Below are 288358 nucleotides of genomic sequence, written 5' to 3'. Positions count from 1 at the left end.
TTATCTACAGAGGAGACAGTCTACATTCAATTTAAAACTCTGCATTGGTACCTACATGCTGGTACTTATATCACCCACACAACACAACAACTCTATGCAGAGCTACCCTACCTCTAAGCACTTTAAATTATTATTTTACTGTTTCACTGGGTTTTCCCCATGTGTGAGGGGGGGTGAGGTGTGTGTGGGGGATGTGTGGGGTGTGTCTGTGAGGTATGTGTGTGTGTGTGGGGGGGTGAGGTATGTGTGTGGGTGTAGGTGTGTGGGGTGTGTGGGTGGGGGTGTGGGTGTGTAAGGTGTGTGTGTGGGTGTGGGTGTGTGGGGTGTTTGGGTGTAGGTGGAGGTGTGGGCGTGGGGGGTATGTGTGTGGGATGTGTGTGTGTGTGTGGGATGTGTGGGTGTGTCTGTGAGGTGTGTGTGTGTGTGTGGGGGGGGAGAGGTGTGTGTGTGTGGGATATGTGGGGTGTGTCTGTGAGGTGTGTGTGTGTGTGTGGGGGGGGGTGAGGTGTGTGTGTGAGTGTGGGGTGTGTGGGTGTGGGTGTGGGTGTGTAAGGTGTCCGTGTGGGTGTGTGGGGTGTTTGGGTGTGGGTGGAGGTGTGGGTGTGTGAGGTGTGTGTGGGGAGTGTGTGGGTGTGGGGGTGTACAGTTATGTGTGTGGGGTGTGTGTGTGTGTGAGATGTGTGGGTGTGTGTGTGTGAGGAGTGTGTGTGTGGGTGTGTGTGGGTGTGTGTGTGGGGTGTGTGCGTGTGGGTGTGTGTGGGATGTACTTGTAGGTACCTAAATCAGCCACAGAACCCAAAAGCTCTTTTCAGAGCTACTCTACCTCTGCTCACTCAAAATGATTATTTTACACTAATTTTTTTCACTATTTTTCCCCATGGTACGCTCCCCGATACGCCCCGCGGTGCGCGTACCGGGCGCTCCCCCCGCGAAAATCGCCCCCACATCAAACCTAGGGGGTCAGAGGGGGTCTACCCTGCCCCTTTTTGGTTATTTCCCCCTTTGTTTTTGCCACCTCTTGTGTCTCGATCCTACCGAGACACAAGATGGCGGCCGCTCCGGACTGTTTCGAATGTTTACAGACACCCGAAAGCCAATCAGCTTTCCGCGCGCGAACTCGCGGTTCGCGCCGGGAGCGCTCCCCGGTGCGCGTACCGGGGCGCGCCTATAGATATATATATTTTTTTGAACCTAAATTACTCAAAATCCACTGGATCACATATCTTGAGACATAGCAAAGGCATATCGGGCTACCAGTCCCTACAATTTTGCCAAATTTCGTGGGAATCCATTCAGCCGTTCGGGCTAAAAGTGAGTCCAACCACCCTATGGAAATTAACATGGGGAAAACATGTTTTGGGAACCCCCTTTTATCTCGGCCCCCGCTTGACGAATCCCCCCCAAACTTTCGGGAAAGGAGCCGACCACCGTGAGGCAAATTTGAGGAAAATTACAGGCAGATCCCTCAATCTGCGCCAAAGGTATTCCCAATAGAATGTTGCGGATTCCCTATGGAAAACAATCCTAACTATAACTACCTACTGGCGGTCGCCAGTAGGTAGTTATAGTTAGGATTGTTTTCCATAGGAAATCCGCAACATTCTATTGGGAATAACTTTGGCGCCGGTGGACGAATGTTCGCGAATTTCTCAAAGAAGATGGCCCGCTCCGCTCTGCTCCTTCCCTGAAAGTTTGGGGGGGATTCGTCAAGCGGGGGCCGAGATATTTGGGGGGTCCCAAAACGTGTTTTCCCCATGTTAATTTCCATAGGGCGGTTGGACTCACTTTTAGCCCGAACGGCTGAATGGATTTCCACCAAACTTGGCAAAATTGTAGGGACTGGTAGCCCGATGTGCCTTTGCTATGGTGTGTATCACTTACAACGCAACTTTTACGTCGTAATGCTGTTACAACGCAGCTATTACAACGCAGGATCCATTACATCGGATGCCATTACAACGCATGGCATTACATAGCAGATGGTATTACAACGCATACCATTACATCGTAAATATTGGTAAGTATATAATTTTTTTTTATTTTATTTAATATTATATAATTGATTTAATTATTATTAATTATAAATAAAAATAAATAAAAATATTTATTAATGTATTTAAATATTATAAATTAAATTTATTAATTTAAGTAATTTTTAAAATAAGTATGAGTATAGGAGTATATGTTTTGGGGTACTGAGGTATATGTTTTGGGGTGTTTGGGTATTTTTAGGTTTTAGGGCAGGGTTTGGGTTTTGGGGTACAGGGGTGTTTTTAGGTTTTAGGGCAGGGTTTGGGTTTTGGGGTACATGGGTGTTTTTAGGTTTTAGGGCAGGGTTTGGGTTTTGGGGTACAGGGGTGTTTTTAGGTTTCAGGGTAGGGTTTGGGTTTTGGGGTACAGGGGTGTTTTTAGGTTTTAGGGCAAGGTTTGGGTTTTGGGGTACAGGGGTGTTTTTAGGTTTCAGGGTAGGGTTTGGGTTTTGGGGTACAGGGGTGTTTTTAGGTTTCAGGGTAGGGTTTGGGTTTTGGGATACAGGGGTGTTTTTAGGTTTCAGGGTAGGGTTTGGGTTTTGGGGTACAGGGGTGTTTTTAGGTTTCAGGGCAGGGTTTGGGTTTTGGGGTACAGGGGTGTTTTTAGGTTTCAGGGCAGGGTTTGGGTTTTGGGGTATATGGGTGTTTTTAGGTTTATGGGCAGGGTTTGGGTTTTGGGGTACAGGGGTGTTTTTAGGTTTCAGGGTAGGGTTTGGGTTTTGGGGTACAGGGGTGTTTTTAGGTTTTAGGGCAAGGTTTGGGTTTTGGGGTACAGGGGTGTTTTTAGGTTTCAGGGTAGGGTTTGGGTTTTGGGGTACAGGGGTGTTTTTAGGTTTCAGGGTAGGGTTTGGGTTTTGGGGTACAGGGGTGTTTTTAGGTTTCAGGGTAGGGTTTGGGTTTTGGGGTACAGGGGTGTTTTTAGGTTTCAGGGCAGGGTTTGTGTTTTAGGGTACAGGGGTGTATTTAGGTTAAATTAAATTAATTATATTATATTAATTACATTTCTTATTTAAAATAATTAAATTAAATACATTATTTTAAATAATTTAATTTAATTACAATCAAAAAAATATTTAAATTAAATTAATTTAATTATATTAATTAAATAAAATTAATTACAATTTTTATTAAAATTAATTTAAATAAATAAATTTAAATTTATTAAATAAAAATAATTACTATTTTAAAATGTATTTTAATTAAATTAATTAAATTAAATTAACTTAATTACATTTTTTTTAAAAAGGTATACTTACCTATACTTACGATGTAATGCCATGCGTTGTAATAGCATCTGCTATGTAATGACATGCGTTGTAAAGGTTTGCATTGTAATGGTTCCTGCGTTGTAAAAATTGCGATGTAACGGTCTGCGTTGTAAAATAACGCGTTGTAACATCATAGATCCCTTTGCTATGTCTCAAGATATGTGCTCCAGTGGATTTTGAGTAATTGAGGTTCAAAAAAATATATATATCTATATGCGCACCCCGGTACGCGCACGGGGCGCGTACCAGCGCGCTACGCGGAAAGCTGATTGGCTCTCGGGTGTCTGTCAACATTCCAAACAGTCCGGAGCGGCCGCCATCTTGTGTCTCGGTAGGATCGAGACACAAGAGGTGGCAAAAACAAAGGGGGAAATGACCAAAAGGGGGCAGGGTAGACCCCCCCTGACCCCATAGGTTTGATGTGGGGGCCATAAAGGGGCTTTGCGGGGCAAAATGTTTTTTATTTTTTTTCCGGTTTTCGCGGGGGGCGCCCGTTACGCACACCGGGGAGCGTACCAGGGAGCGTACCGGGGAGCGTACCGGGGAGCGTACCATGGGGAAAACCCGGTGAAACAGTAAAATAATAATTTAAGCCACTGCTCTTTTCTTACCCTTCCACACCCCCGTTCCTTTACTACATTTTCTTCGCATATCCACATTCCCCATGTTCACTCTCCTTCTCCTCACTCTCCTTCCCCACACTCACCTTCTTTCAGTCCCCCTAGTTCACTTCCCTTCTCCTCTCGTCCCTTTCTGTGCTTTCTCACTCATTTTCTTCTCGTTTATCAATGCACTCCACTTCACTTACTCTTTTTTATTTTTTTAAGAACACAGCTCTTTGATGAGAATTGGAGGTAGTTCTAAAAAGAACTTTTTTTTTCTTCTTTTTTTCTTTTTTTAGAACAAAAACAAAAACAGTGAATGGGAAACTGCTCAACAGGAGCAAAAAAACAAAACAAAATTAGGGCTGGGAACGGCAGCGATGGTTATCCAATGCTCGAGCCATGAGCAGAACACTTTGTTCCCCATAGCAAAGTAACTTATCGCAATATCTGCATTTAATAACGCCTTTATTAAAAGCAGGCTGGATGTTGGGAATCTGTTCTTGTGATTGCTCCCTCCCTGATGCAGTTTGTCCTCCGGTTGAAGTAGAGGCCCCATCACTGGGAGCCTCTCGTGCCAGAGCCCTGACACTCTCCCGGGCAAAGTTCTGGGGGTGCCTCCTCTCGACATGTCGAATCATCGTCGAGTTTCCAAATGAATACTTCTTTCTGGGGTCACCCCGTGACAGGACAGTTTTACAAATCCTGCACGCCACCTTTGGAGCATTTACTTTTTTCTGATCAGGTGGAATGGAAAAAAACTTCCATATAAAGTGTTCTTTTATTTTCGGCTGAGGAACCTCTTCATGCAGAAATCCCTCTGACTCATCTTCACTGCTGGATGCTCTGGCAGCCATGGTAATGCAAGATATTAATTCAGCAAAGAGCTGACAGCAAAAAGAGAGGTCTTGCAGTCACAAAAGTGAAAGAAGAAGTGAAGGAAATGGGTGGGGATTTCATTCCTTCTTAAAAAAAACGGTTAGCAACCAATGAAAAGAGTTATTTTCAGGTCACATGACCCGACGCGCTTACGCTACGCGCCCCGGTGCGCGCCCGGCGGCGCTTACGTTGCGCGATCGTATGCGCTCGGGCGCTTCCGGGTGCGCTTACGCCATGCGTCATAAGACGCATCACGCGACTACGCGATACGTCACGATGATGTTTTCGTTCGCGGCAATGGCGCTAACGGGACGCTCACCGGTACGCGCACCGGGGCGTGCCATAACACTGCGCTTACCGGTGCGTTCACCGGTACGCACACCGGGAGCGCACCAAGGCAAAAAAAACATTTTCTTTTACATATACATATATAACACATATTTATTTTTTTAAAAGACACACATTCACTGGATGGTGTCATCAGTGATGTCATGAGTGATGTAATATGTGACGTCATCAGCAGTGCATTGCACGCGCAAGTTATAGTGAGTCCAACTAACTATAACGTGGGAATTTCAATGGTTTTATGCGAGTAAAACTTCCAGCTAACTATAACTGGTGTGAAACCTATGGTTTTTTCAGTGAGTTTAATAGGTTTTTTAAATGTTAATTCCTAACTATAACTGGTGTGAAACCTATGGTTTTTTCAGTGAATATATATATATATGTGCTGTGTCTAGATGGTCACACTTGCCGTAATACTCCCAATCATCACGCCTTTGCATATGATAGGGATATGTTGCAAACACAGTATAACAGGCAAAGTCCGTGAAATAATTGCCATTCAATGATGTCAAGTCAGACATATGCGCAATATTACAGTCTGTTTAAGATCACTCTGAGGCAATTCAGAGTGTATAATCAATACACCAAATTGGCCCTGAACTACAGAAAGTAATGAAATTCAGAATTGCTATTGAGCCCTGATGTACAGATCGCAAATAGCATACCCATCTTGCCTCTGCCTGACGTAGGCACAATTCTCTATTTCCACCTCTTTCATGTTTGCTAATTTGCTCAATTGCATGGAACCAGATATCACTCTTATCTGGATGTTCCTGTTTAATGTGCATAGCAATAGGATCTCTATCATTACAGTGCTTGATAGCTCGTACATGTATGTGCTTGTATTCTTATTTTGAGGCATCGAATACTGCTCCCTAAATATACCTTGTTGAAGTCACACCCAACCACATCCTCTGCTTTAACGTAGTTCGGGTATAATTTCTGTTTAATGGTGTTGCCCCTACGATATACTACCTTTGGCTTTTTAGAGATTATCTTGGAGGAGACGGCATCTGAGCTCAAGATGTGCCAATTTGTCCGCAATGTATTAAAAAATATGACTGCTGTACAGATTATATTGAGTGATAAACAGCACATCTTCTCTCGTTTTGATCTTTCTGTTTCCCCTTTTAGATTATCCATGTCTGCCATTCAGGGTAAATTTTCTATCCAGACCTTTTGCCCTCATTTCGGCTTTTTCCTAAGCACTGGCTGCTGTACCCACATTCTTTAAAGTCCATTTTAATGTCATTCAGATTGTGGATGAAGCGCTCATCCTCGCTGCAATTTATCCGTGCCCTTACCATCTCACCAAATGGAATTGCATTGATGGTAGATTGTGGATGGGCACTGGATGTGTGCAAAACACTATTGCACGATGTAGGTTTTTTGAAAGTGTCACAACGAATTCTCCCTTGTTTCACATACAGCCTGGGATCAAGGAACTCAATTTCTTTCCTGTCATATTTCATTGTTAGCTTAACATTAAACCTATTGTTATTAAGGTAACCATAGTACTCTATAAGACAAATGCAATACGTATATTATCCTTTTGACAGAGTAGTTGGAATGTTACACTCGTTCAGCATGTCACAAAAGTGGGGTCATGTAGATTGTTATCATTAATAGTATTCAAATTAGATTACGTTCAAGTTGATATATGTTAATGCATAATTGTAGTATAAAGATGGGCAACCCAGGAGCAGTTTTACATATTTTACACTGCGCATGTGCGGTGTTCGTGGTATTGTTCAAAAAGACCGTGAACTGTATGGTCTTTGTCTGGCATTAACTCTAGAGACCAAATGGAGAGGGGTGGATGGTAACCCTATTTGTTATAATTACATGCTCCCTATACAAGAATCTCTGTACCGCATAAGGGTTGTATGGTGAAAACCAATTGAGATATTTTGTAGGTTGAACCTAATGTCAGGTGTTTATTTGCTAAGCGCGACTGATGAAACATCACTGAGTCATGCCATTTGCCACTCAAGAAAAGACTGCACAAGGGTTGTATGGTGAAAAACCAATTAAGATATTCTGTAGGTTGAATCCAATGTGACAAAACATCACTAAGTCATGCTATTTGTCAAACAATAATAGAAAACCACGATAAAGCACTTTTTAAAGCAGATAATAACAACAGCTATTATCTCGGGTGATGCGGGGCATATTCCAATATGGCTGTGTCCTTTAAGGATGCTGCACAAAGGGCACTTACCATGATAATCTAGCAAGTATGTTCTCGCAAGACGCAGTATAAAGACTGCTATACCTGCCTAATGTTCTAGGAAGCTATAATTTTGATGCTACAAAATCACAGGTGTTGTGGTCAAGGTAGGTCACTCCTAAGCCGCAATACATAGGAGTGTAGAGGGTGTGACAATTTTCGTATACATTTTTAATAGCTACTAAATAAAATTGTGTGTCACCTATACAACTTAAATGGAAATAAATATTAGATTAGACTGAATTGGTACAAGCTCATTATTGTGGGACTAGTGACTATATATTTGCATTGAACTGATAAGGGCATTAATATAAATATTTGGCATGTTCTGATTATAAAATGATGTTATTTTAGGTGCGGTGACCGATAAAAAGCAATAGAAAAGCAATAGCTTCATTCAAAAGCTTTGGACCTATTACTCATCTACAAAGTAAACAGGTACACTAACCAGCAACTCAGTTTATTGTCAAACTTAGGGGCCGATTAGGATGGAGTATTTTCCGCCTCCTCCGGGCCGGCGGAAGCCACCTCCGGCCCGGAGGAGGCGGAAAATCCTCTGCGGAGTCACCAAAGACCCACCGCCGCATTACGATGGCTGGTGGGTCTTGGTTTCTGTCCGCTGCTTTTCCGCCGCGGTCGGATTACAACCACGGCGGAAAAGCTCTCATTTGGCTGGCAGTGTCTATCAGACACCGCCAGCCAAATTAGGATGCATTTTTAAACATGCTTTTCCGCGGCGGTTTTTCCGCCGTGGAAAAGCATGTGTACTTTTGATTTTGGGGGCCCGTTGCGGGCCCCCAGGGTGTAGGCGGGTGGGGGGTGCACATGGGGGGTACCTATGGTACCCCCCAGTATTTACATGCACAAAGCGGCAGGCACCGCGCGGTGCCTGCCGCTTTGTGCATGTAAATGTAAAACATGCACTTTTAACATTGCGGCGGGTGCTGCTTGAAGCAGCACCCGCCGCAATGTTAAATATCCAGGATGTGACCGCCAGGGTGGCGGTCACATCCTAATTTGCACGGAGGGACCGCCGCAGCCCATGCGGACGGTCCCTCCACCTCTGGGATGGCGGACGGACGCAAGTCCGTCCGCCATCCTAATCGGCCCCATTGTGTATGAAACATCAACTTCTTTCCAAATTTTTATTTTTTAAGGTTGAAAAGATATACTTATGCAGGTTATTTTATTAAAATGTCTTTTCAGAACAAGAACTTTATGTTTTCAAACTTTGGAGAATAAGTGCCATTGTAAACAAGCATTTGCAATGCAATAGGTCTCGCATTTACGCGAGTTTGAGCTATTGGCATTGTAAATGACAATGCATTTTATTTATTTTTCAAAAAATAAAGCGTTAATAAATCAATCAGCGAATTTGTATAGCGCGCTACTCACCCGCAAGGGTCTCAAGTCGCTGGGGGGAGGGGGAGGGAGGTGCTACTGCTCAAACAGCCAGGTCTTGAGTTGTTTCCTGAAGGAGAGATGGTCCTGGGTCCGCCGTAGGTGGGTGGGGAGGGAGTTCCATGTCTTGGCCGCCAGGTAGGAGAAGGATCTTCCTCCGACGGTTGTTCTGCGAATACGTGGGACGGTGGCGATGGCGAGGCTGGCGGAACGGAGCTAGTGGGTGGGTGTGTAGAATGACATGCGGCTGTTGAGGTATCTGGGGCCCATGTCGTGGAGAGCCTTGTGTGCGTGGGTGAGGAGTCTGAACGTGATCCTCTTGCTGATGGGGAGCCAGTGCAGGTCTCTCAGATGGGCAGAGATGTGGCTGTGACGGGGGATGTCCATGTCCAGGATGAGTCGTGCAGAAGCGTTCTGTATCCGTTGTAGTCTTTTCTGGAGTTTGGCTGTGGTGCCAGCGTAGAGGGTGTTCCCGTAGTCCAGTCGGCTGGTGACGAGGGCCTGGGTGACCGTCTTCCTGGTTTCGGTCGGGATCCACCGGAAGATCTTTCGGAGCATGTGCAAGGTGTTGAAACAGGATGACGAGACGGCGTTGACTTGCTTGGTCATCGTGAGGGAGGAGTCCAGGATGAAGCCCAGGTTGCGTGCATGGTCCGTTGGTTTGGGGGCGGTGCCCAGGGCAGGGGGCCACAGGAGTCATCCCAGGCCGAGGGAGATGGTCCCAGGACGAGGACTTCCGTCTTGTCCGAGTTCAGTTTCAGATGGCTGAGCTTCATCCATTCTGCGACGTCTTTCATTCCTTCCTGGAGGCTGGCTCTGGCGGTGGCGGGGTCGTTGGTGAGGGAGAGGATCAGCTGGGTGTCGTCAGTGTAGGAAATGATGTTTAGGTTGTGTTGGCGTGCGATGGCTGCGAGGGGGCTCATGTAGACGTTGAAGAGGGTGGGGCTGAGCGAGGAACCTTGCGCAGATGACTTCGGTGGCCACGGATCGGAACGGGGAGACGGACTCTCTGAGTTCTTCCGGTGAGGAACGAGATGATCCACTCCAGGGCCGTTCCTTGGATTCCGGTGTTGCTGAGTCGCTGTATTAGGGTGCGGTGCCATATGGTGTCGAAGGCTGCTGAGAGGTCCAGGAGGATGAGGGCAGCTGTTTCCCCATTGTCGAGCAGGGACCTGATGTCGTCGGTGGCTGCGATGAGGGCGGTCTCGGTGCTGTGGTTTGCTCGGAAACCGGACTGTGAGGGGTCGAGGGATCCGTTTGTCTCGAGGAAGGCGGAGAGTTGTTTGTTGACGGTGTTCTCGATTAATTTGGCAGGAAAAGGGAGGAGCGAGATGGGAAGAACGGAAGTTCTTGAGGTCCGTAGGGTCCCCGGTGGGTTTCTTCAGGAGGGCGCTGAGATCGGCATGTTTCCAGCTCTTCGGGAAGGTGGCGGATGCGAAGGCGCTGTTAATGATGTCCCGGAGTTGGGGTGCGATGATGGAGTCAGCTATGTTGAAGATGTGGTGTGGACAGGGGTCGATAGGGGAGCCGGAGTGGATGGTGTTTATTGTGCGCATGGTGTCTTCGATGCTGACCGGGGTCCAGGTGCAGAGGGTGGTGGTGGGGGGCGCTGGTTTGGTGGTTGGGTGCGTGGTCTGTGCACCGAAGCTGTTGTGTATGTCGGCGATCTTGCGGTGAAAGAACGTGGCGAGAGAGTCTCAGAGGTCTTGCGAGGGTGTGATGTCGTTTTTGCAGGCGCTGGGGTTGGAGAGGTCTTTAACGATGCAGAAGAGTTCCTTGCTGTTGTGGGTGTTGTTGTCCAGTCGTTCTTTGAATGTTGTCCTTTTGGTGGTGTGGATCAGCTGGTGGTGTTTGTGGGTGACGTTCTTGAGGGCTGTCATGTTTTCTGTTGTCTGGTCGTGGCGCCAGGCTTTCTCGAGGGTGCGGCAGGTCTTCTTGGAGTTTTTGAGGTCGTTGGTGAACCATGAGGTTTTCTTGCTGCCGGGTCTGCTGGGAGGGTTCTTCAATGGTGCGAGTTCATCGGCGCAGTTGGTGAGCCACTGAGTGAGGTTGCGGGCTGCTTCATTGGGGTCCCTCGTATTGGTGGGAGGGTGCTGGCTGAGGGAGGTGGTGAGTTGGTCGGTGGTGATCTTGGTCCAGCTTCTGCGGGGAACCTGTTGCGGGCGGTGGTGGGTCGTGGATCTCCTGAAGTTGAAGTGGACGCAGCTGTGATCTGTCCAGTGGAGTCCGGTGGAGTGGCTGAAGGAGATGTGCTTGCTGGAGGAGAAGTTGTGGTCTAGCGTGTGGCCGGCGTAGTGGGTGGGGGTGTCCACCAGTTGCTTGAGTCTGAGGTTGGCGAGGTTGTCCAGCAGGGTGGTGGTGTTGCTGTCATTGTTGTTCTCCAGGTGGAAGTTGAGGTCCCCTAGGAGGATGTAGTCTGAGGAGGTGAGGGCGTGCTGGCTGACGAAGTCTGCGATGGCTTCGCTGAATTGTGTGCGTGGTCCCGGTGGTCTGTAGATGAGAGTGCCTCTGAGGGTGGTCTTGGGGTCGGTGTGTATCTGGAAGTGAAGGTGCTCGGCGGCGGTGAAGGTGTCGACAGAGTTGGTCGTGATTAGGATGGTGTTTTTGTGGACGATGGCAATGCCTCCTCCGGTCTGGTTGACGCGGTCCTTCCGGGTGATCTTGTAGCCATCCGGGATGGCTATGGCGATGTCGGGGGCTGAGGAGGCGTTCATCCCGGTTTCCGTGAGGAAGGCGACATCTTGTGCTGTTGTGTCGAGGAGGTTCCAGAGTTCGACGGCGTGTCTGTGGACGGAGCGGGTAATGAGCAGGATGCACTTGAGGGGATTGTTGCTGGTGCCTGGCCTGGCGGGAGCGGTGCAGGTCCGGAGGCAGGTGAATTTGCAGGCTTGGCAGGTGAAGGGTCCGTGGGTGCCTTTCGGGTTGGCTTGGTAGCAGGCGGGGTTTCGGCCGGTGTTGAGTGCGTGGAGGGTGGATGCGTCGTAGGTCCGTCGCGTGGGCTGGCAACGTCGGGGGCCAGGGGTCCTGGCGCTGGGCGCGGTCCAGGCGCGGACGGGCGTAGACGGGCTTGCCTTTGGTGCGCCCGCTGCGCATGCTCGCTGCGCGTACGCATGGACTCCGCCATAAATGGCCAAGTGGGAGTGAGGAGCAGCTGGGAGGCGGGAGCGGGGCGGCGAATGGGAAGGGGATACAAAAAGAAAGGGGCGGGCCGCAGGGGAGCAGCGGCGGGGAGCGGGTGGGAAGAGCGGGAAAAACGGAGGCGAGGGGGCAGTAAAAAAACAACGAAAAATAAACAGTCACAGGCAGCAGAAAAAGTAGAACAGTAAAAACAGGCACAGCACAATACCAAAGCGAATAATCCTCAGCTGCAGGAGCAGCGGCGAGCTCGCGGCAGTAGCGGGGACCTTGGGGGACCTTGGGCACACTCACGGGGGTCCGTGCAGTGTGTGGAGCGACCGGCCCTGGAGCAGGGTCCGGGGTCACCAAAAGGCATTTTCATTTACAATGTCACTAGCTCACACTCGCGTAAATGCGAGACCTATAGCATTTCAAATGCTTCCTGTATGAGGGTCTTTTTCTTTTTATCAGATTGTGTTATTTTATGTCAGCCTGTCTGTCCCCAATGATGTGCAGATAGGAGCGAACTTTTGCATGTTTGTTTCTATTTGTCTAATTATGTCCCTGGGCTGTATATCAGTTTTGAAAGTGACTCCTCCTCTGTGTCTGCACGTCTGGCGCGTCCTGGCTGGTATTTTTTCCCTCTGCTCCTCTGTGCCTGTGAGAATACATAAAGCTGTCTCTGCTATGTGCTCCGTGCCTGCTGTGTGATGTTGCACATTTTACCGGGAGCGGGCTTTACTGTGCATGAAAGTGAACCAGAGCCCAGGGCCCCCTCAATGCACCCTCGAGGCTTTGGGTTGGTGTTTATATGCCTCGCCTTTGGCCAGCTGCCAGGCTGGCGGCGTCACTGCCGCCTTCGCACATGGCATCGGTGCCAAGGTAATCTTTCCACTCACAAGCGCAGACATGCCTGCCACGGGAAACACCTCCATGCCCTGGAGGGGCTGCCACCATAACAGGGCAAGCAGCAGGGGCTCTAAGGGGGCGGGCAGGCCAGAGGGCAGCTCCAAGTCCAATGCCAATGCCTTGCTCACGGATAGCCTTTGCACTTCATCTGACAGGACTTTCCCTGCCCTTCTCGCGCCATCTGCCTGCTTTGGCAAAGGAGCCGAGAGCATCAGCTGCCGGCATGAGGCCTGCCAAGCCCGGCTCGCGCTGCCAGCCACTGGAGAGAGTGTTCATCTTCCCACAATGAATTGCTAATTTCCCGCATTAAACGTTAACGTGAATGTCCAGCTTTTCAAATAACACTTAAAGCCGGAGGTGCTAGCCTGTTTATAAATGCTCTCTGTTTCTGTAGCTAAGGGAACCGAGGCCTAGAGATAAGAGTGGCCATTCGAGCACTGGAAATAACCAGTGGCTTTAATAATACTGGTTAGCCATTAATCTAATACGTTTTTACATCTTTAAGCATAAAATTAACTGCAATGGCAAACCTGGAAAAAAAGCTAACCGCTGCAGCCCGGCTTGAACAGGAAGCCAGGCAACCTGTGTTGGGACGGGGGCGGGCCGCAAAAATACAGGAAGCTCTCCTCTGCCCGTCAGCCAAAAGATTTGCGTGTCAGCTAGCGGGGCTCCCGTGCTCGTGGAGAGCCCCGCCTGCTGCCGAGAATGACCCGCTAGCTGCCAAGGGAGAGAGGGACACGCGAAAAGAACCCGGTGAGTGGGGTGTGAGGGGGGTGTGTGCGCGCGTGTGTGTGTGCGAGTGTGTCTGTGTGTGTGCGTCTGTGTGTGCGTGTGTGTGTGTACGTGTGTGTCTGTGTGTGTGTGTCTGTGTGTGCGCGTGTGTGTATGTGTGTGCGTGTGTGTGTGTATGCGTGTGTATGTATGCGTGCGTGTGTAAAAAGAGCCCGATGACTGGTGGTGGGGGAGAGGGGATGTGTGCGCGAGTGTCTGTGTGTGTGCGTGCGCGCGCTTGCATGTGTCTCTGTGTGCTGTATTAGTTAGGGGAGATAGGAGATGGTGAACGCGCGCGCGACCTGATCCGATTACGGCAGGCGGCGCGTGCACATCTCTTGTCTCCCTTAGCTCCTTGTAAGCAGAGCCGACCACAATAGGGCTTGCAGCGACATCGCTTCGCGATCGTCGCAGGTGCGCGACCTAAAAAGCATTACGTGACTGAGGTAACTATTGCTCTATTCGCCAGAATTATGATCCAAACTGCTTATTATGAATTGTGCTCTCCACCTGTTTTCTCTCCCCGCCTATAGAGATATATATATGATTTTGTTATTTGAAAATGTATTCATGCTTGGAAATAGGTGTGTGCTGATCAACCTTTTGCAATAGTTTGTGATGTAGTTCATTATAGCACTATGCTAGATTGAGCTTTTGAGTACCGGCATTGAGGCATTATTTTAAATATTGGAGAAATCAATGTTGATTATATATTTCATCTTTTGTTTGAATGCATTTTTCATGTTTGTTTCTGGACAATATGTGCTGCTCATTTAATTCTCGTTTTACTACCCTGAAGAAGGGCACACTTGCCCAAAATGCATAGGGATTACCACCTTGACATTGAATTTTATGGGATTGTGAACCTTCTGTGTTTTGGGGCACAGCCAGTTGGCACTCGTTGAACTATTGGAAAGACCAAGGGATCATAAAGTCTAGTAAAAACTTTAATTACTTTGGAATAAACTGGTTTAAAAACAGGAATTTACTGCTTGAACGTCTTTGGATTGTCTATAATTGTTAAGCTGTGCATCTCGTGCCGTGGGGCCTGACGAGGATCCAGCTTGTCTTTTGAAGGACATGACTGCCATCTGTTGGTGGGAGGTCTCTTCCCTGCTTTGCCTGTCTCCCTGGTGTTCCCCTGTGCTCCCTATTTACCACAGCAGTTTGGGCCAACCACAGCATCCCTACTTGTGCCAAGGCTACACAAGATTGTGGAGCTCCATTTCACACCCGAGCATCTCACCCAGAGAAAAAACTGTTATGCAGGTACCACCACTGCCTTCTCAGTTCTTCATGAGCGGCATGCCAAATGATGCCAGCAGCCTGGATAATGACAACAGAGCTGTCCCCTGGAGCTCCTCTCTCTTCACTGGCCTTCTTGCCATGCTTGGATCCTCGAAAGTACCATGGAACACCCGCAGGGAAGTACAAATCTGGGTCCATGCAGGAGCTCCAAGAGAGAGCCACCACCTTGGGGCCCAGCTAGTCCCGCCCCCTCGCCCCCAGCTGCCTGACCCGCTCTCAGAGAGCCCTGTCAATCTGTCCTGGAAGGCCTTTATGACGTAGCAAAAGTGGATAACCAGTTTTGTGATCAACTGTTGCTCCGTCATAGCAGTGAGTTATGACATTTGGAAACTGAGATAAAGATAGAGGCTTTATGAGGCTTCTATGAGAGTCATGTTGAAACCTGAGTCGGGTCGGGGACAATCGATATTTGCCCGGCGGTATTGCCTCTGTGACCCTCTAGTTATTTAATCAATGAAGAGGCAGGCGCTGGAGACTGGAAAGCAGGAAACAAGGTTTTTATTCTCTCCGGAGGAGAACACAGCAAAACGGACAGAAGGTATCGTTCTGAGGTGCTCTAACTTACGTTTTGGGGCATGGCCCCTTATATACAGTGTTTGTGGTTTTTATTACAGTTTACATACATATGATAAAGCTTTGATGTACGAAAAGACATTCCCGGAATCCCCCTTCGGGCCCGTTCCCACACATATCTACAGTAGAAATCCCCACCCTGGTCACAGCAGGTGATGACTATCGCGCAGCTGGATATTCCGCCAATTCATGGAATGCGGGGTTCGATCGGATCTCATGGGGTGGGGGGCTTTGATCAACTCGGGGGTCCTTTGAGGAGGGAAGCTTTCTATTGTACGGGGAGGGGCAAGGGATAGTATCGGCAGAGCTGGGTGTCGGCCTGGGAACGGGGAAGACAAACGGGCACACGGGGAAAAGGGGGTTTGCATCTAAGGGCCGGGGATCATGAAAGGGAAGAAGGGAGGTGTCGCGCTGGGAACAGGATGAGGGCCTGGGGCAGAGCAGCGCCGAAGAGGGGTTTATGATTCAAGGCAGGTGCAAGCAGGGGGGTGGTCAGCGTGCAGGCTTAGTGAAGGCGAAGGGCTATGTCAGGGGCCAGCGGCATGCAAAAGGGTTCGTTCTGATCGGGGCGTCTTAAAATGGCGGGTGCGCACGACAAAAGTGTGGCATCAGGGGAAGAGGCAAGATGGCGCGGATAATGTTCACCAAAACGTACTAATTTTCAACAGTCCTCCCTTTAACATATTCAAGACATCTTGCTGGTTCATTTTCTACTTGGTTCTATTGCGGTGGGCATGAGAAAGAAAACGGTAGGAACCCTAGATGAAAGAGTTGTAAACAATACATTTTGAGATTTCTAGTTTTTAGGAGGTGGACCTATTGGATAAACTTTGATAAACTTGTTCAGCAGGAAAGTCATAGGAATGTAATACAAAAAACGGTTCTGTAGCGAGAGCAGCAAGTACATATCATAACGTGAACTGGCAGGTTATTACATATCTCAGATTCGGATTGGAGCAGGATCAATACAATGGCGGCTGGGAGAGAAATGAGGCATAGCAGAAACGGTGATTGAGGATGTCAAATGTTCGAAGTTTAACAAGTTCTCATTATTCTTTGTGGTCTTTCGTTGGCGCTGTGGAGCACCGGCGATGGAGCTACGGGTCCAGCTCTATTCTAAGTTCTGCGTTGCAGGGCACGACCCTTTCCTCGCGTTTCTGGTCGGAAAGGTCCCTTTCGCCCTGTGTCCTTTGAGGTGATTGTCAGAAAGTTCAGATGGAAGAAGAGCGTACAAAACAGTCCATAGGGTAGGTCGGAGAAAAAGGGGGATGGAGCAAGGCCAAATTAGGAACAGACTAGGGGAACGAGAGACTTCAGATAGGCGGGCGTGTGACCGAATTCAGAGAGCGGGGACTTGTCGGCAAACACTGGACATCGAGCAGGGGCATCAGGTCGGCCCTTTCTTCTCATGTTGTCGAAAACAGTGCCTCGTCCTGCAGCTCTTTCCTGTCGTGGTCTCGCCTTGGCTAATGTCGCAGGTGTTCCTTAGTCTGCAGTCAGGCCTCGTGCTCCCACATCCGGTCCTTCTCTCCTCCAACAGCAGTACCCTTAAACAAGTTTGAAAAGACAGTCTTTAGAGAATTTGCAGATGAAGATAATCAAAAAGTCTATTTCTCTCCCAGCTCCAGGCAAAGAATGAAAATGCCCGTTATATTAGTGTTCACAACTGGCATATGAATGACCGGTGACGGGCCTGTTGGATCTACTATGACTTTCCTTCACAATTATTTATTACAGTCACGACAGTTCATCTGATGGTGACCCACCTTCGTGAGACGAACCTGGCAAAGATATGCCGTTCTCTAGAGTTTTACATTTACAAAGGGTACTGTGAGTTGTCAACATGGTACTACACAGGCATTTTGCTGAGAGACGAACATGGCTAAACATTTCTTTTCTATCGATGCATCCTGCTTTTCAACTACTACGGGGTTCATTTCGATGATTCACCTTGGACTAGTCAGTTAACCTTGTAAAACATCATTCTGGGTCCTACGTAACTTCCTACGGCCTGAGTACTTAATCAGAAAAGACAGGGGTTTTGTGGGAGACGACTAGAGACATAGAAACTTGTGGTAAGGGCGTAAATCGACCCATCTCTCACAACCGGAAATGAGGGGTAGTTTCATAACTCCCGTTTTTGGGCGGCTGATACAGGGGATGTAACAGGGGTGATCATTTTTCCTGTTTGGGTATTGCGACAAGTCGGGGTGGGGAGGGTCGCGTATTCTGAGGTCCTTTCTTATACCATAGGAGCCGTTGACATGTAGTTCCCTTATTACGGGCCAGATTAGGGAACCTCTGTCGTCTTACCTGTCCTTTCCCTTACGGGCCAACCTCGGTTCATTGCCTTCTAGCGGAAAAGGAGAGGTAATGACGCGGTCTCGGGGTGATTGTATTAAAGACAAGTTTTTTTTTGTGCAAATACTGACGGTATTTGAAGCCAATTAGGTGGTGTGCTAGGGGTGGCAGTCTGCCAATTTCGGGACTAATCACTCGGAAGAGTGGGAGTGCAAAAATAGAGGGAGAGAGAGAGAGAGAGAGAGAGAGAGAGAGAGAGAGAGAGAGAGAGAGAGAGAGAGAGAGAGAGAGAGAGAGAGAGAGAGAGAGAGAGAGAGAGAGAGAGAGAGAGAGAGACAGAGCGCAACGGCAGGCTAAATAGTACACGTGCAACAGAGAGGGTGGCAGTGTATTCAAGAAAGGCTATTTAGTGCATTACACAGTAAAGGGCATTCATGGGTCTGCGTTAGAATCTTGTAATCATGCAGTTTGAGCATTAAACAGGGTAGAGGGGACGCGCCTTGAGAAAAAGGAAAGAAGAAAGGAGGTACCATTTTGTCGCACTTTCTCGCATTCTCGGTCCTTCGACCAGTTGGGTCAACGCCTCAGTCACACACACACATTCTCTCATAGTTTCGCATCATATGTGACATGGGTTCATTCGTCCGGTCTGGTTTAAGGGTGATCACTTTTTATCAGGTTGTGCTAATTTTTCGGGTTTGTTCGATACGTGAGTAGTTTGCAGGCGTGCTTAGGCACCACCTTGCGGTGCTAGTCTGCTCCGTGTATTAGACATGGCAAGGCTTCGGATCTTCGCCACACCTCGGCTGTAATCTCTGATGTAACCTGCAGAGGGAAGGAAAAAGGGGGTGGGGGAGACAGCATTCGCGCATATTTAAATACATGTATTCAAGAGTCCTTTTTACTCACCTCTTACTCGTCTTCCCTCCTCGGGGCAGAGTCCCCGGGGATATGGTTTCTGGAGTCAGGGGGGGGGGGGGACAGTGTGCCCTTATAGGTCGTGTGCGGGGAACACGTAAAAAGGAAACCAGAGGTGCCTAGTACGAGGTATCTAGTCAAAAGGATGTATCTCACTATCGGGATCCTTAAACCTCTTTCAACGCTGTGGCGTTCTAAGGTTCTTCGGTTCTTGGGTCAGCTCCGTTCCCTGATACCTTGGAACGTTGTACTTTATAACATTTACACCATTTCATTTTACCCTCCTTTTACATTCCCTTATTTACACCGTTCGTTTTACCCATCCTTGGAAGTCAAGGCCTTCCTCTACGCGAGAGTTCATGGGTCAGTCGCGTACTTTTGAAGGCGGGGTGTCGTGTTGTCGATCCGACCCGTCCTCCAGGGCTGGGCAACCATCTTCTTTTAACCTTAAAGAGAGAGCAGAGTAGGGTGCACAGAAAAGAACTTTCCCACCGATCCCACATTTTTAAAATAAAGCATGCAATACCCGTCCATAGTTTCAAAAACTTTATTTTGCAAAATCATTTCAGCACGTGGATTATGAGGGTGCGGTCGTATTTGGCCGGTCGTGGCAATGGCTAAAGTGCGTACAGTGGGGGGTGTCGTTTGCAGCAAAAAACACATCGGAAAGTTTTATTCATTCATTTGTAAGAAACTAAAACGTCTATTAATTGGCTGGGGGTTCGGGGGGGGCATTTATTTCATAATTTAGAAGCATAATCATAATAGTTGCAATCAGATTTCCTATATGTATACCGTATGTGTGCGTCGTAGATGAGGTTATACATCAGCTATAAAAAATATAATACATTGTACATTTGTAATCAGCACTTGTAACGCGATCCTTTCATACTGTTCGTCGAGTGAGCTCTCCTTGTCTTTTCTAGCCAAGTGTACAAAGGATCATATAAAGTCTCAGAACATCAAGTTTATATTAGTGCGAAGGAACACCACGAGGTGTTCGTAAGTTCCGATGGATACCAGCGCCATCTTGGGCGGGGCCGGCTCAGTCCGGAGGCAGCATCAGGGGGAAATGTTCCCATTACTGGCAGTTGGACCAGAGTCCTTTTCGGCAGTTCTAGAATTCATGCTAACAGAGGGAGTGGCAATGTCACGTTTATTTCGTTGGCGATCAAGGCAGCCGTCCCTTACCGGAAACCTGCAGAGGCCGAAGGTTCCGCCGGGGACCTTTGTAGGATCTTCAAGGCTGCGGAGATGCTGTCGGAGATGGGGGGCTCGTGCCCCAGCGGGCAAATGTTTGAGTTATATTGCTGGTCAAAGTTACTCTAGTGGCCGGGGCCCGCCTTCCAGCGGACCCAGACGCCATTTTGAGGCCCTACAGAGGCCACTCTCGTCGAGTTTGCAAGAGTGGGAGAGATCCTTCGGAGTGAAAGGAAGAGGTCCCTGTTGTGTGAAAGCGGGACGTTCAGCTGGGGTGCAGCTGTGATGCCCCCACCTGGGGGGGGGCGAGGGAGACTCGTTCGCGCCGTCTCCTTCTCCCGGTGCACTCCATGCTGTTCTTTTTCATCGCCCCGCATGAAGGTCTCTCCACATCCGGTGTTCCCCAAGTCTTGTGCTCAGTGCTGTGGGAGTATGGCCACCTGTGGCGCGCATTCGGCGCGGCACGAGTATCAGTGCAGTCATTGCTGGTTCGGTGTTCCGAAAATATGGCCACCATTGCACGTTCGGTGCTGCGCAAGTACTGGGGTGCCACCATGGTGTGTTCGGTGCTGTGGAAGTATTGGCACCATCGCCTGACTGGGGGTGTTCGGCGTCGGGCCGGGGGCTGGGAGACCTCCTATCGGTGGAGGTGGGAGAGGCTCGTCCGCGTCGCCTCTCCCTCCCAGCCCAACTTGGACAAATTGTTGTGGAGGTACGTGCAGGACATCCCGCCGTCCAGAGCTGCTGCGGCTGTTACGGAAGGGAAAAGAAAGAGGTGCCTCGTTCTTCTCTGGACATGTGGCGGGACTACTTAAGTCTATCCAGGCCCGTTGCGGCTGGCTGAGGAGACATGTGGCGGGACTACCTACAACTGCCCAGGCTGCTGGCTCCTGCCTCTCCTCCGGCTCCCCCATACGTTAAAATTTCCTGACCAAGAGTTGGCAGCGGGGCCCGCCTTATATGGGTTGTCGCTGGTTGGGCGTAGCCGTAACCCTGCCCTACCTTGGAAGGTTCCAGAATGGGGGGGGGGGCGAATGTTCTGTTTGACTTTCATTTTCTACAGTTTTACCGTTATTATTCCTTGTTTGTTGTGCTAAATTAAAAGTTCAAGTTCATCAATGGTCTACGGATTTTGTTTTGCCATTTCTTTCTTTCCAGGTTGCTTTTATGCTAAGTTTCTGCTAACAGAGGTCGAGTAACACGGAAACACGTGTAGAGGGATGACGCAGATTCGTACATTACATACACACAAACTCAGACGGGGGACAGTACAAGTACGACATACAAAGACCCAAGACGAATATAAAACAGTTATTGGTCATGATTATCTCTTTCCGTCTGTGAATTTTAAAGCGAGGCTGGGTTCCCGTCTTGACGTTGCCCGACCTAGGAGAACTTGAGCATGCCGCTGAAATTGTCCTGGCGAAATCTGTGCCATCGGGCATAATCAAACGTGGTGGTTCTATCTGGTCTGCCTATGTAAGTCGGGTTCTTCTTTGTCTCGCGCTTTTTCTCGTACTGCCGGTCTGTCGTTCCTGTCGGCCCTTTGCCTTTACTCACGCTCAGTAGAGTCGGGCATTGGGCTTTCCAGTGTCCGACATATCTACAAAAAGCGCATTGGTCTGGCCCTAAGTCTGGTCGTCTTTTGCATAGTGTCGGGGGATAAGTTGTGGGTAGCGGTGTCCTGGGGTTGTCCTGTCGGTATATTTCTCTACTTGGTTTGTCCTCGTCTTTTCTCTGTCGTTGCATAGCCTCTCTGCGCCACATACCGAGACTGTCGAGCATAATAGGCGTTGTCTTATTATTTCGAAGGGCTATTTCTAACGTTTCTATTTTATCAAGGTCAAAGGATCCTGCCAGTGGCCACTGTTTGTCTTGACTTTCTTTGGTATACCTGTGCCACAATTTATTATAGGCTATGGTAACTAATCCATAGTTTATGAACATGTCCTTATTAGGGGTGCCTTCTAGTGGAGCTATATGGTCCACCTCTAATACACGGTCCGGGCTGAACCAATTATCAATCAATGGGGAGAAGACAGACATGACGGCTCGTAACGAGGGACTAATAAGTCAGCAGTGCCTATCTTATCACTAGGTGCAAAGACTAGACAGAATATTCCTATTCTACGTTGTTTGCAGGCAGTGAATACCTCATGAACAAAAATAAAAAAGAGTAACCAAGAACGCGGAACAATCAAGCAATTAATAAATAAATAAATAGGATAGAAAAAGGACAATGGGGAGAGTAAGTAGGGCGCAAAAGTCTGCGTCCTCTACCCTTTCACTAACCGCAAAGAGGAAGCTGTTGTTTCCGGTTTGCAGACAGAGAATCTCCAGAAGACAATCTGTGAACAGTAGTTCGGGGTTAAAGAACCCAGTTAATCAGTGAGGGAGTGGGGAGTCTCCCAAAAACCGTTGAGAAATAATAGAGTCAGTGGGGGAGAAAGATAGGCGCGACGGTTACGTTACCTATCCTTCACCGTTTGCAAAAGAGAAGGAGCCTACTGTTTCTCCGTGTGCAGACAGTGAATCTCCAATTAGGTCAAACAAAGAGTAATACTAGTATTTTATAAATAATCAAGCAATCAAACAATCAAGCAATCATTTCGCACCTTGTCGTGATTACACGACCTTACCCGGACCATGTGGACAGTTTCTTGTCTTCCGAATCCAGCGCCCGATCGTCCTCTTTTTCTCGTAATTCTCACGGCACTCCTAATGGTCCCCAGTCAGGACCGTAGATCACTCGAGAGAGGTCTGTTCGGAACTAGTGAAGTTCGGATGATCGGCTGCCAGACGAGGGTCTATTGGGCAAGAGCTCTCCCGATCGTTGCAGTCGTTCACTCTGTCGTCAGGACCTCTCCCACTGGATCCACGAGTCGCTGATGGGCCCCACGCTTGGGACGCCAATTGTTGAAACCTGAGTCGGGTCGGGGACAATCGATATTTGCCCGGCGGTATTGCCTCTGTGACCCTCTAGTTATTTAATCAATGAAGAGGCAGGCGCTGGAGACTGGAAAGCAGGAAACAAGGTTTTTATTCTCTCCGGAGGAGAACACAGCAAAACGGACAGAAGGTATCGTTCTGAGGTGCTCTAACTTACGTTTTGGGGCATGGCCCCTTATATACAGTGTTTGTGGTTTTTATTACAGTTTACATACATATGATAAAGCTTTGATGTACGAAAAGACATTCCCGGAATCCCCCTTCGGGCCCGTTCCCACACATATCTACAGTAGAAATCCCCACCCTGGTCACAGCAGGTGATGACTATCGCGCAGCTGGATATTCCGCCAATTCATGGAATGCGGGGTTCGATCGGATCTCATGGGGTGGGGGGCTTTGATCAACTCGGGGGTCCTTTGAGGAGGGAAGCTTTCTATTGTACGGGGAGGGGCAAGGGATAGTATCGGCAGAGCTGGGTGTCGGCCTGGGAACGGGGAAGACAAACGGGCACACGGGGAAAAGGGGGTTTGCATCTAAGGGCCGGGGATCATGAAAGGGAAGAAGGGAGGTGTCGCGCTGGGAACAGGATGAGGGCCTGGGGCAGAGCAGCGCCGAAGAGGGGTTTATGATTCAAGGCAGGTGCAAGCAGGGCGGGTGGTCAGCGTGCAGGCTTAGTGAAGGCGAAGGGCTATGTCAGGGGCCAGCGGCATGCAAAAGGGTTCGTTCTGATCGGGGCGTCTTAAAATGGCGGGTGCGCACGACAAAAGTGTGGCATCAGGGGAAGAGGCAAGATGGCGCGGATAATGTTCACCAAAACGTACTAATTTTCAACAGTCATACATAACAAGAATATTCAGACCCCTTCCAAACTTGTTTGTTTTCCTTGCACAAGAGCGGTCCTTGCGTGATGAAGTGTTCCGTGTCAAAAATGAGATGATGATGTTTTTCCTGGAACTGTTTTTTTGGAGTAGACTGATTTAGTATGACGTGCTTTGAAATAAAAAACATCTATTTGGATAATGTGGGGTTTTCTATGAGGTGAACTCCAAGGCATTGAAATAAGTATTGCCAATGTACGTTAAAAGGATTATGTGTAGTATTCTGCAAGGTACAAAATAATGCTGGGAAAGTGTTGTTAATTTATCACTGAATTACTTTCGTCTGTTTTCATGCAAGAGTTGATACTTGTCCAGCATATTTTCTGGTTTGAGCCCTTTGCACTGTTCGGCCTAAGACCTTTCTCCAGAAGTCGGATTTGAGAAATGTGTTGCAATTTTTTTACTATTACGTATTTTGTTTGGCTTCACTTTCAAAAATAAATAGTTTTGGACTTTTGCCTTACAAAAAGGCTCCATGGGGTCTGGACCACAATAAACATTATCACAAAGCATTGCATCTTATTACAAGACAAACGCAAAATCTCATGAGAAATAAAGAAAGATGTGCAAATAGTAAATGATGAAGATGGCATTATTTCAGCATGTTAAAACATAGAAAAAGCACATAATCTTGTTATATTCAGTTATTATTACAAACAACAATAAGGCCCCTATTACAATGTCAGTCGGAGCTGCCTCCGATCAACACCATTTCAGTGTTGAAGTGTGGCTCAATGGTTAGAGCAGGCAGACCTTGATGCAGTGCTCTGGCCAGGGACCAGGGTTCGATTCCCGCCTCGGCGGGTCTCCGGCTCATTAATTCCACTGACTGGATATTCTCGCCTCAGTGCCTGTTCTGATCATGGGTCCCACGCTGCAACTCTGGGCAATAGCTTGCTTAGTCTCCACAACGGCCCCAAAAGCGCTGGGATGCCTGGCTGCACCTGGGGGGTGCCCAGGAGTGGACAATTCCCAGGAAAGCCAGGAAGGGTTCCTAAGTGGTATACGGACACCTCCGGTGGAGGTAGCTGTGCGCTTAACAAATTCGAACACCAAATTATAATGCTACAGTACATGGTGCGGTCACAAGCTCCCATAAAGAAATGGGATATTCATGGTGGAACCATAGGTTCCCCCCAGGCCCACAACCGTAGGCGGAAGACGGATGGAGGCCCTGCTAGGGGCCCCCAAAGTCTCTTTCTAACAGCCTTCCCATGTCGGAAAGCCTGACATGAGAAGGTTGTCAGAAACAGTCATCATAATCTCGACGACGGAAACGCTGTCCGTAAGGGATTATGATAGGTATGCGACTGGCTGATGGGTTCCTTGAGGCCATCAGAAGCGAGTCGGATTGACCGGCTGGTTGACACTCCAACCGCCGACATTGAAATTCAGAGGTCAGACTGCAAACCTACCATGTCGGTCTATAATCCTCCGACGAGCAGTGGGAGGCTTACCGACCAACATCGTAATGAGACCCTATGTTATTCAAATTTTAAAAGACACATGGGGGATTCAAACTAACATGGGCCTCTTGGCTTTCATTAAAGAAAATTAGAAGTTTCTAACACACAAACAAGTAACACCGTAAACTTACGAATAAAACATATAAATAACTGCGCATGTCTCGCTTGCTTCTGTAACATTACAACATAAATCTCTTTACTTCTCAGCTGCTTAAAGAACACTCTGGGATCAGACATTTTAGCAACAACGGCTATTTTTCACGTACAAAGAAACTGAGTTCTACGTAAATTCTGTTATAACATGCTGTGGAAGGTTTCATGTAATTGTTGACCTGCTCAGGGCCTGTATGAAGGTGGAACAAGGCAGGTTGCACCTTCATGAGATGGTGTGAAGAGTGAAGGTGGAATGGAGGTGTTAACTGGCTACCGATTGTAAAAAATAAGACGTCATCAGCAATGTTACACCACCGTAGTTACAGAGCAGGAAGACAAGAGATGGAGGATGCTACTCAAAGAAAAGCCCATCCACCTGTATTCAATTTGAATAGTTCAGTGCATCCGCATTCATTTATGGAATTGGCAAAGGGAAGCAAGAGTGCCTGACACCAAGAAGGCGGCACAGCTGTGAGGCTTGTTGGGTTGAAAGAATTCCTCTGTAATAATCCAGTAGAACATGGCTTCTGCATGATGCAAATATACCTGCTGATTGCAGCAAAAATGACCCTGCAATTGAAATTGAAATTGCCGAGTTTCTAGTAATTTGAACTGCTGAGGAGGAGGGGGGCCGTTTAAATTATGCTGCGTGAGGAGGTGATTGTCAGGCTGCAACAAGAGGAAAGGCTGCCAGAGCCATGGTCATGACCGCTGTGAGCATGACCACTGTGATCTCTTTACTATCAGCACTTGCCCGCTGTGCCTCAATAGTGATCGGCAGCTCGGTGCATGAGCAAATCTGCATAGCAGCATGTTTGTGATGGAAAGAGCTTGGGAACGCCACAAAAGGTAGACCTCAGACACAGTACTGGGTCAAAATTAAAAATTAAGTAAATAGTACTGCTGCATTTTTATTTTGTTATATCTTACAAATATACATAATTATTTAATTTACATTAAAATTTTACATAGAAATATTTTACCATTTTTTTAAATTTTTCATTGGAATATTCCTCAGTCAGATTGGAGACCTACCTAAGATAAAATATAAAGTAACTTTAAAAAGTGTATTACATTTTTTGATAAAGTACAAAAAATATGTTAAATATTAATGAAATTATTTTGAATATTTATTTTTAATGTAGAACAACATTAAAAAAATGCTTGAGCACTAATAACTTAATTTTTAATTAAATCAAACCAGGAACGGAAACTTAACAATGTGGGTCTTAGAGGCCTCTGTCCCTTTTAAAATGGACATAAAAATACTTGCTAAAATAATTGCAGATGTGTTACTCCCTACACTCTCTGACATTGTACTGCTGGATAACTAGGCTATATAACTACCTCACCCAATCTCTGTACCATTTTCGCTCTGATCCATCATATAGATCCTGACTTCCAGACGGGAGCCATTCTACTAGATGCCATCAAGACATTTGATTCATTTGAATGGGGATTCACAAGTCTTTATTTCGATATAAGAATCATAAAAGACGTTGCAACAATTAGACACTTACAAATGTGAAATTACCCACTGTTAGTCGGAAATCAGATTTTCACAATACCACATGTTACTAGATGGGGATTCCTTTTTTCTGAATATGCCGCCTCTCTTCATAGAATGTATTTCACTGATATATACCATAATTCTGGCGCATTTCTGTGTCAATGGGTAAATCTCAGAACCAATATTTATCACATGGGGCACAAGATGGGGTTGCCCATTATCCTCTATTCTTTTTTCTATCACACTTGAGCCACTAGCCTGCTTTTTGTGACAACAATGCTCCAATCACACAATAAACTTAGCAAGTTATTAATCTCCTTATATGCGTACAGCATGGTAATATATATCAATAATCCCAAAAAGAGCCTGTCCCCCGTAAATTGTGAAAATGTCAAAATGTGTACCTATTCTGCCTCAGTAAAACTGGAATAAATTGCAAGCATGCAAGAAACACATCAGTTTCAATTTGTACAGTAATGGAAGAAAATGACTTACAATTACAATTGTTCAAGATAAATTATCAAAAATACATGATTTTCATTTTGATATCTTGCTATGACTTTACCTTATCTTATCTTATCTTATGCTTATTTGTACAGAGCATGGCTACCCTTAGGCTTCTCAGCACTTCCCTGAAATCTATACTTTGTGGTTTATGTAATACTTTTTAAACTATACATTTAAGATCCAATGTAATGATAACCTTGCTTAACACATCTTAATTGCCTACCTGATTAAAAATTACTAAGCGTTCCATTTGCCCTATTAGTCCTCCCTCTACACCTCCCTCCTCTTTAATATTTTCTCAGTTAAGCATGTATTGACAATTTTGTCATTAGCTTACTCGTGTTATTGCACGTTCTTATTACAATGCCTGTTTAATTACCTTATTGACACCTATATTGATATTGCAGAATAATGTATTTTACTATGTCATGTTTATATGAATTGTATTTCTGGAATATGTTTTAATTATGTTGAATAAAGCTTTCAAACTTAACAAATGAGAGAGGAGAGAAAGAGAGAGAGAGAGAGAGATGTCAGTTCTATATCCTTAACTTCTTCCCAGTGTCCAGTTCCAGTCTGTTAGCCCCTTCCTCTTGCAGTGATGCACCTACAGTCCTGTCTGCAATTTACTGTAACTCTTTTTGAGTGAAAGTCAGTAACTGTGGTGGCTGTTCTGAGAAGGATGAAGAAGCAGAACACGCATTTATATTTTTTTCACAGCACTTTCTGCCCCCATACTGCAACAGTAAAAAGAAAAATGCCTAGGACGTGAGCCCTATAGCTCTATTTATTCTGTGCCTGATAAGTGGCACCTAGAGCTGTGACTTTCTTTTTCCATAATCAGGCCGGGAAGCCAATAGGTAAATCCTCCAGTCCAATGTGCTTTCGGCTCAACATAGAGTTGAAGGTGGGAGCCTGAGCTACTCACTGAAAGACCCCTTCATGGCATTATTCAAATCTTGGGTCCTTTTGGACCACAGAGTGGAGCGAGCAGAACTGAGACTAATGGGATATCAGCTGGCTATAGTGCAGCTTCAATAATAGCAAATAAAAGAATACCACCAACCATAGGCAGACTTAGTTTAGTGAAAACACCCTCAATCTATCAATCAGAACATTTGTAAAGCGCACTACTTAACCATGAGAGTCTCATGGCGCTGAGGGGGGATGCTGCTACTGCTCGAATAGCCAGGTCTTGAGGAGTCTTCTGAAGGTTAGCAGGTCCTGGGTCTGCAGTAGGAGGATGGGGAGGGTGTTCCAGGTCTTGGCGGCGAGGTGGGAGAACGATCTTCCGCCGGAGGTTTCTCTTCGGATGCGGGGGACAGTGGCGAGGTCGGCAGAGTGGAGCTGGAGGGTGGGGGTGTTGAAGTTGAGTCGTCTGTTGAGGTAAGCTGGTCCGTGTTGTGGAGTGCCTTGTGTGCGTGGGTGAGGAGCCTGAAGGTGATCCTCTTGGTAAAGGGGAGCCAGTGCTGGTCTCTTAGGTGGGGAGTGATGTGGCTGTGGCAAGGGATGTTGAGGATCAGGCAAGCAGAGGCATTTTGAATGCGCTGGAGTCGTTCAGGAGTTTGGCCAAGCCTCCTGCGTAGAGGGCGTTTCCGTAGTCCAATCTTCTGCTGACGAGGGCCTGGGTGACCGTTCTTCTTGTTTTGGTGGGGATCCACCTGTAGAGCTTGTGGAGCATGCAGAGGGTGTTGAAGCAGGAGGATGAGATCGCGTTGACCTTCTTTGTCATGGAGAGAGTAGAGTCGAGGGTGAACCCTAGGTTGCGTGTGTGGTCATGGGGGTAGGGGCAGTTTCCACTAAGGTCGGCCAACAGGAGTCGTCCCAGGCCGAGGATGAAGACTTCCGTCTTGTCCGAGTTTAGCTTCAGTCGGCTGTTCTTCATCCACTCAGCGACGGCTTTCATTCCTTCGTGGAGGCTGGTTTTGACAGTAAGGGGGTCCTTGGTGAGGGAGAGGATTAGCTGGGTGTCGTTGGCATAAGTGTTGATGTTGAGGTCATGCAGTCGGGTGACATAGGCGAGCGATGCCATGTAGAGACCGCAGAAAGGAAGACACTGTGTTCCGATGAAGACAAGAAGACACTGGTTTGAATGGGAGCAGTGTTATTATAACATCCCAGAAGCGGAACAGGGCTTTATTCAGAAAGAAAGGAGTGCATTGCTAGACTCTTTCCATAAACAAAAATACTACACACTGTAAGGAAGGCAATTGGTTTTCCTGTGTTTTGGGTGAGGACATACCCTCACATGATTAGGAATGTAATGAGGAAGAGCCAGTGGCGATAGCACCTTAAAACTAACTTTCTGCCATGAAGCACTGATGGCAATATTTTATGAGGTCCATTCCAAAATGGTAGCCATGAAGAGCAAATGAGAAAAAAAGGAAACATGCATAAAGAAAGTAAAAACACCCACATTAATGAACTACAGCATTCAAAGATTATTGCACTTCTTGGTAATTTGGAGCTAAACCATGACAGTCCTCCCTTACTGCAAACCCAGAATGTACTTCACCTCAATCCCAATATTACCTACCTGGACTGCCTTTCTTGCATAATTTTTACCAATAATTTTTCACTACTCCGTGAACTTTTGAATACAAGACTAGCAATTAATGGAGCAGGATTTTTGCGGAATAATACCTGCTCGGATTGAACCCCAATTGTGCGAAAACAATAATCGAGTGATGTGCGAACTAAATGCAAAAGACTAATGGGAGAAGATGAAAACTGCGCAAGTGCTTGTTAAAGTGCTGTACTAGGCGGCAAATGCATGGGGTAAATGGAGAAAATAACATTCTAAATGCTGATAGTTTTATTTTACACTAAACTAAATCAAAAGTGTAATCTATTAAATTGGTCATAGATAAAGCAAGAAAAATGTGCATCCCATAAGGTGTTTTTAATAGTATGGCTTTATAAACGATAAATAACACTTGTGTTTGTCTTCCCTAGAAGTGTGATTTTTCTGCTCTGCAGAAAAGGCCTGAGTGCCTCTTTTGAAATTAATATGGCATTATAGAAATGTAGAAGGGAAGAAATTGTGAACTGTCCTTCGTGAGTCCCTGTGTGCCCGCCAATGTTACATGGAGGAAACAAATTGAAGAAAGAGAATGGAACACTTCCTCAGTGAGCAGCGCATTAAAACAATTGTGGCAAAAAAGTTGATACATGACTGAGATGGAGGAAGCGTACAAACTATGGACGCTTGGAATTGTATTTCCTTGGCTGGAAGTTGATAAAATAAATAAACAGACAATGGATCTTTTTGCTAAATTTGTCATGTCAAGAGTGGTGTGATAGAACACCCCCTGATTTGACCAATAGAATTAAATGAAATTGCGTGTTAAGATAGAATGTGGGTTGGACTTTTGTGAATTTAGGGTATAACTAGTTGTTGAAAGGAGGTGTGTTTTTTAAGGCGTGTTTTCCTACTTTGCAAGAGGCGAGGGCTGTGTTGCTGTTTCCTAAATTCTATGGGCTGGCTGCTGTTCTGCTGAAACCTGACCTTAAATTTTGCTCTTTAACTCTTCTTGAGGGGCCTTGCTTACTCTCATGGCCAGAGGGTAGCTTTCCAAATTTCTTGAATCTTAGTTACTATGACATTCTGAATATACATAAATGTTTTGCAAATGACTTATGTTTCTATTCTTATATCTCTACACCTTTCCACTCACCCACAGTGCTATATTTGAGATGTGTTTAAGTCATTTTCAATTGATGTTTCTCTTGTGTGGTGATTTATGATTTGAGCTGTATTGTACTTGATGAGCAATCACATTATTATAGATCCATACTAATATAATAAAGAAAGAACCCAAACCTTTGAGGCGGGTAATCTCAGGAACCACAGCACCAATCGCAACACCCAATACAGCGTTGGAAAGGGCAGTTGCAGCAGAAGGACATAGGCTATGCAGACGCCCACCATATACATTTAAAAGGTAAAAGAACCGTGCCAGCAAAGTAGTCCCTTGTGGGCGTGTCTGAGTTGTGCTGTGGGCGTGTGCTGGGGACGTGACAAACGCTGGGGGCGTGTGGTACGTTCCACCCTTCATGCCATGTCTCATATCGTGTGCTAATCCCACCCTGCTCCCTTTAAATACCCCTGTACCCCATAATCATAACCCACCCTTACTCCTTAAAATACCCCAACACCCTTAAACACTAACCCAACTTAACCCTATAAATATACCCTGTACCCCAAAACCCAAACCTATCCCTAAACCCTAAAAAAAACCCTGTACCCCAAAATCCAAACCTAGCCCTGAACCCTATAAATGCCCCTGTACCTCAAAACCCAAACCTACCCCTCAACCCTAAAAATAACCCTGTACTCCAAACCTAGCCCTGAACCCTAAAAATACCACTGTACCCCAAAACCCACAACCTACCCCTAAACCCTAAAATACCCCTGTACCCAAAAACCTAAACCTAGCCCTGAACCCTTAAAATACCCCTGTACCCCAAAACCCAAACCTACCCCTGAACCCTAAAAATACCCCTGTACCCCAAAACCCAAACCTAGCCCTGAACCCTAAAAATAACCCTGTACCCCAAAACCCAAACCTACCCCTAAACCCTAAAATACCCCTGTACCCCAAAACCCAAACTTAGCCCTGAAACCTAAAAATACCCCTATACCCCAAAACCTAAACCTAGCCCTGAACCCTTAAATTACCCCTGTACCCCAAAACCCAAACCTACCCCTGACCCCTCAAATACCCCTATACCCCAAAACCCAAACCTAGCCCTGAACCCTAAAAATACCCCTGTACCCCAAAACCCAAACCTAGCCCTGAACCCTAAAAATAACCCTGTACCCCAAAACCCAAACCTACCCCTGAACCCTAAAATACCCCTGTACCCCAAAACCCAAACCTAGCCCTGAACCCTAAACATACCCCTGTACCCCAAAACCCAAACCTAGCCCTGAACCCTTAAAATACCCCTGTACCCCAAAACCCAAACCTAGCCCTGAACCCTATAAATACCCCTATACCCCAAAACCCAAACCTAGCTCTGAACCCTTAAAATACCCCTGTACCCCAAAACCCATACCTATCCCTAAACCCTAAAACTACCCCTGTACCCCATAACCCAAAACTATATCTGAACCCTTAAAATACCCAAACACCCCAAAACATAAACCTCAGTACCCCAAAACATATACCCCTATACCCATAATTACCTTATCCAAACATTAAAAAAACATGCTTTTACCATTCATGCATTTACAACGAATTTCGTTGTAAATGTATGCGTGGTAAAAGCATATAAAATATAATGCCATGCATTATAATGGCATTGCGGAGTCATGGTACTTTCGCAATGAAAGCATGCGGAGTGATCGTATGCGGAAAGAAAGTTGCGGAATAATGGGTGTTTACCTAAGTACATTGGTGGCACGGCGGCCCACATCTCGAGCAACATACTCATATTTTTTCACCACCCATTTGAAAAATGCACAGGTCTCTCTCATTGATGGCCAGCACCGACACAACTTTTAGACACACAAGTTTTAGAATTGCGAACTTTAGAGCTGGGGAGCTACGTTCGAATCTCGGCATCAGCTCAACATCCTGTGATTCCAGGCAAATCGCTTTATCTCCCCGTCCCTACCACAAATGAATGTGTTCTTCTGTAATGTAAATTGTGCTCATGCCATGTTGTCGAGTTCGTGCTATATAATATTGCAAGGAAAAATAAAGGAGGGAATCTCGAGTTCACACACTACTGAACGAGCACTCTTAAGTGCATCAGCAGTGCACTGTGAATCGGAGCGTTTCACAGGCTTGTCACAGATAAGAAATGCTATCAAAACGAAATCCTACAAAACAATATACTACTGGCCGGCAGCAATTCATACCCGGACAACGTCGGGACGGGCTGCTAGTTAACTCATAAATGAGTTTGTCTTTTTTTTTTTTATTTCTGTAATTTTTTATTGAAAATAAAGAGCATATTTACATGGTACTGGGTGGAGAACACATGGGGAAAGAGGAAGAAGAAAAAACGCACGGGGGGTGGGGGAGTTGTCAAGCATTATATACATTGGCTTTAATTAGTTTGGCTCTTGACAGTTCATTCTTCACTCCATTCTTGCACGTTCCAGTTCCCCCGTGTCCCTTGCCACCGGCATGGTTATCTTTCCGCCCCCCCTGGTGGCGTGAGGAGATAGAAGATCAAAAGATGAAGAGAGACGTAGGCATGTTATGTTGTTGAGTAGGGTGCATGTGTGCATTCGGTAGTATTGTCTGGTCAGAGTGTCTAGGGTGGCTTGTGAGAGGACAAGTAGTTGTCTAGTGACAGCCATAACTCGCTCTTTTTCCCTGAGTCCCTTTGGCTGTTAGACGTTATGGTGTCGGCTCCCCTTAGGAAAATGAGTTTGTCTTTATTAGTGTTATTGACTTGGTTACATGAAGAATGTAAAAGAGTTTATGCTAGATCCAATTATTTTTTTGCCAAACCCTGACTACATAATAAAGATTGAATCGCCACAAAAGGATAATACGAGGATGAAACGGTAATGAAAAATTGGTAAGTTTGGTTTACACTCACCCAGCGTGAAAGGGACTTTTAGGGTGTTGAATTGGGCCCAGGTAATGAAATGTATTAGTCTCCAATCGCTGGATCACAATCAAACACTGTTAGGACCTAGATGGTTTTCTTGTGGTAGAGTCTTGGTTTTTCCCAAGTTATGAGGTCATTATTTCACACCTTGCCTCTGTTGGTTCTCACATTTTACACTATTGTGTTTTGTTGGAGGAAGAATGATCTTTAATTAACAGAGAATTACTACCAGTTACCCTTGTTGAAGATTCCAAGCCATTCTTGTGTCTAAAAGCAGTACCACCTCGATGATTTATTACTGCCCACCTGGTAGGAACATGGGTTACTAAGCACTGTATCTTAAACCTACTGGGTGACTTTTATTTATGGTTAGAAAAAACACGGGGACCATTGTGCCCAGCAGTTGCATACAGGTCTCTTTGACTTGGGCCTTTCAATTATTGGGGTCATTGATGTGTGTCTACCAACATTATTTGACCTGGAAAGCTGTTGCTCAATCTCGCCCATTTTGGTAAGAAAATAAAGCAAACTATTATCTTATTCCAGGTCCTCATATGGTAATATTTGTCCCTAATTATTCTAGTCCCTTTCGGCACAGAACGAGATCTATCGGAGGACATAAGGGAAAATACTAGTTTGGTAGCCCAGGTTATTCTGGGAAATTCATTCAGTAGTAAATTTGTGTATGAGGCCCAACATGTTTGTGCTACAAAATACGCAAACATCACCAATAATGTATACATTTGAAAGAGCGCTATTTTTCAAATGTCTATGTTTGAAGTCATTATCACATGCACATTCTTAAGTAAACTATCTGTTTCACTCATCTTACAATAAGGCTGCATGAATACAAAAAATGAAGGAGCGGATTTGCAAGCCCCCTGTACTGCTGGTGCATCTCTTTTTCTATGCATTCTGCAGCACACATAGAAAGAGGAAAACACCTTTCCATGGTGCAAGGGTGCCTGCATTGGCGCATGGCAGCGAACTGTGTACCAGTGCAGGGGAGGCCATAGGGATCTGTCATATTGTTGTAAATATGACGCATCGCTGTGCTTTGAAAGTGACACAGCACAGCCACATGGTTTGTGGCACCACACTGCGTTACTTTCTTGTAAATAAGGCCCGCTGTGTTGCTATTTTAACTTACTGACCAAAAGAACACTAGGGGCATATTAGCAAGAACCTCGTTAAAATTATCGCCGTTTTAGCGGCAGGAAACTGCCGCTAAAACGCCGATAATGGGCTTGCTAAATAATATGCATTATAGAATTCCAATAGTAGCCCAGGTTAGATGTTCTGCACATCTAACCTGGACTTCTATTGGAATTCTATAATGCATATTAGCAAGCCCATTATCGCCGTTTTAGTGGCAGTTTCCTGCCGCTAAAACTGCGATAATTTTAACGAGGTTTTTGCTAATATGCCCCTAGATGTGTTACTGGAATGTTTATGCTGAAGCTGCAGGCACAGAAACCTGAGAATTTTCTAAGAACTAAAATAGTGATATATGGTGACACTGTTTTGTGTAAGCAATGGTTGGGTAACCAAACCAATAAAACCTGTTATTTTATTATGGTTGACCCTGGCAAAGTCTGCCCATGCATTCCAAGACCGGTCCTTCGAATAATATTTTGTCGAGAAATCTCAGTGGTATAGTGCAGATGTTGTTTTGTGAGAAGCTCATGCGTCCTGAGTACCTTCGGCGGGAAGAGTTCGTTGCCTAAAAGTGGCAGATTTCGATTCGTTTCCCAGGCCTTGTCCTGGATCAATGCCCATGTCTAGCTCATAGAGATGCAGTGGATTCAGGGCCCATCAGGGCAGAGCCAAGCAGGGCTCTTTGGGAATGCTACTCTGGCTCTCCCCCAGAGATGCATTGAAACCAGATGCAGAAGGAGCACAAACTCTATGCTAGGCCTCTAGAGTTACAGATCTTGGAGTGGGAGGAGGAAAATTCAAAGTCAGCCTGCTTTGAGGGTCTCTGAAGCAGCCGGCCTAGGAGACGGAAGGGAGATAGCAAAAACAGAAAAGCTGAAACCTAGCCCAACATTAGGACTCTGCATTAGCAACGTAGTGCTTCTGAAATACTTCAGAATAGTTTCAGTATTCTGCCAAAGCACCTGCTAAATGTGTTACCTGCTTCTTCCACAACCGGACCCGCTTTTGGGTCTAGGCCAAAAACAACTACTTTGCATATACATGCAGCTGAGTAAGGATTTAAGGATTTGGATAAAAGAGAAAACTCGAATTACAGTACATTTTGGGGAATATTTAAAAGGGTTAAGTAACTAAAAATTGTTTGAACTGATTTCTAGTTTAAAGGTTGAAGGGAATTCAGTTTAAGATTAGTACATCTGGCAGAAGGTTAAACTAAACGAATATTTAACTGCTTAAGCAATCAAGTATAAATGAAGAAAGGGAAGACATTACAAATATTTTTAGGTCTGAAAACTAACAGCACTGTTTGAAATGCCAAGTCTAAAGTTATGGTAAAGATTTAAACTAAAACAAAAGGAGGAGTGCCCCCTGGAGGCGGGTAGAGAAAGTCTCTGCGCCTAAAGGTTAAGACTTAATTAAGCACTTGTGCCCAACCTTAATATAAGACATAGCATGTCTTTTTTGAAGACCCCTCACTCACCAACCTGGTTGGTGACATGCTTCATCATCGGGGTCCCACCCCGAAGGCCGAGTGCCAACAGGGTGTGCTACGACACCTGATTACAGTGGAGCAGGTATTTTCTCTTTTTATATGTGCAGTGATAAAAGAGGGGTAAGTGTTTTAAAAGGGGCCAGATCTACTCACATCAAGACTTTATTCCCGAGTGACTGGACCCCTGGTTAAAAAACGGTGATACCTTTGTCTAATTAGGTAGACTTCGGTGTCTAAGACGTGTAGTGTTGTAAAAAATAGCGACGAGTGCTATGTGATTAAAATATAGGTCTTAGGTCTACATGTTTCAACCTCGTATGATTGTGGGTTTTCGTCAGGACCAAAAGGAAAAAGAGAAGGACCTGGGTGGTCCGCCCACGCTAAGGGGCGCCCTGCCCTAGATCCGTGAAAGATGGGTACACAAAAATTGTGTCCCTGCAAAATGTAGTCTTCTCCCCACTCTGGAAGAAAAAAACCTGCAAAGAAAAATATCAGAAAAGGGTAGTTGGGAACATACATTACAAGACAAACATTGCTTGTACACATAACATATAAATTGTGATCAGTAGATAGAGCTGGTGGATGAGCCATACATATATCTACTCCATTCATGGAATATTCTGCCAATGAGCTCATCTATATGTGGCTCTGATATTGCTACTGGTATCAAAAGGCAATTGCGCTGTAAATGCCTCTTGTGAGTTTTTTTGGGCTATAGAAGCCTATATATCGGTAAAAAATGGTTAGCGGTAAACAATGTGCAATGTAAGCATATCATGGTGAATAAACGGCTTCTTTTTGGAAGGTGGTAATGGCGTTCGTGGTCCAAAAGCGATGCTCGCGTAATCTAAGGAGTAACGGACAAGACACGATCGGGAAAATGCGATGAGTGACTGACCGTCATCTCGTGCGTGAAAATGGAATCCGAGGAGATCGTGTGAGGCCTGACTTAATTGCGGCTTCTGATCCTTGGACTGGTAACCTACTTGGTTCCTTCAACGATACGCGAGCATCGCTTTTGGACCACGAACGCCCATGAGGCGGATTTCCACCGCTTTATGAGTAAGCTGAATGTTTTACCACTATCCGTGCGTGATTTTGCCACATCAAAAAAGTCACGATCAGATCCTATAACTGGGATAATTGTATGTGGCATGCATGGGTATTTTGTGAGACATTACCACCTTCCAAAAAGAAGCCGTTTATTCACCATGATATGCTTATATTGCACATTGTTTACCGCTAACCATTTTTTACCGATCTATAGGCTTCTATAGCCAAAAAAACCCTCCCTCACAAGAGGCATTTACAGCGCAATTGCCTTTTGATACCAGTAGCAATATCAGAGCCACATATAGATGAGCTCATTGGCAGAATATTCCATGAATGGAGTAGATATATGTATGGCTCATCCACCAGCTCTATCTACTGATCACAATTTATATGTTATGTGTACAAGCAATGTTTGTCTTGTAATGTATGTTCCCAACTACCCTTTCCTGATATTTTTCTTTGCAGGTTTTTTTCTTCCAGAGTGGGGAGAAGACTACATTATGCAGGGACACAATTTTTGTGTACCCATCTTTCACGGCTCTAGGGCAGGGCGCCCCTTAGCGTGGGCGGACCACCCAGATCCTTCTCTTTTTCCTTTTGGTCCTGACGAAAACCCACAATCATACGAGGTTGAAACATGTAGACCTAAGACCTATATTTTAATCACATAGCACACGTCGCTATTTTTTACAACACTACACGTCTTAGACACCGAAGTCTACCTAATTAGACAAAGGTATCACAGTTTTTTAACCAGGGGTCCAGTCACTCGGGAATAAAGTCTTGATGTGAGTAGATCTGGCCCCTTTTAAAACACTTCCCCTCTTTTATCACTGCACATATAAAAAGAGAAAATACCTGCTCCTCTGTAATCAGGTGTCGTAGCACACCCTGTTGGCACTCGGCCTTCGGGGTGGGACCCCGATGATGAAGCATGTCACCAACCAGGTTGGTGAGTGAGGGGTCTTCAAAAAAGACATGCTATGTCTTATATTAAGGTTGGGCACAAGTGCTTAATTAAGTCTTAACCTTTAGGCGGAGAGACTTTCTCTACCCGCCTCCAGGGGGCACTCCTCCTTTTGTTTTTGTTCATATATTTACTGGGGACCAGGAGTTCTCACCTCACTTTTGAGTGAAAATACCCTCACTCTCCTTTTTGTTTTCCCTAAAGATTTAAACTATACTTTGTGTAGTTTGGAGTAATATGTGTTGTAGGATGGCCCCCTCCTTCCAGGTCATTAAGGAGGCCATTTCCGTTCCTGAAGGTTTGTGAGATTAACCCATGCATTTTGGGTGCTGTAGTCTTTGCATTGCTTTCATTGAACTAATTCAAGCAACACACCTGAAAACAATGATTAGTAGATGAAAAGTTTGGGACTGGAAATGATCTGGAGTGAGGTGGTCATCCTAGCGTGTTAGCCACTGCAGATTTTAAATACTGTATGCAAACTATGTATTTTCATAGAAATAATAGGCACAATGCCTAAGTCTCTGGTGTTCAGTGTGGTGCACCCCCCGTTGCAGGGAGATGAAACAGTCCTAGGATATAGCGTGTTCCTTAGAAATTAGTATTTTGGGACACTTTATCAGAAATTAGGTACTACGTTTAGGAGGCACTGAGGGCCATATTATCAAGAAAGGGCGATACAATATCGCTGCTTTTATCAGCAGGAAACTGCCGCCAAAGCGGCGATAATGGGCTTGATAATATGCCCTTGTGAATTCCCATATAAGCCCAGGTTCTGTTGTTAACCTGGGCTTCTATGGAAATTCACAAGGGCATATTATCAAGCCAATTATCGCCGCTTTAGCCGCAGTTTCCTGCCGATAAAAGCGATCACCCGTAAGGGTCTCTAGGCTCTGGGGGCCGTCGGGAAGATTAAGCAAGCTATTGCCCAGAGTTATATGGTGCTGGGCTAATCTGCCGCCGGTGCCATGGATCGAACCATGATCCCCAGATTCCGGAGTCATTCGACCTAGCCGCGGCGCCACACCTCTTCCACTGAGTCTGTTACGTTGCCTAATCGAGGCAAAAACTATTATTGGAAACCTCGCAATGATTTGGCTTGATTTCTTTCGCTTTCATTTGATGTGAAACAAGGCGCAAGAGAGGGTGTGACCCTGAGGGGTATAGCAGAGCAAGGAACCAAAGGAAGGGAAAGGGGAAAAACGAAAACAAAGAAGAATCACTCAGAAAAGATAGCAGTCACTAGGATGGTACTGCATTGCAGAAAAGTCAGTTTTAAGCAATTTTCTGAATTTAAAATGATTGGCTTCTTTTTTTAACTCACTTGGAAGATGATTCCAAATCTGCAGAGCGTGTTGAAACAACCCTACCTCCTAATCAAACTCTGCAACTATAGCAATTTTAGAAAAACAAGTGGATTATGAACACGGAAGTGAAACGATACTTTTTAAATATAGTTTGTAGATACATCGGTCCTTGATCATAGTAAGCCTAGCGAACACAACATAGGCAATTCAATGTGACCAGGTTGGCAATCTGTAGTCAGTGCATACTGACAAGACTATTTCCTGCTAGGAATCAACATGAGTCCAGTAGCTGTGATTTTGAATCTATTTAGAATAGGTTCAAAAGATCTCTGTGGGAAACTCTAATACCCCCACACAATACTCACAGCTGAACCAGAAAAATGGTTGGCTTAATTTGTGTGATGAGTTCTGCTTGCAATGGAATTTGGATATCAATGACCGTACCAGCTATTGGCAACTGGACTGCATTTTCATTAGGAATGACCCTATCTGGTATATCTCTAATGAGCCAATCAAGGTAAACGTCTTGGAAATTAAGGTTTATCAGACAACTTTAACAGCAAAGTGAAGAACTCTGTACTGACTGAATATGAGAGGTACATATACTACCTTGAATAATATCTGGAAGGAGCTGCTGGGAGCACGAAGGGAAGAGGATCAATCAGCTATCTTAATTTTACACACTGTCATACAACACTCAGGGTAAGTAAAGCTTTATTGTTTAGTTAGTTAAAACCAAAACAATTTTACAATATAACAGTTATTAGGAGGATAAAAGAAGCATCAATGTTAGCCATAGCAAGGATAAGGTTATAAAGCGAATGAGGAAGCCATCTATGTGGCCTGCGTGTGAGTGTCTAAAAATCCAGCTACTTTCCCAATCTTCTTTAGACAGTGAGTAAATCAAATGAAGTGCACAATGAGGGTGTTCATCCCCCTAAAGGGTGCTGGGGGGATCAAAATGCACTAGGAATAGGACTGCGGGAGATGCATGTTGGGCATTTTAGGGTGATGAAAGGGACAGCAATGAGAATCACTTTCCTTTTAGTATGTAATGCTTTGCCAGAGAGACTCTTGCCGCCCCTTTTTCTACTTCTGGATCACACCATGAAATAGTCTTTTTCTCAGTTTTTGAGCAAAGGTGGCAGGGTGGAGAGATGCAGGGCAGGTCGATATAGGTCTTCAAGCTTCTTGACATATTTGACGCACCTCGATATGGTGCTTGAGTCTGTGTGAGAGAAGCACAGTGACAATGCCTTCAGGCATGAGTGGATTTCCTTGTTTAGATAAATTGGTTTAAGAAGAGATCTCCTGGGGAGTTGATTGTGGGACAGCAGCACAGAAGGTGGAGCCATGATTCTTTCTTATAATTGCACAATCTGTAGGCCTCCTCCTTACCCGATGGGGCCTATTGGTTGAAGTCGGCCACTGGTAGGCCTAGCAGGCACATGAATAAGATGTCTGTGCGGACCAATCTGTTTATACCTTCAGAGAGGTATGGTTACTGCTTCTCTGGTAGGTAGGAATCATTCCGAGGGGGATAGGATAGTTGAGGACTTTAAGGAGCAAGTGTCCAGCAGATGTGAAGTCAATTTCAGCTGCCTGTTGATGAGCCTTTTCTAGGTTGTGTAAAGGATAATGTCTGAGTTTATCGCGGTGCCTTCGATTTGTAAAGAGGCTTTAGGTTTTTGGACTTGCCTGTGCCAGGGACTGCCAGGGGTCTCAAATATCTCTTTTAGATGTGCTTTGAGTGTGTTTGTAATTGCTTTTAGGACCCTTATATAAAAATTCAAGGTCTCAGCCTCGCAGGTGAGTGATTGTCTTAGAAGGCCCAATTCCAGCCGTAGTCTGGTCCTTTGTATGTACCTGGGGAGTCGAAATAAGTAAATCAAAGTCAGTCCTCCTTCAAAGCTCATAAAAGACCACAATGTGCATTATAGTGTTTAAATGCATTCTTCTATCCACTTGCCTTTAAACTATGCAATATGACCTTCAAATTAAACCTATATCGTGCTTCACCTCTATTTTGATAAGAAAAAAAAACACAGATATCTCATCCTAACTCACCTGCATTCAGGAGTGGATGAGAATAGAATATTAAGCTTTACTAAATCAATGACTGAAGTACTACTGTTTGGTAAGGTAAACAAAAGGAAACAAATCCCTTTGAAACTGAAGTCTGAGTACATTTTAGGGAAGGGTAAGGTTTCATAGATTGTTCCATGTGTACTACACATAATTGTCATGAGAATTATGGGTTTTAGGCGTCCTAAGAGAGGATGGATGTCTATGTGAAAATAGTACATGAGGTATTCACTTTTGTGCAAAAACTCTTGTGAGATAACAGCTCCAAGGTATCTCCATCTATGTTCTGAAGTTCAGCTGTGAATGTTGGTTATGCAGGGCCAGTGGATGTTCCTGCAAGACATTGCGGTTCAAGCCACTTCTCCCCCAAGAGAAAGCTATGAGATCATCGTAAGCATACGGAAAAAAGGAAATGATGCAAATTATGTACAGCCTAACATGAAAGACTATGTTCACATAAAAAAATTGCACATGGGCCTTGATGTCATTGACCCAAACTTTTTCTTCAACCCACAATGGAATTAGACCAGAAGAGTGCACACTTTTTACATACTCAGCAAAGTCATATCATTATCAACTTCTATCATAAGATGGATATAACATAAGCTTCTGTGTTATCATGCAATGGCATGTCCACCTGCCTCCCATAAAATTCCTTACAGACACTTCTAGTAGAGCAAAACCGGGCAGCAAACTTAGTGCTAGGCAACTACCTAGCACTAGCGCTGCATTCTTTGAATCATCTGCCAAAGAAGAAAGAACCACAATCAAGCTGCACTACACAACCCCAAAGCACTGGAGACCCTCCCTACTAGAGCAAGGTGATCATTGAAGTGGACAGCTCGTAATCTAATACCTATGATAATTCAAAGGAACATCAAACTCACCGAAGGTGATGGGAGGAAGCTTGTAAATAGTCTAAACCACTGGCTACTGCTCTAGGTGGAATTTAAACCCAGGGTTTTCACCCAGTGGTCCACTCTAGACAGAGGTATGCCTTATGCAAATCAATACTGACACTGGTCCTCCTGTGTGCCGTCCATCCTGTGCTGCATAGTGAGACTCAGACTGGAACAGAATACAAGCTGCGCTCGACCAGTATCAACCTTGTTAGGCCTATACAGTGAGGTATAGATTTGATCCAGTGCCACAGTAAGCAATGCACACACATCTGAGCATACCCTAGGCCAGTGTTTCCCAAACTGGGGTCCCCGGACCCCCAGGGGTCCGTGACACATTCCCAGGGGGTCCGTAGGCAGCAGTTTTAAAAGCACAGCAACTTTCTTGTAAAATTAGCAGCTTTCCAGCAACAATAAAAGTGTCAAGATAATGGCAGTGATTAATGTACCTGCTGGAGAACCATGTACAAATGTTTTGTGACCGCAAAATACTCGCAATTACCACCTACTTCAAGTAGATGGTAATGCATTCACAAATGGGAAGGGGTCCCCAGCGGACCTCTTCCCCTTTGCAAATGCATGAAAAATTATTTTTTAAGGGCAGGCAGTGGTCTCAGGACCACTGCCTGCTCTTAAAAAATGAAACGAAAACGTTTCGTTTTATTTTTTTTAAATGCATGGAAAACGGGCTGCTTTTTAAAAAAAAAAAGCTGCCTTATTTAAAAGCAGTCCCAGACATGGTGGTCTGTTGAGCCCAGCAGGCCACCATCCCTGGGAGGGCTGGCATTCCCAATGGGCTCGCAAACTGCGAGAGTCTCATTAATATTAATGATCCTCGCAATTTGCGACCCCATTTGGAATCCCAAATAGTGTTAAACACACTGTTGTACATTTCATTTAGCGACTCGCACTGTTTCGCCAATTGCGAGGTGCTAAATGAAATGGTCGTTCATCTGCCCCCAAAATCCTTAGTAATTTGAGTTTTTGTTTTGTGTGCACATGTGTTTTTTTTCGAATTAATGTTTTAATATTTGAACTTTAAATCATACAAATTGCTTGGGGGTCCCCAGCTTCCAGTGATGACTCAATGGGGGTCCTCAGGAGTCAAAAGTTTGGGAACCACTGCCCTAGGCCATTTAGGGTGCTACAACAAACACATAAAAGGTGATGGGAGTCATGTTTCTAAATAAGCTAATCCACTGGCAATTGCTCTGGGTAGCATTTAAACAGATTGCTTTTCCCCCACTGTGCTTCTCTGGACAGAAGGGATGAACTGTGCATAAGGACCCGTATCAGTACTGATTTGCATTAGGCGGGCTTCTAACTAGAATGGCACAGTCAGTGAAAAATGATGGATTGCAATGTTATCCAGATTGACTGGTGGTGGTGTACGCCGTTTGTTTGCATGTATGCATGTGTGGGAATCAACAGTGCAATGACAGCACTGCTAAACAAAATAGAGACGTACACATAGGGGTACATAGTCCAGAAGAAAGGAACCACTCCTGGTCTGAAACAATAGTACCACTGCAGGTTCAGAAACGAATTTTAAAAAGATTGCCTTCAGTCAGATCTTTATTCGACAGTACAATATACCTACCATAAAACAATGAACACCCTCCAGCACGTAATGACTCGATGTGACCAACTGAAGGAAGATAACAAAATCATCCTGCAGGATAAAGTTTGTTGTACGAGAACAAGAATGTGTTTTTTCACTCTTGCTACTGTGTCCAATTTTGTGGTTTGCCACTAACAAGCAACCTACAGTTCCCAAACAATTCAGTGGTAACTAAATAAACAAATGTAAAGAACTATTCTGCTGTACAGGAATAAACTCACTTCTTGGCTCAACAGTAGTTCTGCGTCGCGAGCAGTGCACATCACCTGATCCCACCTGCTCACTTGAGGAGCACTGACAGAATCCTAAAGATTTACTGTTACAGGAAATACCATTGTCTCTGTCTAGACATGCAACTAAGCTCATACTGTACCTGATGTTCCCTCCAGTTATGGGGGCACAGAGCAAAGTTTATTTAATTGGATCAGGAAACAGAAAATTTAAAATAGGTGCAGCATGAATACAGATGCTAAACAGCTGTGTGAACTTGTTGGTTAATGTATGCACACCAGCAGACATACGGGCTCCCCAGGACAGTGCCTGACCTAGAAACGTCTGGGCTGGCACTCTCTTGTGGGCATGGTGGGGCTGCTCTCCTGGCTTCATGATTCTGCTCAATATGGCAGTTTCTTCAGGCACCTGGGTGGCAGTCATGTCCGCTTACAGGCCTGCAGTGCAGCTTTCAGCATCGCAGGAAGGGCTGTGGTCCTCTATCCTTCATATCCTTCAGTTGAAGAGGCAGTTGCTTGGGTACCACATGCAGGGGACCGGATGGTGGCTGGTCTAAGGCCTCAGGGAAGTGATATAATTCAGCAGTGTCCATGGTGGCAGCTTCCTGCATCCCTGAACGAGAGGCACGTCAGTCTGCTCCAGGATATTATGCACATCCCAAGATTGTGGGTACTTCAATTCAATTACAAGGGAACGTCTTTATTTCCTGTTCCAGTAGTTGGTATTTTCAGGGTAGAGGCTACAAAAGGAAAAGAAAATGAATGTGTCCATCTGCAACGAAACTGGTGCTCATGTAAAGCGCTCTGATACCGGATTTCTAGGGTCTAGTTCGCGCTATATGAAACTCTAAAAAAACCTTTTTTTAAATAGATACTGACTCTCTCACAAGGCAGTCAAAGAGCATGCTATGTTGGTTTCCTCACCCTCTTGCTATAGTTGTGTCCCTGATTTTTTGCAGAACACGCTCACCTCCATTCTGGATGGAGATTGAAGTCCTTCGAAGCTAAATCCTAGTCCTTTCCAGCTTTTACTTTGGCTTTTTATCTCTGATTAAACATTCATTCAAGCCTTGTGTGGTATCCTCCACTTCCCTTGCATGCTCTGCTCTTTACCTGCTGTGCATCATTCCTGTTCTATCCTGGAATGTGCCTCTTTCAAGATTCCCCATCTTCCCTGAGTCAGTTGCCTGCTGGTCTCTGGAGGATGAGGTCCCTGTTCTGATGTACTACATTAAACCTCTTCAAACCCTTCTCTGCCTGTCTGGACTTCATTGATTGATCTACACTACATTTTGGCGACGATTGGACCAGACCTACGCTCAGGGACCTCAACTCATCTACACCTCGGACATTTTTTTTCCTTCCTGTGGAACCTCTATCTTACCTCCCACAGCTAGACAATACCAAGCTCCCCAAGAAAGCTTGAAAATCTGTCTCACCAGCAGAAGTGCAACATAAGGTACTGTTTTATTTTATTTTGGCCAATTGAACCAGTTGGTTCATATTCCTTGTGTGGGAATGGCATCGGCTTCTGCTCACGTTTTATATGGCATTGTGTGAATTGCTGCGTGTGAACATTCGCTCCGTGTGAACCCCTGCGAGTGAACATTTGGGACATTGTTTGCGAGTCAATTGAAACTTGCTACACATCTTTTACTTGTTCCTAAACAAGCTGCTCACCGTCGCTGCTCCAACGGCATGTTTTGAATCGCCTCCTAGCAACGCGCGAGCCCTCCCCGTCTTCACCGCAGTCACCGCAACCAGCAACCAGCGTTCTTCACCCCACGCCACGTTCGTCACGCAGACACGCCTTGACGTCATCACGTCATCCGCCATCTTTGCCGATTCTGCTCTTCGCTGATCGGCACAGCATCAGTTCCTAAACAACACCACCACGCATTAACTTCATATCGTCATACGCCATACTTGCCGGTTCTGCCCTTCGCTGATCGGCACAGCGGCAGTTTCCCAACAAGCACAGGTAACTTCTGCCGCCCGCAACTTTCCTTTTTTTATCGGCACCATGCTTGTACTATCCTAAGACTGTTACGGGACTGTAACTGAATCCCTTCTACGTTTCAGTGTGATATCGCCAGTCTTATTTTCGCTGACTGGCACAGCATAGTGTTTTTCCCACTTGTGAACAGCAGCATCTCTTAAGTTACTTATAGGTCATTTTCATACAGCATAGTGTTTTTCCCACTTGTGAACAGCAGCATCTCTTAAGTCACTTATAGGTCATTTTCATTGTTCCTTCATCATACAAACATGCAAAATGTCACAGCTCCTCCGTTTTTTCTTTCTGAGCCAGGAGACCCTCCCATTCCTTGGCTCAAGTGGAAGAAGGTTTTTGCTCACTACGCCAGGGTGTGTGGTACTTCTCTCAGTGCGGAGAGGAAGTCCTCTTTGTTTATGCATTGTTTAGGTTCGGAGGGCCAGGACGTTTTCGAAAATTTACCTGATGCCGAAACTAACTCTCTCAATGAATATGAAATATGCATAAGAAAGATGGACCTCCACTATCTTCCAAAGTTGAGCATGGTTTTGGAGCGTTTTCACTTTGGCAAAAGAATGCAAAAACAAAGTAAGACCATAGAACAATATGTTACGTCTCTACGTAAACTTGCGTCTACTTGTTCCTTTGCTGGTACGTTAGATGAGAGACTTAGAGGCCAGCTTATGCTTGGTTCGTCTCTCGAGAAAGCTAAGGATAGTCTTTGGCAAAAAGACAACCCGAGTTTACATGAAGTTATTACTGCTCTTAAGTTACATGAGCACTCCAATACCTGCTCTGAAGTGATCCGTAAGAACACCTCAGAAGGGAGAAAAGAGTCTACTGAAGTGAAAGAAATAAAGACCTCCTCAGTTCCCACATCCCAAAAGTCTGGCAATTCGGAAACAGGGAACTCCAATGATAACAAAAATCCCAGTTCAGAGGTCAAGTCTACTAGTTTTAAATGTTATCGTTGTGGAAATGTTGGCCACTTAGCCAATGCCAAAGATTGTCCGGGATGGAAAGTCACATGTTCTATTTGTAAGAAAAGAGGGCACTTCACAAAATGTTGTAGGTCCAGCAAAGCTCAGAAGAAAGTGCGTGTGGTGGATATTTATGACCCAGAACAAACAGATTCAACTGTATGCCAAGTGAACGCAGTTGGTATTGATGGCCCCATGGAAGATATTCTCATAGAGGGATGTTCTGTCAACATATTGTTTGATTCAGGCGCCAAGATCACACTTATTCCCAGGTTGTTTTTTGAGAAATACTTGCGTAACAAAGTAAAGTTACTCAAACCTGACTTAATCCCTAGAGGGTATGGTGGCAAAATTATAAATCTGTTAGGATACTTCCTTGGTTCAATTGACTTCAAAGGGAGAGTCACAGCTGGAAAAATGTATGTTTCCATGGAAGGCGACTCCCTCATCAGTTGGGAACATCAAAGAGACCTTGGTGTCTATCTTGATCCCAATCAGTCTCCCTCTGTGTGTTTGAGAGAAATGCCTGTGAATGTGGCAGTTGTCTCAGATCATACTGTTTGGGCGAAAAGATTTCCAAGAGTTTTTTCTAAAGAGTTAGGATGTCTTAAAAAGTACCTTCATTTGATAAAATTAAAAACAAACTCTGTCCCTATTGTGGCAAAAGTGAGAAATGTCCCACTTTTGGTTCGTGACAAAATGAAAGCTGAACTCGACAAACTAAAAAACAATGGTGTGATAGAAGAGGTTGAGGGTACAGAATGGGTTTCTCCTGTAGTGATGGTCCGTAAGGTCAATGGCGAGGCAAGATTATGCATCGATATGAGAGAGTTAAACAAAGCTGTGATCGTTGACCATTATCCCCTCCCGAACATAACTGAAATGCTGTCTTCTTTAGGTGGGGCTACACATTTTTCTACATTAGATCTTTCCTCTGCGTACCACCAGGTAAAATTACACCCATCATGTCAAGACTTCACAACCTTCATCACTCCCTTTGGGACCTTTAAATTTCTTAGGATGCCGTTTGGTCTCATATCTGCGGCCTCGGTATTCCAAAGAGTGATGGAGGGTATTTTAGATGGGTTATGTGGTGTCAAGGTATATCAGGATGACATTTTAGTACACGGAGTTGGCTCTAAAGAACATGATGACAGGGTGTCTGCGGTGTTGAGTAAGTTACAAGACGCGGGTCTCACACTTAGATTAGACAAATGCAAATTGGGGGTTGAGACAATTGAATATCTTGGACATCTTGTTTCCGGCTCTGGTATCAAACCTAAGCCTTCGTTGGTGGAAGCTATTTCAAATCTTAAATTCCCCAGTAACAAGGATGAGTTGGTTAAGTTTCTTGGGATGTCAGAGTTTTATAACAAGTTTGTCCCAGGTTTTGCCCAGAAAACTGAAAAGTTGAGGAGTTTGCTAAAAAAGGGTCAAGAATTTGTTTGGGACAAGGGTTGTTGTGAAGAATACAATCTGATCAAGAATTGTCTCAATAATGCACAAAATCTTGCTAGCTTTGACCCCACCAAAGATTCCTATATCATGACCGATGCCAGTTGCAAAGGCATTGGAGCTGTTCTGTTGCAAAAAGGTGAAGAGGTTGACAACACCATACTCTTCATTTCAAGACCTCTTAGAGGTGCTGAGGAAAATTATTCGGTGGTGGAAAAAGAGGCTCTGGCTGTTTATTGGGCAGTTCATAAGTTAAAGAAATTTGTCTGGGGGAAAAGATTTTCGGTTATTTCTGACCACAAACCTCTCAAGGAAGTTTTTGAAAAAAAGGGCATAGATTGCATCTCACACAGGATAAGGAAATGGGTTGTCGCTCTACAAGATTTTGAGTTTGGTGTGTCTTATTTGCCCAGGTCTAACAACATACTAGCCGACTGTTTGTCCAGACTTACGGGTGAAGCCATCTCTGAACGACATGATGACCTCTCCTTGTGTAATGAGGACTTGTCAGAAGATTTAAAGGTTTGTGTGGTCACCGAGGGTGTCATTACGGAGGATGAGTGGATAAGTGAGTTAAATTCCGATTCTAATCTCCAACAAGTCATCACATATGTTCGTGATGGGTGGTGTCTGAAGAAAGATTGCAATGACTATGTGAAGACTTTCTGGACTGTGAAGGATCAGTTGTCTTTGGTAGATGGAGTTTTAATGAGATGTAGTAGACTGGTTCCTCCAATTAATTTGAGACATAAGATTATCTGCTTTGCACACTCTAGTCATATGGGCATTGCGAAAACTAAAACAAGAGTCAGGGAAATATATTGGTGGCCTGCCATGGACACTGAGATTGAAAGAACTGTGAGAGATTGTCTCCAATGCTCCATGAGTGATAAGATACTCAAGTGTAGAACACAACCTATGGTTATTAGAAAACAGTCCTCTGGGTCTTGGGTAGATGTCTCTTTGGACATTTTGGGCCCTGTCAAAGTTGGCAGTCAAGACAGGTATGTCATTGTGTGTGTGGACATGTTTTCTAAGTGGCCGTTTATTAAAATTGTGAATAAGGTAGATTCTTCTTCTGTTGTCACCTTCTTGGATGATCTGTTTTCTAGTGAGGGTCTACCTAACTCAGTGCTCACCGACAATGGTGTGCAATTCATTTCTGGCCTGTTTGAGAGTTTTCTGGAGGAGAGAGGCATTCTACACAAGCGTGCCTCAGTTTACCATCCAGAAAGCAACGGTGTTGTAGAGAGATTCATCAAAGTTTTGAAAGAAACTATGCAGTTAGCTTTAGTCTCCAGTTACAATTGGGAGGAGGCTATCAAAAAGAAAGTATGTGAATATAGGTTTACTGCACATTCTTCTACAGGCGTGTCACCCTTTGTTTTGTTCAAAGGAAGGTCTCCTTGCACCCCTCTCAAACCTTCTTGGGTTGCCTCTAAGCTTGGGGTTAATGGAACCCTTAGTAGTGACTGGAAGGAGAAGGAGTTGAGTAAGGTGGTGAAAAGGAAGAGCGAGTACGATATAAGGAAAGCTGTTAAAAAAACTGTTGTGCGTGTGGGGGATGTTGTAAGGATTAAATTGCCTGAAAGGAAGTTTGGCATTTCGAAATTCAGCAAACCGATTAAGGTTATTAAACTTTTAGGCAATGCTGTTAAGACACAAGATCATAAGGTGTGGAATCTCAGCAGAATAGCTGTGTGTCGCTCCAAGGATATTGAAGATGAAGATAATGTTTCTTGTTGTCCTCCTGTACCTTCAACTTCTGGTCCTGTAAGAAGATCTACAAGAGAAAAGTTTGTTCCTTCTCGCCTCATGGATTGAATTCCTTCTACTGTGCTTTTTTATTCTTGTGGTTCCTGTTACTTCGTTCTCTTTTGTTTCTTTTATCATTGATAAGAGGGAGGTCTTGTGGTATCCTCCACTTCCCTTGCATGCTCTGCTCTTTACCTGCTGTGCATCATTCCTGTTCTATCCTGGAATGTGCCTCTTTCAAGATTCCCCATCTTCCCTGAGTCAGTTGCCTGCTGGTCTCTGGAGGATGAGGTCCCTGTTCTGATGTACTACATTAAACCTCTTCAAACCCTTCTCTGCCTGTCTGGACTTCATTGATTGATCTACACTACACCTTGCTTATGGTTTTTTGCCATTGTGGCTTTTTTCACTTGAAATTGATCATGTGTAGAGGCACCTGCTTCTATATTCTGGAATAGTAAGGTAAAATTGCAACTGAATGGAGTCGCCTTATTTCAGCCAAGCTAAAACATGATGGTTGGGACATTGTTTACATTCTGTGCTCGACAGAGCTGTAGAAAACAGTTCTTAATCTTCTAGGTTGTATTTGTCCTAAATTGTTTTGAATGAAATTGATAGTTCGGATGTAGCCCCTGGGGACTGATAGAAATGGGGCTTGAAATGTCTTATATATTTATCATGGGCTTTCACCAGGAGAAGTTGAATTTTTGCACAGTAGTAAAGTCTGTGTCTTGGCCTATCCTTTTAGCCATCGAAAATGGGGGCATATTATCAAGGGATTTATCTCCGCTTTTTTGGCTTTAAAAACCAAGAAAGCGGAGATATAATTATCTCCCTATTATCTAGCTGTCCCTAACACCAGTTAGCGACAGCTAGTAGGAGATAGCGACCATCTTGGGCCCCGCTTTGCATGTCAGAGAAATGTATCACTAATGACATGCAAAGTGGGCGTGCCAAGATGTTAGCGACTGGAAACAGTCGCTAACATCGCTATCTCCTATTACCAACTTTTGGAGATATTCGCGCTAAGCGCGAATATCTCCAAAAGCTAACACCTGCCCTGAGCAGTTCTTAGCCATGTTATCCAATGGGAGGTGGATAACATGGCTAAGAGCATTTGCTCGGTAATGCATGAATATCGCTGACTTTTCAGCGATATTCATGCATTTCGGCCAATTTTTATTGCTTAGGAGCTAAACCTTGATAATATCAAGGCTCCTAAGCGATAAAAATCGTCCCTACACGGTGATAAAATTATAGCCGCTAAGCCAACATAGCGATAATTATCGCTAGTTGTTGGTAATATGCCCCATGGTTTTTTCATGGAAGGGCTCCTTTTCTCCCTGATGTATCACCACACCATCTATTTTGTGTGAAGTATCTCTTTCAAAGCATTTTTTGTTTAAGATGGGCATCTTACATGGATAAATAATAGTTATTCTTGTGTAGTTGGAGGTCCCTTTTTAGGTCTCGTCTATGCAGTGCACATGCGCTGAATAGGAAAAAAGACCTTTTGTAATGGATTCCTTTTTCACCCTAAAATCGTGCACGCGTTGCATTGCTTTGAATGGCAACGCGTGCACCTTTGGCGATTCCCTTGCGGGACCGAGCTTTCACACCATGTGTTAATTACAAACATATGGTTCCTGCTCGCTCCCGCAAAGGAAACAGGTGCAGGCCCCCTCCTCTGTCCCCTGCTGCCTCCTTTTAGCGCAAGGCGCGCACGCTTTTTTAAGTAGCAGCGGCACTCGCAGGCTTGTTTTCAAAGCCATGGATAGAGTTTCGTGCATGAATTAAGTGATATGTATAGAGCGTCAACCACGACTCCGAGAGGTATCCAAGTGCTGGGAGGAATCTATGAATCTGTAAAACACCAAAGCAAAAAGATGTTAATGAAAAGTGGAATTTCGAGTGAGATGATGTGGATTTAGCTGACTCATTTTGGCGTTAAGGAGCTCTGCTCAGACATTTGGAGAGGCTGATATTTGTGACAGAAAAAGAAGTTAGTGAGTCACACCTCCTCATTTTAATGGCTCTTGTGCGCTGCGTCACCCCGGTCACTCGGCGGAGCGCAGGAAGTTGGCTTTGAGTCATTGCTGACTGAGCCCCGAGCAGCTGGCTGGGCCCAGTGCATTGTTTCACTCCCCCTCGTCCCCCACCACCAGTAAGTGCCTCTACGGCCCTTCTGTCTTATTGCTTCGATTGTGTGTGTGTGGGCGGTGAGTGACTTTCCCCTATCAGCGGTCCCCATTTTGCACGTGTTCTGCCTGGCATTTCTGTGGAGTCATGGTTTGCTGTGATCTAAGAATAATTCCGTTGTGCCTTGACAAAGGGCTTGAGGTGTGAGGGGGAAGGAGGTGGTGTCGAGGATGTCTTTGGAATTACGCAGTTCTTTTTTCGCGGCCAGGAAGTAGTTGCCTGAATGTGGAGCAGTTTGAGCTTCCATTTGAAGTCTAGTTCATTATTGATGTGTCAGTGATGGTCATTTCCAAATGTGGCCACAGCTATGCAGGCGGTAGGCCATGTTTTTGAAGGTGAACAGGCCATAGTTTTGCTACCCCGAGCCATTCAAGCCAAGAGAAGTTAGTTCAGTAACAACATTCACCCGTTACTGATTTTAGACCACAAACATTTTGTTAAGGAAGTTAAATATTTTATTACAAGTTTGCTAAATACAGGATTGTGTTTATCTACAAGCGATCCAAATGCAGTCATTCATAATTCTGTTCAAGCGTCTACCCTTCTGAACATGTATAAACATCCACATGTCCTCTTTCATTGCCTCATTTGCATCTCACCTTGTTCTAGAATACTGTACAAAGGCATCCCTTTTATCTACAGGCCCATTGCTGTCAAGGTTTCAGATTGCTTGTATGTGACATTTTCATGGTTTCTGTGTCGTTACGAGTGACATTCAGCAACCAAAGGTGTGATACTTCGAGTGACACATTCTTGCAAGCAAAATCAAGAAATGAAGTCTATAAAACTGATAAAAATCAGAAATGAAACTAATTTCAGCAATAAGAAACTAAGGAGATCTTCAAACTGCTGTAAAGCATATGATCTTTGCTGCAGGCTTATTAACCTTGTGCGCTACTTTATGGTGAGTCGAAACTACAATCGCTCTGCAGCAGGAACATAAATCACAAGTTCATTTTTAAAAAAAATTGTTGCCTAAAAACTGCTGGACACAAAGTCACTCTGCAGCAAGTGCTTTTAAAACCATAAGTTATTTACAAGCACAGCTCCGCCCCACCTCAGCGCCAGGTGCGACTGAACCATAAGTAACAAAACGATGTCTGTGACAAAAGCCATAACCCACTGAGCTATCCACATAAAATATGGTTCTGTGATATGCTGGTACATGTTGTTTGCAGCAGGCATTTTTCTAACACAACCCCCCGCCAAACGCCTCAACCCACCCCCACCTCTGCGCCCGTTGCGACTGCACCACAAGTAACAAAAGGACTGCTTTTGTCACAGGCAAAAGGATGTCTGTGACAAAAGCACTAGCCCGTTGACCTATCCACAGTAAATACATTTCATGCATAATACACGTACTTTGCTGCAGGCGTGTGACCCGCCACCCCCTGTGCTTCTTTACTGTGAGTCTATTCAATACTAGCTCTAGACAAAACTCCAATCTCTCTCCATCAGGTCATTGACTTACCTGCTGCTTTTGGCTGCAGTCTAAGGCATCACACTCACTGCAGACAGCTGCTCAGACAGTGCTGTGATGTGCTGGAGTCGACAGGAGTCTGTTGCCATTTCAGTGATGGGAGGCTGGCACAGTGGTAGGTGATGCTCCTCTCTGCAGTACCAGTCAGGGTGAGAGCTCATGGTCTGACACCGCTGTCTAAGTTGAGAGCCATGGTGCCTTTTAAAGTCACTTCGGCTCAGCACTTGCTCTCACCAGACTGGAGACAACCCCCAGGACAAAGAGGGCCGCACGTGTTGAGGAGGTCAGGAGAACATGACTTGCCCTTAATATAATTATTTCCAATCGGCGGGACCTTGGCAGGCTGCAGCAGCAATTCTTGGGGTCCAACCTGGCAGGAGTTTGAAATGAAAACATCCTTCCTACTGGTACCACTGTACCCTTTAGTGGGAGTCCCTAGTCAGCTAGATTTGCTGCCTCAGCCGGGGCACCCAACCTGAATAAATAGAGATGCCCATCTGCATCAGAGACGTACTCGCCACAGAAAGGTCAGTGTTAGCGACACTGCACCATTGAGAGCTGGCACTAGATGCCACAACCGGTAAACCCAACAACTAGAAAGTCACCCTGCTGGATTTAGTATGTAACAGACAGGCCATCTCTGAGGCAGCTGCGGCAAGGTCTCCAGTAATCATTACTTATGTAGTAGTCCTACTTCTATAGCAGTGGTGTTCGCCAGTATTTGGCTTTCCAAATCTGATCCCGCATACAGGGATAGAAAGCGGACCCAGGCAGGTTACAAAATATTTAAGAAGCTGGACAACAACTACATAATTTGCATTACAGGGTTGGAATTTGTGACCCGCTGATATTGACAATTTTTTGGAAAATGTGCATTAACTAACTGAACTGTTCTACTTTTACTGATATCGGTGACCTGCAGCTTACACACAGATCTCTGTAGAAGATGCAATAAACTTTTGGGCTGTCTTAATGAAGATGGATCCTTGACCCTCAGCTCGACTCTCATTCTTTTTGATGTATCAGATATGCTACCAAAATATTTCATTACGCCTTGAGCCCTTGAACAGCATATTCCCTACCCCGGCGTGATCGTCCTCATCAAGCTCTTCTTCTGGTGGAACTGCAGCTTCCATACAAGATCCTAGGGTTGCATGCAGCTCAAGAGTCAAGGAAAGAATGTCAATGGAAATTAAATGGAACTAGTGTGTTGATAGCCAAGGTCAGGGCTGCAGTCTTCTTGAATCAGTACGAAACCAAACCAGAATGTACTGTTGGACAAAGAAATGCCTCCCAAGTTTTCTTTTCCAGTTTTACGTTCAGTGACTCTTGACACACACAGGCCACTGAGGCCAGTACAGGTCTTCTGTGCAGCACGATGTCTACAGGACTCGCCTCACAGCTGTTAATTCAGCTTCTGACTGTTGTGGTCACTCATAGCTTCTCCCTTGCAGCATGCAGATGGTGGCAAGGTGCTAATAATGTGTGACTGATGCATTTTAGTGCATTGATGCGGACCACCACACTAAAGTGCATTGACCTAACATCATGCGTGGTACTTGGCAGGTCTGCGGGCCCCTTCATGAAGAGTTTGGGTTGGAAATTTTTGGACCACTTATGTTAGTTTTTGGGCTAGGGTGTTCAATTGCTGCTCCACAGTGGTTTAAGGTCCCAATGTAGCTCCACCTTACGACACTACAGAAAAGTGAACACAAGTATGTGGAAAGGAAATAATGCTAGTTCTGGAAAAATAAGTATAATGGAGGGCACTTTGGGATTGTTGGGTGACAGAACTAAAGGCCATACCCCAGTGTCCCGCCCCCCTTCCTCCCCCACAGATCTTTCTCATCCCCTTGACCAGACCTTCCAGTGGAGGAGGTGATGATTGGAGGCCCTAGGTGAGTGATTTTTGCCCACTCGGCAAACCATGTACTGTTCTCTGGGTTGTGTACTGGGCAGGGAGCTACACTAATAGGCTGTCCCCTATAAGAGTGCTCTGCTGCAATTTAGCATTGTTTCTTGAAGTCATTCAAGAGCTGATGGCGACGTTTGAAGATAACAATTTCAGAACACATATCTTAGTTATGGAAACTAAATATTTTGCAAGTTTATTAAGCACAGGATTTTGTTAACTAACGAGATCCATACGTTGTCAATTATTGTTCAGTTAATCTAGCTACCCTCCTAAGTAAATTGATAACTTTGGTAATTTCCTTTTCTAGTAACCTTTTTGGGCTTTCTGAGAAGAATACTCTTCTATTTGATAAACCATGGGTTGTTTTTTTACTGTCCCATACCAGTGTGATGCATCATTGCACTTATATGGAGGCCACCCAGTGTAACTCAAAAGGTGCACTCTTTGCAGCCCCTTCTCTTAGTTGGTGTGGGTTGTTGCTGGTACATGCTGCTTTGGGATCACCCTGTAAGTCAGGATCACCTATCATACTCCTACTTTACTCCTCTATTTGCACATCTGCTTTCTCTGGGTTAAAATGAATGCTTACTAGAGATTAATTGCAGGTATCCAAAATGTGCTCCCTTCATTTCCGAACTAGGTTACCTGGATACCAGGGCTTTATCAGACATATGGTTTCAAACTCTGACAGGAGCCCTGCTCACTGTCCTTTACAACTTTTCACCAAAAAACATGTTGGTACCTATTCCTAAGCCGTACACACCATTTGAAAACGGTACTTTAAAATATCCTTTTTGAATCCTCTTATAACTAAACTTAACACAGAAAAGGATCCCACAATTGAATTGAATTTAATTGAATTGAAGAGTATCGGGGAAGAAAGGTACCCGCTTCGCTCAATCATACTCCAAAGTCCCCACTTTTTCGATAAGACCTTAAGCATTCTGAAGTAACCCAAAGGTTACATGCAGAGCCTCATTAAACTTCCACATAAATGAAGCCTAGAGACATTCCGGTGGGAGTCCTCTCGGACTTCACGACACCGGCAACATCCACTAAGCCTGCGCATCCTTCTTAAAAACAAGCATTGGCATAGCCAATAGGTCTTGCCTTTGGACCTTATAAGTGGTTAGTAATCCAGCATAATATCCTTGGTGCAACAACATCAACTGTTGCATGGCTAAACACTTATATGATCCCAACGGCGAGACCTATTGGCTATGCCAATGCTTGTTGAAATAGATGTGAATGTGTGACTTTTGTGTTGTAAAACAAAGTGCTTTATCATTTTCTTTCACCCTTTGGCACAATTTGATTTTTTTTTGTGTCCTTATTCATGGATCCATTAGACCTGTAAGCCTTAGGGTGGTCTCTCCCAAAACCTTTTGCCTTACCCTTACTGTTTTTGCAGAATCAGTTTTTGTTGCCCTTCCGACTCAGCGCACTTTGCCACTGCTAATCACTGCTAAAGTGCTTGTGCTCTCTCCCTTCACCATGGGCAATTGGCTTGCACCCAATTGGTGCATTACCTTTACCAGTAAGTCCCTAGTAAAGTGGTAACTACCTGCATCCAGGGCCTGTAAATTAAATGCTACTAGTGGGTTTGCAGTGCTAATTGTGTCACCCACTTAAGTAGCCCTTTAAACATGTTCCAGGTCTATCACTGCAGCCTGTATGTACAGTTGTAAACTGCCATTTTAACCTGGCAAAATAAAGCTTTTGCCAGGCCTAAACCTTCTTGTGTGCAGTGTATTTAAAAAGTTGGACATGTACTTTTAACTTATACATGTTGTGGTAGAGAAAAACTCTCAAATTCATTTTTCACTATTGCAGAGCCTGGCTAGCCCAAAGGTTAATGTTGGGATACCTTATTACATTTCATAAATGATAACTTTCAATTGGAAGCAGGCAGGGAATACGAATTTGGTCTTTAAAAAACCTATTTCATGGTAAAGTCAGATGTTAAGTCACAATTCTGAAAATGCCTCATTTAGAATGTTGGAAAAAGTGGGAATAAGCCTATACCTCAAGTTTTTATACAAGCATATATAAATTCTGCTTTACTTGTACTTGTATTTCTAGTATATTTCATTCATAAATTTAGACATGAAAAAGAAAAATTGTCCAATCGCATCTACATTATATATACAGACACTTCATCTACAGAATCTACACACGTGATAAATCAGTGATAAATCATACTAAATGCAAAACATCACATAACACTTTTACAAAAATATGTGAAAACAAAAATGACATTATTTATGTGCCAAAACATACAAACATCAACTTCGTCTGTCTTGTTCCACTAATTCAGGTGGACAAATTTGTGATCCTAGACTTTCTTTTGATGTCTACATCTGGTATCCATTTTAGCACAGGGAAACTGATTAAAGTTTAAAGAAAATAAATTAATCCTTAGTATCAAACCAGAATTAAACCATTGTGAATTTTTGATGTGCCGACGCGTTTCAAATCCTAGGCTTTCGTTATCAGGATTCTCATCAGGAAAACTTTCCACTGGTATACGCGGTCTGTGCAAAAAGCGCTCCACGAACAGGAAGCAATATACACAAAGGGCCGTAGGATCCATTGAACAAATAAGAGACAACTCATAAGGTCTTCAAACAAAGAGAGAACCTGTGGCACAGCCAATTGAAGGGTTGGGAAGAAAAACCAAAACTGCTCAGAAAATAAGAAAGCCCTGATGAGAATCCTGGTAATGAAAGCCTAGGATTTGAAATGCACAGAGGAACAATGGTTTAATTCTAGTTTGCAACTAAGGATTAATTTATTTTCTTTAAACTTTAATCAGTTTCCCTGTGCTAAAATGGATACCAGGTGCAGACATCAAAAGAAAGTCTAGGGTCACAAATGTGTCCACCTGAATTAGTGGAACAAGACAGAAGTAGTTGATGTTTGTATGTTTTGCACCAAAAAATGTCATTTTTGTTTCCACATATTTTTGTGAAAGTGTTTTGTGATGTGTTGTATATAGTATGATTTATCATTGATTTATCACCTCTTTAGATTCGAAATGCTTTATGAAGTGACTGTATATATAATGTAGATGCGATTGGACAATTTTTCTTTTTCATGTCTAAATGTATGAATGAAATTTACTAAAAATACAAGTAAAAGGTATAAATAAAATACCGCTACAAACATAAAAAGAATGTGTTTAGCCATTAAGCAGAATTGATATATGCTTGTATTAAAACTTGAGGTATAGGCTTATTCCCACTTTTTCCTACATAGTAATACGGCTTTGCCTAAACCTTGTCCCTTGGGCCTAACTCCCCTTGTTTTCAACCATTTAGAATGTTGACATTTTCTTCTTGTCCCAACCATTTCGTGCCTGCAGCCTGTATCCTAGGTGTTGCTGGCAGTTGGTCTTTGTGTATTGCCCTCAGACATTAAAATAAAGGAGGAATATGTGTTGGCAGGATGGGCCATCTCTGACTTGATGAGGGGGAGGAGCTGGCACATACCACATTGCCATCACAAAACCTCTGCCTCAGCACATTCAGAAAGGGATTTGCACTAGTCTTTTGTGCCTCCAGAAAAGCGCTGGGTAGGGCATGGAGGAAGGAAATTCAAGACACCATTGGGGGTGGAAAACTCCAGGTTCTCCCACTTCAAAGCTGGTGCCGAGGATAAATAGTGGACCCCCAGACCCAACTCTTCAGTACAATTCTGGATCTGTGGAAGACTCATAAGAAGGACTGCTGTACTGCTCTGCTGCAAGAAGGACTGCTCTGCTGCCCTGCTACTCTGCTGCCCTGCTACTCTGCTGCACTGATGCCCTGCTGTCTGAGTGAGAAGGACTGGACCTGCATCTTGAACCCAAGACTGCCAGAGTGACTCCAAGCACTAGTTGGCTGACCTCATTATCAGTGTCTCAGGGACAGCCATCTGGACCAGGTTTTAAGCATATGCCTACAAAAGGACGCTGGTTTATTTTTATTTTTAATTCACCAATGCGAGCTGGATCATTAAATAAGAACAAAATAGAGTGACAGTGTTGTTTTGTTAATGTAGTGCAAAGGCACTTAAAAAATAAATTTTAAATGGATGAGTGGTTGAGGGAGTGTTGTTGGATGAGGCATTGTGCAGGTGAAGCATCAAGGCAGGTGGATGAAAAGAAACATGATGGGGAGAACACGGGACAAAGGGAGAAGCACATGGGCATAAAAGAGCAACTTGAGGCGTGGAGGGAGAAGCACATGGGTAAGAAAACACAACCATCTTGACCCCTGCACCTGGACTCTGCCTGCTGTGAGTTCTAACCCCCAAGTGGTGCCCCCTGTGCCTGGACCCTTGGAAGTGAGACTAAAATTGCTCTGCCATATCAGCTGTGGTCTTTACAAGAACTAAATCAGAGAGACACAAACCCGTCACTGCTTTGCAGTACTTCATCAGAACTGGTGCAGTGCGATGGAGCCACAATGCAACCCTGCATCGCAGCCATCGCACCTCATCAGAACCACCGCTGAGCGATGCATCTTTTATGCTTACCTCGCAGACTCAGATCCTCAGGTCCGGCGTTGTGCTATCCAACACATCTCAACCAGGATTTAAAGTTTCTAAGCAGAACCAACTTGGTCCCTGTATCCTGCCCATGCTCCATCGCGTTCAGTTTGAACTTGTGACGTTATCCCCGCCCGGCTCGACCAGCTAACCACGGTTGGTATTATTTTTACCTAACCGAGCCATGAATGGATACTTTAAAATAACATGCACTGGCAAAGTCAGTAGGTTTCGTCTATGAGGATAATTTACTTTGCCAATGTATTTTGCCTAGCTTTTAAGCACATGCCTACCACCCTGGCTTATTTTTTCTTTTATTTACCAATCTAAGCTGGATCATTAAATAGGAAAAAATGTGCATGAAAGTGAGCTTTAAATATGTAGCACAAAGGTACTTTTTAAAAAACATTTTAAATGGATAAGTGGGTGAGGGGTTGTGGTAAGGAATTGTGTAGGTGAAGCATCTCAGTAGGTGAGTGAAAAGCAACAGGTAGGACAGAACATGTGAAAAAGGGAGAATCACATGGGCAAAGCAGAGCAACTTGTAGCACGGGGAGAGGCACTTGGGTGAGCGAAGGCAACGTGGGGGTGGATGAACATAAAGGAGGCAGCTGAAAAAAAAGTAATTTCCTAAATGTGAGCAGAGGAAGCACAGAAGCCACACAACCAAAACGTTGGTAAAGAGGCTATGCTCCATGGGTGGAAACATAATGTGGACATGCTGAAACAAAGACAGCCATCAAATAGAAGGCAATCAAATAAGAGTGACAGTAAAGCCAACCAATGGCAGGCTATGAGGAGACAGCAAGCCCCTATACGTTCTTAGTAAGTCCATAATGCCTTTCACAGCCAGACAGCTTGCACTGTCTGGCAGGCTCAACCTAAAAAGAGAAGAAAAGAAGAAACCAGGAGAACCATGCCTAAAATACAGTCAGCAATATTGCCGTATGTGAGCTAGTTGTATGTCTGTTTTTCTTACCTATGGGTCAAGAACCCCCTCCATTTGCCAGTCGGATTGGTGCTAATCTGTAAAGGAGGAGGCTCATGTCCTGGCCCTCCGTGCCTATGTACTATAGTGACATAAACATTTCTCGTACAAAAACATCTACGGAGCATCCATCCCAGGCAGTAGGCCCATGAAAAACAGTCTACTTATCTTTCCACCGGTGAACAATCATACTTACACAGATGGGTTTTATACTCCTGATTCTTTTTACACATTATATGGGGATACTATAAATATAGATAACTAAACATCTCTAGAAAGCCGGTACATCCACACTTTAATAGAAAATATCTAATCAGTAATGTTGCACCTCACACACTCAACCTTTGGGGCTTACAAAGTGCGGTGGGATAACATTCCTTTCCTTCTCCCAGCATCGGCTGGGGCACCTACTTCCTCTTTTGTGGTGTATACCCAGAAGTGTCTTACATCTGGTAGCTCAATAATCAGTGAGCCAATAAGTGGTACATATGAACAGGAGTGAGTGTAAGGCTTTGTCTAGAATTCCTAAATGGATAAAAAGACATTTGCAACAATGGCTGAGGACTAAAGCTTAAGAGAAAGTCCTACCCCTATGTACGGTAAGCTAGAATCAAGCCCCATGCCATGAACTAACCCACCTTGTTGCTAACACATGCTGGTACCTCACAGTGCAGTGCCCTCTTACTGCCTACTGTAAGTGTTGTTAGGTGTGGTCTGACATGGACATGGTCTGACATGGATAGACTCAGGAAATCTGCATACAGCCATAATGTCCATTAAGTATCCAGTCCTTCCTTTAGGGCACAGACTCATGACTGCCATCCATGTGAAGGGGGGCTTTAACATCAGCCCCTGGCATGGCAAGGCAGAGTACTATGAAATTATGGTCATGGCTTGCTAGCTGGAGGTCCAAATTTAATATGTCTGGAAAGATCAGGGTCTAGTTGCACTAACAAATCACACAATACAACAGAGCAAGTAAAGAAATGGGAGAGAGCAGAACATCACCATATCTAATAAGATGTGGTGCTGTCCTGCTCTCTCCCTGCGCTGGTGCATTATATGGTGCCAGGCGCCAACGCAAACACTGTTGTGCCATAGTGAAAGGGCGTTTGAATTATGGTAAGCATAGATGTTGTACAGGAAGGCATCCAGTCCAATACATAAAAACATGTATTATTGCATTTCCCTATGTGTGTGGTGTAGAATGCGCAAAGAGAGAAAAAAGAGGAGAAATTAAAAGGTTACCCTCATTACACCTCCCTAAAAGAAGATTTTATTAGCATCCAGACTGACTAGATTCTATTGCCTTCAATAATTTTCCCCAGCATGTTTCTTTATGGGCCCTTTTACCATTATGGAGTAGTGAGGTATATTCTCTCTTTATTTTGGCGAGATTTTCAGCCCTAGCCTGGTCACATTTTTTGCGTAGTCTATGCTCTTCTCTCCTTAATTCTCTTTTCTTATTTAAGCAATCTATATTGAACCAATTTCCTTGTTTGGCCTGCATCCTTTCTTTATCCTTGGGTGCCCTTGCATCTGTTCTTAATTCTGTACTTATACATTTGACTGCTTGATCTATTTTATCAATATACCATGATAAATTTTGGCCGCTCATGCATCCTAACTTAACATTTTGTTGCAGTCTAGTTAACCTTTCTATAAATACATCCGATAACCGAGTAGTTATCCGCTTCGGATAATCCATCTCTTGTAAGATGACTATGTCGCAAGCAGCCTGTGGGGATATTACCAGCTCTAATTTTATTAGATTATGGTCACTACATTCTGAAGGGCTAATCCTAAAATCTGTTACTAGTTCAAAGTTCCATGCCAGCATAAAAACGTAATCAATAGGGCAATTTTGAGTCCCATATTTGAAGGTTTTCTTTGCCGGACAATCTTGAGCTAGCCTGCCGTTTAAGCAGAAAAGACTTTTTGACGCTTGGTAATTTCCCAGCTTAGCAGCATCAGTCGGTATATTTTCAGAAAACTCTGCTTTTTTGATATCATATGAATCTAAAATTTCTGTGTACCAAAGATCTAACAGTTTTGGGTTTAATTTATGGTTAAAATCTCCAACCAGCAAAATTAAATCAGTCCCATACTCCACCCATGGAATGTCCCCTTAACCAAATTACCCGCAAGGCAGTGGATGGGGATTTGCATCCATACCCATTGGTGGTTGCATGGAAATGCCCATTCTCCACGTATGGAACGCACCCTTAACCAAAGTAATGCAAGGCAGTGCATTGCATAGCTTTGCATTAATTTTGGTTGCAATCCAACGCAGATCGTGATTTGCATTAGATTGCAAATACAACAGCTGGCGTTGGGTTGCATTAAAAACGTAACACAAGCCCTACTCAAAGTCTTTAATCTGGCCCTCAGTCTATAAACACTTGTGCTCCTCCAAAGAAAACAATCAGCACACAGAGGTCTCTGTTTGCTGCATACTTCCCAAAACAAAAACTTTGTTTGGCCTACTCAATGGCTTACATATAACTTGCTTTGAGATCTTCAAAATCACGCACTCTGATTACTTCAAAATCACACTTAAACAGGTCTCTACGGGCCATATGTAGGTAAAAAAGAATTTGCGTTTCTGAAAATACGATTTTCTGTGAATCGAATTTTCAGAATCGCAAATCCCGATGTAGGTAAAATGTCGCAAAAATATTGCGATTACCAAAAAATCGCAGAATCACATATTGATTACTCAAATTGCGATTCCATAATTGCATAATCGCAAATCCAGGAAACAGCAATTCAGGTGCAGAATGATGACATCACAACCAGGAAGTGTGACTGCCCATGCTGCACCTGATTGCCAGCACCTGTGTCAGAGCCAGAAGCAGAGTGAGAGCCTGTGAGGAGGGTTGGAGGTTTATGCTCAGCAACTGCAAGCAGGAGAAATGGAGTCCCAGGGGAGTGAGAAGCAGCAAGAAGAAAATCCTAGAAAGAGAAAGCAAAAATTCATTGAGAGGGAGCTGGAGGTCTTCACTGAGAAAATAGTAAGGCAACCTGACCTCCTTTTTGGCAAAAATTCACTTTGTGTGCCAGAGGCAAGAAAAAGGAACATTTGGATTGACATCCAGGAAAAAGTGAACGCAATTGGCGTCACACACCGCACAGTCGAAGACCTTAGAAAAAGGTGGTACGATATGCTGCAAAGGTCAAAGGAGAGGGTGGCCACAAGATTGGCTGAGGCCAAAGAGACCGGAGGTGGGACATCAACAGCACCAGAGCCAACGCCCCTGGAGGAGCTGGTGGATGGCACCCTTATGCCTGAAAGTGTGAGTGGCGTGGCTGACCTGGACAGCTCCGAACATACAGACATCAGACAAGGTAAGATGCATGCCAAAACACACAAAACATAACCAGCCCACTCACAACCCTAAACACCCAACCTGAGTGCAACTCCAGTACATGTCCTCAAGTGCACCCAGAATTGCATTATGGGAGATGTAGTCACATGCACTGATACCAGTGAGACATTGCAAGGGGGAATAGGGTTGACTCATTCAGGAAATGTGTTAAACAGACAGATAGTAGTAATGTGAATTGTAAATTGCAAACTTTAATGCATAAGAAAAGGTAAACATGACACACAAGTAATGTGTGCATTTAAATTCACAGCACCATCAACAACACAGGAAACCGTGGCAGAAGGGTTGGACACACCAGCAAATGTGGACGAGGCAGGGCAGGAGGAGCAGGGCGCAGGAAGACAGGCAGACCCTGCGCCCGGCAGACGGCGCAACATAGTGCCAACACTGCTGGAAGCAGAGTCCACAGATACAGCTGAAGAGGCACAGCCAGTCCTGGGGCAGCATGCAAGACAGCAGACACCACAGTCCACTGTACAACCTACAGATGGGAGTGGGTCAACATGCAGGGTACGGCCCTCCACCAGCAATTCTCCTTCCGAATGAAGACATGGTATTCTCTGGCCTTGAGGGCAACATGTTGAAAGCACAGTGCCTGCAAGTGAAAGGCATAAGGTCAATACAGCGCCAACTAGCAGCACACAAACAACAACATGGGAGAGTTGCGGCTTGGTGTAATGGCCAAGACAGGTGCATTGGAAGGACTGTGCAGGGAGATAAGGAGAGACAGGGCAGCCAGGGGCAGGGAGAAACATTGTCTACACACCCGGCTGGACCTATACACAAGGGCTGGAATCAGGTACGGTGTGAGGATGTAGTCACGTACAGCATACGCACTGTCACCTGCAGGGCAAAAGTAGATTAATGTTAAATACTGTGCTGCCAATTCAAATCTTCACTGGTTGTGTGTTTGTGAGCCAACTCGCCATTTGTGAGTCTGCGATTTAATCCACAGCGGTGAAAAAATAATGAGTTGTGTGTGCTTCCTGGGTATTTTGCCACAATATCTGTGATTATATATTTAGCATTGCACACAACCCGGATGTTCAGGGAATTATATGACGTTCTGTTTCTGAAAACATACCCAGTCTGTGATGGGGGTGACAGTGCGACATGGGTCCCATCTACGCAGCCAATGATGTGGGGAAATTGGGATATTTGGTAGAATTCTTGCTTGGTCTGATCTAGTGCCTGCTGTGTGCTGGGAAATTGGATGTGGTGATGCAGCCTCTGAACCATTGCATCAAGGAAAGTGTGGAAAAGCACAAAAGTGCACTCTGAGAGACCCCTCCTGCTGAGGCTATCACCCCCTGAAAACTCCCTGATGCCATGAGGTGCAGTGAGCACAAAACCTGTATATGGGTGGGAATGGTGTGTGTCCTGTTTGTGGGGTGTTCAAGTATGGGTGTCAGCTCCTCTATCAACTCCAGGATGCTGTCTGGGTGCAGCCTGTAGTGCACATGGATGTTCTCCTGGGTCCGCTGGAAGAGGGTGAAGCATGCTCTGTAAATCCTTTCCTGGTGTCTCCTTCTCTGTGCAGCATCTCTGATACGCAGCTTCCTGGCTATCACATACAGGCCAGCCATGGTGGGAAGTCCCAGTGGCATTGTGGACCTGTTTAAATAGGTAGCACCTGGTTACCACCTGCTCAGAGTTGGTGGTAATTGAGGAGTGCAAATTTGCGTTTTTTGTAAAATCACAATTTGCGATTTTTTTGCTACATCTCAATTTGCGAATTTGCATTTAGCGGGAACGGTATTTGAGATTATCTCAAATACTGAGCCGCAGACTGCGAATTCGCAATATTATTTGCAGATTCCTTGTTACGCAAAATGGTAATCGCTAAGTTAGCGATTTCCATTTTTGCGATGCCGAAAGCTTTCCTACATCGGAACGGTCTGTTTTGCGATACACCCTGAATTCTGTGATTCGCAGTGTTTGTGATCGCAAAACATGTTCCTACATATGGCTCTACGTGCAGTGGCCTTAATAATAAATAATGAGACATCCTATTTTTGCAACCAATTTGTAATTAGGCCCACCAACAACATCCTTCATGGAACTGTATGTGAAATGCAATAGATTGTTTGTTGTAAAATACCATCCCATCATTTAAAATATAGAAGAGGTATTAGTCAAAACTGGTCAAGCAACAATTTGTAGATTGCTGCAAATTGGCTAGATTTTTTAAGTCTTTTAGACCAATTTGTTTTTGAGACGCATAAAAACAACATAAAAGTTTAATCAGAACTACATTGTTATGACTGAAGGGAGAGTTCCCCAAAATAAGAAAAATGACTTCATTTCGAAATTCGTTGATTTGAAAGTGGATATTAAATATTTCATGAAAACATATCAATGGTTAAAATAAATACACATATAAAAATAAAATCTTTTGGTATGGTTTAGATAACAAGTTGATAAGGGTAGTCATTAAGAAAAGTGTGTTAAACCAGAATAATTAGACCCATAATTAGTCTTCAAATATGGTTCTAAAAATGTCAAAATATGTGTAAATGTCCATGTTGAACGTGTGGATATGGCAAGGCCAATGTCACTGGCACTGCAAGCATTTCAAATATTGATTGTTCTACAAAGCTTGGGTGCAACAGACAGTAAATAAATGAAGTTGACATTTTTATAACTGGAGCCCCGAGGTCATTAGCTTAAACAAGTAATCTAAAAACTGACACTCTACAACACACTTTCGCACAACACTATGCCCACGCATTTTAACAATAAAATGTATAGATTTTGTGAGTTCAGACATGATGGTGAGATTTACAGCAATCCTAATAATTCTGACAGGATTTCCAAATAACAGTACACAATTGGTTATGGATCCGTTGTTCATACAAGACCATTGGTGTGGAATAGATGGCTATGTTATAAGACAGCATTTCATTTGTCTGACAAGTCCTGAGGCAAAGACATCCATACATGAAAGGTCAGGATTATAGCCCCGGCTTCCTGTTTTGGGCTTATCCACCATCCATGGCAGTCTGTTGCTACTGGATTCAAGCTAGTCTGGATGATGAGGGGTGTTACCCCAAAACCGGTCCCAGAATGCTTTTTTTCAGTCCAGGGAAGACTTGGCTTGGCAGTTCGGGCTGGACTGTTCCCATGAGGTACAGGGTCAAGACTGATTTGCATATGGATGGGTCTGAACTGAGGCAGTGAAGTGAGCTAAGGAACGATGATGGATTCAACCCAAATCTAATAGTGACTGGGGGTGAGCATCTGAAAAGTTTCAGGGCTCCGTCCATCATCTCCTTGTGTTTAGTCTGTTGCTTTTGGCATCAATCGTATTTTGCCGCTCACACACAGATTAGTGTTATAGTGCACCATAATGTGTGCAATAGGAACTCTAAACAGATAAGAGATAGTTTTGAAGAATCATTGAATGACAAAACAATGAACACTATAGCCAAAGAAAGAGAAGGATTATAAAAAAACAGAAAAGTACAAACAGTCAGAAACCATGAAAGAAAGGAAGTCAAGGAAAAGAAAGAATAAACTATGGGGCATATTATCAACAACTAGCGATATTTATCGGTAAATGAGCTTAGCGATATTTTTTTAATCGCCGCGCATCGCCGGACTTTAACGCAGAGATAACGTGCTATTAGCAATGTTTATCTCAAATGCGATAAAATATCTGGCGATAGCGGCACAATGCGTGAATATCACTGGAAATCCAGCGAAATTCAGGCATTAACGCCAATAGGGTCTTAACCTGAATATCCAACTACCATTGGATATACAGGTTAAGAAGTGGTCTGAGTAGGCGTTAGTTTTTTGGCGATATTCGAGCTTAGGGTAAAAAATGTTAGCGCTGTGCCTGCATTGATAATAGGCGATTGCGATGTTAGCGACTGCTTACAGTCACTAACAGGTTGGGTACGCCCACTTTGCATGTCATTAGCAATAAATATCGCTGACATGCAAAGCGGACCCCAAACCGCTCGCTATCTCCTACCAAATGTCGCTAACTGCTGTTAGCGACAACTTGCTAATAGGGCGATGAAATTATCACCGCTTTAGTGGGAAAAAGGCCCGCTAACGCGACGATAAGGCCCTTGATAATATGCCCCTTTGTATTTTTTCCTATAGACATCCATTGTACCACTTAACTTTGTTTCTTCCGAGGGGATGGAGCTGGAGGGCATGCACGAGACTGCTTGGAGACATGTTAGTCCAACGTCAAAAAAACAGAAATAGAAGAACTGTCGTTTGAAAAAGAAGATTAAGAACTCATAGCCGTTAATTGCGTTTTTTAGGAAAGAAATTGATTAATAAACCACCCAACTTCTGAAAACAGTGCGCAGTCTGCCTAGTGCTGAACCAGGAAGGTCCCTCGGTTTCACCCTCCCCTGAGAAGGCAGAGCTGGCGCGGGTGTTGAGGTTATGCTGTGTCGCACTTCTCTGTAAGCAGAGGTTCTTCAATGTTAGTGAAAATTCTGAACATTCACCACACATTAATAAGCAGAACTTCTCTATGAACGTTGTTGTGGCATTTGAGTGAGTGTATGAATGTGTGTGGTATTTGTACAGTGCAAACTTAGGCAAAAGGCAGAGGGGCACAAGCAACAAAGATACAGTCAATGAGTGTTTGAAGGGGAAGCTGGTTTCTGAGAGTGAAGGTGGACAGTTACTTCATCGTGGGCTGTAGTAGCCACGTGGGTAGTATACTTGGTTTTAAGTGCTAAGGTACATAACTAATCAACTGTACATATTTGGGGTAGGGCATTGAAGGCGTCATTTCAGTATTATGTATGAAGCATTACCTTCTTGACACATGTGTAGAGGTACACAAAGATACATAGTTTATTAATTGTAATGTATGCATAATTCTTGCACAAAAATTCAAAAACCATATACAGTTCCAATAGTTTGGCCCAATGGCTGTCTGAGCTTAAAGTTGCTTCTATTTTTTTTAGTTATTTGGTAGTCACTGATAAGGAATATCTAAGCATGATACTCACTCACACGCAAAATACTTGCACCGTTTTAGTATTAAAGATAGGTAAGGTATACAAATGCGTACGAAATGCTCAAAGGCTTCCAGTGCAACATAGTTTCAGAGTACTTATAAGAAAAATATACAAAATGCACATAGGCTACCAGCACCAGCTAAAATTTCCAAGAGAACTATGCAAATGTGTACATGTAGGAAAAGCGCAAATTATTCAGGAACTTAGTACCACTAACTTTTCAAAATGAAAACTTCCCACAGCCCTACTTGGGATGCCATGGATGGCCACGTAAAAAAATCAATTTCTCATCGATAAACAAGTGCTAGACGTCATTGACAATTCTAATGGTTGGACAACTCACAGAAGAAAGTAAGGCCATTACAAAGTTCCTCATATCTCCTTCTATGGTCTCTTAGCCGCACCATTGCAGCAAACCTTGAGTGTGGATTGAATCTAGGATTTAGGTTTATATGTAAGGCCGGGTGCACTGTGGTATTGTGCAACATACAACAGGCTAATGAAATCCTGCAAATAACAGCTGGGGAGTAGAGAAGCACACCACTTATATGATTCAGTATCTTAAGAATTTTACCTTAAGTGCAGTGATGCAATGGATGACAATAAGTGATCTATTTTCCTTCAGATTATGTTGTATGATAGGCAGCTGAAATTGAAAATGTTATAAAAAGAGAGTTTAGTCGCTGCCACCCTTGGGAAAAGGATATACATTTTTGGAGGGTAATGTTGACATAAGCATGAATTTGCCTTTGATTGAGCATATATTGCAGTGTGTGGCCACACATATGTGTGTTCGTGTTACATGTTTGTTCCGCCAAATGCTCCTAATGGATGTCATGTTCATTTCATACATATTCATTGTCTTTTGCAAAGGCACTTTTTGAGTAGTTGTGCCACTTTACTCACCAGCCTCTAAATGTGCTGAAATCACTGACCACCAGAAGATAGAGCTGCCATGTGCTGTACTGGGATGGATGACTCTAAATGAATACACATGCATGGTGAGCACTCTGCTATTGCAAATGACTAGTACAATGGTTGCCTCTATGCAATGGTTTATGCAGAACAGTTCAGTATTGTTGTAGGATACCATGGCATCAAATAAGGGCAGTGGCTGTCTCAGGTTGCCTGCATTAGTACTCATAGAACCTAATTTAGAGGCTGAGGTGTGGCCCTCCAGCCTGTCTGCAAATCCGCCAAAGCTATTGAGTCCAGCCTCCGGAGAAAGGCTTCTGGATCTATTAGAGATCCACACCTGCCTGGCGATGGTCTCTATGCATCTTTGCAAAAAGTGAATCTTCTGCACAGGTAGGTGAACATTTGATGTTACATTCTTTTTTGCTTTCCAGTTTATAAAAGACTAAGAGCCAGATGTATGTAGGAACCGTTTTGCGATTCCCTAATTGTGAATCCTTGTGATTTGCAATTAGGAAATTGCAAAACGGCATGTATGAAAGTGTGTTGAACACTTTCTGCAATTCCTAGGGGAGTCATAAATGACCAACCTCATGACTTTTAATGAGGTAGGTTGCAATTTGCGACCCCCTAAGAATCGCTAAAATCACAGAGATGATGGTCTGGTCAGCAGACCACCATGTCCGTTATTGCTTTAAATTTATTTTTAATGCACTCCATTTTCCTTAAAGTTTTCTTTTTTTTTCTAAGAGCAGGCAGTGGTTCATGGGACCACTGCCTGTTTTCGCTGCCATTCCCAAAGAGGAATGGGTCCCCTGAAGACCACTTTCGGTGGGTTACCACCTGTCTGGGCCTACCATATGACAGTTCTTGGGAGGATAAATCAGTGGTGGAGCTTGCTCTGTCTATGGTAGGGTTTCACCATTGTGCAGAGTCAGTTGATACTCCAACACTGTACCCAACAATTTAAATGAGACAAGGAGTTGTGAGTTTGATGAGTGGGATACCTAACAATTTGAAGCTTCATCCCCTTTTGCCCCTACTTGAGGGGTTGATCGTTTTCATTGATTTCTATTCTGATGTGAAATGTTCCTGTGTTATCAGTCTGCTTCAATGAAAGGTAACGTTTGTATTTATTGGCACTGCCGCATTTACATGCAATGTTGTATCTTTTCTGTGTAAGGTGTGCAACCTTGATTTCTCAAGATTATGATCTCTCTTCTGGGTAAAATAATCCAAGGTTAAATTTGTGTTATGCAACCATTTGAGTTTGTGGGTGTAATAAGTGACTAAAATCAGGAGTGCTTTATCTTCATTTAGACACTTAAATTTAGTTTGCACTGCTTCCCTAGGCCACTCTTTTGACAATATTGATTTTCATTTCTTTGAGGTGCAGGTTCCCTTATTTTCATGCCTCATCCTTAAACAAAGTCACCTTCTGACAGGCATCTGTAAGCCTGAAGTGTGTGACTTCTTCAAGCATGGTTGATGTTCTTCATACATTACGTGTACACTTCCTTTTTTAACCACAGTGATTCACAGCTAACCACTTTTCTCTGGTCATTTTTAATAAATAATGTTAAGTAACAGTAAGTGTATTTGTAGAGTGCACAATCAGCCAGAAGGGATTCTGGTGCTTTTGGGCCAAGCCTAGGCCCTGTGTCGTAGCAAGGGGGGTGAGGAGGTGGTCTGCCCTGGATGCACGAGTTTTGGAGGTGGCCCCCACATACAGCCATCAAGGGCCGGCAAACGAGGAGGCCCCAAAGGTCTAGCTACGCCATTGCCTAGGCCTGGTCTAGTTGAACAGCCATGTCTTCAGCTTGTTGTGGATAATGTTGTATTTAGATATGCTTGTTGCATGATTTGTAGAACATTATCATCGTCATGGAATGACTTCGTTAGAAATTCTCTAAAGAGTCAGTTGGTACCTCTCCGGCGTTGTGAGAGGAGCGGTGGCTTTCTATGCTTACAATAAATCTACGAACTCAATTAAACTGCTTTCATGGTCTGTTGCTTAATGGAAACACCACATTATTTTTGGCGACGAGGTGTTTTGAAGCTTTAAGCCACTGCAACAGAATGCATTATGCGATATGGAAACGCATTGGAGCTGACATCGCAGCACACGCACTGAAGCTGACATCGTAGCACATCAAAAATCGAATTGATTAGGACTAAAGGCATCATTGAGGTAATTCTAATTTATGTCACCTCCTCCGGCAGCTGTCTTACCTTAACGGGAAATTAAGTTTTCCCCAGCAGCAGTGTCATAGGAAAGGTGAGGAGGTCTTAGTGAGGATTTTAGTTGTGGGACGTATTATCGCGTTTTCGCCTAAATATGTCCTGTTTGCCTTTTGGATGTGCTGTTAAGCGTGCCTGCGGTGCCGTCTGAAGTTTTATCTGCTGAGATCCTTCTCCGATGGGCGCAAGGAGTGAATGGTGATGCATTAGAACATCAAGAGAGACTCGGTGAACCTGCACTGTTACGTCTGGTTCGACTCCTCCTTATCATCTTGTGGCGTCTGCGTGCAGCGCGTCTGACGTGTATACATTGTGCAGCGCTTACGGAAGAGGAATTTTGAGCTCTGAACTCTGTGTCAATTCAAAGGGCGAAAACGTGCTTCCTTCTTTTCAAGTAACTTGTCTGTGGTATAAACATTCAGCCATGCTTACGGAAGAGCAATTTTGAGATGTGAACTTCACCAGTCACTCGTGAATGCTACAACCAAGTTTTTTTTAAATTAATAATTTTTTTATGTAGTATTCTGGTAACTGTTCATATTTTCTGTGGTGATTGCTGTTCTCTTTTACATTTATGAAATGTGTTGTGTGACATTTTTGCATGTTTTTTTAAAAAAAGTGTGTTGTCATTATTTGAAGGTGAATTCTCGGGTGTAAAAGTTTCAGTTTTAACAAAAACTAATTTTATTTTTTTAAGGTCATTATGCAATCTGTGAACCAACCTCCACCCTTTTTGGAAAGACCTGGTGCTCCACAGATACATTGGAGACAATGGTTTGTTGCGTTTGAATCATATATTGGGGCAATAGGTGCGTCACGATACAGGGCAGAGAGAAAAAAATATTTATTATTAAATTGTTTAGGGTTTGAGGGGAGAGAAGTGTATAAGCACTTACCTGATTTGGTTTTGAACGAAGGTGAAGTGGTTGATGAATATCAAGAAACAGTTAAAAAAACTTGTCATCAAGTTTGATGTTCAGCCAAGTTTAGTGGTGTTGAGGCACAAGTTTTTTAAGAGGGCACAACTACAAAGTGAAGACGTAGATACCTATTTGAGTGCGTTGAGAAAGTTGTGTGCAGAATGTCAGTTTGGGGAGTTTCGTGATCAGTTAGTTAGAGATCAGTTTATTGCTCACTGTAGTGATAAATATATTCAGCAAAAATTACTCACTATGGGTAATCCTACACTTGAAGAAATCATAAAGGTACCAAAGAGTCTTGAACTTGCTCAAAGCTCGATTAAGGAGTTAAGTTCTGTGTCCGCTAACAAAGATGGTGTAAATGTCGTAGTTTCTTCCGTCTCTAAATCTAGTTTTCAAAAAAAAGAAAGAGCTAATGAAAAAGGAGTTTTCAAGAAAACCAATATATGCTACAGATGTGGTTACTCTCCCCACAGCAAAGAAAATAGGTTTTGTCCTGGGAAGAATGCCAAATGTTACAAGTGTGGAAGGGTTGGTCATTTGGCGAAAGTGTGTCAAAGCAATGCGAGTAAAGCTGAAAATGTCAATTGTGTTTTGGAAGATGAACATGTTACTGAGAATGAAATTGTTTAAAACTTTAAGGACATGATAGTCACTGTCACTGATGGTGATATTGTCACGGGTGATCCATCAGAGTGTATAGATCCCTATGTGGATTTTTTAGTTGGTGATGTCAGTTTAAAGCTTCTAGTGGATTCAGGAGCTAGAATCACAATGATTACTTCTGAGTTATTCATGGAATCTTGGCAGGATAGAAAATTGTTTCCTCCGGATAGAGCACCTGTTTCTTATGAAGGACGGAAAATTGAGTTGGATGGATATATTGAGGACATTTTAGTATTTAAGGACAGAAAAATACATGGTAAGATATATGTAGCAGTACATGGTCTCAATATACTAGGTTGCTACCATCAGGGACTATTTGGGATGGTGTTGAGACCGGGTGCCAAAGAACAAGTGTTGGTGGTAAAAGAGATGCCTGATACCTTATCTCTCGAAAAGGAATTTCCTGGTGTTTTTTTGGATTCACTGGGGAAAATCACTGGTTTTAAGCATAGGATCAAGGTCAAGAGTAATGCTGTGCCAGTTAAACATAAGGTTAGGTCTGTGCCTTTTAGCTTGAGAGGAGATCTTAAGGTTGAGTTGGAGAGATTAGAAAGAAATGGCGTCATTGAACCTGTTGAGTCTAGCTTGTGGCTTAGCCCATTGGTGGTCACACGAAAGAGGAATGGTGGGATTCGCTTATGTATTGATCTTAGGAGTCTCAATAAAGAAATATGGGTGGCTTCTCACCCACTTCCGAAGATTGGGGACTTGTTAGAAGAATTAAGAGACGCTCAGTGGTTTTCAAAGATTGATTTGGCTTCAGCCTATCACCAAATCTTGTTTGATGATGACTCAAAACATTACACGGCTTTCAATTCTCCGTTTGGAACGTTTCAATTTTGTAGGATGCCTTTCGGGCTTGCCTCGGCTGCCTCAGTCTTCCAAAGAGTTATGCAGTTGGTGTTAAAGGACATAAAGGAGTAGTTATATTCCAAGATGATGTGTTGATTTTTGACAAATTTCTGGAGCAACATGATTCTACTCTCAAATTGGTTCTTAAAACATTTGAGGAAAAAGGTATTTTTAGTGAAAAAGAACAAGTGTGAGTTTTGGAAGAGGGAGGTTGAGTTTTTAGGTCATCTAGTTTCTGCCAATGGAGTTTCCCCCAGACCTGGATTAGTAAAGGCTGTAATAGAATGTCCTACTCCCAAGAATAAAGATGAGTTGCGCTCATTCTTGGGATTATGCGAATTTTATTCGCGGTTCATTCCCGATTATGCTTCAAAAATGAAGGCCCTTTCCAACATGTCTAGTGTTGCTTTTGTGTGGGATAAAAATTGCCAGCAAACTTTTGATCTGGTCAAATCAGAAATGACCAATGGCAAGACATTAAAAGTATATTGTAAGAACTGGGACCACCAGTTCTCCGGGGGGTAGCCCGAGCAGGAAGCAGCCAGGGGCTTACGTGTAAAGCAGATACTTAACACACTCATCCACTGAGACACGAAGTGGGCGCAATAATGGAGACCACACCAGTAGTTGTGTTTGAAAATCAAGATCTTTTATGTAAGCTTAAGATCAAAGCAATTAATGCATTAGCAAAACATTTGCATTTCATTCCAGTACTTCATTAAAGCATTTCATGGAAGCCTTTCAAAATGCATTTCCTGTAAAATGGCAAACCATTTCATTAAGTACTTTCAGTAAAGTAGAAAACTCCAAAGAACACAGCCTGTCGCGTTGTACTATTCAGCAGGCTAAAGGGTAGTTTCATAAACCATGGATTAACATGTAGGAAGCAATCATAAGCATTTCCCATTGTAAATATCAACAGTTCCACACCAGGCATTAGGTTATCAACATAGTGCTGGAGTAAATCAATGAGTGTCAGAGTTTAATCCCACCAGGAATCATTGAAGCCCGCCCCTGCAAGGGAAGTCAGTACAAGGCATAAATCCCCAATTCAATTAGCAGGCATGTACAGTTAATTTGAAATAAGCCTGTCTTCAGGCATGCACAGTTAATCTGCCCGAGTCACCTAGCTGCTCAAATCAGGCCTCACAGTCACTCGAGGCTCCTTGGGGCCAACGGGGCCCAGTCTCAGTTTTTCCCAGGGGAGCGGAGAACTCGGGGCCTTGACCGGCCTTCCGCCCACCTCCCCTGGGGTTACCTGTGGTGTTCGGCCCTCCGGGGCCCTTGCGTCGGTTCTGGGGTAGGCGAGAGGGGCTCTGGCCCTCCCGTGGCCTCACTCGGCCCGGCACGGTGAAAGCGGGCAGCTGTGGGGCACCGGCGCTCGGGGCGGCCGATCGGAGGGGGGCTCCAGGACTCCACGGCCCCCTCCGTGATGATTCAGCGCTTCCCCGGGTGCCGGACCTCGATGTAGAAGGCCCGGTCTGGGCGGCCAATGGCTGCGCGGCTTTGGCGGGGGCGTGGCCGATGACAAGGCCGGTGTCCCTCGTCACGGGCTGCAGGCAGGAGGAGGCTTCAGGCCTAGTGTGGCCTGGTGTAATCGGTGCGGCGGCCCTCTCCTAGCATACGGGGGCCGCTGAGGAGGCTCGATGACGACGCAGGGCCCGCTGGGGCATCGGGGCACAGAGAGGCAGGGTGACTTTGGCCCAGCGCGGCCCGTGGAGGATTCCGGCGGCCCTCTCCTGGCACACGGGGGCCGCCAAAGGGGACGCAATGCTGGCGCTAACGCCGCGGCCACCAGAGGGGGTTCCTAGGCGCTACAGGAGGGCGCAAAACGGCTCCGGGCCGCAGCGGTGAGTCACCCCGGGCCAGCGCGCTCAGTTCCCAAAGCGCTAGGGGGCAGTTTCAGTCAGCGCTCACACGGGGCTTCAGCGTGAGGGCAGTCAAGCGCTTGAGAAGTACTTTTACAGCAGGTCTTGACAGGCAGGCAGTCTCTGACACAGCGCTTGAGAAGGGGACCACTTATAGCACTTTTTAAGTTATCCAGCAAGCAATGCAGGCAGGAGGGAAAGCAGAGCAAGTCAGTCAGGGGGAGGCAGGCAGGGCAAAATGGGCCCAGATGGAGGCAGGGAGTGCGCAGGGCACTACAGTCCAGTATCTGTCGATCCCCCAGTAGTCTCTGGTCAGAGCAAGTAGTCTTCTTGACGCTTAGATGGTTCTGCGCCCTTAGGTGATTGTCTCTTGGAGTTGGGGGGGGTTTGAGTTGGAGGCTGGATGACTTTTCCTCAGTCACTGCAGATGGACCCTGGGGTTCCCTACTGCTGGGCCAGATCAGGGAGCTAGTCTAGGACACCTCACCCAGCTTAAGAGGCAGCACCTAAATCCTGTCACTCCCAGTAGCATACGTTCCTAACTAGGCCCTCCCGCCTAAAACTCCTGCGTGGGTTCCCCAGGTCAGTGATGCCCCAACTGACTAAAAAAAGTTCCCTCCCTTGCTTAAGTATGCCCAGGTCAGGTGACCACTCTCTAAGGCGGCAAAAAATCAACTCCGCCTTTCTTCTGGAAGGTTTCAGGAGCTTCCCCACTCTACCTATGGACAGGAGATGGGTGGCTGGCATTGCAATATTGTATGGGGACCCAGCCAGCTCCTGGCAACTAGGGTGCTACACTAAAAAAAACACGCTGCAGTAGCAGGGGCCAGTGGCAGCCATGTTTGGAGTAGAGAGCACCTGCACCCTAACATAGATTAGCCATGAAAAGGTGCCCGAAGACCTAAGGGCCAACAAAAAGAAGGTGGGAAAAATGAGGCAATGGCAAATAAAACACAGGGAAAGACCACCCTAGGGCTGACAGGTCTAACTTATATGATCCCAAAGTTAGCTGTATTATCACGGTTGATGCGAGCAACTATGGGCTAGGTGCAGTGCTCACTCAGAGAGTTGATGATGGAGAAGTTACTATTAGCTACGCCTCCAGGGTGTTAAGAGATCCCGAGATCAATTATTCAGTTATTGAAAAAGAATTATTCACGTGCTACTGGGCTTGTGAAAAATTTAGAACGTATGTTTGGGGAAGGAAGTTTCTCATCCAGACAGATCACAAGCCTTTGGTCTATATTTTAAATGGTGATTGGATCAAGTATACTACACCTCGTATTGCACGTCTCACAACCAAACTGTTGCAATATATTTTGAAACTAAACACATTCCAGGCAAAGAGAATGTTACAGCTGATCTTCTTTCTAGGCTTCCTTTAGAGGATGAAGAACCTGTATATCTGGATGAGGACAAAGAAGATTGTTTTATAGCTGCGATTGATGCGGTAGAGAATGTTGTGTGCAGTGAAAATTAGTGGAATGAAGCTATGGTCATTGATGACACTCTTGAAAAAGTCAAACACTTTATTATTAATGGTTGGCCAAGAGAGAAGTGTGTGCCTTTTAACATTCAACCCTTTTGGAAAGTCTCTGAAGATCTATCCATTGAAGATGCTGTCGTTATGAGAGAGTGCAGGTGTGTTCCCCCCATCAAGTTAAGAGTAAAGTTAATTGATTGTGCGCATGAGGGTCATCTTGGTATCACTATGACTAAAAGGAGACTAAGATTACATTATTGGTGGCCATCCATGGATAGTGATGTAGATGAAAGAGTTAAAGAGTGTTGTGTTTGTTCTGGGGCTGAAAAGAGCTTGAAGACATTTTCTCCTCCTCTTCAACCCATACCTTTTCCTTCTAAACCATGGTTGAAAGTTGGCATCGACTTAGTGGGACCGTTCAAGTTTCTTCCACATCATCTGCATTTTGCTTTTGTTTTGGTTGATTTTCATAGTAAGTGGCCAGAAGTGAAGTTCTGTGCAAATCCCACTGCCAACAGTGCCATTCTATTTCTCAGAGAAGTTTTCATGAGGGAAGGGTTCCCCGAATCGTTAGTTTCGGATAATGGGGTACAGTTCGTTAATCATGATACGTCTGCATTTCTGTCTGAATCAGGAGTTAAACATTTGAGAAGTTCAATTGGACATCCACAAACTAACGGACTTGTTGAGAGAATGAATTGTGTAATTGTGGAATGCATTAAATGGGCAAAGAACAACAGTTTTGATGTAGAATGTGCTGTAAGATCAATGCTATGGTTTTATCGCACAACTCCCCATTCCACGACCAAGATTGCCCTGTTTGTTTATCTCAGAGGCAGAATACCAACCTCTACCCTCTACCCAGCTTGGTTATTGAGAACAGTCTCTCAAAAAACTAATTGTGGGGTTGACAATTTGGCGTTAGAAACACGTGTTAGAAATGCTCAGAACAAAATGGTTGTTAGATAAAATGAGAAAAAATCTGCCAAAGTGATTGATGTTCTGCCTGGTGATTTGGTCCACATCAAAAACTACAGGACAGTCAAGAAAGGTATTGACACTTTTGGTGAAGCTGTCCGTGTACAAAATGTTTGTGGGAATGCCGTCATGGTCAAAGGTGGGCATTGGTGGAATTTAGGTAAAGTTGTCAAAGTCACTTCTGGAAGTGATCATTCTCCAATGTCTGTAAGTTCTTCTTTGAATGATCCTCAAGCAAAGTGTAATAATCCTGTGCAAGATGTGTGTTCTGAAAAAGGGGATACAGAAGGGGAACTTGTTGTAAGAAATACTCCTATAAGGAAATCTGCACGGGTGACTCGTCTTCCTTGGAAGTTACGTTAAACTTTTTCAGTATGTGACTTGTCTTCCTTGGAAGTTACGTTAGACTTTCTCAGAATTTTAAAGACATTTTAATCTTTAGTTCCAGCTTGTTCTGGCTGCAACTATCTGCAACTATCTGCAATGTTATGCTGTTTAACTGGTTTAAGTACGTCTAATCTCTTGCAGTTGCAAACATTTGTCATGTAATACTGGTTTACTGTTTCATTATTTTTGGTTTTTGTTTTTGTTTTTCAATTATTATTAGTTTGCTTTTCTTTTGGAAAAAAGAGATAATGTTGTATTTAGATATGCTTGTTGCATGATTTGTAGAACATTATCATCGTCATGGAATGACTTCGCTAGAAATTCTCTAAAGAGTCAGTTGGTACCTCTCCGGCGTAGTGAGAGGAGCGGTGGCTTTCTATGCTTACAATAAATCTACGTACTCAATGAAACTGCTTTCATGGTCTGTTGCTTAATGGAAACACCACAGATGTCAAGCACAGAGAATGTGGGACGCAGGTGCAGATCGTTTCAGGCTTTAGAAGTGAGGTAGGATAAGGCACGATCATTGTTTCAGGTTCTGTGTATGTGGAGGATGCATGTGAGTAGGATTCCTGGCAGAGCAGAGATGTCTGGTAGTTTTGTGAAAGCTGACGTGGCTGTTGAGGTATGTGGGTCCTCTGTTGTGTAATTCTTTGATAGTGTGCATGAGGAGTTTAAAGAGTGATAATTTGTGGATGTGGAGATAGTGTAGTTCTTTGAGGTGTGGGGTAATGCGTGTGAGGAGTGGGAGGTGAGCTTTGCTGCTGAGTTCTGTATGGCCTGGAATCGTCTGGTCAGTTGAGTTCTGATTCTGCCATAAAGGGTGTTACCGCACTTCAATTTACTGGTGATGAGGGCTTAGATGACGGGGGTTGTTGGGGTGGTTATTTGAAGATTTTCTTTAGCATCTTTAGTGTATTGAAGCAGGAGGCGGAGACTGCATTTACCTAGCTGGTCATGGTGAGCTGCTTGTTGACGACTATCCTAAGGTTCTTGTCATGGGTTGTAGGGAGCGGGGTGAGTCCTAGTTCTACAGGCCACCAGGTGAAGTGTTTTGTTTGAGGATGTTTGTTTCACTGACTACAGAGACAGCTAATACTTCACCACCGTGCCCTACCCTTTACACAAGGCAGGGAACTGTGAGTTTAGTGATGGGATCCAAACTGAACCACAAAACTCTCTTATCTCAGAATTAAGGCTTAAGCGATGGATGTGCAAAACCTTATGAAGGAAGCCCTATTTTATTCTACCTGCAGGCCAGTTCTTACTGTAGAGCACTTGGACAAATATAATGTGATAAAAATGGGTAACAGGTGATATCAGGCCTCCAATTCAATTCAAGAAGGAAATGAGGCACCAAATGTACCCTTTATAAGGCCCTGGGTAGCAAGAGACAGGCTATTTTGTCCTGCTTTAAACACAAGTGACATCTTGTCCTTAGATTAATGGATACTTGAAGAAAATTATAGATGTACTAGAACCAACATTGGAAAGGAGCAATATGCATGTATCCCTTCAATGTCTCCTGGATCTTTTTAGCCACCCAAAAACATAGAAAGCAGGAACCAGATTCCTTAATTTGGCCTTCTTACTGGTCAAAAGAGCAACAGAGATGTTGCCCTTCATGGGAAAGAGCAGGCTCCCCACTATGCATTTGTTAGTCAAAATACTAGTGGCATTCAAAGATAGAGGCTTATCAATAGTGTGTAAATGCAAGTTATATAGATACGTAGGGTATTTGGCATCTGTCATCTAGCCGGGCCTTACCAAGTATCTTCTTCATAATAATTGAGATCCCTAATGTTGCAGGGATTCTGCGGAGTCACAGAACTTATGCAGGGCCTGAGTCATCCTATCACCTGAGTAACCATGACCCCTGGACTGACTAGCAATAGTGTTTCACTGCACTCCTACTCACACACAAAGGAACAAGTGATTAGACACCCCAGAACACAACACTCCTGACCCTCTCCTGAATTGTGGTTGCAGGACACACCTTTTCTCTCTCTCACTCGTACTAGTCCGCAATAAGTTCTGACAGAGTCACGAGTAAAGTTTAAAATGTTTATTTTAATTATTGTGCTTTAATATGCAGTATACATGCCACAACAAGTAGGAAAATGCCTAACATAAATATTATTTCCATAGCAAGTAGTCCGTAAATCATAAATGGAGCTGTCATTATATTCGACATTATAGCCTTACCTCCCTCGCCTTCTACAGAAGCAAAATTATTATATATCAGAAGATCTCTAGGTGTTAGCAGCAGATCCCGTACCTTAGTATACACAGATGAAAGTTCTACATCTCATGTGCTGTCACAATCTTTTCCCTGGAAATATTTCTCTCCAAGTGTGTGCTATCTATCTGTGCATACCTATATGACAAAGTGTGTGTTCCCAAACAACAGCTGAATTTGCGTGTTTAGTCTAGGTGCTCTGGCCTGACCAGAACAGGACAACAAGGGGCATTGTGCTTTGGGCTTGTCTGCATGTGCAGGCTAAATCCCAGGAAAGAATAGAGCACAAAAACAACAGCATGTTCTGTGTGAAAGTACAGTGTGGCACAAAGCAAAATGTGTCTGTAGAGTAACGTCCGCAAAGCAGAGGACAGTCTGTAATGTGCTTATGTTAACATAGTGAAAACGACAATGGGCCTGCAAGGGACATATGACACTAACATATATTGATACATTCATATTGAATCTGATGGTGATTTCTTGCAACACGTAATATATCCTTGGAAGGAGCATAACAACTGCTTCCACGTTGGGTTACTCCAATATGGATACCCTTAGTAGACCCTGATGTCACTCTGTTGTAGCCAAACCCTTTCTGTTGCATTTCATCTAGAATATGGACGGCCAGCCTATATTTGGTTTCTATTATAATTCTGTGTTCATCACAACTTGAATTGTTAAACAATGTTTAGTTCATTTCTCATGATAATTTCTGTGTTATGTTATCTTATGTTATGTTATGTTACTGCAGTTTATAAAGCTCACTTTCACCAGACGGTCGCTTGGCACTAAGTAACTGAATCAGCACTGATCAAGATGCTTATTGGTAGGCTTGCTTAAAGAGCCAAGTCTTCAACAGTTGTCTTAATTTTGCATAATTAGAGATAGTCCTAAGTTCCAGAGGCAGCAGATTCCAAGCTCGGGTAGCAGTGACTGCGTTGTACCTTAACACAGGTAGCCATGTAGAGTTGTGTAGACTTCTTTATTAATTCAGTGTTGCAGGTAGTAGATAAGTACATTAGTCTTGAGGTATTCCATTCATCATATTCACACCAACATTCCAATACCATCTCTCACTCTGGCTGAGCAGCTAGGAGAAAGCTGTGCTAAGTAACATGCATAAACATTACGAGGATATAACAGACTGAGAACTTGGTACCCCCTGATCTGTTCCTCTTAAATTGAGGTATAGCTAGATAGTGGAAATGACTCGATCTCAGATCTTTAGTAGTGGAATATTTAGTGATCTGAGGTTTGATGAAGGTTGGACTTTCCGTGTGCAAGGCCTTGAAGACGGTACAACATACTTTGAATGTGGATTTCTATGCGAATGGGAGCTAATGGTGATGTTTAGTTACTTGAAAGATGTGACAATGTTTGGGAAGTTGATAAAATCAACTGATCTGCCTGATTTTGAATCAGCTGATGCCTGTGTGTGAGGCATTTAGGCAGACTCAGGTAGAGGGAATTGGTATAGTCAATTCTTGACATGACTAAAGCCATTCTGACTTGGACCAAGGCATCTGTGGTAAAACATCTCTTTCTCTTCTTAATCCGGCAAAGCTGGAAGAAATTGGAGAACGTTACTGCTGCTTTAGAGATAGTGCTACATCAATGATATAGCTGAAGCTTTTTACCGGCTTCTTAGGAGATGGGGGAGCCCATCTCATTGGGGCAGAAGGAGGGGTTTAAGAGGTCGGGCCGGATTTTGGTGAAAGCTATCTTCGTTTTATTAGAGTTAAGCTTCAGATGGTTGCTGTTCTTCCAATCCCAAATTAACAGCATGGTTTCTTGACAATGCAGTCTGGATTTAGGGGTGTCATTGATTGTAAAAAGCATTTGCATGTCATCAGCATAACTAAAGATATTTACTTTCCTGTTTTTGAGAGAGTTTATCAAAGAGCGGATGTAGAGATTAAAAAGATGAGGAGAGAGAGAGGAGCCCTGTGGCATCCCGCAATTCAATTGTACCTTCGGAGTGTTAAAAGTGGAGAGTCTAACTGATTGAGATCTGTCCGTAAGAAATGAGACAATCCAGTTGCGAGCTACATCCTGCAATCCCGCAGCCCTGACACGGTCAGACTAGAGTGTGGTTGACTGTGTCAAAGGCCGCCGACAGATCGAGGTGTACTGCCACTATCCACTTCCTTTTGCATGTCATCCACTACCGAGAGGATCGCTGCTTCCGTTGAGTGCGCAGATTGGAAGCCTGCTTGGCAGGAATCACGGACGTCTGAGGCCTCACAGAATACACAGAGATGATGGTCCATGTGTGCCTCAAATAATTTTGCCAGATAGGGGAGGAGAAAAATGTTGAGGGGGTCCTCATCTACTTTTTATTAGTAAGGTGACTACAGTTGCCTTGGGGGGACTATGCCTGTATTAATAGACTGATTGAGAAATGATAATACCAAATCTGAGAAGTGGGTGAATATTATTTTTAAGATGTTTGGGGGCAGTTGTCATTAGATTACCCTGTTTTGACTTTTGTCAGTAGGTTCGCTAGGTCCTCTTGACTTATCTCGGGAAAGAATGAGAGAGCGCTAGTATTTGTATCGCCGATAGACAGACTATTGTGCGGGTGCAGGGAGGATTTCTCGTTTTGATGGACTCAATCTTATTAAAAATGATTTAAGAAAACCGCAAAGGCTTTGTGAAGGCATGATAGGTAATGTGACTCTGTTTAGATTAAAGAGTTCCGTGACAATCTTAAATACCTCTTTAGACTTAACGGGGGCATTCAAGATCTTACAAGTAAACCAATGGCTTTGGCGTGCCGCATTAGACCTTTATACCCTTTGAGTTGTTGTAGATAGCTTATTCTAAGGTTAGAAGAGTAAGTAATGCACCATTTCTATTCTGAGCATCGCCGATTCAATTTGGCTACCTTTAGACCATCTGAGAACCACTTGTTAGGTTCATGGTGTCCTGTCTGTTTATTCTACAGAGGGGGTATGCACATTGATAGCCTCCATAAGCCAGCTTGTAATTGCTTTCTTGAAGGCATCTATATCTTCCTTCAGGGATGGCAGGGATTTTTCCAACTCGTCATTTGACTAAAAAAACTCTATTTCTGTCACTTCATTCAAACAAACTCTATCACTAAGATTGTTCATTGCTTTCATAACTTTGGCTTTTATTTCGGTCACTAAAAATATGTTTTTTTTAAAAGGAAGCCCTATTTTAACTTTTTCAGTGCCATGGAACATTTTGCCATGATGCCAGCAACACTTTTTTACCTTCTTTGTGTATTATAGACATAGGCCCTGTTTCCAAATGTGCTGGAGGATTATGTGTTGTTACTAGCACATGATAACATTCAACACTGTGAGTCTGGAAATTATCGGGTGAGATAAATAGCACCTTTTCTGAGTTTTGGGGAATACCATGTATAATCCTTATGTTTTTTGTAAATACTATGCAATTTTATCCTGTTAAATTCCAGCTGGTTGACCTGTCAAAATTTAGTGAAGGGTGTTAGGTATTTAACACATCTGGTAATTACTGAGTGTAGTGAATACCCCCCAAACTGGAATTCGCAAACTGAGGTTTCCACCGAGTTTGAAATACAGTGACCATCTCAAAATCAGGGCCTTAAAGTTGTATCTGTTGATGGTGAAAATTACTCAGTAGAATATTGTAATTTTAAGAACGCAAAACAAATTGTGCAAAGTACCCAGGGATGTTTGTCTTGAATGCACTTTGCATAAGCTAAAACACATCAACTTCAGGACAGTGTGCAAAAAATCAAATTTGTTCTTTTGTTTTAGATAAAAATGTTTGAAAAAGTTCCCATTTCACTTCTACACAGCAGCTGGGTACTGAGGATGGTGATCCAAATATTTATTTTCCTATTTTTCAGGAGCGCTAGGGTACCAGACCTATATGGGTTAAGGGTAACGGCAGATGCCATTCCAGGCATGGAGCACACAAGCAATTGCTTCAGGAATTCTCACAAATACTACTTTCCCATTTGTCTACTTTTTAAAAAGTCTATCAACCCCAAACATTACAGGGAAATTGTAAGCTATGTGTTTTGAATGTTTGCATACACTGCAGAATCTATCAGTAGATAGTAATATTCGCTCTCTATTGAATATAGTCACAAGGATTTGGGGTGATGCTGTTCCTAAAAAGCCCACCCCTTTAGACGAGAACGCCTGGCAATCTCAGTTTGCTAATTTGTAGCAGGAGTCAAAAGTATTTCAACCTCTGTGGGTTAAACAGTAATTAGTCGATTTCTTTAATCCTTGACCAAATAAAGGACAGACACGATTGCAAAAATTATAAAATGCATGATTAGCGGAGGCGGAGCTACGTAGCGAAGCAAGATGGTCGCCTGGATCCTCGGCTCCTCTGACCACCGTCCGCCGGCCGTATATCCTGTCTCGCATCCTGGTTTTTAGTCCGACTCCCGCACAGCTGATGGATTGCTGGGTCGATCGGTTTGATCCCGAGTCTTCCAGCGCTCCGATTCGCTGAGTTACACCGTGTGTAAATCTCCGGCCTCCGACTGCTTACGAGCCGGGGTCTGGAGTACTGGCCCTGCCGGGGCGCAGAAGCACAACATCGGCCGTGACACCTGACCGGATGCCGGCCTCTTGCCACATAACTGACCTTCTCGTCCTGGAGTTTGTGGGGGGCGATTGACCAGATACACGCAAATAGCATTGCTGCCAGCACCGGACTGCCCCTTTGGGGGGTTTATGGCCCGGAGCCTGTGCTGCCGTCAGTGTGGGGCCACAGTTCAGCATTTGTGCTCTGCTACCCGAAGGTGCGTTTTTTCGTCAACGGACGACCCCGCTTCAGATATCCTGTTCGGTGCCATCGGCTGCCCACTGATGTGGTGTGCGGAGCGTGGGGCGGTAGCCCAGGGACGGAATGAGCCGTCTTTGATGGCCGTGATGGCCGCCATTGCTGACCTACATTTCACTGTGGAGGCGAGGCTTCAGGAACTGGTCGCCGGTATCACTGGCGCCGAGCGGCCGCGCCTGGTGTCCGCTCCTATCGACGACCGACATGATCCGGACTGCCGGGGGGAGGACCGAGATCGCAGCTGTGCCACCGATTTGCCTCCACTGTCTCTGTCTCGAGGCGCTACCGACCCCACTCCAGGGGACGGCAACTTGATTCCACTGCCGGGGGCCCTGATTGTTGGAGTCACGGTATGCTACAGCCCTCCCCTGGGGCTCGATGGAGATCGAGGGATGTATGACCCCTTTGTGGTCCCGGTCTCTTGTGTAGGTCTGTTGACTGTCGTGCCCCGTGACATTGAATTGGTGATGGTGACCACAGTGGCTGAGGAGGACTGCGAGGCAAACTGTGGGTTCAGTGGACGCACGCCACGGATTCTTGACCTGCCCTACCGTTCTGATTTTTTAAAGGCTTCTGAGGCTCTACTGGACGGTGTTTGCTCGATGCTTCGGAGGGGTCAGGGATGAAACGGTTGGACGGAGATGGCAGCTGAGCCGCTGGAAGTTGAGAGGGACACTTATGCTCTGCTTTGTGGGCTTTTGGATGTTGTTTAACGTTTTCCCATTGTGGTCCTGTACTATTCGAATTTCTTGATTGTTGCTTCAGCTTTGGGCGGCGCGAGTCGACGGGCGGTGGGGGAGGTTCAGGGGCGATTATTCTGGTAGTTTCTCCTCCTCCCTATTTCTTTCCTTTCTTTTTCCTTCTTTTTCACTCTACACTCTTCCTATATTTCGGGTTTTGTTACGGGGCGACAGGCACGCTGCTGGGGGGGTAGGCTGTAGCCATCCGCAGGGGTGCGGGGTGGGGGGCTGGGGGGTGGGGCTTTATTGTTTTCAATTATTATTTCTATGGCCTTTTTTCCCCTTTTGTTTTTCCGCTTTTCTTTCCCTTTTTCCTATGGGTTTGAAACCAGTACATTTGGTCACCCTTTGGAATCTCGAGATTTTACTGTAGTATGTGCCTCAATTCTCTTGTTCACTGTAGCATTGAGCGGGCGCATGATCGTTGCGTATAGTGATTGTATGCCTGCTTATCCTACGTTCTTCTATTTGACATTGTTCAAGGTTTCGGATTCGTTCCTTTGGCCCGCTCACCCGATGATTATGTTCTAATTTGGCACCTGATTTCTCCTCCCTTTTCTCCCCCCCCCTTTTTATCTATACTTTTATTGTATAGGGGAAAACCATACGTGTTATTTGAGTCCATCCTGATTCTAAACTTCAAATTGAACCTCATGTATCCTGTTATTATGGTCCGTGTGTGCCGCAAACTTTATATTTATGATGTGCTGCCATACCCCCGGGATGTTCGGCTGAATAGCTGTGTACACTTTGGTGTGAATAAAGGTTTTCCAAAAAAAAAAAAAAATGCATGATTAGCTCTCTAGCCCAAGGACCAGATGGCATCCAGGTTACACAACTTAAATTTGTCCCTCTTATTTGGGATAAATTGTTGCATCAACATTTTTTGTTGTACTGTATGGAGTGCACAAACTCAGTTCTGAATATTGTTAAGGCAGTCATATGACTTGCTATTTTAACGGGTGACAGGACTGACCCATTAAACTATCGCCCTGTTGGATGTGACCAAGAAGATGTTTGCCAAAATGATTTAAAACCAGTAAAACACATGGGTCGGAGATAATTACCAATTGAGCAAGTTCCGTTTAGAGCCTTGTGCTCAATGATCAAAAGTATCTTATCCTTAAAACTTTTATATGAAAAGTATGTGCTAATGCAGCATATGAAACATGTATCTTTTATTTGTTGCCTTTAATTGCATATCTGCTGTGTTGATCATTCAAGTTTATTGCAACAGCGAAACAATTTGAACTTTGCTCGTCAATTGCTTCAAGCCATAGCAAATTCACATTCTGACAATTGATACAGATTATCATTGGGACCAGTGTGAATTAATGGCCAAAATCCCCAAAAGACCTCAAACAGGGCTGCCCCATTAATATTATCATAATGTACATCAAACTTTATAGAATTTGTAAAAACTTTGAATCCTTTCTTCTGAACTTAAAATCAAAAGGGTTATCCACATTAATGTACGCAGATGACTTAGCATTGCACAACTTCACAGCAGAAGGCATGCAACCCTAAATAGACACATTGGATAGCTACACCAGTGCCCACAATTTGATGGTAAATGGAAAATAAAATGGTGACCATGGGAGCCTGAAAGCTAATGGCCTCTTGCCAGTGGTTGTAAGGAGTTACCCATATTTAAGAGTAAGACTTTCTAAGAATTTCTCATGGTTAACTTATAAAATTATGGTCACTGAAAATCAACTCTGTAGGATTGGGCTTACTTCAATTTTCTAAAGATTTAGGGAAGAGAGACATTATCTCTTCTCTACTGAGAGGTTACACCACTATGATTCTAGCTATCGCCTTGTATGCTATTGCAGTACATATTCTAGCTGCTGTTAATATCAGTGAAAGGGCAGAATCTCAACTCTGGAAGGCATACCTTGAGATAAGATAGTCTATTTAAATTCAAGACTTACAATTGAGCTTGGTTTAATCTTAAAGTGCCTTTATGCATTTTTTCAGGCTGTACGTGAGAGCAAAGGTTTTGAAACAGATATTGACAACTGTTTAACAAACTAAACATTACCTTTTAATTGCACATATATGAAGCTGGTAAAAGATTAGTTAACATTATTTTTCTTTAATAAGTCAAGCTCAATCCTGATGCGAGGTTTTTTGTGAACTTTAAATTGGGGAATTTGTCAACAGGTGAAAATATGTTGGTGGCCTGACATATTTATGGTTTCCCCTTCGTGACAGAAAGACCAATGTTCTTTTTTTTTGTTCAGGTTTTTTAATCAAAACCTTTATTTGAAACCTATTTTTATAATTCACAATCTTAATACATTCTGTGACACAAAGTTTTTTTGTGTCAACCAAAGATGGTTTGCTTTTGAATGTATAACTTTTTAACTCCTTTCTTTATTTTTTATTGGATTTCAATCAAAGATGGTGAATGTTTGAGATCAAACCCCCACCGCTATTGACATCACATGAGTGAGATCAGCATACCTGCACAAGAAGACCTGGTAAATGAGGCCTGCTGAGGAAGTGGAATGTTGATCTATCTTGGCCCACTAATTTTGATTGGGAATTCTTCCTTCTAATATTTGACCTACCCAGTCACACAAAAGTCACAGCAACTGTTGGGAGGCTGTTTGGAAGATAATGTTACACTTTTCAACTATATCGTTTATAAAAGCCTTGGAGGAAGTCTAAACTGTATGGGTTTCTCCCTTTAATTGTTATCTACTTTATAATTAGCTGTTTAACATAATGCACATCCCAACCGTATCCCTAATGCTTATGTCTTTCTTACATCACTTTTTGCAGGATATATATTATTAGATGTATTAACTAATTAGGGTGAAGTCACCATAGTGTCTTTATGCTTGGTGCAATGAATTCTTTAAATCATGGAAACGAAGGTAATGTAACATACTTTAGTTCTCACCGGGAGAGGGAGAACAGTGCTGATTATAAGTAGTGGTATCTCCACGTGGGACTCCACCCTACCACATTTAAAGTTGACGATGTTCAGAGTAGCACCTAATAACTTCTCTTCTGTTTCTGCACAAAAATTACTCTGAGGAATTTCTGTGCGGTAACAAGTCTGAAATCAGGACAAAACAGACCAGAAGGGTTCCTGTAATTCTGGAACCTACGTGTTAGTCCCGTCCCGGGCCCAAAACCATTAATTGCATTGTGCAGATCTTGTGTATGCCACCTGAAAACGGGAATCAAGGACCTTTTACAAACTATGCCTGGTAAACAAGCAACTTGTAATTGGGTCCTTAGAAAGCAGCATTATTTCATTTGAAAGACAGAAGTCCTGACAAGAAGAGAGAGATTTTAGACAAATCTGTATTCATAAACACTCAATCTGTCTGTTAATTCATTTGATTACAAATAAATATTTTTAAACAGACTATCCTGTCAAAATGAAATCAATTCATATTCTAGAAGACAACAGTGTAAACAATTAAAATGCAAACATCAATTTTAAGCACAAATACCTATCTTTCTCATTCAAATGTCATGTCTTTTTGGACCCTAGACCTACAGATAGGCATAACCAGACATTGTTCACTGTTAGTAATGACAATAACTATATACAAGAAAGCACAGCATTATATTACAAGAGAGAGGAGAAACAATGCAGCCAACAATAAGCCTTATTCTCGTGTAAATTCCTTTCCAGACAAGTCACCATTGCACGTAATGACAACACTCTCTGGGTAAGTAAGGTTCCAGACAAATCAAATTCTGAGATTGAGCTAGAAATCCTTCAGTTCATAATAATCAAGACTCTCAATACGGCTACCCTACTCAAAAACGAAAAAATATACAATCGGAAAATGCATCAAGAAATATAACAGCTTTGGTTTTTTTACATGAAAGGTAGAGTCCTCAATATGCAATGCTAGTGGTTTCAGCCCGTGATCGATATTGACAAGCAGAACACATTGAAATACCTGCTATAAAGAGACCAAACTTTTACAATGATGCAGCCAACAAATTAACATAATTTTCCATGAAGAACAACTCCAAAATGTCTTCATCCTCTGACCATTCATTCAATTCCTCCTTAAGCATTGCCCTCGGTCTTAAAGCCCTTAGAGGTGAGTGCTGAAAGGAAGATCTGAGACTTTAACCTGTTAACTATCAAGCATATAGGAATTCATCCCATTGTGTGTAACAAATATCATAAAACATTTGAATGAATCCCACACAAAGTGCATACTCATGACTCCAGGAAACATGCCATGATTATCCCTTTCTGAAGAATCACAGGAACAACTTCAATGTGCTTATCATCAACAGACCTAACTCAAACCGCCAGCGCCTAAGTAAAATCCAAGCAATTTCAGTTGTCTGAGGAACATCACAAATTATCGACCAACATGATAACAGCTGAGTAGTTCGCTGAGTATTTCTTAAGCACACCATCCAGTAAGTTCCCCTGATGTAACCAATGAGATGCCCACCTCACCGGATGACTTAAAATCCTCAAACATAAGACAATATCAAAATAAAGAGGCAGCATCCCAGAATTGGTCCATTATGTCCACAATCACCGCTTCAAACATCATGAGACAAAATTGTGCTAAACATGAATTTCTTCTTGCTGTTCAAATTTTCTTTATGACATAAAACTATGTAGTCAGCGTGTTTCGCCTATAAACCACGAGCTTCCTCAGGGCTTATACACTTAATGGATTGTCCATAATTCTTGCCTTATTGATCATATATCAAGTCAAACTCATCATGCGGTATAGGCTCTATCTGTGCAGCAAATATTCCAATTCCGTATATTTCAATTCTGTACAAAATATTGCTGTGTTCGGAATTCATGTTTCAAAACAACATTCTGTTAGAGAAAACTAGGGTGGAATCTGTCTTGGATTACTTGCATACCAGTTTGGAAAGGACCAGGGTTAGCAGTTGGGGTCGGATTGTTCTAATGGAGCAGAATCAAGACTGACATGCATATGTCATGGTCTAATCTGAGGTGGCTTGGTGGGCAAAAGAATGATGGTTTGGAATGCTACCCTGAGTGATTCCCAGTGGTTATGTACTCACCTTTTGTGTGTTTGCTTCATCGAAGTTATTCATGAATATCACTAGGTCTTGCAGAGGGCTCTTTCAGTTCCTTTAAAGTTCTAATTACCCTATAGCCAACAGCAACACGTTCATCGGCCATTTTCACCAAAAGGTCCCAGTCCAAAACATTTCTCTGACATAAAAGCTTCTTAGGTTGACACCATGATGTCCATTAGGAAAGCTGCCTAGCCAGCGACGACTGGTGCAGGCAAAAGCAGTGGGGCAGGGGAGGGTGGGAATCAACAGGCAAAGACGAGGGAAAATACAATTTAAAAAAAGAAAACCACTTATCTTGTGCTCGATGCGGCAAATGCAAGGTAAGTGGTTTTCTTTTTTTTTATTTCAATTTCCCTCATTGTCGTCTGTCGACTGCACCGGCCTTCACTATGCCTTGCAGGCCCATTGTTTTTGCGCCCAAGTCCAGGCACATCCAGCAACACCAATCGACAACAACCCATTACTAGTCTTTTTCTTTACGTGAAAAGAAATTCATTTTAAAGTAACTTTCTTTAGCAGGAACTCTCCCCTAGCCCAACCAACCAGATCTCAAGTTTCTTGACTCAGCTCCAAAACTGGCCGTGGGTCACTCTATCAAGATCAACAATATTGATCTACAAAATAACGCTTACATTACAACAGCTATCACATCATCAGGGAAATGATATGTTTAATGTTCTCAACACCACATTTACTTAATGTCCATGTAGTGCATCGTCGATATAGAAGATACACATTTTTTGTTATGTGATATATATTGCATACAGTACAGTGATCCTCACTCTAAAAATTAGCTTGGCTACATTTCTGTAATTTTAATACCCAAAAAATGTCCTGAAAATGTTTTCAAACATTGCAACTTCACTTCAGTGATTAGCTTTTTATGAGCTCAGTGGCAGAATTATTGTTTCATTTTTACTTCATTAGACTATACCTAATACACTATTGGTATTTTATCAATTCTTTAATTGGACAGTGTTTATTTATGAAGCAGGTCGCTAAGAAGTGTTCATGAAATAAATAGTATGATCATTTCCATTGTTAATTTTTTCTGAATTTTTGCACTTGAACAAGGGTAGTACAATGTACATTATATGGTACTAACTTTACCTACTGGCGAAAAATCCTTTAGAACTAAATATACACACGACTTCACAATGAACCCAAAATATCTCTCAGGATATTGAACTCCACCCTTTTCAGTTAATAGCTTTCATCTGTGAATACAGCCATTTATTGGAACTGCTGTGAAGGTTTGCTTTACTTTTTTTTATAAAGTGTTAACATTTTTGTTAGTCAAGCATGGAAGAGCAACATGACTTTTAAGTGTAAACTTCTGTTCGCTGAATAAAAAGATGAAGGCTGCCATCTCATTCAGTGACTGCTCTTACAGGCTGCCCCTGGGAGAGAAGGAATGCAAGTTTGGGGCAGTTGTGTAAAATCTGCACAGTGTGTTTACACAGTAATGTGATAGATGGGGTCAGAGTAAATTAGCCTTACTTCAGAGGCATTCTTGACAAAAACTTTTACAGTCACACAATCGTAGAGCGACATTTACAGCAATGAAATTCTAGTAGGTTCTTATTAAATCACTAATTCCCCATTATGTCCAAATTATGCATTAATCAAATGCCACATTCCAGAGCAGGCCTAGTGCAATACCGCACAAAATAAAATAAAAAATTGAGCAAGAAATCTGATGGGTAATTTACGCCTAACTTTTAGAAAGTCAACTATAGCCTAATCGATTACGTTAAGGTGGCAGTTCACACAGGTTTTATTTCAGGTGTAATCACTCATGCACGTCAGTAGCCATGATGTTGGCATACAGGCATTATGCATGCTCCGCAGCAGTATTATGTATGTACAGTATGAAAATTATGCAAACATAAAGCAAACAAAAAGTCTGATTGGTTTGGAAAATCTGTTGCTCCCACGGATTAGTGGGAGACAAGACTGGTATAATAAAAAGGCATGGGCTGACAGTTGCCTTATAGCGACCCCAGCAAGGCGTAGCAATGGGCCTAGTAGTGTTACTGCAAGCTGCATATAGTATACTTATGTCGAGGTAAAAAACCACGGGCAAAATACATTTTACCCTGTTGTCAGGGCTAGTCCTCGCACACCTGTTAAGGACTGGGAAGAGAAATTCAGTGTGAATCAGTTTCCCATCACATAAATAATATCCTGAAAATAAGACCTAAATTACACGCAAATGGGTCTGGTCCTAAATATTGCAGAAAGTGAGAAGAAGAGTCCCAATCACACCCTTTGTTCAGACGATGCAGAAACTGAAATCGACAATGTTCCTAACATTTTACAATAAAAACAATGACGTTACAAAAATTTAAAATGGCTCCCTCTTCCTAATCCTACACGTGTACAACACGTGCATGGCTCACAAGCGTGTTTATGGAAATAGACAGAAGTCCACATTGTATGTGAATAATATTCATACACATGAGTGCATTTCAACATATATACTGTAGGCATGACTGGCCATGGAATACACAAGAGTCCCCGAGAAGTCTCAATCTGCGCACTTGAATAATGAATGGTACTTTATGCCTTACGCAGTTTACTTACCTAAATCGGTACTTTTGTGAATCGGCTCCTTCATATTCAGCAACGTAAAGTCTCAGTGCAAAAAGGTGACTCTCTGGATATTTCCAGGATTTTACAAAAACATAATTATTTCCCGTCTAGTAGCTATGTATAAATGTTCGAGGTCAAGACAGGTTTCGAGCCTTGTCTTGTAGCATTCGAGTTGCATCGTCCCACAGCTGCTGACAGATGTGGCAAGCTCCCTTATGCAGGGACTTACTGCCGCACTCAAAAAGCAGCCTCTGACGTGTGCGCTGGGTAAGTGTGCAGCTAGAGGTGACAGGTGGGGCCTCCCATTAATGACATCAGGACTCCTTTTAATGGTGACGTTTGTCTATGGGGCGCTGGTAAATGTGGCAGTCACACGCATGCCATTACACATTACTTCAAATCTACTAGTGTAACTTTTCTTTGGTGTGCAGCCAAAGTGAATATGTTTCCAAAAAAGTAAATAACGGCCTCTTGAGCTAAACACCTGGCACACAAGAGGAATTCTGTTTCAAGTATTTAGGTGTGTATGTACTCCTTTGACTGCAAGTTGATGGTATATGTTATCTGCTTCCAGAAGCTTTTTCTCTGTAAGGGGGCTTTTACTCTCTAAACGTGGCTTTCGGTTTATAAGTGGTCACATCTTTGATATAGTCCAATTCACAAATGATTTTGCAAAGTTCAGGTTTTATAAGCAAAAACATTTACCTCATGCACAGAAATGCTTATTATTGATCTGCAGACTCAGAAACGGTGGCATTTCCATTCACAAAGTGGGTTTGAAAACTCAGAAATCACGGAAAATTATGGAATTTACCACATTTTAACTCTTTTAGGGTCAGAGATTTAGGTGCTCCTGTGTAGGCGAAAATGTGAGTATTGGTGAATGTTAAGAAAGAGTATTGTTATTTGGAGTGGGAAGTTGCCCATCTCAAGAAATAATTACACTAACTTGTCAGGGTGAATCCTAAATTCTAACCTGAGCTCAACTCCCTTAGGCTTAGACAGCAAACAATAAAATCCCAAAGTGAGTTAAAAAAAAAAAAAAGTAAAATGTAATAAACATTACAATCAATTGATTCAAAAGTTTTTGCGGCTAGATATAGCCATAAAAGCACAGACATTTATCGACAATTATTAGTACAGATCCAAGGTATATTCCAAATTTCATATAAACATTGGCAATATGCAAGGAAAATTAATACCATTAATTTACAATCGTCATTATGGGGTTACGTAATTACTAAAAACACTTTAAGAATATAATTTAACTGTACAAATTCATAAAACTCTAAAAACTCTAAAACTAACCTCCCACATCACTCAAAGGCTAGGAGCATACCAGCCAGTCTCCCTCAGGAAGAAGAGAACTCCATAAATAATCAAGGGGCTAGGCATGACAAAAAATCAATTACAGTTCATTACTTTTAGACTGTTCCAGTTTCAATAGGTTCCTACGGATTGACCACATACCAAACAAGGATTTTGATACCGCACCCACATATACCAGATTGGTATCAGTTTTTAAAATCCTAAAAAAGACTAAATAATTCCTGATGCCCAAGTTCCTCAAAGTTGAATAATCCATTTGGACCTTGGGTTTTTGTATGCCACGCAGAAGAACATAACATGTATTAAAGATTCTTCCGCTGTGTGGCACCCAGGACACAGATGATTTCGTACTCCTGCCCATGAGTTGGTAGTCGCATATAACGGCAGTGTTCCAAATCTGAATTGAAGGAACAGCTTCTTTGCTAAAGTAGGATGTATGGAATCAGGACCCCCTCAAATTCATTGTGGCTTTTAAAATCCAGAATCCTATACGTTAGGCTCGATGGATTTGCTAACTGCAACATTTTTGTCAGTTTATACTCTTTGAGAGCATATGCCAAGTTTTTCTTGGAAATAGCTTGGCAGGATACTTCAGGGTCTGACCAAAGGTTTCCCATGCCAATTGCCCTTAAAGAGTGCTTTACATAAGAAAGCCAGGGTATACTAGCCGCCCCTAAAGAAGTCAAAACCACTTTGAGTTCCTCCCTGTAGCTAAACAGCTCATGGGTACTCCACAACCGCCCCAGTACAGCAGAGGACGTGTCGAGATAAGGTCCGCGACAGGAGGGATATTTAAATCCATCCTGAGTGGGACTAACGGTATTTTTTGGCAAGGTCAGAATTTGTCTAAGAAAATTATTTTCAGTTACTGTGAGGGCATTATGGGGCTTATGCCCCACAGTTCTGCCCCATAAAGGGAGGCTGACCTAGCTTGAACCCAATAGATTTCCAATGCTGGGCTCATCTTTTTTAAAACACAACTTTTTTGAACTTTTAAAATTCCCCCTACTGCCTGGCTCAGTTTTAAGTTAGCCTTATCCATCTGAGGCCCCATCCCATTTTTCAGTCAAAGTGAGACCCAGATAATCAAAGATAGGCACCCTTTCCAGGGGACCAGCCTCCATCATCGGGTGAGGACAATTAATGGAGTTTGCATTAAAAACCATATATTTAGTTTTGTTAATATTGACCACGAGATTCCTTTTTTTACAAAACAGGGCAAATTTATTTAAAACACGCTGCATACCCATAGCTGACTTTGAAAGCAGCAGGGTATCATCCGCAAACATCAATGCGGGAAACCTAGTATGGGCCAATTTTGGGGAGTCTATATCCTTAGTGGCAAGTAAATCATCTATCAACCCGTTTAGGAAGAGGGAAAAGAGGGTCGGTGCCAGCACACAACCCTGCCTAACCCCCTTCCCAACAGGAAACGGGGCCTTTAATTGACTGTTCCTGCCATACCTAACTCTAGCAAAGGTACCTTCATGAAGTCATTTAAGCTGGAAGCATAGGTATGGTGGGGCCCCTATGGCCAGCAAAATACTCCACAGCTGGTTACGGTCCACCATGTCGAATGCTGATTTCAAATCGACAAAGGTTAGGTATAGACTCCCTCCTTCCATGCTTCCAGTAAATTAACTGGAGCCTAAATAACTGGTCTATTGTGGAGATTTTGGCCCTAAATCCTGCTTGTAACGGGGTCAAAATATCATGGTCGCTGATCCACTCCTGCAATCGTTGCAATAGTACCCTTGCATAGATTTTTTGGGATACATCGATGAGACTGATTGGCCTATAATTGGCCAGATTCATGGGTGAACCTTTTTTAAACATTACACCAAAACTACGAACATCCAATAAGAGGAACCAGAGATATGAATTTTTAAAGTTTTAAGAAAAAATAGTGGCAAAAAGGACCGAGGGCCAATAATAGTTTATGGAAGCAGTAGACCAGGATCTAGGTGACACTTCAGACCGAACAAAATGGGGAGTGGGTCGGATACAAAAAGAGGGTGTGTCCCGCTCTAAGATTTCACCTTCTGGCTTAGGCATTTTTATACAGCTTCAAACCCCCCAGCAAGGCAAGCCTGAAGCTGTATCTGAGGAAGGTGCATCAAAATCAGACATCTTTGCCGTGAGGTCCCCCTTAAGTCCCAATTTTTCAGGGTTTTTGGAGCAGCTCCTCTGGGTCACTTCTAAGGCTCCCCGGACTTCAGGGAAACCACTTAGAGCAAGGACTCAATACATCAGAGGCCACCTGAAATGTCCAGTCCAGGTCCAGTTAGTATTTGTCAGCTGGTCATTTCAGGAAAAATGCCACCTACAGTTTGTTGTGTCCCTGTAGCCACACAGGAGTTCAGCCGACTGACCATGGGAGTTCCCTTCTTTGTCTTGGGTAAAAGAAGGAGTGGGTCCAGTCTTTCAGGGTTCATTCTATGGCACAACAAGCAGGGTACATTCGTGTTCCAATCTTCTGCAGGTCCAGAAGTGTTCTGAGGAGGGTTCCTGGGATGCCACATTTATGGTTAGCACTAGCCACTGGGGAGGATTGCCTGCTGCACACTCCCTAACCAATGTGGAAAAAGATCTAGGGGGCAAGCATAGTTAGCATACACACTTTTTCAGCAGTTGCTGTCCGCTCTACTGCAGACAATACAACAGTGTCCCATACTAATAAAAATTCATGATGAGGAAATCATTTCTTCTGCTGAACTCTTGTGTCCATGCAGAGTTGTGGCTAGGAATAGGAGCAGTCATGAGGGTGCTCACTCCAAATCAGTTCTAGGTGGTAGCTTCCCTCCCACTGGCTTTGGTCCCAGCCCAAGTGGTAAGGGCCTTGGGTTAAAGGCCTTTCCTTCTTTAGTTCTCCCCTTGTTAGACATTGGATTTCTGGTTGGCTAGGGTATGTGCTAAAGCCAGGCAGAAACGACCACTCTAGTCAGGGCAAGGGAGTTACACGCTGAAGATAACCCCTGCTCACCTACTTTGGTAGCTTGGCACGAGCAGTCAGGCTTATCCCAGAGGCAATGAGTAAAGTATTTGCGCAACACACTCACACAGCAGCAACACACTAGGCATACCACAAAATAAACTCCACACAACGTTATATAAAAAGTAGCCTTTGTATTACTCATAAAATACATTACAACATAATCACATATGTACACTGAGCCACCTGCCACTATGTATCACTTCACAGGGGATTATATACATTACAGGGCCAATTGGGCCACTGCCATCACCATTAGAACAGGTAAGAAATAAAACAACCAGTAACTACTGTTAAAGGCACATAGCATAAACACATTATGCATCAATCACATTAGGCATAAACCTCCTAAATCAGCAGTGCACCATAGTAACACTGACGAGGTGCCGACATCATTTTAGGGCCTTGCGCCAACCAGAACACAAGGAGATCCCAGGCCACCTGGCCTTCCTCGGGGGCCCATCTAGGGCTTCCCCGCAATGCCCTCTGTCCACAAATATCGGGGCTCTATGAGCACGTGGCTTCCACTGGCCCATACTCTAATGGGGCAAGAGTGCAACTCACCTGTGTTTCTCTCATGCCAAAAGAGAAATACCCCCGTTGTTGCAGCTACCCGCAATCTGGCGGTGCATCTGGGAAAATCGGCACCAACAGTGCTTTGGGAACCCCCCTCCAGGGGCTCCTCTTTCAGACATTGTAGCTACCCGCGATTGGCAGTGTAGCTGTAACCCAAGGCTGGCACCAACAGTGTGCTCGCTCAGCCCCACTCACCAGAAAAGGCGGGGGGTGCAGCTCAACCGGTCTCTTCCAATGGGGGTTGTCCCCCCCGGTGCTCGTGATGAGTATGCAATTGCCCGCGATCATGCAGCACAACTGCGATAAGGCAAAAGTGTGTCACTAGGTCTTCCCCACAGGCCTACTCACCGGGGCCTTTCCAGACTCTTCCGGTCTTCTGCGATCTCCGGTGGTGCAGCCAGACCAGACATCTCCCTTTCCAGCGCGGACCTTAGGTCGCGTCTGCCTCTCCCGGGGACAGTCTCACAAGCCCACAAGGCGCCGGCTCTTCCCTGCAACCAGGCTTTCATTTCCTGACTTCCAGCCCTTGCATGGGCCGTCCGCATATGGAGCAAAGTCTCCTTCCACTTGGCTCCTTCCCGCTTCTGGGATTCAGGCCCCGCCCAGAACCAGGCTTTCACTGCCTGATTTCTGGTCCCACAACCTCCTTCCTCCGCTTAGGGGAACTACGCGGGGCTCGCCCTCTGGCACTGTTTACGCCGCGGTAGCACCCTTCGCTGCACTGCTGGAGCCTACCTTAGGCTCAGGGAGAGAAAATAGACGAAGCGCTCTCCACGCTCAGTGCTGTGCTGGTGCCCACACCTTCGGGCAGATCCATTTTCAGCACGGTCAAAACGTTCTGGGTTCAGAGATACAAATCAAGCACTCTGCCTGCTCTCAGCTCCAGGGCTCTTCACCAGGGGAACATTCCACCAGCGTCCAGAGCGCTGCCCCCCCAGGTTGGGGTTAGAGTCTCCTCTCAGCTTAATCAGCCCAGGCAACCTCAGCTTCAGATCCCATCACTCAGGAGCGATGCAATTCTACCACATGTACAAGTATCGTGTTATTTACACCTCTTAGCTTCTGGAAGTTGCTAGGGGGTCATAGCAGAGGTGGGAGTGTCACAAGGTGTCTGTTTTTTTCCAGGTTTTAGGACATCATGGTTAGCAATTTAACCAATACATATATTTCCCAAATACCCCCTAATTATTGCAACAGACAAAATTAATGTTCTACTGCGTAGCACAGTTCCCCAATGTCATTGGATGTGTTGATGGCACACATATTACCATAGGACCTCCCTCAGCAAATCAATTCTCACACTCAATGTGAGTGTGTTGCCTCCTATATCATAACGGACCTTGTGACCAGATTCCCAGGCAGCACCCATGACTCCTTCATGTCCCGCCACAGTGGAATATAAAACTGACTGTCAGGGTGAATTTCGAAGGTTTCTTTTTACATGGTAACAGAATTGCTGACTCAATTAATACAGTGGCCAGAACAGTTTGTGTTATGTGACCTAATAGTTTTCCTTCTCATGCTCTTAAGGAGACCGTGCATATGCCTTGCATCTCTGGATAGTCACACCATACCTACCTCCAAGGACAAGAACTGAAAGGCAGTACAACAGAGCACACAGAACATCACACTCCATCATTGAGAGGACCTTTGGAATAGTGAAGTCCAGCTCCCGCTGCCTCCACAAGACCAGCGGAGCACTACTGTACCTTTGAAGTGCTGTAAGCTAATCGCCACATGTGCCATACTGCACAAGGTGTGCGCCACTCACATTATTTGTCATACTACACAATATCGCCTTGAGGAAGGGTCTGCACAAAATAACCATTGAGGACGAATCTGACTCAGATGATGAATTACCACCACTACAGGTGCAGCAGGATGGGACACATGCAGTAGAGTCATGTAGGATGCACAGAGATCACCAGCAACTTTTTTGAGGTAAGAGTGATTACAACATCTAAGAAATAGATATCACACACAATGGTAATGCATGGCGCATAACAAACATATTAACGTTTACTCAGGTTGAGACAATAATATATCCCTCCAAAATCAACAGTATTCATTGCGAATGTAACATTGAGTCAACTAGGCAACAAAGTATGTAATTGCAAACAAAAAAACAGTAGACTCATGACTCTGAGTGTTCAGTGGATTCACTTCTTCTGCTTTGTCAGCAACACTGGCCTGTTGACATGTCAGGCCCAGAAGTGTTTCGGCATGTACACATGGTACTGCATGCATCCTGCATAGATGTGCCACTGAGGCCTCTTCGCTCTCAGGTGGGGACAGAATGTTGGGGACACAGAGGTTGTGGGTCTGTCTATTTTCAAGGGCCATGGTCACTTGAACTAACCCAGGTGCAGCATCTGACAGCAGTGCTTTATGTCAGTCTACATGTTTACAGCTCTCCTTGCTAGAGTTGCTGTGGCTACTCCCAATTAGTTTATGGAACGGGTGAAGACATCAAAGCATGCCAGGCACTGCCTGTGCCTCTGTCTCGGCACATGGTGCTCCTTCTCCATGGCAGTAATCCACCAGTCTTTCCATTTGTGCAATTGCGGCATCGAGCTTGACATTCTTAGCAGATACCTATTGACAATCCTGATTTGTTTGATTTGTAGGTGCTGCATGGATATGATGGACTTCTCCAGGCCACCAAACACAGGAGAACACACTGCCATATCTTCTGACATATTCTCATTGTGGACTGATGCTGGTTGGGCTCTACGTTGTCTGAGTGTCCTACCCATAGATGTTGTTGTGTCCCTGCTTTGGAATTGTCCCTCATGACCGTCCACAAAGTCTGGTTATGGTGCAATGGTTGCTCTCCTATCAGTTTGAGTAATGGGCATAGGAGTTGGTAATGTGCTGTCATCTATTTCCTCATGTGTTTCAGTACCTTCTTCAGCCTCAATAGATTCTGACATGTTCTCTATGTGATTTGTGGAAATGCATGTATATAGTTAGTGGAAATAAATGGTAAATGTCTGTTCACTACATTGTTGTAACTGTGCATCATGTGTTTGTGACCTGTTTGTAATGTGCAGATATATGTGGTGAGGGCCTCAGCACACAGTACAACATGCACATTTGGTGTACTAAAACTCCCATAATGCATTGCCAATGTAGGGCAAACATCTCAATTGAGTTATTAATGTTGTGATGTTTTATTTGTGGCATTGCATACATTATGTTATGCTAAGTAAGTAAAGGGGAGTGGACTTACCCTGGCTGGTGTCTGTAGGACTGGAGGTCTGAATGTCTGTCACTCCCACCGCTCTTTTTGGTTCCAGTGTTCACTCAATGAGTGACTCCATGGGAATGGGAAAGAGTGTTTGGAGGGTCCAACGCCTGTGCCAAAACCCTCAACCATCTTGCTGGCCACCTTCTCCTTTGTGCCGGATCTCAGATCATACCAGCATTTCGTGATCTCAGGTATGGTCCTCTGAGTCACACCAAAGGAGTTAATCTTCTCCAGAATGCTGTTCCATATCTTGGTCTTCTGGGATTCTGGAACAGTAACATTCTTCTGATAGACGTTCCAACTTCTTCCGAGAAAAGCTGACCTTCCTACGGCCAGAATCCTTGTCCCGATCTTCCTTGGACATGGTGTTGTATAGGAATTTCCCAAAACCACTTGAGGTAGTGAACCAGGAGCACTCCTTCCTTCCAGCACCTTGCTAGGCTTCAGGGTTGTGGCTACACCCTGTATTTGTAAACTTCCTGCTCTGCCATCATCATTCTACATCCAAAATGTGACTCTTATTAGGAAATCGCAATTTTGCAATATCCTAACTAGCGATTTCCTATTTGCGAATGTGAATCTGTCGAAATGACTATTTGAGGAATCCACTGTTACATACATCTCATTTTGCGATTCCCTAATAGTGATTTCTGTGAGATTCACTATTTGTGATCCGCAAAACATACGTTTCGTACATATGGCACTTGGACACAACTGTTTACTTTGGTCAAGAAGTCAGAACCAGTGTAGTCCTCCATCGCCACGTATGGATGAGATATACTGGTTTTTCACTGGATGTCCAGCCCTCCCTTAAACATATGCCATCTGTTTGGTGAGAAAGTGGATTCTAACAGGAAATGTTTTAAAGAAAGTTGAGCCACTGCGAGTTCCTTGTGCCTTATGGCTACCACAAAGTAATTCCATCAGAACACCCCTCTCTTTAGTAGACTTTATATTGGATTGGCATACTGACAATGGCAGCCTCCACTACACCACCTTTCCTCGCTGCCACAGCAGGCACACCGATCCATTCGAGAAAAGGGGATGATGATCCGGAGTCGTCCCTGACTGCCTCAAAGTCGGGCAAGTCACGCCATTGCTACAAATATAGGCCTAGACAAAAAAGATCTGAATAACTACAGACCAGTCTCGAACTTACCTCTTCTATCTAAAATCCTAGAAAGATACATGCTCCTGCAACTAACTCAACACCTGGATAGCATCAACCTCCTCGATGCCCACCAATCCGGCTTTAGAAAGGGCTGCAGCACGGAAACCGTGATCCTCAACGTCATTGTCGACATCCACAAATCACTGAATGTGGTTAAATGCTACCTTCTCATTCTCCTAGATATATCGGCAGCTTTCAACACGGTCGATCACAACCTCCTCATTAAGGCGCTTCAAGAAAGGGCAGGTCTTGATGAGGTGGTCTTACAATGGTTTTCCTCCTTTCTTCAGAACGGCACCCGAAGAATAAAAATCAAAAACGTTATGTCTGACCTACACCATGTTAGCAGGGGAGTCCCCCAAGGGTCAGTGCTCTCCCCACAACTTTTCAACATTTACATGGAACCATTCACAACCCTACTCAGAAAAGCCAACATCCCCTTCCACCTTTATGCCGACGACACACAGATCTATCTGCAAACCACCTCCATTGATGACATTCAGAGACTGAAATGTAATGAAAAGTGAGACTTATATAGCACAACTGTCTCTCCTAACGGAGTCTCCTGACGCTGAAAATGACAAAGATCAGTTAAATGGAATAGGACCTTAATTAGGTCTAAACAGAGGGTATCCCAAAGATCCAGGTCTTTAACGCCTTTCTGAACTGCCCGTCCCGTTAAATTACTCTAAGTTCCTTTGGTATGCAGTTCCAGGCCTTAGCTCCTAGTACAGTGGCTGATCTCCCACCTCTAGTTACTAATTTAAAGCTCAGCACTTAAACAAGCTTGCAGCACTGGACCTTAATGTTCTTGCTGTAGTGTATGGCTTAAATCGTGATGAAAGATAAGTTGGGCCCAATTGACAATGTGCTCTGAAAGTCTCAATAAAAGTTTGTACAGAATCCTTTTATGAACTGGAAGCCAGTGGTGGGTCTTCAGGGCGGCTGAGGCCGACGCCCTGCGTGGAAGCCCTAAAACCAATCTGGCCGCGGTGTGCTGGACAACTTGTAGTCTCCTCAGGATAGTTTTGTTAATTCCTACGAGGAGGCTATTGCAGTAGTCCAGTCGCGATAGTATCAGGTCCACTGCTACTGTTTTCTTGGCGGCTAACAGGATCAGGTTGAAAAACTTTCTTAAAGTTTTTATAAACCCAAAGCAGGTCCCATATCAGGACATGGGGCTTAAAAGAAAGGAACAAATCAAACCAGACACCCAGATTTTTTGCTACCTCCACCGTCGCTGGGGGGGGCTGTAGTGTTATCTGGTCACCAGTCCTTGGGTTGAAAACAATTATTTTTACCAATAGGTAAAATCTCAGTTTTTTCGGTGTTACAGCAGAGATGGTTATCCTTCATCCACTTTACAACTGCTGCAAAGCAAGATTTCAAATTTTCTTCAGCATTGGTAGAATATTTATCCAGGGACAGAATTAACTTTCAATCCCATCGGACGAAATCAACGAGATGAGAGGAGCCATATATATATTGAACAAAAGTGGACTGAGTGAAGCCCCCTGTGGCACACCAGAGGACACAATCTGTGCAGGTGAAAGAAAGGATCACAACGAGATCACCTGCTTCCTATTTGACAGGAAAGATGTAATCCATGCCAATGCAAAGTCAGATATGCCACAAGATCTCAGTCTAGCTAACAAGATGTTATGTGAAATGGAATCAAAAGCGGCAGACAAGTCCAAAAGAATCAGGACCACCTTCTTGCCGTTATCCATTATAAATTTAATGGTATCTGATATCTCAAGTAACACAGTCTCAGTTGAATGTTTTGGTCGAAAACCAGATTGACGGGGATGGAAAATCCGTGTTGACTCTGAATAAGCAGAGAGTTCTTTGTATACTATTTTCTCTGTGATCTTGCCCAACAGTGGTAACAAAGATATAGGCCTGTAATTGGATAGATTAAAAGATTCAATGTTAGTTTTTTTCTTCAAGGGCTTCACTATGGCAAATTTCCATTCTTACGGTACAATACCGGTGGAGAGTGATGAGTTAACAATATTATTAATCACTGGATTTGCAATATCGATGATGTGATGTAATAAAACTGGGGGACATGCTTCCAGTGGGGAACCCGATTTGCAGGCTAGTATCGCCTCCTTAGTCTGAGAGAGAGAGACCGTCTGAAAGGCATGAAATCCAGACTTGTCGTCGCTAATATCCGGTATCTGACCCTCAATAAGTCCTGAGGAATTATAAGCCTCGAAGTTCTTTTGAATGGCCTTGATCTTGTCCTCAAAGTGTTTAGCAATTTTATTACATAACTTCTGTGAGGGGGGGATTTCCACATGTAGACCTTTAGGATCAGTAAAAGACTTTACGATTGTGAAAATTTCCTTTTGATTATGCTTTGCTAAAATTATTTTATTGTGAAAATATTCTTTTTTTGCTGATTTAATAGCTAAATGATATCGTTTCCTAAAAGTTTTAAAAATCTGTAGATTGCGAACATCATATCCCTTTCTCCATCTGCGTTCCAGCTGTTTAGATTGCAGATGAAGTCCCTCCAGCTCTTTTGTGAACCAAGGGTCATTATGAGTTTTTCTTTTACTCTGTCTGGGCGTGTGCTCCGTTGGGGCTAATTCTTCGCCTATAGACAAGATCCAATTAGGAAACAGGCGAGAATCCTCTCCGGGTTCACCTATGAGTGTTAGAACCTTGTCTCGGGCGATAATGGGCAGAGAGGGGTTTGTGGCTAAACGATGCCATTGTCTCCTTGGGACCCCTACATCATTTGTCCCCACTACACTGTCTTTGTTAGAGATTAGGAAATTTAAGGAAATGAAACAGTGATCGGATCAAATCAGCGGAATTGGATTGCCTGTCTGAAGTAGACTGCAGTTAGTGCAAACCGCATCCAAGGTGTGTCCTACTCTGTGTGTTGGTCCCTGGACCATTTGTTTCATACCCAGCAAATTAACCGTATCCAAGAAAGATGTCACCCCTGGACTATCCATACATTCCAAGTGCAAATTAACATCGCCTAATAATGTAAAGTTTGAGTATCTAAGCATGGCTTCGCTGAGAGCCTCTCCCAGCGAGTCCAGGAATACCTTACTGTTGCGAGGAGGGCGATATAGCAAAGCTCCAGAAAAGGAAAAGGAGTTGTTAACAGCACAGCAGAAGCCCATGTGTTCTGCTCCTCTAATTCCTGATAAAGTGAAGATTTTCCATTGTAAGGCTCAACGACACGCTCAGAGAAGTCCAACCCTGGCTGTCAAGTAACCACCTAAAACTTAATCAAGACAGGACTGAAATACTCCTCACCTCAAACAAAGAAGAGAATCCACAAATGACGGAATGGCTATCTGCGATCGAAACACTCAACGGAAACATCACCATGGCGGATTCTTTAAAATCATTAGGCATCACTTTAGACCCGAAACTCAATATGACCAATCACATTAAGAACTCCACCAAGAGCGCCTTCCTAAACCTGAAGATACTGAACAAAATAAAACCTTTCATCCCATCCAAGGACCTTAAACAAGCTACGCAATCACTGGTGTTATCTAAATTAGTCTATATGATCAGAGCCCTCTCAGGCACATCAAAAGCGCACCTTGCCCATCTTCAAACAACGCTAAACGCAGCAGCTAGAATGGTCACAGGAGTGAAGAAATTTGACCATATCTCACACGCACTCAGAGAACTAAAATGGCTCCCAGTTGAATTCTGTGCCAGTTTCAGAACAGCCTGCCTCACCCACAAAGCCCTTCACACAGGCAAACCTAAATACCTGGCCTCCAAACTTAAAAAAGCCGGTCAAACCAAGACCCTCCGGACCTCAAACACTCTACTACTCATCTCGCTGAAAGCACGCAAACAAAAAACCGCAACCCGGTCCTTCGCGGGCAACGCATCCAAAATCTGGAACACTATTCCCCCACATCAGAACTATCCCCTCCTTCGCAAAATTCAAAGGACAGCTCAAAAATCTTTTCCTAGATCGGTCCCTAGCAAAGCGACATGAGACACAGAAGCCCCGATGACATTACTCCCTGGATGGGTGTGTGACCCTAGACTATGACACCCGGCGAAGGCACTACTAGTCTTCATTGACCCTGGTTATTTAACCCACTGAAACTCATCGTTCATGCCTGATACTGTCTCGCTATTTTTGGCACTTGTATTGATACTTTCACTGTATTTACTGTTCTTGAATGTTTGGTCTTGTGCAGTATGACTGCTGTAAAGTGCTCCGATACCCCCGGGTCTGGCTAGCGCTATATAAAACTTCCTAATAAATAATAATAAATAAATGTTCAAGCAGACCGTGTGCTGGTCTGCAGGAACATAGATCCTCAACCCCAGCCTCAAAACCGCTGTAGCTTTCCCTTAGGGTCCTACAACCACTCTGTAGGGATCCAGATGCATCTATTTCAGGGGTGGTGACAGACTGCATCAGGCAGTCTCCAAATTGAAATTGTCCAATGGGGCTTTGCCATTCTATTCCTCGACTCACCTCATTTTCTGCCTACATTAAAGCAAATTTCATAGGACTACCTGGCAGTCTTACTGCAGGAAGTGCAGGCTATCTTGTCCAGAAGAGTCATAGAGAGGTTACTGGCCTTGGAAATAGGGACTGGATATTATTCCCAATATGTTCTGGTGCTGACAAATAACGGAGACCTTCGCCCTTTGAATGGCATCCTGTGGAAAGATACATTTTGCATGCTCACATTGGCTAGTTCCTGTCTGCCCTGGAGCCAGGTGATTGGATGGTAGCCTTGGGTCTGTAAGATGCATATTATCATGCACCCATTCTGCAGTGCCAAAGATGTTACCAGCAGCTGAGGAAAGGCCTACAGCCCTTCTAATTTGCCATGCTCCCATTTGGCTATATCAGTGCCCCTTGGGTGATCACAAATGGATGGCGGTGGTCGTGGCATATCTTCAGAGATTGAGATAGCAGTTTTACCCTACTTCGATGACAGGCTGTTGAATGCAGGCTCACCTCTGTAAGTTGTAAACAACCACCAGATCACAACAAAGGTTCTTACATCTCTGGTGTTCATGATCAACGTGCTGAAGTTACAACTGACTCCTTCATGGGAGCCATCCTGGATATAGTGCTGTTCAAAGCTTTCCTTCCAGTTTATTGAGTCCAGGGCATTCGGACTATGATACAGATGTTTCAGCCTCATTCCTAAATCTAAGTGGGAGTGGCTGCAAAGCTTAGTAGAAAATTGGCCACCTGCATCTTGTTTGTTGGCTGTGCCAAATGGCACATGCAGGCTCTGTATTGAGATCTGTCTCAGTGGGCCCAGCAAAAGGTGAACCTTTTGGATTTCATCTAGGATTTGGGGAGACTGCAAATATATGTAGTGGTGGCTGTTAGAATGCATTTAAAGTGGCAGATCCCTCACCGTTCCCCATGCAGGGTTGAAGGAGGTGACAAATGCATCACTAAAACTTGTAAACTTGGGGATTTGTAGAGCGCAGTTGTTGCCCGTGGGCGTCCAAGCGCTAGGGAAATCGTGAGCCTACAGAGCACAGGGAGGGGAGAAGAAGATAGCGGATTAGCAGGCAGATGTGAAAAGATGGGTCTTCAATTGTTTGCGGAACATAGTAAGGTTCTGGGTGGCTCTAAGATGGAGAGGTAGAGCATTCCAGGCCTTAGCTGCGTTGTACGTGAACGTCCTTCCGCCGGTTCTGGATCTCTTTATTCTTGGGACTACTGCCAAGAGGGTCTGGCTGGAGCGGAGACTCCGATTTGGGATGTAATGAGTGATCAAGTTACGGGTGATGATAGGACCCATGTCCCAGAAGGCTTGATGGGCTATACATAGCGCCTTGAACAGAACTCTCTGCCGGACCGGTAACCAGTGGAGGCTTATTAACCCGGTCCTAACTGAGTGTCTGTGTGGGATTTTAAGTAGAAGGCGATCTGCGCTGTTCTGAGCAGTTTGCAGCCTTTGAAGGGTATATTCAGGTGCACCCAGGTAAAGTGCGTTATTAAAATCGAGCCGGGAGTGGATGAGTCCTTGAATGGCCGCCTGTTTGGCTTCCAGGGGGAGGATAGGGAAGATTTTGTTTAGCACTCTCAGAATAGCAAAACATGTAGCTGAGAGTTTAGTGGCTTGGGTGTTGAAGGAGAGTGAGCTATCCAGCCATACCCCAAGGCTTTTGATGGAATTTTTTGGGGTTGGCGGCGGTCCTAGGCTTGGGGGCCATAGGGAAGGGGGAAATGCCGGTTCTGAGGGTCCTAGGAGCATTAGCTCAGTTTTTTCTCCGTTCAATTTCAGGGATGATGACGTCATCCAGCTCCTCACTTCCTCCAGGCATTCTACAGGGTTGGTTAGGTTATCTGGGAGAGGTGGACTCTGGCCTCCGGCAGAAAGTCCACTGCACATCAATCTGTTGGAGTTGTGGGCCATCCACGTGATGCTGAATGCTTTTCTGCTGTTCTTCAGAGGGAGACTCGTGCAGGATCTCACACAATACCGCCACCAGGTGGTACTGGAACAAGCAGGGAGAGATTGGTTCCTGATCCTGTGACAAGAGACTCCATCAGGGTATATCCCACGTTATGAAAAACCTGATGGGATTGTTGAACACCATTGCGGATGAACTCAGCGGATAGCACCTGCCAATCACGAATGGCAACTTCATCCTGAGGCAGCGCAAGGAATCTTACAACAATGTTGAAAACCAAGATTCCTTTTTTTCATCAGCCCCGAGAACATACAGCGTCAGAGCTTTTGTGTGCTGCAGTTCCCAAGAAGGCTCTTTCGGAGACGCATTCAGGCTAGAGTGGAGCATGGGGCTCCTGTATGCCTTTTCACCACTACCTGTCCTGATTCAAGTACCAAAAAAGATCAGAAACGGCAGGTCCCAAGTCATCCTAGTGTCTCTGACTTGGACCAAGAGGGTGCGGTACCTGCCTCTGAGCATGAACATCTGTACCCCAATCACAGTTTCACTTTGGGAAGATCTTTTGTCACAGCAGCCTGAGTATTCTACACCTCGACGTAGAGATTTAGCGGCGGCAGTTGACTGCATTTTACCTCCAGGGTAGTGGATGTTATCCTTGCTGCATGGTACCCATCTACAAAATCAATTTATGCAGGACGCTTGGACAAGATTGTAGCCTGGTGTAGAATCCACAACTCAGATAAGTTGCACGCTAAACTTTCTGATATTTATTGTTTGTTTTGTGTTTGGCCCAGCAAGACTTGCTTTGGACACAATTAAAGGTTTCCTGTGGGCCCTTTCAGCCTTTTTGTGTTTGTTGGACCAGGTGTACTTGTTTAATTCACCTTTTGTGATGAGGAATTTGAAAGGTTTGACACATATCTTTCCCCCAAAACCTTTTGTGATGCCAAAGCAGATTCTCAATTCGGTCCTGTCTTTCTTAATATATTCTCCCTTCAAGCCAATTCACAGTTGTTCATTGCGTCCCTTTTCACCGAAACGATTTCCTCATCCAGTTTACTTCAGCCCATCACATGAGTGAGCTTTAGGCTCTCATGGTGCAACCATCTAACACCCACAATTTTTTCCAAAGTGATGTTGCCTACAAGGGCATCCAAGTTGTACAAGTCGTAACTCCTTTTCACCTTGGGCAATACGTCACCCTCCCAATGTCCTTTGCTCCTCCTCACCCCTCGAAAGACTTGAACTTTTAGCTTTCACATTGATCACCCCTCGTTGGACCCCGAAAGAGCTTTGAGCTTTTACATTGATCACACTAAAGAGGATCATCTGTTTTTGGGGGTCCTCTATTTCAAAAAAAGGGAAGAAAATAACTTTGTTCACTTAGACAGTCCTCTGCATTATAAGATTTGCTTCAAATTGGCCAAGAAGCAGGCCCTAGAAGGTTTGAGGGCTCATTCCACCAGGGCCATGACTACTACCATTGTGTTAGCATGCAGAGTACCTGTTCTGGGCAATTGCCATGCTGCAATGTGGGCATCAGTTCATATGTCCACAAAGCACAACTGCCTTGACAGCCAGGTCTGATGGTAAGGACATGTCACCTGTTCGGTCCTGCAGGATGTTTTAGTTTAAGCCCATTCCACAGACCCTCCTCTTTGGGAGGCACTGGTTTGGTGTCTACTCGCAAAGTGAGGAATCTCTGGTTAGATTTATCAATCAGAAGCACAAGTTACTAACCTTCTGTAATGGTCTTTCTGGTGGATACTTTAAGTTCAAATTCCTCACTACCCTTCCCCCATCTAAAAAGGTCCCAATCCAGGGATTTGCACTGTGGCACCTCTGATTACTTTTTGGGCTCTGTATCTGAAGGCATGGGAAGAGGAAAAAATAAGCTGATGTCAACATGCAGGGGCAGCATCTATATCAACTCTAATCCATCACAATTGGATAAGATTGAAGTTACATTGGAGCCGCACAACGGGACCTATTGGAATGCGGTACTGCTGTGAAAATCTTCGAGATCCAGTGTGGTGCCTTGGGATTATTTGAAAAAATATGTGGTTACACATATCCATCAGAAGTGTGTCTACGCGTTGGCTGCGATACTGATAAAACATGATGGCCAGCAACATAGTGTGACACACAACCTAGCACTATTCTGAAAACAACGTGGACATGGTTGAGCTAATTGCTATTTATGCTGTTTATACAAATAGAGGTGCACAACATACTACATAACATACGATATTTAATAAGAGGCATTGAGCATTCGTCTGCAGCCATTGGCTGTAGCATGGCATTTCATGGAGGGTTACATTATCAGCTTAAAGCAGTAGTTCTTATGGATGTCTTTTTTTAATTCTAGAATTATATTTTATGATACATAATGCATTATCTCCTTAACCCCTTGGCCGCGGCGTGAATTCCGCAGAGGCGCTGAGGGGATTTGGGGTGAGCGCGGCGCCGCCATGCTCGTGTCGGAACCATGCCGTCATGAGCTACAGGCGGCATGTGCTCATTATGGCGTGGTACTGTCACGGCCCCCCCTGCTCATTAATTCGCCCGCACAGGCGGGGAATCAGCGCCGTGATGGAACCACCCCGTCATGAGCACACGGCTACCGAGGCTCATGACGGCGTGGTTCCATCATGAGCAGGGGAGGGGTTAAAAGCGGTGGTAATACATACATTTTCCAACACATTCTGCTTCATTTGTTTTTTTGGGAAGCAGTAAGGTGCCACTTTTCACCATCTTGGTACAAAAGGGGGTGGTGACAAAAGGGGGTGGTGGTGGTGTTTGATTGGTTCAGATGCTCCGTCCATCACCACCCCCTTTTGTACCACTTTTCACCATCTTTGCAGAAAAGAGACAAAGCTATCCTAGAACATCTGCTTAACGTTCACACAACACAATACCATTACTCACTTAATTTTTAGCTACTTTTGTTTAGAATACTGTGTTCTGTTAGCGTGGGTGCGGGTGTTTCTGTGCAGTCCTAAGGCTTATGGTCATTCTTAGCTCTCACCTGTGAGAGTGCATGCACTCTCACGGGTCTCTCGCTTGCAAGAGGTATCTGCCTGTATAAGGGGCTTGGAACCCACCCATTGCTTGCCATTCATTGGCTTAAGTGTCACACTTCTTTGAGGGTTCCAAAATGGTCAGCGCTTGCATGCCACTTCCTCCTCTTTCAAGTGTGAGCATGGCCCAACTATTGATTCATTTATTCTGATTAGGGTCCTTTTGCTGTCCATTCACTGTTCGTGCTGTGATTAGGGAACTTTTATCTTCCAAATGCACTTGTACTCAACGTTTGGTGGCAATTTCCCCTTCCCGTTTGCCAGTGCTTGTTGCATCTGCTCCTTTATGTCTGTGTTCAGTGCTGATTGTTGCAGTTTTATATAGCCTGGACTGGACCAGAAGGGACTGAGGAGCTGAACATGACTGAACAGTTAAATGGCATTTCTTTTTTTCTCCTATAAGCACAGATATGAAGTGATTTGCCCAGGATCACAGGATGTTGAGCCTTCGCCGGGACTCCAACCTGGTAACCCAGTTCCAAAGGCGGCTGCTCTGGCCATTATGGTCACCCCTTTTAGTACCTTTGTTTCTGGTTTACCAATGCAGCAACAGAACATAGCTTCCTCTCTAAGAAATTGCATTTGGACTCAACCTTTAAGGGCAATTTCCGCCTCCCAACCCCTTTAGCCAATGCTTGCTGCATCGGTCGCTGCCAGTCTGCGACACAATCATTTTTTTAAAATAAATACATTCAATTCGTCTGGTTTTTAGCTTGTTGTGAGAGTCACAGCTGCAAATAAGCCATTATTATTAGTAGATTAATTTGGACAAGGATTATTAGAAGGCGAGAGTCCACTGTTAACTGTGAAGAAATACACAGCAGGCTTCTACATCAAACACTTAATGGGACAACTTAATTGCCTCAAGTAGATATGATGACTCTTTTACTCCTCACTGGCTAAATCCCGCCTCTCTGCTTCTGATGTAACAATCATTGGCAAAGCCAGTAGCTCTCGCTCACAGGAGCTATTGGCTTTGTCAATGATTTTAGCCATGTTGCAGAGCAGTGCAGTTATAGTGCAACACGGATAAGTTAGGGGAAAAAGCACTATGACTTGCCTCGTACCGCATTTTCCCTAGCTTAGTATTGGTACACAGCAGCAGTGCTGCTATTCAACAGGAGTAAAAAACGTTGACGAAGTCAATAGCTCTCATAGGGGAGAGGCAATGGCTTTGCCAATGCTTGTTGTTCTTAGAAATACAGAGTAGTCACTATTCTCTTCTCGAATTCAATTGCAATGGGCTAGGTGAAATGAGATTACTTTAGAAAACAGGATTTCATATAAGAAAATGGACCCAATTAAGTCTCAAGTGGACCCCATGCCATGTGGGAGCCGTTCAGCCATTCTTGACTTTTCAGCAAAGCACACTAAGCATTCATCTCCTGCTGAGACCTGCTTGGCACACAAGAAGCAAAAGTGGGGACTAAAGACTTTTGTTAATGACAGAGGGGAAGGTCAGAGGAGCAGATGTAGACACCAGCATCAAGTGGTTAGGCAATAGGAGGTCTGTCGCACATTTTGGGTCCTTACTTCTCGTTGGCCTGGTAAGTAGCGTGTACCCAAGAGGCCTAAAATATAACCATCTTGTCTTCGTATATGTTTAGACATGACTAACCTTAACTTATTTGTGATTAAATTGTCCCACCCTAAAATGCTGATGTGTTCTAGAGTAGGGCCACTTTTGCATTGAACCGCACAAGTACAAAGGGAGACCATTACCACAGAGATCTCTGACCCGTCAATGCACATTTGTTTACACACAACTATTCCATCCTAGAACGCAATGTGAAGAGACTTCACTGAGGAGAACTCACAGTCTTTTACCCACCTCTGCAGCAGCCCCACTTTTAGCTAGCTCTGTGTCGCGTGCCAGACTTTAACTCCTTAATCTGTGGTCCCTATGCCTGGTGGTCCCTCTGGCATGCGCTCGTAAGTGCATGACTAGCGTGCTCTGGGGAGCTTTGCTACGTTCAGCAGGTTTAAGGGGTGATAAGAACATATGCCTCCTTTGAGGTACACTATGCAGATAGGAGTGTAATTTAAATCCTGAAGAAGGTACTTTCTAAGTAGGAGAGGGCACCGCAGTCTGAGCACGAGTACTCTGCTAAGCCGGTGTCTCTGGGTGATAGTTCATAAGTATCATCTGCGGCTATAATAGTGTAATGAGGCACATAGTTTTGTTGTTGTTCTGCTAGATGGTGGCATTTCCTGTACTGCTATAGACCGGAGGCATTGATGATCCTGCCGTTCTCCAAAATGCCTTTCTCCAACAGTACCATTCCCTCTCCTTGGGCAGCATGCTTGTGTAGATAAATCTTTGCCCATTGGCACCTCAGAGCAGAGCCTCTGGTGTAGCTTGCTGGGGGTAGGCGTTTGGCATAGGGTACGGGAAACATTGAGACGGCAGATTCTGGCCCACCTAGAATCATGTAGAGATTTGGTATAATGATGGCTAAGCCCACAGTGGTCCACTTTTGGCATTCTGTTCTTCTTACAAATCTCAAAAGAAAGGTGTCTCAATTATGAAAAGTAACAAAATGTACTAGCATATTCTTCAGCACCATATACTCAATAAAAACGTAAAGCATAAGAAATACAGGTCAAAAGGACTTCACAATGGGGACCAGTTACCACCAGTGAGCAGATATTGAAGAGCTGATTACCTACTGATTGTAGAGCTGATTATCATTCAAGCTATCGCATGAGGTTGTAAAAGATGACAAGCTTGTGTCATGACCGCTCGACCAGGACTTTCTAAAAGAAAGTATTAAGACATTGGGAAAGGATTTGCAGACACTAGATGGAGAAGACACCAGGTGAAAGTTAAGATGTGTGGCTTATTGAAATAATCTGATCGGCCTTTACCCAACTGTAATTGCTCCTTAGAATGCTTTTATGTTCTATGATTTCCCTTGAGCCAAGGTCATTGCATGTGCATTGGATGGGATGAACCTTATCAGGGGTAGTCCTGCTTTCTCGCAGCCTTTTAGTCGCAGAGCATTTCACCTCTTGTTTGAAGTGCGGATCTTGTCTTTTGAATCAATTATTAACCTTTCCCGTCATCTGGCATCCTGCTTGCTGCAATCTTATCAGTGAAGACAAAGGTTACCTGACATGAGGTACACTCTATTCCTGACTACAAAGGTGGGCAGGAGGCAGAGGGGTAAGATGTGCAATGCAAAAGTGCATTTTATTCTCAAATTCCAGAGACTGACATATTTCATAAGCACTAAATGCACTTTCATTCTGAAATAACACTATTCACCCAGAAGAACATTGCTAGTGGTGTGCAACCTAACCTATAAGAAAAAGCCAGAAAACTAGTTTCCAGTTGAATGCATTAATGAAATGTGTGTGGTTCAGCTCTGCGAACAGATTCATATGTAAGCACAGTTTTAGCTATCATATCACAGTCGATGAAAATTGTGAAGACAAGCAGTGGTGGTGGATTTAACCCGTTTAGGTGTGTTTTTACTTCTATTATCCTTGGGCAGGGAGAAATGATTAAAAGAAGTTCATGAGAATCACAAGATCATTCAAGCATAATTCACTATTGTGTGAGCATTGAAGTATGTGGGTCAAATGAGTTGGCTGTTGTATTGTCCATTCATTCAATGAGGAAGTATGTACTGGCAGTAAGTCATGGGCTTGAAAGTTTGCAATTCACTGACATAGGGCACAAGGTCTTCTGACACCGCAGGCACCAGGTACAGTACAGGAGGTGACTTTTATCATTACAGCATTAACATCAGTGAATTTGTGTTTCAGCGCACAACCCGCTGCTACATGTACAAAAAACAACTCACTCACTAACAGTTGTGTACAAAAAGCAACTCACGCACTAATAGTTTTGCCAATACAAACTTTAATTTGTATTCTACAAAAGTCTGAGAATAATAGTCTTTTCTTTACAAAAGGAAACATTACAAAAATACTGACAATTTAATATGATTTTTATACAATTGTTTCTAGTTGTAGTTATTTTTAATAAAAAAAATGACTACCATAGAACTACAATTTTTTAGTCGACTATAAAAAATTAGATCAATGCTTTTTTAAGCAGCACAATGTAAATTACACAGGTCAAGACACGGTTTATATTCATAGTGGATATATCTAAACATTATTACATTATTTCAGAAATAATATTTTACATAGTTAATTTTTATGTTTTGTACATTATTTATATATATATAATATATATATATAAAACCATAGCTTGCTATAATTGAAATGATAGGACGGATTCTGTTCTAATGTGCAAATGGCCAATCTCTCAGGGTTTATATGATCCCTTTTTCCATGTTTGCCCTATAAAAATATTTAATGGATGTTCTAACATTGTACATTTGCAGTTTCATTAACTTTCCCTTTCAGCAGAAAGGTTGGACATTGTCCTATTTGAACTAATTCAATGTTTGCTATGATTTAAGGGCTCAAAACTACAAAATATGGTGAATGGACAAACTAGGATTGATGGCCTGGTTCAGCCGTACCGCCCAGCGGCACGAGCTCTGAACGACAGGATCAATGTTCAATGGGAGTCAATCCCAAATTCATAGTGCTAACAGATTTAGCAAGACAGACCACAATAATTTCACAAAGAGTGAAATCCTGAGGTTGGAACCAATGGCACGCAAAACACTGCTGCATGTTGTCAATTCTAGAGGTCTTCTCTTATGCCTTTCTTCAACTCACCATAGGTTGGAGTTGTTCATTTACACTTGAAAGATTAGCAGGATTCTCTTACAATCAGACACGCCCATAGAAGTGGAAAGGCTTGGGTGTTAGGTTCATCGCCAAGAAAGCCGATGTCACATTAGAAGCTTCTTCTGCCGTGCATGATGAAGAGATGGCTTGGACAGCGTCTAGTGGGTGAACTTCATTCCGAACCAACGTCACAGTATGCATTTGAGCCACAGACAGAACAGTGGAAGAGAGAGGTGACTCCAGAGAGCAAATCCCAACAACCAATTCAGTGCTACATCGTTTCTACATAGTGCTATATTTTAGTTTCAGCCTGCTGACTGCAAAGAATTGGTCCCGCATAGACAGACGACTTGCTCTCTATAAAAGTTCACAGCTCTTTATGGCATATCAAATGCAGTGGTCACTATAACATGAGCACTTGACACCTAATTGCACGTCCTGAACTCTGGCTCCATTTGTATTTTTTTTTTCAGTTGAAAATGATGGCCACCCATGTCCTGCATAGTTGTGAGCTGAAGGCCTCATGGCAGACGTCACTCGTGTGGGTAAAAGAGAGGTCTCTCCCTACATTCTACTGTCTGATGAGATTTGAGGGCAACCAGCAGTTGCCTTCAGCAGTCCTTTCGCAAGCAGGTCCTGTGCATGTTACACCATGTTGTGGTGGTTATTTCGCTCAATGATGTCCACAGGTGTAAGGTTGTCCCTCTTGATTGGAGGAGGCAGGGAGGTCTTTGCCTTGGGCTTAAAGAGGTCCGACACATAAAAGACCTGTAAATGAATTAAAGATGTTTAATTAAAGCAAATGTATTACCCAACATTCTCCAAACAAAATTAAATGCTTTTATGGCATAGCTCATTGAGCCTTATTGTGCAAACGGAACTAAACGGAATAAATGTAGTACTCGAATGCCATTTCTTTTCTTAATCACTTTGATCACATGCAAACACAATGATTGGCCAACAAATTAATCCTAATAAGAACTGTGCCACTGGAGAAAATGCAGAGGATCGTCAATGGCCTGAAAAAATGTGGACCTGGAGCCAGTTTCATATGGATGGGATATATATTCATAATGAGTTTCACTCATTGAAAATTTTGACGACCTAGAAGCCGAAACCTTGAGTTTGTCGTGCACTGTGGGGAGAAGAGTCATATGGGTAATATTATAGGGGGTGTAGTGGAGACTACAGAAATTAAACTGGGCACCTTAAGCCTAGCTTCCTTTCTGTTCCTCTTCCTGTGTGCATAAACCCTGAGACCAGGGGCTTGAATGGCAGTCCCAGGGGTACCGAAGAGCAAGCTACGTAGCACCTATTATTCCTGGCGATTCCTATGGTTCGTGTATTGTGTGTTACGATGTACTAGAATGTTTATTTTACTTTCGGCAATGAGGAAATTGGAAGACAAACGATGGAGAAAAGAGTGGCTACATTCAAACCCTCCTGGCTGTACAACTGTGCACATGCTACTCTGCCACATAGTGCCTTATTGGGTAGATTTGAAACAAACACCAGCCAAGTCTATTTCATTCCTGCTTCATGTTTCCTTATAGCCTGCTGTTGAGGGCTGTACTGGTTGTTGAAGGCCCCAAATGCAAGTCATAGGCCTGAGCCACAGAGAAGGAGAGGGCCTTTAACACCTGATATAACCTGGGGCAAAAGGGCTATAATTGCATTCGACCCACTGAAGGTAGATTGCTCTAAATTATACAGAGAGAAACAGAATTACACACTATGGAATTTTGGAGCAGAAGGCTTATGCTGGCCATTATCAGCTGTGATCCACGTCATTGTCTTCAGTGGAGCTCCCAACATTGCAATGTTCTAAGTAGTGCTCCATAATTAAATTACACGCCAGAACTTTACATCCCCAGGAAACTTTTAGATGCACTAAATGGAGTTATGTAACAAAGGCACACAGCATTACCTGATTGTGTAATTCACTAGCTACGGACCCACCTGCCTCACTACTAAATATTCTCCTTCAGTCAACTGGAAAAAACTTTACGGTGCACATGCACCAATATTAGTATCTTATAGGTCACTTTTTCCCTCTACCAGGTGCACTCACCACAAAATGCAACTTACTAAAGAGATTAGACCTCTAAAGTTGGGGGAATAGGGTAAGGGGAAATTTGGTTTTATGTAAAACACAATTCGTAAATAGATAAGGTATATTGAGGGCCACTGGAATTATACCATCCTGTGTCCTTTACCACATACTTATGGATTTCCCATACTCGAAACACAATAAATTATCTGTGGTATGATTTCAGGTTTTAGCAAAAGGTTTGTTTCTAACAGATGAAATGTAACTAAAAATGCAGCCACACATGTTGCTGTACAGTGAAAAAGCCCCACTGCAAAGATTACCTGGTCTTTTATTTTCTGATTACTGTATTTAGGGGTTCAAGTTCACTAATGAGGTGAATGGAACTTTGCTCACACAATGTTAGCAGGCGTAAAATGACAAAAAAATGAAGCAATACTGTCACACAATACTGATTTTCTGTGAGTTGTACTACTCCTGAAATGTGGAAGTGAAGTCCACATCAGCACTCAAGGGTTCTGGTGCCTTAGACAATAACTTAGCAAAATGACCATTTCACCTCTGTTAGATGAGTATCAATGGGTTTACCTCTGCTGAACTTTGCAGCAGTCCATTTTTAATTGTGTGTAGTCGTTAATGTGTGCTTTTAAGCGCCGATCAGTGTTGCTAGTAATAAGCCCTTAACTAGTTGGACAGTGATACATGTCAACATGCTTGTATTTTTTAATATTTCCTGTTTTTTTCGATCCTTTCAACCTCTGCCTGCTCAGGACCATAGTTATGTAGAAAAAGTGGTCCTAGATATAAGTTTTAGACGCGGCTAGTGATGTAGATGTTATTATTTCATAATCAACAAAGGATCAGAATGAATCTGAATATACAACCACATGGAGATGTAATGCAAGCTTAAATCAATTCAAAAAATGCAATACATGCACGTAACACAACACAACCAATAAATTCAACAAATGCGACTGTAGTTTATTTACAAATTTATAAAATTCAGCAAAGGGAAAAATAGAAAGGAAAGGAAATTGGTGCTCAAGTGAAGGAAAGTAAAGGGATAGATTTAAGGGTGATTGAGTGCAACAGAAGGATTATTTATACATTGCACATGTAAAGCCTACCCATTTACAATCTATATACAATTTTATATACAGGGGGACAGGGAAGGGCCGGTGTAGGCTTTGAAGAAATAATGAGGGGGGGGGGGGGGATCGTCGACGTTTCGACCCTGGCGCAATATGGGGGAAGTCACGACCTCTGCTGGACTCGTGACACCGTTCTAATTTTATTTGGTGCTTCCCTGTCCCTTGCCCCCACTACCGTCCTGAAGAAGACCCGCAGCAGAGGTCGTGACTTCCCCCATATTGCGCCAGGGTCGAAACGTCGACGATCCCCCCCCCCCCCTCATTATTTCTTCAAAGCCTACACCGGCCCTTCCCTGTCCCCCTGTATATAAAATTGTATATAGATTGTAAATGGGTAGGCTTTACATGTGCAATGTATAAATAATCCTTCTGTTGCACTCAATCACCCTTAAATCTATCCCTTTACTTTCCTTCACTTGAGCACCAATTTCCTTTCCTTTCTATTTTTCCCTTTGCTGAATTTTATAAATTTGTAAATAAACTACAGTCGCATTTGTTGAATTTATTGGTTGTGTTGTGTTACGTGCATGTATTGCATTTTTTGAATTGATTTAAGCTTGCATTACATCTCCATGTGGTTGTATATTCAGATTCATTCTGATCCTTTGTTGATTATGAAATAATAACATCTACATCACTAGCCGCGTCTAAAACTTATATCTAGGACCACTTTTTCTACATAACTACTGTTACCCAGGTCCTATTGATTATTTGGGTTCACCCCATTGTTTTCAATGATGCTCAGGACCATAAGCTTAAAACTAAAAATCTCAGAAAGGACAACCCAGTGTGGTAACCAGTTTAGTGGAATGGGATCATACAAAATGCTACCAAGGGACCGCCAGAGCAGTTCATAGCTGTCACCTTACTGAAAACCGTAAAGTGTGTGCCTCTCTCGCACACTTTTTCATACATCACAATGCAAGCGCTGCGTCCCATGACACAATATCTCCACCTTGCTGTTATCCCTCACGACATAGAAACACTTCCCACACTGGGTCAAAATAATGGCAACACACCACCAACCACACACCCTACATGGTGTAGCTTGCTAGCCATGCAGTAAAGCGCCTCACAGCCCACATTGGGGTAGTGAGCACTATATACATGATAAATTACAATGCATTCCTGGAATATACCAATCACTGTAAACCTTGCAGCTCCACTTCTGACGACGGTGTAGACAAAAACTTCTAAACAAAGGGCCCTGGTATAATTAGCCCTGGCAGACTCTCTCTCCTTGACGATGACCGCCAAGGTTATAAAATCCTGCTTTAGTCATGCTGGCCGGCCCGTGAGAACAAATGGAAGGAAGAGATATGCGGCCGCCTCTTCCGGGAGACCGCGGTGACACAAACTGCCGGATGTTAAAAGGGCAGCGTCCATCAATCCGAAGCGACGGGTGGGGGGCGGCAATACAGCACAAACAGATACATTTACAAGCTCAAAGAAACCCCGACACACTAAAGCAAGCCTTTATAGACCAGACACGCCAGGCCTTTGCGTCATTCGTGACCAATATAACTTACGCATCAGCTCGTGGTAAAAGGGCATGTTAATGGGGAAATAAAGGCATATCCTACCCAGGCGGGGGCTTGGATGAGGGTGTAGTCACAGCTGCTGAGCAAGGATGGAAGGATCCGCAGGGAAGAGATCAGGCATGGCTCTGCAGCAACCTCTTATTTATAGAAATGAACAATAGATATGCCTCGAGTTATGCTCTATTCTCTAAATGCAGGGTTATATAGATGTAAAGTATAGGCCTGGTCGTGCACAATTTCCGCTACACCTCCATGTTTCTGCATAATATCTAGCATTTTGTATTATGCTAGTTACGTGAAATGCCTCAAATGATGCTTATTAGATGTAAATCTGAAATATTCATGTTACACACAGGTCTTCGAAGAGGGATCATTCATCCATTCACACCCTCATTTTATTGAAAGGCAGAAGGCCGAAGGGGCCCTGGTGATCAGATGCAAACCTGTGATGTTCATGTGAGACACAGATCTTTTGGGGGAAAAAGGGCTTTCTTTCACTCACTCTTCCGAGCAGACTCAAACAAAAAAGGCAGAGGTGTCCTTATCAAATAGATGCATACATATGATTTTTGGGGCGCATACAGTTTTTTTACAGAAGGTGCATTCATCCACTCACTCCCTCAGACATGGCAGACATTTTTGAAGTGCCCAGATCAATAACATCACACCAGGCCCACAGTTCAGGAGCACCTGTTTCGGAGTTTAAAAAAAAAAGGTATCCAAAGGGAAAGATAAAAGAGGCGCCTCCAAAATGTGTTGCCATCTAGCGGCTTAAGTAGAGGCAGCTCCGATGACTACACAAGACACGCTTGCTTCAAACTCTGCCAAATGTTTCACAAAAAGAGGGCGGGGCTTTGAATCAGCGCGGGCTCTGGGGGATAATTAAGTTCTCGGCACTCACAATTGAAATGGTCCTCGTAATAGACAACAATCTCAGCAAAGGGCTCCTCCGTTCACTGAGGCAAGATACAAGCCGGTAAAATAAATGTCAATTGACAAGGAAAAGCACCCAACTTTTAGCACAGCCACCCAGAACTCTCTTAATGCCAAGAGAAGAGGGATAAACGGGGAAGGCAGCGTTCGCTCGTGAGTTCAAATCGCAACTTGCGCGGTTTTATCATATTTCTGTCAGTAATAGGCCTGGGCCGCTTCTGCTCGGCGGGTGCCCCTGTTCCACTGGGACTAAAGGTCACGCAAACATTGCGGGACGTAAAGCACGACCTTCCAGGGTTTGAAAGCTATTTACGTGCGCCTGAACAATAGCCCTTTCTACACAATGCCGAGCCGCCCCTGGGGTTGTTGTTGGCTTGGACTTGGCCCATTTCCTGCAGGAGGTGCGCGGCGCGCCCCACCCAAGGAACACTCGACAGCGCAGGACCTGGAATGTGAAACACAAACTATGTGCGGATTTTATTTCCATTCCAGAATTTAATTTCTTTTCATTTTTCACAGGGTGGAGGCCTCGCATGAATTTCGCTAAACAGAAATGGTGCTCTGTTTCAAAGGTGATTCTTAAAGAAGATGGATTAACCTTAAGTTTTTGTTCTATTTTAAATGCTAAGCATTACTAAGAAATTACTTGAGAGGGTGAATGAACCCCGAGGGCTTGACAGTTTTAATAAATGAAAGAAGTCGGTCAGTCAGCTGGCAAGTCTATGCGTGATTGTGTCATTCATTTTGCACAGCATCCAGGTTTTTCATTAGTTCCCAAATTCTAAGGGCAATTTTCGAATGGCGTATTGTTGTCCCCTGTCTATTAGAATGTTTTGCCAGGCAAAGCTTCACTTCTCTCATAAACTCACTTTCTTTTCTAAACGTACCTTTTAATTTTATTTTTTTCAACTCACGCTTAAACCCGATTCACAATAACATGGTCCCTATATGAGGGGACACAGAACCCTGCAACACTGGAGTGCCCACCCAACTCCAGGCCAATTCGGACCCTGTCTCCAGTCCTGAACTTTTCACCTACAAATTACTGTTTTCAAGTGTTAGCAAAACAAGGCTTCAACACCCAGAATGCACTAGGATATTGCATGAAAGACCAGAACTGGAAACAGCATCCGCAATCACCTGGAGGAAGGTGGTCATCCTGCTGACATATTGTTCTTTGGGTCCTTTTTCACAATCAGAAACTGTGGCAAGGGGGGAGCGTCAGCCCCCGATTGCAGCTTCTGAACTCAATGTTTTGGCTTTGGAATCCTTCTATATTGAAGAAGCAGGCGTGCACCAAATACTTTAACCCCTTCGCAGCTGGGCAAATTCCCCGCTTGTGCTGGGGGGCGCACACAGCACCCCTGTGCTCATGACGCTGCTCGTCATGAGCCACGGTGGTCGTGTGCTCATGACGAGCTGAGCTTGTCATGACCACACCCGTTCCTTTAGAACGCTCGTACAGCAGGGGAATTTGCCCAGCATGCGAGCGTTCTAACGGTCATGACGAGCTCAGCTCATCATGAGCACACGAGCACCGTGGCATGAGACTCGAAGGTGTTAATAAACCTAATGGGTGTAGTGCCGGGGGGTGGGGGGGATGGCTGATTTCAACCCTGCTACTGCTCATAAACCCCCATCACCCTTTGGAACCACTGCAATACATGGACATTTGAGGACTCTTACACAACACTGGGAAAAAAATCATGTCTACCCCTAGGTTAGGGCTAGTAATGTAGTTCTGTGCTCTTCTGTTACTATACATAGCTTCTGGTACTGTTCAACCAGAACCCCTGCTCAATCCACAGTTCTGTCTATCTGCATCAAGCGCCCATCGAGCAGTTCTACATAAACAGCGATATTTTTATTCTCCATGCTGAATTAGGTGCTTGTTTAGGTTTGACCTGTACGGCACTTGTGCTATTTATGGTGAACATTTAGTTTTCTATACAAACATTGCTGCATTTTGGTTCAAACACCTTCAGCTGTTGACATATTTGACTCAGGAAAATCCAGCCACTGGCTTGAGACAATGTCAATAACATCTTGCATGAGCCCGCAGGACTATTTTAGTCTTGCTTGCTTTCTGTTGTCTCTTTGGGTGTATCCTCCTACCTCGACTAGAAGGCATCAAACAAAAATAGGATACACCACATATTTAGGGTATATTTATCAACACTTTGTACCTAAAAACATCACAAAAGGTTAAGCAAACTGGTGCACGGTGTTGATAAAGTATTTACTTTCCAGTCCCAAACTTTTTGTTGTTCTGGTAAGTAGGTTTAACCCCTTCCATGCTCATGACGAGCTCAGCTCGTCATGGCCACACCCGTTTTTATTGCTGTCCAGCACAGCAGGGGAATCGCTCTAGCAGCGATGCGGTTAAAAGTAATGCAAACAGCACTTTGCATTACTTTCCTTCAAGGGGGCATCCATAGGTGACAGTTAAATGGGTGTTTGCATGTTGCCTGTATTTTTTTTTAGACAAACCCTATTTACTAACAAAGGTAGACAGGGTTTTCAGCCAAAAATATTTCCTTTTCAAGGCAACAACTAACAAGGATAAATGTTGTTATTTCTTCTAACTTTTTACACACTATCGTTATGGTGCACTGTACAGCACACAGACAGTGGGGGACAAGTTTTACAGTATGTCTAAGCATAGTATTTTGTCCTGGAAGTGTTCACTTGCTATACAAAACATGCTACACATGATGCATACACCTTTACACAAAGGTGCAAACGTGTGTGTTTGACACTAGGCAGCCTGAAAAAGAACCAACACTGGAGAAGAGAGCAGCAACACCATATCTTAGAAGCTTTGATTGCTGCTCTGCTCAGCGCTATAAATTTTAATTGTAATTGCCTTTGTATAGCGCTTACTACCTCTGCCGAGGTGTTGAAGCGCTTTTTCCGCAAGGAACATGCTTCTCCGGAGCCCAAAAATGATTAGTGTTGGGAGATATTAAATCAGTTTGAGCAGTGGACATGTGAGTTTGTTATTTGGATTGAAAAGGGATAGTGGAGTGATAGAGGGAAGGGCTTGCATCCCATGATTCTTAATCTCATCAATGCAGTCTATAGACAAAGCAATCCTTGTTGTTCGAAGTCTGCCAGACAGAGCAGATATCTGGCCATGATAGACTTATTAGGACATGTTGATAGCTGACCTGGAAAGAAGATCGTCCGTTTGTTTCCAATTGGAATTTTGTTTTGTCACTCTTATTTTCTTGCTTTCTATTCCATGGTTTTATTTGTGTTAGCCCACCCATCTAGTCTTTGTTCATCCCATGGACGTAGATTGTTTACCATTTCTCCGATTTACTCTTTTTATCCATCCACAAGTGTCTGCCTTTCTGGAACATTATTTTTCATTTTCTTCTAGCACTCCATCAGAGTGCATGTATTTCCCATATTCTCTGCATTTTCCCACTTCTCCCAGCACATTTCTTTTCATAACAAGCTCTACTTTCAACACCTTTTTCCTTCTAGACACTCTCAGTGTGCTTACAGTTTTATACTGATTCACCCTTCTATTTGCTCTTTTGTGTACTATCAGTTTTAAACCATTTCATCCAGGTGCTTTCCTATACTCCTCCATGCACATTTCAATTCTGAAAGGTAACACTATCATATTTTAAACAATGTAAACACACTTTTTTAAAGCATTCTATGAGAGTGCATGTGTTTTTAATATGCAGCATGTGTGCCTGCTTCTCTCAGTACATTTCTTTTCATAACATTCTAAAAATGTCATTTTCTACAACTTTATTCATCGAGTCGCTGTTACGTATGCTTTCCCTTTTATAGAGTTTCACCCTTCGAGTCGCTCTCCAGTGTGCTTTAATTCCATGCAGAGCATTGCGCTGTCTCCACTTGCTTCCCCCACTCTTATGTTGCTTCCCAACCCTCTGAGTGTGCACCCTCCTTGTTGCTTACCATACCTGCTGTCTTTCCACCCACCCATCATGGTTAGTGGACCTGCCACAAAATGATGAAACCAGCTTCCTAGGTTTTCCCCCTGTTTATTAGCCATGTTGTGTAGCGTCAATGTGCAGCATGGCCAAAATCATAGGCAAAGCCAGTAGGTGCAAAAAGCAAGACATATTGTCTCTGCCAATGATTGTTTGCATTGGAACGCCTCAGCTGGCAAACACCTGATAGATTTCTTGCGCCAATGCTTTGGCAGACAAAGCTTTCTTTCCACTATTGTGTCTTTACACTGTGGTCACTGCTCTATATTGATGCTGTGTCCTCGCGATAGCCTTAATCTCGCATTTTCTGATAATAATCCTGGAAGTGGCAAGAGAAAGGGAATCCACTGTATGTTGCAATTAAAAAAATTAATGAGGAAGTTTTCGCAAGCACCTCCAGACACACACAAAACCACCATTCAGCACCAAATGCTTTAATCTACAAAAAAACTTCAATCAGTGTTACTACCGAAATGAAATGACACTTTGTACATGTACACCAATTAATGTGCATTAAATGTTTTTCCTTCTGCAGGCATGAAATCAACTTCAGGGTTTTATTACTCTCTTGAGCCTACAATAAATAAATGCCCTTCGCTCGTCAATTCAGCAGTGTGGCACACAAAGTGGCCTGTGTTTAACTGTGGTTGCCACTACATGCACTGGGGCATGGAACTTGGCATTTTTTGGAAATGATATCAGATATACTGCTGGACTCAGAGGCCATTATTGACTTAATAATGTGCTCAGAGTGGGCCTTAGCGCCTTTTCAGTCCTTCTGGGAAATGGCGCTGCCACATGCCACCTAATGCTTACAGGGGAGTCATCCAGCAGACACAATGGGCGGTGCGAGTGACGCAGCAGCATGACTTCACACGGGTCAAAGGTTATCTGGTCGCTTCCCGGAAATGGAGGACGAGCTTGTTACTTCATGTATTGTGTAAGATTTCCATGACCAAAGTGGTGACTATTTAGTTTTTCTTGTGAGAAAAATTAGGAGGAATCTGTTGGAGACGAAAACATGCTGGGGAGAAAAGTCGCACGCAGCTTTGCTGGAAACGATTCATTTGGGAAACCTTTGTTTTTGCCCAAGTCCCGTATATTACATGTTGTAACGGATGAAAGACTGGATCCAAGTAGTATCTTCAAGTAGTTTATTAGGTAAGAAGTAAAGTACAATGAACAAACCCCAACAGGAGCAGCCTCCTTGCTGCTCAGCCCTACACTCAACTGACATTCATCCACGCATCCAACACTCTATGACATCATCCACTCATATCAACATTCTACACACATCCACTGGCTGAGCAAGCTAGAAGCAGAAACCACACTTCTTCCCCCTTTAACAACAACAGAAAAGAAGAAGCAGGAATAAGCATAATAACAACACTACACACTTCTTCCCCCTTTAACAACAACAGAAAAGAAGAAGCAGGAATAAGCATAATAACAACACTACACACTTCTTCCCCCTTTAACAACAACAGAAAAGAAGAAGCAAGAAATAAGCACACTAACAACACTACAATGAAAGTCACAAGAAGACAACATGTAAATAACATAGGTATACAACTAGTGTTGTAACAGGTGAAAGACCGGATCCAAGTAGTATCTTCAAGTAGTTTAGTAGGTAAGAAGTAAGGTACAATGAACGAACCCAAACAGGAGCAGCCTCCTTGCTGCTCAGCCCTACACTCAACTGACATTCACCCACGCATCCAACACTCTATCACATCATCCACTCATACTAACATTCTACACACATCCACTGCCTGAGCATATTAACTCTGGAAGAAGACAGCTCTGCAGAAAACGATATTTTAGAAGATTGCTTTGCAATGGACTTGTATTGGTGTAGAATTACGGGGTCGGTAATGAGCGCCACAGAACAGTAGGTGATTGTCAACAATACTTTTATTCACTAATCTAACAAACATTGGTCTTTCTTTTGGCTGCCAATGCAGACTAACTGGCCTTGCATATGCATTTTATGAGGAGAGAAATAAAAAGCTGCCGCTGTCCATCTTGTGTATTTTCATTGCAAAGGAGCGGTCCATTTAGCAAAATAGAGCTGCTCAACCCTCCCCCCAAAAAAGGCGACATGTGGAAGGCGAACAACGGTAGAGCGGCAAATGGGCTCAGGAGATTTAAGTGCTGACAATTATGTAGTGCAACAGTGGTGCTAGCAATGGAGGATGAGGGCGGGGTGCAAAATATAAAAAACAGAGAGAACACAGAGCCGGATAGGAAGGGCCGCGGGAGCAACAGACAAACTGGGAGGTTAGGGGAGACAACACAGAGGCCACAGCAGTTGTGAGGGAGAGCAGCATGAGTGAGATAGTAAGGAACCACACACACACTCAGATGAACTATGACTTTATATTAATAAATGATTGTCCTGGTATCTTAGATGTTCATGTGTGTGCAGAAAACACGGTCAAGAACACTGAACCGAGTGTCTTGCTTTCTGAACTCACTCTCGGTATCTGCCATTTGAAAACGACTCCTGTGATCATCAGAGTTCATGGACAGTCTTTGAGAACTACAAACATCTCCAAGATGTTGAGGGTCTGTATCCACACACACGAGTGACCTTCCAAAGGTGAGAACTTCCTTCAGTTCCTTCCTTTATTGTACAGAATCCTCCTTGGGAGTATATGGAACCTGCGTGCCTACACTCTTGGAGATGGGTTGATTTTATTTGTGTTATTTTATGTAAAACTTATTTTGTCCAATTGTCTTTCCCGTAGGAGTTTGAACAAGTTATAGGTGAAATTGTGATTTGATTGTTTAGTAAAAGGTTACTCCTGCCAAGAAACATTTCCTTTCTGTGTGTACCAAAATATCTGACGCTTTTTATTCATCTGATTAATGTTAATAGGGTGTTTTCTCTCGACAATCCGGTTATGGCAGTTGTCAAAGCCAAGGCTAGAATTCAGGTTTCCTGGTCCAAAAGTTGACAAGTCACCAAGCCACCTATCTTTGACTAAATATATATTTCTAAATCAAATAAGAGCATAACAACTTTTTGGTGACATAATAACATGTTAGTTATTTAGAATACCTGTTTCAATGAGCCAGTTTCCCCCTCATGGTATCTACATTTATTAACCCTGCTTGCTAACTGCTGCTGACGCTTCCTGTCTGTGCAGCAGAACAACAGCTCACCAGCAGTCTATGAGCTGATTAGTCACAAGGAGTGCTGGGTGTGAGAAAACCAACTGTATAATTACATGACCCAGTGAATTAGATTCACATATTGCATACATACATTTCCCCTGTCTCTGGTCACTTACTTGCCAAAACAGGGAGTAAAAGGCATCCTGTTAACGCCTTGCTTGAAAACCTGAACATTTACATACATGTGGTCATCCCTATACTTTAGGGAAGGTTTATATATGAGAGTAACTATCGGCCAGCAATCTCACATATTGAAGTTATGCCTATAGTACTACAGAGGATCTAGTGGTGATTAAGGTTATGTGTTATGTAATCTTATATTTTCTTATTTAATGTTATTTAAAGTTGTAAAGCCTACACAATTGGCACTAGTATAGCCTCGCAGCTGCAGTTCTGAAGAACCCTTAATGCTCACATGTCATATGGAAGTTCTTTGTGGTCTTTTGGATTGCACATTATTGCTTCCTTTAATCTGGTTCTTGGGCAAGTTTCTTCACACTCAGATGAGACAAACCTGCAGAGACACCGTGGCTGTCTTGATATTGTTCCCCTTTCCTTCTTATTATGTGCAACATGAATGGGATGTGGAAAAGGACCACAGAAGCCTAAGGCAATAGTTCGTTCCTGGAACTGAAGGTCTCCTGGAGCACTCACTTGAGTAGGACTTTCAAGTGCGGTCTGTTTGCATTTACTTGTTTAAGAGTTCCTTCCTGTAAGTGTTGACATCCAGGGATCAAGCACAGGGCCGCTCACTGACACAAGGTAACCTCGTCGCCACAAAGTCATACCTTACCATGTATGGATACATAGCCTCCGGGCCCTTGGTTGACATTGGTAACATATGTGCAGCATGACTTATATTTACGGACCACAGAGCCATACATTTCTGAAATAGTTTACAGTTCTATTTGTAAACATGCATTGCATGTACACATCTGCCATACTCTACATCTAGGGTAATACAGCACGTGAACAGGTAGGGCCCGATTCACAGAACTAACTTGAGACAAAATCCTAATTTTAAGACTTTCGGTATTCACAGAAGGCATTTAGGAGTCCTAAAGTTAGGACTCCTAACTTCTGTGAATACCGAAATGAGTAAGTGCCTTCTGTGAATACCGAAATGAGTAAGTGCCTTCTGTGAATACCAAAATGAGTAAGTGCCTTCTGTGAATATCAAAATGGTAGTAAGTTTAGGATTTTGTCTTAAGTTAGTTCTGTGAATCGGGCCCTAAAGCAGGAAGGGCTAATGCAGATCAAGGCCATCCATTTCAGACTGACTCAATATCATGAAGGTTTGTTTTCAACCTATTCTACTGCTAGACTCCCTCGCCGAAGTGGTGGGAGCCAAACACCTGCTCTTGATTACCACAGTTTTGCTCTCTGTTTCGCATGGAAGTATGTTCTTCATTTCTACGGCTTTCCCTTTCGGACCACTACCCTTGGCTAGAATAGTTCTACATGTTGCCCAGCATTCTTTGTGTGGGTGGGACCTCACTTTGGAATGAAGGCTGGACTGACTGAGTCCTTCAGCTGCAATTACCTTCTTCTGTTGTACATCTGCTTTTTTGCACAATGTCCTGGCTCTTCTCCTGACTCACATATGATCTCACTACAGGATTACCTCAGGCACTTCATTTTTATTCCACAGCAGGTTGATAATATCTTTGTTTTCTTCTTTTTTCTAGGCAAAGAATCACAGACTGACTATTGCAAATTTTCTGCTAGAGCTCCTTTCACAGTGACAATCTTACCCTACACCTCAAATCTCATCATCCCCTTCTGTTGATTCTACCAAATGTAAGGACCTGAGCTCCTCAGGTATTTAATTTCATCCACGCCTTTCATTGGCTCTGGGAATCTGATAGGGGACGGTGTGTGCACGTGTGCATGACGTGTGTGTATACACACATACAATTTGTACATAATTATCTTCAATATATTCTGGCCACTTAAACACATGGTGGCAACCAAAACTAACAGGATTCAACATGATTTGTCGTGTTAAGATATGGAGATTTATATAGCACGTTATGTAAGTGGGGCAATCAGATTAATGGTTCCACGTGGTAAAATGCAGAAGGTAGTTGGCACAATGACTTCTTAACTCGACTGTCACTCAGAATTTCACCTTGAAATCTGCAAGGGTAAATACCTGTTTCTGTCCTCCTGTAAGGGATGAAGAGACTACGCTCTAGAAATGATCATGAATCCAAACCAATCTCTCTCAAGCATATTTCAGAAGACGTGGGACAATTACATTGAAGTTAAAATATTATTAAAGGTTGTATAAAAATGACTATGGTAATTTGACTCTTAATGGTGTGTATTATAAATATCCCAATAAAAATAAATTACAAGAAATATTGCATAAGTATTCATCTTATCCCGAATAAAATTACAATGCATGCAATTACAATGTGGTTGTTACAATGACCGCGTTGGAACAATGCAGACCATTACTCCGCATGTCAGAACAACGACTTGCGCTGGGGGCGGGGGGGGCGCTGGATGTTCGAATAGTATAATTTACTGTTCCAACTCCAGTCTGTGCAATAGTAGGGAAGGTGTTGGATTTTAAATCCAACACCTTCTGACCCTCCGCTAGTCGTTTTCTGGCTTTGGGAGTAATGGTATGCGTTGTTACAACGTGGTTGTAACGACCGCGTTGTCATTGCATGTGGTGTTTGGAATTATTGGTAAACAAAGTTTACCTTATACATGCTGTCTGTCTGGTATAGGATGGAACTGAGGCACAAGGAGATATAGGGACTTGCTCTGAAAAAGGTTTTCATACATTGGGGCACCTAGGAGTAGACTTAGACAGATGGAAGCACTACATATTATTATTGGTGCACCTGACATATGCATTCTAGTGTTATGAGTTATTTGTTTCACACATATTGGAAACAAGTTAGGTCACGTTTATTTTCACCGGTGTGACTACATCACTCCAAGACATTACAGACCCAGTTTTTCGTTTGTGGTGTTTGCGTCCCAGCCTAAGGCATTCTGGGTGTTGTAGTCTTTGTTTGCTTCTACTGACCAAATCAGATCGACACACTAATGATGATTTGTAGGTGAAAAATTCAGGACTGGAAGGAGTGTCCGTGAATGTTCACCCTCATTTCCACATTCAACATGAGCACCCTTAGGAGTTACACTCCCATTAGGTTTCTCACTGGTCTCTATTTATGTTGTAAGTAGTATTTGGAACAATCTTACGCCCAGTTCCTTTGGCAAAGTGTTCTTCTAAGCAAGAACAACAGTGTGCTCGCCCTAAAATCATTACATCAGGAAAGGTTACGCTACGCCTTTGGTGCCAAGACATGTACAGTATAAACTGAGTTCCAACACAAAATGCTGGCCAGACTAATTATAGCATAGAGCCAGAGTGTGGACTGAGATAAGAGGGCAAACAATGAATGTTTATGAAATTCCCATGCAGCTGTTTCCTAGGCAGGTTTATTTCATCATTGGACAGCACCCTACTGGCAACACACTTCTCTGTCCCTTCCCACCTCCGTCCACAACATGCCATCCGCCACAGGGTCAACAACGGCGGCATCCGATTTGGAGCTGTCAGTGAGCAGGAAACGTAGAAACGTCTGCGCAAGCATCCTTAACTCCAGTGTCGCTGTTTATAAACTCCGCTTCAAGCTGTGAACGTCAACGGTTCGCATTATCATTATTTTTTGTTCTTCTTGAGTCAGGCGGGATTATGCTTTTGCTCACAGAAAGATACCCATGAAAACCTGATTCAACCTAGTTTTAACTCTAGAAACAAAGAAGGTCTGGCACAAGGAACACCCATTTATGAAATCTAGGGGCATATTTACAAGTCCCTATCGCCACCATAAGGTCACTTTTTTTTATTTTGTGTTGGTGATACAGGATAAGCCTTGTTTACAGGACAGAGCTAAGCCACGTACCGTGGCTTAATGCTGCCTTGTAAATAAGCCCCCTTTCACGCTATACTTAGCATGAAAGGGCTGGGCAATGGGTGTTGCAGGGGGCGTTGTGCTGCAACATCCATTGATGTTGATTCTGCCGCATATTTACAAGTGTTGTGTAAATATGGGGCAGTGCCAAAACTAAGACCAGGGAAAACATGGTCTTAACCACAGGAAACAAGGAGAAATACTTTATTGTTGATTGCTTATGTGCAGGAAAGAACACCTTCCTGCACATACACAATCTTACCCTGCAACGCAGGCACCCTTGCTCAATGGTGTAAGAGTGCCTGCGTTGGCGCTAGACAGCTAAATTTAGCACAAGCGCAGGGTGAAACGCAGGGCTGCACCTTATTGTACTTTGTTTGCCTTGCCTAAAACCTGCCACATCTCCCCGATTCTTAGACGCTTGCACTGGTTGCCTATAAAACAGCGCATCCAATTTAAAACTCTATGCATTACTCATAGAATCTTGTATGGCTCCGGTCCACGAATTTTGCAAGGACTTTGTACCCTTTATGTCCCCACGCGCACCCTCCGCTCAGCGGATCTATCCCTTGCTGGCACAATCAAAATTCGGAGAAGTAGAGCTGGTGGCCACTCTTTTAGGTACCTAGCCCCGAAGCTATGGAATTCGATCCCCCTAAAAGCTCGGGCTACTACGAACCACACGCTCTTCAGAAAACAGATTAAAACTTGGCTGTTCTCTTCTATCTAGCTTTTTCTCACTGGCCGCGTTTCTGCATCTCCTGTTATGTCCATAAGCGCTGGGACGCCCCTTTGCTGGGGTAGCCATGCGCTATACAAGCAATACTAACATAACATAACATTGTTGTAAATACAGTGCAGCCCTGCGTTTCAGAAGTGGTGATGCTCGGCATTAAGATCCATCACTAGCTTGTACATATGCCCCTTATTTTTTGTTATTGTCTGTGTTCATCGACTGTAATCAACGGATTATCCTGAATAAACCATGCGAGCAGGGCCAAACATGTATTCAGAATTTCCAAATACTAATTGATTTGCCTGCACGTTCCAGTGACGTAAGTAAAGTAAAGTCCACATTTGTAAAGCGCACAATCACCCATAAGGGTCTCTAGGCGCTGGGGGCCGTCGGGAAGATTAAGCAAGCTATTGCCCAGAGTCACATGGTGCTGGGCTAACCTGCCGCCGGAGCCAGGGATCGAACCGTGGTCCCCAGATTCCAGCGTCAGTCGCCCTGGCCGCGGCGCCACACCGTGTGTGATGTAAAAGATGGGGAAACACATACAGATGTATTTACTCAACTGAATTCCAGGAAGCGGGTTCTCCAGAATCCATCTCCCTGACATAGTGAGGGGGTGTAGTATCATATACCTCCCTCTAGTCTTGATAAAAGGTTACATGAAGGAAAAAATGAATGCCTTACATCTTCTCTGTCAGGCAGATGACAATGACGAAAGCCGTAATGTTACTAAGCAATGCGCCACAATGCTGCCAAATAATTATGTGCAAAACACGAGCCAGTCTTTACTTTCCAAAGATCGCTCCAAATAGGGCTTGGAAACACTTTTGCTTCTCACACTGCCATAGTCACAGGCCCAGACTTGCTGGCACATGTCAGGCATTTGGTTAGAACAAGTTGGCTAGCCTTTTGCTCCTTTAAAAACGAAGTTAAGTCCGAGTCTGGCTAATGGTAATTGTAAGAAACGTTCATGTGCTGCGATTGGATACGCATTCATTTCCTTTGGGCTTTCACAAAAGCTGCAGCGAAACAGGAGGAAGTCTGTGTAAACCTATTAAACTTATGCTTTCCTCTTTCTGAAAACGTCATGTTTAGTGTAGACCTACCTTGCACGTGTTCTAAACAACAGTATTAAAGAAAGCCCATGAAACAAGCATTGGCAAAGCCAACAGGGATGGCCCAGGCAAGCTTGTTATTTATACTTCTTTTTTAGCAATCATAGCCAATAGGCATTAAACGCATTAAAGCAATAAACTATAAGAGTATAGAAATGACTAAAGATAGCATTCATATGTTTGCGGAAAAATCACATAAAAAGACCTATAGCTAAATGTATTAAAATAAATATATATATATATATATATATATATATATATATACATATATATATATATATATATATATATATATATATATATATATACATACATATATATATATAAACAAAACCCTTTCAGGCATAGAGTGATGCATAAATTATGCAAAAAAGAAGGAGAGAACTCTGGGTAGTTCTCAAGTTCTCAAGTTTAGGTGGAAAGCCAGCCACGGCCGGTGGTATGTGTAACTGCAGGGCGGTGATGAGGGAGGGGGAGGGGCAGGGTGGGGGGTTGTAATGTATGGATTACGGACTTTAACATGTAAGTAAACATATAAATAAATAAAACACATTTCGTTGTGTGCACTGCATCACCAAATGCGATGCAGTGCGCGCAACGAAATTCGTTTTATTTATTTATATGTTTACTTACCTGTTAATGTCCGTAATCCATACATTACAACCCCCCACCCTGCCCCTCCCCCTCCCTACATCACCGCCCTGCAGTTACACCTACCACCGACCGTGGCTGTGGAAAGCAGCTCCTGTTAGAGCACTCTCAACACCAGCGACACTCTAGATCTGCTCACCTCAAATGTCTGTTTTTCTATCAAAGTCTTTAAGCATAGGATTAGCACAGTGCCATCCACGCCGAGATAGAAAAGGACAAACTCTACCCAGAGTTCTCTCCTTCTTTTTTGCACATATATATATGAATATATCTATACCGGCAGAGATTGGTCAACCAGCCCTCGCGTTGAAGTAGACTATTTCCTGGGAGGATGTGCACGAGAAAAAAAAATGGCACCACTTGAAGTAAACAGAAATGATGTCTGAAGAGGGCAGAGTCAATGCCTGTTGATGTAGGCTGCTGTGGGCAGATGAGGAGAGCAGACCAAAAGTCCCTCTATGTATATATAGCTGTATATATAATTTCATTATACACTCTGCTTACAGAAAAACGTCTGAGAACTTGCCTGCTTAGTAGATAAGCACCCATGGCATGAGTCAAGGGTGATACAACCCCACAAAGCAAATGAATAACAGCTAGACATTATTAATGATGACTGTGCCTAAGAGAATGAGACGGTAGTCAACCTGAACACACGTCCCTCATCACTAGAAGACAGATAGAGGAGGCTGCAGGGTCCTGTGGTGAAATATTTTCGTGGGGAAATAAATAGAAGGAGTACAGTGTCCTGTGCTGCATGACACAAGAATCATAAACAGTGCAATTTAGATGCATAAACGTTTCGTAATAGTGACTCTGGCAGTCCTCCTTGTCGTGCATAACACGTAGGTGGCGAATGCTGTCAAATTTAAGAAATAGGGTTATCCGAGCCTGATTCAGCGGCTATTGTGAAACGTTTATTCATTTAAACTAATAAAACAGAAATAAGTCTAATACTGCTTATTTCTGAATACTGCTAAGTATTCCACATTTGACTGAGTTTTACTTGAAGCATGTACCATGTAATACCCTTGAAGGGAATATTATTCGTTTGCCTTAAAGAATTTACAAAATGTAATGAGCGAACACTTTGGCAGGTTCTTCAATAAGATTTGAGAAAAAGGAATAACATTTATTTTTCTGAAATGAGGTAGCAGTAGATCTCATACGATTTGGGGTCGTAAACATATTATAACCCGTACTATATATGCATTGATATGCACAATTGATATATAAGAGTGGGCCCCCATCAAGTAATAACATTGTAAATCTATTTCAGGCTCTCGTTGATGGCATCTTTAGAAGAAATGTTTGCAGCTGGGCTCTATTCTTATCTTATGCACTTTGACTGGAGCAAATTTGATGAGCGATGATTATTACCTTAGCTGTAAATTTTTATTTGGTCTTCGCGGTTTCAGGGGTGCCTGCATGTTTGATTGGAGAGTGTTGTGCTTGTAGTTTGCCTTACATGGGAAAAGCTGGGTGTGGTGCATTAAGTACTGATGAGGTCTGGTCATGCCTCAGCACACATGTTGCCATAGTTGCATAGGCTGTGGTTTATAGGGTATGTGACAGCACTTGTTATTCTTCAATGTATCGGCATTATGAGTCCTCACATGGTTGGCGGACATCCTACTGTAAGGGCCACTGGAACTATGCAATTTTGAGGCTGCGGTGTTTTCCACATTATTATGGAATGCCTGTATTTGCCATATAATCCATCATCTTCAGAATAATCTGCAGAGTTCAACAAATGATTTGCTGCTGAAAGTTGAAGAACCTACACCCTTGCTCGACAAATAATAGTGGCTGGCATATGCATGCTTCAGAGAGACAGACTATGCTTCTTTCTTACTAATAGTGCAACCAACATGAGAAAATGGCATACACATATTTCTGCCGCCTCTTCTCCTGGCTAGCGGGAACCTACTGGTTGTGTGCCCAGGCTGGCTCTTAGTCAAAGAAGATCCACTGCCAAGCCACCATCTTACTAAACGCCATGCTTAAATGAAAAAGCATAATTTCAGTTTTTACCTGTCGTAAAGAGCAAATGCAAACAAATAGCCTTGCGGACAGATGCTCGCTGTGCTCTAACTGTGTGGCGAGGCCTGTGGCCACATAACAAGCCATGGTACGATGAACACCTCTTTATGCACTTCTGTCAGCAGCTCATCTGTTACTCCTCCAAATACTAATTCCAGAAGTCAATACATTGGTATAGAAAAGTGGGAGGATACTTACTATGCAATAAGCCACCATGGCTCCTTGTACGAATCCGGCGAGCACATCGGAGGGGTGGTGCTTGTGGTCGGACACGCGGGACAGCCCGGTGTAAAACGCCAGCATCAGCAGGGTAAACTGCAGAAGAGGACGCAGTAGGCGGGCACCTCTCCAGGTAAATCTGGCCTGCAGATACAGCTGTGGAAAGAGGAGGTGAGAGACATTAATAGAGATACCTGGTTACTACTTGTTACTATTTTCTTGTGGAGAAGGCAGTACTTTCACACTGACGTTTCTTAAAAATGCAAGCCTTCCATTTCATAAACCATTATTTTCACATTATTAGTACAAAACCGCAGTGATGACTTTAGAAAAAAAGATAGGTTGCAGTGACATCACTGAGGAAAGGGGTGGGCACAGGATTGACACCTGCCACTCATGAGAAACGATAAATCCCAGCTCAGGAATTGAAGACTCGTGAATGACGTCAAACGCGCATTGTCCACTAGCAGTTATCACTTTCTTGCTTCCGCTGTAACTGCGGCACCGCCCTCTCTTGTTAGATTCCTGTGGGAACCGGAGAGGCAGACTGGAAGGGGCACAGGAAGAATGAAGCCTTCTGCCCACAAATCAAAGCCCGTCGAAGGAAGGCAGCCCAGGAGCGCGCATGGGTGTGGCTGTGCACTCCGAGCAGACAGCTACCTTCCTGAGGGCGAGGAAGGAAGTGGGGCAGGTCCGGACAGGCTGGGACGTGGCTATAGGTCAGACATTCCTTCCTTTCCCTGCTGCCTCTAAGGATAGCAGGCTTTGTTCATGGGAATGGCAGAATGTCTCTAAAAAGACAAAGTCGGATCGCAGAGTCTTTTACAATAAACCGCACCTGACTAAATGGCCTTTTTATGTACAGTAACCTTAAGCTATCGGTCTATTAAGCACAAGTTTCCCCTATTCACAGCACATGAATTAGCTGCTCTTCTGATGACCTGGGGGTGAGCAGCTGAACATGAGGCCTGAAATAAGAAACACAATGGAACAAGAAACACACATCTTCCCAACTGGAACCCTCACACACATGACATTTAGTAAAATCACTAATTAAAAGTAACATCCATGCATTCTTCTTTTAAAGCCCTTGACAGATTTAAAAGTGTGTTTCAAAAGAACCATACGAGCTCGCGTAGACCGCCATTTTAAGAGCCCATGACTATCAATAGCCGGCTTTCTGGACCCAAGTCTAAGATCCGCAGCTATGCTTAAACAAAATGGCCTCAGTGCGGTGGGTTCATCCGGGACATCACAGCCACTGTGACTTTACAGCAGCTACTACTACTCTGCTGGGACTGTGTATTCACCAATTATCAAGCAGCAGGTCAAATCACAACTCAGGAGAGAAGAATATGTCGACTAGTCAGAAGGAGGTATACATTATGAAAACCCCCAGGGTGGACAGATTAGGAGGTAGTTGGTCGGTTGCTAGCATCTTCTGAGAGGTGTGAGTATGGGTGTTTTTATGCATTAAGACTCTGAGACTCTACGATGGAAGAATGTTTTTTCCTTAAAGGTGGACATTGGGGTTGCATTTGCCACAGGTATGCAACATGCAAAGGACACACCTAAGGCTGAGTAGATCGACTTTACGCCTAACTTTTGATGGGAGGCTACATGAAGCAGTGCAGGTCCAATCACTGTGAGTAAATTATGACCTCATCGAAAGGTGGGTGCAGGTTTGCTATAATGTTTTTTGCATTGTCATCTAGAGTGGGAGTCGGAAGTCTGAAACCTGTGAATTGCGACACCCCTAACTGCCCAGGGTCACATTTTCTGCAGGAATCACAATTCTGTCCCACTTTCTCTGATAAATTACAAAAGGCAGTTATTGCGCCCACTTACTATAATGTAATATAAAGGCAATTGTTGTTATAGTCTTGTACATTTCCAGGGCTGTATGACTAGGCGTTACTAAATCCCAACTCAATGTGCACATTTGACCAGTCTCTGAAGAATTCAGCAGACATATTTGCTGGCAGATTTACCTTACTAGCTTTCTTATGCATTGTGGTTGTAAAGATTTGTGATTTTCATGTCCTCATAATGTGCATTGATGGTGATTTATCATGAGCAAAGCCAACCAACTGTAGTTTAATTATTGTTATGAATTGAATGGATTGTCCTATCGGACAGGCATTGCTTCTACAAGGGCAGCAATCAACCTATTACTTTTTGTCAAAAGCTTAAGTATTGTTGTCCTGTACTTCAATATTTCCTGGTGTTTTCTGGTTCTCCTCGACTTACACTCTGGACTTCAAAGTTTTTTGTTATTTTTTTAGTGTTTTCCTCACTTCTTTAGCATCATTCCCGAATTTTAGGTGACTTGTGAACTGGAGCTCTGAAACATGCTTTCAAATCCAAAGGTGGATAAAAAAGAATCTGAAGATGGTGACCATGCACTGGGTCATTGTCAGCATACGTACGACTGGTGTCATATGGGGATGACTAAGTCCACCTAGTGGTTGACGCCCAAAAGAAAAAAATAGGGACAGCCATACCCGACCACTAGATGGTGGGACAATACACAGCATGGAAATCCACAAAAGATGTCCCTCGTGTAGTCCCTTAAAAGAGGTGGAAGCTTTCACCTAACATCCAATAGAAGAAGGTGATACTAAAATATTCAGAAGGGCTAATCCAAGTTGAGATTGACAATGTCTCAAAGCAGTGGCTGAAGGTTCCTAAGTCAACCTATCCAATCTCTGAAGGAGACTGGACCAAAGCCCTTTAGAGCATTTATAAAACACAGCATTTGCTAAGACTTCTGCAAGCACCATTATGTGTCAAACCCTAAAATAGTCAAAATGATCTATGGAACTAGAAGTATTCTTAAATTATCTACTTGGCAGTGACTCCTGTGATTTATAGATTATTAGAGCTATTCAAAGACATTATTAACATTCTGCAATTTGTGATACAAAATAGAATGGTATTAAAAAGATTAGCTGATCAGATAGATTGCACAGATAGCACACAGGCGACCAGGGTGCCCAGTTCTTTTCTAATCTGCCTTCACCTTAATAGCAGGTTCCTCATGTCACACACTCATTTAGTAAGGCACTTGATACCAAAACTTGTGCCCTCAAGTAAATAAATTAAAAAAGCTGGCTTATCTGGAACGGCAGCTGTGAAGTGTAACATTTACCGTCTGTGGTTTGTTATACAATTCATGTTTGATGCTGAGCACGTTTTTAGGTCCTATTTGACTGGGATTTCAGTAAAGAGCTAGTCTAACATCCGATTTCTGCCCGTCTCCGAGCTTGTTTACATGGCTCCGAGTTTAAGCCGGTGATAAGGCTGCAGGCCTGGCTGTCCTGCAGGCCTCCACCCCAGAACAATTGAGATTGCAATCAGCCCAGCGTGGCACGTAACTAATCTGGTCTGCTGGAGAATGCCAAAGCAAGTTACAATCGCGCTGATCCCTTTTCGTGTGAGAGGAAATTGTATTAGCAGATGGTTAATGGCTACAGGGCCAGAGGCAGACAGGGCAGCCACCGACGATCCACCGACGAGTTTTTAATTAACAGCGTTAAACAGGCAGATTTTTCATTAATGATGTAGGGACACGCGTAGCATCACACACAAGGAGAGAGAGTGTGTGTGTGTGCGTGTGCGTGCGTGTGTGTGTGTGCGTGTGCGTGCGTGCGTGAGTGCGTGCGTGTTGGGGCTGTATAGTGGGATGATGGGGAGATGCGGGTGGGGCAGAGCTCAGCAGAAATTAGGAATGTTTATGTAAAAAAACAGGTATCACGCAGGCAGGATAGAGGAGGATAGACCATGAGACTGTATCCTTTGCACAGCAAACCAGGTCGCCGTGTCCTGTGCACAGCAGACCAGGTCACCATCACCTTATCCTGCGTACAACATACCAGGTTACCATATCCTGTGCAGAGCAGACCAGGTTACCATCACAATATGTTGTGTGCAGCAGACCAGATCACCGTATCCTATGCACAGCAGACCAGATCACCGTATCCTATGCACAGCAGACCAGTCACCGTATCCTATGCACAGCAGACAGGTCACCGTATCCTATGCACATCAGACCGGGTCACAATATCCTGTGCAGACCAGGTCACCGTGTTCTGTGCACAGCAGACAGGTCACCGTATCCTATGCACATCAGACCAGGTCACAATATCCTGTGCAGACCAGGTCACCGTGTTCTGTGCACAGCAGACCAGGTCACCGTATCCTATGCACAGCAGACCAGGTCACCATCACCTTATCCTGTGTACAACAGACCATGTCACCATATCCTGTACAGAAGATACCAGGTTACCATATCCTGTGCAGAGGAGACCAGGTTACCATATCCTGTGCAGAGGAGACCAGGTCACCATCACAATATGTTGTGCGCAGCAGACCAGGTCACCGTATCCTATGCACATCAGACCAGGTCACAATATCCTGTGCAGACCAGGTCACCGTATCCTATGCACAGCAGACCAGGTCACCGTATCCTATGCACAGCAGACCAGGTCACCATCACCCTATCCTGTGTACAACAGACCATGTCACCATATCCTGTGCAGAAGATACCAGGTTACCATATCCTGTGCAGAGGAGACCAGGTCACCATCACAATATGTTGTGCGCAGGAGACCAGGTCACCGTATCCTATGCACATCAGACCAGGTCACAATATCCTGTGCAGACCAGGTCACTGTGTTCTGTGCACAGCATACCAGGCCACCCTATTGCAGTAGTAGGACTGCAGTAGCACAGGTGCACACTACACTAAATGTGCATCAGTTCATGTCTGCTGCCTGCAGGCATGAGCTGTGGTGGAGGGGCGGTCCTGGGGCCTCATCCTAGGGCCTTCAAACTTTCAAAGCACGCAGGGCTGGGGTACCCTTCTACACAGCCTGACTGTACAGCTCCAGCCTTCTTTCTAGCTCTGTGCCAGTAAACATTTAGCCTGGCCTCAGGGGGATTTCCATACTAAGCAACCCCTCACCTCGTTTTTGGTCTCCACTTTCTAATTCTAAGAAAGACATCACTCCATTTAATGTTTTTTAATGGAACCATGCAGTTTCTGGTAGTGATTCCATGGTTTTCTTGCACCCGTTCATACCAGAGAATGCCCCCATTTCAAAACAGTGATGTCTCACAGCACCCTCCACATGTGCTCTTCTGGAAGGGATCTTGCAGCCCTTCCTCTAATATCAAAATGTGAGGCCCAATAAAATCATGGTGTCATTTGTTCTGGTTTCACACCTCATTCCACAACGGTATTCGTTTCAGGTAGCGAGTTGCTTCACTAATCTTCGAGCAGTATCTCTTCCTTCTCAAAAAACACAGGTGATGGACAGAATGTAGAACAATGTCATACATTCACCCCAGTACAAGGATCTGGGCCTAAATCCATCGTTTTTTTGCACTCCACACCACCCTGGGTTAGACACTGGCTATATGCAAATCAGCTCTGACCCTGTGCCTCATGGGAACAGTCCAGTCCGAACTACCAAGCCATGTCTTTCCCAGACCGGAATCAAGCATCCAAGGACCCGTTTCTGGCTATCAGCCTTCATTCAGCCTGGATAGCTTGACTCCAGTGGTGTGGAGAGCCTGGGACTCACGTCTGAGCATCCCCAGCCCACTCGGGGTGAAAATTGCAAAAAACACAGTTGATGGACAGAATGTAGAACAATGTCATATATTCACCCCAGTACAAGGATCTGGGCCTAAATCCATCGGTTTTTTGCACACCACACCACCCTGGGATAGACACCGGCTATATGCAAATCAGCTGTGACCCTGTGCCTCATGGGAACAGTCCAGTCCGAACTACCAAGCCATGTCTTTCCCAGACCGGAATCAAGCATCCAAGGACTGGTTTCTGGCTATCAGCCTTCATCAGCCTGGATAGCTTGACTCCAGTGGTGTGGAGAGCAGTATCTCTTCCTTCTCATCCAGTAGTGGAGGACTATTCCCCTGAGGCAGGAACAGCTCTTGTGTCAGCGCACATTTGTGGGAGCTGCCTGCATTCTTCTTTGGTCCACTGGAGCTTCTCACTTGTGGAGAGAGTGGATCTCAGCCCAAGCTGGTCTCAAACCGCAAGGGCATCACCGATAAAAACCTAACATAATGTCAATTTTTAACTGATATGAGTTGATGTTATTTTTTTCAATAGTATATTACTTCTAAACGGCAAGGACAGCCTTAGATCCATCATGTATGTATGTATGTATATATATTGTTTTTCACAAAAGTATTTTGGCCTTCAAATTTGTGTTATTAAACTCGCAGACCCTGGAGATTTGCTAATTGTCACTGGTAAATACCCACCGTTGAGTTTCAGAGGTTCGAAGGAAAAGCTCAAACTAACAAACTCAAAAGCTCAAACTAACACCTCCTATTCTCAGCCCCCACTACCCTCCTGTCTCCCCCACTGTCTTCAGCCTTCACTCACTCTTTTACCCACCGACACCGTCTCCCACTGACGTCACTACCTATGCCTCCCACCTACCGCCCCTTTCACCTACTTCACCCACACCCCTCGCCCACAAAAAGGCCCCCACTTTGAATGCCATCCCACTCGTTAGCACTGCAGAACCCTCCAACAACGCCAGCTTATCCACCCCCTCGATACCCTGCCTGCTCTCCAACTCACTACTCAACGACTCTACAATGGCTCTCATCACAAACCCCATCCCCAATACACCCCCTGACCAGACTTTATCCACCCTCCAGCAAGTCAAAGAGGATATTCTACAAATCAAAAAAGATGTCCACGCAATCAAAGAGCTTCTCTCCTCACAGCCCAGTCTACCTCCCACCATCCCTCTACCCTACAATCGACGCACCCTCCCTACATACCCTCGCCTCCAACGACACCCGCGCTGGCCGACTATCCCCGTTCGCACTAACGCCCACCGCCCCCGGCGTGTCCTCAACCCATTGTCGGACTGTGAATTATGCTCTCTACTACGCTCCTATGGCCCAGGTCCGGTAAAACACACATCCAACGCACACATCCCCATACCCACAATTCTTACAAACCCTCTGAGGCTCCCAACACTCAACAATAGAGGTTCCGTCCCTAACAACCTCAGAAAAGTTCCCCTCACACTAGAAAGCTCGACCACCCTTCTCTCTCCCAAACTCAAATGCATCCTACTCAACTGCAGATCGGCCCAGAGACACTCCTCCGACATCGCTGATCTCGTCTCAGCTAGGGATCTGGACCTAGCCATTCTAACGGAAACGTGGCTTACTGAAGCCTCTACCCCGATTATGGACATACTAGTCCCCCCCAACTAATCACATCACTTCGTGACGCGATTCCCAGCACTATAAAAGGGACGCGTAGGGAGAGTGCTAGTAATTCCTACTTGCACGCATTTTCACCCTCCTGAGGCGGAAGCCGGGAGGTCTCTTACCCTTCTACTGCTTTTAATTGATTTTAAAAATTAAAAAAATTGTGTATGTGCTTAATTGCTACACCTGACCGGAATAGGTGTTTCATGATCCCTCTGTGACTTCCCTTGCGCTCAGTGGCGCCTCAGACCCCTGTTTCCCCCGTTATCCTTGATCCGGACCTGCTCTCGGCCGAGTATTGACGCCGAGAGCAGAGCACCGGTTTTGGCGGCCATCTTGGGTCGGTCTCACTTCGTGACGCGATTCCCAGCACTATAAAAACGGGCAGGGATGACTCCGCGCAGCGGACGCGGTCAGCGGGCGCGCCGGATCTGCGCCGGAGTCGTGCCAGAGTCATGCCCGTTTGCGCCCGTTCGCGCACAGTCGGGCCTAGGGCCAAAATCCCCTGATGCTAGTTCCTTAGGTCCTATACTATACTCCCGCTCACAGTTACTTACGCTTATGAGGACACTCCCATCATCTTGCAGTCATTCGATTGACCTAAGCCTCGGGCCCTCCTCCTGTAATAACTGCCCTTTCAGTGCCACCGAGGCCGTTACCAAAACGACGCCAGTAGAAGAAAAGAAGACAGCAGACACTGCTCTAAAGATGGCACTAGTTAATTGCCGCTCTTTGCCAAGGCACGCCACAGAAATAGCTCTTCTGATTGAAGATCTAAACGTGGATGTTCTGTTTCTAACAGAAACGTGGCTTGGCCCGTCCTCTGGCCCCGACATCATACAGGCCTTACCCGCCGGATACCTGATCCAACATAAAGACCGAGAAATTAAAGTTGGCGGAGGGATCGCCATTTTGTATAGGGAACACCTAACCTGCCGCCTGACTAACACGACTATCCAAGATTGTGAGAGCACATTATTTTCTATCTCCCACTCTCCTGAACAATCTATTTCCGGACTTTTAATTTATCGCCCCCCCGGCCCGATTGGCCAATTCATAGAAGGACTAACCGAAACCATTCTGGACTCGGCCACTAAGGTATCTAATTTTATATTATTAGGAGACTTGAATCTCCATTTTAATAACCCTTCGGACACCATCGCCATGGAATTAACTAAAGACTTAGCCGCATGCCAACTCAACTTGATTGTTCAACACCCCACTCATTCCAAGGGCAATCTTTTGGACCCAATTTTCTCCAATGTCGCGAATCTGTCCACATCTGTACCTTATTCTATCCCCTGGTCAGACCATATGGTAGTACCATTCATATGGAAAATGAACAGACCTTGTACCAATCAGCCCCTCCATAAAATTCTAGGTAGGCGCTGGACAAAGTTAGAGCCTAACGATTGGATAGACTCATTGAAACAGAGCGAACCCATAAATGGTCAAAATATTGACAAAGCCAACACTGATTTTAATCAATGGATAGAACAATCATCAGACAGTGTGCTTCCTAAAACACGCATCGCTAAGAAAAAAGGTCCGAATAAACAGCCCTGGTTCAATCCAGAGCTGAGACTCCTTAAACAGGAGTGTAAACGAGAAGAAAGACAATGGCGGAAACTTTTCAATGAGGAGAAAAAAATCAAGTACAAACTCACTATCAAGAAATACAAGAGGGCACTCAATGAAGCCAAATCCACCTTTTACGCCGAAAAAGTTGAGAAATCTGCCAATGCTCCGAGAGAAATGTTTCAAATTGTAAAAACATTGATCAAGGCCCCTGACCCCCCTACATCCGACTTCTCCCCGGAAGAATCCGGTGCTCGTTGTAATGATTTAGCAAATTTCTTTGCCACGAAAATTGAAACAATTCTACTTTCCCTCCCCCCACCCTCAGAAGTAGCGCCCAACCCTCCATCGAGGGACGATACTAATCCCACCTCACCCCGTTTAGCATTTTTTCACCCCCTCAGTGACAAACTTTTCCCCTCCCTTTTCAACTCCATAAAGAGTGGCTCCCCTCTTGATCCCGCTCCTATGTCCATTTTGAAACTGGTCCTTCCCCATGTCAGTAGAAATATCATTGATCTTGTTAACAGCTCCTTGGACTCTGGGATAGTCCCTCAAGATTGGAAACTAGCCATGGTAAAGGCCTTGTTAAAAAAACCAAACCTCAACCCTGAAGATTTCTCTAATTACCGCCCCATTTCCCTTCTCCCCGGCATTAGCAAGCTGGCCGAAAAGTGGGTCAACAAACAACTGGCATCATACTTGGAGTCTCAAAACCTGCTCCATCCTACACAAACAGGCTTCCGAAAGGGACAGGGAACGGAGACAGCCTTGCTGAGGGTGGTTGAGGTATCCAGGAGGATTCTGGACGCAGGTGGCAGTGCGGCCATTATCCTCCTGGACCTCAGCGCCGCCTTCGACACGGTTAATCACCGTGTCCTACTCGCCCGCCTAGAGAGAATTGGAGTTACAGGCAAAGCTCTCGTATGGCTTGAATCTTTTCTCAGTAACAGATTCTTTAAAGTCTTCTCAGACACCAACTGCTCCCTCCCAATACCATTGCAGTGTGGGGTGCCACAGGGTTCTTCCCTCAGCCCCACACTGTTTAATGTGTACATGGCACCCTTGGCAGAGGTAGTAGCCCCTTTCGGAATCCAATTGGTGAGCTACGCTGACGATACCCAGCTGGTAGTCTCACTCACCCAGGCAGACCCCCCTCAAAACAATCTCTGTAGCTGCCTGGTTGAAGTCGCAGGATGGATGGATGCCTCCCAATTAAAACTGAATGGAGGAAAGACCGAGCTGATGTTGCTCGGAAGAAAGGCCTCCTTTGACACCCCCTCCATGTGGCCTCCCTGTATGGGACCCGGACCCACCCCCAAAGCGGAGATAAAAAGCCTAGGGATCTGGCTTGACACAGAGCTCTCCTTTAAAACTCAGGCGAAAAAGACAGTGGCTACGTGCTTCGGTCTAATAAAAACAATCCGGAAAATTCTCCCCCAGTTGCCGGAAACTGCGAAGAAAACCATAGTCCAGTCCCTCATTCTTTCTAGGCTGGACTATGGGAATGCTCTCTACCTAGGAGCCCCCGCCTCAGTGATCCGCCAACTGCAGATAGCTCAAAACTCTGCAGCAAGGCTACTCACCGGAACCAGCCGTCGTATCACCGCAGCCCCTGCATTAAGGGCCTTACATTGGCTCCCCATAAAGGAGCGAATCCATTTCAAGACCCTCTGTCTGGTCCACAAAACACTTCAGGGGAACGGCCCCCCCATTTTGAAGGATATGATCAAACCATACATTCCAACCAGGCACCTTCGGTCCAACCATCAAAACCTCCTCATAACGCCCAGGACCAATAAAGCCCGGTCTGGGGACCGCCTTTTCTCCCGAAATGCAGCAAAACTATGGAACGCCCTACCATTATCACTCCGTCTAGAACCCAGCCTTCTGATGTTCCGAAAACAACTAAAAACTTCATTGTTTCCCAGGCCATAAACCATCCTTCTCTTTTTCCTAGTCTCTGCATCAACTTCCATCTTTTTTAAGCGCTGGGATGCTCCCGAGTAGCCATGCGCTATATAAGAACCTTCCAATTCCAATTCCAATTCCATCATTAGGCTGGACAGGTCTCCTGGCAAGACGGGCGGGGGAATTGCATGCATTTTTAGGAGCAACCTCTCCGTTACTAAAATCACCCCCCCCTCCTTCCCCTCCAGTGAACTCCTCTGCCTCGACATCACCAGCGAGGGCAAACAAGCTTGTGCTTTACATCTCATCTATCACCCGCCTGGTGACAACCTCATATTCACCCAACAACTCATGGACTTGATCACTTCCAATGCCGGTCGGCAAACAACCCAAGTCTACCTGGGTGACTTCAATCTACACTGGAACGATCAGAAAGACACAGTGGTGAATAGTCTCAAAACTTTCCTTAATGCGCTTGACCTCACCCAAATATGCGATAGACCAACACATGACAAAGGCGCGATACTCGATCTCATCATTGCCAAAGAGAACTCAACACAACTGGAGGCGATTCAACCCTGCGACTGGTCGGATCACCACATTATTACCTTCTTTATCAATGAAAAAGTGAAACCTATCCCAGCTCAACCAATCAAATCCAAAACATGGAAAAGGGACATGAAGAACCTTAACCCCTCTACCCTGCCCCCCCACATCGGCAATCTCCTCCTTCCCCCTTCAGGTGCCTCGGATGTTCAAACACTGATGGACCACTACCTTGACGCTATGAACACAGTAGTCAATGAAGTCGCCCCACTTCAACTGAAGAGAGTCTCCACCAAAACTTCTAACCCCTGGTATGATGATAGTCTCAATGACGACAGGCGTAATATGCGAATGGCAGAGCGCACCTGGAGATCGGACCCTTCAGCACTGCACCTCAAAAGGCTTAAAAACAAAAGAAACGCCTACTTCAGGAAAATAAAGCGCACAAAGGCTGGCTTCTTTAGCCGTCAGTTGGACCAAGCAAAAAACAGGCCAAGAAAGCTGTTCGAACTAATCAAGACCCAAACAAAGACCCAACCCCTACAATCAAACAGCACAACAGGCAACACCCCACACTGTGAAGCCTTCTCTGCTTTCTTTAAGCTAAAGACTGACAACATAAGAAATGACCTCATCTTGGATGTAAGTCGATTCCCCAACAACACCAGAATGTCTTACACTCAACCTAAAAACAAGGCATCTTGGCTGTACTTCGATACCTACTCGGAAGATGCAATACGCAAACTGCTCTGCACCTTGAAGCCCTCTAATCACCTCACAGACCCTCTACCTGCTAATGCTGTAAAAGACTTCATCCCCTTGCTCCTCCCTCTCTGGACCAAAATCATCAACAGCTCCCTGCAACAAGGCCTCATACCGGACTCCCTCAAGGTGGGGCAAGTCACGCCTATACTCAAGAAACCTACAGCTGATCCGTCTGACCTAAACAATTACCGGCCCATCACCAATATCCCCACCCTGGCCAAACTGCTGGAAAAATGTGTCCAACTACAACTAACTAAACACATTGACCAATTTGACCTCCTCAACCCTCATCAATCAGGCTTCCGAGCGAAACATAGCACGGAAACAGCTAAGACACACATAATTGATGACGCCCTCCAAATTCTTGACCGCAATGAGTCCTGCCTCCTCATCCTTCTTGACCTCTCGTCAGCATTTGACACGGTCAAACATGAGAACTTGCTGGAGCTGCTAAGCACTAGAATGGGTCTATCGGGAACTGTTCTCAAATGGTTTTCGTCCTTCCTTCACAATCGATCACAGAAGTTCAAGATCGACAATGTGCTATCCACACCTGTGCCTGCAGATCTAGGCGTCCCACAAGGATCCTCCCTCTCCCCCACACTGTTCAACCTCGTCATGGAACCGCTCGCCACCTTGCTCCAAGCTTCCAATGTCCAATTCCATATGTACGCCGACGACACACAACTCTACCTAAAGCTACAATCTCCGGAAGATATCAAACATCTGAACTCCACGCTTATTAACACTCAATCTTGGCTGGCAGATAATCACCTCAAACTAAATGCTCTGAAAACCGAGTTCCTACTCATCTCACCCCCGACGAAAACTTCCACCACCCAAACATGGCTCAATAATCTAACAGCACTCAATGTCCAACCTACCATAGTGGATTCGGCGAAATCCCTAGGCATCACACTCGACGCCAAGCTCGACATGCAGCAGCACGTTAGCAAAGCCACAAAAGCAGCTAATTTCCAAATCAACACATTGAGGAAAATTAAACCTTTCCTCCCTGCCGAAGACTTCCAAACTGCTGTACAAGCTCTAGTCATCCCTCGAATAGACTACGGAATTGTGGCCCTCAGCGGACTCCCGCTATCCACAACAGCACCCTTAAGAGCCTCCCTGAACGCTGCCGCGAGACTCATTACTGGCTCAAGAAAATATTCGCATATATCCCCAGACTTAAAGTCTCTAAAATGGCTGCCTTTTGAAGCCAGAATACAGCTAAAAATTGCAGTTATGACACACGCGGCCGTGCACCACAATGCACCCAACTACCTCGCTCAAAAGTTGTCTATCTCAGGAGGTTCGAGGTCCAATAGAAGCACAAAAAACCTACTCCTGAAACCTCGTAGATTCCGGAAAGAGAAAACATACAAGCGCTCCTTCTCTGGAATGGCACCCAGGATTTGGAACGTGCTCCCGCCTGAAACTAGGCTGATCTCCTCCACTGCACTCTTCAAGAAAGAGGTGAAAAGCATCCTCCTGGCCAAGATCTCCTGAACATGATTGGTGCTGGATCAGAGACTCTGCATTGCTCTGTATCACTGCTCACCTTGTCCTCTGGCACTATACTTCTAACCTGATGTTGTCACTACCAATATATGTTACACGTTGATTCACTCTCCAGATGCCCTTACTCAGTGGTCTCGCTACACTAAGACTTTGGTATAAGCCATCCACACACCCAAGGTACACATGAACACCCCTGTAGTGGGATCAATGACTTGTGCCATCTTATATTACTTGTTTACCTGATTGTATTGTGATATGTTTCATGTATGTCACTATTACCCCACCATGTTAGTGACTACTATTTTGCTCCCATTGTCTCTGTTCACTCATGTTTCATGTATGTCACTATTACCCCACCATGTTAGTGACTACTATATTGCTCCCATTGTCTCTGTTCACTCCTACTGCCCCCTCCCTGTCTTTGTGAAGCGCTCTGATATCCGTAAGGATCTGGTTCGCGCTATATAAAACTCTGAATAAATAAATAAAATAAATAAAAATAAACAAGCTAAGTAGTGTAACTTTGTAAACATGAAGTTTCCACCAAAAGTGCAAGAAATATATGAAAATGTTGGGAACGACAAAGCCCTTTTGCATAATGATTGAGATCTCAATTCACACTGCTACTCTCTGTTGCAGCAGGAAGCTCCTGTAATTGGTAATTGTTATCATAAAGGATAGGAGTTTTATCTTGATGGAAGTCCAGCGATTTAAGAACTTGTTAAAATACTAAGAAGAAAAAAAGGAATTTTAATGCTACCTTATTGCACTCAAAACTGAAATTGCCAAACTACAAAAAAAGAGCAATGAGCAAAGCTTTTTATCTTGATGGAGCCACTACAAATCTATTAACACTAAAAAAGATTTCACTCGTGGCCAACCAACATCATTTTTAGGAATGTGTACATTTAGTTCTCTTTTCAAAGGAGAGGGTGGTTGTCAGCCTCACACAATATAAGCTGAAGTAAAGTCAGTCAACCATATCGGTGTTCGTTGTCCAAACATGTTTTTAGTTTTTATTGAGCATTCTAAGAAGCTTTCCTTGCTTAGACCCACTGAAGCAAAAGGCCTCTGGGGGTTTCGTTTAAGGTTTGCACTCCTCACCTGCTGTTTCTGCCTTAATTCCGGAGGTAAAGCACTTGATAAAAAAGCTCGGAGGGTATTAGGGAGAGCACAGTGATTGTTTCTTTGTAAATGCCTCTAAAACATGTAAAGACCGCTCTCCTCTTATTGAATCTAAGAAGAAACCTGCATAGAAATGCTGCCAAGTGTGACCACACGGAATCACTTGCTGTTTTCAATTCTTCATTTAAGATGTTGTCTTCGATGTTTCACTATTCTCGTGACGAAGACATATTATGATGACAAAATTGTCTTACCAGTTTCTATATATGCGGAACTAATTAGAAATGTGGACTTCAAATTTTGTTTGCTAAAAACGTGATATTTGTAACCACTCTTTTAGGGCTGACATTAGCCAAGACCCTTTGGTTTTACTAAAATTACATACTTAAAACACTTAGTTATAGGGGCTTATAGGCAGCCTTCTTCAACCTTTGGTCTGTTGTTGAGTCACTCACACATTTATTCAACCCACTACAGTTGATAGTTTGAGGTACTTAGTCTGCCCAATACCTTCTCTGTAACTGACAGCATTCTTTCTTTTCACAAAGAGAACATCCAAGTTGTTCTCTTAAGTGCAAGAGAGGACTGTGGCAATGTGTGATTTTTAAGTACAAAGGATATTTTTACTTGCAGCTAGGTTGCTTTATTACATATACATATGGGCAGGGGCGTGGCAGCCCCTTCTCCAATAAAGTTTTACAAAAACCCTTACAAAATAAAATATGCATCAGCAAAGCCAAAAGGTCGGCAGCTAATGCCCGGTTTATTGGTCTTGCCAATGCTTGTTTTACGTTCTCCCTGCTAAAATACCCAATCACTCTGGAGCAAAAATGTGGACCTCTAACACAATATAAATAGACCCCTTTACTGCTCTGGCTAAAAGACTAGATAGAACAAGATGTCCCACACACAAGAATTTACAGCTGTGGTTTCAAATCAAAGTTAGATTACAAATGTCTCTGATTCATAAATCTATGTTTGAACTCGACCAAATTAACTCAGACTGCATTTTGCCTTGCACAAACATTGATATTGCTAGTTACTATGATTATTGTTGCCCTCATTTTAGGAAAGAAAACAGCAATTTATGGCTGGTCCTTGGATGAGGAAAGGCTAAGCAGCTATCTAGCGAGTGCACAGCAAGGGGGAGGGGCAGCTTTGTGATGCTAGCATCAAAGGTGATGCACATACTGGAGGTGGTTGGTAGGGAGACCACCCCACTCCAGACCAAGGACAACGCTTCCAGTCCTGAACTGTTTGCCTACAAATCATTGATTTCAGGTGTCAGTCTAATTAGTGTAATGGATGCAAAACAAGATTTAAACTCCAAAAATGTATATGGACTGGAAATAGTTTCAGTAATGACCTGGCTGGAGGGGACACCCTACTCGCGGGGGAGAGACATGAGGTCAAAATATCACAACCTAAGGTGGCAAAAATGCCTTGCACCATGCCGCCTACTGAATTTTAGGCCCTGAGGTCTGAGAAATGGCCCGCCTGAACCTCCACAAACATAACATTTTAGCTCTGCAGTGTGTTGGTAATGACATGTCGTTGGTTGCAGATTTCGGGAAGCAGGCTTTATTTTTACTTCAAGTAGACGAACATGTGCAACGCACCCAACAACTTTGCGCATGTACACAAGGTCAATGCTCCCAGCAACCAATTCCTGTCCTGGGCTACATCTGTTCTCCATTTTCATATCTGTTGGCACTTACAGAAAAAGTGCAGCTCCAATTTCTGAAGTTCTTGCCCCGTCCCATGTGACCATCACAATCACGTAGGCAGCCGTTCCCAGCAAAAGTGCAAACGGTCTCCGCATTTTAACAGAGCTCTGGGGCATTTAAACTTAGCGCAGCAATTTTCTTTCAATTTCAGACGTATAAGTTCCAGTAGTGATTTTTTTGCCATCACGGAGGAAAATACAGAGCGCCAACCACAAGGCATTAACTCCAACCAAAACGACTTAGAGGCGGCCTTAAAATGCTGGTTGTGGGTGAAGGGCAGACAGGCCTCAGACACTGAACCGTGCCAGTGATAGCAGAAGAGGGGTGGGAAAATTCCCGAAGACTGAACATTAAGCTCACATTCAATCAGACATATTTATATTATTTTAAGAAAATGATATAGCAAGGATAGAACTCCGCGGATCACTGGGAGCTACAGAGACGACATTTTCATTGTAGCGGGGTAATCTTAAATGTTAGTGTGGTCCACTGAACACTATGGGGGCTGGTTGAGAACCACTGCTGAAAGCAGAACATGAAAGAAAGAGAGGGCGGAAGCTTTCAATCATGGAAGAAAGACTAGAAAGAATGCTGCATTTCCCCCCTACATAACTAATATTTACATGTGGACCCCTATACGACTCAAGCCACGGACAGAACAAGTCATTTGTCTGGGGTCACACAATGCTGAATGGTGAAATACCACAGCCAGGAGTAGAGCTCAGGTCTGGAGAATCCAAATCCAGCTGTTTAGCCCTACACTGTGCTAAAAAAGGCAGGATGAAACATGCCTTTAATTACAATCTATCACAAGTACTCAACGTAGAATCTTCGGAATTGCACACTCTCCTCTTCAGCTGAGATATATCTGAATCTTTTCAAAGAAGGGGGTTGCTGCCTAGGTAAGTCATTTGCACTTTTTTAAGTTTCGTTTAGCATGTCATTTTACAGGTGATGACTAATGTGAAAGGCATCCTTTTGATAGCACTTCTCCGATACCAGCAATTTCCCACGCAGATCTGAAGGGCCTGTTTGCATACAAATGTATCCATTCCATATAACTCGTGTTCCACGTGATTGCTGTACATAACGGATGGGATCAGAGTTAGAAAGTTTTGGTCGAAATTTAGAGAAAAAAAACATACATACATGTCCTTGTTAGATAAAATGTTTGCTTAATTTTTGGACATGTAGCTGATTTACTAAAAGTACAGCGTACAATGCTGAACATCATAATATTTTTTGCGAAAGTCCCCATTCACTTGAGCATTAAATAGTCCACGACTATAGAAGTAGAAACCAGTTTGCTTAGACTGTGATCTTCTCTGGACTAGTCGGAATTTCATACTCTATTTTATATCCCTGGCATAGTTTCTTCAGATAAAAAAAAAGAGTCAAAAAGCCACATCACAGAAGAAGTGCAGAGAGCGAACTTTACCTTTTTCCAGGATGGGAGAAATCGGATATTGAAGTGGGTTGGACCAATGCAACTTGTAAAACAAACGTTGTTGAAGCCAATAGGGCTGAATGTAATCTAACATATGTGAATTACCACATAAGATGGTAGACACATGGGAGTGAGCCAGCAGGAGGGGGCACAGATGGCTAAAGTTGTAAAGTAGTCCCTCATACAGTTCAATGAAAGTACTCGAGTGGATCAGAAGGATAAATCCAAGCAGCCAATAGCATTGGTTGAGAGAGGAATACTCCACGGAGGTGAGCCAAGATGTAATTGGCAAGGTCTCCAGCCAGTGGCTGTAAGAGGCTGGTAAAAGAAGGGCAAAGTGCAAAGAGGTAGAGCCAATGCACATTTACTGTAAGCAATAGGCCTGTTTGATAGCAGCACTGTCAAAACACAGACAGAAAACAGCCACATGAAGTATTTTAAGTTCCATTTTAGTTTTAGATATGTTTCAGAAAAAAAGGTAATTTAAAAATTAATTAATTAAGGTTTGCTACAGTGTCCAAAATACATCCAATCGGCAGAAGCAAATACATGTATGTGCTTTGTCAGAAAATAATGTGCCCAGGAGAAGCGATGAATACAAAACAGGAACACGTTTGTGCAACAGAAAATATAAACACATTGCAGGTGAAATAATACTTGCTTTAAATTCTATACCAGTACAATGGATACCCTGATCAGAATCCCCGTGCCAGAACATAAAATAACATCAGGATTTCTGACATGACTTTAAAGTGCTAGTGATTTCAGGTTGCAATTTGCATTTTACAGGTTGCTGCCAACAAAATGGTGTGCTTCTCATTTTATACCACTGTGTTTCTAGTAAGATCAGGGAGCACTACGGTCACATTTTCAAAGTACAGAGACTCCTAAATGATTCCACTGGTGACAGTGCCACAGCATGCCTGCCCATCAGCTCCTCGCTGTTATCTGTGGAAGGGGGTGTTGCACTAAATGTCCCTGTATCTATGCTCCAGAGGAGACTAGAGTCTCAAAAAACAGATATTCTTAACGCCCTAGGCACATTTCTGACTCTCAGCGGGGGGGGGGGGGGGGGGGTAAATGCCACCTCTTGATAAACCACCAAAAGGTTTGCCATTGGCTGACTAAGACCTCAGAGCTCAGCTATATTCAGTGTTGGATAATATATCATGGTTCCCATTGTCCTTGGAAACTTTATTAAAAGGTGAGGCATATCCTATGACAGTGAAGCATATATTTTATGATGTGGAGGGTGGCAGATTATCAATTATCCTGTTTAATTTCTTTCTTCGAAGGCCGCAGAGGACATTTGAAGTGATATCTATTGGGGTTGTAAAACGTCATACAATTGCTCTCTCAGGGATCGAAAAAAACATTAAATACGTCCATGGGTTCTGAGGACTTACTGCTCCATTTGTGATAGTTTCCTACCCAATCAAGACTAGAAAGCGCGGACAAGATGATCGTGTTGGGCCGGTGGTGTAATGGGAAGGTAAGAGAGGATGGAGGCAGTGGCTCACATACCCATGTACAGGTCACACAGGCAAAGGTGATGATCATGCAGCGACATGTGCCCATTATAGGCCCAAGGCTTACACTATCCATAGTCTGTGGAAGCGTGATCAATCCCTGTAGAGGTATTGCTCTGGAACCAGCCAAATACCAGTTCTAGCATTTGGCTGAATGGTGGAACTAGAGGCGCGGTGAGGAACCAGGGTAGAAATGATCGCGGACATACCCCAAATCCCTGAATCGAGGTCCTCTATGGTCACATGGATGCAGTATTGTCACTTGGAAGGCCAGTGATGCCACTCAAACAGCATTCAGTTACAGACTAACACACAATGCCTTAGTGCGTATACTGTAATCTGTGGTGTAAAACTGAGGAAGAAAAAACACACGGTACCTTTCAACACCATCGCTATGGAACAAATAATTCATTTGTGTATTTGCAATATTTCATAAAGGTGATTTGCATCGTCTTCATCACAATGCCATATCTCCTCAATATCATAGATCTAAGAATGATTGCCCTGTGTCGCAATTGTTTCAAACATTTTTTTTTATAAGAGTATTATTTAACTTAGATGATATCCAGGTGTATAAAAAAAACATTTGAAGTCATAAATAGTTTAAAGAATTTTTTATATGGGGGGTCATTTAACTAAAATGATCACTGTGCAAAGGGCGTTTGAAAAGACGTTTGCAGGTGAAGGGAGCTCAGACGACCCGCCCTTCTACTGAGCGCTGCCGCAGCTGCTGCATGTTTGAATGTACCTACAAGTTTGCATGGTTTCCTGAAACCTTACATAAAAGTCTATCAGGGCAAAAAAAGCATTTGATCTAGTGCAGTTTCTTTAACTCTTTCACTCATGGGCAACAGATTTACAAGCATCATTAGTAAAACTTTACAATAACATTATTCCTTTAAGTTTAGCAAATCATCTGTTAAGGGCCTGAATTCTGTGAAACCTCACAAAATCAGCTTAGGCATAATGAATGGTTTGACTCCCAAAGGGATCGTTAACCTTGATGTTTTAATTAAAGCTGCCGCCTCAAAGAATCTATAAATAGAAAAACCTTTATTTGCTCTTTGGGAACAGCCCTTGTAGGAAAGGGAAGTAGTGTTTTTAGTTAATGCACAGCACACAACCTGCATTTAGGTAGTGAAACAGCACAAATGTTATTACAATACTTCCGGGCCAGTAAAGCCACTCTGCAAACACTGAAAGTTTGTTAAATGTGTAAAGTTACTTTATATATATGTCTTTCACGTTCATTGCAACTGAATTTTCATTATAAAATGCCGCTGTTCGTATTTCTTTATCTAATCCACCAAACTACTCTCCCAAATCTGCAGTTTTTCTTTCTTTTTCCCTATTTTCTCCAGGAGCACAAGTGACCTCTTTCCACATTCTCCTTCAATGCTACAGTACGCCTTTCACCTTTTATAGTGTCTGGGTATTCCTGTGACAGCCTCCATTAACTCTAGTGTACTCCAAACACCTTCTTCAGTTAATGCCCGGATACTAATTTTAGCTTCTGCATTATTGCCAGATCACTGCATGCTTCACCTCCATTAACGAGGGGGTTCTCCTTCTACCTTCTCCTTTTAGTCAATTTGAATTAATGTCTGGGTTACTCACCCCACCCTTTCCCATGATTGGCAGGTTATGTGTTCCCGCATTCCTATCACTGTCCAAGTATTCATTCCACGATCTACATTAACGCCAGGGCACTCCTTACACTTTTGTCATCAACGGCGGAGTACTTCCAGGGGCATAACATAGGTGCCTGGGCACAGGAGTTGCCCCACCCTTCAGGGAGCCTCCACTTTTCAATCCAAAGTCTATGAATATCTGTGAGGTATGGGAGTGCCAGGGACCCTTCATTACATTCTGTAGGGGGTTCCATATTTTGAGTTATGCTGCAAGGGTATTCCTTTCAAAATATCAGAAATTCCACATTTCTCCTACCTCCTTCTTTATGAGTACAGTGTCATCCTTTTCACCACTATTGCCAAGCCACTACCTTTCAAAATCACCACTAATGCCAGGATACCCTTCTTTACCTTCTACAGTCCTGCTTCCATATGGTATTTTTACTTCAGAATTACTTTGCGCAGCATCTCCATCATGTCCAGTTACCATACAAAAATGTCTGTATTCTGTCTTCACCTTTTCCTCCACTCTCATCTCTCCCTATTAATGTAAGATCCTCTCTACATCTAAACGAAGCAGCATCAACCCCCTCCCTTCTCAATGCCAACAGGGCAATCTGTATGATTGATTTACACTGGCCACATCTTCACATGGAGATCCCATTATGGTCTTTGGAGCAGGCCAGTAACCCCATCAATAAATCTTTTTTTTTTAAATTCTAAAATCAGTGATTTACAGACAAATGAGAATCACTTGTGAAACAGTAAAACACTTACCACCAAATAAAGCATGGTGTACATGGAGAAGGATGCATGCCCGGAAAAGAAGGACTTTCTGTGACAAAAAGAAGAAACCACAGGTTGTCAATATTTTGCTTTTGGTCCTCATACCATACAGACAAGATACAATGGCAGCATAATATAGCAGTTAATTACAAATAAACGGGGGAGTGATTATTTAGAGAATACCAGTTATTTTCAGTAAAGAATTGGAAATAATTTCTAGAAGTTGAATTTGTGCTGTTTTCCTGGATTTAGTGGTAAACAATTAATGGACATCAATTTTTCTGTAAAGAAAATTGGCTTCAGCAATTTTTTTCAAAGTACCATTACCACTTCCCATAAATAAAAAATAAGTTGAATGCACTTTAGGCATTATTCTTTACTCTTTCACTCATAGGCAAAATGTTCAATTTAGTGACAGCACTACTGGGCCACGTCTGCTCAGGTGGGCTAACAGTCAAAACAGATGCTAAGAGGTGCTGTGTAAGAGGCTAGAGTTAATGCGCCTATTGATGTGGATGACCAGATGATTGCATGTTCCGATATCAGCAGGATCAAGGAGTGACTGTGTAAACCTGAGTTGGGCTGAGATAGCTTCTGCTATTGTACAAACTGGAAGCTCAAAAGGTATTTAATACTATAGAATCATTATCAATGCTTCAAGGGTGGCTTGTGGCGTGGGTCTTTGTGGATGCAGGCATTGAAAGGGGGGTTGAAATAATTTGGGGGCATATTATCAAGGGCAGTATCGCCGCTTTAGCGGCAATTTTTGCTGCTAAAGCAGAAATATTTTTATCGCCCTATTTATGTCAGCAGCCGATTTTGTAACGCATCTCATGCCAGCGACAAACATCGCTAATGAGATGCAAATTAGGCATTCCCTCAAAAATACAACATGAAAGAGGGTGTTAAACCAACAGCGCTGTATTAACAAGGCAGACCCGGTCTTGCAAAGCGATATTAAAAGTCCCGCTAACCGCGGTTATCGCTGGATCCTAACGTCAGGTAAAAACTGACTTAAGCATGTTTAGTATGGGAGGTGGATTGACAGGTTAAGTCCTCACTCACATATTAACAAGCTTTTCATTAGCGCTGTGAAATCATCGCTTGATTTCACATGCTAATGATGATTATCACCATTAATCGCTGGTTTGTACATCGCCTGTGAGCTAAACGTTGCTAATTCAACACGACGATGTAAACCAGCGATAGGCGGCAATAATAATATTTGTGCTAAGCGCGATTTGCGATATTCAGCGCATGCCGTTGATAATCTGCCACACGGAGTTTGATTAACGAGCTAAAAAGCTCCACATAGAATCACCAAAAGGGGCCTGAAACAAAACTTCTGAGTACATCTGTCAATGTTCACACAGGGAGGTGCTAAGAGTGGAGATCATCATATTTCTGAAAGTCGTGGATCAACGAACAGGGTGACCATATGAATAATAGATGGGTCACAGCAGAAAGACATGGCCGAGGATGAAGTTTCATAAAGAACACTTCTGTAGAAATGCAAGCCACAGATACAAAGGGGGGAGGAGGGAAGTCTGCATGTGTAACAATGAGCTATGCTGTCATGGAGGATGTGGAAGAGGAAATCAGCCGGAAAACTACAGGTCAAGGACAGGGCTCAAGGTCACAGTGAATCTGGGCTTGGGAGCAGAGGTCAAGAGTCACTTAGAAATCACTCCTGAACAGGAGGTGCAGTGGCAGAACAGGGCTGCTACTGATGTGCCAGCAGATGAATCATCAGGAGCGGAAGTCACATTTTATCATGTCCCCGCAATGGCTCACCCTGCTCCACCCACCGTTACACACACAAGCGCAGCTAAAAACTGCAGGCGTATAACTGATGAATTGGCAAAATATAAGTATTTCTCTTTTCGGGGGTACACAATGCCTACTGTAATGAAGATAGATGTGCTTCAACAAGACATAAATCAAAGCCTGTTCTTTCTACATAGCAGAAATACCAGCAGGTGTTGTTACGGGGAAGCACAATAAGCAACTGCGAGAATACACCAAGGGAGCGCACAGTACAATAATCACCCTTCAAAAGTGATCTTGGGAAGGAGTTGGTGAACAGCTTTCTAGATTTAAATAGGTCTGGCTAGCAGATATGAGTTCTCAACTCTGCAACCTTTATAGCAAGGCTAATTTACCTAATAATTTAAAGAATGAATGAGCTCCGGGGGTCTTGCAAGAACTATCTTTTAATTGAGACCAGTGGCTAATAGGCGAGTGTAACAGCATCCAATTGAGCCAGCTTGCTCCTCAATTGTATTGCTTGCATTGCCATTACATAAAGTGTGGTGCTTCTAGGATGTCTGCTCTGTGAACCCGCATGCAACACTGGTGACTGGTGAAAAGACAGGAAAGTAAGAACTATATCTGGTTACTTGCATTCGCTGCCGGTGCCGGTAAGTGCAGTGAAGTGGAGTGGGGGAGGAGGTCAACAGATAAAGAAATAGGTTTTATTTATTTATTTAATTGTACCTATTTCATCGTCAGTCAACATTCCACCCTCCCACACTTCCCCGCCCTAACACACTTACCTGTGCCGGCCGCCGCTGGTTACTTATTAACATTGCAAAAACGAGCCTGCTGACCAGTACAAGGCTTTCTACCCCCTTGCATCCCCAGGCCACACAAACCATAGGGCAATAGGACCTGGTGGATCGAAATGTAGAAGCGCAGGTTACTTTTCAGTGAAGGCCATTTGCGCTGCCATCAAGATTTGTGCTGACCGTCAATTCATCCAAAACAGCAAATCTATATATTTTTCGTTCTTGTCTGACATTGCATCCATGAGGTTTGGCTCGACTTAAAGCAGTATTACCCTCTCACCCACTGGTATTGGCTATTTGTTGTGCTGTTACACCTTTCTAGAAGCGTTTCAATTGGAATGTCTGAGGGCCTATTTTACATCTTTCTAGAAAGTAAATTCAATAGTAACACTATTTGTCACATTCAATTTCTTATCTCCTATATGTATTCTAAACAGGTAGCAGTCATTTTATTCCTCCCCCCCCCCCCACCCACCAATGGCAAAACCAACCAGATAGACTTTAAAGTGATCAGCAGCTATTGTGCATGCAACCCACATATCCCGCTTTGTGAATGCATGTGTTCACATGCACTGGTACATGAAAGCAGCACCTACTGGCTCTGCTAATGCTTATTTTAATCGCTGTAGGGAAAATCCCCTAATAAGTGCCGAAAATGCAGCGATGTAGTATCAAACAAAGAACCTGCCCCCAGGGCTGCCTTCTGATATGGTTTAGGAAGATTTATTTAGGAGAAGGATAACACTGATCTGATCCTTCAATCACAAAGCCCTCCCCCAGTACCCGTTTAAAGACAAGGACCGTTAGCCCACATTCATCCAATGACCTAGATTCCCTGGCGGGCACACAAGACAGCGTGTTCTTGAGATGCTTTGTCTGGAAATTATGCAACACATTTAATAATGAGCCTCTTGGCTGAAACTGTCCAGCTCCATTAACAAAAAAACACAGCCATTGATGGGTGCCTCTGACTAAATTTACATATCAATGAACAGTGAATGGTGGGATTGTATGCCAGACTATGGTGAGGGGACAAAAAGCTGTGCTTGGGAAGATTCAAGAATTCCTTTAGAGAAAGACCAAGCCTACTGGATCACAGACCCAGTTAACTGAACACTGTTGCGTGCACGGTAAGTTAATTTGCTGAGTGGCATGAAAATTTGCTGTCTCTTGAGGAAATTGTTCTTACCGTGCTTCCATAACTTTGCTTTCCATCTCTCTGCATTCATAGTCCTCAATGTATCCTAAAGTGCAGTTAATCTGATTGAAATCTGGATTACAGACCGCTAGGAAGTGCGGGCGCAGGCGGCCGACGGACACTTTGGCAATGTCTGTGAAGGACTGGCTGATGGAGCACCCAAAAATGAAGCAGCCAACCTGCTTGTAGAGAGCTGCGATGTATGGATTCTGGATGAAGGAGTGGGTCCGCTCCTTCAAGTAGTGGATCCGGTAGAACTCACCAGTGATGATCTGAGCGAAAGAGAAAGTGCGATATTTACACAAGTGCTTTGACCTACAGCAAGCAGTGGTTCACATTAACAGTCACAATAGCATTAGTCCATCCTCACGTCCAGCCTACAACACAACACCTTCCCACAAATAAGGTGCTTAACCTCCCAATAAATAACATTTAGCTCCATTTGTAATATCTTATACATTATGGAGAGATTTATCGCAAAAAAACATGATGAGGATGTAACAAGCAGAAAGAAGATACAGTTTAAGGGCTGGAGTGCTACCAAGGAACACTTGAGGACCAACCGGCATAGGTACAAAGCTTTTTTTGAGGTTATGAGTGGCCTGATTCACAGAATTGGGCCATTTGCAACTGCAAAAAAAGATTTTTCCAATGTACAAAAGGCAAATTGCGACCAAATTGCAATTTGCGTTTGCGTCCAAATACTCATTCAAATGGCGAATTGGAATTGTATGCATTAATATTTTGCGATCGAATTCTGATCACAAAACTTTACTCTTTTATTGACTACAAACTTGTAGTGGGTACCCATTCACAAATGGGAAGAGGTCATCACCTTTCAGAATGTTAAACTAAATATTTTTGATTGCAAGCAGTGGTCCCATGGACCACTTCCTAGACGTAACAAAAAGAAACTTAAATGTTTCATGTTTTAAAAAAAAATGCATCCTGTTTTTCTTTAAGGAAACGGGCTGCATTTAAATGAAAAAAAGATGGATTTATTGTAAAGCAATCACAGACAAGGTGCTCTGCTGACTCCAGCAGGCCACCATCCAGTGATGGCTGCGATTCCTATCGGGTTGCATATTGTGACCTACCTCATTAAAATTCTCAAGGAATCGCTCTTTTAAAATTAACAGTTTCGTACATTTGGAAGAGAGATTTACTAATTGCAATTTAAAGATAATCGCAATTAAGAAATCGATATTCCTAATGTTAGTACATCTGACCCTAAGTTCCAATCCAAGGTCAACCACTCTATAAAATAGTCTGTTCCTTGGCAAATCCCTTTATCTAGCTAGAAACCTATCCCCTCTGGCACTTGTGCGATGCAACACAATTTAGCATTGAACATTTGGGCAATTAAAATGGCAACTATACTGCCACTACTGTATTGCACTAGCACATGCACAAAACTTTAATAAATGAGACCCCAGGTCTTTTATCTTTTGAACCCTGAAAATCAGTGATGCATTAAAATGGGAATATATTAAGTTTTACAAATTTGCAGTCAGTAATTTCTATAGACCCACAAAATATGATATATGTCGGTGAGCTTGTGATGTCATCTGTGCGCTTGTAATGTGCCAAATCACTGCTATCCACCTGCTCTCTACAGGTAGTAAATATGGCCGGAGGGCCCAATGCCATTCAGGGAGTGTTGGTAAAAAGTCGAGATCAGAGCACCATGGGGCTGAAAAGGTTGTGGCCTCTCTAGCGGGACAGTTTCTGCTTTGTCCGTAGTGCTGTAGGTGTGGGTGGGGCCAGGTTCCGTCTCTACCCTCAGTCCCTGCCCTTTTTCCATCTGTGTATTTTCCAGATGTAGAGCTGCACCTTGTAAAACTGGGTCTGGTGCCTCTGGAACTGAAAATATCAGGTAAAAATACACCGGACCATACATTGTTGTCCAGAACCTTAGCCCCTGCGCAGGCGCAGTCTGTCCAGGTAACAGCGGTGGGGTGGTGGGGCTGCTTGAGGGGGGATTTCGAAGGACGATGCTGGGGGAAAATTAATCTAAATAATTCATTTTCCCTTGGCATCGTCCCTCGAAATACCCCCTCACGTAGCCCCACCGCTGTTATCTGCAAAGACCACGGCTCCCCCTGCGGGCATAGAGAGGCATAAGTGTGGAAAAGTTCAAATGTAATGTTACTTAAGTACCACTCGAGCATACATTTGTGATGGGTAGTAATTCCTCTTTTGACTAATATTGTTGACCTATTATTATTGAGGCTAATTAAAATACATACTGCCAATGTAGCACTGCCTGTTTTTTGTGTATAGCTGCTTGGCAAGAATTTGGAAACGCCTACAATATTTTAGCAGTAGTTTTACTCCATTTTGTAATCTGTACTAATTTTAATCATGCATCTGCAACAATTTCATTTTATCTTATTTATATTTTTGTAATGAATGTATGTTCGGAAAGTTGTTTTTATATAGTGCAATGGTTACACCGATGAAAAAAGATTCTTTTTGATGGCGAATTTAAATATTTGGTAAAATGCTATGATTGTATGGAAAAGTACATTTTTATTATGACCTAGATTGTTTTCAGACACTGGTTCGGAAAGTTGGTGGATACATACGGAAGCAATATCTTCCCGCATTGCCTGCAGCGGAGCCAGATAATTGCTTCCAGTGTTTTATTTATGCAGAGCCATTTAAATGTTTCACAAAAAAGGGACCCTTAGTGCAAAGTGTTCAATGGAAAAAGCAGTGTCCCAAAAACGCTTACTGTTCCAATTATGTGAGCCCCATTACCAAGACCTGGAAATGCCATTATTACAGCTGCACCACAACAGAAGCGGCCCAAGTACCCACTTACCACAGTCCTTTCTACATTTCCTCTAGCGTGCGAATAATAAATGAAAACATGCCCGCCCTCCTGCATCTACTGCTACATAGACCAGACACCAAAGTGAAAATGATAACATAAGGCTAATCTACTCACTTTTCCCTATACCCGCCCATTAAAATTATTTTTCAAATAAACCAAGGAATCTTTCCAACGCCAGAGAGCTTGGGTTTTTCATGCCCGTGGCGACAAATGAGGCCAGGTCAATGTTAGTGTATGGAAGACTATCAAAATGGATACATTTACCTTCAGTAAAAGGGAAAACTTACAAAAGTTATCCTTAATATCTAGAATAACTCAGAATGTGTGGACCAACACTGGACAGACACTCCGACAATGTTTCCATAGCAGAAAATGTATAGAGAAAATACTTTTTGTCGGAATAATTGGCCTCGTGACATTTGTGTACCTTATTGTAGTGACCAGAGGAAGTGTGATTCGTGCTGACATTTATAAAGGTGAATAAATGTTGCAGTATGACTTAACTAGAAACTAAATGGCTCTAGACTCCGTTAATGTTTTCCATTGATTTGGGAACTAAGACACATGAGGATACAGAGACTTATCAATTACCGCACACTTCAGTCAAGTGGCAAATGTGGCATTCAAAACGATTTGCTACTCTGATGCCTCAGGCTTTGCAAGGTAATTTTCACGCTAAAGCATTAGGGTTAGCATTTTCTGATGTAAGCGCCATCAATCTGACAAGCATTAACCTACTGGTGAGCAGTCACACAGATTTCACCCATGGTGGTGCAAAGTTATATGGGCAGACAGCTCAGCTGCCAGAGGCAGAATTTGATAATGACTCCCTGCTTTAGAACCATCACTCGGCAGAAATGTGTGATCCTCTACTATTTATACCATGAAGTATTAAGACACCCGATGCATATCGGCAAACTACGAATAAGGTATCACCTTAGAGAGACAGAATAGTGGTGAAAACCAGGGGCCAGATGTACGACCATTAAGTTTAGTGACTCGCAAATTGCTCAAAATTGTGGCTCGCAAAACTTAATGTACAACAGTGTCTCAGACACTGTTTGCGATTCCCAATGGCATCACAAATTGCATGCCTCATGAATATTAATGAGGCTGTCACATTAATATTCGACCGGATTGGGAATGGCTAGCACTCCTAGGGATAGTGACCATCGTGTCTGTAACAGCTTTTAAATAAAGCAGTTTCGCTTTTTTTCAAATGCATCCCGTTTTCCTTCATTTATAAAAGAAAAATTAAACTTTTCAGTTTCCTTTTTTACGGGCAGGGTTACCCTGGGGACTCCTTGTTTGTGTGTGGTTTACCACCTACTTGAAGTAGGCGGTAAACTGCAAGTGTTTTGCAGCCACAAATGCGGTCGCAAAACAACAGTACATTGATTGGTGACTCGCTATTTGGAAGGGACGCCCCGTCTTAATAGCGAGAGTCACAAATGGCATTTTTCAAGTCAGTGATTAGCAAAATAGCATTTGTACATGCCTGGAACCTTTTTTGAGGTCGCAAACGGGCCAAACTCCTGTTTGCGGCTGCAAAAAGTGTTGAACATCTAGCCCCACATATTTTAAAGCAAGTGTGTGGACTGAGGTTAGTGCATTCCTCCAGAGGACACAGTGTTCAAGATTGGTTAATCTCCACCAAAGCTTTAGTATGTATGCCCTGTGCAGTTAGCTGAGAATCTGATTACAAGTGGAATCATTTCTTAAGGTCCTAATACTTTTGGCAATTTGATACATCATCTATGCAATACTCAGTTTCACCTATGCATGGGCCACACCGAGTTCAGCAAATGATTGCATCTGACTTATGTGACATACTGAGATGGAGCTATGGGACTTCTTTCTTCGCTTGAAGGCAAGTGCTGAATTTGGGAGAGCTGAGCTTCTAGTTATAAGAAAGGTTCCCGGAATGTTAACGTTCAATAAAGTTCAGGGCATGGAATGAAGTCCAAATGTCTCACCTCGGAAGAAGAGGTGATGGTTAAATCAGATTTTGTCACCTCATCATGCACACCTTACGTTTGGCCATAGCCTTGCAGGTTTCGGATTCTATTCATTAACTAAATGTTTTTGTACCCATGCAATAAAAGGAAAAAGGCCCCCTTTTTATTGCATATGGTTAAACTCCATTCAAATCATGACACTCCCCTATGTGCCACGCTAGAAGGCAGCATACTGCCCCCTCCTTCTTTCACAACTTGGAACTGCAGATGGAAACTACCACACGGAATACATCTTGCAATTAGACTTAGCGGGGAGGGACGCTTTATCACTTTGCGAACCCCAAAGAGGCGGTTTATAAGGTGTTATTATTTAACAACTGACATAAAAGCCTTTCAGGAGCCACATAAAGGATTTAGAGCTCCATTTAATTGTGAATGTCTAGGAGGAATATATGAAGTTTTTGTGGCGGGTAGGAACTGGGCACTTTTCTGCGCCAGCTGTCTTGCAGCTGTGTGGGCTACCAGCAAGTTGAGCTTTTTGCACTTATTAGACACGTGCAGTTTCAAGCGTCACCTGATTTTAAGGCACAGGGCATGGTTTTGTGGATCATTTGCATTTTAAGGGCAATTTCACTTGTAAACCAGACTCATGAGTCTACACCCAGGTGTGTGAAGAAGGAAACATATCAAATCTGAATATTTTTTGGCAGAGGTGGTGGGAGTCTTTATTGTAGACAAACGTTTTAGGCATCATTTTGCTTCACTAAAGGCTTGAAGTCAGCAACTTTAGTGAGGAGTTTGTGTCATGTTGGGTTTGTGTGGCAGCAAGTGGTGAACAAATTGTTGGTGACAAAAATCTTAATCTCAGGCACTGCCTTGCAATTATTCTCTCTGTGCCACCCACACCTCTTATTCTGGTGTAAACCCTTTAACCAGATGTTTGGCAGAGGAAATGGGGCAGGGGTGCACACCTGCATTTCACTTGCCTCATGATTAGGAGAGGTGTTGACCACCTGGGAAGCATTAAGTTATTGCCACCAGCTGCCTCATTTTCCATTGTTAGGCGTATAGAAGCAGACCCATAAATCCATTGAGGAATCCGTTCACAAACCAAAGAACAACCCCAACCTCTCAACACTATGTGCAATGCCCCTTCCTGCGAAGACTTCGCCTCTTTCTTTAACCAAAAAACGGATAACATAAAGAATGATCTCCTCATGGACGCAAGCCTCTATCCCAAACCCCACTACATAACACCCACTAAACCAAAAAACAATGCAACCTGGTCAACCTTTGTCACCTACACGGAAGAAGAAATTGGCAAACTGCTCAGCACTCTGAAACCATCCAATCACCTCACGGACCCCCTTCCTGCTAATGCTGTAAAAGTCCTTACCCCGTCGCTCCTTCCACTCTGGACCAAAATCATTAACAGCTCACTTCAACAAGGGATCATTCCCGACTCCCTCAAAGTTGGACAAGTAACACCTTTGCTAAAGAAACCTACAGCCGACCCTTCTGACCTAAACAACTACCGTCCCATTACCAACATTCCGACTCTTGCCAAACTGCTGGAAAAATGCGCACAAATACAATTGACTAAACATATTAATCAATTTGATCTCCTCAACTCTCACCAATCAGGCTTCCGAGCCAATCACAGTACGGAAACTGCCATGATTCACATAATCGATGACGCCCTCCAAATACTAGATCATAACGATACCTGCCTCCTCATCCTACTTGATCTCTCCTCCGCATTTGACACCGTCAAACATGAGAACCTACTCGAACTATTACACACAAGAATGGGCCTATCTGGAACTGTGCTCAAATGGTTCACTTCTTTTCTGCATAACAGGTCGCAGAAATTCAAGAGCAACAACTTGATGTCCGCACCAAGACCTGTATCGCTAGGCGTACCACAAGGATCCTCCTTATCCCCAACTTTGTTCAACCTAGTTATGGAACCTCTCACCACCTTGCTGCAAGAATCCAATGTACATTTCCACATGTATGCTGATGACACCCAACTCTATCTCAAACTACAATCACCCAAAGACATCACGCTTTTGAACTCAACAATCAGAAGCACCCAATCTTGGCTGGCCGCTAATCATCTCAAACTCAATGCCCTTAAAACAGAGTTCCTCCTGATCGCACCTCCCGCGAAGATCACTACCGTGCAAATGTGGCTTAAAGACCTAACGGCACTCAATGTCCAACCCACCATCGTGGACTCAGCGAAATCCTTGGGCATAACACTTGACACCAATCTCAGCATGCAGGAACACATCAACAAAGCAACTAAGGGAGCAAACTACCAAATCAACACCCTCAGGAAACTTAAACCTTTCCTTCCAGCCAAAGACTTCCAAACTGCGGTACAATCACTAGTCATACCTCGAATAGAATATGGCAGCACCGCCCTCTGCGGTCTCCCCCTAGCTACTACGGCACCCATAAGAGCCTCTCTAAACGCCGCAGCGAGACTCATCACTGGATCAAAAAAACACTCGCACATTTCCCCCGACTTCAAATCCCTGAACTGGCTGCCGTTTGAAGCCAGAATACACCTGAAAATCGCTTGTTTGACCCACAAGGCTGTACACCTGAGCTCACCTAGATACCTCGCTCAGAAGCTGACGATTTCTGGAGGCTCCAGGAACACTAGAGGCACAAACAATCTTTTGCTAAAGCCTAAAAGATTCCGCAAGGAAAAAACCTATAAACGCTCCTTCTCAGGAATGGCCCCCAGGATTTGGAACTCGCTCCCCCCTGAAACTAGGCTCATCACCTCTACCATACTGTTCAAGAGAGAAGTAAAAGCAATCCTCATGGCTAAATACACTTGAACGACTATTGGGGAAAACTACAAAGACTCGATACTCATCTGTACTACTTGTTCGAGCCCTTGTATTTTATGTTGACTCTGAAATTGATTTACTTGATTGTTTTATGATATCACCTCGATGTACTCCTAACATGATTGATGTATCTGCGTATACATGCTCCCCTCCTCTGTAAAGCGCTCTGATATCTGCGAAGATCTTGTTCGCGCTATATAAAACTTTCAAAATAAAATAAAAATAAAAAATAAACCAGAGTCAAAGGTACTTTTGAATCAGCAATGTTCCAATGAGGTGAACTTTACAAATAAAAACCTTTCTGGTAATTGTAGGTATGTCACTTACACGAAAAGTCAACAAATGAAAAGGGTAAGCGCAATATACCACGAGCGAGTATGGTCGATTTCATCTGATATTATATCATGATGATTTGTAAACGAAACCAATTTTGGTTAAAATCTACTTTCTTCTTTCTACAATAATCTTCTACGTGTTGAATAGACTTTAGTGGAATTTTGAGACATTTCTAAACAAAAGTTTACCTAATATCAAATCAGCAATGGAGCTTAGCACCATGTTCCATACAGGAGACAACAGTCTGCACTATGTACCATGCTAAGGGGGCCATGCTTTTGGAATACCATTAACTGAAAATGGATCAGCACACCAGTGAGTAGATATGGCATGGTAAGTGGTCAATTAGTTAATAGCTCATATGATATAGAGACGTGATGATGTAGTGAAGTTGCCAAGCTGGTGAGGTTGTGGTGTATAGAGAGAATTTGGAGCCTTAAGTATCAGTGTATTTACACATAGACACAGAATGAGTGAAACCCTTCGATACAAAAGTCTCTTGGTGTTGCTCTTCTGATTCCTGTTTGGGCTACATCAGTATTTATTTCTACAAGTTTTGAATCGTTGGTCTATGTCTCTGCCTCATTTCAAATCCACTATGGAGCTACGTCGGTAAATGCAGAAAGTGACTGAGACATTGCATCAAAAGAATTGATGCCGCACATAACTTTTTACATATTTATCTGCTCTGGAGGTTCAGATTTGGCTCCTTACTGTTCGGGTGCAGGACTGACTCTACCATCAGAACCTTGAGCAATAGAACTGGAGAACCTTGGGCCTGACTTTCACCTACACCCCAGGACATAGCCACACAGTAGAGGTGTGGCTTTTTAAAATGTGGGTTCTTTTGCAGAGAAATCTGCAACGCTTCTGTGCCCAGGATATTTGTGATTAATGCTTAACACTTAACGTTGTTTGCGGAATTTATCATTTACAACTTGAAATTTTTTTGGTATTTGAAACACATTGGCGCCTATTCACAAAGGCGTTTTGGCATATGTAGAGTAGTACACTCTTATGCATCTTTGTGAATTGGCCCCAAACCATCTAACATAGGAATACAATTTGAATATTTAAGGGATATTCATATACAAGCAGTACAAATAGAAAGCACTTTTACTAACAGGGAGTTAGATGTTTCGGGTCTGATTCAGAAAGGCATCTTAGAGTAAATTGAAGAGTACGCCTCTAGAACGACTTCCCCTAGGCATAAATGTTTGTGTGAATCAGCATCTTTGTATTAGTGCCCTCTTAAATAGTTGGCAATTTGCAAATTAAAGAAAGATTACATTTTGCCCCTGTGTATCACTCAAACAACAGAGGAGACTGCACTTAACATTTCCGAAGAATCGCTAAGTTTTCATGCCACTCTCTGTTGGTGGCTTCTTTAAATGATGGCACATATGAAGGAGATTGTAACTAGAGTGTTATTACATCTTCTAATCCCACGTGTTTAATTTAAAACACTGATTTCAAAGTAGACGGATGGATTAACTAATGAGCCGCTTATTTCGCCCATAGTTTGAGTTCAAGCAATCCAACGAACTCGATAGTGATGACTATTCAATATTTCCAATATATGGGCGGGACATTGGTGATTTCATAAGGTAACTGTTTGAACCCTACACAGTGGTAAGAAACTTTGGGGAGAACCTACAGCCTCAGTGGAGTTTGAATCTGTCAGAGGTGAAAGTTGTGGGATAGAGAGGCAAGAAAACTACAGAAAGAAGGTCAATGACCAAGTGGTCAGTCGCCAGCCTTGAAAATTCAGCCAGGTTCATGCATTTGGACCTACAGTGCCCATGCTCCTACTTTTTTATAGTGTTTCTATGAATGCACAAATAAATACAAAATGCACATAGAAATTAATGCAGACAACATAATGTGTACGGTTAAATCTCACTGCCATTTCTCAACTGAGCTGGGATATGACAGGGCCAAGGGGTGCATAATTCAAAGGTTGCAAGTGGGTACATGACACTGCTTGTAAAAGGAAGTGTGTATTAAACCAGAGTCCGTTTTTTTCCTTCATTTTTGAATGTATTTTAGAATATTGACTTGTAAAATCCTTCTGAAGCAAAGGGCCCTCAGAGCAATTCCCTTAACATTATTGAAAAGTTGTTACCACCTGAGCGATCTCACTGTTTCTTTGCCTCAGTTCACACATGATGTAGTTTTTGTATACATTTACTCAAAACAAATACATTCTGAGTATTTCGCAGGGATGAATTTTCATCTGTGATTAAATGTAAAGATGTCCAATTACCTTGCGTTTCCAGGTCACCTGACCTTTGTTCAGTCACGTGTTAAAAGATGAGGGATTGTAGCAGTCAGAAAGACATATTTTGGCCTAAGGTATCATTTCCACACAGCCGCTGGAGTTTGTTTGCACACCAGCATATTTGTATTTTTTACAGTTTGCATTCAGTAATAGAAACCTCCTGGTATTCCACACACCACCCAGATAGAACTTTATCGGGCCCCTCCCTGAACCCAGACAATAAATCAGTCTAATGTTTCTAGTTTGACAACAGATTGATTAACTCGTTTGGTTGATTGTTGTTTTTGCTCCACGTGTTTCCTGATTGAAACCCAACCCTCCTGTTTATCAATCACTCTCAGTAATTAGAAGCAGACTGTGATTGAAGGGAAGATGCGGGCAGATTACGTGAAAGAGGCTGTGTTTATGGCTCTCTTTAAACTCTTATCGTCTCAATTAGTCTCATGGTGAAGCTTTCAACCCGGGGACCCGGGTTCTAATCCCGGCTCTGGCACTTGATCTTTGATTTTGGGCAAATCGCATACCCCCTGCATGTAAAACTGCGAATATTTATGAATATAAAGCAGCTGCATATTTGTGAAATATAATTTCTACGTGAAACGCTAATATGTAAAGTCCCATTTGACATACAGAGCTCAGTTTCTCTTCATGTTAGATTAGCTCTCTTCAAATTTTAATAAAGGTAATTATAACCGCTAATTAGATAAGAACTTACATTGCTCAAACGTGGGAATACTTGCTTGATTCAGTTAACACAACATTTCATTACAAATGATAAAAAAACATGTTTATAAACTCTGTTTGTATTTGTACTTGCAAGTATTAAGAACGCAACATTTGACAACAGTAACAGACTACCGGACAGCAAAAGCATGCGAAGCAGCACCAGCCAATTTGCCCCAAATTAACAGTTTTTAGACAGAAGGAAGAAAACTGAGCACCAACTACATCCAGCACGAATCCATGTGAAATAAGCAGATGTAATTTCTGCCAAACCTTCATTTATTAAGACTGAACCAGAATATATCTGGTTCAGAAAGTGGAAGCTAGGTTTTGTTTTGGGTTTTTCCTATGTTTACCTTATCTTAGAAGGTGTGCCATCAGTATTTTAGCCAGATTTGATGGAGTTGTGTATGATGGTGGGGTATACAATCTCCAAAGGATTGCAGGTTTCTGAGTTTGGGATGGTACTCTTCTTGCCACATGTAATCTTAAGAGTATAATATATATGGTCTGCACATTTCAAAGGCAGACGGGGTAATTAAATCCAATTGGCCTGATTATAGGATAAATATTTAATAGAAAAAGCCAAGATTCCTAGATTCGGCTTTTTTTCATTTGCAGGTATAGTCAATAAGTGGTTAGTCAAGCGGCCATGTTTGTACGTGCTGAATGTAGCTCGCGCCAGAGGAAAGCGATGCAAGATGCAAGAAAGGAAGGAGCATATGGTTTTTTGATCGCAGACTTACAGCAAGAATGGCAATGAGAATGCCAGCGGCACAGAGCACAGCATCATTAATGGTCTCTCCTGGTTTGGATGGGTACTTGATACTTTCATCATTGCAGTAAAAGCCCCGTCTGTACGGCCGGATTGTGCTAGTCTCAATGACCAGGAAGGGCAGGCCAGCTAGCGAAAGAGCAAGAGAGACACAAAAACACATCAGTAACATGGACACACATGAACGACATGCAGCACAGACCCACTGGGACAATGCAATACCCATACACAGTTTCTGTCGTTGTCTGTTTATACACACATTGGCTCATTGTTCGATCAAAGGCGAATTGAGCGAAACATATCGATAGCAATTAATTTAGGCAACATTGTGTATGTTTTGCAGGGTCCCAGCATAGTCTTCTGTGCCACAAATTGGTAACTTACAGATATGAACGTCAGCAGAACTCCTACTGCAAACAGCACGCGGGTAGGTACAGTGCTTTTCAATAGGGGGTACTGGATGGATTCATCACTGCAGTAAAAGCCCCGCTTGTATGGCTTGATATAAGAAGTGGTGTTCATCACTGCTGCAGGGAGAGTGACTGTGTAAACAAAGTGTAGAGCATGAGTGTTACTATCCTGCATGATGAAACCAGGCAATATTTGGTGGGCATAATTCAAGCCAACACCATATAATGTGTGGGAATGGAGTCTGCCCTGTGGCTACTGGACAACTGCATTCAACACTGAAGGCATGCATCAACATTTTTAAAACTGCACTTTGTAATATTTTAATAAACACATAAAATGACTTTTGAGAATGACAGTTCAGTTTTTGTTTTCGAAATGGTATACTGTTTTTTTAGTGTTTTCTTGCAAAAGTATCGATTGATTCATGTCATCAACTATTATAGAAGTGTATTTGCTTTTGAGCCTGCATCGAGTACTTGAGGGGAGAAAAAAAGATCCCATGTGACGTTGCATCTTACCTGCCACCTGCCATGTTGGCACATCACCCCTTCAACAATACTGAAAAGAATATTTTACTAATTTCCTGTGGGGGCATCACTCACAAAGCCATCTTCCACCCATGAAACCAGTATCTTAGGACATTTTCAGTGGTGTCTCAGGCCGTTTTGAAGGTGGCAGGCAGATTAGTGAATATGTCTTCCTTGTGAAGGAGGAATGGGAGTTTTTTTGTGGGCAAATGACCAATCGCGTACAGCTCATTATCTGCCCCTGTGCTGAAAAATTCTGGGAAAACACTTATTTACATTATAATTTTAAAAACAATGTCACCAATAAAACAAGCACAAATATGAACTCGGTGTATCTTGGTTCTAAAAACATTGCATTGGCTTTTAAGACCGTTCTTTTAAATTCCTTGTCCGACTTGTTTCTAATTTCAACTCTCCATCAGAAAATAGGTTAAGGGAATGATGGGAGATTCTTTTCTTCCTGACCACGTGTCCTGTGTTAAACACAAATCGCTTGCCCCACAACTTCATTTTTATTACTGAGACATAGTGTTACATCACCTACATTAGGAGAATACAAGCATCTTTATTTATTTTCAGAGACCAACTTTTCTAAAGAACTTTTCTGATACGAATGACAAAAAATTCAACAGGATTGACCAACAATGCCTCTTTTCATTTCTTACCAATTTAAATTTGTTTGTTAAAGAGCTGCATCTCCTCGGGGATAGCTAACATATATGTGATCTCATATCTACATCCATAGTTCTACATAGTTGAACTAAGTAATAACAGTGGTGGTTCTAGGACATGGCAAAAGCAAGAATGTATGTATGGTGCAACTAGCAGAGGGCATAGGATTGCTCCTAACAGCAGCAATGGGCGAGATAAGAGAGGAACATTCCCTCTATATTTTCTGATCATGAAAAAAAGTATTTTACCTCTATTGCCACTACCATAGCTCTAAGTGTTGTCACCAAATGTGGTTATGTGTTCTCTTCTAAAAGATGTTATTACCTTCATGTTTTTCAATTGGTGGAATTTGAGTCCACCAGCGGTCTGAAAAATCCTTAATGATCAATTGACCATCTTTTAATTCTATTGTGCTTTGAAAAACATAGGAAGGACTTCACAAGTTTTCAGATGCATAAAATAAAACTGGCAGTGGTAGAGAGGTACCCTTCTTGGGATTAATATAATGTAATCATAAAACAGCCTCCGTGTATAGCATAGCAGTAAACAAATCAATGCACGATTATCTTTTCTCATCACAACAACCCAACAAACAATTTGTTTCCAGTGGATTCCTCTAATCCATAGTCCGCTACTTATATCATTTTAAACCCTGTACTCTTGGCTTTAAAACGTCTACTGGGAGCCAGCTAGAAGCTGATGTCAATATTTGGGTTAGAACCCTTGGAACTGTAATAGAATCTCTTCTCGAAGCCGATAGGGCCTGATTTGATCCTACATCACCCTCTACTTATTCCCTAAATTCCACCTCATCCCGGGGATCGTGCAGAGTACACTTACGTGGCCACTGCTATTTCTCTAGCTCTTCTAATAGTTTTCACATGACATATCTGCAGGCCACATGGCGTTCAAATAATCGAATACAGCTGCAAGCTAAAAATGTTCTGAGAACATGCTGCTCTTTTCATTTAATATTAGGATTTCTTTTTTTTACTTGATGCAAGAGAATGTACATCACTTTATGTTCAGTGTTTTCCAGACAATAGAACACCATGGTCATAATACATGCACTAGGTTTGGTTTCCTTTTAAGCAAACAAAACAGTAAACACACACAGATGGGCTTGTTTTGGTTGTTTTCTCTAGCCTGGGCTTGTGGTGCGCGGAGGATATTTTCAATTCAATGGCGCCTTTTTTATAGTGAAACCATAACCTCAGGTTCTCTGCCTTGACATGGGAATGATGTGAAACTAAATATAGTCCTAGCAGCGAGCACACAGCTTAAAAACCACACGCTCTCGCTTGTCCAGGGCTCTCTGGAGCAGCCTAGGAATGACATTTGGTGCCAAAGAATCATAAACATATAGCAATTGAACTAGGTACAGAACATACCAGACTCAGGACAACATAATAAGAATGTGTAGCCACTACTCAACCATTAAATTAAGGCGTTCTCCTAAACTCTCGCATTCTGTAAGTACAGCCAGTATGTATTAAGAACTTGTAAAAATGAGTTGAAAGCATGTTTTATAAATGTAAAAGGAATACGTTGAATAATATATATATAAAAATCTTATTTTTTCTCTAATGGTATTTCTTAACAATAATCTTTACCCTGGTGGCAATAATACATTATTAGGGAATATTTCCCTGGTTGCTTGAAAGAGTGTGTAATTTAATGGAATATGGATGGCATCTCAGTGGCTCCTGCTCGAAACAAACCCAACACGAAGGGAGCTGTATTGGATGCTACTTCACGACCATGATGATGTCATTACAGCCCGCCTGATGACATCATAACTTGTGTGAGCCATAAACTCACCCAGGCCGATGGGACTCAAGTGATGGGATTAAGGAAGGCCAGCAGCTGAAAATGCAGCCCCCCTCTGGAAAAGCGTAATATAATCTGCCCCACGATAGACAACAAGAGAGCCCTAGCCAGGTCCCAATGTGATAACCCTATTTTCTTTAAATCAATGCAATTTCACTATCTTCTACAAGAACCATTATTCTGACCCACCACATAGTATCGAGGCTTTACTGCCGTAGATACATATTTACCTGAATAATATCTTACATTCTTCATCTATTCATTGACCAAACTCCAAAAGCTCCTAGTCCCCTGTTTCCACCAAACCTATGGCTTGAAATGATTAGAATGCATATATGTTAAGAATAAAACGAAAGGACTCTCCATTTAAAAGTGAATATAATTCCACGAGGATCAGATTAAACGAGGATCAAATTATTATATGGACCCTCTCTTAAAGCCACTGACGAGGAAGTATTTGCTTCGTAACACAGCCCACTAAGCCATTATACCCAGGGGATTCACTATTTGCAGCAGGTCAATGCACCCCCTTTGCAGTGGTTAAACCACAATATACGTGTGTTCTGATACTGCTTGGAAAACTCGAAGATCCTTCACTTAACTTAGTTTTCCATTACAGCTAAGACGTGGTATTTAAATTAGACATAATTGAAACAATGTATAGCTCTGCCTTTGAGCTAGAAAAATGAGCAGAGCAAGCACCACTCCACAGACATGACTGTTCTCTGCTCAAGGGGCCGCTTTACATGTTCCCTGGTAATCAGGATATGGCCAGTTACCTGCCGAATCAGGACTACAAAGTCAGCAGTACCTCTGAGGAGCTGGGTATTCTACCCCGATCTACAGGTAAAGTGCTGGAGATGACCCAAGATCAGAATTACCAATGTCAAGCTAATCCCCTGTTCCAAATTTGAAACGTATGGTCTCAAACATAACCTTGTCTGCATGGAAGCGCTGATGCCCCAGGTATTGGCAATTGCAGAGCTTCGGAGATACATGGAATATGTCTCTGGAACTCTTTATGAGGCCTAAGAAGGAGCAGAGCCCGTCCCTATATAGTGACTTTTTAATGAAAATACTGATTTGTGCTGCATTCTCTGGAGCCAGGGACTCACCGAGACGTGCAGGAGTGGATCTATTTGGTTGGGAGCCCAGTTGGTAGGGTAGCTCGTCCTTCACAATGGAACTCAAATATAACAGGGTATGCCTTCGGGCTTCATTCAACTCAGTCTAGCGTACTTTTTCAGTCAAGAGTTAAACTTGTAAAATCCTCATTTTTGTGAATACAATGTAAAGTCACTTATACAGAATCGTAGAAATCACTTAGTCCTCTCTACGTTTGAAACAGATCAGTTGTGAACAATGAGCTTCATTTAAAAAAAATGTGCAGTGATTTACAGTACAAAGGGGGTGCCAGAGATGGACAGTATTACCACAGACTATATAAAGAGAAAGATCACAAACACATATTAAAGATACGCTTGTCAAGAAGACAAGAGATCTAAGGATTGATTGAACAGGATGGACCATCTAAGCTTTTCTCAAGGGTTGGTGAGATTGTCCTCCACCCAAAGGCTTTTTTCTGTTTCACTTGTGACTATTTTTTGGAGCCTTCTCTCATATACTTAATGTTTATAATGTTATTACACCTAATTGAAATACCCTAAAAAATGAATAACTGATGTTAATTATTTCATGGTGGGTCCTTGATTTGTGAAACACTTTCAATTGGATCCCACTGAGGAGGTATTCTGCAGCCATGCACCAATGCACACTGTACCGATGCCCTTTTGGTCTTCATCCTTTTAAAGACAAGGGCCTTATTTAGAGTTTGGAACTTTGGAAACTCCACCAAAGCATGGTAGATAGCCTCTGTATCACAAGGGCATTAATCTCTAATGCTCTTGTAATATGGTGGGCGGTACATCTGACACCTTTGGAGTATCCCAGCACTCAAACTCTAAATAAGGCCCAAACTTTATAAGCCAAGTGCACCTTAGCTTGAATCACAGCACTTAACAGCCTATACTAGGGATTCAAATCGGGCAGCCCACATATAGCCCCATGCTCCATAATGAGTTCAGCTGGTGTGTGCATTTGGATATTTCTCACTTAAATCATCTCTTTTAGTATTTATTGTAATGTGTACAACACAACAAATGAAAGAGAACTGCATTTGGTTTATCCCTACCGGCAATGGCACTGACGGGCTAAAAAGGATAGAAATAAATATAGCACAGAGTAATTAGCACAGTCACTCCATCCATCCTTTTTTGTGTTATGAGCATAGCCCTGTGGTGGGGCCGATGCTAATTTGAGTAAGTCTGGTATTTGTTTATAAAGGCATAGATGACCCAAAACCAATGGAATGGAATGTGGCCCAGAGTAGTAACAGTGGCTAAGATATATGTACACATTCCATCCATCACGTTTTGTGTTATGAGCATCTCTCTGAGTAGGAGGGGTAAATCCGTAGTCCTAAACTCATTGTGCCAAAGCTAATGGGGCGAATGCTAATTTGAGTAAATCTGGTACTTGTTTGTAAAGGACCAGATTACCTAAAACAATGGAATGGAATGTGGCAACAGTGGCTAAGATTTATGTACACATTTCATCCATCACTTTTAGCGCTGTCTATGAAAGAGAAATCATCCCTCCAATGTTTCCCACTCTGTACCCCTCTGCCCATGCCTGCATGTGCGGATGAAAAGCATACAACAGATTCCTCTGGAATTGTCCAACACTCATTATGAAATGACATACCTTATGGATTTGTGGTGGAATAAACCGAGAGTGGGGTGGTGGCACGCCACACATCTGGCAGGTTGCACACACAGGGTGTTGTCAATATGGCAGCAGCACCTAGATTGTTGAGTGTGTAGCAGGGCAATCATGGCGCCAAGCTGCTGTTGAGAATTTATAGGGAGGCTGGAACAGCTGAGCGAATAAAGCAGAGATGGGAAACTCCTCCCTTCAGAAAACCACCCTCAGCAGTTTTCAACGGCAACACAACAAACGTAGGTCAGTGTGTACAGGGCCAAACGTTGGCATTCATTCAGTTTCATCAAAACATTCCTCGTGTCCTTACACAAACAGTTTAACTGCATCTTTCAGCTCTGTTACACAGCTCCGAAACCGCAATAACAGTTTCAGTTTTAAGCCCGGGAACAAAGTTCACAATGCGGTCCAGAGACGAAAACCTCAGGAGTGAAAGCGTTTTTTATTGGCAGCGCCTTTCTTTCCCAAGAAGGAACAGCTTCCAGGCAGGAAACCGTCCGCTGCAGTCTAATGCGGAAAGTTCTTAGAAGCATCCACCTGATATTGCAAAAGTCAATATTTGCCCGTCCGCATGACTACATGGCAGACGCAGTCCGAGGAGACACGCTGCCCCCCGGGGCGGAGGGTAATGATTTCCTGTTGGTGTGTGGTTGTGTTCAGAGTACCGAGAGGCTGGTGTCTGCTGTAACCCGCGAAGCCATTTGTCAAAGCAAGTCATTGCAAGCTCCTCCAACATGGAAGAATGCAGAGGTACAGGGGCAGTTCGCATCCCTCACACTTGAGTAGTAAACGTGAACACACACATGTTCAAAACAGGCCATACTTATCTTCTGTGCCGCGCACACTAATAGAACCCTGCCCTGGTGCAAAGATAAATGGAAGGCTATTGTTGTTACTGCAAACCATGCCCAGGTAACGGCATGATATACACCGCTCCGGGGGAATGTGCAGGTGTACATGGCATTAGGGTGTGTGCATGCCCATATCTGATCCCTGAATATCTTAACCCCTTAGCCGAGGCGGTAATTCCGCCGCGGCGCTAGGGGGCAGGAGGGGCCGCGCGGCGTCACCATGCTTGTGACGGAACCACTCCATCACGAGCCGCGGTGGCGCTGTGCTTGTGACTGAATGGTTCCGTCACGGCCCCGCCCGCTCAATAGAACGCGCCGGCCGGGCCGTGACGGAACCATTCCGTCACCAGCACAGCCCCACCGTGGCTCATGACGGAATGGTTCCATCACGGGCGCGCAAGGGGTTAATAGACTTGGAGCACCTCTCGGTCCTTGATGGGGGCTGAGTGTTCCCACAAGGCTGAGTGCGGTCCCTGGCTGCACTAACCCAGGTATGGACGTTCAGGTCCTTCTTGAGGGTGGAGCGAAGAGGCCCCTAGGCTGCATGGTGCAAGATCTACTGCCTGGTTCTGAGCAAAGGGATGCCCAACGAGTCTGCGGGAGGTGACATCATCCTGTCCCCAGGGAAAGAGGTGGGGGTCTGCGACCGGATCTTTCCAAGAGGGGTCATTAGGAGACCGTCCTAGCCACCTCCCTAAACCCATCCTATGTACATGATGGGAGGAGCAATGCACAAAATGTAAGAATTTGTTGGATGGTCTACACTCTCCACCCTACTCGGGTTGTGCTTTGGTCTAGCACTGGCTAAAAAGAATTCCATGATTATCATAGGCACACAGTCATGAAAATCAGGGAAAGCCCTTAAGCTAATGATTGTTGATAAATAGGAGGTTAACAATGCTTATATATTAAGTAATAAGAAAAGATTTTCAAGAGCCTTACATATTATCGTTTCCGAACAAATCGGGTTGTGCAAGTCCAACCGACTGATGATGAGGCTTCCCAACATCGTTCAGTCGGACTCGCATTGACTTCAATGGGAGCCTGTGCTCCGAAAAAAACCACAGGCTCCCATTGAAAAAAAAGGTGGGTGGGGAAAACCTTTCACCCTGTGGCAGGCACACATGGTGCCTGTCACACTGTGCATGGTTGCAAAGAGGTGTCCCATGGGTATCCCCACAGGCCCTAACCAGAGGCCTCAGGGTGAAGGGGGGCCTGCTACAGGCCCCTGAAGTCAGATTCCGACAGCCGTTTTGTGTCAGGCAAACCGAAACAGAACGGCTGTCCGAATCGCTGATCGGAATCAATTGTTTGAAAACCGTGTCCATAGGATTGTACGTATTGGCTCCAGATGACTCAGTCTGTCCAAATGCTGTTCGGAACCGATTTGGACAGCCCGAATGGTTTCCGGGCATCGTAATTGGTCTTTGGGAAATGTGTATGATTCGGTCGGAATTAAGGGTTCCGAATCGGGTTCTGAGATACCGAATCCCATTCAGAGCCTTTCCAGATGGCATTGTAATCGACCCCTTGGTGTTAGTGGCCATGAAGAAACCACTGTATCCTCTCCTGTTGCTATAGCACCCAGGTGCCTAGAGATATTGGGTTGCCCTTGTTTTTTCTCTTACAACACATACAACAAATGGCAAAGTGTAGCCATGATTCACACCTCAAGATTGCTCTGCTGCTTAAGCTCAGTCATATTTTTGTTGTTGTTATTAAAGGCGAAAACAGTTGTTGGGATTACATGTACTAGTGGGTGGGGGGTTGGGATAGTGCAATATATTTAACGAAATAAAACACATGAGCAACCAGAGTCTATATGTGGTTTGTTTGGTGTGTAATGAAACACTAGAAAAACAAAATTCCTTATGGACATTCATATACTTCAAACTATCCTTTCAGTTCCTATAGCAGAATATCTTCAAGGGCCAGGAGACGTAAAAAGCAATATAGTGCCAGCGCCAGGAAACCCACGGTGTCAGCGCGCTTTACAAGTTCCCCTTACAATACACAATACAATACAATATAGTGTTTAGCTTCTGTACCACGCTTAGCTCTCACCTAAGATTGCTTTAATTGTTTTTTTACCATATCCTAGGACTAAGAATACTTAAAGGTTTCCACCCCTGCATTTTTGCGAGCCCTCAGAATATTCCCAATATAAACATGGATCCTGGCCCTGGAAATGCCAGCAGCCACCTGCAAAAATAAGGCCAGCGTGCAATTCTGTAACAAAATACAAGCACTGAAACCATTCACGAGTCTGAAGCCCAGAAAAGTGACCAAACGCAAACTTCACTGCTATTTTTTAGAGTATTTTTCTTGCCTTTTTAAATCTTTTGATGAGACTTCTTGCTCATTTTTGAAGGATTGGCGAATTAAGGGGCATTACAGTACTCTTGCGAGGAACTAGGATTGAAGCTTTTTCACACTTTTTCAAGTTTGAGTCTTGTTCCATGCACGCTGCCAAGTGGCAACACGTGTTGCGCTGTGATCAAATGGATGAAACATACAGGCCACTCACTTAAACACAGATCAAAGAAGCGGCTTTGCCAACATTCATATTTTCTTTTTATTCAGTCGGCAAGAGGTACACACTGGTAAATCAACATGATCCTTTTTATTACTAAATTTCTTTTTATTTAGCATGTGTACTAAATGTTTGATCTTCCCCAAAGCTCTTACTTAGCTTCTCAATTATGGATCTAAATAAATCACAGAGCTGCTCGCCTGTTCCTTGTTATGAAGTTCTCAACAAGCTCCATCTGGAAATGCTGAAGATATGAACAAAGCTAGGGTAACTTCAGAGAGGGCTTTGCTAAGCAGGGGTGGAACCATAGTGGATGATAGGCATAATTTATTATAAAAATAATGAGTTGTGTGCTAATGCTGGCATATGACATGCAGGAAAGATTTCAATCAGAAATTGTGGCATGGTTAATTTCTTAGCTGGCATTAATGCCTCAAAGGTCACAGATGCTGAGCGAGCAAGCCTGAGGCTCACCACACACTGAATCACATCTGGGCACCATGACCATGATGATTTGCTCCATAGCAGCTAGAATTCTGAAATGAATAAATAATTCAGACAAATACTATTTCTGGGAATGTCAGATGGCTTCTTGTAGTTCTTCTTTCCATTTTGGAAAAATTGACTAAGAGAGTTGGAATTTTCATTTTTCAAAAAACTAGTGGTGATGGTCTCTTGCCTACGCAGACCTATCCTATCATCATAGATATGATTAAAATGTAAGTGATTACAGAATTTGAAAATGAAGCTATCAGTAGAGTTAGGTATACTAGACCTCCCTGATTTGCTGGAACAGTAATGGCAAATTTCATTACATTTACCGTACCTCCCATGTTTTTTAGAGAGGTACAACAAAACGCAGAGGGGGACAAGTTTTCATGTATTCTTAGTTCAAGGTAAGTTAGCAGCCCTTACCATGTAGCAATTTAAGTAGCACCGACGCTAATGTATAATGTGAGTAAAAGTTGAATTTTGTTACTCTTAGTGCTTCACTGTCTACAATTTCTGGTTGGAGAGTGCTATCAATCAAGTTGTTCTGTGCCCCTCGGCCGATGCAAAATTGTAGTCATACTTCTATGTTTGTGGATTGTCTTGGTTTTTGATATTAACAGTCTGGTTCCTCTAGGTGGAGTTTATCGATTTTCATAACTTTTGGATAGGTATTCCCACATGAAACTTCAGTAGGGGAAAATTACTTTAGAAGGCACTTATGGCAACATTTACTCAGAGTTTTCCAAACTTTTAATTGTGATGATTAGTCTATATTATTTATCACATTTCTACCAAAAATACAGTGGTGTGCTAAAATGTCTAGGAACTGGAATTGTTTTCAAGAATATCTTTATTTCAAGAAGATTGGATGAACAATTCAAGCATGTACTAGAATGCTTGGTAGAGAATCCTAGCGTCCGACCCTCGAAATTAAACGTTCTAGACACACTCACTTCTGTTGGTATTGGATCTTCTACAGAGATGTCTAGAAATTTCTGCATGTAGTCATTGACATAGCAAAAGGAAATACGAGTGACAAGGTGGAACGTTACAAGTATAAAGGTCAAGTGTTTCATGTGGATCCATCTTTCTACCCCATCGCTCTGTTGGTACATAAAAGAGCCATCACAATGTAGGACCTCATTGGTAATTAGAATTATATGCTATACTGCAGAAAAAGTCATAACGGCTCATGGCATTACTAAACATCGATGGATGAGGGAAGATCCGCATGCTTATATAGATGCTCCACTGAATCATAGATTCATGTGTTAAATGCAGGGTAAGGCACTGAAACATGACTGAACAAGAAGGAACAAAGCCGGCAAGGCTGGTCTACATATTTCAGAAGTTGCAGAACTGATGTTTAATCTTCGAACGGCTATTGAAAGTGCTGTCACAACCACAACAGGCGGGGTTCACAGGCAATAGACAATTATACAAGAGAGGAATGACAACTGTGTTTTGATTAGATTGTTGTTGTACATTTAAAAGTTAGCCACCTTAGAACTACAGTTTCCTGTTGAAGAAGTAGGAGTGTCTGGAGTTTCTAAGGTTTTCCAAAAGCAACAGACACAGCAACTAGCATCCAATGCATTTACAGCAGTGGACGTCAACTCATCTTAAGGGAGCACAGAAAAACTCTGACTGAATCGTTAACAACACACTTGCTAACCTCTCATGGACTCCTCAGGCTATTACTCTCCTATTACATTGCATGTGTTATACCACCTGTGATATATCACATAACAAAAATATTGCATCCACTACATCATGGGTACTCACAAACTTTCTCTCGGGGGCCAAATTTACAGTGTGGTTTGTGTCCGAGGGCCGCACCGGTGGGGGAGGGGGTCAGTGGGGGAGGGGGCGGGGCTAGAGCAACAAAAAAACTGTGACCGTGAGGTTGAACACAGGTCCCTGCAGCGGACGCCTTCGTCCACTGAGCCACCAGACCCGGCACACACACATCTCCCTCTCTCTCTCTCTGTCTCCCTCCCTCTCTCTCTCTCTCTTCCTCTCTCTCTCCCTCTCCCTCCCTGTCTCCCTCTGTCCCACTCACTCTGACTGTCTCCCTCCCTCTTACTCCCTCCCTCTCTCTCCCTATCTCTCCCTCACTCTGTCTCACTCCCTCTCTCTCCCGCTCTCTCCCTATCTCTCCCTCATTCTGACTGTCTCACTCCCTCTCCCTATCTCCTCTCTCCCTCCCTCTCCCTCTCCTTTCATCTCCTTACCTCCCTCACCCTCACTCCCCTTCCCCCTCATCCCCCTCTCCCTTCCTCACTCCCCTTCCCTCACTCCCTTCCTCACTCCCCTTCCCTCACTCCCTCCTTCCCTCCCTCCTTCAGTCCCCTTCCCTCACCCCCCTTCCCTCACTCCCTGCCTCCCCATCCCTCACTCCCCTTCCCTCACTCCCTGCCTCCACTTCCCTCACTCCCCTTCCCTCACTCCCACCCTCACTCCCTGCCTCCCCATCCCTCACTCCCCTTCCCTCACTCCCCTTCCCTCACTCCCTGCCTCCCCTTCCCTCATTCCCTCCCTCCTTCACTCCCCTTCCCTCACTCCCTCCCTCACTCCCCTTCCCTCACTCCCTTTCCCTCACTCCCTCCCCTTCCCTCACTCCCTCCCTCCCCTTCCCTCACTCCCTCCCCTTCCCTCACTCCTCTTCCATCACTCCCTCCCCTTCCATCACTCCCCTTCCCTCACTCCCTCCCCTTCCCTCACTCCCTCCCCTTCCCTCACTCCCTTTCCCTCACTCCCTCCCTCCCCTTCCCTCACTCCCTCCCCTTCCATCACTCCCCTTCACTCACTCCCATTCCCTCACTCCCTGCCTCCCCTTCCCTCATTCCCTCCCTCCTTCACTCCCCTTCCCTCATTCCCTCCCTCCTTCACTCCCCTTCCCTCACTCCCTCCCTCACTCCCCTTCCATCACTCCCCTTCCATCACTCCCCTTCCCTCACTCCCCTTCCCTCACTCCCCTTCCCTCACTCCCCTTCCCTTCCCTTACTCCCTCTCCCTTCCCTCACTCCCTCTCCCTTCCCTCACTCCCTCTCCCTTCCATCACTCCCTCCCCTTCCCTCACTCCCCTTCCCTCACTCCCCTTCCCTCACTCCCCTTCCCTCACTCCCCTTCCCTCACTCCCTGCCTCCCCTTCCCTCATTCCCTCCCTCCTTCACTCCCCTTCCCTCACTCCCCTTCCCTCACTCCCCTTCCCTCACTCCCCTTCCCTCCCCTTCCATCACTCCCTTTCCCTCACTCCCTCCCCTTCCATCACTCCCTCCCCTTCCATCACTCCCTCCCCTTCCATCACTCCCTCCCCTTCCATGGCTTGCCCCCAAGCCTCCATCTCTCGCTGGCCTTCAGTACCAGCCTCTCCTGCCCCGCCCTGGGCTACAGGTGCACCTTGACGAATACTTCTCACCCCACAGGGCGGGCCCACACCCAGGCAAGCTGGGCATCGCTTGTATTTTGCCCTCAGGCCCACAACATCAGCTGCCACTCACCCCGCCCATCAGCTGCCACTCACCCCGCCCATCAGCTGCAACTCATCCCCGCCCATCAGCTGCCACTCACCCCCGCCCATCAGCTGCCACTCACCCCGCCCATCAGCTGCAACTCATCCCCGCCCATCAGCTGCCACTCACCCCCGCCCATCAGCTGCCACTCACCCCCGCCCATCAGCTGCAACTCACCCTGGCCCATCAGCTGCCACTCACCCCGGCCCATCAACTGCCACTCACCCTTGCCTCCTCTGGCACCACCCGGGGCCGCGCGCGCTCCTCGGATCCGCTGGGCCACATTCCATGGTGGCGGCTTGCAGGGATGCACAAGGTAGTGCTCGCGGCTCCACCCGAGGCGCACGCACGAGTGCTTTCACTAGTGCCCGCACCCTTGGACCGCCTGACCCGGTTTATCCCCTTTTAGTGTCTCGGTCATGTTTATCCTGTTTGTTTTCCTTCGCGCCGACGTCATGCGCCCTGGTTCACACCTAGCGCCTCGTTAAATTCAGATTTTTATGCTCCCCGGCCGGCCCTGCGGTATCTTCTCACGCCTTGCCGGGCCGCTCCTGGTGAAGGCGCCGCCCCTCCCTCAGCAGAGGGTTAATGGGGCATTTCCTGACATCACTTTACGGGTGCGGCCTCGACGGGGTGGGGGCGCCACGGGCAATGCTGTTGAAATGTAGATTGTTCACAGGAGTGGGTGGGGGCGCTGCCGGAAGGCCTATTCTAAGTGGCAGGGTCCCCCACCATAGAGCGCTGCTGCAACCGGCAGTGTTTGCGGACACAGGACACTTACATTTTTCTTAATAACACTGGTAGGATGTCTCCAAGGTCCGCGGGCCGCCAGGGAAGGCTTGCCGGGCCGCCACTGGCCCGCGGGCCGTACTATGAGTACCCCTGCACTACATCAACCAATCCACAGCTTGCACGGTACATATACTGCAAGCAGATATGGAGGTAACGATATTATTATATACTTCAATTGGTATAAAATAGCAGTAGACAATGTTGTGGATGAGATATTTTTGTAGGTGAAATTTATTGAGCTCGGTATACTGTTCAATACCCCTTAGAGATCAACAAATATTGCGTGGGAATTATTCCAACTGCATACATGTACAGTGATAGGATCCATCTCCCTCAACTACGGTCAATGCGGGTCAGTTGAGGATTCCATTGTTGCCCATGATACTGAAAAGGTGGCCGTCCAGTCCAGGACATCACCATCCTTGTTTAAGTAAGACTGATTTTTTTTAATTCACATATGACAGTATGACATGACAGTGTTTTCAATAGGTGTTCAAACATTAAACAGCAGTACTGTAACCTCTGGAATTCCATTTGACTGACACTAAAGGAATTTAAAGGTACTTTAACTGCCAGATCGTGGATGCAGTAAGCTTGATTGTAATGGAATAAGGAACTTACTCATGAGCAAATAAAGAAACATATGACTTGTTTTCATACGTTTTCCTCATTGTTTTATGCACCTGCTCTATATTTACTTTTTCTTTCTCAGTACCTGGGTTTATTTAAAACTTCAATAAAGATCAATGTTCGAAAGGAGGCTGCTTTCTGCGCCGGAAATACAATGCATAATTATTTTTCTTCTTGGTACAGCCATTAACACTTCCTGGTTTGGCTGGCCAAACTTTCTGGTGTTGATGTCCATAATTTCGGTCACTACTTCTCAGTTTACCCAAATTTTTCGGTTTACGGGACAACATTTTTGTGAACACTTTCTTTGGGAAAGTAAATCTGAAAAGAACAGTTGAAACACTTGTTCAGAATTCATTTGTAAATACAGAGGAATAGAGGCATGCCTTAAAACCCACATACACTGTGTTAAATGCAGTGACTACGAAGTGCTGTAACTGTCTATTGGTAAGTACTCCTAAAGATATACAACAACTGGTATCCTTTCTGAGCAGTGAGTTGAATTGTATGCTTGAAAACGAACTTTTTAATTGCTCTTGGATAATTGTAACATCTATTGGTAAGATTACGATTTTTTTCATATTCTTCAACAATGCAAAGAAAAAGTTGAATCTAAATTTCGTAATTATACATCGTGTTCACAGAATATGGATTTGCTGAATTTTCTAGCCATACATTCCACTAACAATAGTAGAAAATCTCCTAAATCAATGGATTTTACGCTTGTAAAGCTTTACAGAAAACGTGGTACATGGTTTTCCCATGGAAGGAGTATTTAGGTAATTTTGAAACTGTTAAAACATACATCACAATTATTTCCCACACTAAACATACATTTAGTTCAGAAAAAAAGGGCCATCAACTGTGCATTTACGATGTGAAAAGCCCCCAAACAACCAGATAGGTCCTGGGGTACTCAGTAAAAAATGTGTGGAACTGACATTTTACCTAACCCTAAATGCACAGACCCTGCTCCTGGGCGTAATCCTTAGGAGGGCTAAGGGTGGGAACAGCATATACCTGGAAAAGTATGAGTTTTATGGCTTTCCAACCTTTTTGGGCAAACGTGTCTCCTAAAGAAAGAGTAACTCAAAGCATAGGCATTAGACTATTAGTTATAGACATCTTCTTTTTATGTGAAAGGAGATACTAAATTAAGTGATCGGGTAAGTAGGGATGTAGATGCTATCACACCACTCTGTCTTAAAATTGTGACAGCTTAATCCAGTCTCTGGCATAATTAGATCTTGAAATGCTAATTAAAACTATACATATTAATTGGCTTTTATTAACTTAGTGAAGGTTTAGTCATTTAATTATTTACGATAATTATTTTTTACATGTCCCTACTGCAAAGTAATAAGCAGGTGGATTTTAGGAATTAGCAAGTAGGCAGGTGATTCAAAGCAGAATCATTTTGTTCATGCTCTTTCTCTGTGGAGACATAAAAAGGCTTGCTGGGTTGTTAGTAGCTGAAACTACTAGATATGCCCAGCACAAAACACCTTCCAGTGTAACTGAAAATATACTTTTTTTTATCAAGATCATCTGAATAATTTAAATGTAGCTTCAAAAAGAAGAGATTTGTAGCCTTAATGCAAAGGTCCCATACTCTCATTTGCAATATTTCTGATGAATCTATAACAATATTAGGATCTACTGAAATTTCTCACTGGGGGCTCAACGCTAAAAGCTTTTGCTGTGAGTTGGCCTGCATTAAACTCAGCTAAGGTGTGACATACTCCTGAGTTACCAAGAGTAAGATACATTCAAACTAAAGATGTTTGTGGATCAAGCTAGAACCTCAGAAAGGGGAAAAGGTGACACTGAATGATACTGGCAGAAGAGTATATTTTAAGAGGTGGTATGTCTATTCACTGGCCGCTTAATACCAGTTTAATCTCTAAGCGTCAGCCATAATTAACTAAGCTCAGTAATGACGAACTCCAGTAGATCTTAACATGAACCCATGAGCACCCATCTATGAATAGGGACAACATAGTTTTCAGTTTGTTCTTTCTGCCAAGACATCAATAATTGTAGGATTAAACTGTTAGGATAATAATGCTCACTCTACGTTATAGGTATTTCAAAATCTTTGTATTTTATCTTATTTTACTTTGCTTCTCCCTTCCTGTTTCTATTGGAACATAACTCCAGTTTGCCATATTTGCTCCACTATATTCTGGTATGTATTTGCTCATACAATTAACTGAAATAAGAATTTTAAATTCTATCTGATTCATTCTTTAGCAAAGGAAGAAAATTACTACCAGCCATACCTCTAAATTAAAATCATGTTATGATCAATGTTATGCCTGTAGGATTCATTTTGTACCTAAACTCCTAGTTGGAATTGCACTCAGGTGTAATGACTGTTGTTACCCACATATATATATATATATACAGATAGATCTACCACTTAAAGGTCCTTGCTATTATACAACAACTTGAACTAGCACCATGTAATCATTTATAGGTAAGAACCTCGGCAGGGAGAGCGGCTGTCATGTTAGTAGCTATAACGCATGATAACAGGGTGTTGACAGATTGGGCTGCCTCTGTCTCCCCTGGCTTATTCCCTGGGCCTAATCTGAACCCTTAACAGAAGTTCAGCCATTGTATCCATGTGTTACTAGCTATCTTCCCTGCGAAGAGGACAAGTGCATCCCAACCATCAGCTTAAGCCCAAGAGAGATATGAGGAGAGAATGGAGAATGATAACCCTCTCTATCTAAAACTGATTAGTGTCTCCAGAAACCAGTGCTGACGGGAAGAAGATCCAGTGGAATGCCTTTGATAAATGCCCGCTGATACTACGAAGAGTGAGGGTGATGAGGATGTGGGCTTAACTGCTGCTACATATTCAACATAAAGCCATTATCTGGTTATTGATTACAACACTGTCAGGCTTTCTACATATAGCCAATATATAAATAGCACCTTAATGTCCAAAAGTTTAAAAGATATTTGTAATTTAGACGCTGTACATGCAAGAGGGGAAACAGCACTATGCTGGAGGAGATCCAGCTTGAAACCTTGATCCTGTATTAATCATAGAAAATATCCACTAACAAGGCAGCACTCATAGCAGCTAACACAATACATCTAAGCCAGAAACCCTAACACAAAGTATGTGGTTTCTCATATTCATTGTGCACATGGAAAAACATATGGAGGTGTAGGGGAATGCCCGACGGCAATCTAGACAACAACCTATATCTAATCACAGCAGGCAAAACTGAGTTTATTTAGGCACATAATGAGCCTCCTGTTTGTCTGGAGATGAGATATGTATTGTTTCAGTGATTTACATTTGTGAATTTGTGCTGCATCATACACTGTTAGTCTACTGAGCAAACTGTCTGTTACAAAAAGACCTTCAGGTCGATCCAGATTTTATTGTTGAATTGCTTTCATTTGAACTCCTGTAGACAATTTACTAAGATTTGCAGTTTTTATTTGAAAAACCTCATCAAATTCTGTTTTTGTGAAGGGAAACATAAGGTGCCCTTTATTGTCCCTGTCTTGGCGTATTGAAACTCTTCACAGGTAGTCGCCTCCAAAGAAGTCTACTTAGCTGCTTTGAGCACTCCCTCTCAACACAATTATGAAGCCCTGTTGGTGAATTGAGTATTCTCTCTGGCATATAAAATACATGGCTGTGAATCCAGCTGCCGGGTTAATGTACAGCAAGCCCTCCACCATATTATACCACTGATCAACATATCCTCTAACAAAATTACCATATTGCTTTATCTTTCAAATTTAGAAAGAGTACAATTTCCAGAACTTCCTCAGAAACTGCCCACACATGAGAAATGTCAGATCCGTCTAAAGCCTGTGAGTGCTTCTGTCATTTTGTGCCTTAAAGCAGAGGGTGTGTGTGAAATCATAGGCTGTTCTCTGCCAAATCCCATATTTGTAAATGTAGAATGTTATTCATTATGCTAAATGTTCCAGAGAGGGTGATTGGCCTCATATTTTGCTCTCTACCTATTCATGAATCAGTGTGGTGTTGTTGTTTTTCTGGGAGATCACTCTGATGTCACCTTTGATCACATCTTGAGAAGGTGGACTAGCAGAATGATACCCACATGTCTAGTCGCACAGACACATGACAAGCTCAATCAAAACGTATCAGCATCTGAACTTCTATATTAGCAACAAAGGCATTGTCGTGTAGGGGTGTGGATCACTCAATGTCCGTGGACACTGCGCTCCCCAAGAAGATGAGGATCCGCTGGACACTCACAATTCAACACAGTCTGCGAATCAGAGGTTGGCAATGCTGTTTCCTACCTACATTTCAAGGTTGAAAACCCATCTAACAATCCTTGTGGAACCATCAAAAATGAAATATTAACACAAAAAGGTTCTGCTTTTAAGTATACGCTGCTGCTTCAACCTCAAATTGTGGCACCTTCAGAGGCAGGATATTGAACAAAAAACACACAAAATACTTTGTAAAAATGTCCTTCCTAGTTTGTTTTTAGAAGGTATATTTGAATTGTTGTTCACTTACATCACAAACTCATGGCGGATAACGACTTTCCGAGAGACTCTGTCAAGCATATTACTGCATTTTTACGTTCATGTATGACCTGCATGGCCTGAATTCAAAAACAACGTCGAGGTTTGTGCTAACTATAGGGGTTGCCATCAGACTCCCGTTTGGGACTTAAATCCATAGCTTGAATGCCATTGTGGCCTAACTGCCCGGTTTACAATGGAGGTGTTTGCAGATGTCAGCAGGCCTACACGGTTGACTGTTTTAGCAACCTTTCAATGGATTTGAAAGGGCGCAGGCCGTGTTCAGGCACGAATCCGTTTTGTGCTTACCAGCAACATTGTTTATAAATTGCAGAGAAAGGCATGCTCCGCAAACATTTCTTTCTCCAAATGTGTGCTCCTTGCGTTCTGTGGCTGCCACCGCGCGGCGGCATTGTGTGTGCAGAGTGCTATTGTGGATGCACAAGTGTGGGGGTTGTGCAACTCCACAGGGAGTGGGCAGGGGGAAAAAAACGAGTTCGTTCACCTGCCGGTCTTTGGACACATTCAGCCTTGCCCAAGGAAAAAAGATGCAGTCCTTAGAGCCATAAAAGTCCGGGCTAATTGCTGCTGGATGTGAGCGGGGCACACCCTGCATACATACCATCTGATAAATAAAATGTGGCTGTGCGTCTGACTCAAACACAACGCGGGAGGGTAGACCAACCCGACGGCTTCGATTAGTTCTTTACCAGAGAAAACATACCCTGGCCACGCTGCGTGGTGCTTCAAACAAAAATATGCAAGTTACACTTTTCTGCGCTTCCCATAAATATGGCGGGCTTGCACATTCCGCTAGAGCGCTTCGCCGGCCGAAAGCCGAGCCCGGGCACCCACGCTGAAAAGCCCCTTTGTTTACACCGCAGCCTCGCTGCCCAGATCGAGGTATCCTGAACTTGAACCCCCGATGCGTGTGTACGCTCGGTGCCTTGGCAGCGCCGGGGCCTCGCCAGCAGGTTTGGGGCCTCAAGCCGCCCACAAAGCCTTGGCGCTGAGGCACGTAGACCCGCAGCGAGCGCTTTTTCAAGTATGACAAAAAGCGCCGAGGAGGAGAAGAAAGGGTTGACATTGTCAAGAGGCTACAAAGAGACCCGCATTCATTAAATGCTCACAGAAGGGGCTGGTTTGTGCGGCTACCGAAGATTAACAGCGGTCCAGCCAATCAGCTCGGAGGGATGTCCATGGCATGCACTGCAAAGCCTGGGAAACGCAGGGCATGAGGGAAGTTGGCAGAAGCTGACAGAGAAGAGCAAAAGGCTTCTCTCGATCAGAAAAGACACTCCATAGGCCCAGGGACCTGCCAAAAGTGTAGCAGGTGCAGTGGCACCCAGGCCTAGCAGGGCAAAGGGCATACTGCACCCCAATAATGCTGCCTTTTGGTATTACCCAATCACGGTGCCAGGCGCCCATTTTCCTTGCCCGTAGTAAATAGCCCAGGGCACCACCGCCACTTCACTGTCGCGACTTCACGTTCACAGGTAAATTATTTTACGGCAACAGATCTGGACACTTTATTTTTTATCATTTTGAGAGGTTTTGCACAGTCATTTTTCCGCCCAAAACTGGTTACGTCCTGATTTTGAGTTTTGCAGGTCGGAATGGGAAATAACTTATGGTTGCTCTTTAACCACGCAAAAAAGCCACACATTTTGCCCACTACCAATATTTAAATGTCAAAGTAAGGAGTAAAACCCTGGCAGAAATTCATCCATGTTGCCCCTGAAGGGATTTTATGGGGTAAAATCCAATGTCCAAGCACAATTTACTAAAGGCGTGGACTCAATCCTAGAACGCAAACACCATTTATGCTTCCATTTAGATTAGCCAAGAAATTCAAAAAAGGGGGCACTGCTGAAGTTCTACTGACTGCTTTAAAACACTCACCTGATTGCCCATATCTTTAAGAGGACCAACTGAACGGTGGCTCTAAAACGCCAAATTATACACAAAATGCTAAACCAAAGTCACACATAGCAAGTCACTGAGTCATGAATAACCAGAGCTGGGCTTGACTTCCCTTGACTCCATTTCCAAAATAATTTTCTACTGCATCAAACATGGCAGGTACTAATGGGTGCTCTGGCAAGCCCCACCACTCCATTCTTTGTTTTCTAAGTGAAACTGCTTTCCACATGACTGAACTGTCTTACTAATACTATAAAAGATGGTTTATGTTGGTATAAAGAATTATTAAGACTTCTGTTGCGAATGGCTAGTTAATGGGTCAGGAGAGATTGTTATCAGCTGGCACAGTATCTCACTGGGTCACAAAAAAAAACATTACAAGCTGGACCTTTAAGAGCCACATAGGAATAGGGAATAACTGGAAGTTTAATTAGGTGCACCCAATTCGTGTGTTCTTCCCCCATTCCAAGCTAACGTTCAATCTATGGATTTCAGCAGTTTTCACAGCTGAGGTCCCTGGTGAAAACCATGTGGGTTCTCAGATTTTCTGAGTACCCTCTAATCCTAATGGAACTGGTAACTCTAGTAAACAGGCCCAGCAACGAAGATCACAGGCAACACATAACGATGGTCAAAACGCGCTCAGGCGTACTTGCAACCATCTGGTCCTTTGTTTGCAGACTTAGACATTCCAGTGGCTGCATTGCCTGTTGGAATTTAAAATCATTCCTTTACACCAGGCGGAGAGCGCTGTGCCAAGTGGGACCCTCCCAAAACGTCAGTTGACACCGCGGCACAGCCCATCTGTAAATCTAACAGCAAAGCTTTGGCGAATGGCAGCTTGGTTTACAGAAGCGTGGAGTTGGATCTATGTGAGACCTACCAACCAAACAAACAACCAAGGAATTGAGATGCAGGCTCATGCTTGGGAAGCTTGCTAACATGCTAATCAGCAGACTCTTCAATTACCCACTGAATAGGGGGCGAACAATAGGAGAGAGGTGCACTGAACCCTTTTCACATTGCATGCCCTCTCCTCTCAATGGGTTCTGTTACCCTGGTTTTCCACTCAATTGTGGGTGGCTTACACGAGCAGCAAGCAAGGACGCCTAAGACGCGTCAACAGTAAACTTCATTTTTCAGCATTTTAAGGTAGAGTCAATGAAAAGCACATGTGCAGGCTTGTTTTTAAAGTTGTGCACATCATTTGGCCAGTGTAGGGTTTCACTTCAACACAAAAACAACAACGCGAGGAGCTATCTTTTTTGGTGGCGGAAACTGCCAACCGCATTCGTGGGCAATCGTGAGAAACGAAAATGCGGAAAATCGCTTTCTATATTTTGAACCATGGTGTCCATTTCGGCCCATCAATTGCAAGGAATAAATCGCATTCAGGCTCCTTTGTGACTGCTTAAAAGTAGTGTGCAGTTTGGACCATCTGTTCCAGAAGGAAGGCCTCTTGGTTCTTGTCCTGTTGCCATGGACACTGTACCCATTCAGAAACTATTGTGAAGACTTTTGAAAAGCAGTGGTGGGAAGAAAAAAAACCACTGGCACTTGCTGCTGTTGTCGCTTCTGCAAAGCATGAATTGGCCTTGGAGCAGGCATTCACAGAAGAGCTAAAATGCACAGCATTGTCCGCTGTACTTTTTTTCTAATTGTGCCCAATTAGATCAAGAAGGGTAACCAGCATATTTTGTACTTTGTACTTTGTTTAAATTCCATTTTGTTCCTAGCCGCTTTTTGGATGAGGTATACACGAAGGAGCCATGAAAAACTGCGTCTGTTGTTGGTCCATCAAATTGAACTACATCTTGAAAAACACCCAACCTTTGTAAAAACAAAAAACGTACCCTTGTTTGTTCACCTTTCGAATAATTTTTCTATGATGTAAAACAGGTATGAGCTCTTTGAAGACTGGGTGCCTGTTTCGTGAAAAAAAAGTAAGCTATGTATTGTTACTTATTATCAGTAATGCCTTCTATTTTCAGTAGTAATTAACAATGCAATTACATTTTTGTAGTTTTCTGGCCCTTCTGATATTCTTTCACCAGCTCTACAGGAAATGATAGCAGTGTCTCATTTCAAATGGAGTTACAGTAGTGGCTTTTAGAAAAAAGATCTTATGATGGGAAGCCCCACAAAGCCCAGCTCTGTTTCTCAGATTACTGATAAAGCCAGTCTGCCTGCTAATGAAATCCATTATCTAACCTCCTGAATTCCATCTATGCTCCATTGCTTTTCCACGTCTGCTCCTCCACCATGATTCAAGGTTTTAATGGCGTTTGTTTCAAAGTGCAGTTTCTTAGGCTTAAGGAATATGTTGTGCAAATTAACTGTATGTGATGGTGTTATGTATGCAGTTGTTGATTTTTATATACATTTTAATACCGCCTAGAAAATAATACATACATAGTTTATGAATTTGAAGGCGAGACTATACATTAAGTTTGACACCAAGGAGTTATACGAATATAACTTTTAACTTGAATCAGCCATTGCTATAGCAACCTTGCAGTCCCAAACATTAGAAATCCAAACAATCTATAGATTGTTTCTAAATTCCCTTAGAATTAAGAATTTAGAACTGCTGAATGGTCACCATGGGGTCTCTAGTAATACAGATTGGCACGGGAACATTTCAAACATGAATACTTATATTACTGCGCATGATCTCCATAGCTGTATTTTAAAGAGGGATAGTCCTGTCACTGAAGAACGTATCAAATACTTGAAAAGACAACTGATGACTGTGTATAACTTTTAAAAAACAATCACAGAAAACAGAAAAGGAAAACATGAGACCTGTACAGGATGCCGTCGAAGACCTCATCTGTAGAGGATGAAAGGTCAAATGTTTGTACAAATAGTTGAGAAAGCCCAACAGATCAAAGTTGGATGAAAAACCTGAAGGACAACAGTAGAACCTCCCATGAAGAACAAAGCAATTCACACAAAGATTGAAAGAAGTCAGGGTATAGCAAGGTCTATTGCAAGGCAGACTGCTTTGAGCCATTGAGGCTGGCTTGAATGGAAATCAGAAGCTCAGTGGGAGTCACTGCACAATGCATGGTACCCATGAAATGCCTGACTGTAGAAATATATTGCATGAGGTTAACCTACCATTCCAAGTTGGTGCTCTATATATCGGGTGCTCCCGCAGTGCGGACAGTCCAAGACAAAAGTGGTAAAGAATGACTTGAGGTCATGAGCAGCCAAGATTGCCCACTGGACCTCGATCATCGACTGTGAAAGGGAATTGGATATTTTGACTCTGGCTAAGATGTACTTTATGTTCCAGACATTGGCTACAGCACAAGCTTTCCTTTGGCAAAGATCAAGGGCCTCTTAATTGCAACATTTACTGCTAAGATGGTACAACAATTTCAATGTCAGTTGATTCCAATGCAGCCACAGGGTTATCAATGGCAGACAAGTTGAGCGGGATGAGGATTCTACGCCAGCTGTGTCTGAAAGATGACACAAATGGGTCTCATTTATACCGCGATTACACCTCAGATTATAAACTGAGTTGCAGTAGCTCTGTGACTGTCAAAATCTGCTGAATAGGAAGAAGTAAGTAGTGTCCCCAGTCACACGCCCCATGAGAATGACAAATAGAAGACTGTGGCCACATTCTCAACTTTGCTCTGTGGTACGAAGGCCACCGAAAACTCCAACATGGCAATAGAAGAAAACTCACTCTGACCATGAACCAAATGAGATCCTCTGCCATGTACACAAGGCAGTCATGATCCGACGCACAACTTAAATTCTCAGCTGAGTGATCTGAAAATGTTAAAGACGAGAGTTTAACACTGATGAAGGACCAATGCATTGAAAGAATTTGCTGAAATAAGATTGGCAGTGGATCAAAATGTGTTTAACCCCTTCAATGGCCAATCATTGCATCCTTGAACACTGTAAAACGGGGTGTATTGCTAGGATCAAGGGACTATTCGCTCTGGCTCCAAAGTGTCTACTAAACTGTCAAACAGCCAAAGCAACCTTTCAAAACATTTAGAAGACAGTGGACTAAAAGGATGGTGGTCCATCTAGTGCAAATGAGAGCTAAAGCAGGTTAGAAGGCGAACTTGACCTGAAGGCACTGAAAAAAAGTATTGCTATCTAGTTGTAACTGAAGTAGATTTAGAAAACAGGAAGAGCCCATATTGATTAGGCTTTTATCTGCATAAAAAGATATACCTCACTCCACCCTTAAACAGAGGGACAATCACTGATATCTATACAATCGAGGAGTACTACACTATTCACTAGACTGAATGTTTCCGAAAGACAGCTTATTGAAGTGTCAATCTTCATGATGTCAAATATTTCATAATCAAGCGGCTGCTTAATGCGATGCGCCTGCTGGCATTTTGTGAGTTGTACAAGCATCAGTGTTCAGTTTTATGATTCATGGTGCATACCCTCTGGAGTACAAAGGTGTGTTTAAGTAGCAAGCACAGATTAATTGTTGCAGAGCAACAGATTCAGTGACTGATATCCGTCTCAAACCTGTCTTTTAGGATAAATGAGCATCCATAACTGACTTAACACTGCTGTTTTCACCATCCCATTAGGTTACACACACATTAACTAAAGTTAGTGGTGCTGTCTGGCTGCTATTGAGAAGTCATTGACAATAGCCTGATACATCCCCTGACAAGCCAGCAAGCAGGGACAATACGTAGTATCCAAAATCTCTTTCCCTTAACAATAATTAACTAATGGATGATATGAGCCAGTTGACGTTTTTGAAAGACTATCCGAAGGATCATAAACATCTGTGAATTACACATGCCACAGTCTTTCCTGCAAGGAATATAACACACCATTCTTAAAGCACTACCACATCCATATCACTTTGAAGAACAGGATGTTAGTCCAATGATAGGCCACACAAACGTGGTCATCTGGCACATTGCTGCCATCTGCTTCCCAGATTCAATTGTGGCTAGTGTGCAGCCAGATTTACCAATGGTGGAATGATGCAAACACACAAAGGCAAAGCCAGTTGACAAGACTTTTCACCTCATTATGGGGCGTGTTGTAATCCTGTTGTTTTGGCCAGGTACAGGCGTTACCAGCCAGATAGGAAAGACAAGATCTGCGGTAACTCACAGACCTGCAGTATGCTCCCGATTTGGGTAACTCCAGGGGGTAGTGTTGCTGGGGAGATAACGAGAACCTCATAATGAGGCCTTCTAGTTTCACCGAGGACAAGACATAAGGAATTAGTGGAACTAACCACAAAAAACTCATTACACAGAACCCCATCATCATCCTCAAAGGCAAAGAAGAGCTACCCTGCTGGGCTGTTCCATCAATTCCAGATGCACAAGACTCACCTGGGAACAAAAAGTGATCATTTGGTGAAGCAGGAAGAGGTACACACAGATCATGGAATGGAGAAGTCAGATGTACAAATGGCTCAGGGTGCATAGTGCCTATCAAAGCTTGTGTTCTCTTCGCCGGGCACTTAATGCATTACAGTCATGTAAAGCATGAGCAGGTTCATTTCCTAGGTTCTCTTATGCTTGAACCGTGAACACAAGACTCCTGAAGGAGGCAGGCCACTTTTCATCAGCTGTGCCAAAATAAGAACAATATATGTAATGAAGAAAATGTGAAAAGATAAAAAACGCTAGATATCTAAGCGCACAAATCACATGTATATTCCTATTCATACAGAATTGACAGGGATAAATGTCATGTTGTTTGAAATTGAATTGTTGCTTAGATAAGTCTCCTGGAATCATGCAAGCAACAACAAAACATTCTTGGCATATGTATGTGGTTCTGCCCACGCTGGAGGGAAACATAAACATGAATGTTGAGTATGTAATGCATCATGAAGTGAAAGTCATTTATAGTTTACTTCCATGTAAATCCGTGCCTAGTATACAAGTTTCTTAAGTGGGAACTAACCTCGAAAATTAAAAAAACATCCACTATCCAACAAATAATATGCTTGTATGACTGCACGTACCATGCTAACGGAGCTGAGTGATCTCAACTTCTTTTTGGAAATGTACTTTCTCTATTATCAAAGATGACAAGATGACTTTGTCACAATGAAATTAAAATGTATTTTTACATTATGAGTAGATTTTGAATGTTTCTAGCAGAACCCAATTTCTCAGAGCTTTTAAGTGCTCGTGTTTGGTCAAGAGCCCAAAATAACAAGTATAGTTTATAGCATGTTTTCTATATGGCCACACAGCCAATAGACAAATAAAAGTTGCAGATCACAAGCACAAACTTTTAAAGGTCCATGTAGATTCACATATCTTTTCACCGTCGGATTTGGCAGAAAAACGGATGAAAGAGAAAAGTCTGAAAGAAGTGTATCTTATATCTTCGTCAGAAATTCAAAGGCAATAAACTGACATGCTTGTCTATCTTTTAGATGGCTGAATAACTACAGCTGCCTATTACTCCACAGATATCCTACTAATTGAGTAGGTACAGTAAGCTTTTTGGAATTGTGCTCAACCACCATTTCAGAGAGCTGCCTTGGAGGAGACCTGAATATGCTTGGAGCAATCTTGAGATGCTCAGAGGTGAAGAGGATTTCCAAAGAATTGCTGAGGTCCATCTTTGAGACTGTGCAGGAATCTTTAGCTACACTAAATTTAATCCGAAAACAATAAATGGCTGGGGTTAACCTGAGGATTTCTAGACATCTCCTCGTTTGGTACTGTCTAAATACATGACACTGAACCCATTACTTTTAACCTGCCCATGGGTAATACCAGCTGCGGCCCGTGCAGGTAAGAGTGGTAGGGCTGGGTGGGGAGTGTGTGTGGGGTAGGGGGAGGGGAGGGAGGGATTATGACAGATGGCGACGAGGGAAAATTATTTCTTTATTTAATTTTCCCTCATGGTCGTCTGTCGAATCCCACCCCACCACTCTTACCTGCACCGGCCGCGGTTGGGTAATGCTTAGGGAAAGGACGATCTTAGCCGACAATAGATGTAGGTCTTCTGAAGATGCTCTGGAAACATTGTCATCCCAGTGAGGAGTTAGTTTATTACACAGATTGACACCTGATTGCCTCTTCATGTAGTTCATTTCTGTGGCACTTTTGTACACATAATCCGAGCAATAGAAGGTTGATTCCGAAAACCAATGAAATCTGATCCAAATATAGGAATGCTTAATTGAAAGCAAGATGGAAAACACGAGCGGCCAAGGTGTAGAGCATTCAGAGAGTACCACAAAGTTTTGAGAAGTTCATAAACTTCACAATTCTCAACAGTTGATGCCGTTTGGGCTGGCCTATCCTCTCACATGACCGATTTGCATCAGGGTGTATGGATTCTGCAATTGCCCGGATAAGCTTAAAATGATAGAATGAAATGCTACTAACAAGGACAGGAATCCCATTCTTTGTAAAGTTTTGAGTCATTTCCAGTCTGCACATTTTTGTTTTATCACATGACAAAAACCACACATCAATTCTGATTTTGTTCATCTTTAGCATATTGTTATAGCAAAGTAAAGGCAGAACCGCAGACACATACTCTGACCTAAAGTGCTAAGAGGCCAAGAAATTGACAAGCATGTGCTTTACCGAAATGTGTAACGCAACATAATACAGTCAAAGCATAAGGTAAAATGTAACACTTTATTAGTTTTGCATTCATTGCTTAATCTTTGCCAGTAGGCCTGCATCACATCTAACGCAATACAGTAAGTTTCCTTTTTAATGTCAACTTGTTAACACAAAATGAAGGAAAAACAGTGATAAATTTTGAGGCAAAAACTGGAAAGAGACACAGGACTCTGCCTACTAACTTGAAAGATGAAAGACAGTTTAGAAATTACCGGCAGTTTCATGGTGGTTGGCATACTGGTACGTTTGAAAGTGATATTTTGCCTGGCATCATAAGGAGGCAAGGTATTTCTTTTAATCCCCACCGTTCCTCCAGCCCGTCTCCCCCCACACCCACCAGTAACCCTGTAAAATAGGTCCAGATGTTTTTCAAAGGTTCTTTGCTGCAGTAAAGCAGGAAAGCAAACATTTGTGTTAACTTTATTCACCGGGCAGACACATTAATCCAATCTTTTACCAAAATAAGCTGAATATTTGAGATATGTTTATATCGTGAAATGAGTCTATTTGTTTCATATGTTAAACCTATAAAGAAACTGTACTAAGCTTAAAGTATAGAATCTGACTATAGAGAAGGGATGCCAGTGCAAGACACATACAAAGATTTACTAGCCCACCACTGACACTGCTTAGCCACAGGATTTTTTTTGTTGCTCTGCATTGCCACAAACATCCTGCTGCTATTACTTCCCAGTGACTGTTGCGTGTATTTTGTGGTTTTCGTTGAAGTTTCTGCCTCCATCTCTCGTACCGGAAGACCACTGATGTCGGACTCTTGGATAAAAACTATCTGTTGATAAATTACACCTCCCAGTGACTTGTCACGTTTTTCTACAGAGGAAGGTCCTCTACATAGTTTGAGAGGGTCTACTGGTTAGCCACATGTCACATTGTTCAGATTTAGCCTATCCCCAAAAGAACAGAGGTCTGTGCTCCACGCTGGGTTCACTAGGTAGACCTCTACCCACATTAGAGGAGTTCTGCACATAACACACAAATGTGGATTGATTGGGGCTACGTTAAAGACGCATCAATAGTCAACAAACCTTGAGCTTCGTTCTCTCAAGGAATTTTTAGGATCCAAGTATATGTTGCAGTGCTGCCTAAGACAAGATAACTTTGGAGTATCTGTAGAGCTACAAATGGCTTTTAAAATTAAATGTAACAAACAAAATAAGTAGAAATCCTTTTTTTAGGTAACTCTACTCAAAAATAAAATAACTATCGCTCAAAGAAATGCATGATCAACACTGGAAGACTATAGAATTTGCCACCACAATTTTTCTCTGGGGTGAGTGGAAGTGGCTATTTAAAGGTGATTTCTGTATGTTTGTGTATGCATCTATGAAGATCTGGGCCTCTTTGATGCCAACCCCAATGCCTTCTGTATTTGGACAGAGGTGATCAAGACAGTTTACTGATCAGGCTGAATTGTTCAGGGCAACCATGGATGATTGCCAAGGAGTGAAAGATAGAATATTCTTTGAATCAACAAAAAAGGACAAAATTGCTTCCAGGCCTCTCTTCCCTGCTCCTGCCAATCCCACCCCCACCATCAACATGGTACCGGAGGCCAGAACACCAGAGTTCATTTTGTGATGATTGGTGTATACCAATGGACTCACTGAGGTGGTCATGGGCCATACACTGAATGTATTCAGGGTGTATATACAAGATATTAAGAAAGATGCGTTCCTCCCCTGACAACTAGTGCCTTTTGGGTATGTGGGACAAATTATTTCAATTGGAAATCGCTGTTCAATAACTGTGCCTTGTAGGTTTTTGAACATCCCAGTACATAAGTCCACTAGACAAAACAAGGGGGGTTCTATCAGTTACAAATAACAAATACAACAAGTTACACAAAATTGACAGGAATTTTCAAGATCCAGCTATCACAAAAGTGGTGCTACAAGCTTTATCTAGTTGAAATTATTAGAAAATGGACATCCAGAATTTCCAAAAGGGATGAAACCTGTTTCTTGCATGGAATGTTGAGCAAGCATGCTGGGATCCCCACTTGTGCATTCTCTTCCTACACACAACGCAGACTATAGGCAGACAATACTATTTCCCCATGCGAGTGCCTCTCCCAAGCTCAGAATAGAGAAAGGGTTAGTGCCTTGAACTAATTCTTCCACGGAATTACAGCTGTTTTAATCCCACACAGACGTGGTGCGATGCCACAGAATTCCACAATTACAAAATGGATGCACCAGCTAATTCCCAAAGGCCAAACAAAGCAGAAAAGTGCCTAAGCTCTTCAGATGAACGCTCCTCTCTCTCCAGTCCCCCCCCCCCCTCTGACAAGATAAACATTCTCCTGCTGACGAAGGATTTGTCTGCCTTTGATTTGGCGCTCTTTTATCACGCACAAGAGGCGAGAGATACAGTAACGCTGGCCCAGAATTCTCCAATTACCTCTGCTTTGTGCTGGTAGGTAGATACCGGGAGGTAGCTTGTCTGTGACAACACTGGAGACAATAGTTCTCTGCCCCCGTCCGTACACGTTTGTTGCCCCAGGAAGAATAAACGTCAACAGTATAAAGGGAATCTTTTCACTGAGGACAGACACACGTCGTGCACGACGTCACAACTTCCAATGACCTTCTGATTACCAAAGCAGCCATTTCTACGTTTGGGTGTTTTTTGTGGCTAGGTTTGTCAATTGTCTTTACGTGATAACCCATAGTGTGATGCCACCCTCGGTGCATTGCATGGAAAAGGCTGTCCTGTGTGTATGATTCTAACCATGTCAAAGTTCAAACTATAACTGGCACATGCATCAATATTACATTTTGCGATTCCTTAATTGCGAAAAATAAGTAATCGCAATTAAGGAATTGCAAACTGCAATGCATCAAGAAATTGCTAAAAAAATAGCGATTTCTTAAAATTCCTTAATTGCGATTCTCTAATTGAAAATCGCAATTAAGGAATACCTCCCCATCCATTCCTATGGGCATAGAGGCCCATAGGAAAGAATGGAAAGACATTCTTAATTTGCAATTCACCATTAGAAATTCGCAAATTAAGAATGCAATTTCAAGGGTGCAGGGGTGTCCAAAGGACACCCTGTTGCACCCCTGAAATCTGCTTAGAAGTACATTTTGCATGTGAGTGTGTAAAATGGAACTTTGAAAAATGCACTTCAGTGCATTTTTCAAAGTTTTCGTAAATTACCATGAAGGTCAACTTCATGGTAATTTGCTCCCCTTATTTGCGAATTCGCAAATTTTGAAAGTTTGATGCATTGCATTTAAGGAATCTCAATTTGAGATTCCTTAAATGCAATCGCAATTTAAGAAATCGCAATTTTGTGATTTCTTAAATTGCGAAAAAAACAAAAATGATAATACATCTCAAAAACGGGAATTGCATTCACAAACGGCCGAATTTTGCGATTCGCACCATTTGCGAATGCAATTTCCAATGATGCATGTGCCCACAAATATTTTAGTCTGCATCCTGAAGGCTTGGCTCATTGACCCAACAGATCCTTTTTACTTGGATTACGGTCGCCACATTTTATAAAAGTCTGAGTCCCCTCACTTCAAGCACAGCAGCATTTGAAGATACAGTTCCTCTTGACACGTTTCTTCACCAAGACCCATATCTCCGTTTCAGATTACATTCCCATTAGCTGACACAAACGGGCATCAACCACAAAGGCAGACAGAAATGAAACCCTTCAGATTAGCAAGGAGCTCAAGAGAGCATGCAGCAAGGGGTGGATTTGCAGATAATCCAGCAATCAGCCCCCACGTGTTGATCTTTCCATGGGGCACATGTTTTCTTCTGCAGTGCAGATAGTGTGCGCCATCTAAAATGCATACCTTCTGACTCTGGCAACTAGACAGCCAAAGATACTACCTTAATGTTGCTTTTCATGGCACCAAGAACAGTATGTCTGCCTGCAAATACACGAAGTACACGTTTGAACCACAGAAGGTCAAACAAGGCCCTGAATCAAATCGACCCAGCTATATACTTCCTTGTATCAAAGATCAAAATCCCTCCCTGAATCACTACAAGTCCAAATGCTTCCTTGAATCACACTCTCGTGCAATATAGAAACGTGTTTATGCTCAGAGCTGTCCAACCCGAGGTTGCAGGGGGCACTCAACAAATAGTGCTATGCTACATTGACATAAAACACAAATATACAATTGGCTTGATTTCAAAACATCTCATCCGGCCCAAGATTGTCTTTGCCTGCCACTGAAGACCACTGAAAAGTTTGAAGCATTGTGTGCCAAGTCACCTGTTATGATATGTCATGGCATATGCAAAACTGAGAATCTATACACATATAAGAGGTAGTGCAATAATTTAATTAAATGAATACCTTCATCCTTCAGCCAGCTTCAGGTACAGTTTTTTAACACTTCAGCGTCATAACATCACATGATCCGACTATGAGGTGTTGGTGTATTCACTTACTCGTTTGTTGTTCTCTCCCTGAGTTGTTGATATCACACTCCTGGGCACTGCAGTTAAGACACCTCCCCAAGGCCCTGAAGAAACTGCACTGCAGCTATGGTTCAGTGAAGCGGACAATTTTTTTTTGGGGGGGAACTTTACATATTTGGCAAGGTTTTTCTTTTTTAAGTGCTTGGTGAACAATCATGAAAGAAGCCAATTTTGCAGGAGAAAGTGCTACATAAAAAACGTTTTGGAAGCAAGACTCTCCCACAGTAACGTTTTGCAAGAGGCACAGTTGTGTGGAGTTACATCGTTTTGAACATTTCACAACTTCAATAGCAGAATGTGTAATTCTGCACTTGCCTTACTGATGCAATTTCTATTTGTGCATACATTGCATTACCTCATCACTTCTCCTCGTCATCATGTTATACACTATGTGATGCCCCCAAGCAGACTGATGACTAGAGGTGTAGAAATTTAAAATTAAGCATGGCTGACAGTTCATGAGTTGCCCAATTTTTCCACAGTCATCTATTTTATATATGAAATATTATACAAAACCTGCCTGTCTTTCGTAGGAAAAATAGAGCCCAGCTACTCCCATTCCCATATGAGAATGATTGGAAAATTATTATGTCTCTTTCCTTAATCCCTTAAAGTCTCTAAACCCAGTAATAGAGACCAGATGAGACATTGACTGCATCAAAACAGAACAAAAGCAACAGACTTACTTACAGTGGTTTCCCAATCTCCTCTGCAATAGCCTTAGATACTCTGGAATTTTTAAATTAAATTTATATCCTGCTGTGGTATTAAAGTTCCATTTGGTCTCCAGATGGAACAATTAAGGGCAGCATTAAGAAAGAACATGCTGGAAATTAAATGCAAATGAGTAATCTGGCCACATGATTAGAACAAAGTGTAATTATGATGCACCAACAGTTTTAAAGCATGGGCAATTGAAGGCCCCATATCCTCGCTTCAACACTTAAACATTTAATGCCTTGACCAGCCTCCTATTCCAGGTCGTCTTTCTAATACTGATTTTATTTATAATCAGCTCCTTTGCATTCATTTAGGAGAGTTGCACCCAAATAATGAAAATGAAACTCATTACTGCCAAAGTATCACTATTTCATCATGATGAAGTACTGCATAAGGATTAACCGGCCCTTTGGCTGACAAAGTCACATTTGAAGGGATACTGGCTTTAGATATGTTGAGATTAGTCTGAACTCTTCCATGGATCTTCAAACTTAAAATTGAGGAGTACCGCATTGAAAATCCACCCACTCACGACTTGTGTTTGTGTCTTGATACTGTGGTTAAATCCCTCAGACATTGCTGTAGGGTATTGCAGGACTGCTACAGATTATTGTAGAGGCAGTCTCCATAATAGATGCTTTTTCGTTTGAAACTTACTTTAACTTTGAGGATGTATGGAATAAGCTTTTTGTCATAAAAAATAAACAGGAAATAAAGTGGTATTTCACAATCTGGGGGTAAATAAGAATCCACATTCTTGTTACTGGCACTGTAGAAATGGAGAACCAATGAATTCTCCATCATTACCTTTCTTCGTTCACTTTTTTATCCTCTATGCCATGAGTAGGATTTACAAAATGTCCTGGATTGTCAGGGTAACACACATGTTGGGATGTTCAGAGTTATCATTAAAATGGAACGGGTGGCCATTCAAGTTTCAGTATGTTCTTTGCTATTTAATAAAACATGATGGCTGGCTGTGGCGTGCTAATGACATGGGCTAGCTATATTTCTGATTCTTCTTAGAAATCTGAACACAGGAACATAAGGGAGTGAGATTTTATTTGCAAGATCTCTCTTGACAATGAACTAATCCTATACAAATATCACTGGGCAGCAAAGTGATTGGACCAACAGCAAAAGACCCTTACGAAGGCTCAGCAAGAAACATCCTTGGCATGCTTCTCGCTCAGTTTATAAAGGGGGATAGGCCCAACATTGGCAGGGGAATTGGGCAGGGAAGGTTTCAACATTACTGACCCTTCGAACATGTCGAAATATGGGCGCCATATTTTGTTGTCCTTATTGATGGTCACATGACAGGGGACAAATGTGAGTCCAAAGTCACAAATGCACCATGTGGAATAAGGGACAGAGCAAACTGGATGTGTATCCTATTAAACAATGCACAGTGCACCTGCTTCGACTGGAATCTGCTGCAGAGACCCTCAAAAGGGAATCTGTATGCAATTACCAACAACATAATACATTTGCAAAAAAATCCTTACATATGTATACACTAGCACATGTATCAAAGCAAGATGGGCACACATGCACACAAAACATCCTCTCACTCAAATATACCACTGTACTACCGAAAGTCCCTGAGAAGCACATATGTGAACGTGCATGCACACACACCTCCCTGAAGGCTCCCCTTTGCCAATTTGGTCACAGTAAATCCAACTTCTATTCACCTGCTGCGCCCTGCTACATCTTGCACAGCGTGGCACGTGGAATGTGCAAACTAGCTGCATTCGTCTAGCACCCGGCACCCTATACACCTAAGATGGCGACGCCAAAGCGTGAAACGTAGATAGTATCCTGTGTCAGCTTACAAGACCAGAACGCAATTAAGCGTCAATGGAAGATCTTGAAAACGGAATGACTGCACACAACAAGAAGCTGAATCGGGAGACGCCATACAAGGGTCAGGCATGCAGCAACGGCACGGAAACTCCTGTCCGAGGGTTTCACGAGCCTTCTCCAGTGGTTGAGCGCACTGTTTATTAGGGACAAATGCCTTCCAGCGTCCCAGGGATTTTTTTTAATAATACCTCCTTAGATATTTCTATGGTCCCAGTCCTCCAACTACTTGTAACAGACTACATCGTGGCAGCACCATTTCACTCCATACCGCAGCAAAATGTAAAGAAATCCAAATTAAACAAACGAGCCGTATTTCAGGTGCCTGTCATTTCACACCTGCTGCTTCTGGAAATGCGATCTGTGTGAGCGCGAATGTTTCCTTCAGCCCATGCTAACCCCGGTGCATCGGCTAAATAGCAGGCGTGTTTACACACACAACTTGAAACAGTACTGTCCATGTCAATATCACTTTTCACACGTACTGTCCATGACAATATCACTTTTCACACATGGGGCTGTTTTCGGATGTATACGTTTGATCTGCAAATTTTACGAAACCTACGAACTTTGTTCCGAAAACGGGTCAATGGCCCTAAACCCCTGGAAGTGGAAAGAGTCGATATGCTTGACAATGTGGGGGTGTGGGTGGGGGCACCTCTCTTCACGCGCCTTCACACTATTCTGTTGGAAGATGACGACTGGCACATCAGGCCCCGTAAGGGCCTTTGTGCCAGTCACTATGCATATGCGAGATCACAACAAAGCGGGCACGCTGTACTCAGCGTGAGGGAGGGCCCTTTCAGATGCAGGGGGGCATCTTAGCTGCAGCGTTGGGGGGCGCTCACAGCAGCAGGCCCGGCTCCGCCGCGAGGCCGGACAGCCTGGGTTTAATCAGCTGCATTCCTTCCCGCCGGCTCCACGCACGCAGATAGCAGTCTCCAGGCACCTCTGCGCTGGCCTCTCGGGCGCACTCACACGCCACGCCGCCTGGGTACAAGCTCACGCACACTGGACAGAATCTGATGCACTCACACTCTGCCTAGACACAATCATTCGCATGCACACTCACACTATGAATAGACACAATCTGATGCACACTTCACCTACACACACTGCACACTCACACTGTGCCTAGGCACAATCTGATGCACACTTCACCTACACACACTGCACACTCACTCTGTGCCTAGGCACAATCTGATGCACACTTCACCTACACACACAATGCACACTCACACTGTGCCTAGACACAATCTGATGCACACTTCACCTACACACAATGCACACTCACACTGTGCCTAGACACAATCTGATGCACACTTCACCTACACACAATGCACACTCACACTGTGCTTAGACACAATCTGATGCATACTTCAAATAAACACGCAATGCACACTCACGCTTTGTCTGTACACAATCTGATGCACACTTAACCTTCACACAGTGCACACTCACATTCCACCTTCACAGTCTCAAGTACTCACACTTCGCCTAGACACTCTCACAGTGCACACCCCCTCCCCACCCCCACCCAGACAGTCTCATGAACTCTCACGTCGCCTGGACACATTTTGATGTACACTCATACTTCTCTGAGGCACACTCCGCCTAGACACAATCTCATGCACACTGACACTTCCCCTGGACACACTGACAATGCACACCCACACCCCACTCCCACAGTCTCATGCACTCTCACACTTCACCTGGACACATTTTGATGTGTACACTCACACTTTCCCTAGCCACACTCCGCCTGGACACAATCTCACGCACACACACATTTCGCCTCACACAGCCCGCAGTGCACGCCAGCGCCCTTAGGTTTGACACGTTTGCTTTCCAGTGAAGCCCATCAGAGGTGTCTCTGTCTGACAGACTAGGTGAATCTGTGTAAACACGGGCCCTATCTGTGCGCCCGGGGGACGCCTGGCCAGGCGCGAGGCCTGTGGAGACACGTGCATGCGTCAGCGCGCGCCACCTCCCCGCCTGCAGATGTGCTCTGCTTCAAATATAACCCACAAGGAGGTATCTTTGTTGTGCTTATCCATGTAAACACTGAGGCATAAAGACTTCAATGACAAATTGTTAGCTGCGTGCCACCCACGTTGCGCTTCGGCGTCCCACAGGGTGCAGTCGGCTGGTGCAAGGGCGTGTGGCTGCACTCTGCATGTCTGTGTGCGTCTCCATCTATGGTGTTTTACAGATGCTCGATGCCTTCCAGCTGTTTCACTCTCTGTGTGCGTGCATGAGTACATGTGTGCTGTTTAGCAGCGGGCTGACAGAATAGTCTCTTCAGAGTCTGTCCAGCCCGGCCCCTCTGAGGCTAGCCTGCGCGAGGCTGGGATCTGCGTGTTGTACTCTGCCTGTGTTTTTATTAGTATAGGAATGCTGTTTAATAGGTCTGATGTGTCCATCTACTTCAAACTGCTTCTGAAGCAGCAGCCCTCACGGATGCCCGCGTGAGTGGTGCTGCACTTTGCGTGAGTGGTGCTGCCCTTTGCGTGAGTGGGGGTGCACTTTGCGTAAGTGGTTCTGCCATTTGCGTGAGTCGTGCTGCCCTTTGCGTGAGTCGTGCTGCACTTTGCTTGAGTGAGGCTGCACTTTACATGTGTGGGGCTGCACTTTACATGTGTGGGGCTCTACTTTACATGTGTGAGGCAGCACTTTACATGTGTGAGGCTGCACTTTACATGTGTGAGGCAGCACTTTACATGTGTGAGGCTGCACTTTGCATGTGCAAGGCTGCAATCTGCACTCCTATGTATTTGCATATTTGTTCTGCTTTATTAAAAAAGGCTAGATATGTTCTACTCACTTAATACTCTGTACCTCTGAGGCACTAGAGCTCTCTAATGCTAGTGTGCGTGAGGCTGCACTTTGCGTTTGTGAAGCTGCACTTTGCATGTGAGTGAGGCTGCACGTTGCATGCGTAAAGCAGCACTTTCCATGTGTGAGGCTTTGATGAGCTGTTTTATGAAGTCAGACATGTTCCAGCCATTTCATACTCTGAGTTTGAGCCGCTAGTCATCTCTGATGCTAGCCTATGTGAGGTTGCACTTTGCATGTGTGAGGTTGTACTTTGCGTGTGAGGACTTAATGCGTGAAGCTGCACTCTGCACGCCTATGTATTTCTATTGGGCGCTGTTCCAGCCATTTCATTCTGAGTTTGAGCCACTAGTCCCCTCTGATGCTAGCCAGTGTGCGGCTGCACTTTGCGTGTGTGAGGCTATGCTTTAAGAGTGCGAGGGCGCACCCTGCCCGTGTCTGTATTGCTATGTTTGCTATTTTATAGAGCTTTTGTTCCTGTCACTTCAAACTTTGAGCATCAGAAGCACTTGGCTTCTCTGATGCTAGCCTGGGTGAGACTGCACTTTTTCATGTGTGGGACGGCTCTCTATCTGCGTGGGTTGCACATTGTGTCAAACTGCACTCTGCACGTCCCTGCACTTTTTTTTATACTCATGCTGTTTTATAGAGGTTTGACCTGTTTCAGCACCTGCATACTCTATGAGTATGGACCACAAGTCTTCTTCAGGACAAAGTAAATCCTCTTTGGAAGTGTTTGCAGACTGCATTTCCTGCAATGCAGACAATACCCATTCTTGGAACCATATGTAATAGTAAAATATTCGAATAAAAGTGATCCACATTAAATGTTCTTTCACAGTCAGTCTATAGTCCTACGCATCATAACCACTGTAGCCACCTCTTAATTTCCCCTACTACTTGTAGTACCCTCCTAGCACACACCAACTTCTGACCTACCGATTCCTCACTGATCCTGGCATCACAATCACTTAGACACTCAGAAAAAACTGTCAGTTCCTTCAATGCAGTGAAAATATTCCATAACACAGACCTTCACACTGCAAATATGTTTTCAGTGGCAGTAATTAAACAAAAAGCTTTTTTTTGTATTCTGTTGTGGACACGTCCCATTGAGAAGACTTTGTTCAACTGAATGCCTGAGTGTGTGTAAATAAATACGTGTTCCAGTACATAAATGCATTATACCAACACACAACGCAATTATATACAACTTAGCTTATTAGTTTGATACTATTCATAAATAAAGCTTTGCGCATTAAAAATGAGCGCTGCATTTAGTGGGGTCATAGCTTCCTTGAAAGAAACAGCAGAAAAACACCCAATTAGCGATGGCCCGTTGGAACATCTGTTTCTGGTTGAAAGCGGGCTGGTTCCCCCTGTGAACCCTGTTTGTTTTACACGACGCCCTGTCAGGCAGCAGGGACAGGCACGGAGCGCCTGGCACACTGTGTTTACAGTGTGTGAGGGGAGAGGAGAGCCGAGCTCGGCACCGAGTGTCAGGCCACCGGGGAGCGCCGGCCTCGGATAGAGCGTCACTGTGCTGCCCGGGCTGAGGGCTCACTGTAGCGCCTCTGTGGAGCGGCGGCGGCGGCAGCGCCCGCTCCCGGCATCCTCGGCGGCCGGGGCGGCTGCCTGCGGGGGCTCGGCCCCTCGACCCCCAGCAGCCGCTCGCGGGGGAAGCCCACCAGAATTATAACATCAGTGGCAGGGCGTAATCTATCTCTGACCGGGCTAAGGTAGTTTTGGGGGTGCCTCTGACAGGTCCACTTTAATGTTGGGTGCACAAAAGAGGGGAACAAGCAGCCACAGGCTGCTAGAGTGGGGTGCCTTGCGGCTAAGCATGCCCCTCCAAGGCTTGGGCTAGGCATGGGGGGCAGTGGCACAAAACACACCGGGAAACAACTTGTTGGGCTCCACTGGGAGGCGAGGGCGCGCGGGAGCGAAGCAGCAAAACACTGGGAAAAGTTGCAAAGTGAAGAGAAGCCTGAGCTGCACTCACTCACCCATGATCAGGCAGAAGATGTCCAGGCAGATGAGAACCACCTTCTTGCTGCTCTTTTTGCTGCTGTTGTTGTTCAGCGCCGGGGTGCCCCCATTCCTGCTGTCGGGGACCATCGCCTTGTCGTACTTGTAGTTTTGCATGTTGGGGTGCGCTGCCGGGAGGTGAGGTGTGTGGAAGCGCTCCCGCACGCCTGGAGGCGCCGACCTTGGCCTCGGACGCGGTGAGTTTATAAGTAACAAAAGTCCCGGGCACAAAGTCCCTCGCCCTGGTGGAGCCTGCGAGGCACCGATCAAACTTTAAAAGTCTCTGGCATAGGAGAAAGCAGCCACAAAAGTTGTGCAAAGTGCGCGCCGGGGGTGTCCTGCGCGTGTGGGTCTGCAGCCCCCTTCCCTGCTGGTCGGTGAATGAACGGAGGTGGAGTGGGCCGGGTGGCAGCGCTGCTCTCTGCTGCACAAAGCCTGCCCGCCGGCGCTCTCTGGCATCAACAAACTCCGCGAGCGGGACGCTGCACTTTTTATTTCGGAAACTCCTTTGCACCCCCCTTTAAGTTACTCGGCTCTGATGGGATTTCAGCGGACAGCCAGCCCCCTTCCTGAGGCTGCCTTTTACATATGATAATTAAGACCACATTTCTTCCCTCTTTACAAAACTTGGGAAATGCTGGCTCCGGGGTTAGGCCGCCCCCAGCGGTGACAGAGGGCAGTGACCGCCCTGGTGAAGGGAAGAGTGCGCAGTCCTCACACTGGGGGAGGGGTCGGGAGAGCTGCACTTCTAACGTGTATGCTTTACAGAGCTACATCTTCGTGCTTTTCTAATTTTTCTTTACATTTTTAAGTGTTGTTTTTTCTTTTTTTTATTCTTTTCTTTTATTTCTCGATTAATTACTTTCCTCGACCAAAATTGAAACGTGGAAAAGGAACTGCATGTTATAATTCAGAAAATGTTCCTGACAATAATTGCGTATTCCGGCAAGAAAGATTTGTAGGGAACATCAAGGAAACGTGTTAATCTGCGCTTGACAGACCATTAATCTTATTTTTTAAGAAACGAACGTTATAAATGCTTAATATTTAGAAGATAACGAGATTACTTTCATACACATGGTGAAAGTTGCACTGCAAAGCTTTGCTGTAATCCAATGGCAAGTAATTTTTTTTATAACATATATGGCAGTTATTTAATGAGCTATTTTAAAAGGTAAGTATGACAAGAAACTGCGTTGGGGCATTAATACAACTTTTTGATAACATCTTACATTGCAGACAAGAATGGAAGTCTATAAGAAATAAACAGTCGATTTCGAAATTGATATTTGCACCTGAGTGTTACAGAAGCACACACTCTTCATCCAAAATGTAATGCAGATATAGCTGTAACAAAAAAAAAATGGCAAAGTTAAAACAGCATATCCCCTCATAAAACTGGGAGGGGAGCAGGCAGACGTATTCTGTTCTGGTTCTCTTCCACCCCAGTAGATGGTGATGTGTGGACATTTCCCAAAGATGTTCAACAATCACAGACACGCCAGAGCTTGTTTTGGACTTCTTTTTACTTTAAGGCAGTTGACATACTTTCTCAAAAAGGGACGCACATATGTGACTGTGTGACTGTGTGAGGGGATGTACTTACACACACACACACACACACACACACACACACACACACACACACATACACACACACACACATATATATATATATATATTCCAGGAAAGAGGTTACAAGTACACTGATATAGTACAAGGGGAAGAAAAAGCCAGACTAAAAACAAGGTTAGAAACATTAAATGAAAAACAGAAAGATAAGGAAAAAGAAGAACGACCATGAATGATTGCAACTTATAGCAAGGAAAGCCACAAAATTCAGAAAACTCTTTCGAGATATTGGCACATTCTTATGAAAGATCTGGATATAGGCAAAGACATTGGAACCGGTCCTCTAATCTCATATCGGAGAGCACCAAATCTCTCGGACCATTTGGTGCAAAGTCATTTCTCACTGAACAAAACAGCAGATTGGCTTCAAAGGAGAAGTAATGGTTTTACAAAGTGCATGACATGCAAAGCCTGTAAAATAGGACAAAACACTACCACCCTGAAAGATCCTTCAGGCAAGGACTTCATCATCAAAACAAAGATAACTTGTGAAACATCTTTTGTAGTCTATATGCTGAGATCCTACTGCGGTAAAGAATATATAGGCAGTACAAAATACCCTTTGAAGAAAAGGATACTGGAACTTATCCGGGCAATACAAAATGATGACAGTACTTATGCCATGGCAAAACACATCAAACAACATGAAGGAACAACATGGCAAGATATAAAATATCTGGGGCTAGCGACAATCCCCAAACAAGAACGTGGGGGTGACAGACTACTAAAGCTGAGGAGACTTGAGTCCAAACTGATAAATAAATTCAAAACAAAACACCCAAAAGGCTTAAATGCAGATGAAGAAATGCATGTTCATTTGTAAATTAACTGTAAGATTGCATAAAAACATAAGTCAGTATGGTATTTTTTGATCATAGCATGAAGCACTGATGTTGGTAAGGGTACCTCGATAACAACAGGGCTTGTGAAATTAATATAAGTATTTTTGATTGGGACCAAATGTGGGGCAAAGGGCACTCAGCCCTAGTAATGACTGTATCTTTAAATCAGACGCCCACAAAATCGTAGCGTAGTATTAAAAACGCAATCGATATTGTTTGTAGATATGTAATAAACATCCTACTCAAGGATAACAACGTATCATTAGGGTGTCTGTCATTAGAAATCTCCCCACATGAATGTCCACTCAAAACGACAAACAAAAAGTAAATATGTAGTAATATTTCACTAAAAACCACAATGCCCATAATGCATCACCAATGTAAGTAATGGGTGAGAGTATAAAGTGTGGAAATGGAGAAGGGACTAATTGTAGAACACTGCCGTGACCAAGAACGTTATGTTCGAAACGCGTAGGAGTTTTGCAAGTGACCTGTGAAAATAAATTGTGAATCTGCCAAGAAGTGTGCCGCGTGATCTGTTTGTTTTGAAAGTTAAATCAAGACACGCTCCCGGTCTTGGACGCGGGCACCAACAAAAGCGTTCCCTCTGCGACGGGGACAATTGAGAGGAATATATATATAAATATATATATATATATATATATATATATATATATATATATATATATATATATATATATATATATATATATATATAAAATGTTTATTTATTATTACACAGACAAAGGCTCGCATAGAACGCTATCACAGGCCGTAGTTGTCTTATGCAACTCACAATCATCGATAACGCCAATAGTCCTAGTCTGTTGTAGGTGCAATGTTACTTGTTGTAATATATATCTGGTTACAATGACACAAGCAGCAAAATACAAGTTGGGCGGCGCCCTATGCTAAGCACAGGTTTTTAGCATGTGTTTTTAAGCCCCACCTTAATTACATCGGCCACTCCCATATGGGAGACCCCCAGTTTTTTCATCCCACTTACAGCCCTGAGCAGAGCAGCAATAAAGATACTTCTATTGGAGCTGCAGTGACGTGACCACAGATTATGTGTGCATGGCGTCCAAGTCAAGGTTACTCCCATAGGCTAATGCTTAACCCCTTCCGTGCTCATGACGAGCTCAGCTCGTCCTGACATATACCTCTCAGCCGCTCATGACGAGGTGTGCTCGTCATGACCACACCCATTTTCATTGCTGTCCAGCACAGCAGGGGAAACTATCAAGCAGCGATGTGGTTAAGGATACAGTTGAGAAGTTGCCTTTTTCTTTCGTGTTCTATCAGGCAAGAAAGACAGTAAACATTTTTAGTCCTTCGTTTAAGTCTGCTAAAAATGTGCTTTTCTGTTGTCCTTCTTTTAAGAAGAACTTGAGCAACACATCTCTCCATGATCCATGCTATTGTACATCTCTCAAATCACCCTCTTTGGTTAATCTTTGGATTGTGAGATATAGATTGCCCTGATGGTGCTCAAACAGAATAGACCATCTCTGTGACTGTCAGTCAGATTAGCTTTATTCGATTTTGGTTTAAAAATCATAAAAGCAGCAACAATACATAAATAGATACCTTAACATTTCATTACAAAGTTAATATCAATTATTAAAACAGGATTAAATAAGTATGACGGATCAGCTAATCAATATAAAACATTTCATTATCAAGTAGGCCAACTCTAAAAACAAGAAGGGTCATGCATCAGTGCCACAAGATAGCTTAAGATTCAGGGGAAGAACATCAGGCAAACCTATGTCGACAGTTTACTTGTTAATTGCATACTACCGTGTCAATTAAGCTAGTACTCATTGGTGGCCTCTTTATGATTAGTTCTTAGGAAATGCAATTTTTGAACAATGGTTCAAATCTATTAGCGGCTACAAGGTTAGTGGCGCTAGGTGCACAAGATCCCCATCCCCTGGAGTTGTATTTCTTTGCCGTTGATTTTAGTAACGGGATGTGTAGGATGCTCGGGTAGAAGTCATGCAAGTCCCAAATGCAAATGGGGCCATCTCCCTCTTTGGGCTGGCAAAATAGGGGACGATGTTCCTATATTTGAATTTAATTAACACCAGGTCCCCAGAGGTGTCTTTGGGCAGCGTACCTAACCACCCCACCCTCCTGACGCTCAGGATTCCGCCATCTAGATCAGGTGGCAAAGGTCTGTTGTTCTGTAACCAAAAAATAACCTTATTTAGCAGGTCCTGATGCGTTTCGTGTTTTCCCTGGCTAAGTGCAGGAACCCCAGAGAGGACAGTCACATATGGGGGCAGCTTCAGGGGGTAAGTTAATACGTGGCATCCTTTCTGGATCGGCTCTAGCCACTGTGTGGTTTATTAACGTGGGTTTTGATGACACTTTAGGGCCTTTAGAGCCTGTTGCGGTAAGGGTATTAGGAGGTAGTAATTGAGTTTGGGCATTCTTACGTATAATTGACTTACATTTTTCGGGGGTAATGGGAGAATTAGGGCAAACGGGTATTGCCATCTTATTGGTTGGTGGAGAATTCCTTTTAATTATTTTCTCAATGCTAGTCAGCCTGTCCCCCAGGTCATTAATTTTTATTACCAAAGGTGATATGACGGATAGTAACAGTTGCTCGAGCTGAGCCAGTAAAGACAGTTGGGAAGACGATACAGGGTCATCTAATTTATCCCCAGCCATATCCTCCATTGATGTGATTGGGTTTGAGGGGGATGAAGAAGGGCTGGTGCACAATTTTTGGATTTTAGGTTGGTTCTCATTGGCATTTTCCCCGTCATGCTTTCTTATAATATTGAGGCCCCGAAGCAGTGCATTGGCTTGAGTTTTGTCTTTATTTAAAGGTAGAGGTAGGTCCCGCGGAGTGCCGTTTAAATTGTCAGAATTACTGCCCATAATAGGAGGGGGTGATGCATTCGGGACATACTTGGTGCCACACAGGGCATTGAGCTCCTCCCAGATGGACATGTTTTGTATACAATATGCAGAAAAGAATAAGTGGCAATGAGCAGTACAGTACAAGTCAATAGGTAAAGTGCGTCTCTATACCTCCTCCTATGAAAAAAGTCAGGTGGGGTGGCCCGTCCCGTCCTCTTCTGGCCTCTGAGGGCGGAGGAATCTGCCGCTGGTTAAGCGCCTCCGGGCGCGGAAATGCAGGAAGTGGGTGGGCGGTGGTTCCTGGTTACCCCAGAGCTTGCTGGGAGCTGTAGTTCCTCCCCGCTATGGCCGTGTGGATGGAGTATAACGGCGGCGGGAGGAACGAGCAGCGTAAGGAGCCCAGCAGCCCGCCAGCGAGTGAAGGTAGGTGTGGGTCTGCCTAGACCCTTTCTTGCCCCTTTGCCAAGTGAGTCGGATTCCCCCTCTCTGTGACTGTTAAACATTTGGTATAGATGCCAGCCTTTGATTGGCACAATCTCTGTCATGTGATTACATCATTCTGAGCTTTTCCCTGGAATTAGTGAAACAAAAAATGCGGATCTCCTCAGAGAGTAATGAGTTAACCGCACCTTCTCTTGTTCACTGATTCTGGGTAAGATCTCTGATAAGGAGGCAAACTAGCTTTGGGGATGCTTTTCACTGCTCATTTGTAGAGTGGATGTTAACAATTATATGACCTAGAATCCATAAAACCTGCCTACTCGTGTCATCTTTAAGATTTATTTATCAGAAGCGTATTTTGTGGGCCCAATCTTGAATATGATTAATAATACATTTTGCCACATCTTGCCACATAGTTCCAGGTTAGTAGAACTGTAAACAATAGCCATTATCATTGACTAACATAACTGGTTTAGTCAACAGCCATAAGATGGAAGGCTGTGCTAGCCCTGCTGGGATTCAAACACTGTGGAAAGAAACTGTTCTACATCACCCTGTTCGTTTGAACTGAATATTAACTGGCCAGCCCTTCCCAGAAGGTGGCACAAAAATAAAGGCACAGAAATCAACATTTATGAAGGGCGTAAGAAGGACCATTACAAGCGTGTAACAGAGCAGGACACAAATTGAAGGAATGCTTTTGGATGTAAGGGAAAGTATAAAAATGCCCAGCGGATACTTGTTTGTTTTGAACTTCTGTTTTTACACGTATTTTTATGTATTTTAAAAGAAGCTGTGCTTTCTGTCTTCCGTTTACATGTAACACTCCCTGGAACTTATTAACATGTTCAAACTGTACCCAAGATATGTTGCACATTGTTCATTTATTGACACATGTTTTAAAAGCCTCCTTTTTCTCCTTCACCCTTTAAAGTTATTTTTATATGACAAAGATATGGTAACATATGAAAGAATGGGGCATGCCAGTGGTAACAGTGAACGCCTAAAAGTGCACGCCTGGTCATGCTTGAGCTCTTTAAGCATTTAAGCGTAGTCTTGAAAGATATCACCTTACCAATTATGGGATCAGCCTGATTTGGAGTCCTTTTGCAGCAACTCCCACCGAGTTTGCTGAACACCTTTGCTTCAAAGCGCGCTCTGCCACCACATCTCATTCAACAGCTCAAGTTAACCTTTTTAATGCTGCTGCACTTGAATCAACAGCGGAATGTTTTTACTCCTGGCGGACGGATTGCTACCCTTTTATTTTCACAAATCCCAAGGTGGATCAGAGTGACCACAATTCTGCTAGAATTTAATGCACGCAAACATATCCTACAGCCCCGGAGAAGGTTACAAGGGGCGCCCTGGTTCACGGTGCATGAATATGGAAATGGCTGTCAGTCTGACGGGTCTGTTCGTCTTGTGCGCCTTTGAACCGTTTCGCATGGCTTGGAGTCGGGATCCATTTCACACAGAACAGTGATCTAAGTTCAGGCACCTGTTTTGTGGTTTAACTGCTGGAGGTTTTCATCTCTACGGCAACAGAGGTGATTTGTTGGCCAGTCCGGGCACTGGCGAGGAATGCACTTGTGGCCTCTGTACTGACATCAAGGATTGTAACACAACAGCAAAGAAGCAGAGACCAAGATTGGTGCAAATACTTTTACTGCCACATACAAAGGCACTTTCCCACCTTCCTATCCAGCAACAGGCCACCTTTGCTACCTTTTGGATTAAAAATTGCATTCTCTTGGTTGTGGCATCCCCAATATAGCTTTACCAGAGACATTTGAATTATTCAACAGAGGACCAAATTATGAAGCAGGGTTAACTAAATTATGCATACAATAGGCTAATTATGCAGCATAATGTGGCACAATTTGACCCAGTATCATTTCATGATTTTAATTTTACAAATGTCAGCATTGCCTTTGCTAATCTTTCACCCCATTAGTACCAGTTTAATATCTACATACTGCAATAAGCCACTAAAAGGTAAATAGTTGTCATTTGCAAAGCGACTTACACCACACAGTTACAAGCGTTGCCACGTTTTTATAACATTTGAACTGTTTGATCCAGAAACAATTAGTTTTTGGTAAAATCTACAAATTAGGCACAGATTATGTGGCAAATGAGGCAAATCCACAATTATGTGCAAAAGGCCGCAGCATCACATACTTACAGTGGTACCGAGCTTTACCAAAATATGGCTGTGTCAAAAACAGGACCTAGGATAAGACTATGGCTAAAACATCTTGATTGGTTTAGGTATCCATTGCAGAGTTGGATGCCACCCGAGGGTCACAAATGTAAGCCGATACAGCTTTTCTGAGATCAGTAAATTGAGGAGTAAACCTGTTGTGTAACATTAGGCATATACAATTTGTAGTATATGCACACATTCTGGAGGCGGGATAGCATACTACAGACACATGTTTACAGATGTTAGTAATTCGTGAGCCATGGAAGTTTGGCATACTACCACAATTAGCAGGAGGAAGCTCTCTGAATTCTATTACTCATTGGCAGCAGCTTTCAAAAACAAAAGACTAGTGAAAGTTGCATCACAAATTGTTGCGCCATGAAGGTATCATAGGAAGGAGCGGATGTATGACGTTACAAAGCAGGCTATTACAACGCCTGCCTTTACAACGCGGTTTTTACATCGCAAACCTTTACAACGCATTGCGCTTAGAGGTGCTGGATAGTGGTAAGTATAATTTTCTATTCCAACTCCAGTCCCCGTGGACACTAGGGAAGGTGTTGGATAGAAAATTAAACTTATTCCCTATCCTAGAGCGCCCCCCAGCGCAATGCGTTGTAATGGTTTGCGTTGTAATGACCGCGTTGTAATGGTAGTGCGTTCTAATAGTTTCGTTGTAAAGGTTGTTCACCGAAGGAGCATCATGCGTCCAGGCACTATTACTCCCTTCCCACGCCTTTGGAAGACAATGTTCTTTTTTCTAAACAAACTTTATTGCTGATCATTCGAGTCTGCAATTTGGTAAGAAACAGTGGTTCATAATGGGAAACAGCGTTTACAAGGCTGCCATTACCACACGCGTAGGTTACAACGCGGACGTTACATCGTCCGCGTTGTTACCATGCATGGGATAAATCGCAAGTCTTTTCTACGACTTATCCTAGATGGCGCACAACACCAGGGAATGTGTTGGATTTTAAATCCAACACATTGCTTGCTTTTTTGCTAACTGGAGTAGGAATAGTAATTTATACTGTTCCTAAGTCCAGCACTCCATCTAGTGCAAATCGTAGAAACGACTTGCGATGTAAAGCCATGCGTGGTAACAATGCGGACGATGTATCGTCCTCGTTGTAACCTACTGCATGGTAATGTATGGCATAGTAACATCATACATTCGTTGATAACAGGCAGAACCAAACAGCCAGCACAACGAGCAACTATTAGAGATTTAGAGTTTAAATACCAGCAGTCAGACAGCTTAAATTACTGGATTTGTAAAGCAGTTCTCAGGGAAAGCAAGCAAAATAGAAAATGTTGTCTTAATGAAGGCAGTAACTACCCTATCAGAAAAATGCAAGGCACTTCCTGCTAAATGTTACTCAGGATAATATGTTTGTTTTCCACCACTAACACTCTTGTCACACTTCGCTAGAGGTCTAATGGTGCAATTAACACGTTTGTAAAAGGCATTTTTTTTAGAGTGACTGGTCTTTTGCTCATGTTTTTTTACGGTTTTAATGTCTTTGCTGCTCTGGGTAAGCTGCAGCCTATTTGCAAAATTTTTATGCAAGTGGGAAAAAAGAAGCAGAACGTTCCCTTCCAGTACAAAATACTATGCATAGACAATTTAAAAAACATTTCCTTCTTTGTGTGTGTGCTGTACAGTGCAGCACACAAACACAGTTGGAAAGGAAAGGAGGAATGAAAACATTTCTCCTTTTAATGCCTGGTTTCAAGTGGCATAATCTTTTGATGCAAAACCCTGATCCAAATTTTAAGTCTGTCTTAAGTTTGTCTTAAGACAGACTTAAGACAAAATCCTAACTTCTGTGAATGCCAAAAGTAGTAAGTGCATTCTGTGAATACCAAAATAGTAGTAAGTTTAGGATTGAGTCTTAAGTTCATTCTGTGAATCGGGCCCTACATCATCTTATATGGGTGTAACCACCTGTGTTGTCCCACAAGTTCCTCTCCTCAGCACTTTGTGAGGATGGCCCGAGAACGCCATAGTTCAGCCACTGGGGGAGAGATTTACTAAGATTTTTCACTGTGTTTGCGTCACAAAAGTGCTGTAATTTGGAGCAAAATCTTTTTTTCTCATTTACTTTCCAGCGCTAAACTTGTTTAGCTCTGGAAATAATGTGAAAGTAACTCAAAGCAGCGCCCACCACTGCTTGGCATTACTTAGAGCCAAGGGGACGTACCATGGGTGGACCATGGGCATTCCCATGCAACCACTCAAGGTTTCTCATGTTAAATCCCATTAACTAAATAAAGTAGAGAGGGTTTAGCGTCAGAAAACTGCAACTTTTTGAAGTAGGTGCAAGGAAGGAGAAATGTTTTCATTTGATTTCAGCTAGGTAAAGGGAGGAGAGTGCCATATTGTCACTCTCCTCAGCGCAGCGCAGCATTTGCAGCTGCTGCACTGTGCTGCGTGACAAAGTGGTAAATCTGCCCCTAAATGTTTCTAATCAGAAAGCACAAATAGACCACAAGTAGTCATTGGGTTGTGTATTTTAGGTTTTGGGTGTAGTGTGGTCTTGTATGTCTTGCTTCCTTTGTGCTATTCAAGTGCTTTTTCTAAATACGTGTTTTGACGGTCCATTCATCAAACTGTGAGCGAAAACGTGTTGGTTTTACTTGTAAACATATATATGCAGCATAGATCTACTGCACGGACCTTACTGCTGATGCATCTTCAATGACAGATTTTTTAGAAAACCCCATAGAAAACAGATTGAGGGGTTGTCTGCCTTGAGACTTTGAGTTCATTGGCTTTTCCTCGTGTGTACCTCTGGTGATATTCAAGCTGCAGGTTAGAACAGAGGAATGTCAACACAAGGTCACATGCACAGATTGGGGGTAAGTCAAGTCCACCTGGTGGCATCAATTTCCAACTATAATGACAGAGGCTTCAGAGATTGGGCATTGAAAATGTCTCTGCAGCACATTGGTAAAGAGAACATGTGCCCTGCGTTAACAGGGTAGATTAACATCCACAGATGGGCTGCAACAGGTTACCGCATCAAAACCCTCATATCATTAGCACATGGCCAGAGCACGTGCAGATGAGCTGCAATGGGGATCCCTTCAATGCTCTTCTTGATAAAAAAATGTGGCATTTGTTATTCCCTGCTAGCAGCCGTGTGGAAATTCTGCTTTGTGTTACAATGTGTTAATATGATCTGATAACCTCCAAAAAGTGCATTAACTTGACATGATGCGTGGGAGCGGTGGGCGAGCCACTGAAAGCTCGAGCCAGGGCTGAGTTTGTAGCCTGGCTCCGCTCGAGGTCCTGTTGGAATCTTGAGCTCATATTGAGCCAAGCTTTCATGTAGCTTCTGCCTGCCTCCCCTTACTCAGAATGTGGTCTTACGGGCAGAGATGCTGACTTTGGAATTGGAGAATCAAGTTGGGGTCTCAGAGTCCACTCAACATCCTGTGGTTCGGGGTAAATCCCTATGGGTCATATTTACCAAGGGTTGCGTTGCTTTTGCGCCATGCTGCATGGTGCAAAAGCGAATCAACCCTTGAAATGCAATTTATCAAGCGATGCTAGGCCTCCTAGCCTGGCCCAGAGTGGCTTGATAAACCTTGAGTAACGCAACGCTTCATTGAGTTGCTCTGCCCCATGGATTTTGACACATTTCCAGATTTACAATTACTGGTAGACCTGGGAATGCACCAAAATGCTATGCCTTCCCAGGTGAGGCGTAACGAGGAGAAATATCTTCATTTCTCCTCGTTACTTCCTCTTTCTATGTCTGCAGTATTCTGCAGCACACATAGAAGGAGGAATATGCCACAGGGGATTGTTTTTGTGTCAGAAGGTGCCCTTTCCTGCACAAAAACAATCCTGTTTGTAACGCAGGCACTCTTGCACTATGGTACAAGGGTGCATGCATTGGCGCTAGGCAGCACATTATGCGCCAGGGCTGGGAAAAGGCAGAAATGTGCCATATTGTGATAATACGGTGCATTCCTGCCCTTTCCCTGTAGCCGCATTAGTTTTTGTTAAACATGGCCCTTAATCTTAAGGGAGAGGGCGTGGCGTCACGGCCAGAGCTGCTGACTTGGGTGCTGGGGAACGAGGTTCAAGCTTCGGTGTTGGCTCAGCATCTTGTGATTCTGGGTAAATCACTTAATCTTCCTGCACCTACCAAAAATTAAATGTGTCCTTGTGTAACCTAACTGGTGCTCATGTAAAGTGCTCCAATACCTTCGGGTCGAGTTCGTGCTATATAAATCTGCAACAAAAAAAATCTCCCATGACTGTAAACAATGAATGTGAGCTTGTGTAATGTAAGTTGTGCTATATAAATACTGTAGAAAAATGCATAGAGATAGAAGAAAAACCTTAACATAAGGAAAGACAAACAGATGCCCATTTACTAGGTATCTGCACAAAGTGAAAACAGAAAACCTGTATAAATCGCTTCTTCCCTGCTTAATTTATACGATTTTAGGCAAACATTTTATTTCATCATAACTTGTGTCTTCATGACCACACATGAAAGCACTTTTCAATAGTGTGAGTTCAGAAACCAGATGGACAAAACCTATTGTTTTTTTTAATACACTATAATGTTGCTCTGTAATAATCTGGGGCAAGTACAGGTTTTACACAATTGTCTTGCCTCCTGGTTCACTAATGATTCGTGTTTAGAAGCTACCACTTTTAATAAGTACCTCTCAGTGCAGTATTATAACATGACGTTTTAATGTCAACGCTTCTAAATGTTAAAAGAAATGTTGAGTTTTCAAGAAACTGTATCCTATTTTACGTGACGTGTTTGGTATGATTTACATAGCAAACCTTTTTAGGGCTCGGCTCGTGCACTGGCTCTGATCCGAGCCAGACCCTTGGCTACCACATCGCTGCAGCCAGAGGAAATAAACGCTATACTCCCAAGTCATACTTATATTCACATCGGTTTAATGGTGCAGTTTATCTGTGTGATTAAATGCACGTGGACTGAAGACCACAATATGCCATTCGATAACACACCAGGAATCAACCAATCCCAAACAATTAAAGATCAGCCAGAAAGAATGTAAAAATAGTAAGTTCTGACCCGCAGCCATGTTTCGTAGAGCTGCAGCGGACACATCGGTCCTTCAATTGTAAGCGTCGCGCACATTTTTTTTCTGACGCATCAACATCCCCATCTGGTGGATAAAAAGTTCCTAACAGACACAACTTCCTTTTCTGTCTTAGTTTTCATTCTAATTTTCGTAAAAACTGAAAGGGTCCAATACAGACAATTTTTTAATATTACACCAAACTACACAATAGGATGCAAAGACAGCTGTGTCAGCCCTCCCCTTATCTCTCGATGTCCTATTAATACTGTCAGACATTTGCATGAATTCCTAAAACCCCTCCTCCACAAAAGATCACACCTAACTCATATTCATTTAATCTACCACATGGAAAGTGGAACACATGCATGGAATGGTTTCCTAAAGAACTCTAGCTAATCCCAAAAGTCATTAAATACCAGTAGAAAAGACCCCACCAACCTTGGGTGTCGAAGCAGCCCAAGGTAAAGTGCTTTATCACCTTGATAGCCTAGCAAGTGCTATATAAATGCCATTACGATTCAATATATTATCCCCCTAGCCTTCACTATTACCGTAGCACTCAGCAAGGGGCCAGCCAGTCGATTGTCATTTTTACAGGTTGCAAAATAAGTCCCTTATACTACCTAACACTCATATACTCATACAAGACAAAACTGCTATCGGTCATGTCCATCACCCAGCAGTGTACCAGTCCACAGCAATAAACCTCCCTCCACCAACTGAACATGTAGAAAAAATATCTTCAGAAATCGGAGAACTTTAATTTAGTCCACCATTGCAGGACCCGACAAGCTACACGCTTTGGGGGAGGTGTACGAAAAAGTCACGCAGCACAGCACCCCGCGATGCTGCGCTGCGTTGCGCGACAGGGAGGGAGCAGGGGAGCGCCACATCTTCAAAGACATGGCTCTCTCCTCCCCTTTCCCTTGCGCCGGCGCTGATTACAGCTGCCTTGCGCCATGCACACACCTTAGCACCACAGCGCTAGGATGTGTGTATGAATCCAGCATAGGTTTTGTACAGGAAGGGTACCCTTTCTGTACAAAATACTTTGCTCGACACAGGGGAAAGCTTTTTCCACTTTGTATGCATGCTGCACAGTGTGGCACGCATGCAAAGTCGGAAAAGGAAGGAGAACTGAAAGCATTTCACCTTCCTTGCACCTAGTTGATAAGGGCGCAGTTTCCTCTCGCTAAAACCAATCTACAGTTTTTAGTAAATTGGGTTTAGCATGAGAAACCTTGGGTGGTTGCATGGGAACGCCCATGCACCACCCTTCGTTCGCCCAATGGCGGAAAGTAACACGAGGCAGCGCAAAGCGCTGCTTCGCATTACTTTTACATTATTTCCAGCGCTTAACAAGTTTAGCACTGGAAAGTAAATTACAAAAAATAGATTTTGCGTCATTTTGCATCACATTTGTGACGCAAGCGCATCACATTTGTGATGCAAGCATGGCGCAAAAGCTTATTAAATCTCCCCCTCTGACTGCAGAAATGGGATGATGGCAAGAAAATCTAGGCCAGCATATCTTTCCACCATGTATCTTTCCAATGCATGCCACCTTGGGACAATCAACAAAAAACAAAATATCTCAGAATGGACAACTCAGAGTTGTATACAGCTAAGTAGAATGCGGTCATAAAAATACCACAACGGACCTGCAGAGCTTCTTAAAGTCAGCACCTTATTGAAAACCCTAAACGGTGTACCTCCCTCTCTCACACTTCTTCATCCATCATAGTGCTAACTGCTGCAACCATAACACAATAACAGAAACTCGGTGGTACTCACACATGGCATGGAAGCTCTTCTCACATATGATCACAACATAGGCAACAGAATTCCAACCACACACCGTACACGGTGTACCATGCTACCTTTTTATACAAGCACTTCAGTGCCCCACGTGAGAGTATTAAGCGGCATATAAATGTTGTAGAGCAATACAATGCAATTTTACTGGGATTGTAACGTGACATTTCTGGACTTTACTTTTTCTACATGTGGAGTTGTACACACAGTAGATGTTCACAATTGGGAAGTCAGTGCCTATGTGCAATTGCAAATCTTTTCCCTTTTTTTCCTCCCTGGGGAACATTTGGTTTCATATAGAGAAACCCATTCTCCTGAACTGCTGTGAGGTTTGGACTTTTTGATTTCTTCCTACCAAAACAGAAGTTGATGTATTAAAGATATTTGCACAAGCAAATCTCCAATCATTTTCAAGGTGCAAAAGGGTCAGCAAGGAGACATTGAATGCTCACAGACTCACAAGTTTGTCGGAGTTAAACTCACAAGGCAATCCACACCTTTATAGGGCCACTAATTACTCTTGCGTGGGATTCACTCCAATGCAGTTGTTTTTGGGCATAACATACAAATATGCTGAAGTAAAGTAATTTATACCCAATAGGTATTTATGAATACCTAGCAAGCATAAATCCAGCCATTTGTAGTCATGAACATATGGTTACAGCAGAAAAGCACTTCTGACATTAGACCAAAAGTTTCTATTTTTTCCTAAACTTGAAGGCACCAGAGCTAACTAATCTGTATTCCCCAGCTATTCAAAATGTCCATCAGTCATCTGCTGTTCTCGGGATAGAGCTCAGCTGCCATGTGTCCAGCTCTTTAATTTATATCTAAATACCAATCCATAGTCCGGGTCTTTCAAGAAACCATACGCTAATACGCGGCATAAGAATTCTTTCATAAGCATGAGGACTATCCCATTTCATGTTATTATTATCTTATTTTGTTTTAGTATGCGCACAAATGCTGGAGCTTCTTGCCACTAGATAATTTTTTAACCCCTTGGGCGCGGCCGCGATTCTGCGCCTGTGCGGCACTTTTAAACAGTGGGTGGGTTCATGACGGCCCCCAGCCGTCATCAGCACACGCCCACCCTGATGCATGACGGCCGGGGGCCGTCATCAGCATGGAAGGGGTTAAACATGACAATGGACGATTTACTTCTCAATTCCTTCGGCAAAGCATCCCTTCATTCCCTTGCGGCAGAAAAGAGAAGTCTCGGCAGCCACAAGAAACTGACCTGATTCGAGGTGCAGCATGCAGGAGGGCTCATACTTACTGAGTATCAGAGCCAATATGGACGAACCTATTGACCATGACCATGGAGCTGAAAAGAATCCTCTGATTTATTGGCAGCCAGTGAACACATAGTAGAGTTGGAGAGATATGTTCCCTAGAGGAGGCACCAGAAATAATCCATGCAGCGGTATTTTGCACCAGCTGTAATCTTCTAATGGACTTCTTTTTAAAATTGTCTTTAGGTAAGCCCAGATAACAGGAATTTGCTTAATCTTACCACAATTGCATAAGAGTAGCAATCACTTATTTGCCCACATTCACTGGAATGAAAAGCAGAAATTTGCTAGGGATTTTCAATTGCCTAACACAACAGCTGGATGCCTTAGTAATCTGTGGCACCAAATTTCAATGCAAATCAATTCAAATCTTCAGAATTTTTAACCACTGCTCCTGGGATGGGGCAGGCCAAGAGAAGTAGGCCACAAAGAGGGTTGACATTTCACCAGGTAGTTTTTGGTGACCAGTAGCTCTGTATTGTCTGAATTTAATTTAAGAAAATAACAGCCTTTTCTCTGTCTTCCAAGGCATACTATATTGTCTAGAGCAGCAGATAATCCAGGAAGTATTTAGCGAGAAACTATAGTTAGCTTTGTTACATTCACTGCTTTTGGGCTCATAACATTCTAGAAATAAACTCTGGAACAGATGGGGGATACTCCAGATTTCCAATAGTGTAACCTCTGAGAAAAAGGTTTGCAAGAGAAAAATCAGGAACCTCTTGTTTCTGGACAGACAAACATGATGGGAAGGAGGGTGGAGAGGAGTGGGGATTGTTTGGAAGAAGAGAGACAATTCTGGGGTGAATTGTCCCCCCAGATGGCAGTTACCATCTATATGCTGTAACAGAAAAATCTAAATACTTTGTAAATATCAGTTAGCTGTACTCTAGTGCCTTGCGATATTTTCACAGCTCACAAACAATATGTTCTCTCTGGTCTATGTAAAGACGTACTGTCCTCGTGCCATAGGCTATTATGTTACGCACTTGTAGATGGTGGTCTTCCATAGAAACCTGCAAGGAGATATCGATGATTGCCGCATTTCAGCCACAGAACGCTTTAAAGCAAAGCACATATATATCACAGATGCCGATTGGGTTGTGTATTTTATTGGGTTTTGGGGCTGTGTGTACAGTGCTTAATCTGAGCCGATGGTTTCTGGTGCTCGACACCGGCACTTAATTGTAAAAACTAGCACTTATGACAGTACACCACATGGTGGCACAGCTTGTCTAGTTTAGACATGAGCAGAACAACAGTTGTTTAAAAATTCAATATATGTTAAAAATGATTAGGCTAATACCGGCTGCCCAAGCCATTCTTATAGCTTTGTGGGCCTGGAATAGTCTGAATGGTCACACTTGTAGGAGTGTGATATTGATATTGCTATTGTTGGTAGAGCACACAAATGCCCGAAGGCATCTTGGCACTAGCATCTGCTAAAGTATTCCGCTGTAAACTAATAGGGCAACAAGGTGGAGAAGAGCCAAGTTTTACGTTTTTTCCTAAAGCCGGTAAGATTGGACTGGGCTTTGAGATACCAGGATTGTTTGATCAAGCGTTTACAAGCAGAAGAAACAAAGCTTCTGCCAACCCAAAGTGCTTTGTTTATTTTGGGCATTACCACTGTTCTGAATGCAGCTGATCGGAGAGCTCTCCTGAGTTTGTACCTTTTGAATTTCTTTCTAAGGTATTCAGGACCTGTGTTTTGAATGAATTTGTGAGTCATGCAGAGTACCTTGAAGGCTACTCACTTCCTGACAGGAAGCCAATGTAGCCCATTTAGTGTATGAAAGACTGATTTGTAGTTTGTTCAGGGATCATTGTTGGATGCCCATATAAATAGCATTACATTAATCTAACCTGGAAGGTACCAGTGCAGTGATTACCATTTTGTGATGTTCGATCTTTCTTTGAGTTCTTAAAAGGAGAAAGCAAGAGGAGATGAGCTTATTGATCTGAACTGAAAATGTGAGATTTTTTTAATCATAAATTACTCCCACATTCCTAACTTTTAGAACCAGAGATGGAAGGGGGGCCCAGATTTTGAGGCAGCCAGGACATGTTCTAGAAGGAGGTCTTTTTCCCAAACAGGAGTACCTCGGTTTGCTCCAAATTTAATTTGAGACAGTTATCTCTGATCTTTCTTACTACTTCACTCATGCAGCTTTTGAAATGTTTAGAAATGTCATCAACATCCCTTGAGATCAACACCACACTTTGTGTGTCATCTGCATATGAAATTGTTGAGAAACTGAAAGAGCTAATCAGCCTAGCTAGAGGAACAACATAAACATTGAAGAGCATAGGGCTCAATGAGAAATCCTGATGGACACCACAGAGGAGTGAAAAGGATTTGATCGTAAATTCCCCAAGAGAGACTGACTGTTCTCTATTTGTAAGAAAGGAACGTAACAGATCTAATGTTGATCTGTCAATACCAATCTTATTTAGCACAGTGTGACTCACAGTGTCGAAGGCTGCAGATAGGTCCAAAAGGCTTACAGCAGCCTTCCCCCTATGTCAACGACCATTCTAATTGTATTGTGGCGAGCAATACCGATTCCGTACTATGTTTTTTTCGGAAAACACAATGCGTGTCATCCAGCACTGCATTTTTATCTAAAAAGATTGACAGTTCAGTGTCGAGATGTTTTTCTAAAATTTTCACCAGCATCAGCAAGCGAAAGACGGGACGGTAACTTAATACCTCATTGGTATTGAGAGAGGGGTTTTTTTTATAAGAGGAAGAATTGATGCCTTTTTCCAATTATTGGGACATTGTCTAGAAAGAATGATGCCATTTAGTAAGTTTGTAAGAGGGACTGCTACTGTGGCTGCTATCTTGTGAAGTATTTTGGGAATATGCCATGTTAAAACGTGTGGTGTTACAAAGTGGTAGGTAACAACATGGTCGTTACATAGTCGGCGTTGTTACCACGCAAGGCATTACCTCGCAAGTCATTTCAACGACTTGCGCTAGATGGCACGCTAGACTTAGGAATAGTATAAATTACTATTCCTACTCCAGTTAGTGCAACAGCAGGGAATGTGTTGGATTTAAAATCCAACACATTCCTTAGTTTTGCACGCCACCTAGCGCAAGTTGTTGAAACGACCTGCGATGCAATGCCATGCGTGGTAACAGCGCGGACGATGTAACGCCAGCGTTGTTATCGACCCGCGTGGTATTACCAGTGTTGTAAACGCTGTCTCCCGTATTTTGGGGGATCAAGGATCAGATGGTGCTCCTGACTTGGTGGGTCCAATCAGTTTAATCACCTCTTCTTCCTTCAGGAAGGAGAACTCACTAAGCTAACAGTTCCTGGTGCTTACAGGCTCGGTTCTAGCTTAGCAGAATTGATAATATTGCTAGAGTTGAATTCACCGTACACTTTCTCTACTTTATCTTGAAAGAATCCAGCTAATTTGTCATATAGGGATTGATTGGGTGTTATAGACCTACTAAGGTTAAGGCTAGAGAAAGTTTGAACTGTTCTAAATAATTATTTTGTCAAATTTTGTATGATGATTAGTAGATGTGTTGGTGCTGTCATTGAAGTAGGTGAGCTCACCATGAAAAGGCTGGTGGTGGGGAAACAAAGGGGGCCACACAGGGCCCCCACACTTCCACCTCTTGGAGATGCATTCTGGGAGTCACAACATGTGCCCCCCTGTTTGCATGCACCCCTAGTTTCAGCACCGCATGGACCTCACAGTCAATTGCCGTGCTGGAACTGCTTTTGAATTCCCATTGAGAAATGGGAATGGCAAAAGAAAAGCCCCACAGACACAAGCCGAACTCGTGATCTGGTGGACGCAAAGCCGGTGCAGCACCGCCAAGGCCCTAAGAGTTTAACTTATATTAAAAATAAACAAAAGATTAAAGTGGAGTTATAAGTAGTTCTTGTAATACTAAAAAACTGAAATTCACCTGTTACACGCAACTAACCAAAGTATAGCTTCCATCCTTACGATGCACAGCTTATGACCTCACATATGACATCACTCATAAAATATTAAATCACATTATTGATAACGTCACTGATGACATCTCAAATCTATGGGGGGGGCAAGTTATACTTAAGTTGTGTATAACTGGTGATTTCAGTGTTTTTTAAAAAAAACATTAGTGTTATGTTATTACAAGACCTACGCCCAACTTTTTTTTTAACCTTTGTTTATTTTAGGGAATATATGTATGTTCATGGAAAAAACAAAGGTTAAAGTAATTGCAAGCATTGGTAAAATGGTGTATACCATTCTGCTCACTTCAAGAACATTTGTAAGGTATTTTTGCACAATAGAGAGGATTGTCCATACATAGGGCCTTGTAGTGCATCCCTTATAATTGGCTAATTTATAGAAATAAAGCCATTGACTTAAAATTCTGTCAGGTGAGATACTTAATCCATTGAGTGCAGGCGTGGGCTACTGGTAGATGCCTGCACTAGTGTGGCTGATGGCTGACGCTTGAGAACGTTAATATGAAAGCACCAGTGCTTGCACCTGAGGATTCCTTTTTCAGTTCTCCAGGGTAGGGGCAAAGTGGAATCTCTTCCACTTCAACCCCTACCTATCTGCATGCCCTAAAGGTGCACTGATGTCACAAATCCCAACCCAAGAGGAGGAATAGCAGGTCTGTACACTGCTCCAGTGACTGGTGGGGTTTTCAGGGTACAGGATGCCGCCCCACATTTGAGGGAAGCATCATTGAAAAGAGGACAGTTTCCTCTTTCCAGTGATGCCTTTCTCAATCACATTTCTGCTCATGAATTCTGTATGCACCATAATCCACATGCAGAAATGCCAGGAATTTTAGTGTTTTGGGGGTGTCGCCCCCCCCCCGTACAAAGGCCAACTCCTTGGAGGCATACTTTACTTTGGAACAGATTTCTGTTCACCTGGAAGAGAAGGTCATGCCCCCATGGAGGGCGCGATCACCCACCCAGGAGAAAACATGTCATTCTTATGATTGTGTGGGGGTCGGCACTTTTGGCATTTGGGCTGTCTTTCTTATGACAGAATAATTTGACCATGGAATTTTTGTTTTTCACTGGGAGGGTGATCACCGCCCAGGGGAAATAATTCTCCATGGCTAAGAAAATGAAAGTGACCCTGTGTAGTGCAATTGGTGTTCATGTCAAGCGCACCTATGCCTTTGGGTCCAGTTTGCACTACATAAAACTGATCGCACCTTCCAGGGGAAAACAAACATCTCAATAGCCCAAAAAATTAACGTTTTTGTGAGCTTGTGTAATGTAACTGGTGCTCATGTAAAGAGAACCAATACATTCAGGTCGAGTTTGCACCACAAAAAAAACAAAAAAACTGCAAAAAAAAGCACAATAGTGTATGGGGTCAGCCCTTCTGTCAATCGAGTTGAACCCCATTGGAGGATATTTATGATCATCCATGTTTTCCTTTAGGGGGTGCAACTGCGGGGTAGGAAAAAATGTCTCTAATTCACAGGACCATGAGGCTCATGCAAAGGGGACATTTTTATTGGTTATTTGCCTGATATTACCACAAATAATGTTTCCAGCAAGCACACATGTTTGCAGTCTTCTTCACCATGCCAAATACCTATGCTGCTTGTCTTTTCCAAATTGAAACAGCCCCAATATTGAAATGTGGGCTAAATGTTAGGTGTGGCCTTTGATTTTACTAAAATAAATAAGGTCCAAGCTTACAAAGATGTTGCATTGTGTTTGCGTGACTTAAATAAAAAAAAGTAACAAGGAGCATTGTGCTGCTTTGTGTTCCCTTGCATTAGGGAGGCATTTCATGGTTGGTGATTGGGCGTTCCCATGCATCTACCTTGATTTCTCATGCAAATCCATATCTACAAAGGCTTGTGGTCATGCACATGCGCCAAAATCCATCTCCTTCCTGAGGCTGGCGTAACAACCAGAAATATCCTTGTTATTTTGCACAGGAGGAAAAAGCCTCAAGAGGTAGTTTTCATGCAGGAAAGGGCCCCTTCCTGCATAATAACTATCCTGAACATAACACAGACACCCTGGCACTATGGCGCAAGGGTGTGTATTGGCAGAAGGTGGTGGTAAGTATGCCAGCGCATGGAGAGAACAGAATTGCACCATTTCTTGGAAGATATGGCACAGGCCTGCTCTCAGGTGAAGCAATGCAGGGCAGCAGCTTTGCTCACTGTGTTGCACCATGTTTTTCTTTAAGTATGTTATGGTATTGTGTATGTGGCAAGGTGAATTAATACTTTGTTGTTTTTTGTCTTTATGTAGTGCCTTTGGAGTAGTTCTTTACAGGAGTTCATCGGTTTGCAGCATCAACAAGATAAGTGTGTTTTGCTTTTACAGTTTGTATGTCACTCACAGATGCACACACCCACCCACTGATTTCTTAGGATAGTTCTTCATTCTACATAGCACAAAGTGTTTCGGAAAGAATGTTATAGACAGCTTTTAAACAGTCAACAGTGATGGAGTCTTGGTGGATGACACAGCCCTCATCACTGGGTCGATTTCATACCTGGTGTTCCCATCTCCAGGGCCCGGACTTTTTTTATTTTTTTTTTTTAAATGGGAGGGGTCAATGTGACCCCCCTCCTGGGCGGATTTCGGCCTGTAGTGTGGGTGCCCTGGTCCCACTCAGCAAAACCAAAGGGGATGATGGACAGAGTCTTGAACATTGCAAGCCATGTCTTCCCTGGACTGGAAACAAGCATCCGGGGACTGGTTCCTGGCTAATCAGCCATCATCAGCCAGGCTAGCTTGAATCCAGTGGCAAAGTGAGCAAGGGACCCAGGTCTGGGAAAACCCTGCCAACTTAGGGCGAACAAAGCACAACCAAAGGGGATGATGGACGGAGTGTTGAACATTGCAAGCACTCACCCCCAGTCAACTGATCGGGGTTTAATCCATCATGAAGGCCAGGACCTGCTGGCCTTCAGAAAACTCCTCAAGACCTGGCTCTTCGATCAGTAGTGGGCCTCCCCTTCCCCCCCTCCCCCCCTTCCCCCCTGCGCCCTGAGACCCTCACAGGTATGTAGCGCGCTTTATAAATGCAGTGATTGATTGAGCGATTGATTGATGATTCTTTAGCTCACTCCACCACCCCAGTTCAGAAATGACCATATGCGAATCAATCTGACCCTGTGCCTCATGGGAACAGTCCAGCCCAACCTGCCAAGCCATGTCTTCCCTGGACCAGAAACAAGCATGTAGGGACCATTTTCTGGCTAATCACCCTCATCAACCAGGCTAGCTTGAATCCAGTGGCAAAGTGAGCAAGTGACCCACATCTGGGCATACCCTCCCAACTTAGGGCGAACAAAGCAAAACCAAGGGGGGTGATGGACGGAGTGTAGAGTATTGCAAGAACTCATCTGGGTTTAATCCATCATCATTTTTTAGCCCACTCCACCACCCCAGTTCAGACAATGCCATATGCAAATCATTCTGACCCTGCGCCTCATGGGAACAGTTCAGCCCGAACTGCCAAGCCATGTCTTCCCTGGACCGGAAACAAGTATCCTGGGACCGGTTACTGGCTAATCAGCCGTCATCAGCTAGGCTAGCTAGAATCCAGTGGCAAAGTGAGCAAGGGACCCACGTTTGGGCATAACCTACCAACTTAGGGCGAACAAATCAAAACCAAAGGGGATGATGGATGGAGTGTTGAACATTGCAAACACTCACCCCCAGTCAAATGACCGGGGTTTAAACCATCATCATTCTTTAGCTCACTCCACCACCCCAGTTCCAACATGGCCATATGCAAATCAGTCTGACCCTGTGCCTCATGGGAACAGTCCAGCCCAAACTGCCAAGCCATGTCTTCCCTGGACCGGAAACAAGCATCCTGGTACCGGTTTCTGGCTAATCAGACGTCATCAGCCAGGCTAGCTTGAATCCAGTGGCAGAGTGAGCAAGGGACCCACTTCTCGGCATACCATGCCAACTTAGCGCGAAGAAAGCAAAACCAAAGGGGATGATGGACGGAGTGTTGAACATTGCAAGCACTCACCCCCAGTCAACTCATCTGTGTTTAATCCATCATCATTCTTTTGCTCACTCCACCACCCCAGTTCAGACATAGCCATATGCAAATCAGTCTGACCCTGTGCCTCATGGGACCAGTCCAGCCCGAACTGCCAAGCCATGTCTTCCCTGGACTGGAAACAAGCATCCTGGGACCGGTTTCTGGCTAATCAGCCGTCATCAGCCAGGCTAGCTTGAATCCAGTGGCAAAGTGAGCAAGGGACCCACGTCTGGGCATACCCTGCCAACTTAGGGCAAACAAAGCACAACCAAAGGGGATGATGGACGTAGTGTTGAACATTGCAAGCACTCACCCCCAGTCAACTGATCGGGGTTTAATCCATCATGAAGGCCAGGAACCTGCAGGCCTTCAGAAAACTCCTCAAGACCTGGCTCTTCGATCAGTAGTGGCCCCTGTTGAAAATAGCAATGTATGTGTACATAAGCGGCGTTCGCTGTACCTCTTGTCGTAAGCAGAATGGATATTGCAAAACACTGACTGTGTTATCCCGCCAGCATAGACCCATGCACACATATATACAACAGCCATTTTAGGTACCATGGTCTCTCTGTTTGCGATCGATCATCAGCCCCTTCCCTGACCCTGCAAACATCCCCCATGCACCCTGACCACCCCCGCTCTCACATGCACAAGTCGTGAACCCTCCCCTCCCGCATGACTCTGTCTCTAGGAATCACAACCCGCGCCTGACCAACACCTCCTTTTCTTCCATGAATACCCCTCCTTTTATGACCCCTTCCTCTGAGCCTGATCGTTTGCACGGACCGCTGGTCATCCCTCAGCCTGAGGGGACAGTTCATTGCCCACTACTGTATGCACTCGCCCCTCTTCAAAGGGGGCTACTATTGATCATGACCGCCCCACCCCCTGAGATTCAATCAGGCGCACACATTCCAAAGGAATCAGCAGAACACTCAGCTGCGTGACAGCCCCCTCCTATTGTATGGAGGATCAGGGCCCCTACTGTAGCCACGTGTTGGAATATCTTCATACTTCACAATGTCTTGATTGTAATGAAGAATGTCTGTGTGCCGTAAACCTGTGTATAAAAGACGAAGCCTCAGAGAAACTTGTTAGAGCACCTCCTGAAGACACTATGCGAGTGTCCGAAATGACAGGCTCTCCTCATGAGAAATAAAAACTCTATTCTTGTATTCCTGCTTCCAGCACCCGTCTCTTTATTGGTAATCGTTCAAGATGGGAACTAAGAGGCGTCCTGCGCCAGCAGCCTGGGCTTCAGGTGTGTTATGGGCTGACTTTTCCACAATTGGCGCCCTAACGCGGGGTCCATCAGCGACATAAGGTCCGGTAAGAGAGGTCCAGACGATGGGGTGAACATCTAAACAATTGGAGTATACCTGCCTTGAGAGGGCCCTCGTCCGGCTGCCGATTGAATGAACTTCACCGATTCTGAACGGACCTCTCTCAAGTGACCTACTGTCCTGACTGGAAACCCACAGGAATGCTGCGATAAAAACATGGAGAAAAGAGGCGCTGGAGGAAGGAAGGCGAAGAATTGCCCACATGATCCGGTCCGGGTAAGGTTAAGTAGGACGTCTTTACGTCTGATTGGTAGGATGGTTTACCCATCTGATTGATTGATTGATTGTTTTGGAAACAGTATTTAAAATACTGGTATTGTTCATTGATTGGTTCATTTAGCCTCGGTTGCTACTTGAAGTATTGGTTCTCTTGGAGACATTCTCTGTTTGCAAACAGCGACGAATAGGAACGTTCCTCTCTCTTTGCAAATAGTGAAGGATAGGTAATGCGCACTTTTGTCCCCCGTTGTAATCCGTCATGCCTATTTTTCTCCCCACTGATTGATTGGTTGCTCTGTTGCTCTTTGAGACATTCGCTGTCTGCAAACGGGGAAGAATAGGAATATTCTGTCTCCCTTTGCAGATAGTGAAGGGTAGGTAATGCAGACTTTTGTCCCCGTTGTAATCCGTCATGCCTATCTTTTCTCCGCATTTGATTGTTTGTTATCGATTTTTATCGATTATTGCTCTTTGAGATATTCCCTGTCTACAAACGGGGAAGAATAGGAATATTCTGCCTCCCTTTGCAGATAGTGAAGGATAGGAAAGGCAGACTTTTGTCCCCGTTGTAATCCGTCATGCCTGTTTTTTTCTCCCCACTGATTGATTGATTGTCTGGACATTTATTGTTCAAGGAATAGTTCTTTTGAGGCATTCTCTGTTTGCAAATGACGTGGAATAGAAATGTTCTGTCTAGTCTTTGCAAGTAAGGAAGGGTAGGTAATGCGGACCTTTGTCCCCCGTTGTAATCTGTCATGCCTATCTACTCCCCACTGATTGATAAACCAGTTCCACCCGGACCATTTATTGGAGGTAGGTCATCTGGCTCGACCAGGAGGGTACCCCTAATACAAAAGGACAAATATAAAAATACGGATTAGCCGCTGTATCGTGCTAGCAAATAAAAGAGAAAAATATATATATAAAAATCGTTAGGGAAAAGAAAAGGAATAGAGTGAAATCAGTAGGCCGCTGATGAGATCTCTTTTCAACCTCGCTGAAATGGAAACATAGGGAACAACCCCTCAGGAAATATGAAACTGGTGAGGAAAGCCGAACTTAACGCTATGACTTCGAGACAGCTTGGCTCCACCACCCATCCCGCCCAATTAACGACAAAACTTAGGCGAATAATAGAAAAATATATAACACTCTAGCGAAGTAACAGGTGAACACGTTTTATTTTTTAACAAACAAAAAAACATTTAAGCAACTATTTACATGACAAACTGCTGCAACGACAAACGAAACCCACAATGCATTTCGCCGTGTGCCTGACGCCGTTCCAGCCCTTCCTTCCCGAAAGTAGCAATGTTGGGCTACTTTGGGCTACTTTCTAGTAGTTTTTGGGCGTTTTAAAGTCTACAAAAACCGTCAGGGGCGGTGGGGTGGAAGGACCACTACGCGAATAGCCCGAAGGCGGCGCCACACGCCAAGGCCTGTCCCCCCCCCCGGATGAACCAAGGGACCCGTTCCTGGGGCCAGGGCAAAGAGCATCCGGCCGCCATCAACCGGAGGCCCGGCCCGAAACGTATCAGGCGCCACTTCTTCAATAATGGCTACGACAACACTGGGGGGGGATGTCTTGCACATGCCTCCGACCCCCCCCTCGTCCTCATCGCCTGGTCCGGCCATAACAAATGTCCAGCGAGACGCCGTGGGGTGCACCGGGAGGGAGAGGCGGCGCGAACGAGCCTCTCCCACCTCCCCAGGTGGAGGCTCCCCAGCTGCACCCTCAACGCTCCTCGCACCCGGCAAAGGGTTCGTCCACTCTTACGGTGCAGCGACGCTCCACGCACCCGGCAAAGGGTTCATCCACTGTGGCGATGCTGCGACACCTCGACCCGGCAGGTTGGAGCCCGTCTGCTCATTTGACCCCGCGATTGCCGGTAGCTGCCGAACTCTCAAAATGGCGGTCGACCTTGCAAGAGCGGGCCCAGCATGAAGGAATGGCCCGGTCGCTTGTTGATTCCACCATCATAAAAGTTCTCCTCGACCTTGAAGATTCTAGAGGAGCCGCGGGAGTCCCCGACTCCCGCAGATACCCCCGATGGGGAATGACTGCCATGATTGCCCACGGAACGATGGAAATGTAGCCGCAGGACGTTGGCACTCCCATGCTGACGCCAGCCTCGATTTGAATGACTAAAATCCTGCAGACTACAGTTCGGAACAGTTCCGGTGAAAAACCCAGTATGACCCGGTAGGGAACATTGTTGCCTCCCTCCCCCTTTTTTGACTGATGGTTCATACTGCCGATCCCTTTCTATTGCCCTTTAACAGAACTTTTTGGACTGCCGAAAGAGGTTCTGGGCCAGCCACGAGCTGGTGGAAATTTTGACTATGCCTGGATCTGCCTGGCTGCACCCAAAATGGCACCGGTACAAATGAAACTTTCAACTCCTTGTTGTACCCCGATTGCTCAACTTTGGTGTCGTGAAAAATGCATACAGTTTTTAAAAACAATGAATTGATATGGGATGGGTACTGATTATGTGTTCGGACAATGAATTGAAGTGAGATGGGTGCTGATTGAACATTCGGACAATGAATTGTTGATAAGTTTGGCGCATCATAATTGTTGAAAGTTCGAATTTCAACACTTATGATACTCGCTCACACTGAAATTTCGATATGATTTTATTGCACTTGTCGCACTTTCATTATGAAATCAACGATCACCGACTCCATTAGAGTTTCCACTAATAAGTATCCCCACATGTACAGTTCTGGCCGGCCCACAGGGTTGTAGGCCCGTATTCATGCACCGACATTTTTATTAAAGATTTTTGGAAAAAACGTACGTAGTTGTCACGTGTAAATTGGTACGTTTCGAATAAATGACCACTGTTTCCGATATAACTGAATTACAGGTGAAATGGCTCAGCTCGATTAAATTAAGGGTTAAAAAGTATAATACGCAGAAATATTGCAAATATGAATGGTCCAGGTTTTTGCTGTATGTACTTTGCACATTTTTGTACAGCCAAAAGCAACCGCTAAAGACCCTGGAATTCAGTCTATACTTTATATGCTACCTGTATCAGGAAAAACTGTGCTAAAATGCCCCTAAGTCGCCCCGAAGGAGTGCCACCTGGCCTCCCTACATACGGTCCATAATACCACACTTGGGTGACCTATGCTACCCACCAGCTTCCGATAATCATCTCTCCCACACTAAAAGGTCCATCTGGGCTTAAATGCCGAGTTGGCAAGAACTGCGTTCCGTGGAGATAGACCGAGTATGTAGTAAGTAAAAGCCTTTTCGGGTTTATGCGCGCTGGTGTGTTTTTTTTTTTTAAATGCTGCCCCCGCCCCTTCTTTTTCCCTCTTTCCTGCAGGTCACTTTGGAACATCGATTAAAAATACGAAAAAGGAAATGGTGATCTAACGGACGAAGAGACGGGAAAAAGGCGTTCGATTATGGTGCCCACGCACCCCGAATAATACAACCAAAAATAATGTGCACATATGGTTAAAGCACTCCACACTTAACTAAATAGGGAAAGTTTAAGGAATATTCCGAGGTAAGGTTTACACAAGTACCCTCCGTTCGAAGGACTAGGAATGTTGTCAGTGTATAGAAATTACTACATCCTTTCCTCACCCTCATGGACCGGAAACTCAGAGCTGCCCCATTGTTCTCCCAACTGACACCCACTGTTGCCTCCGCCTGGAAAAGCATTTAGCCCGACCAGGTTAGTTCTTGACCAGTTGCCAAAGGCGTAAGTGTGTAAAACAACAAAGACCAGTAAAGGCGGCCGACAATAAAAGGAAAGAAAAGGGTAAAAAGAGCTTAGGATGCTAAGGATACGCAGCATACAGGAAGAGATCATTATGGCCAATAACGGTTATATGTCTTGTCTTGGATTTTTGTATATAATACCTGTACTGTACGTAATGTGTGGATCTACGTCATCCCTCTGCCTGTGTCTCCGTATTACTTGACCCCTGTTGTTCTGTGTTGTGCGCGCACCGAATGATCCATTATTGTACACGTCTCTCTCTCTCTCTCTCTCTTTCTCTCTCCATGTCATACGTGTACCGAATGGACCATTTAGAGTGCGGTCTCTCTCTCTCTCTCTCTCTCTCTCTCTCTCTCTCTCTCTCTCTCTCTCTCTCTCTCTCTCTCTCTCTCTCTCTCTCTCACTCTCTAAAGTCCCCCCTGTTCCCTCCTTCTTTGTATGGTAACGTTGTGCCCCCCCCGGCACAACACCTAATTGGGTCTCCTCGAACACAAAGGTGTTCAGCAAAATTGACAGGAACTAAAACGATTGTAACTTGCCATATTACTACCTCTCCTTTTCCGCAAAATGATAGAACCCGAGTTGGTAATGAAGGAAAGGACAGGTAAGACGACGGATGTCCCCTAATCTGGCCTTTTATGGGGGGACTATAACGTCAATGGCCTTCTGTTTTTCGGTTTGCTAAAAATGCAATTCCCAATGCACAGATTACTTCGCTCCTCTGCACTTAAATGCGGATGTCCAGAGTACCCCACTTCTCCCGATCGACCCCAGCTCCCTGTCCAAAGCGTCCCTGTTTCCCCCGATTAACCCCAGCTTCATGTCAGCTACCCTCGAAGCGTAATTGATGACCTTGATTAAACGTTCGCTCCCCAAGAAAAGCATGTTGTACATCTGCCCCCTCCCCCTTCTTCATGACGATAACGCCCCTGCTTACAAGAGTTAGCCGACCCCGAAGGGAAATGTAAGATTGTCGATACTTGGGTTAAAGGGAAGGGCGAGTCTCTACATAAGGACTCGATTTTGAGTTTTGATATAATACACTGTGTATAAAGGTCCAATTTCTCTCCACATACGTCACGAATGAACGCCAAACAGGTTTATGAATTCAATGGTAATGCCCTCCTACATACTCCATAAATAATGACTTCTGACTGTGACCGATGAACTTATCCCCCACCTACATAGGATTGGGGATGGAATTGAGATGTATGAATGTCTTCTCCTGCCAGTCTTTCTAAAACTTATTTTTACCCATTCAAAGATACAATCACCGGAGGAGAGGAGCTGGATGTGACGCACAGCCTGGCCACAGATCATGAAGCACGTGTGACCGCGACCAAAGGTGGAGCCACCGAGCAACGAGACGCGGGACGAGGCACCACTCTCAAACTCGGCAGAGTAAGGAATAAAGGGCTGCCTTGAAGCCCTCGATTTGCTGCCCCACTCGTACCTGAAGTCCCTGTCCTTTTTGAGCCCGACCAATGGGCCTGCCTGCTCGTTATCCTTTGCTCCCTTGGTCCTTTGGTGTGTTCAAAGATCTGGCCCCACTCCGCCCTCTCTTCCCTCGATTATTCAACAAACTCTTTCATATAAACTTTTGACTATGGAATGAGGTTTTGCCACGGAAAAAGAAAGACACGCAGGTGCCCAGCATGAGGCACCCCTAAGAAAATGAGTTAAGAAACAGGACTGTGATCCAACAGCAGAGGACTGATCGCACCCTGCAACGTGTAAGGATGAATCCGAGCTGGACCTATAGCTCCACCGCCGGTGCTCAACAGCGCCAACAAAAGAAGACGGACTCCGTTAAAAAGACATTGTGACGAAAACCCCCTTCCTGAACTTTCTACTCACCCCCTTGACCAAATTGCTTGTATCAACTTGAACTCCTCCCTCAGCCATTTTTATTGCTTTTTAAAATGTTTCATCGGTCACCCACGTGTCTAGTTTTCCAAAAGTTTCTTATAGCACTGATAAGACCCGAAGGTATCAGAGTACTCTTACTGTATGTCGATGTCCCCGGAGAGAAAGTCTGAACTTGATTCTATAATGTTTCGGAACCTCTTTTCTTGATTGACTCCGACTAAGTGTTATGCCGATCTCTAGACTTGTATGAAGAACCCAACAAATGTAAATTAACATGTATTGCATTCTGCCTACCGTATCGACTATATAGAATTGAACTTGCTTATGTAAAAAGCGGCGACTGTTGAAAATAGCAATGTATGTGTACATAAGCGGCATTCGCTGTACCTCTTGTCGTAAGCAGAATGGATATTGCAAAACACTGACTGTGTTATCCCGCCAGCATAGACCCATGCACACATATATACAACAGCCATTTTAGGTACCATGGTCTCTCTGTTTGCGATCGATCATCAGCCCCTTCCCTGACCCTGCAAGCATCCCCCATGCACCCTGACCACCCCTGCTCTCACATGCACAAGTCGTGAACCCTCCCCTCCCGCATGACTCTGTCTCTAGGAATCACAACCCGCGCCTGACCAACACCTCCTTTTCTTCCATGAATACCCCTCCTTTTATGACTCCTTCCTCTGAGCCTGATCGTTTGCACGGACCGCTGGTCATCCCTCAGCCTGAGGGGACAGTTCATTGCCCACTACTGTATGCACTCGCCCCTCTTCAAAGGGGGCTACTATTGATCATGAACGCCCCACCCCCTGAGATTCAATCAGGCGCACACATTCCAAAGGAATCAGCAGAACACTCAGCTGCGTGACAGCCCCCTCCTATTGTATGGAGGATCAGGGCCCCTACTGTAGCCACGTGTTGGAATATCTTCATACTTCACAATGTCTTGATTGTAATGAAGAATGTCTGTGTGCCGTAAACCTGTGTATAAAAGACGAAGCCTCAGAGAAACTTGTTAGAGCACCTCCTGAAGACACTATGCGAGTGTCCGAAATGACAGGCTCTCCTCATGAGAAATAAAATCTCTATTCTTGTATTCCTGCTTCCAGCGCCCGTCTCTTTATTGGTAATCGTTCAAGATGGGAACTAAGAGGCGTCCTGCGCCAGCAGCCTGGGCTTCAGGTGTGTTATGGGCTGACTTTTCCACACACCCCCTGCCCCCCAGCGCCTTGAGACCCTCACGGGTATGTAGCGCGCTTTATAAATGCAGTGATTGATTGATCGATTGCTTGATGATTCTTTAGCTCACTCCACCACCCCAGTTCAGACATGGCCATATGCAAATCAATCTGACCCTGTGCCTCATGGGAACAGTCCAGCCCAACCTGCCAAGCCATGTCTTCCCTGGACCAGAAACAAGCATCCTGGGACCAGTTTCTGGCTAATCACAGTCATTAACCAGGCTAGCTTGAATCCAGTGGCAAAGTGAGCAAGGGACCCACATCTGGGCATACCCTCCCAACTTAGGGCGAACAAAGCAAAACCAAGGGGGATGATGGACGGAGTGTAGAGTATTGTAAGCACTCACTCCCAGTCAACTGATCTGGGTTTAATCCATCATCATTTTTCCACCGTGAACAAGCCGCCAGTTTGGTGGTGAAACGCGTCGGTATTTATATAATGCTGGAAATTGCGAATGATTAAAACTTAAGAACAGAAGATCCTGCGAGTGCGTATTCATTCCTGTGAAGGAGGTGTGTTTATAAAATTCGGCGGGGCTCTGCCGAGGAATACTGCACCGGCCCAAGAAGTGCCAGGGGTCGACAAGGACGAGCCAAGTTGATGGAATATATATATATATATATATATATATATATATATATATATAGATATATATATATATCACAAAAACAGTCCACTCCAATCTGGCTAGACAGAAGACCAGCACACCATACCATTCGTATCCAAAGTATATTTAGTTCAAGCCCCTACCCCACAACAGACGCGTTTCGCCAGAAGGCTTCGTCAGTGTTCCAATATATACATACACACACACACACACATACATATTTAATTTATATATTGTTAAACCTACTCTATAGTGTCAACATACTACAAAAGAAAAGCACATTTTAGAATGCCTGCTTTTAATTCCCTTACAATGTGCTTTGCATTTAAAATTTGATTCATAATAATACACGTTGTTGCATAAAACACATCTTAAATATTACCACATTATCCCCAACTAAAACACAAATTTTTCAAAACATTGACAGACATATATGCAGCCTCAGGCAAACAGAGAATGCTAAACAGATGAGGGTTAAATGCTCTAAATCTTTTTAAAGAGTGTTAAAATCAATTAATAAATCATGCAATAGAAACATACATAACAAGTGTTATGGTGCTATGTTGTCATTTCGGGGTGCAGAAAACATTTATAAATGACCCAGACATAAGCCTTGTGGTTTGTAAACGTCACCAGAATTCCTCAATGGCACTAAAGGCCCCCATTACAGTTCCCTTTATTAATTGCTTCTCTCTCTCTCTCTCTCTCTCTCTGTATATCTATATCTATATCTCTCTCTCTCTCTCTCTCTCTCTCTCTCTCTCTCTCTCTCTCTATATATATATATATATATATATATATATATCTATATATTCACTGAAAAAATCCATAGGTTTCAGCCACGTTATAGTTAGGAATTAGCATTTAAAAAACCTTAGATATAAACTGAAAAAACCATAGGTTTCACAAATGTTATAGTTAGCTGGACATTTCACTCATACAAAACCATTGAAATTGCCCCGTTATAAATAGTTTAGCTAACTATAACTCGCGCTCCTGCAATGCACTGCCGATAACATCACATATTACATCACTCATGACATGGTTAGTGACATCACTCATGACATCACTGATGACATCTCAAATGACATCACTGATGACATAATCCAGTGAATGTGTGTCTTTCTGAAAAATAAATATTTTTTATAGATGTATATCTAAAGGTCGATGGAAAAATAAATGGGTAAATAAGTGTCTAAATGGATTTTTTTTGTAAAATTGATTGTATAACTGACTTATTAAGTGTATCTTAGTGAATACATGTATTAGCGAGTAATGTTTAAATATGTAAATATCTCTATCAGTGTCTCACTTTGTGTATAAGTGGATGCATGAGGTGGTGAGTATCTACATGAGTGTCTTTATGGGTTATTAGTTGGTTTTTTGAGTATCAGAATGAGTGTCTGTATGGTTTGGTGGGGGGTATTACTTAGCACACAGATGCATGAATGACTGACTCACTGTTTGTATGTGTTTTGAAGACGGCATGTGTGTAGGACTGTATGGGTGGATGAGTGTGTGTATGGGTGTGTTAGTTAGTGAATGACTGTCTCAATAGTATCTTTATGAGTAATTACATAAGTTTTAAACTAGTATATGTGAGTATTGATGTATATAAGTGAGTATCTTACTTTATTATACAGTTAATGAAAACCGTAATGTACAAAAATGACAATACATAATGGAATAAAACATATTTTTTCAGATTCTTAATGCGGAGCATTATGCAGTGCGGTTAAAATAATGTTAACAAACTTCCCAGCTCCTGCTAAGGCCTGGGCTGAGTTGTTGCTGAAACACACATGACCGATGCTTCCCTACAATGTCTCAGTGACTGTTCCCGGAAGACTGGAGTCAGTAAGCGGCGTCGCTCATGACATGGTTAGTGACATCACTCATGACATCACTGATGACATCTCAAATGACATCACTGATGACATCATCCAGTGAATGTGTGTCTTTCTGAAAAATAAATATTTTTTATAGATGTATATCTAAAGGTCGATGGAAAAATAAATGGGTAAATAAGTGTCTGAATGGATTTTTTTTGTAAAATTGATTGTATAACTGACTTATTAAGTGTATCTTAGTGAATACATGTATTAGCGAGTAATGTTTAAATATGTAAATATCTCTATCAGTGTCTCACTTTGTGTATAAGTGGATGCATGGGGTGGTGAGTATCTACATGAGTGTCTATATGGGTTATTAGTTGTTTTTTTGAGTATCAGAATGAGTGTCTGTACGGTTTGGTGGGGGGTATCACTTAGCACACAGATGCATGAATGAATGACTCACTGTTTGTATGTGTTTTGAAGACGGCATGTGTGTAGGACTGTATGGGTGGATGAGTGTGTGTATGGGTGTGTTAGTGAGTGAATGACTGTCTCAATAGTATCTTTATGAGTAATTACATAAGTTTTAAACTAGTATATGTGAGTATTGATGTATATAAGTGAGTATCTTACTGTATTATACAGTTAATGAAAACCGTAATGTACAAACATGACAATACATAATGGAATAAAACATATTTTTTCAAATTCTTAATGCGGAGCATTATGCAGTGCGGTTAAAATAATGTCAACAAACTTCCCAGCTCCTGCTAAGGCCTGGGCTGAGTTGTTGCTGAAACACACATGACCGATGCTTCCCTACAATGTCTCAGTGACTGTTCCCGGAAGACTGGAGTCAGTAAGCGGCGTCGCTCATGACATTGTTAGTGACATCACTCATGACATCACTGATGACATCTCAAATGACATCACTGTTGACATCATCCAGTGAATGTGTGTCTTTCTGAAAAATAAATATTTTTTATAGATGTATATCTAAAGGTCGATGGAAAAATAAATGGGTAAATAAGTGTCAAAATTGATTTTTTTTTGTAAAATTGATTGTATAACTGACTTATTAAGTGTATCTTAGTGAATACATGTATTAGCGAGTAATGTTTAAATATGTAAATATCTCTATCAGTGTCTCACTTTGTGTATACGTGGATGCATGGGGTGGTGAGTATCTACATGAGTGTCTATATGGGTTATTAGTTGGTTTTTTGAGTATCAGAATGAGTGTCTGTATGGTTTGGTGGGGGGTATTACTTAGCACACAGATGCATGAATGACTGACTCACTGTTTGTATGTGTTTTGAAGACGGCATGTGTGCAGGACTGTATGGGTGGATGAGTGTGTGTATGGGTGTGTTAGTGAGTGAATGACTGTCTCAATAGTATCTTTATGAGTAATTACATAAGTTTTAAACTAGTATATGTGAGTATTGATGTATATAAGTGAGTATCTTACTTTATTATACAGTTAATGAACACCGTAATGTACAAACATGACAATACATAATGGAATAAAACATATTTTTTCAGATTCTTAATGCGGAGCATTATGCAGTGCGGTTAAAATAATGTTAACAAACTTCCCAGCTCCTGCTAAGGCCTGGGCTGAGTTGTTGCTGAAACACACATGACCGATGCTTCCCTACAATGTTTCAGTGACTGTTCCCGGAAGACTGGAGTCAGTAAGCGGCGTCGGTCTGAGGCAAAGAATGGGCAGCAGCATAACAGGTGAAGCCAGGACTCGTGTATGCAGTTACAAAGCCTACAAATGGGCTGCTCATTCCACCAAGCCCACTGCGGATTAAAGTAAAAAATTGGTAGGGCAAGCAGCCTCATGTATAGTATTTTATTGCGAGTCTGGGAGTTAAGAGAATAGTTAAAATATGGTTGAGGTTTCCCCTTGATGTATGATTCATTCAAAGCTGTCAAAAGGACGTTTTTGGAGAGCCCGGCAACGTCTGTCTGAAATGAAACAAAAGTGATTTGATTTGTTATTGGCTTTTTCAACTTTGACAGGGGAATGGTTGGATTAGTGAGGGAGGTGGCTTCAATCTTTAGTGTGGAAATGGCAAGGTGCAGCTGTTTGAGCCAAGGGGAAAGTTCTTCCTTGAACACAGCTTGTAGTTGTTCTTTCATAGATTGTCCTGGAGCTCGTACAGTGTGAATGTAGAGTTTGATCAAGTCTCCCAGACAGTAAAGGTTTGCGCATGTCAGGCCCAGCTCGAGTCTTGTCCTCGACCTCCTTGCATGTTGCGGGACAGAAAAGATTTTCTTATAGACTCTTATTTTTAAATTTCCCAGAAATGCGTCAATTTTTCCGAGGAATGCCAGATAGGACACTGCTGGTAGTAGTTTGGCCCGTAGCACCCTTAGAATTGGTTCGGCTGTGGGGCTGTGCAGGCGGCGATTCAAGAGCCTTAGGCTGTGAATGATCCCCGTGCCCTTGGGCCTTAAATGTCTAAGGTGTGCTGCTTGGTTTGCCTTTGCATTAAACCAGACTCCTAAGTAATTGTAGCTGATGCAGGTCGCTATTTGAAGGCCCCCAGCTCTCCAGGTAAGATTTTTCCTTTTTTTGTAGTTCCCAAAGATTATAAATTTGGTTTTGGATTAATTCATCAGAAGATGGTTCTTAGTGTTGTACTTGTTAAGAGCAGTGAGCGATCTTTGCAGAGTGCGAGAGTGAGAGATTGGAAGAGTTCCTGTATAAATAAGTATGTGTTTCTATAAGTGATTGTTTAAGAGAGTAAGAATGTGTATGTTTCTGTAGAAGTAAGTGTAGTGGTGTGTGCATAGCAGTATATGCAAGTAAATGGATGTTTGATTTATTTGCATGTGTGAGTATGTGTGTGAGTAACTCTATGGATGAGTATCGGTGTGTAACAGGATGTATAGGTGTATGAGTATATATGATGAGTCAGTACATGTATGAGTGACTATATAGAACTGTTGGTGAATGAGTGGATGTGTATGTTGATGTTGGAATTACTGAATAGGTTGTTGTAACTGGTATTGGTAACTCCATTTAAAAAAAAAATGTAGTTTCTATTTTTGAATGTGTGTATCAAAGGTTATATTAGGGTGAGAGGAGGTCTGCCACTCTTTCACAAGGATGATGTCATCAGTGATGTCATCAGTGATGTCATTTGAGATGTCATCAGCGTTGTCATGAGTGATGTCACTGACCATGTCATGAGTGATGTAATATGTGACTTCATCAGCAGTGCATTGCGGGCGCGCAAGTTATAGTTAGCTGAACTAACTATAAAGGAGGAATTTCAATGGTTTTGTATGAGTGAAATGTCCATCAGTGAAAAAGGTTTTTTAAATGCTAATTCCTAACTATAACGTGGCTGAAACCTATGGTTTTTTCAGTGAATTTCTAAGGTTTTTTAAATGCTAATTCCTAACTATAACGTGGCTGAAACCTATGGTTTTTTCAGTGAATTTCAAAGGTTTTGTAAATGATAATATTTAAATGTATTAATTGTTATTTTTTTTATACTGATTTACTACATTGTTTTAAAGTATTTATTTTTAGATGTTTTAGTTTTTTTAAAAATATTACATATTTTTAATATAAATTGAAAAAAAATGTTTTAAAAATATTTAAATTGTAATATATATTTTTTTATTTAATATTTTTTTAATTTATAAATATTTTATATAGCAGGCAATGATATCCTATGGAAAGAAATTCAAGTTACTGGTAAGTACAGTTAAAATTACTTTTCAGGATCTGTACTGGGCTGAAAGATGCAGCACTGAGGTCTCTCCTGATAACAGGTGAGTGAATCAGAATTCGTGCTTCGGCTGATTTTAGAGGAATTTTTTATAATTCCAAAACTCCACACTTAGAAGAATTTCCAAGTGAAACCTGTCAATGTTAGCCTAAGAAAGGAAATTCAAGTTACTGTAAGTATGGTTAGAATTACTTTTTAGGATCAGTAGTGGGCTGAAAGATGCAGCACTGACGTCTCTCCTGATAACAGGTGAGTAAATCGGAATATTTAGTTCGGCTGATTTTAGAGGAATATTTGTATGTTTCAAAAATAGACACTTAGAAACTTTTCTGGTGAAAACCACACAATAGATTCCAATGGAAGGAAATACAAGTTACTGGTAGGTACACTTAGATTTACTTTTCAGGGTCCGTACTGGGCTCAAAGATGCAGCACTGATGTCTCTCGTGATAACAGGTGAGTAAATCGGAATTTGTAGTTCGGCTGATTTTAGTGGAATATTTTGCTCTGCTTTATAGTGAAGGAAAGGGGCGGGGCCTGAGGTGACATGTGTGCAAACACGCCCTGTGGCGCATTTTAAGTTTGGGAATTAAGTCCTCTTCAATCCTGAGGTCCCCTGTGGGCCAACTAACCCACCAGGTACCTCCAGTATGCCCCAGGGAGCTGAGTTGCAGAGAGGTGTTCAGAGGGTTGTATGACGATCCGTCGATGTCAATGTCCTCGCGGCACGTCAAATCGCGGGCATTACATCGCATCGGCCGTCTCACCGCTCATTATGTCCTTCACAAGTAGTTGCTTCGCAAATGCTGCAATTTCATTGGATCGCGTGTCACATCGCCGATTTAACATCGCGCAACATGACAACGCGACGTTTGAGGCTACACAGTGAAAAAAATTGGGGCCAATGGGTTTGTGGGGGGTGGGGGTATATATTGTATTTCCCACCGCGCCTGCAGCCATTTCTGCCTGTGTCGTGACCCAGTGGACCGCCTTCCATACACCCACCCATGCACACCCATCCAACCCATCCATGCATCCATCCAGCATCCATCACACACCCATCCCATCCATGCACCCATCCATCCATGCACACCAATCCATCCAACCCATCCATGCATCCATCCATCCACCCATCCATGCACCCCTCCATCCATGCACACCCATCCATCCAACCCATCCATGCATCAATCTAGCATCCATCACACACCCATCCCATCCATGCACCCATCCATCCATGCACACCCATCCATCCAATCCATCCATGCATCCATCCCCCATCCATGCACCCATCCATCCATGCACACCCATCCATCCAACCCATCCATGCATCCATCCATCCATCCACCCATCCATGCATCCATCATACACCCATCCATGCATCCATCCATCCAGTCATCCATGCATCCATGCATACACCCTTCCTATCCGCCATTTATTTATTTATTTATTTATTCAAAGTTTTATATAGCGCAAACAAGATCTTTACAGATATCAGAGCGCTTCACAATGACAAGGTAGGGGCAGTAGGAATGAACAGAGGTAGTGGGAACAATGTAGTAGTCACCAACACGAAGGGATCATAATAACATACATAAAACATATCAAAATACAGTCAGGTAAACAAGTAATATGAGACGGCACAAGTCATTGATCCCAATACAGAGGTGTTCAGGTACAACTTGGGTGTGTGGAAGGCTTATACCAGTGTTTTAGTATAGTCATCAAGTAGGGTATAGTGCCAAAGGACAAGGTGAGCATTGACACAAGGCAATGCAGAGTCTCTGATCCAACACCTATAAGGTTCAGGAGATCTTGGCCAGAAGGATGGTTTTCACCTCTTTCTTGAAGAGTGCAGTGGAGGAGATACGCCTTGTTTCAGGAGGGAGCGCATTCCAGATCCTGGGTGCCATTCCTGAGAAGGAGCGCTTGTAGGTTTTCTCTTTCCGGAATCTACGGGGTTTCAGGAGTAGATTTTTTGAGCTTCTATTGGATCTCGAACCTCCTGATATAGACAACTTTTGAGCGAGGTAGTTGGGTGCATTGTGGTGCACGGCCGCGTGTGTCATAACTGCAATTTTTAGTTGTATTCTGGCTTCAAAAGGCAACCATTTTAGGGACTTTAAGTCTGGGGAAATATGCGAATGTTTTCTTGAGCCAGTGATGAGTCTTGCGGCAGCGTTCAGGGAGGCTCTTAAGGGTGCTGTTGTGGATAGCGGGAGTCCGCTGAGGGCCACAATTCCGTAGTCTATTCGAGGGATGACTAACGCTTGTACAGCAGTTTGGAAGTCTTCAGCAGGGAGGAAGGGTTTGATTTTCCTCAGTGTGTTGATTTGGAAATTAGCTGTTTTTGTGGCTTTGCTGACGTGCTGCTGCATGTTGAGCTTGGCGTCCAGTGTGATGCCCAGGGATTTCGCTGAGTCCACGATGGTGGGTTGGACATTGAGTGCTGTTAGGTTGTTGAGCCATGTTTGGGTGGTGGAAATTTTCGCCGGGGGTGAGATGAGAAGGAACTCAGTTTTCAGAGCATTTAGTTTGAGGTGATTATCAGCTAGCCAAGATTGAGTGTTAATAAGCGTGGAATTCAGATGTTTGATATCTTCCGGGGATTGAAGCTTTAGGTACAGTTGTGTGTCGTCGGCGTACATATGGAATTGGACATTAGAAGCTTGGAGCAAGGTGGCGAGCGGTTCCATGACGAGGTTGAACAATGTGGGGGAGAGGGAGGATCCTTGTGGAACACCTAGATCTGCAGGCACAGGTGCAGATAGCACATTGTCGATCTTGAACTTCTGAGTCCGGTTGTGCAGGAAGGACGAAAACCATTTGAGAACCGTTCCCGATAGACCCATTCTAGTGCTTAGCAGCTCCAGCAAGTTCTCATGTTTGACCGTGTCAAATGCTGACGAGAGGTCAAGAAGGATGAGGAGGCAGGACTCATTGCGATCAAGAATTTGGAGGGCGTCATCAATTATGTGTGTCATAGCTGTTTCCGTGCTATGTTTCGCTCGGAAGCCTGATTGATGAGAGTTGAGGAGGTCAAATTGGTCAATGTGTCTTGTTAGTTGGAGTTGGACACATTTCTCCAGCAGTTTGGCCAGGGTGGGGATATTGGTGATGGGCCGGTAATTGTTTAGGTCAGACGGATCGGCTGTAGGTTTCTTGAGTATAGGTGTGACTTGCCCCACCTTGAGGGCATCTGGAATGAGGCCTTGTTGCAGGGAGCAGTTGATTATTTTGGTCCAGAGAGGGAGGAGCAAGGGGATGAAGTCTTTTACAGCATTAGTAGGTAGAGGGTCTGTGAGGTGATTAGAGGGCTTCAGGGTGCAGAGCAGTTTGTGTATTGTTTCTTCCGAGTAGGTATCGAAGTACAGCCAAGATGCCATGTTTTTAGGTTGAGTGTTAGCCATTCTGGTGTGGTTGGGGAATCGGCCTACATCCAAGATGAGGTCATTTCTTATGTTGTCAGTCTTTAGCTTAAAGAAAGCAGAGAAGTCTTCACAGTGTGGGGTGTCACTTGTTGTGCTATTTGATTGTAAGGGTTGTGCCTTTGTTTGGGTCTTGATTAGTTCGAACAGTTTTCTTGGCCTGTTTTTTGCTTGGTCCAACTGGCGGCTGAAGAAGTCCAACTTTGTACGCTTTATTTTCCTGAAGTAGGCATTTCTCTTGTTTTTAAGCCTTTTGAGGTGCAATGCTGAAGGGTCCGCTCTCCAGGTGCGCTCTGCCATTCGCATCGAAGAGGTGGCGAGAATGCGGCCTGCCCTAGGATCGCCCGTAAGTTAACCCACCGTCATTACATATGTTGTATGTAATAAACCTGCAGCAAATTTTTCCCAAACCTAACACTTGTGTCTTTGTGTTATTTGCGGGTTTGGGCATTTGTGGGGCGGGGGTTCTTGTGGCCCTGATGTGACTATGCGCCTGCCCGAGGCCACGCAGTGGCCATAAGGAGGGTGGGCCCCTAGTCACGGAGGGCTGTCCCGCCCCCGCATGACGCAGTTGTTTCCTCACCTGAGGCAGTCTCCCCTGGTTGGTGGAGACTGGTAAGTGATGCACGTCCGGGGCGGCTGGGAGGAGCCGTCTGGAGTACATCAGACCTCTGCCCCGCTGGGGAGGCCTCTTTGCCGCTCCGGACGTCGCAGTTCCATGTTGGGACACTCTTTCTCCATGCATCCACCCATCCATGCATCCATCCTTACAGGCATCCATGCATCCATCCACTAATACATTAATTGAAAGGTAATGTTGTGCTGTATATTGTAATCCTGCATCCATCCGTTATACAGTAATAAAAATATAATTTTGTGCTGCCCATTTCATTTTGCCAAGTTGATCCGTTATACAGTAATAAAAATATAATTATGGGCTGCCCATTTCATTTTGCCAAGTTGATAGGAGGCTCGAACCCTTGTTGACCACACCTAAGTCGGCACACCTACCCGCTTAGCCACATCCTCTCACTATCAGTGATGCGTCCATTCAAATCTATATTTGTTTGTAACCAATTCCGTTTTTCATTTCGTCCACTCTAAGATATATTTGTTTGTAACCAATTCCGTACTTCATATGTCATTTTTTTTCAGATCCCATGTTAAAGTTCAATTTTTTCCATGTTTCTTTTTCCATTTTAAAGCTTTTAAAAGTCTTTATAAGTAATCCCGTAAGTTTCATTTTCCATCCCAGTGCATTCTGTAGTAATGGCTAGCAGTGCAATTTTTCCCGTTTTTCATGTACCATTTCATAGCTTTTGAAAGTGTTTGTAACTAATTACGTATGTTTCATTTCCCATATCAGTGCATTCCGTCGTAAGTATGCGGAGTAATGTTTCCGTTTTTCATTTTCCATTTGACAGCTTTTTAAAGTCTTTTTTCCGTTCTAAGTATATTCCGTTCTAAGTATGCGGAGTAATGGCTTATTTACAGCGCATGCGTTGTAATTGCATGCGACGCCATCGGTCCGTTGTAGCATGCGCAGTAAAATGCTGCGATGCCCACGACAATGCGATGTAAATGTCGCGGTGCAATAGCACCGTGATGTTTTCCCATCAATGTCATTGGTGTTTCCCGTTCAGAGGCCACGCCACCTTTTTACAACACTCTGCAACGCAGCTCTGTGACACTTACTGGAGTTACCTGTTGGGCTAGTTGGCCCCTAGATAACCTCTGGATTAAAGAAGAATTAATTCCCCAACTTAAAACACGCCACAGGGCATGTTTGCACACATATCACATCTAGCCCCGCCCCCTACCTTCACCACTGTGCAAACTCGCCCTGTACCACATTCTAAGTTGGGGGATTAAGTCCCCTTGCATACTGGGGGTCCCTCGGGGCCAACTAGCCCACCAGGAACCTCCAGTATGCGCCAGGGGGCTGCGTTGCAGAGATGTGTAAAAAGGGGCGTGACCTCATTACACCTCTCTGCAATGCAGCCCCCTGGCGCGTTTCCAGAGTGGGAACTAAATCTCCTTGAATACTGGGGGTTCCTGGGGGCCAACTAGCCCATTAGGAACCTCCAGTATGCGCCAGGGGCGGCATGGCAGAGAGGTGTAAAAAGGGGTGTGGCCTCATTACACGTCTCTGCAACGCAGCCCCCTGGTGCGTTTCCAGAGTGGGAACCAAATCCCCTTGAATACTGGGGGTCCCTGGGGCCAACTAGCCCACCAGAAACCTCCAGTATGCGCCAGGGGGCTGCGTGGCAGAGAGGTGAAAAAAGGGGCATGGCCTCATTACATCTCTCTGCCCCCTGATGCAGACTGGAGGTTCCTGGTGGGCTACTGATGTCATCAGTGATGTCATTTGAGATGTCATCAGTGATGTCACTGACCATGTCATGAATGATGTAATATGTGACATCATCAGCAGTGGATTGCGGGTGCGCGAAATATAGTTAGTACAACTAACTATATAGGAGCAATTTCAATGGTTTTGTATGAGTAAAATGTCCAGCTAACTATAACACCACTAAAACTTATATTTTTTGAGTGAATTTCAAAGGTTTTGTAAAAGCTAATTCCTAACTATATAACTCCTGAAACCTATTGATTTTTCAGTGAATTTCAAAGGTTTTTTAAATGCTAATTCCTAACTATATAAGGCCTGAAACCTATGGTTTTTCAGTGAATTTCAAAGGTTTTTTAAATGCTAATTCCTAACTATATAAGGCCTGAAACCTATGGTTTTTTCACTAAATTCGCAAGGTTTTTTAAATGCTAATTCCTAACTATATAAGGCCTGAAACCTATGGTTTTTTCATTGAATTCGCAAGGTTTTTTAAATGCTAATTCTATTAGCGGATAACGTTTTTATATATTCAAACTTTTTTTAATGCTAATTCCTAACTATATAAGGCCTGAAACGTATGTTTTTTTAGTGAATTTCAAAGGTTTTTTAAATGCTAATTCCTAACTATATAAGGCCTGAAACCTATGGTTTTTTCAGTGAATTTCAAAGGTTTTTTAAATGCTAATTCCTACCTATATAAGGCCTGAAACCTATGGTTTTTTCATTGAATTCGCAAGGTTTTTTAAATGCTAATTTTATTAGCGGATAACGTTTTTATATATTCAAACGTTTTTTTAATGCTAATTCCTAACTATATAAGGCCTGAAACCTATGTTTTTTTTTGTGAATTTCAAAGGTTTTTTAAATGCTAATTCCTAACTATATAAGGCCTGAAACCTATGGTTTTTTTACTGAATTCGCAAGGTTTTTTAAATGCTAATTCCTACCAATATAAGGCTTGAAACCTATGGTTTTTTCATTGAATTCGCAAGGTTTTTTAAATGCTAATTTTATTAGCGGATAACGTTTTTATATATTCAAATGTTTTTTATGCTAATTCCTAACTATATAAGGCCTGAAACCTATGGGTTTTTTTGGTGAATTTCAAAGGTTTTTTAAATGCTAATTCCTAACTATATAAGGCCTGAAACCTATGGTTTTTTCAGTGAATTCGCAAGGTTTTTTTAAATGCTAATTCTATTAGCGGATAACGTTTTTATATATTCAAACGTTTTTTAATGCTAATTCTCAACTATATAAGGCCTGAAACCTATGTTTTTTTTAGTGAATTTCAAAGGTTTTTTAAATGCTAATTCCTAACTATATAAGGCCTGAAACCTATGGTTGTTTCAGTGAATTTCAAAGGTTTTTTAAATGCTAATTCAATTAGCGGATAACGTTTAAATATATTAATATCCTAGTGGGACCACCTGAGCAGCCCTAAGGGGTCAGGGTGTTTCTACCCTGCCCCCTTTTTGTGTTCTACACGTTTGTTTTTCTGCTTTCTTGTGCCTCAGTCTACTAAGACCCAAGATGGATGCCAACACTTCCTGGTTAGAAGTGTTGACAGCCAATAAGCATGCAGCTTTCTCGGGAAGGCATGCTGATTGGCTGTCACTGTCTGTCAACACTAGCACAAGATGGATGCCAACACCTCCTGGTTAGAAGTGTTGACAGCCAATAACCATGCAGCTTTCTCGGGAAGGCATGCTGATTGGCTGCCACTGTCTGTCAACACTCAAAACCAGGAAGTGTTGGCAGCCATCTTGTGCCTTGTTAGAACCAAGGCACAAGAAAGCAGTGAAACAAAGGTGTGAAACTCTCAAAGGGGCTAGAGTAGAATCACCCTGACCCCCTAGGCCTTCTCAGAGGGTCCCACAAGGACCCCAAAGGCAAAAAAAAAATTCAAAATGTGTTTTTAAAAGTCGCGGGATACGCGTACCGTGCGCGTACGGTACGCGTATGGTACGCGTACCCCGCGTCTTTTTAAAAAAAAAAAAACATTTTCTTTTGCCTTGGGGGTCCTTGTGGGACCCCCAGAGTAGGTCTAGGGGGTCAGGGTGCTTCTACCCTGCCCCCTTTTTGAGTTCTACACATTTGTTTCCTGTACCTCACTCTACCGAGGCACAAGATGGCTGCCCACAATTTCTGTTTTAGAGTGTTGACAGACAGTGGCAACAATCAGCATGCAGCTCGTGCACGTAGGGGTATGCGTACCGTACGCGTACGTGCACGTACGGTAAGCGTACGTGTAAGCTCACGGGTAAGCTGCTATAGATATATATATTTTTTTGAACCTAAATTACTCAAAATCCACTGGAGCACATATCTTGAGACATAGCAAAGGCACATTGGGCTACCAGTCCCTACAATTTTGCCAAGTTTGGTGGAAAACCATTCAGCCGTTCGGGCTAAAAGTGAGTCCGACCGCCCTATGGAAATTAACATGGGAAAAACACGTTTTGGGACCCCCCTTTTATCTCGGCCCCCGCTTGACGAATCCCCCCCAAACTTTCAGAGAAGGTCCGGAGCGCAGCGAGGCAAAGTTAAGGAAAATTTCAGGAAGATTCCTCAACCGGCACCAAAGTTATTCCCAATAGAATGTTGCGATTTCCCTATGGAAAACAATCCTAACTATATATACCTACTGGCTATCGCCAGTAGGTAATATATATATATATATATATATATATATATATATATATATTTATATATATATATATATATATATATATATATATATTGAAAACAATTTGCCACTGCATTGAAAAGGTCACACGACAGCGCCCCGACCTTCAGGTCTGTTAAGCCTCGCTGCAACCTGCATTTCACCCACCACAGATTCTTTTCATGTAGCTGACGCGTTTCGAGACCAAGTCGCCTCTTCTTCATGAGCTTGAAAAGAGCCAGGCATCGAGTGTTCACTTCAACAAGTGTGGTTTTATTCAATGACATCCTTAGTAGGTTGGGCTTAGAGCCCCTGTGCATTGTAGGATTCGTAGTTCCATGAAGTGAATAAAATAATAACTTTAGTAAGTTTGTGTCCTGGCTCTTTTCAAGCTCATGAAGAAGAGGCGACTTGGTCTCGAAACGCGTCAGCTACATGAAAAGAATCTGTGGTGGGTGAAATGCAGGTTGCAGCGAGGCTTAACAGACCTGAAGGTCGGGGCGCTGTCGTGTGACCTTTTCAATGCAGTGGCAAATTGTTTTCAACCTAATCAACACGGCCGCCCGCCGTGGAAAAGGAGCACCATTTCCGTGGTGAAAGGCTGTGAGAAGGAACGTTTTCTTTCTATCCGGCACAGCGTCCTTCTGCACACAGAACCTGCTGGGAGCCTGCCTACCTACGAAGGTGAAACAATGCTTATTAAATTAAAACCAGGACACGAACTTACTAAAGTTATTATTTTATTCACTTCATGGAACTACGAATCCTACAATGCACAGGGGCTCTAAGCCCAACCTACTAAGGATGTCATTGAATAAAAACACACTTGTTGAAGTGAACACTCGATGCCTGGCTCTTTTCAAGCTCATGAAGAAGAGGCGACTTGGTCTCGAAACGCGTCAGCTACATGAAAAGAATCTGTGGTGGGTGAAATGCAGGTTGCAGCGAGGCTTAACAGACCTGAACTTCGGGGCGCTGTCGTGTGACCTTTTCAATGCAGTGGCAAATTGTTTTCAACCTAATCAACATGGCCGCCCGCCGTGGAAAAGGAGCACCATTTCCGTGGTGAAAGGCTGTGAGAAGGAACGTTTTCTTTCTATCCGGCACAGCGTCCTTCTGCACACAGAACCTGCTGGGAACCTGCCTACCTACGAAGGTGAAACAATGCTTATTAAATTAAAACCAGGACACGAACTTACTAAAGTTATTATTTTATTCACTTCATGGAACTACGAATCCTACAATGCACAGGGGCTCTAAGCCCAACCTACTAAGGATGTCATTGAATAAAAACACACTTGTTGAAGTGAACACTCGATGCCTGGCTCTTTTCAAGCTCATGAAGAAGAGGCGACTTGGTCTCGAAACGCGTCAGCTACATGAAAAGAATCTGTGGTGGGTGAAATGCAGGTTGCAGCGAGGCTTAACAGACCTGAAGGTCGGGGCGCTGTCGTGTGACCTTTTCAATGCAGTGGCAAATTGTTTTCAACATATATATATATATATATACATATATATATATATATATATATATATATATATATATATATATATATATATATATATGTATAGGTATAAATAGTTAGGATTGGCTACCATAGGAAATCCGCAACATTCTATTGGGAATAACTTTGGCGCCGGTTGAGGAATTTACGTGTAATTTTCCAAAATTTTGGCCAGCTCCGCTGCGCTCCTTCCCTGAAAGTTTCGGGGGCATTCGTGAAGTGGGGGCTGAGAAAAAAGGGGGGTCTCAAAACGTGTTTTCCCCATGTTAATTTCCATAGGACGTTCTGACAAGTCTACAGCCCGAACCGCTGAACGGAATTACACCAAACTTGACAAAATTGTAGGGACAGGTACGCAGAAGTGCCTTTGCTATATTTGGTGAAAATTGCTGCAGTGGTTTTTATGAAAAGGAACTTCAAAAACACATATATATATGGGCGGAGTGTAACCACACATCTCATCGTGAAATCTGATTGGCTGTCAGCACTTCATCCAAGAAGTGTTGGCAGCCATCTTGGGACCAATATACATCATAGCACCTCATTAAAAAACATTGTAGTTAATGGAGGGTTTTAGGACTTAAGTTACATTATAAATCATTTGTTGATGGTACCATACTCATTTTAGGAATTGTGGTGTGTTCTAAGGTGATTTTACCATGTGAAAAAGCCTTCTGCTGGAATATCATGAATCATGTTTGAAAGAAAACTATTATCTCATGCTTTTCCCACAGTGGTTTGGAAGGGGATCTATAAGCTAAACTGAAAGCATATTTTCTGTAAATTCACATTATCTTTCTCAGTCATGTGAGAATGAAGTCTGACATTCTCAGTAAAACATGTACATCCAACAAGGACAGAGACTGTCAGTTGATTCCTTTGTGTTCTACTGCAGCCTCCTAGAGTGTTCTAAAGAACAACTAGAGCGCTAACAGTCCTACTTATTACAAAGGTATGGCACACTAGAAAGTATGATTAGTGCTGCAGAAAGAAAAATTAGGGCACATTTTGAGTGACTTCTCAAATCCTCTTCTATTTCATAAAAAAATTCTGACATGCAGTCTCCCAAGATGGCCACCAGAGACAAAAGAGCCCAAATGTAGCCCAAATATCACCAGATGTAACCCAAGTATAGCCCAATGACAGAATGTCCCAGAGTGTTCTAAAGAACAACTAGAGTGCTAACAGTCCTACTTATTACAAAGGTATGGCACACCTGAAGCCATCTTGATTGGAATAAAGTGGTAACTCTTAAAACATTTAATTTAAAAAGGAACAAAATGAGGGGGTATATTTTGCCATAGAAAGTATGATTAGTGCTGCAGAAAGAAAAATTAGGGCACATTTTGAGTGACTTCTCAAATCCTCTTCAATTTCATTAAACAATTCTGACATGCAGTCTCCCAAGATGGCCAACAGAGACAAAAGAGCCCAAATGTAGCCCAAATATCACCCAGATGTAGCCCAAGTATAGCCCAATGACAGAATGTCCCAGAGTGTTCTAAAGAACAACTAGAGCGCTAACAGTCTTACTTATGACAAAAGTATGGCACACCAGAAGCCATCTTGATTGGAATGAAGTGGTAAGTCTGAAAAATTTAATATAAAAAGGAACAAAATGAGGGAGTTCATTTTGCCATAGAAAGTATGATTAGTGCTTCACAAAGAAAAATTAGGGCACATTTTGAGTGACTTCTCAAATCCTCTTCTATTTCATTAAAAAAAAGTCTGACTTGCAGACTGAAACATGCACTTTGAATACCAGCAGCAGACTTCCCTGGTGAGCAGTAGCTTTACTACAGTGATCTAATGATCAACTAGAGTGCTAACATTCAGAATTTATGGCAAATGTGTGACACATCTGAATGCCTTCTTGATGGAACCAAAGTAAACAAGCATTGAAAATGCAATAGATCTCGCCCTCGTTTAAGTTAAAGCCATTCTGTTTGTAATGAGGTGACATTTTAGCTTTGCTTTTATTAGTGTTTTTAAAACTTTCACGTAAATAACATGCATATGTATGCATATATGTATATGTGTGCATGCATTTATATTTGTATTAATATAGATATGCAGATTATATATGTTTATATATGTATGTATATATATATATATACACATACAGATATATATATGCATATGCATATGTATGCATATATATATGTGTATATGTGTGCGTGTAGAGAGAGGTAGAGAGGTAGAGGTGTAGAGGTAGAAAGGTAGAGGTAGATAGGTAGAGGTAGAGAGGTAGAGACTAGTAGAGAGAGAAGTAGAGAGAGGTAGAGAGGTAGAGAGTAGAGAGTGGGTAATAGAGAGTAGAGGGTGAGTAGTAGAGAGTAGTAGAGAGTAGTAGAGAGCAGTAGAGAGAGTAGCAGAGAGTGAGTAGTAGAGAATAGTAGAGTGAATAGTAGAGTGAGTAGTAGAGAGTGAGTAGTAGAGAGTGAGTGGTAGAGAGTAGTAGAGAGTAAGTAGTAGAGTGAGTAGTAGAGAGCAGTAGAGAGGGAGTAGTAGAGAGTAGTAAAGAGTGAGTAGAAGAGAGTAGTAGAGAGTGAGTAGTAGAGAGTGAGTAGTAGAGAGTAGTAGAGAGTGAGTAGCAGAGAGAGAGAAGAGTAGAGAGTAGTAGAGAGTGAGTAGTATAGTGAGTAGTAGAGAGTAGTAGAGAGGGTAGTAGAGAGTGAGTAGTAGAGAGTGAGTAGTAGAGTGAGTAGTAGAGAGTGAGTAGTAGAGAGTAGTAGAGAGAGAGAGTAGTAGAGAGTGAGTAGTAGAGTAGTAGAGAGTGAGAAGTAGAGAGTGAGTAGTAGAGAGTAATAAAGCGTGAGTAGTAAAGAGTGAGTAGTAGAGAGAGAGTAGTATAGAGTGAGTAATAGAGAGTAGAGAGTAGTAGTAGTGGGTAGTAGAGAGTAGTAGATAGTGAGTAGCAGGGAGTAGTGGAGTAGTAGAGAGTAAGTAGTAGAGAATAGTGGAGAATATTCCAAAGTTTGGCACAGCACCAATTGCACAATAAGTCCAATCAAATCATATCAATTAGAGTCCTTATTGAAGCGCTGAATCTTGGTGTATATTCAAATGCTTTTATTTTCCTTAAGTTTATGTACCACAGCCAGCCGACACGTTTTGTTCTGTACAACAGAACTTCTTCAGGGCGTTCTTATTTCCTTCAAGTTATGTCGGTATCCTGTTGTCATATAACTAGATATTTCTTCCAAATGTTAGACGAGACGTAAGTACATTCTTATTCAAAGTGACTAGGTATCAATTTTACCCACACAATTCGGGCAGACTTGAGTAATTTATAGCATCCTCAAAGTCAGTCTTTCAAAACTTCCAAAGAATAGGACATGATAATCCAAATGTTTCTCAAGAAAAGTCATTTTCAATCGTTCGGAATATCGGCGTTTGGGCAGATATGACCCAGGGACCCCCAGTATGCAAGGGGAATTAGTCCCCCCTCTGCAAACGCGCCAGTGGCCTGCGTTGCAGAGAGGTGTAAAAAGGGGCATAGCCACATTACACCTCTGTGCAATGCAGAACCCTGATGCATACTGGAGGTTCCAGGTGGGCTAGTTGGCCCCCAGGGACCCCTAGTATGCAAGGTTAATTAGTTCCCCCTCTTGAAACATGCACGGGGGCTGCGATGCACAGAGGTGTAAAAAAGGGTGTGGCCTCATTACACCTCTCTGCAATGCAGCCCCTGGCGCATACTGGAGGCTCCTGGTGGGCTAGTAGGCTCCCAGGGACCCCCAGTATGCAAGGGGAATTAGTCCCTCCTCTGCAAACGTGGCAGGGGGCTGTGTTGCAGAGAGGTGTAAAAGGGGCATAGCCTCATTACACCTCTGCAATGCAGCCCCCTGGCGCATACTGGAGGTTCCAGATGGGCTAGTTGGCCCCCAGGGGCCCCCAGTATGCAAGGGGAATTAGTTCCCCCTCTTCAAACATGCAGGTGGGCAGCGTTGCAGAGAGGTGTAAAAAGGGCCGTGGCTTCATTACACCTCTCTGCGATGCAGTCCCCTGGGGCATACTGGAGATTCCTGGTGGGCTTTCAGGTTATAGTTAGGAATTAGCATTAAAAAAACTTTGAAATTCACTGAAAAAAACATAGGTTTCAGACCTTATATAGTTAGGAATTAGCATTTAAAAAACCTTTGAAATTCACTGAAAAAACCATAGGTTTCAGGCCTTATATAGTTAGGAATTAGCATTTAAAAAACCTTTAAAATTCACTCAAAAAACTATACGTTTTAGGGGTGTTATAGTTAGCTGGACATTTCACTCATACAAAACCATTGAAATTGCTCCTATATAGTTAGTTGTACTAACTATATTTCGCGCACCCGCAATCCACTGCTGATGATGTCACATATTACATCATTCATGACATGGTCAGTGACATCACTGATGACATCTCAAATGACATCACTGATGACATCACTGATGACATCATCCACGTGACAATCACATACACCTTTTCATACACTAGTAAAATCTTTCATCACTCTTTGTAAAATACAGAGTGTCATATTTGAATCCATTGTTACTGCAATACAAGTATCTAAAAACCCACTCAGTGATTCATAGATGTATACACACATCTAATCACTTACCTATAGATTCACTCATACATGCTGTCAATGAACAATAGAACACTATCAAAAATACTTATACACCTAAATCGACATTACACACCAGCACACATCCTATTCACATATGAAGTCATCCTACTCACTTATGCAAACAATGGATCATACTTACATATTTACTTAGCTACACACTTATACAAACACAACTTCATCTATTCATTTAGATAGTAAGTCATACTTAGAGAATTATAAAATCATTATTACAAGTATAAAGTTATCCATACAGTCACTCACACAATCATTGAGTCTTATGTATACTTATTTTTCTAGTTTATTGGACATGTACCATTGAGAAATATATTTGCTCATCACCACACCCATAAAGATATTCACTCACCCAAACAACTGTTAGAACATGTAGTTTTAACTTCATATATCTAGTGAATCAACTATTCACACATCTTTGGGCAGTCACACACCCCCCACCGAACCACACACACATTCACTCTCCCATACAAATACTCAGTTAACTAATCAATAACTAATATAGACTTTCACATAGCTAGTAACCAACTGGAGAACCAGTTTACACAACAACTGACAAAGTGATACAGATATTCAAACAGTTTAGTCACTATCCACTATATTTAGTGAGACACTATATATTGGTCAAGTAAACAGTCAATTACACTGATACTAAATCCTACATCCAAATATTTATTTTTATATATCCACTCATTCTTCAATGCAAATTGCTATATATATAATGCATATTTAAATAACGAAGCAAACCACATTCACTGGATGATGTCATCAGTGATGTCATCAGTGATGTCATTTGAGATGTCATCAGTGATGTCACTGACCATGTCATGAATGATGTAATATTTGACATCATCAGCAGTGGATTGCGGGTGCGCGAAATATAGTTAGTACAACTAACTATATAGGACCAATTTCAAAGGTTTTGTATGAGTGAAATGTCCAGCTAACTATAACACCCCTAAAACTTATAGTTTTTTGAGTGAATTTTAAAGGTTTTTTAAATGCTAATTCCTAACTATATAAGGCCTGAAACCTATGTTTTTTTCAGTGAATATATATATACACACATATATGTATATTTTTTTTTATTGCCCAAGCCTTGCATGGACCAGAGACCCTATACATCTGGGTAGAAATTTCTTAAAATAGGAGGGGGCATGCATCCCTCCTCCCCGAGCCTTGAAAGGCCATGGGGATCCCATTCCCCAGTCAAAAATGTTAATGAAGGGGAAGGGGACCAGCAACCCCCTTCCCTGAGCCTTGAAAGGCCCTGAGGACCACATCCCTTAGGGCCGGCTCAATGGTTGTGTCCCGGGGAGCTTTTCCCCAAGACACTGGTCTTGGGTAAATGTCTGCACTTTGCATGCTACTCTGCATGCTACTGCTTGGGTTCCCCATATAAATATCTTATACAATGTTATATTTGCAGGTGAAAAAATTCATGAATCCTGGAAAGGTGAGGAGAGTGTTCCCATGCACAACAAGCAAAGCAAAGATAACCACGCAAATTACTAACTCATAAGCCTGAATGATACTGCTAGACCTGGTACCATTGGTGTGAGTCTCCCTTCCATTTTTCACTGTTGTTTCCTCTGTTTTTTATTTGTTTTTGCTGATTATATGCTTTGGGCACTGAGCCACTGCTATTTAGTGCCACAGTGCAGGTGCCCCCTATTGTAAATTGTTGTAATGGATTAGTGACTCCATGATTGGCTTATTTGATTTACTTGTCAGACCCTAGTTAAGTGCACCATGTGTACCCAGGACCTGTGGATCAAATGCGGCTAGTGGGCTTGCAGCACTGGTTGTGCCACCCACAGAAGCAGCTTGTAAAGTGTGTCTCAGGCCTGCCATTGCATAGCCTGTGTGCAGTCTAGTACTGCCATGTTGACTTGGTAAATCCACCCACTTACCAGTCCCTAAACCTTCCCTTTTCTACATGTTAGCCAACCCTAAGGTAGGCCCAAGGGCAGGGTGCATTGTAAGGAAAAGGTAGGGCCTGCCCTGTTGTGTTTGGCATGTCCTGATAGTGAATTACAGCCAATATCGTTTTTCACTATAGCAAGGCTACCTGTCCCCATAGGCCAGAATGGGCAGTTTAATTATAATATCTTATAATCCTAACTGACCCAGGGAACATGGTAGAACATCGAATTTAGTATGCCTGAACACAGAATGTTAAAATACATCTTTTAGTGAAGGTGATTTTTACATTCTGTGTTTGAAAATACCACTTTTAGAAAGTAGGTATTTTCTTACCTAACCATCCAGCCTGCCTCTGCTAGGTTGTGTATTGCATGTCTGTGTTTGTGAGTGACAGGAGGGCTTGGGCTCCAGCAGTCTGATGAGTCAGGGCTGGGCTGAAAAGGACCTTGGCTGACTAGAGAGTGGGGCGCAGAGATTTCCTTTCACTCCCATAAGCCCTCATAGAATAGAGAGTAGAGGAAGAGATTTCCTTTCTGCTACCTAGGCCAGGACTGCTTTCAACATGCTGTATCCACCTCCTGCCAGGAAGCTGCACCATTGTGGACAGAACTGGTTTTAGCCAGGTACAGACACTCTCTGCCTTCAGAGAACATATAAATTAGTACTATAAATATTGGGGCCCAGACCCCAAGACTGTAGATCACTACTGGGAAACAAGACGGCCCTTTGCCAAGGAGAAGAACCAGAGAATCTGAAGGAGTTTGACTGCCCCTGTGCCAGTGTGCTATTTTCTGGGGTTGGCCTGCAGTGGTTTCTTTATTGCCAAGGAAAGGTTATTGAACTTTCATCATCTTGAAGAAGAGTCTCCAAGGGCTTGAACTGTGCTTGCCTCCTGCTGAAGTCTCAGGGATGCAAGACTTCGCCCCCTGCTCCCCCCTGAATTTCCTTGCTGGGAATTCTGTCTGTAGAAGCCAGCGTATGGCTGGGAACTGGAACAGCGACTCAACGAGAAGAAGCGTGTCACATCCGCAGCTGTTGCCGTCGCAACATCAGAGAAGCTTGTCGCCACCGCAAGGGTCACCATCGCATCACCGGAGAAGCGTGTTACCACATCAAGGGTCGCAGTCGCATCACCGGAGAAGCGTGTTGCCGAGCCTGTCACGGTTCGGAAGTTCCAGAGTTGCCGCACAGCCGTCGGGCATGCACGCATCGCCTTCACGTCGTCGCATCGCATCAAAGACACCATCTTATCGCACTGGATCGTCGTATCGCATCAAGGCACTGTTGGACCCGGCCTCGTGGTGTGGTCCTCCCTGACCGTGCACCCCACCCAGCCCCTGATTATCACGGCCTACCCGACCATTCCCTCCCTGATCCACACACACCCGACACTGGACTTCCCCGTCCTCCCTCCTCCATCTTCCCGGTACGGGACGCACCCAAACCCTATAGGCCCCCAGAGCCATTCCCCGGCACCTAAGATGGCCGCCCCGGCCCCAGCCCGACCTCGGCCCTAGACGCCCCACACCCGGTTGGGGGGTAGAGCGCTCCCCAGGAGCAAGAGTGGGAGGAGTAGTTCGATCACACCTCCCACCAACTCACCTTGAGAGATTGGTTTCGATCGGCCCTCCGGCCTCCCTGGGGGCTGGCCCCAAGTCTGCTGCGTGTCTGGGATCCCTCCAGACCCAACTTGAAAGGATGAAAGGAGCCACTGGCAGGAACCCCCACAAGCGGCCCCCAGGTGCTAAAACCTCTGCCTGCGAGGACTCCGGACATCAAAGAAGAGCAGCCCTATAACAAGGGGTACTCTAGGACGACGAGAAAAAAGAAAAAACCTGGAACTACGAGAGCCCTGCAGACCTCGTCGCGGCTCCTACCCGGCAGACAAGGACTTCTGCCCGAAATCACCTGAGCCCTGCTGACATCGTCGCGGCTCCTACACGGCAGAGAAGGACTTCTGCCCGAAATCACCTGTGCCCTGCTGACATCGTCGCCGCTCCTACCTGGCAGAGAAGGACTTCTGCCCGAAACCATCTGAGCCCTGCTGACATCGTCATGGCTCCTACCCGGCAGAGAAGGACCTCTGCCCGAAACCATCTGAGCCCTGCAGACGTGGTCGCGGCTCAGAGACTATATTGGTCTGGCTGGACTCCCGACCCACCCGTATCCCCCAGCTCGAGGATTGAGAGCTGTGCGCCGGATACGCACCTGCATCTATTTTGAACCCTAAGACTGTCCCGCTACCCAAACCCCTACCGAGACTGCTTGAGCCCTTGCTCTGCTTGTACATAAGAATCCTGCAGATCATAAAGATCCATTTACTTGAGAGATAAAAGAATACGTACTCCTGAAAACCTACAGTGTGGTGTCCCTTTGTCGAGTGGGGCTAGCGCAGCGCGTGCGATCCTAGATTCGAGATTCCCCCCCCTGGAGGGTCTCCCGCCAGTGCTCGGCAGTGTTCCTAGGAGAGGTGGGTCCCCGGGTGGTCAGGTACATATTCTGGCCTCCCCGGGGATCGCCCCTTCTAACATTGGTGGCAAGCGACGGGATCCGAGCCCCCAATCTAGAGATCGTACAGTGAGAGGCTGACACACTACCGGACAAAGATGGCAGGAGAAAACACCATGAGCCCTCCCATTACCGATGCGAGTACTACGTTCCGCGTGGAACAGCTAGAAGAGTACACACACAAAGAATTGAAGGAATTTTGCAAAGAACGGAAAATCACTACCACAGGCCTAAACACGAAAGAAGATATGCAAAAAGCCCTACAAGCCTGGGTGGAGTCCGGAGCCCTCCTTACCCAAACAGGGGGAGAAGTGGAGCAGCCAACCGAACCCGGACTCATCCAAAGGGGAAGCAGCAGCGCCCAGGTACAAAGCAACACATCAGATGGGGGCCTCTCCCCAGAAGAGCTAGCGGACCGAGAGAGAAGCCGCAATCACGAACTTGAAATGGCCAAGCTAAAAATCGAGGGCGAACTAAAATTAGCAGAAAAGAAACTAGCGGTAGAACAGCTACAGGTGCAAGGGGAGTTGGAGGAGAAGAAACTCCAACGGGAACATGAAGGCAAGAGACTTCAACTAGAGCATGAGCGTGGCTTGAAAGAAATCGAACTGAAGGCAAGAAGCGAAGAAGGCCGGCCCCCGGGGAACCGAGAGACCGTTCCCCGGTAGAGCCAAAAGTCCACATCCCCAAGGATGTGGTGAAAGAATACTATAAAACCGACGATATCCAGCAGTGGTTCAAGGCCTACGAAGTCGCCATGACCTCCCACCGAGTCCCACAGCAGGATTGGGGGCTGGGTTGGGGGTCGATTCCTGAGCGAGGGGAGAGACACCCTGCTCGACCTGCCGTCTGCAGTACAGACCTCCTACAGCCACATGAAAGAGGCCCTCCTCACGAGATACGGGCTCACCCCCGAAATGTATCGCCAGCGGTTCAGAGACTGCAAGAAGCTCCCTGGCACCACGTGGGTGGAGTACGTGAACTTTTACAGCCGAGCATTAGAAGGGTGGATCAAGGGCAGTAAAGTTCTATTCTATTCTATTCTATACGGAATTTGTTAAGCGCACGGTCACCCAAGGGTTTCATGGCGCTGAAGAAAGCAGATGGCAGATGGTAAATGGAGGGGCAGATGGTATATTGCTCTAACCGTACGCTTGTTTACCACCTTCGAAGAAGTAACCGACCTCCTTGCATGGGAACACTTGTCCTCGAACTGTTTTGTGGAACTATGCCAGCATCTGCTCGACAGCAAGCTCGCAGATCCGAGGAAGCTGGTCGTCGAAGCAGATCGCTGTGTGAACACTCGGGTCCCCCGGGGCCCTGTAGGAGACTACCCCCGAAACAGTCAGGGACCTCCCCGCCAGAGAGGGGGGGGAAACTAAGGAAGACAGAGGGAATTCCAGTCAGGTCCCCAGCGTAATCCCCCAAGAAGCCAACCCCCGAACTTCGGAGATCGAAGCATCACCTCCTCTCCGGTTAGGAACAGATGCATCGCCTACTTTGCGCAAGCACAGAGGAACAGATGCATCGCCTCCCCTGAAGCAAGGAACTAACACTCCGTTCTCCCTGCGAACCTTTTGTTTACCTTGCGTTACACATCTAAAGGTACTTTGTGAGAAACGTGTCGCATTTACCATCTAAAGTGAGCTAAGTTACTTCTACCACTTAAAAGTCATTTTCCTAATACTGTATTGTGGATTTTTGTCATTTCGGTCTTGTGTTAAGTCTATATAAAGAATATTTATTTTTATAAAACCTGTGTTGTGTCCATCTGTAGTGTTTTCACTGTATTACTGTATGTGTTGACAAATGCTTTACATACGGCCTCTGAGATAAGCCTTCCTGCTGGTGCCAAGCTACCACAGGGTTAAGCAGGGGTTATTTTAGGAGTGTAGCCCCCTTACTCTGACTAGAAGCAAAGGTCACTATTCGGACAAAGGTGCAAACCATTGCCAACTAGAGACCCCCAGTTCTAACAGATACCGTCTTGAAAAGCTTATGCAAACAAGTGTTATCTAAATTGAATGACTTGATGGATGAAAACCACATCTTGACTGACATACAGGCAGGATTTCAGTCAAAAGTAAAGACCCATGACCAGTTTTTCCTTTCCAGAAATAGTGCTTGAAATATTTATTTAATTTATTTAATGAGATTTTCTGTAGCGCGAACATTACCCGAAGGTGTCAGAGTGCTTTACAAAAGAACCGGTTGAGATACATAAGAACTTAGGATTACATGAGTTACATTAAAGATACAAACAGGAAAATAAATTACAAAGTCTCACAGGGAAGAGATACAAATAGAAAAAATTGCAAATGTACAAGTAGTAAAGTCACTCAAGGAAGAGATAGAAATGGATAAACCTAAGAATCACATAGGAATGGTAGTGAGTACAAAGGTCTACTACATATACTAGTGGTTAGATTTATCTCTATATACTTATATATACAAATAGTAGATTTTCTCAGGATTCCATTTTACCAGTGATTCAGCTTGGACAAGTATATATCACATATTTACAGAGTGAGAAGAGAAATAAAAAAAAAAATAATAATAATTAAATTAAAATATAAAGGGGTAGAGAGCGGTATGTGGGGGAGAAGAGTTGGAGGCTGAGATTGGTAAGAGGAGAGAGGGGGACCTGAGGGGGAGAAAGAGATAAGGTAGTCCAGCGTAAGTGAAATGTCTGAAGGTCAGCAGGATGGAATCCAAGGGACCAAAGGAAAGGACAAAAATCAACAAAATGGCGGAACTGGGTCGTGGGCATCGATGGAAACCATCTCAACATGGCAAGATGCACCCAGGGCAAGAGCGACAACAGGAGAGGGTCCCAAATGGCAGGGCACACACGAGTTCCAGTCCAAAAGTTACAAGGGCCAAGTCCAAAGAAAACCAGGGAGCCGACCCAATGGAGGAAGAACAAGAGGGGAAAAGGAGGCAGACAGTCAAAAGGAGGAGCATCTTCACTATTTGCACCTACTTTCACCACTGCTGCACACACATGATCCCTGGTCTAAATGCACCCATGCTCCTGTACTGGGCACCACAGTCCACCCATGTCATTAGCTGGAGGGGTGTTAAAACAAATCCCCAGGTCTCCACCCAGCTTTCATGCTCGACAAAAAGCTGATGTCTATCTTGGCTCTCCCAGGGGGGGCGTTAGTGGCTTCGTTATATGTAGGGGTGAGCGCTCTAATTAAAATCCTCTCCTGGTCGTGTAACTTGTCCCGCCCGTCCGCTGTGGCCACGGGCCCCCATCCACACACTGCGGTCGGACCACACAGGCGGATGGAGGCTGCAGATCCGGCGATCACGGACTGCACCAGCTGCGGGCGCCTGCCGGGGAAGATTAAAGGGCAGCAGGGGGCCCACTCCTGATGTCGCAGCCCCCGCATTGTTACCTCATAACGTGGGTCCGTTTCACCACGGCTCCCCACTTCTACCTCCATTTCATCTCGGGCGCCACTGTAGGGTCATTCTCGTTAGTCCCTAGAAGACACCCTTCCTTACAGGGTTCAAGGCGCTAAGCTGGTGGTGGGCTGTGGGGGTCTCATTAATGTCTACAGGCTCCTCCAAACGGTGATGTACCTGGAAGAAATAGGGGGTGGGGGAGGCGGGGAACACCACAACTGTCCGCAGCAAAGAGCACCCAGACTGCAAAAAGCAAGCTATATAGATGTGATCCTTAAGCAGGCTCACCTCTATATAGCTTCTTTTCTGTGAAAGCTGCCTTTGATTTAGTTACTCTGAAGTTACTTGGGGAAGTCTTGAAGTATTATAGCATTACAGAGTACTTATTGTCAATTCTGATAAAATTATATACAGGAACATATGACCATGTAAAGTGGGAGAACCATGGGAAGCTCACTTGGAATATTCCTATAGTTAAAGGTGTTAGCAAGGATGCGATCTGGCCCCTACTTTATTTAGTATTTATATCACAGGTAGTATATTGGTTTAATAAAATACAAAAGGCTACACCTAAATCAAGGAAGTCTAGCATGCCTGCGCTTATATTTGCTGACGATTCCCTGCTGAAATCAAAACCCCCCATGGGCTTGCAAGCATTGCTAAATCAAATTTCACACTTTTGCTCCTGCAGAGGCTTGAGATCAATGCTTGCAAAACAAAATATATGGAGATACCATAACCTCGAGTCAATCCTAGCAAGAAAAGAAGCAAAATTGATTTTTTCAGAAAAGGCAGATAAAGTGGGACTTAATGACTCAATCGAGTGGAATAAAATCAGTAGTTTTTAGGTACTCTGGAGAATCCATAAATTCTCTTTTGCCCCCCTGGCCCTATTGATTTTAACACTTTACTCTATGCAGTGTATTCAGTGTCTTTTTGGTCTAGGGTTGGACTTGTCGTACAGTAGTATGTGTTGATATCATGTGAGATTCATACATGTCATGACTTGCAGGGGGACTTTCTGGTGGCACAATGTGGCATGAGAGGAGTTGGCCTAACGGCTAGGGTGCTCGACCTCGGACCTGGGGATCTGGGTTCGAGTCTCAGTAACAACGCCAAAACCTCCTGTGATTCTGGGCAAATCACTTAATCTCCCCGTGCCTAAAATGAAAGTATGTCTTCATGTAACGTAACTGGAAAAAAAATATGTAAAGGGCTCTGATACCTGATTCGGTTCGGGTTTAGTTCGCGCTATATAAAACTGCAAAAAAAATAAAATATATATATATATATATTTTTTTTTTCCAGCAAACGTCCCAATATGAGAGGAGCGGCCAAAAGCTGGTGCAGGCGGCGAGGTTCGGGACACCCTCGCAAATTTGTAATTACAGCAAAGTTTTCTTCAAAGGAAGACGTCGCACACCACCTCAGTTATATGACAAGTTGTTTATTTCTTGTAGGTTCCCCACCTACGCGTTTCAGACAGATACACTGTCCTTGATCACGGTTAACAAACACGTGTCCATCATTGATTTCTACCATTTATACCGACTAACTCCACCTGGCAATTAAGGTGCATTGTGGGTGCCGTAGTTTTAATGCATTTTTTATCTTGCAATGCGCTAATACCCAACCGGATCGCGGTATTATAATGGCATTCCTTGAACATAGGGTTATTATTAATCATTGTCGTCTATTTTGTGTTGTCACATAATACCAGACGATATAGGACCACGGGGGAGTCAGGGACTGAGTGTCCATGTGGGAATTAGTTAACTAAATGCCCAAGTCCTCCATTACTCATGGCGTATGTGAGGCTGAGTGCCTGCCGTTCGATAATGTCATTATAAACTTTGATCAACAGTCGGGTTCGCGCAAAGTTAAAAAGCTATCAGTTACAATAGGTCATATCAATTCGCTTTGTCCAACTAGTAGGATTTTGAATCAGAAGATTAGTTATCTACATAAGCAATGTTCAAACCAACAAAAATATTTACAAGAAATATTTTAAATATTTGTGAAGGAGTGTTCAGAAGGCTTCCAGAACAACAATTTTTTTATAAATGTACGCTCAGTTCCTCGTCCATGTTCAGACCCCACGGCTGTCTAGTTTTAAACCTGATGATTAGTTTAGATTCGAGGCGTCTCAGTCTTGTTACTCGATCGCCTCCTCTTTCATTTTCTCCCACCATGGCAATTCCCGAGTATTTCATGTTTTTCCATGTTTTGCCAAAGGCCTGACGTTCTGCCCTGACAAACACCATGATGAAGTGGAGACTAGAATCGACATCTATAAATACGTGCGGAAGCTTAAATTAAAGAAACTTTTCTCGCGGAAAAAACAAGGAGAAGCACCGCCAATATCTAACACCGGTGCACAAATCATGTCGCCAGCAACCCTTGCAGTCGCGGATGCGACAAGCCTACAAACAGCACTGGAACTAGCCCACGAAGTGGAACAAACAGACCTAACCAACACTCAATTTCTATCTGAAATGGGCAATGTGATAGGAACACATCCAAAGACCAATTTGAAAAATAAGTCAAAGTTTTGTCCTGTTCTTCACCCTGGCAATCGTATTGATGTATTTCATGACTTGGTAGTGGCGGAATTGGAGACAATGAAAAACACAAACAACAAGAAAGAAAATGTAACCAAGAACGAACGCATTGCTCTAAAAAATCTCCAGTCAAATCCAATGATTGAAATAAAACCCGCAGACAAGGGTGGAAACATTGTTGTTCTCAACAAAAATGACTACCTAGAGGAAGCACTATACGCCATGAGTAATGGAGGACTTGGGCATTTAGTTAACTAATTCCCACATGGACACTCAGTCCCTGACTCCCCCGTGGTCCTATATCGTCTGGTATTATGTGACAACACAAAATAGACGACAATGATTAATAATAACCCTATGTTCAAGGAATGCCATTATAATACCGCGATCCGGTTGGGTATTAGCGCATTGCAAGATAAAAAATGCATTAAAACTACGGCACCCACAATGCACCTTAATTGCCAGGTGGAGTTAGTCGGTATAAATGGTAGAAATCAATGATGGACACGTGTTTGTTAACCGTGATCAAGGACAGTGTATCTGTCTGAAACGCGTAGGTGGGGAACCTACAAGAAATAAACAACTTGTCATATAACTGAGGTGGCGTGCGGCGTCTTCCTTTGAAGAAAACTTTGCTGTAATTATATATATATATATATATATATATATATATATACTTGACTTTTTGAGAGTAGTGAATTTCAATCCGCCGATACAGGTCGTGTCCTGTGGTGTAAATGACCCGTATATATCCCAGTTGGATTCCTAGAGAAGGATGTACCATTGAGTTGGGTGCACCCCGGACAAATATGAGGTATAATAAGGAGGATGATTGGTTTTTAATATCAAAGTCTGCATTTTGTGAGCCTTGTAACATGAGAATCACGTTGAGTACGTGATTGGGGCTGCAGGGCGCCTTTATCGAGTACAAAAGATAGTATTGTTATGTGCCTCCAGGGAAAGCTGGGACCCTGTGTAGAGATCATATCTATTGGTAGTAATTGCCCAGACGTATCTATATTATTTATTTGGTTCCCCTGTGGATGACCATTATGTTTAACGAAGAAACAAGTGTTATCTAAATTGAATGACTTGATGGATGAAAACCACATCTTGACTGACATACAGGCAGGATTTCAGTCAAAAGTAAAGACCCATGACCAGTTTTTCCTTTCCAGAAATAGTGCTTGAAATATTTATTTAATTTATTTAATGAGATTTTCTGTAGCGCGAACATTACCCGAAGGTGTCAGAGTGCTTTACAAAAGAACCGGTTGAGATACATAAGAACTTAGGATTACATGAGTTACATTAAAGATACAAACAGGAAAATAAATTACAAAGTCTCACAGGGAAGAGATACAAATAGAAAAAATTGCAAATGTACAAGTAGTAAAGTCACTCAAGGAAGAGATAGAAATGGATAAACCTAAGAATCACATAGGAATGGTAGTGAGTACAAAGGTCTACTACATATACTAGTGGTTAGATTTATCTCTATATACTTATATATACAAATAGTAGATTTTCTCAGGATTCCATTTTACCAGTGATTCAGCTTGGACAAGTATATATCACATATTTACAGAGTGAGAAGAGAAATAAAAAAAAAAATAATAATAATTAAATTAAAATATAAAGGGGTAGAGAGCGGTATGTGGGGGAGAAGAGTTGGAGGCTGAGATTGGTAAGAGGAGAGAGGGGGACCTGAGGGGGAGAAAGAGATAAGGTAGTCCAGCGTAAGTGAAATGTCTGAAGGTCAGCAGGATGGAATCCAAGGGACCAAAGGAAAGGACAAAAATCAACAAAATGGCGGAACTGGGTCGTGGGCATCGATGGAAACCATCTCAACATGGCAAGATGCACCCAGGGCAAGAGCGACAACAGGAGAGGGTCCCAAATGGCAGGGCACACACGAGTTCCAGTCCAAAAGTTACAAGGGCCAAGTCCAAAGAAAACCAGGGAGCCGACCCAATGGAGGAAGAACAAGAGGGGAAAAGGAGGCAGACAGTCAAAAGGAGGAGCATCTTCACTATTTGCACCTACTTTCACCACTGCTGCACACACATGATCCCTGGTCTAAATGCACCCATGCTCCTGTACTGGGCACCACAGTCCACCCATGTCATTAGCTGGAGGGGTGTTAAAACAAATCCCCAGGTCTCCACCCAGCTTTCATGCTCGACAAAAAGCTGATGTCTATCTTGGCTCTCCCAGGGGGGGCGTTAGTGGCTTCGTTATATGTAGGGGTGAGCGCTCTAATTAAAATCCTCTCCTGGTCGTGTAACTTGTCCCGCCCGTCCGCTGTGGCCACGGGCCCCCATCCACACACTGCGGTCGGACCACACAGGCGGATGGAGGCTGCAGATCCGGCGATCACGGACTGCACCAGCTGCGGGCGCCTGCCGGGGAAGATTAAAGGGCAGCAGGGGGCCCACTCCTGATGTCGCAGCCCCCGCATTGTTACCTCATAACGTGGGTCCGTTTCACCACGGCTCCCCACTTCTACCTCCATTTCATCTCGGGCGCCACTGTAGGGTCATTCTCGTTAGTCCCTAGAAGACACCCTTCCTTACAGGGTTCAAGGCGCTAAGCTGGTGGTGGGCTGTGGGGGTCTCATTAATGTCTACAGGCTCCTCCAAACGGTGATGTACCTGGAAGAAATAGGGGGTGGGGGAGGCGGGGAACACCACAACTGTCCGCAGCAAAGAGCACCCAGACTGCAAAAAGCAAGCTATATAGATGTGATCCTTAAGCAGGCTCACCTCTATATAGCTTCTTTTCTGTGAAAGCTGCCTTTGATTTAGTTACTCTGAAGTTACTTGGGGAAGTCTTGAAGTATTATAGCATTACAGAGTACTTATTGTCAATTCTGATAAAATTATATACAGGAACATATGACCATGTAAAGTGGGAGAACCATGGGAAGCTCACTTGGAATATTCCTATAGTTAAAGGTGTTAGCAAGGATGCGATCTGGCCCCTACTTTATTTAGTATTTATATCACAGGTAGTATATTGGTTTAATAAAATACAAAAGGCTACACCTAAATCAAGGAAGTCTAGCATGCCTGCGCTTATATTTGCTGACGATTCCCTGCTGAAATCAAAACCCCCCATGGGCTTGCAAGCATTGCTAAATCAAATTTCACACTTTTGCTCCTGCAGAGGCTTGAGATCAATGCTTGCAAAACAAAATATATGGAGATACCATAACCTCGAGTCAATCCTAGCAAGAAAAGAAGCAAAATTGATTTTTTCAGAAAAGGCAGATAAAGTGGGACTTAATGACTCAATCGAGTGGAATAAAATCAGTAGTTTTTAGGTACTCTGGAGAATCCATAAATTCTCTTTTGCCCCCCTGGCCCTATTGATTTTAACACTTTACTCTATGCAGTGTATTCAGTGTCTTTTTGGTCTAGGGTTGGACTTGTCGTACAGTAGTATGTGTTGATATCATGTGAGATTCATACATGTCATGACTTGCAGGGGGACTTTCTGGTGGCACAATGTGGCATGAGAGGAGTTGGCCTAACGGCTAGGGTGCTCGACCTCGGACCTGGGGATCTGGGTTCGAGTCTCAGTAACAACGCCAAAACCTCCTGTGATTCTGGGCAAATCACTTAATCTCCCCGTGCCTAAAATGAAAGTATGTCTTCATGTAACGTAACTGGAAAAAAAATATGTAAAGGGCTCTGATACCTGATTCGGTTCGGGTTTAGTTCGCGCTATATAAAACTGCAAAAAAAATAAAATATATATATATATATATTTTTTTTTTCCAGCAAACGTCCCAATATGAGAGGAGCGGCCAAAAGCTGGTGCAGGCGGCGAGGTTCGGGACACCCTCGCAAATTTGTAATTACAGCAAAGTTTTCTTCAAAGGAAGACGTCGCACACCACCTCAGTTATATGACAAGTTGTTTATTTCTTGTAGGTTCCCCACCTACGCGTTTCAGACAGATACACTGTCCTTGATCACGGTTAACAAACACGTGTCCATCATTGATTTCTACCATTTATACCGACTAACTCCACCTGGCAATTAAGGTGCATTGTGGGTGCCGTAGTTTTAATGCATTTTTTATCTTGCAATGCGCTAATACCCAACCGGATCGCGGTATTATAATGGCATTCCTTGAACATAGGGTTATTATTAATCATTGTCGTCTATTTTGTGTTGTCACATAATACCAGACGATATAGGACCACGGGGGAGTCAGGGACTGAGTGTCCATGTGGGAATTAGTTAACTAAATGCCCAAGTCCTCCATTACTCATGGCGTATGTGAGGCTGAGTGCCTGCCGTTCGATAATGTCATTATAAACTTTGATCAACAGTCGGGTTCGCGCAAAGTTAAAAAGCTATCAGTTACAATAGGTCATATCAATTCGCTTTGTCCAACTAGTAGGATTTTGAATCAGAAGATTAGTTATCTACATAAGCAATGTTCAAACCAACAAAAATATTTACAAGAAATATTTTAAATATTTGTGAAGGAGTGTTCAGAAGGCTTCCAGAACAACAATTTTTTTATAAATGTACGCTCAGTTCCTCGTCCATGTTCAGACCCCACGGCTGTCTAGTTTTAAACCTGATGATTAGTTTAGATTCGAGGCGTCTCAGTCTTGTTACTCGATCGCCTCCTCTTTCATTTTCTCCCACCATGGCAATTCCCGAGTATTTCATGTTTTTCCATGTTTTGCCAAAGGCCTGACGTTCTGCCCTGACAAACACCATGATGAAGTGGAGACTAGAATCGACATCTATAAATACGTGCGGAAGCTTAAATTAAAGAAACTTTTCTCGCGGAAAAAACAAGGAGAAGCACCGCCAATATCTAACACCGGTGCACAAATCATGTCGCCAGCAACCCTTGCAGTCGCGGATGCGACAAGCCTACAAACAGCACTGGAACTAGCCCACGAAGTGGAACAAACAGACCT

The 288358-nt window shown here is 43.7% G+C and overlaps 1 protein-coding gene across 2 annotated transcripts; it reads right to left on the bottom strand.

Annotated features, from left to right (window-relative positions):
• Nucleotides 1-119128: 119128 nt before the first annotated feature.
• PLPP3 (phospholipid phosphatase 3) lies at nucleotides 119129-220084 on the bottom strand. 2 transcript variants are annotated; one of them, XM_078670124.1, is made up of 6 exons: nucleotides 219565-220084; nucleotides 178527-178684; nucleotides 166768-167048; nucleotides 163003-163060; nucleotides 141156-141332; nucleotides 119129-120410 (listed from the first exon to the last, which is right to left on the bottom strand). In XM_078670124.1, the coding sequence occupies exons 1-6, from the start codon at nucleotides 219701-219703 to the stop codon at nucleotides 120288-120290; spliced, it is 936 nt and encodes a 311-aa protein (XP_078526250.1). In that variant the 5' UTR covers nucleotides 219704-220084; the 3' UTR covers nucleotides 119129-120287. The 2 variants fall into 2 exon arrangements, with proteins under 2 accessions (XP_078526250.1, XP_078526256.1); XM_078670130.1 differs by lacking the exon at nucleotides 178527-178684 and adding an exon at nucleotides 178940-179097 and having other exon boundaries at nucleotides 219565-219856.
• Nucleotides 220085-288358: the final 68274 nt, after the last annotated feature.

The sequence above is a fragment of the Lissotriton helveticus genome, chromosome 1_2 (assembly GCF_964261635.1).
Source record: "Lissotriton helveticus chromosome 1_2, aLisHel1.1, whole genome shotgun sequence".
Classification (NCBI taxonomy): Eukaryota; Metazoa; Chordata; class Amphibia; order Caudata; family Salamandridae; genus Lissotriton; species Lissotriton helveticus.
Note: the sequence above shows the minus strand (reverse complement) of the source record. Positions and strands in the feature narration are given on the sequence as shown.

Excerpts from the sequence above, each read along its gene's own strand:
- PLPP3 (XM_078670124.1), bottom strand. The coding sequence starts at position 219,703 with ATGCAAAACTACAAGTACGACAAGGCGATGGTCCCCGACAGCAGGAAT. Across the intron at positions 178,685-219,564 it reads CATCTTCTGCCTGATCATGG|CTGGCCTGCCCTTCCTGGTC; the intron begins GTGAGTGAGTGC and ends CTCTTTCGCTAG. Across the intron at positions 167,049-178,526 it reads TTCTCATTGCCATTCTTGCT|ATCATCACTGGTGAGTTCTA; the intron begins GTAAGTCTGCGA and ends TCTTTCGCTCAG.